This window comes from Megalops cyprinoides, chromosome 9 (genome assembly GCF_013368585.1).
Source record: "Megalops cyprinoides isolate fMegCyp1 chromosome 9, fMegCyp1.pri, whole genome shotgun sequence".
NCBI classification, from domain to species: domain Eukaryota; kingdom Metazoa; phylum Chordata; class Actinopteri; order Elopiformes; family Megalopidae; genus Megalops; species Megalops cyprinoides.
Genome location: NC_050591.1, coordinates 18,575,071 through 18,846,961, shown reverse-complemented (window position 1 = coordinate 18,846,961; position 271,891 = coordinate 18,575,071). Strand labels below are relative to the sequence as shown.

The 271,891-nt window shown below is 44.7% G+C and overlaps 4 protein-coding genes across 6 annotated transcripts; 2 read left to right on the top strand and 2 right to left on the bottom strand.

The window, feature by feature from the left end:
• Positions 1 to 33,967: 33,967 nt before the first annotated feature.
• LOC118783126 (cytoplasmic dynein 2 heavy chain 1) lies at positions 33,968 to 171,630 on the bottom strand. Its single transcript, XM_036536832.1, has 91 exons — positions 171,541 to 171,630; positions 170,783 to 171,004; positions 170,435 to 170,605; positions 170,147 to 170,285; positions 168,745 to 168,863; positions 168,485 to 168,629; positions 167,961 to 168,193; positions 167,705 to 167,839; positions 167,354 to 167,467; positions 167,042 to 167,153; positions 166,782 to 166,906; positions 165,756 to 165,931; positions 165,285 to 165,480; positions 165,069 to 165,164; positions 164,734 to 164,895; positions 164,345 to 164,443; positions 163,865 to 164,004; positions 162,234 to 162,462; positions 160,720 to 160,847; positions 160,147 to 160,262; positions 159,778 to 159,905; positions 158,711 to 158,860; positions 158,275 to 158,480; positions 157,975 to 158,130; positions 157,738 to 157,852; positions 156,626 to 156,796; positions 155,946 to 156,328; positions 155,536 to 155,668; positions 154,609 to 154,726; positions 154,347 to 154,459; positions 154,090 to 154,203; positions 152,378 to 152,528; positions 151,743 to 151,948; positions 150,353 to 150,535; positions 149,602 to 149,784; positions 149,004 to 149,227; positions 148,069 to 148,184; positions 147,319 to 147,518; positions 146,043 to 146,307; positions 145,643 to 145,850; positions 145,415 to 145,544; positions 144,415 to 144,570; positions 143,346 to 143,605; positions 140,550 to 140,796; positions 140,290 to 140,441; positions 139,886 to 140,030; positions 138,980 to 139,082; positions 138,444 to 138,611; positions 137,824 to 137,954; positions 137,352 to 137,600; positions 136,966 to 137,074; positions 136,520 to 136,633; positions 135,297 to 135,439; positions 134,236 to 134,317; positions 133,879 to 134,033; positions 133,363 to 133,500; positions 130,066 to 130,179; positions 129,493 to 129,653; positions 128,981 to 129,104; positions 128,513 to 128,634; positions 128,316 to 128,402; positions 127,645 to 127,771; positions 126,182 to 126,323; positions 125,780 to 125,889; positions 124,790 to 124,810; positions 122,825 to 122,923; positions 122,151 to 122,274; positions 115,032 to 115,195; positions 113,923 to 114,042; positions 113,609 to 113,743; positions 109,923 to 110,066; positions 107,834 to 107,923; positions 96,962 to 97,027; positions 96,270 to 96,320; positions 96,054 to 96,131; positions 93,573 to 93,704; positions 92,811 to 92,883; positions 82,471 to 82,631; positions 81,751 to 81,876; positions 75,766 to 75,876; positions 74,702 to 74,857; positions 72,486 to 72,561; positions 71,225 to 71,436; positions 69,850 to 69,954; positions 55,895 to 56,011; positions 51,339 to 51,548; positions 48,001 to 48,090; positions 40,106 to 40,215; positions 39,736 to 39,817; positions 37,312 to 37,428; positions 33,968 to 34,126 (listed from the first exon to the last, which is right to left on the bottom strand). Exons 2-91 carry the CDS (start codon positions 170,981 to 170,983, stop codon positions 33,968 to 33,970), a joined length of 12,957 nt encoding a protein of 4,318 aa, XP_036392725.1. The 5' UTR covers positions 170,984 to 171,004; positions 171,541 to 171,630.
• A 5,289-nt stretch (positions 171,631 to 176,919) lies between these two features.
• LOC118783038 (T-lymphocyte activation antigen CD86) lies at positions 176,920 to 183,766 on the top strand. The gene is made up of 8 exons (XM_036536698.1): positions 176,920 to 176,966; positions 178,403 to 178,437; positions 178,986 to 179,026; positions 180,219 to 180,521; positions 180,701 to 180,985; positions 181,577 to 181,717; positions 181,971 to 181,998; positions 182,785 to 183,766. Exons 2-8 carry the CDS (start codon positions 178,409 to 178,411, stop codon positions 182,801 to 182,803), a joined length of 846 nt encoding a protein of 281 aa, XP_036392591.1. The 5' UTR covers positions 176,920 to 176,966; positions 178,403 to 178,408; the 3' UTR covers positions 182,804 to 183,766.
• Positions 183,767 to 184,564: 798 nt separating this feature from the next.
• Positions 184,565 to 189,023, bottom strand: fzd4 (frizzled class receptor 4). Its single transcript, XM_036536697.1, has 2 exons — positions 188,434 to 189,023; positions 184,565 to 187,375 (listed from the first exon to the last, which is right to left on the bottom strand). The coding sequence occupies exons 1-2, from the start codon at positions 188,686 to 188,688 to the stop codon at positions 186,044 to 186,046; spliced, it is 1,587 nt and encodes a 528-aa protein (XP_036392590.1). The 5' UTR covers positions 188,689 to 189,023; the 3' UTR covers positions 184,565 to 186,043.
• A 4,017-nt stretch (positions 189,024 to 193,040) lies between these two features.
• LOC118783505 (transmembrane protein 135-like) lies at positions 193,041 to 269,125 on the top strand. 3 transcript variants are annotated; one of them, XM_036537409.1, is made up of 15 exons: positions 193,041 to 193,217; positions 195,843 to 195,970; positions 200,019 to 200,111; positions 206,777 to 206,810; positions 226,186 to 226,251; positions 241,440 to 241,486; positions 260,469 to 260,510; positions 261,220 to 261,384; positions 261,848 to 261,917; positions 262,740 to 262,907; positions 263,914 to 263,977; positions 264,537 to 264,613; positions 264,820 to 264,918; positions 266,278 to 266,345; positions 268,848 to 269,125. In XM_036537409.1, exons 1-15 carry the CDS (start codon positions 193,077 to 193,079, stop codon positions 268,978 to 268,980), a joined length of 1,395 nt encoding a protein of 464 aa, XP_036393302.1. In that variant the 5' UTR covers positions 193,041 to 193,076; the 3' UTR covers positions 268,981 to 269,125. The 3 variants fall into 3 exon arrangements, with proteins under 3 accessions (XP_036393302.1, XP_036393301.1, XP_036393303.1); XM_036537408.1 differs by lacking the exons at positions 266,278 to 266,345; positions 268,848 to 269,125 and having other exon boundaries at positions 264,820 to 265,362; XM_036537410.1 differs by lacking the exons at positions 193,041 to 193,217; positions 266,278 to 266,345; positions 268,848 to 269,125 and adding an exon at positions 195,466 to 195,500 and having other exon boundaries at positions 264,820 to 265,362.
• Positions 269,126 to 271,891: the final 2,766 nt, after the last annotated feature.

The following is a 271,891-nucleotide window of genomic DNA, read 5'->3' as shown; positions in this document are numbered from 1 at the left end:
ACATATGATGGCGTTGTCCGTTAGTGATTTACGGCTGTCTCCGGCATGTTCCGCCCTCACACGCGGGAGCTTTTCTGGGGATCGCAGAGAACGCCAGACACCAAGGCCACGTCCCATGAATCATTTATGCAATCTCAATTCGAATTTGGTTGTCTCCCATTACTCCAAAATGAATAAAAAGTCCGTCCGATAGCTTTTGTCTGATGTGGTCCTTGTTCTTAATGGAATGCCAATTTTCTGCCCTCTGTTCAAATTTACATGCATAAATTGCTGGACGACAATGATTGGGCCTGGCACAGCCGGCCACTACAGGCCGAATCGGAGGGCTGTGGAAAACCTGAATGCTACTGGAGGGGAAAAAACAGAAATCACACAACCATGGAAAGAGAAGCTGCTTCCTGGGGTTCTACATTGCGTTTTCCCCACACATGAGCATTATTGAGGGCCCTGTAAGGTAAGACTCTAGATCCACAGCTTGTGGGTAAGGCAAGCATGCTGATTTCAAGGGATTGTTAAGTGTTCTCACTACATCCACTGAAATGTATTACAAGTTAAAGAATGGTTTAGCTCAATGCACTAAACATGTACTGGATCAACTTGACTCACTGCAACTCATTGTGTAAGGACTCAGGCAGGGACTCAGTCGCAGACCAAGAGAGCTTCAGGTTGCAGGCGAGTTTATAAATGACGGCAGGAAAGTAGCAAAACCAAAAGCAGGCAGGGTCGAAAACCGGAAGGCAGTCCGTGGACAAAAACAGGGTCAATAACAGAAGCAGGCAGGATCAGGAACCGGGCAGGCAAACGATCAGGCAAAGGGACAAAACGGCAGGCAGAAAACGAAGACGAAGGGCAGGCAGAGTCAGGCACAGAGAATACAGAAATCCAAAAAACTGCGGGAACGAAACAGGTATGAAAACGCTGAGACGAACTGGCAAACAAGACAGGAACAAGCAGGGTAGAAATAGGGCTGGGCTGATGAGGAGATGGGATGCAGGTGGGCAGGCAGGCAGGTGAAGGTAATGGGGCAATCAGGAGGGCGGGGACCAGGCGGGGAGCGGGGCGGGGCTGGAACACAGGGAAAAACAAAAAGCACATGGACAGGGAAAAAACAAAAACACCACAGCTAGGGGGGCGGAGCCCTGACACATTGTTTGGAAGTGGGGACAGTACATTAGCAGAGAGTTGGTTTGGTGTGTTGACAGCTTCCATATTATAAAGTCCTGGTTATGCCTGACAGCAGGTATTAGAGACAAACTGCCCACTACCTATATTTGAGTATAAGGCAGCAAGTGTGTGAATTTAACAAAAAAGTATATAAGTTTGTCAGGGCTCATTGAACTTCATTGAGTATGACATGCATCAGTGTAGATTTATGTCTGTTATTTTTGTGTCTTCACCCTCGCTTTTTGTTTTTCTTTTCTGTACTGCATCAACACCTTTAGTAAATTCATATTCTCACCTGGAAAAGGACCCTGCCGTCTCCCACGTATGCAATCAGACATTCCACCGGTCTTTTCTTGCCTGTGCTGTGGGAGAGTGACGTGACTGTTAGACCAGAAAGCATCAGGAATTTGACAAGCATGACTGAGCTTAACGGCCGACGCGAATCAATACTCAGGGCCACGTGGGGGGTAGATTATGTCACCAGACCGAATTTTCCTCATGCACTTCGGCGATGGGAGGGATTTGGCCTTATGGTTGTCATGGAAGATGTATGAAGTATCTAAAAAAGAACAGGAAATTATATTCACTGGAACATATAATATGCATAAAGCAACAGCTGCAATATATACACTGTTACATGAAATTCAAAACACGTGCATGTACTGAATCATTCGCTGGAGGTTCAACAGCACTCGGAAGAGCTGTTGAACCAAAGAGCCCAGACAGCACAACGGAATATCAGTGAAAAAATTGGTATTGTACTGTAATCAGAATTGGTACAGGTTCAATACCCAGGTGGAGCACTGCCATTATACAAATACCTGAATTCCTTCAGTAAATATTCATTTCTATAAATTCATAATTAACATGTAAAAAATATATGCTGCAAGTTATGCTGGCAATCTACAAATAAAGGAAATGAAAATAACAGGACTGATTTCCTTGATATTATTTCCTTATTTGTCTCATTGTCTGCTGTCCAGATAACAACGCAATTGTGGCAGCTTTGTTTCTGTATAGTTTGGATAGCACTTATGGCTTACAGAAGCCACAGTGCTCCCGAGCTGCAAGCCTTCCATTTTATTTCTGGGAGTATTTATTTTCTGAGATTATAAGGTTTTTTTTTTCTGAGATGCTGGCATGGGGAATAGCTCCCCATGTGGCATGCGGCATGGCCTGGAGACTGTGGGGGTGTCGACGCTAATGGAGTCCATGCGTCAACATTTTTTTAATGTCTGCTGAAATGCGAAAAACAGAAGACAACAAGCCAGCAAGAAAAAACAAACGTGCAATTAAAAAAAAAAAAAAACTAAATGTGGGCTTCAATAACCAATCAGTTTCAGAGCTACCCACAACCACAGAGCAGGGCTGTGCTGAAACAAGCCTGTGGTTATCACAAACACAGTTTTCTTTCTTAAAAAGAAGCGATTTGAGTGATTGCATTATTTCCTATATCTGTTCTGCCTGGCAGGTATGTGACAGAAACATTCTCAGAAAGAGATGGGGCCTGTTGTAGTTTGAAAGCATAGGCCCTCCCCTGTATTCTGCTCTTTGGCTCCCATGGAGCTGCAGCCTACTGAGCTGTGCTGTGAAACTCAGCTAATTCTACGCACTAGGAGTCGGATATGTACATGGAAAGCATTTGTCAAGACTCTGAAAGTATGCTTGTATTATCTTATAATATCTTATGTTTGGCACAGCTGTTGAAATGCTTTCCCTGAGGCTCCTTTTCAAATATGTATTGACTTTTTGCTGTTTCTTTTTAATCCCTACAGGACCTTCAGAACATACTGTAACAGCACTCCCCCTCTTTTTTGAGAATATCAGTTAGAACTTAGTTAGAAGTTAGAAGTTACATGTCCAGTCAATGCAAAAGAATATCATGATAACATGCCTTTGCTCCGCCCCTTTTTTGTTAACCATTCCATTAAATCAGAGAGCCCCACATCTTGGTCTGTCAGCAGTTCTTTCATCGACCACTGAGGCTGCGGTGCTGGTCTGATCTCTGTAACTCCACCACCAGATGCAACCATTTACAGTGAAACACAGCCAGATGAAGAGGAAAGATGTGGTGCGCGCACAAAAGCCAATCATTTAGAGACATGCAGTAATGTGCGGCAAGTGGCTGGCCAATTACTGTGCCAGCGCCTTGGAGAGGCAATCTGTTCGGGTTGCAGTGGAACAACCTCCTGTCTCTTATCTGCCCGCTTCTCTCCCCCCCGATAACCACCAGTCACATTCACTAATGCAAGAGAACTAGGCAGTGCTGCTCATGCATAGCACCGCATTGAGACAGCTGCTCGCTGTGAATGCAGATGCACCGCTGAAATGTTTTAATCTGAAATTTTAATCTGACTTTGAAGAGAAATTCACAGACGCAACCATACGAGAGGTTATTTGGGTAAAAGCCATTTACGCTGGGGTCTAGGATATGCTTTCTTTTTTTTTCTTTTTTCTGACATATGTTAATTCACAGTGGATAGCATTCCCTACCTGATAGTGCATACACATACACTGCACCAGTTATCCACTATGCTACACTAACATCATTGTCACCACAGCTCGTAAGTAAATAAAATTGACAGAATTAGCTTTAGAGAAATGGTGGTATTTCCCTGTGCCTTTGGAAATTCAGATGCCATCTGTCTCATTGATCACAGAACCAATCCAGCAGTTTTAGCAGGTACACCACCAATGACAAAGTTATTCACTTCTACAATGTTCCTTCAACACTCTAACCCAACACTTCAAAGTGTGTTAAACCTGTACGTTCCTTCTGATAAATTACCATTACAACTCCTAAAATGCCTGTTCATCTTTCCTTTTTCCAGCATGATAATCATTCATGTTTTGTCTGATGCACTGTTGACAGATTCCTTCATCTGGTACTCGAGGTTGGGGTGTTCCATAGTTTGACTCTCCTTAGATTGATGAAAAGTAAAAAGCATCTCAAGTAACTAAGTAACCGAGAGTTGTTGTGTATCAAGTTGGCCTTCAAAAATGGCATGTCCTGTTTTCTTAAAAACTAGGCATACCTAATTGATAGGTGGCAATGTATTCACCCCCTGTATCAACAATATTGTAATAATATAAAAGGCCAATATAAATGTAATAATTTGTAATCTGTATTTTACACAGTTATCTGATATGTCCCTGCATTTGCCATGTGCAACTTCAGACTTTCTGCAGCACACGCTAGCTGGAAGATCACAAGAAAATAAATGTGGTTAAATGGCAGAAATGATATCATAGCCTCAGTTTTCTGTGTTGAAACATGCACATTGGAACAAATCATCGAGTCAGTTGGAGCCAAAAAATACATAGTGCAGTATAATTTGTGTGCCCACAATTTACATTTCTCTTGTGTCCAGGGAATACAATCCTGAAACTGAAAATAGTTTCAAACTGAAAACAGCCAGTGAGAATTAGTATCACAAAATGAATATCATTGCTAAGGATTTATAATATATACAATACACTTGATGTTCAGGTTTTAGGAACTAAATCTAATTATAATTACACGGGGGGAAGCATCATTAGCTGGTTGTTTTCCCTCATTGTAAAGACTTCGGCATTTAAAGATTTTTTTATCTCATCAAAGACTGGTTGATTTATTTTCATTTGGTATTCAACGACAATGACAGTCTACTACAAAGCCATTTTATGAACATGTTGAGACAACTTTATTCCGATATGGTGACACTACCCAATCAGATGTATTTTGATTAAAAAAAAAAAAAAAACTTAACTGCATTAGAATTGCATAACTGCATTATGGTACAGATTCAAAAAGACTACATACATTGGTATGTAGCCCCCTTTTTATTCACTACCTTGCTTAAGGGTACAAGAGTGGTAAACCCCCAGGGACATGTTATACTTTTTACATATATTTATGTGGTAGCTGTGTGTGTGCAGTGATTTGTAAGCCAACATTGTAAAGGGCAAGTAAAGCAAATAACATAATGAGTATTAGATTTAATTTATAAATTATACAACAATTTTACAGCAACTTGCAATATATGAAGTATGACCTAAATCAAGAACCATTGAATGGCTCAAGCAATAATTAACTAAATTGTGCACATAAAAGATTAGAAGAAATCTTTGTGCAGGTCAGAAGAGACTGGCCTAGACACTGGCATGAGTTTCACAAACAGATTTCAAGCTTCAGATCCAGGACGGATCTTTGTTTCATAATTCAAATTACTCTTTTTGTATTGCCGTTAGAGTGGCAGCTACAACATCTAAGCAGTATAAATGTGCTTATTGCCTGTCATATCTGTCTCTTTATTCACTTCGTATTTTTATAATGTATAAGTGTTTATTATATAAAAACATTAAATGCAGGTGCTGTGAACTTCAGTGTTACCATGGAGATGGACGTTTTAACACGTATGACTGAAGACTCATCTAAACCGTTCTAAACCGGGATGGGGGAGCTGACGTTTGCCGGTGCCGAGGTGCCAGGCAACATTGCAATTTACAGCCACTGTTTTAATCACCCTGCCGCTGTAAAAGCAGGCAGAGATCTGAAAGATGCTTATAAAAGAAACATGAGCCTTTTTTATTTATTCATTTGTTGGCCTGTTCATTTAGCGTTGTTCTGCTCACCGTCCGCAGCACGAGGTTCACCACACTCGTGCCGCGATTGTCAGCGGTTATTTACGGCTCTGTAAACACTGAAGCGCTTTGTCCCTGGTGCTTGTTTTCTTCATTCAGTTGATGGATTGTAGAACAAACTTCACTTGCCATAATGGTGTTCTTTTTCTGGTCTTCTTCTTAAGCAGATATATAGTGTTTTACCCCCGCGTGTCTGTTTGTACTCCATGGCACCTGAAATACTAACACATTTGCTCACGTAGATGGATACAATGGGGCTTTTTAGAAGATGAGTTTCGACTCAAGGAGGTGTCAACAAAAGACCACAAATTTAAAGGCCCAATAAACAAGACTATTGACTTGAGCAGCATGCATCACAAAACACTTAAAGACACATCAGCAGAGATGATTCAAGGGACAAAAAACTGAAACAGCTTCCAACTGCAACAATACTTGCTGGTGCATTTGTGTTATAAATGACCATTTGCAATTGTTATCATTTATCAATGGATTTGTCACACTCAGGCTCAAACAAGATAAATTAATTACCAATGAATTTCTGAAGGCCTATTATTGCATAATAAATGCCATTTAATTAATTAAGTAAATAATTGCGAGAAATGCAGTGTGCCTAGTATTTAAATATCTCAGCCTCATTTTTATATATGAAAACGATGAGTGTGGATCTTTTAAAGTCGCAGTTTAAAGGCGGCACAGTCAAGGATGCAAAAGGGCCTAATAATACTCCCAGTATGGAGGGCCCATGCCCTCCCTCACCTCGTCTGTTTCTCTTAAACCTCAAAGACAAAAAGAAACTGCGACTTTAAAAGATCCACACTCAACGTTTTCGTATATAAACATGAAGCTGAGATATTTAACTGCTAGGCACACTGCATTTCTCAGCGAATGGCATTGCACTGTTGCGAACCTTTATAAAGCTAAGTAAAACTTCACTGATGTAGTCAGTATGGCAGGGCATTTGACACTCACCTCACCTTTATATGCAAAAACCTTGAGTGCAGATATTTTATGAATGTACATACAGAAGAGAGTATAGGGGAGTGAATTATTGACATTGTGGTTAAGGCAACACGCTGACAGAGAAAGACAAGGTCTGATTTAAAGTATTGGGGTAAAGGAGGAGAAATTTTCTCTCACAGCATATGGTCCTGAAATCCAAGCCTCACTGCTACCTGGAGTTAATCAGAGCACAGTGACGGGGATTAGGTTCAAGCCTTGACAGAGCATGGGGTCAGAGTTTATCCTCTTTTCTGGACCAGCTCATCACAGGACCATAGCCCTTGGTCATTCTCAGCAAATGACGGATTTCAAGCCAAGAGGAGTCTTTTCTTTTCTTTCATAATCTTTCAGATGAGTTGTTTGGCTGTGAAACCACTAGCTTTCTAATTTCAAAATGGAATCTCTTAACCACAGAGATCAGTTAAACACAAATTATCTCTCAAAAGAATTTTGATAAAAGCCAGTCAATATTGTTGAAATGTGTCTGCTTGCAGAAAACCCACTTCAGATCATTCTAGGGGTGTTAAACCTTGTGGACCTTCAGGATATTGTGGAGTATTCAGAGACTGATGGTCAGGCTCATCTCACTGATGGGGCCAGGTCTACTCCCCCTTCCAAACTGACACTACTGACATCACACCACTAATCCTGAAAGGTACAGCCAGTATATACAGAAGGGGCTAGAGTTCTAACACATGCACATGCACACACACAGGCGTGCACACATGAATAATGACATATACACACAAAATATGCACACGCACGCATATGAATAAACACAATAGCAGACATGCATACACAAACATACAGCAGGTACTCACACATGCATGTAAACACAAACACACATGCACACCTCATTTGTCATTTATGTAATTTTCCTTCAGCTGTTGTCTGGGTGCTGTCAGCTCCATACTTCCTGCTCCTCACAGCTTCCTCCTCAATACCTGTCTGGCAACAGATCATCTTTCATAAGCACTCTGTATTCTGTTGGAGTATGCACTATTGCCACCCTGTAGTTACTCACTAAATGAAGGCTGAACGGTCTGAAATCTTTTCAGGCTTACTTCATTCTTTTTATTTGTTGATTGAGCCAGTCTAGAAAATCTAAATTGGAGCCGGTGCTTTTGAGATTTGCGGTGTTCACATGTAGTTTTGCTTCCGCCCATCACTCTGAATGTGGGCTAACACACAAAGGACACACCATCAGTTTGCATAAGTTCTGAATCTCTGTATGTTATCTGAGAATGTTTCCTGTCTGTCATCAGGGTTGCATCAGCACTGCACTGGAGTCTCACCAGCAACTCCACATATCAGGGGCATTTCTGGTGTGTGTGTATGTGTGTTTGTGTGTGTGTGTATGTGTGTGTGTGTGTGTTTGGTGGTGGAAATGGGGGATATTGGGGGTGATGGTCTCTTGTACACTACTCTATCTAAATATGCACACCCCAAAGCATCATGGTCGCATGTGCACCTTCCATGCCCCTGTTTCAGAAACAAACACTTCTTCAGTTAGTCAGCAACTCCCCTGAAGTGCTACAGCCTCAGAAATTCTCTGGAATTCACTAAGATCCTCTCCAGAGCTGACAGCTGATACATCCTGACATTCCAAAGGGACAGAGCCAAAACTCTGGCTTATTTCTGCTCCTTGTGTCTAGTCGTTTTGCTTGGTTAAAGCTGCCGTTTTTGACAGCACTGAGCATCGTTAGAAGTCATTAGGCTATTCGTGTGGATGGAGGAGGTGAATTCCAGGAGTCATTTGCTCCGCTGGGCCCCTGTGTTTTTTCACTCTGTCCCAGCCAGGATTGGAGACATTGAGCATTGCTCACTGTCCCCTGCATTCCATTTAAATGTCTCTATTGAAGCTCCTGAACTAACATTCACAAACAATGGAAACAGGATGAAGAGGCCCTGGTCAGCCAGCTCATTATAAAATCATCACAAAGACAAGAGCCAGAAGAGTTTTTCACGTTGCACAGAGAAATATACAGGGCAGCAACTATTCTAGACATTTCAGTAGTTATATACACGTCATTTAGCCTGTCAACCAGTGTATTGTAAGTTTATGTGTTTGTTTGCATGCGTGTGTGAGCGGCGTGTGTGTGAGGTTCAGACATTTCATCCACCGCACATAGATTTATTTCCATACACCATGTGCCTTGGCAGCTTTTACAACATGCAAGAGGAGAGGCCGCCTCCACTTAGTGGCCAGTTAAATCTGGGTGCACACAGCCCACATGGGAGAGGAATCTCTAACAACAGTAAAAGTTTAACAGGCCTGCAGCAGGAGCAGCATAAAATAAAACAGTGTTTGCACAGCCTTGCCGCCTTGTTAGAAACGTGTGCCAAATTTTGTTTGAAAAATGAATCCGTGTGTGGTGCTTGTGGTTTCCTGTAGAAGCAAAATGAATTGACTTAAACCTTGGATGTATTGCTTCATTTCTCTGTGTATTTACCCAATAAACACATCCTTGTAAAGACATACATCAATATGACATGGACGTGAACACCCGGACAAGGTTTGTATGTTTAGCTAGATCGTTTAGTCGGCCATAACTGCACTGCACCTGCAGAAACCTACAGAAAAACAGGCCACTTACAGTAATAGCTAAACTTTCACAGCCAACTGTAGTCAGAGCAAAGCATGCTATGGGCTAGTTATTGGCATTAACATACTATAAGGTTATTTATTTGATGAGTAGTTGCCATATCCTTGAACAAGGCACTTACGCAGCTTTATAAATGAATAATACGTGAAATACAAGTTGTCCTAGATACAGCAAGATAGTCTGCTAAGTACATGAATAAATAAATACACATAATAAAAGATAATCCTCCCAGACTGGTGCAGTCAAATGAATAGGTTTCAGCCTCACTATTTCATTAAATGCAATGTTGATTTTAAACCTATTATTTCACCATCAATCAAAATCGAGGCATTTGAGGTTCAGTCTAGTTGTGTTGCAATATACACATTTCAGTTTAAGGGAACTCTGATTCTTCTCTCATTTTCAAACTCTTCAGCACATCTAAACAGCAACCACTGGTGAGTGTGAAAAGCTCAGCATCTGTGTTGATTTTATGAGAATATGGAACATGCTAATGTGTTCCATTCACTAATATAGAAATCCAAAGTTGGAGACATGACATAGCACAGCAGACAAACAACCAGGGAGTTAGTACAATATTCCAAATTTGGTTCTTTCCACCACTAAAAGCTGTGAAATACCAAAAAATCAACAGCCTTTACTACATCACATTAGGTTGCATTGTCCCAAGTGTTAAAGAAACAATAAGCAAATGGTCACTTGCTGTAACAAATTACTTTTTTCTCTAGTCCTTCCTGAGCTAATTCCTGTTTCCCTTCTGAGTTCATGAAGGCCATGCTCCATGCACTATGACACAATGAACACATAGAGAAGATACATCATGTACTCTGGCCTCTGCTGACTTTAATGTCAGCTCTGTGTTTTGCACAGGATCATTCAGAAGAAAAAAAAAAATCATACCTAGGCATCACCACTGAGTTCAAATGCAAATGCAGTTCCACTTGTGAATGTGAAAATGCCCTTAGGGCTGTGTTCTGGAGTGATACTGTGTGCAGGGACTTGCCGCAGTGCCAAATACTTGACCTATCCACTCCATCTGGTGAAGCACACTCATTTGTGTCAGTCAGTATTGGTTGGTTCTTCATGCACTGGCTTAGATACTTTAAAATACAGAATATAAGAAAAAATGAAAGCAGTATTTGTCACTTGCTAGGTTGACTCAAAAAGAGACAGGAATGGCATATAATCACAGCCAGACTATCAAAACAAATATTCAAAAAAAAAAAAAAACATAAATATGAATGCAGCAAAGCTAGCCGCTAACCCTGCCATCCATTTGTCATCTGAAGGGTGGCGTGTGCTGCAGCGTGCTACCGCCTCGCCGGCTCTTGACAGCTGTGGAAGGAACAGTCAGAGCAGAGGCGCGAGGAAGCCGGAGCGGGTGGGTGGCAGCAGCAGATGGGAGAGAGCCGGGGTCCCTAAACGGGGTCATTTCTCAAGCGCTCCTCGCAGCCTACAGAAGCCAGGGATTACATCACTCCGGAGAGGTAAGAGGAGGGTGACTCATCGTCTTGTGACAATTCTGCTCCGTAATGGTCATTTTTCCCGCCTCACGCCCCAGTGAAAAGCAGCCTTCTACACGCACCGCAAGGCAGAGGTATTCGTTTTCGAGAGGCGCGGCCTACATTAATGTCCTCTTATTTACATTTCGCTTTTATAACTCTCAGTCCACTTCCATCTACCGTTGACCTCACTGCCTTTAACAGCAAAACAACTAAGGGCACTGCTAAATTGAAGCAAAGGGCCTGTTTGTTTTCTGGAAGTGTGCAAGGATGAGGAGGCATCGCCGCCACTGACGAATGCTGCAGGCCTTTGTGAAAGCAAGAGGGATCTCTCAACACAGACAGTGGGGGAGGGGTGTGAGGCACTTTAACCGAAACTGATTTCAGGCCTGCTCAAAAGAGCATTACTCTTACACTGTCACCAGCTTCCTCTGGTGACTACAGCCTGTTTAAACTGGGTTACTAAAAAAGGAGTTAAGTCCAGGCATCACGTTACAACCTATTTAAATTTCAAATGGGCAAAAATATATAATGCATTTACATGTATAATGCATATCTATAGCATTCCCATCATTATGTAAGCTTTTCTCAATGAAAACTGTTAACTGGGCAAAAAGAGAATCTTATTTCTATGCAATCATCGTTCTATTCATATGCAACACCTTCATTATCCGTGGTTATAAGTTATAAGCTACCAGGCCTCCAGTAATATCTGCACATGTGGAAAATTAAGCAAAATTCATGATCCATCCCTGTGTTGAACAGATGACTGTCTTTATTTATGCAGTACCTATTGGGAAAATGGCCATTTTCTCAATTTTATCCAATGTATCTGCATACTTGACTCCTGAAAGCAAACAGGGACAGAATGTGAGCAATAACCTGTAGAATTACCTCATACATATGTTGGTATCTTTGCAGTATTTCTGGACAGTGAACGCGCAGACCAATAACAATTAAAGCCGTATAGCCAGGCAACATGTATAGCCTGTCAAAGCAAAGCAGAAAAAGATTGCAAAACAGTACAAGACAGTACAATACACTTTTTTAATGGATTTCAGTATTATGCTTAAATGTCATTTACACATTTACAACAAGGGACAGCATACAATATATCGCAAAGCCATACGTGGACAAAATATTTCCTGATTAGACAATTTAGTTAGCATTAAGCTAAGCATTAGTCTCCTGGTTTTTCCCTAACTGCTCGAGACAGTAGAGAGATAAAGTTCCTCAGGGCGTGTGGATGCAAGTGCCAGAGCCCGCAGCGAGCGCCGCCCTCCATCAAGTTCACAGTGATTAATCTGTGACTTCACACCCGCAACCCGGCCACAGACTGACCCCTTCCTTAATTCCACTTACAGCATAGCTCCTGCGCTCTGCCGAGGAGACCATTTGTCCTTCTGATTGAAGGAAATAGCTCTGAGGGAACTGGGTTACGCAGGCTGGTGCAGGCAGCCTTCCCTTCGGGGCTGTAGCTGGCTGCAGCTCCTCTTTTGAGGCACGTTGTATTGTTTGAGCTCATTGCAGATCCACGCTGCCTCTTTCCAGGCATCGTTGTTGGCAGCTAATTCAAGAGCAGCGGAGAAACCAGTATTGATCTGAATTGACCAGTTTTGTCCTAGAGCATTAGGAGATGCTCTGAAGTTTATCCAAGTTATATTTGCTTTTATTCTCAACCATCTTATATGCAGATTTATCTGACTGTGTAAATACAATACAATAACAGTAGCTAATTTTGATATTTATTTTCTTTATGAAATTATTAACACATGTATATAAGGCTATCATCTCAGAGCAAATTTCCCTAGTCATGCGTTTCAAGTCAAAATACATGGTTTAGCCATTCTATTTTAAAATTGCCTCTAGACAGTACAGATCATTTCTTCCTGAATAGCTTGGTTGGTTCTTGGTTACTCTGTTCATAGTTATCTAGTGTTCACATTGAAGTGTTTGGTGTTGTGTCATGGAGGGGGAGGTGTCCAGTCGGGAATCATTTGCTTCGTCAAATGAAATCCTATAAAATAAAAAAACACACATGGTGAGCATCCAATGGTGAGCTTGAGAACATCTGCAGGGGTCAAAGGGCAGACTTACACAGATTACAATGATGGCAGCTACAAAATCTACACTGCAGAGCTGTGTGGAGTGGAGATCTCTTACATCTCAGCATTTTGTTAATGTATCAGCATTGCTCAGGGCTCACAGCCTGTAGTTTGTAGATAAAGTATCACACACGGTTACATGTCCAATAGCCCTGTCACACCTCAGACACTTGCCTGTTCTTGAATACCAGGCAAATGCATTGTGATTATGGAAATTGCCACTGTTCACTGGTCAATTGTTGCCATTGACAACCAGGAAGCCTTGGAGTTGCTGCCGAATGGAACGGGCGGTCGATGGGCCCATAAAGATCACTGGCGCGTCTAAACCCCGCATTTTGCGAGACAGCATCCATTTCCCGTCTGTTGCCATATTTCACATCTTTCATTTTGGAGCGAGATTTGTATGTGCTATAATCACAAACACATTTTCCATCTGTTCGTAATGCGGCCCGGCATCCTCACTCCCCCCCCCTACAAACCCCTTCTCCTCCATTGCCCTGTAGGCTAACAGATGCAGTGTACATCTCTACGCATGACCTGAATCACCTGCTGTGTTTTCCTCGAGGTGACCATGCTGGCCAGGTGACCACTATTAACAGTATCACATTACTGAAAGTGGAAAGAATGGGTGAGCAGGGAGGCTGCTGTCAAGGCTAACCCCCCAAACGCACACACACACCCATTTTCTCTCTACCTCTCTCTCTCACACACGCACAGTTCTTATGAGGCTAAGAATGCAATGTAACCCTCCCCCCACCAAATGTTCAGTCATCTGCTTAGAGGCAATTAAAATACTTTGTAGTAGCGTAATGAGACTACTTTTGTAGTAGGGTAATTAGAATAGTTTTTCTAGTGGAGAAGGTAGGGTGACAAGGAAACAGCTGTTTCCTAAAACGCACCAGGACTTTGTACATTGTGCAGTATATTGTGTGAAGCATTTCAAGCAACTTCATTCTGGGATCATACACCACTTTCATGAATCATGGCTGTCTTTGAGAGCACAGTCTAGAGTCTGTGTCTTCATAAGGATCACAGCCATTTGTGGCCCTGTGCTGGCCTCGCTTTTAGGCCAACAGAGTCCGGGAGATCAAAGCAGTCATCATCATTTGGGGCTGTGACGGCTGTGGGTGTGGTGGGTGTTGAGCATAGTCTGTGTCAGCAGCCTGTCAGCGCTCTCACGCTCTTACCCTGAAGCCTGCTAATGGCTGCATTTTTCATCCAGAGATATTACAAAGTTCTTGTTGCAGGCTGGCATGTTTAATGTCCTTAGGTGTTACCTTAACGACTAATGCCCACCTCCAAGCATTTTCAGGCAGTGATTTATCACTGGGATTCATGTGCAGACTACCTTATGTAAAACACAAAGCAAATCTGAAGTGGCAGCAGAAGGGTGGATAAAATGGACTGATACATTCTGCTCTCATCCCCTGCCGCGGCCACACATAAAAACACAGGTTGTGGATTCCCAAACAACCTTTTTCCTACTTCTCCTTCCTGTTTTGCCCACAGCTCTATAATTTACACTGGCCAAGTGGTGTGGGAGCAAATCTGACCACCAGCCTCTTCGTCTGTTCACTTCTTGGCAGTCAAATTTGTCAGGCTTCATTCAGTTGAATAAAATTGTTTGAGCAGTACATATTTTATTGCTTTTCAAAAAGAAGCACTTGCTTTGATTATGGTTAGGGTTTGTTAGAGTCTGAAGCCACTGCAGCAGCCCTCTGAACCTCGGTGCCTGTTGGGAAGGGGATGCAAAGGAAATCAACTGTGTACACATCCTGCAATAAAAACCACTGAATTCAGCATATAATGAGGACAAAAGAAAAAGAAATGCCTTTCATGTCACCGTCAGGACATACTGTATGTTAGTACTGTTAGAAATATTCACTGGTTTACTGACAGCTCTATGAATACCCCTGCATTGACCTTAACATATTACTGAAAAGCTATAATGGTGCAAGTCGTGACATCTGCGGCTCCAGTATTGACCCTCATCAAAGATTTTCATTTAAAAGAAATGTTAGCCTCAAAAAAAAAAAAAACGCTTGGTTCCTGTGCCAGGAGTACCACTGTCTGCCTGTACACAGCCATATGGAACATGCAGCATCTGCTGGAAGCTAGCAGAGTCTGTGTTTCATGTCTGTTAGAGATGAGAGTAGCTGTGCAGAGGGATGGAGGGACATGAAAAATTAATATAAAATGACATAACCAATTAACAATGACTGCATCAGAGTAACTACACAGGACCAACAAATACAGATACAGTACCTGTAATCCATACTGTTACAGAGATGTTTATACACGTAAAACTTACAGACTTTTAAGACAAGAGATAGATGCATAATTTAAATTATTTTTACACATCCCTTATTAATCAGTAACTAATTACTTAATAATAATGAACCACAAAAGTAGACATTGTGATAACGGGCGAACCTCTAAAATAACACCAAATACCCCAGCAGTGCTGCATAAGACCTGCTGAGAACATCAAGATTACTTCACATTCCATGTAACACTACATGTTATGGTAACGCTCTGCCACATTTTCTGCTGTTTATGCGGCTCCTGTAAACCATCTTCTTGAGGATATGACGTGACTCACGCCACCCGCTGTGCATTTTTGTGGCGTCTTAAAAAACAGGATGAGCGTACGATGGCATCAATGTTAATGATCGATCCCCCCTGCTGCGCCCATGCTTTCAAACGAGGCTTGCAGTGCGCCGTCCCTGCATTTACATAATCTCCAATCCCAGCCAAAAGAACCTCCAAAATTCAAAAAAAAAAATTGATATGAATAATTCCATTTACTAAAGCCACCCCCGCCCCGAGATCACGTGTGTTAGCAAATTTAAATATGAATTTTATAAATCACTGCATTTTTTTTTTTTTTACAAGCAAGCATCACAAATCATCTTGAACGTTTTTATATAAACAACAAAACTCACAGGAATTTGGTTTGATAAGAGTGTTGAAAAAATGCTGTAATCATGTACTACATCATGGCATGTAGAATACATGTTCAACAGTCAATGCTCCAGGATGGTCCTGAATGTTGTTGTTGCATCTATTGCATGCTGTATCTATAATATAAGGCCCAAAATATGGCTAAAAACAATCAAAGTCAACAGAGTCAGGGGAATGTTTTCGTTCCTCCGTCCCAGCACGGTAGACCAACAGCAGCTGATCCTTTTTGAGTCAAGCACATATCAATAATTGATTCCACCACTGACCCACAGACACCAGTTCACTGAATTCGCCAAACCCACCAGCAATGTATAGCTCATGGGACGAATCTGTGAAATGCTCATGTTTGATGCTTTCTGCTTCAACAACTTTTAACTGCCTTAGTTTTGTTGTGGCTCTGTTATTAACACATTCCTTGTCTAAAGAGGTGAAAGAGTGAGGTTAGTGAACTTGTACAGATTATAGATAATAAAAATAAGTCGAGATGTCACACTAAGTATCAAATGTATATGTAAAAATTGACCATTCTGAGGTCTCCTCATCTTGATGTATTTAAACACAGAAACCCTCTAATCCCTTGATGGACGCACAGTGCTGTATCTGCAGCAATGCTCATCTGGCTGCTCCTGAAGGCACAACACCTCCACTGGAATGGGAGCACAGGGACAGGGCCTGTCTTTTCCCTTTGGTGTGTTCTGAGGCCTGACACGGGGACACACAAAGCAATGCTTTACCCTGGAGCCATGTTTCAATCTCCATCCATTATTACATTTCAGTTTCGGGTCCCCCCCCCCTCGGTTCATCGCCACGGCAGCCTCCAAAGAGCCAGATTATGTGCCTTCAGGATGGCACGGAACACAGAGTGCGTCCCTCTCTGTCACTGCTCATGGAATACTGCAGCACTCAGCGCTTTTCCACGGCTGCAGCCATAACTCAGGCAGTAATCATCATCGCACAGTTACAGCGAGGTTTAGCTTCCAAGATAAAGGACATTGTTTTGTTACTTTTCCTTTAGTGCATTTATCAATACCTTATAAGCATTTTTAATATTAGCATTGGCAAAAATATATGTGTACACACACACACACACACACACACACACACACACACACACACACACACACACACACAAACACACACACACACATGCGCACACACATACATATAGAGATAGAAAGGGGAGACACATGTTACATGATCTGTTGCATTCTGGATGCAGGCTTGACGACTTTGCATCTGACAGAAAAAAAATCTGTTGTGCAGATAGTTGAGGGTTTCCTTAGCCTGTGATGAAGTAAACCAGTCAAGTGGAACCAACAGTAGGTGTTTTGACAGTGGTTCCAGTACTTTCATTTAATACAGGAGTCTCACTGACATGTAATTTCCGCAGACCTCAGCACAGGACATGCAGAGTCAAGGAGGCATATTGAGAGCATCTTGTGTCTTAATGTTTTTAATAAGATTATGCTGATTTTGATGGGCCCATCAAATTTTACATTAAAATCCTTAATATAGTCATATAATCCTTAAAATCCTTCACCAAAATATATACATAGTTAAAGCACTGCATCTGAAAAGAAAATAATAATATACTATATATATAATACACTATATATATATAGCAAGGAGCACTATTACACTTTGACTTACTCTTTTGTTCATACTCGTGAACAAAAAGGAGGACTATTAGGCCACGGACAAGATTTATCGTGCTCCACAGAGACAAATGCACGCAGCAATCATCTGTGCTGCGCTTGTTTTTCAGCAAAGAAAGATGGGAGATTGCCAATTTTTCCACATACACACAATGATACAGAAAAAGATAGAGGCACAGAGGGGAAACTACAGGGGAAAAAAAGCTCAGAGCACATCATTCGTTCACAACGGCACAGATATCAGTGAGTGTGATGCAAACCTCAGACGATGACACTGGTTCACCTTTGCCCAGGTCTCTGCTCTGCAATATTCATCAGCAGTAAAGACGCAGTAAAACTGCTGAAGGTCTCGGCTCAAGGTGACTCTCTGGTTTGCTCTGTTTCCACGCGAATTTGCCCGAGCCCCTTCAGAGACATTCACCGCATGCCCCATGCCCCTAAAAAGTTTTGCTCAGTGAAGAGACCAGCGACACCATAATTTCAGTGTTTGACTGTGAGGCTCACAAATAAGATCTGTATATAATATATAATATACATTAATTTAATTTTCAGACATAAATTGCACTGACATCATACTTGTGTTGTTGGCACACAGGATTGCACACTTGCTCACTTTGGCTAGCTGTACTGAAAAGTATGCATTAAAACATGGAACTGCAGTGGAATGGCTTCCATTGAGTCTCACTGTTGTGTTAATAATAAATGATAAAAAAAAATTGCATAGTATATCAGCATTTAGTGCTGGGACACAACAACAGCCATGGATTGTCCTTTTTCTGCAGACAATCCAAGGAGTTAATGGTGTGATCAATGGGGTTCTGACAAAACACATCACATAGGAAATCAAATAGGAATTCTTGCTTCATTCCATCGACACCATGTACACTTGTAAAGGGGTCATTCATAAATTCATGAGGATGAAGTCTCAGATTACTGTGTTTATGTGAATATTGAAGAAATAATTTATGCAGAACATAAGAATTTCATGACTCAATCAGAAGGAGGTACTGTAACAAAATTAATATTGGCTGATATGTTCTCAATATGTATTTTAGGAGCCAGTCATTTTTAATGGACTAAGTCGTGAATGCATGCATGAATGTTCTTCCTCCTGAATTCATGATTTAATACTTCATCCATTATTCTCACAATATCAAATATGATTTTGTTATGATTCTATTATATTCCTATGCATATTTCTCAGTTGTATTTAAGTCTCCATGTTTCTTGATAAAGTGTAAGATGAATTCTACACTATTTCAGCCTCTAGATTGTTCAACTCTCTTCCTGGGGTGAACAGTAGTCTCAGTGGAGTCTGGACCCGTCATGTTTTTATAAGCTTTGACAAAATGACTCCTGAACTGGACTCGCGCATTGGGAGCATGGGCAAGGCCATTTTACCATCTGTCATCCTACTGCAATATAAGGTGAAGTAATAACACAGAGAAAATACAAGAACTCATCATTCAATTCCAGATGTCTACTTTTGATTTGACAGGAAGACTTGGTACACACACGTTCTCTCAGGCTGTTAGTTGAAAGTTTCGGACAGAAATACCTCTTTGCAGGACAGTATGAAGACAGAAGTGCAGTGGCAACACTGGAGTGGAAGTTAATATGAGATGGAAAATAATAACATTACTGTAAATGTGCAGTGATGAGAACAAAACAATGGCCTTGAATAGCGCACCCTTTACAGTCTTGCCTTCAAGCGAGTCAGCAAGTGAAAACCCAGAGGGGAGCCTTGTGGTCAGACTGAAAGGGCAAAGGAAGGTCAAGGTTTTGGCTATGTGACATCAGCACTGGAGGAGTTAGTTATATGGTGATAAAGCCTGTGTGGAGTTCAGCAATGGCTATGCTTGTTTGAACAGAAGCATGCACAGGAAACCAGATTAATATTATTCCCCAAGACTACAGTCATTGGATTACCAATGGCATCTTACTCAAGATGGTATCTGTGAAAGTAAAATTTGTTCAACTTTAAACGCATTCATTAATGTTATAACAACAAAACATTACATAATATTACAATTTCTCTCATAAACTTTTCCTGTCATTTGATTGTATCTAACTTGGTTTAGGGATGAAAGAGAGTCACATACTTTCAACATTACATGCATATGTAAACACTGCAATTTCTCTCATGAAAATGTGGTGTTACTTAACCATTTGCAATTATATATACACACATATATATAGACAGAGAGAGAGAGAGCAGAAACAATCCACCGTACAATCCACCTTGAAGAGCAAAGCGAATGTTAATTGACATTTTCATTAGCGGTGTACCCGTTATTTAAAGAACAAAGTTGTGTTGATTTCCTTTTCATGGGTATTTAAAGTTCTGTTCCAGAGGATTGCTTTGCATCTGATGGGAGCTCTTTCCCCAGCACAGATGACAGAGCGTAATGAATCTGCTGTTTGGGTTGTTTAACAAGGCCGAGCATTGACATTAAGCATGGTCCAATGGGCGCACTGCTTACAGTTTTGAGTGCCGCTCCCTTTTCAATAATTAAAACAAGGGTCTTAGCTGCGGTTTTGCCTATTAATACTGCAGCAACTCCCTAGCTATAATCCTGTGCTTTTTGCAGGGTGTCTTCTTTTGGAAAATAGCGTGCATAGTTAAATCATACATTTGCAATGGAGTAAGTTAGTCATTTTTTATTTTGTGTTTTTAAAGAAGCATGCCAAAGGCCAGGGTGTGACCTCTGCTGTATTTTTAAGTTTTGAATAAACATGCAGTCTTACGATTAGACTGACCTTTCTTTGTGTGGAATGTGATTTATTTCCGAAGAAGGCAGTCTGACTCCTTGCCAGGGTAAACTTCAGCGTGCGGGGTACAATGGCATCACTGAGACTCATCTGTAATCATTGAATGGGAAACAATCATATGAAAAATAATTAAAGCACTTATGGAAACCTAATTGCACAGTTCCCATGTTCATTACTCAGACAGAAAACTGAACCAAGACATATCGTAAATAGAAGTTGTAGAATCTACTTAGAATGATGTGTGAGGGATTTTTTTAAGTTAAAGGAAAGTCCATGCACTGTTCAGTGGCAGTGGGTTGTTATGAACAGCAAGAGGAGGAACAATGGTATGTGGTTTCGCAAGTGGCTCAAGGTAATTCTGAAAGAACTGAGATACGGAGCTCTCCCTCTCCTCACAGCCAAGTGATAAAGTAGTGGGCTACAGGCAAATGCCACCATATGTTTCCTGTTTTTTTCTGTTTTTTTTTTTTTTTTTTTACATTCCTCGAACTTTTGTGGGGGTATTTCTTAGAAGAGGGATCACACAATGCCCTCATTAATGTAGATAATATTTCAGAAACAATGCTTTGGTTTGCTTCTCAAAGTTGGGTTGTGGAGGGGTGGGCATTGAGGGGAAATCAGACAGAAAGGGAGGCATGGGATCACGTGGTTATATTCCTGTAAACTTGCGCAAGGGTACAACAGCAGCATTAACCCTGTTAACCTCAAGCCACCCCAATTAAATGCCTCTGCTGAGACTGATATGCTCTAAACCAGGGAGGGTCGCAGCCCAGAACTATAACAATAGCATAGGGCTTTCTATATGGCTTCATTCGTTAGACCTAAGACTGAGCATGTGCTATCAAAAACTGAGTGCAGTGATGGCAAGATGACTTCCATCTCACAAGGAATGGGCCTGCACATCCACTGATGCAGGGCAAAACTATGGTAACACTTGTGAATGACAGTGCTAACTGTAACTATAAATTATTTGGTTGCAGACAATCCAAATCAAATCAAGACATCAGTCTTCCAAGCTTATTATTCCCCAGAGAAGCGGCCAAAGTGTTATATCACCAGCTACTTAGCTAGCTACGACTGATACGTAAGGAAATTCACTATTACCCTAATACTCTACTCCTATATCGCTGAAAAACAGGCTGATTTTGTCAGAGCAAGGGTTAATTATACCCTACAGCATTCCATCTTCCAGTTTTACATTGCAGGGCTTCTGTCTCTTTGGCAGATTGCATTGTTTTATTTTCCAAATGTTTACCATTGTAGTCACATCCAGAGAATTGTTCTGAAAGTGGTTCCAATGATAGCCATTGTTATTGTTTGTTATTGTTTTGTGACCACCTTCATTCATCTCATCACATCTCATCTCATTAAATGTTTTATCATTCTAGTTACCATTATAATTATCATTTCAAGTGTGATTGGATCTTAAAGCGTCCCACTGGGCACACAGTATATCGTACCATAAACTCAACTGGACTTGTCAGAAAAGTATCATTTGTGGCTCCAGGACAACTTTCCTTGGGCTCTAAGACTAATATATCCAAAAACAATAGAAAAAGAACCCCCTGACACATGCTCTCAACGGATGTGTGGTGAGCATCCTGGCACAAAATCACCAGCTGTTCATCATCCATGTGAGCACTACCTACTGGCTGTGTCTGAGGCAAGTTACACTTCCTTACTGGAGCTTACAGATCTCTGAATGAGATAGCAGGTGCCATAGAATTGCAATGAGATACCATTGATATAAGTATGAAAACAAATAGCATTAAGGCTAAATGACAGCCATTCCATGGCGGTTTCAACTTTAAACACATACTGTATTTCCATGCAACCCTAGCCAATATACTGTAGCAGGTTGCAGTAGGGATAGTAACAGCATGAGGGTGATGTCATTGGCAAATGAATTAAGCATGTGAAGACGAGGCTATGTCACATTGACCAAAAGGATTGCCATTGACAAGTTGCTCTGGGGAAAACGTCGACAAAGGCCTCAGTTGTAACACTGGAGGCTATTAACAGCACGCAGTTGATTTTTTCCCTCCTGCACACAGTGTCCTGAATGCATTTCTGCCCCAACTCATGGAAGGCACTAACACGGGAAAAAAAGCAAGCTTACTTAATGTTTATGCTGCCAAGAGGCTAAAAGCCTTTGGATGAACACCACACAGATCGAGAGAGCACATGCTGCAATGGTAGAATTGTGTATTGACACATTCCAGGGTAATTACCAAAGATGGCCCTCAGACAGACAAACTTGTTGAACTTGCTGACTCTCAGTGCATTAGTTTTAATGTATTAATGATCACGATCACATTGGTTCGTCTAACGAAAATGCAGGTGTAATTATAGTAAATATTGTGTTTGGCCATTTTTGATAAGAACAGATATTGAAAAAAACCACTGTAGTATTTTCAAGCTTGTTTATTTTACGCTGCAAGATAATGTTCAGTCAAGCATGTAGACATTGACAAACACAAATCAACCAATATGGACATTAAAAAATTCATTGTGTACTGTTTGACCGGAATAATATTTTACTGCTTATTTTGATAGCTTTGTTATTTGACAGCTGTTTTTTCCATTAGTACCAGGTTACATTTTGAGGCTTATTTCTCAGAAAATAAATTAAATGACGAGTGGATGTTTTGCAGCAACTCATTGTAGTTCTCAAGAAACTAAAGAAAAACACCAGGGGGTTTTCTGAGATGTGCTGAAACACAGTAGGTACAGTAAAATATGCAGTAACGCAGTATTGGGTAGTGTAAGGACACGTTCCCTGCTGTTGACTTCGCACAGGACCTCACTTGCCATGGTGAAAAAAGCCAGGGGAAACAAGTCCTGTGTGAATGGCACTTCACGAGATGCAGAGCCAATGTAACAGCTAAGTAATGTCACAGATAGATCAGCAACAACTGACACCAGTTTATAGAAGGCAGAAGTGAATGCTGCAGTTGTTTGCAAGTACAGGCCTGTTATTCAATGTGGTTTCACCTTCATTTTTTTTAAACCTCCACCTTAGCTCAGGGTGAACTTCAGAGCGTCCGTTTGCTGTGCTACACATCGGCTTTGAGACGGGAGTCCCAAGAAATGCCCGCCTCTAATTCATGCATCGGCTCTTACGTACAAACCTAAAAGTTGGTATGCTTAATACCTGCCAGGTGTGTCAGAGTCATTCGCGAGAGGCTGAGTGAACACTAGACAGTGATACACTCCCACTCTCCACAGTGGGCCACTTGCAGTAAAGTCCCTCCTGGTGATAAAATGTTAATCTCTTTAAATGCATCGCATTAGGTAATTGAATAATCCCCCTCGCCTGACGCCATTCAATTAGTTCCCTCCGCGAATTCAAAGGTGGCGTCTGCATTCGTCAGCCACACACGTCAAGGAGCGCGCCGGGTTTCAGGAACAATTCCGCTCATTTTGAAGTGGACCGCAACCAAGATAATTTCATGGTCGCGCACGTTTTAAATTAAATTGTCTATGTCAATCATGCTCCAGGCTCCTTCCTCTTCCTGTTTGGCCTTTTTCTTCCTGTCATCCATAAGATTTGCTTTGATATACATTATGGATGAACCAAGGGAATTCAGATTGTCTTTTTAATTTTTATTAAATGGCTTCCATTATTCAGCAGGTAAGTTAATATTCATTTCAGGATGAAAGGCGTTCTAAAAAACTAACCTCCGAAGTAGGCTTCTCTCACTGCATTGCTGTGAATGCTACAGGGATGAGTTTCTGATGTTTTTTTTTTCTCTTGCCCTGCTTTCTCTGCCATTGTGCAGCACTGTCCTCTTGACATTGGGGTCTGTTAGCTTTATCTTTCACTCATTTCTATTGAAGAGGAAATTGAATGCCCAATGCCGTCATTTCAGGACATGTACATTCCTTAAGGACAAGGCATTTTTTAAGTGTGTAGAACAGTTGGAATACAGCTGTTATTCTTCAATCTGGTAAGGAATATTTCTTACACCCCCAATAATGAGAGTGTGTTTTATGTAAAGGCATAATGAGTTAAATGCTTTTTAGGCCTCTGAAGCTGCCAGTGAAGTAATACTGCACAGAGACCTCTTGAGGACGATCTTGAGGGGGATTATGTTAATGTTGTCATCTGAATGCTGAGATCCAGCAAATAGCCAAAAGTGCAGTACGTTCCCTTTGAAGAGATTACTTGTCTTTGTCAATCGCCGACACCGGAAATTATTCCGTGAATAACCTTCGTCCAAATTTAATACAGAGATAAAGTTACCCCTTTCACACAAATTGTCTAAGCATCAAGAATAAAGAATTGGAGGCAAGAGAAAAAAAATGGAATTAATATGAAATGACTTTTTTGTGTGTTTTTGAGTGTTTTTTTTTTTTCTTCCCTGGTGATCAGTTCATGTCCTAGCTGAGCTTGAGGTGAGGTGAAAAACAAAGAGATTGTCTGCCCCACATGTGAGCTGGTGAATAACAGTATGTTTGCTTTCAAAATCATGCTGTACTCAAATGACACCGTGTCAGAGAAATTGAAAAGAGTATGTGTAAAAAAAATCCATTGGCGCAGAAGATACAGCCCTGAATGAACAGATAATGGGTAAAAAAAAAGACATACAATGTGAGGTGCTCTGGATATGAGCATCTGGTAAGCAAGTACCAATGAAAGAAGAGATGGTGTTCTTGCCTGTAAAGGTTTGGTGATCCAAACTCTGGTGGGAAATAATAATTATATAAATTGTGGAAGTAGAGAACTCTGGTGACAAAGACTGTCCTTGGAGGTTTCTGTTTCATGTGGAGTTTCCATGGCAACAGCATGGGACTAGACCTCTGGATAAGCAATGGCAAACATGGGATGGAAGTGTTACAGTTGTAATTACAAGAACTGCACCTTAGTCCTCACACGGTAGACACTATGTATGTGTGGTTGTGCATGTGCATATATGAGAGAGAAAGTGTCTGTGAGATACTGTATGTGTGAATGTGTATGGGGTATAAGAAGAAATTGTGTGTGTGTGCATGTGTCTGTTTTAGACAGAATGTGTGTGTGTGTGTGTGTGTGTGTGTGTATCAAGCTGCCAGTGTCCACTGTTCCTGTGGATAATAACAAGGGAACATGACAGAACACAACGACAGAAAACATTTGGACAAACACTAAAGAGAAGCTAATGAAGGCACACGGGTCCTTGCCAAGAACAACAGAGAGTGCTGTATCATTCAGACAACACTGCAGGCTGGTGGATTTCAGTCTAACACTGGGAATTAAACCCTGAAGCAGAAAAAACCACAACTGGAATGTAATTGTACAGAGAATCAGCCACAAGGAGACAGATTTCTGGGGGCAGACCTGTATGCTTAAGTATTATTTCCTTGACTCACATTTCTGAATGTGATAACACCACTGACAAAAGAATGATCCATTAACAAATTGGTGATCCTCAATGGGATTCTTCGAATGCCCTCCCACAGAGCTTGAGCTGGCAGGCGTAAAAGCTAGCAAGGGCACCATGGGAAATGGGCGAAATATAAGTAATGTTTTTTTCTTCTTCTTCATCTTCTTCTTCATTTCTTCCCCCGTCTTTCTCTTTATCCCTTTCTTTCTTCCTTTTGATCTCCGGCAGGGCCATAGATAAAAAGGAAACTCAAAAGCAAGAGAGAGAGACCACATCAGGGCTCAAAACAAAGTGTTTGTGAGTAAGAAAATAACTTATCAACACAGCAGCCCGGCTCCGGGGGAGAAAGTGCCATAGCCGGATAAGAGCAGGAAGGAGCTGCTATGGAAACCAGACCAGCCTCTACAGGAAACAGCGGTGAGTGACAGGCCTTTCTGAAGGAACACTTGAAAACTGTGCTGCTGTTGGGCCTTTCTGGAGGAGCGCTGTTTTTGAACATTAGATAGATTATCATTGGGAAGCCTGTGCACTCTGCTTTCCTCCTCAATCAAGCTATGGAGGTCCACTTAATAATAAATAGTATTAAACGTATAAAAAGTATGAAATTGTTGAATTGAAGGAGTTCCAGTGATCTAATTTTCAATTCAACAATGCAGGAACTGGACTTGAGATAGATATCTTGGCTCCCTACAGAATCTTTGGTAACACTTACCTGCTGTTGCTTTTGAAATGCAGCTGTACACTGGAACATTGTGCTGCCACTGGTCTTTTCCAAAAGAATGCTGACACAAACTGCCACTGACACTTTGGCCATCTCTGAAGAAACACAGGCACATACTGGGAATGCTTTTGGGTCTCTTCTGATGGAATTCTCCTCGCCGATTGAAACTCACTGGACTGGGACAATTTGCCTTAGGCACTTATCTTTATATAGGGACTCTTTGTGTAAAAAGCAAAAATTCCACAGTATGTCATGACCATTTTTTTCCAAGAATCAATCTAAAACCCACAAATTTCCTTTTGGATTTTACAATATTGAAGTGTACATACATACATCGTGGTCCCTCTGAGGCAATCCTTTCAGATTGGATTTTAACAACATTCATAAATATGTGACTACTGTCATGCAGGATATTTCTGATACAGTATTCACCTGTTCACCAGGATTCACCTGGCAGTTTTAGCATTTGCATGCCTGCAATATTTACATACCAAAGTAAACTCCATTTGCTGGAATAATTCCACTGCTGTGTCTTATAGAGGTAATGTTACACTAGAGATCTGAACCCATGACCACAAGCATATCCACACTACTATCCACTTTGAGGGAAAGTGACCATATGCTTTGCTGGTGTCCTTAGATGATTTGTCAAATTGACTTGATTTTTCATTCTGGAGGGTAATCTGGTTTTCAGACAAATGGAGTTCACCTCTGGTAGCACCTTGATGGAATCAGAGGGTTCTATGCATACAAATTACAGTAGCCATTGTAATGGTGACAGGAAAGTGATGAATCACACACTTTGATACTGTATAATGGGGGGACCATAAAGCTTGGTCTTCTCAAGTATTAAGACACATACTCCATAGCCTTTATTTGTATTTTCTTTGCATTGCTGTACCCAGTGTACTTGTAAACTTGTGCGTCATTTACTCATCGATTAATTATGTTCAGTTGAATCTTATTTGTTTCATATTGAGCCAGTCAAAATCCCTGTATTGTACAAAGCCTGAGGGATTGGGAACCTCCGTTTGAAAATGTTGCAGTAAGGACTATCCCATATACCCACAATGCCATTGGGTCTGCTCAGTTCCTGTCCTCAGCTCACTCTGTACACTGTTTCATACAGGACCAAAACAACCTGCCCGGTGTCTTTGCCATTCAGTTGACTTTTAAAAAAATGTAAAGAACCCTCCTGCAGTTCTCCGGTCTGATCTGCTCTACGTGCCTGGGAAACAGTGGCAGGTCACTGTTCAGAGGCCGGCCCAAATCATTTCCCACGGTCCCAGGGGGAACCCTTCCCTGAATCCACCCCAGCCTGCATCAAGGAATGAAGACAGTCTCAGAGAGAGAACCTGTCCCGTTCGATTATGCTTCATTCCGCCACACCAGAGGGAATAACAAAAGTCCTTGTCAAAGTCCTGGGTCTTGTTCTGAAAAAAAAAGAAGCGACGCACCCCCATCATCTCTGAAGTCTTGATATGCAAATGAAGCACTTGCTTTAGACTTTGAGGGCTGTGAAGGGCCGTCAAATCAGGATGGCTTTAATGAAGTGTGCTGGATTTCAGCTCATTCCTTGGCTGCAATAAGATCTTGCCATTACCCAGCTGTCTTTTGGCTGATGAGACGCTCATCGGGCAATATTGCAGCCATCAGCTTTTGCCCACAAACTCACCCCTCTTCATGTCTGATTAAAGCGCAGACATAAACAAAGGTTTTAAAAAACCTACACCAACAGTAACTCATTGTGACCCCGCCCTCAAATTTACACTAAATGAGGAGCCAAAGAGATGATTTGACAATTAATTCTGAACTTCAAATGAAGTGTCCTTGCAATTCCCTGTCACAAATAACAAAAACAGAATGGTTGTCAAACCTGATGTTTTCAAGAATATCCTGGAATAACTTCTCCTATTACCAACATCCACGGTTGCGCTTGTTTGTCTTCAAAGACAATGTGAATTGATGTTAAAGCTACATCTTTATGCAACCAAGAATATAACTGCATATTGTACTAGTAGCTTGCAGATCTTCACAACTAACCTAGCCATGTACGGTTGATATCAGTATCACCTCCTAATTCTTATTCTATTTCTGCATCCAGTAGGCCCAAAGCTCTGGATAAATACAGATGATGCATGGTTTATTAAAAGGGGGGGGGGGGGGGGGGAGAGACAGTGCTGTGGTCATAATTCAGTCGGGCACCGAATGATTTGCAGTTTCTTGGAAGCCATAAAGTGCAGTGTAGTATGACACATCACCTTCCTTCCACAGCAAATTAAGTGGCAAACGCTTGCATTCAAGTATTCAAGGGCAACGAGTATAATGGTGAAGCATGTAATATGAAAACAGAAGCAACAATATGAAAAGTATTTCAGGAATGAACTTAAGCAATTGTTTACCTTACTGCCTTTTCTCAACATGTTCATAGACATGTTCAAAAACACAATCAGGCATAATCCTGTGGTTACAAGTTACTTGAATATGTTATGGTAAGAAGAAAGGTTACACTTACTAAGTAGCCAGTTTTCTAATGTAATTACACTGGAGTAATTACTCTCCAGCAGTAAGCAATTACATGTAACTGCCAAGCACATACTGTCAGATCTTCTCTGAGTACAGAAATAGCTGTGGCTGGGGCTGATATCATCTTAACTGTTAGATTTAGGATTAGGAGTAGAGTTGCTAGGGTATAAGTAATGATACTCAACCTGTTTATTTACATACTCACAAACCTCTCCCCAGCAGTAATTACTGATTAGTAACATATCAATAACACGGTAGCTACACTATCATTCCAAAACTAAATGTCTAATAAATGTATAATGTTACAAAAAAAAAAAATAGACGAACAATTACCTTCCTTCCTGGTTATATTCTGATTGGTTGTGGGCAGGTTTAGAGTCATGCTGTATCTAATTGTGAAGAAGAATGAGGAAAGCTGTACTCTCTTACTCCCATGTTTGTATTTATTGAGAATGAAACGTTTCAGCACAAACAGCACAAACAACTAATTTGTTTGACTGCACTACATTCAATTTGAACAATTCATCGTTGGCTTCATCACAGGTTGTGAATCAATATTCACATAATATTTTTTTAAAAAAGACATGAACAACATGATTGATTACCAGGTAAATCTTATGAAAAGCCAAGGTTGCTAATATCAGAGATGGCCGCATTGAGTAATGCACTGTTCTTCATACAGTATAAAGCAGTACATAGTACACAATGTTATTATGTGTAAAACAACAGAAATTATCCTTTAAGAACTACCGAGCTTGTATGGACTGGATGACTTAGGTTGCCATCAGAATAAGACAGCCTGTTAAGAACATGAAGACAAACAAACCCAGCCCCTTGTCTCCTATAACAGTTAATGAAATGTGATCCAGGCAACATTATGCACAGAGTCTCTGGAAGAATTGGGAGTATTGACCTGATTGCAGCAACCTCTCTTTCCAGCCTTTGTTGTAATTACAACTGATTACCTCTGACACGGACCTGTTCAAATTCTGGAATCCCACTTCCTTTCAAGTTCATAACCTCGGTTTCCCATTTTAAGCCAGCAAGATGCATGTGGTATGACATCGAGTACATGGCCCGTCAAGATTTAGATCAATATACAGAATGGATTTCCTCCATGCAAGACACGCTTTGCATGTTAACTCCTGCACCCTGCTTTTGGGCTCTTTGCCTTGTTATTAAAAGCACTATCCATTACCCCTTGCAAACCCCACCTCTGCAGCCCAGAGTGATTACAATATTCTAAAGCAGCTTGTCAAACATGGAAACGATACAATTCTTTGAAAAAAGAAAAACCCATTAACTGTGATGTCTAAAAATACATCAGCTGTGTACCCTTGCAATGTGCGTTTGTGTATTGGTTTGTGTGTGTGTGTGTGTGTGTGTGTGCGTGTGTGTGCGTGCGTGTGTGTGCGTGCGTGCATGTTTGTGTGTGGAGTAATATATTAGCATCAGAAAATCATATTCACTGGTATTCCCACAAGCACTACTTTGGAATAAATGATACTGGGAGGAAATGCAGCGGGCAGGATTGTCCATTTCGTGCCGAGAATCAGATCTGGTGGTGAGGGGTGCTCATTTTCCTCACTAATGGTCACCCTGCATTCATTCCGGCTCAATATTCTTTATTTCTCCTTCCTCTACTTTCGAGAGGCGGCCGATCTGTACCACAGCTCCCCGGCCTCTCATCTCCCTTTACTTTTAATTACCGTGCTGCACCTTCCCATCAGTCTCAGGAGAAAGAGGAGATCACTGTTACAGGATGAAATAAAAAACTTTTTTTGTTCAAACTCCAAAACTGTTCAAATAAATGCATTAATAACTTTGAAAAGCAAACTTGTTTTTTTCTTTTAACAGAAAGCAAAGGGACAGAGGAGACATCGAGTCAGGTAATGCATTTGGCAAACGTAACTTTGTTTCTGAAAAGTGTTGATGTCACACCCTCATACTTAAGCCTAACTCAGTGTCGCAACAAGAGAGAAATGGAAATACTGCACCACAAGGCAACAGATACCACTGAGTCAATCAAAAGCAATAAGCTCCAATTTCATAGACTCTGTCTTTTCATGTTTCTAAATTGCTTCACTTTAGAGTTAAACATGGATTGTTTTGGCTATTCTCTGAGTCACACTATTGGATGTTAAAATCTAATATTTTTACATTAATGCATTCAGTTTTCAAAAGAATTTGGCTTTTTTCCATAAAATTGTGCAGATGTAAAGAAATAATTTCTACTTATACAGCCATACAAAGCAATACATATGATTTCCTGACACTGACTTCACAAAAGTGGAAACACAATGCAAAATCCATCTAAATAAAAGTAGTTGAAAGTACGCGATCGAATGTCTCGCCCGAGTTCACTCTGAAAAGTAAAGAAGGAAATTAAAAAACAATATCCCGAAGGACGATATCTGGACCAGCACCACCCACAGCTTACCATGACATCATGGCCTTCACTTATAAGGATAAACACAAAGGGGAATTGAGCTGGCTGTTTTTCCTGTCCTCACTCCTCTGCACAATGAAGATGATACAATCAGCATGTGCTGTAATATTATTTCTGGTGCCTGCTGAGAACTGCCCAGTCACCTCTCCCTGCGACGGGCGTCTACAGACTTACTGGACTTCCAGCTTCCAAACATGAGCGCTCATGAATAATGAGGTACATTCACACAGAGGTCTGTTTATTTTAACCTGAGAAAGGTCAAGGAACGGTGCTACCGTGACTACCGACTATACTAGTTACAGCTCCCCTAGTGTATGATGTACCCCTAGTAGATGATACGCTACATACATGGGTATATCTTTTGGAAATCTTACCTGTTACCCATGCTTGTTGGCCTTGGATTGGAAGCTTGAATGAAGGCATTAGCAAAGCTTCTTTATTGTACCAAAGTATCACCTGCACTTTACATTGCAAATTCTGTCTCTGCCATCAGTATAATTGCAATGTAAGCAAAACAGAGTGCATAATATCCATGATTAATGGTCTCCTGTATGCACTCCCCTCCGTGGGGATATATTTGGACAGGAATGCCAGTAAGTTGCATCACGCTAAAGAAATTGCAACACAGTTCAAAGCAAGCTTTTGTTATTACTCCATCGCTTTGCATGGACAACAACCCAAAACATCCGAGCCATGAGCATGACACAGGAATGTCTTCCCAGCACCTGCAGCTCGGTTTGCGTGCTCTGCTTCTGAAGCCAGCGAGAACAAACAGGCCTCTGTGGCTTTGACAGTCATTCCTCCCTCTCTCTCTCGCTTTCTCTTCCCAGTAAATTGTGTTCTGTGGAAATTTAATACCATCTACCCCACACACGCCGTCCAATCTCACTCCCTTTTTTCAGGGAACCAAATGCATTTCCCCTGCCCATCCATCAGCACTCTGTTGGGCTAATTACAGAGGTTTCTCATGTTCACACTCGGCTGGAGAGAGCTGGCCCAGTCTAAACAGCTCCTGAGCTTACAAACCTCCATTCCCCTGAGAGCCAGGGAAAGAAAGAGAGGAAAAGAGAGAAAAGGAGGAAGAGGGAGGGAGAAAGTGAGAGGGAGAGGAAGGGAGAGAGGGAGGGAGACTGAGGAGGGGAGAGGGCGAGTGAGTGATGGCTTGGTCCCAAGTGTTCTCCCCGAGTGTCCCCACCAACAAGACTCATCAGCTGTTTCTATTAGATGGCCTCTAGAGAATAACACTGTGAAAAAGTGCCAGCAATCACCTGGAATCACACAACAGTGATAGTCAGTGTCAACAGCTGCTGTCTCTTTCTGTCTGTCTGTCATTTTCCTTCTGCTCCCAGAACACATATTAATTAAAAAATACTAATTAAACTGTATTTGCACTTCTCCTTATTAAAATAATAGAGATGATAGCCACATTACACAAACCAACAGAAACAAAGGTAGTCCAAAGTTTTTTTCCATACTTATTTATTTTTGTTATTATCTATAATCTAACATACATGCTGATATCTTTGGGTAGGCAGAAAACATCTCAATTTCTAAGGCATAAAGCAGTTTGCTGTACAAGTTGTCCACCCGGATAGGACACCAGTCCATAGCAGGGTCAAATTTGAAACTATTCAGCACCTCATAATCTTTAACAACATTTTTATGTCTCAAATCATCTACAGCAGCTGGGCAAATCTGTTCGCAGCAGCAAAACCTTGCATACGCCAGAAGTCTACAGAGTTAGTGCTGGGGTAAAAGTACATGTTAAAATCTAAGAATGTTTCCGTATGCAGTGTTACACAGTGTTACGGAGCGAAGGTTACATCTGAACAAAGGCCCTGTTTCAGATCAAAGGCCCAGAAACAGGTGCCACCACCACCACCACCACAAACAAACGAAAAGCAGGAAGTCCAAGGGAGTACACATGGGGAGGGTATGCAAGGACTGCATGTGCAGGCAAAGGCAGATAAGCCCTTCTGCCGCCCCATGCTTCAGCACACAGACCCTCCCGCTGACGGCTGAGGGGAACGGGCAGTCGGCAGTGATGGCACTCGGCCCGCGTTTAGACAGCCCTCGTTCAGACTGCGCCTCGACCCCCGGCGCTGGACGCGCGCGCAAATCAATTATAACGCTCTGCTCCGCCAATCTGCGTTCCCTGCAGCTCCAACATCCAACACCCTCGGAATAAAAGAGGCTCTTCTGCTTGCTCCTCTCTTCATAGTGTTAAATTTATTACTGATCATTTCAAAATATACAGGCTTACATTCACATCCATACGTATAAATTGTTTATGACATTTCAGAGTTTGTAGTCTTCTTAATGGAGGAATTTGTTGCTCATAATGCATGAACTCATAAATACTGAAAAATGAAACAAAATGATAGTATTATGACCGAAACATCCAAAACACTAACATAATTAACAACAATGCATTACTGAATTAAAACTTTTAAATGAAAAAACAAAAAAAAAAAACCTAAACTGGCCATCCTCACCCCCTCACCCCCCTTGTTCCTCACTGCTGTTTGAGGAACAGAGCCGCCCCACACTGGATCCACTGGTCAGGACTCCCTCCGCACGGCACCTCGATGTTGGTCACCACACGCACCCGCTCTGCGCTGGTGTACACAGGCAGGGAGATGCATTCCTCCGGAGGGTAGCAGCCGCTGGCATCCTGTTTCAGTACACACACGCAGACGCACAAACACAAAAAAACCCAACAAACCGAGATGACAATGCATGACACGTCATTAACAAAACCACAATGGTAACACATGACAGGCAGGGACGACAAAAGGAACACAAAAATGTGACCAAAAACAGACCAAGAAAGAGCTTTAAATTTCAGAAATTTCACAGCTTGTGTATACAGAGGGGTGTCAATACACATAATGCTGGGTGCAAACCTAACTGATTGCATAACTTTGACGCATGCTTAAACATGGAAGAATAAGTGATTAGTAGTGATAGAAATAGTGATTAGACAGAAGTTGGGAAACTTGTAGTGGGAGGCTCCACTTCACAGCTGTGCTACTTGCATTTCCACACAGGTCACATGTATCACAGAACAAACTATATCCGTTTTCTGCAGATGTTCTAAAAAAATGTTCAAGCGGCCGATGGCATTTGAAAATCGCCCACGGTTCAGGAAAATAAGAGTGTCAGACCAGGAGAAGGGAAAAGATGCCAGTTAATTACTAGTGGGACTGTGAGGAGACGGCTGCTGGGGAAAGTCCTTGATGCGAATTACGGAAATAACCTCCTAAGGAAGCAGAGCTGAAGGAATTCAAACCGTAAATCACAGTTCAAACACAGTCCCTATAATCTCACTCTCTTAGGACAATGTATAATTGAGCAATGAAGACTGATGAATCGAGGGAAAGCAGGTTGGCCACAGAACAGGTAGTTTAATCGTTTCTACTTTGGGAGGAATCATGGAACTTATGAAAAAAAAAAAACACATTCACCTGGTGAATTTATAAATGCCACTGGCTGGTAAGTTACAGAAAGCCTTCAAAGCATATATGGCAGATCTCTGTGCTTTGGAGGTGGGGATTTTGTGACTGAACCCGCCTGACAGACGTGTGTCTTACAGTACATCTAGATAATGATCAAGAGAGCCGGATATACTAGCCAGTACTAGTGAGACGAAAATGAACTTGCTACTAACTAAGGAAGCAGGTAAAACTGCATTAAGTGCAACTACATAAAGCCTACATAAGTATGGCATAACAGCTACATTAAGCATTCATAACACAATACAGATATTATGCATGATACATGACACACTTCATCACGTCATAAATATGTATTATGTAGAAACTTCTGCCATATCCAACCGTGCCAACAGTGTCACATGACATTAGAAGACCTCTCACCCCAGCTATGTCATGTGTGTCATGTGACACTGTTGGCAATATGGATGTGACAGTAATTTGTAGATAACCCATCTATATTGACTGGGCTTATTAAGGGAGGCAGTGGCAGAGTTGCATGGTTAGAGTGGGGTCTGTATATACCATTGCCTGAAAAATTCAAGACACAGTATTATAGTCATTCCAGTAAAAAGCCAGTTGTATTACTAAGTAAGATGAATAATGAGGCATGACATTACAAACAAACGGTTAGTATGGATACAAGCAGCTGCCAAGTGTGTAAATAATTAACCAAAATCAATTTTACTTTTGACTGCTCAGCAAACTGACACCTTACGTGAGTCACTGATCATCGGAATATGGGCTCTGTAACACGCCCAGGCAGAGCTGTGTGTCTTTCTTTGTTGTGGAATTGGCCATGAGCGTATCTTTTGAGTAGCTGGGTAAAGTTTCTCTACATTTGGGCCTTTTAATTTGCCTGGCTTTGGCAAGGGAGGCTGGGGACTGGCTGTACCCATGGAGGGTGTGAGGCTGTGAAGGGAGAATAATTACCCACTGTTCCCGCTACATCAAACGCAGCCTCAAAAAGCTCCGCAAGGTTTCACATCAAAGAGCCGGAGCGAGGATGCCGTCACCTGGTTTCATCGCATTTTTATGTTAATGAGGAATACATTCAGGACTCATTAGAGAGAAATACCTGTGCGGAGAAGCGAGGAGGAACCAAAGAAGTGGGTTGCTAAATAATGTATGGCTTCAGTCTAGAAAACCGTTTGGAAAATGCAGAAGCGGAGCCTTTGGGGAGAAACAGATTCCAGTCCAACAGTGGAGAGGAGAGGAAACTTTCTTTTTGTTTTCATCCCACATACTTGCTCCCGGGCCACGGCTGTTTTCCCTCCCCCCCGAAAATATCTGTTTTTGTCTTTCAGAGACAAAAGGCAATAACACGTTCCTCTTCCCAAATCTTATTTATTGTTTCCTCCTGCGATCTGGGGGTCTTCCACCTCAGCGATTCCCACGCGGCCAGAGGACAGGAGCCACGGTGCACAGGTCTTGCTGTGTCCCTGGCATTCTCGCAGAAGTAAAAAAGCAAGGGGAAAAAAAAAAAGGACACAGAAAGACCGAAGAATGCGCTCCTTCTTTGAGCCAAGAACTTTACAGGAACCCCCCACTCGAAAACAGGAGACATGCAAACAATGGGGAACTCACTGTCCTGTCCCCTGCACGTGGTCAGGTGACTCACAGTGGCAAACAGTCCGCTCCGCTGCATAGCTGAGTTGACCCTCATGACCAAGACGACGCAAACAACAAACACCAGCCTGACATCAGCCTGACATCCTCAGGGCTGCCTGTGATGTCATAATGCAGAGACAGGAATTTCCCTGTGGTGGAGCTGGGAATGGGTGAAGGGGGTGGTCAGGGGACTGGGGGGGAATAGCAGGAGTTGGGAGCTGGAAGCTGGGAGACCCTGGCTTGTTGCCAGAGCAGATGTCTTTTACGATCAAAGGAAGGAAGACATATTCTACATGACTGACACTCAATTTTAGCGAAAGTTGTGAAAACACACGATTAAAAATACCACAGCACCACTCAGGAAAATTTGCAGCAATGATATTAAAAAAATGTATCCGTCTCGATGAACCTGATTCTGATTCAGATTCTATTATCCTTGTGTCAGGAAAAAAAGTGACCGAACTGAAAAAAGTCGCGACAATATGTAGAGTTCAAGGAAATTTTGAAAACTGTAGGATTTAGCACTTTTGTTCAACATAATGACGTCACCAGATACCGCCTGAGTCACCAAAGGCCTGATTCTAATAGAGCTATAATAACCTAAACCTGACCGTGACCTTTCTCTTTAAATACCACTCGCCATCAGAAATCTGGACTTATGTGCAGGATTGTGGGAATTTGATGGAAGAGTATTAGGGCCCTTCTGTCTGAATGGAGATGAGGAGGAACGGGGTGCGTGCGGTCGATAAGGTACCTGAGGAATCCAGGCGATGTAGCAGGCAGGCACGGCCGACACGCTGGGGGAGTCGTGCTGGTTCTCCGACAGACGGTTTCCGTCAAAACTGCACCCTTCCAGCTTCAAGCCACCGATCTGACACACAGGGAGGCATCAAATATTTACACCCTGCAGCCGGTAGTAAATGTCACAGCTTACACTAACGAGCTGCCATCCCACCCGAAGAGGCTCACCCCCCGTCTCCCCGCGCCCCGGGAAGTGTCGGAGTGGGGTCACCTTTACCAGCGATACGGCAGCACACAGGCACAAGGAGATTATTTTCACCTTCACGGAAAAAAAAACATCCATTGCATTGTTTGACTGTATGACATCTACCTCTCATCTGAACAGATTTTTGAGACAGGGAATAAAAAGAGATGTAAAAAGTTTACATCTTCAGTTACCCATGACGACCATTCCTTACAACGGTTATTTCTGAATTCTGTGCATACTGTGCAAAGATCAGAGGCTCTGTGGTGTTTTTCTGAACCACAACACCATTTAATGGATCAAGCGTTTTTCAACAGCTTTAAGGAATAAATGTAAAAGGATGTGCTGCGGTACAAATGTGCACACTGGTTAATTTTGAATAAACTGGATGAGGACAGAGGAACCTTTGGTGCCTTGCCCACGCCGATTTCACGAGAGCTGGGCTGCTGAAGGCATGCAAGTACTCTGCAAATTCAATTAGCAATCCGAGCGCAGGTGTCCGGGCCTGACTGCCGGTGGGAACAATGCATCTTCGCGACAGGCAGGGTTATGAAACAATGCGCAATCATGGAAAATGGAGAAACTAATCCTGTTTTCCTGTCTGGGAACAAGAGACGGGTGATAAGGCCGTCTCCGACGCTGCTGTTATCTTAAATATGAAGAAATATCCTTGATTGTCTTTTTGGCCGATGGATGGCCAAAAAAAACCCCTCCAGGTATTATTCTGTGGCTGTAAAAAGATGTGTCACAATTGAAAGACCACAGTGTCGGGAACACAGCTATTTATGTCTGCTTTTCAATTCAACATCGGAACGCTGGGGGGGACGTGTGGAGCAGGTTAACTGGACTGTGGGGTGTGCGGTTATTAAGGAAAGGAAAAGAGAAGGCCCCAATTATCCTTTTTTTTTAGCCTGTGCTGGAGTGTATGTATTGTTAAACCTCGAAGTGGAAGCATTAAAGCTCTAACAGAGAATGAAGCTGAATGTTCATCTCCCAACACGTTTGATATGCAGCTGCATATTAAAATATCAACTATTTGTTGAGCACAGTTGTTTAAATATGCTTGTTTGCAGAAACTACTCATAGCTAGTTTTGGAATGACAGGAGTAGGAACTACCTGTATCAATACATGAAAAAAGGAGCATTCCCCAATAGCACTGGAATGCACACTGCCCTGCTCAGAATGAAACAGCGCTGTGTGCCCGTAGAGACGTTCTCCACCTGTAGCAGACCTGCATAACAGATTAGTTAATCAGGACATGAATGTTCTATACCTTCCCCTAAATTTTAGAAAAATGCTTATCATAAAAACCCAGTAAAGCAAACCGCAAACGTGTCTTTTTCTGTGGTGTTAATTTATGGGATGTGTCTGTGTAAAAGAATCTCCCATAACTGATGTTTGGGTACAGCTGAAGCCAGGCTAATGTAAACACAGCTTGAAGAAGCTTCCTAATGAATCCATGATGGTAATCACAGAAATGATCAGTTACAGATAACCAAAGATAATTAAATATCGCTGGGAGGATTGTGACATTTTCAAGATTTTGTGAAATGTTGCAGGATCTACACAAATTACCACAAAACAAACCAAAAAAAAAGAATTCATTGAGAAGAATGATGTGAAGGTTATAGGCCAAGTAAATAACCAGCATCTGACAGACAGGACAATGGAACTGGAATCTGTGAGGCCAGGCTGACTGATATTTATAAATAGCTTTGTAAATTCCCCTTCTTGAGGGAGGAATGAGCAAGGATGAAGTCAGGGAGAGAGGAGTCACCCTTCCCCTCCAGTGGCCGTCACGGCTCTGTATGGGGCAGCAGCCACTTGCCCAGCTGAGAGGGGGTGCGGAAAAAACGGACAGAGCTTCCCTCTCGACTCATTTCCGCCCTCGGAGGTCCCCCACCCCTTGCCCACATCCCCGGCATCCAAGGGCCCAGGTCACGGAGAGATGGAGCGATAGCCCTGAACAATGGTCCAGACTTCAGTAAACCTTCAGTTTTGAATGGAGAATACTTTGAGGGAGAACAAAAGCATTGGGGTGGGGGGGGGGGCTGTTGGGTGCCATGGACCAGACTGGAAACCACCCGACCTCTTGAAGGAAATGCTATGAGTTGTAGGAATTAATGAGAGGCTGGAGCTCTCTCTGTCGCACAGTTTTGGAAGGCACAGAAATGGTCATTAGTAGCCATTACCTTGACTTGGAGCTTGGCTTCGGCAATTCGACTCTTCCAGGATGCTACAAACTTAAGACTGTCCATTGAGCAGCTCATAGACCTGGGAGCAAAAAAAAAAAAAAAAAAAAAAACAGGGGTCCTCTGGAAATCCATACCAACAATCCATACAAACAACATGTATGTACACAGGTGTTGATATTATTCATCTTTAAAACACACATGCAGATGTATTGTCATGTAAGGTCTATCCAGTCAATATCTATCAATACTTAACACACACAAAATAAATTAGCCATAATTATCTACAATACTGAGAACAGATGAACTGAATAAGTAAGATTAGAACATTAGAACTAAATTATGTCAGGTAGGTCTGTCTGGAGTTTACCTGGCTGTCTCCTGTCTGAGGGCATTCAGGAACGTGTCTGGATGAAAGAGTTCAGACAGGTCCAGAGTGTCTGACAGCAAGCTCTGCCTCTCGGCCTTCTCCACCCAGCTCTGCGCAACAGAACACACAACACTGAGCAGAGCACTGAAACATACACACACACACACTCACGCACACACACGCACACACACATACGCACGCACGCACGCACGCACACACACACACACAGAAGCACACATACAGAAAGAAAACGGTCACCTTAAAAAGAACACAACCCAAAAAAGCATAGTTGTTCCCAATAATGTTGGGGTGTTTTCTGAAAAAAAAAACAGACCAAAAAGTTGTGAACTGCTTGAAGTCATCTGTTGAAGTTCTCCTGAAACTACTGCAGAGTCAGCTTGCCCTGATTTAACCCATACACCCTTAGGAGCATAGGCTGAACATGAGGGTAGAGCATGTCTGTGTCTGAGTGTGCGAGTGTGTGTCTGCTGCCTTTTCACAGGCTGGGCCTCCCAACTTCACCTGCGCCCCAGACAAGCTCCACAGAGCACATATTGAGCCGCAGGCTGAGGACGGGCCTGGGCCAGTGCCGGCTCAGCTGTGCAGCTCCCTGCCCTGCCCCCCTCAGCTCACAACATCAGCACAGACACACTGAATCTGAACACTTCCTCAACACTCTCACCCCTCAGCTTGCAACATCAGCACAGACACACTGAATCCGAACACTTCCTCAACACTCCCCCTCCCTCAGCTCACGACATCAGCACAGACAAGAGGCAAAGCGAACCAATGCTACACATAACTTGCAGTCACAATATGACTGGGGTGAAGGATGGAGAAGGTGGAGGGAAATATGTCATGATGCGCAGTGTGACTGAATTGACTGTGTTTGGCAGCCGCCTTTGAGCTGACTATGTAATGGACTGGAGTCAGGCAAGGAGTCAAGCTCGATTAAAATCACAGAGAAATGCAGAATCTGAGTCTGAATCAGAATTTGTGTCATTCAGACACAGAGCCGGAGCTGGAATCAGAATAACAATCAACCAGAAGGAATCAGAAATCCAGACAAAGCCAGAATCAGACACAGACAGTCAGATTCAGAATCGAGACACAGAATCAAAGCAAAATCCAGTCAGATTCACATTCATTCCCAGTGAAACAGTCAGCATCAGGTTCAGAGTCCGTAATAATGAGAGGAAGAGATTCAGAGGCAAAGCATCACATAGAAATCCTGCCACTCACTTCCGACATTGCAGGACCAGACTTTTCAAACAACACTGCATTCCCGTCTTCCTCAACAACAGCCAGAATCATCAATCAATCATCCCAGAGAGACAGCATTTGTCACTTTCCATTCACGAACATCTCTTCTTTTCATCAGTCATTATCACTGAGACCGGACCTGTCCTTCCAGAAACCAACACTGCTCCAAGCAGTGAAATGGAAATCAGACTGGTTCATGTTGATTCAGCCACATTCTCAAGGTGGCCTCTGAAAGCTCCGTGATTCAGTCAGCATAATACCAGCAATATAAGAATACATACAGGTCACTACATACAGGACACATACAAACAGGAGAGAGGTCAGAGGGTGTGGATGTATTTAAATGGCAGAGAGGAAGGCAGGATCAAAAGGTGACCTATTTTACATTACATTACATAACATTATTGTCATTTAGCTGGCACTCTTAGCCAGAGCGACTTACATAGGTTACAATTTTTACATGTTATCCATTTATACAGCTGGACATTTACTGAGGTAATTACTGGGTTAGGTAGCTTGCCCAAGGGTACAGCGACAGTGCCCCAGCCGGGGATCAAACCAGCAACCTTTTGCTTACAAGCCCTGCGCCTTATCACTACGCCACACTGCCGCAGTTTTATGTGTGAAGAACCGCCAGCATCCCATTCCACCACGCTCTTCGTGCGGCCGCCAGATCCCGCAGGGTTGCGATGCGGAAGGTCACACGGCGGCGGACTGCGGAGATGTCTGGCGGGGGGCGCCCGCTGTGAAATCGCTCCGACAGCCGGCGTAATAAATCCACACCGGTGGCTCTATTAAAAAGAGGGACGAGTCCCCTAATGAGGAGAATTACCGGCGCTTTCCACGGCTGCACCGTGCCCTTGGAACGGGGCGGCGGGGGGATGATTAGTCGCAGCGGTTTGACAGACACGGCCCCCGATGATTGGTTTGCTTGGCAGACGTGCGCAGACACTTCCTGTGGGGGGTGGGGAGCGGGGAGGTCAGGACTGAGCGCCGCCTCGGGCGCGGTGGCCAATGCCGGAGCAACAATGCCAGTGCCGGGCAAGAGCAAGGTGTTCTTCTCTTTTACTGTTTCTGCAATCAATATTACTGCTCCCGAGGCAAACAAAACAGAGGCAGAACAAAGGGAGTGTTTGTGAGAGAAGTAAGGAGTGAGAGCACCAATTAAGTGCTCCTTCGCTGACTGACAGCTGGGCCGTAATCCCAGGCGTGTGTTATCAAACCAGAAAACAACTCAGAGCTCAGACAATATGGGCCATGATCAACTACTTACTGCCATTTCAAAGGTGCGCCATGCAGAAATTGGGTCAGTAATCTATTGTTTTTATTTAACAGGGAACATAACCACAGGGGCATTTCTTGCCTCTCATGTCATAATAAACCCCTCCTTCTGCAGTAATAGAGTGGATGAGCTAATCTCGGTCGGTGGAATTCTATGTTTATAAGTGTAATTCGCAGAGCAGAACCACATTAGGCCCCAGATAGATTTGTGAGTTTTCCCATTTCAGAAAATCCGATCCTTATCTTCATTTCAATCCCCTGGGGTGTGGAGAAGGCTGACGATTGGAACAGAACGGGGGTGGGGGGAGGACGGGGCAGTGAGACGACCTCAGCTACACCTTCCTCCCGGTGAGATTAGCCATAATGGGACTTTTTAGAGCGGGTCTCTGTCACTGCAGGCCCCACACGGTGCCTTGCCATGGGCTTATTCTGTTGATGAAAGGCCTCCTTGCAGAGGAAGCGCAGATTGAAAGGAAAAACTTTTACTTCCTCTGAAAGGGGGGAGCGGGGTGTTATGTCTGAAAGAAATGGTTTATCTTTTAAAGACCCCAACAGCTTAGCTGTATTCCTGTTCCCAATGACAGCTGGGGCGCCTCCCTAACAATGCACCACCGAGGTCACACACTGAAATCAACACTCTCCACCTTGCTGAACCTCTAGTCAAGAGAAAATAAAGTGGATGCTAAAAAACAGACAGCACACTATTCTGCGGTTGTGTTTTTTCCTTCAGCAACATTGCAATTGATGTGGACACTTAGCCATACCTCCTCAAGAGCATGCAAGGCACACAGCGCTTAAACTGTATATCCCAGTTTATTATCGCAGAGACCTGTGACAGGCTCTGTGCGATATAACAGGCCTCAGTGTGGAGGTATGTCGTGGAATGAAGCTCTTAAATGCATTGCAGTCCTTCCCCCCTGCATTAAACATCAGAACAAACATCTCCTTCACGGGGGACAGGTGTCTGAGACACTGAGGGGTGGCAGCGTTCCAGAACACACGCAGAGAGAATTCCACCTTGGCTTGGTGCCTGGTTGCTCCGGGAGACAGGTATGGGAGTTTGTCAGAGACTGATCCAAGGGCCACTCCTGATCCAGGCTGTTCGGACCAACAGGGTCGTAAGAGTCCAGCCCACAAAGACACCACAGTTCAGTTTCAGTCGACCAGGCCTACAGCATGAGCACCAAAGCTCAGTTTCAGACAACCAGACCTACAGCATGAGCACAACAGCTCAGTTTCAGACAACCAGACCTACAGCATGAGCACAACAGCTCAGTTTCAGATGACCAGACCTACAGCATGACCACCACACTGAAAAGGTTCAGGTCTGGTTTGAGCTGATAGGGGATAGGGTGGAACACAGAAATAAATAGTCTGATTCTGTTAAAGCCACGCTGTAGACAGACGGGATCACATACAAGGTCCTGAGCTGACCCAGACTTCAGTCTGTTTCATTTCAGACTGACTGGATTTCTCTATGTTCCTGTCACTCCTTCTCTGGACCTGGTGATTCAAGTTGGGCTGAGTTTACTGCATTGTGCAGTAATACTCACACAGTGGACTGCTGACTGGAGAAAAATGGGAACAGAAAAGATATGGAAAAAATGACCTCATATTACTTTGATAAGCAGGGTTTAGGGGAACCCAGGGTTTCACAATCTTGATGGACCACTGAGTGAGCTGATTTTAGTATCACCTGGGCTGAAGTGAACAGGTTTCATTAAGATTTAACTGAATACTGATCTGAATTTGACATGACTTCACAACTCAACAATGCATTGCCTGACATCACATAGTGGTTAAGGAGCAGGATGTGTAACCGGAAAGGTTGCCGGTTTGATTCCACACTGGAGGACTGCTGCTGAACACTTGGGCAAGGTACTTAACCCCCAAATGCCTCAGTAAATATCCAGCTGGATAAATGGACAACATTGTAAAATAACTAACTGATATATGAGGATAAGAGCATCTTGATCTGAGAAAGATCAAATTTAAGAATTTCCTAGTTTTTTAACATCTACTGGTCAAACACATTTAAAGTAACAGCCATATTTGATTGAGATCTATTAATTGTACCATGTTAAATGAAAATCAGCTGGCCAGACAGTTAATTAATTGCAGTTAACTACTGTACTGGCCCAAATATAAAGGGGTCCTGATTATAAATCAATCTCCCTTTCCAAACAAGATAACGACATACCCTCAGTGTTTGTTATAGGATTAAACAGATGGAAACTACCGGACTTTGCCTCAGCATTAAATGCTTCATTGTTCTGGTGGTGGTTTGGCCTTGCCTGCTTTGGGAAAAAATGATGACTGTAAGCTACATATTATCTGTTTTTTTTCTTAAGGGAACTGCATTTGATTCCCTTTAAAGCTTTATTTTTCTCAAGTTCCTCTCTCACCTCTTCATAATTACAAAAAGACACGAGACAGAATGTGCCAAGACTGAGAAAAGCAAAGTGTGGCCGACGGAAAAAAATAGCTGGTTTTGGACCACGCCAGGGCTCATCATCTTCATGGGAAATGTTAAATGCATCAACAGGCCCACTGCCCTGCGCGACCAGTGTAAACACACCTGTCCAGCCCGTCTGTGTCACAGATGTTCTTTCCAAACCCGCCTTATATGAACGCCCACCAACCACCAAATTCCACAGGAGTGGGAGAGGAAATTTCTCAGGCTGCTCCCACAGTGGAAACTTGTACGCGACTGTTGTGCGACTGTTCTGAGGTCAGAGACGGCTTTTTCCTTTCCTTCCCGCTGCACCCTGCATTGCCTGTGAACTCAGGAAACACAGCAGCGCACCTCAAAACAGATGCTAAACTGGACAAGAGGAGAGTCGCACATAAGTCGCTTGCTGAGGGGCAGAAGCCCTTAAATAACTGAGGAAAACAGCTCGCCGTGTCACTGACTGTGAACTGTTTAACGCACTCATGCCCTCGCGTTCTCTTATCGAAAAGCAGGTAGGACAGATAAGGATAAAGATCAACATTGACCTAAATTAACTGCAACTTGAGAATGTCCGCGCATCCCTGCATCTCCTGACCGAAACGCCCCAGGTTTCCAAGACGCTCCCGTTAAATGCACATCTTGACCTTGCTCAGAAAATGAACAGGGTAAATGTGCAAATTGATGTCAAGTGCTCCGTGTGTGTACTTGCAGCCCGAGCGCACCTAATCTGGAGCTGAAATCAAAGGACATCGGCTTATGCACTTGCTACTCTCCCAGCAATGAAAAACCTGATGTCCACAGGGCTGCAACTACCCCCTCCCCCCCATACGAGCATACCCTCACTTCCTAACATCCAATGCTCCGCTGATTAATTAGGGGGATGATTAAGAGAAAATAAGACACCCCGATGCGACCATCTACACATGGGAACTCTTGTGTTTGGAGTTTGTTATTCCTGTTAATTGCACTTTATGAAGATTACGCAACCTTCACATACATTTTTCATAATGACTGCAAATAATGTAAAGCATATTATAGATTCCAGAAGCAAAGTTACGAGCCCTACTAAAAAACAAGTCACTAATTATTACTGTTTAACTGCATTAAGAAACCCTTACGAAAACCCCGCATTTTTCATATTTAAAAGATCATTCATTTATGAATATTTGTATCCTAAAAAAGTATTCTAGTTTGTCAATTTGTTTGCTATATACCATCACAAACATGTCTGTCACAATCACTGCTTGGACGGTCAGCACATTATGCAGATTCAGGGTATAAAAATATTTTCTTTTCTCTGGTAAGTTTGTTTATCATTTTTCAGGGGAAGTAGAAGTGATTGCACGTCCCATAGGTGGTGTTACTATGAACGATCTCCAGAAATGAATAATTCAAAACAGGCCATCAGAGACACTTAATATTCAGCCAGCAGTGCTTCATTCAAGGTCGGCCTGTTCATTCAATTGGATTCTTGTTATCCATTCAATTTTTTTTTTTTTTTCTGATTTGATGCATCTTTTGGGTTTTTATGTGGACTATTACCTCCTTTTGGAAAATGCTTATGAAAGCTTTAATAGATGGCACTAATTACAAAAGCCTTTTTTTATCTGATACATACCGGCAATAAAGCACCTACGCTTTGATTCTGCATAAGGGCCATATAAGAACTCCTTACAAAAGGAGAGCAAAACCATCCGTTTTTCTGCTGAAGCTGTGCATAGCCCCTTTCTCAAATGTAAAGCTGGCCATCTACAGAGCACCAGAGCTCAGGACACCCATCATAGGGGGCGGGTGGTTATTAATGGTAGAGAGTGAACACGTCAGTCCGAAACATCAGGGGGGACATTTGCACACACCCACCTATGATCCACCCCTGCAGTGCTCACATTCTCACTCTCAGCCTGCTCAGCCTGGAGACCCCGAGAACGAAGTGTATAAGGTGGATAAGGGCTGATCAGGACGTACCCTCACACACACCGCCAGGAGTAAAAGGGTGGGAGGGAGCAAATGCTAAGTGTGGGTGGAGTGCTCTGTTGAACTGCCGGGAAACGAGAATCAATCGCGCCAAGTCTGGCTACATTAATCTGCTCTTCATCACCTGCAGGTAGACTTCAGCTAAAAGAAAGCTCCATTTGTGTGACTAATACTTTCACGGAGAGGGAAGGGAATGGAGAACCCCTCCAGCTGATACAGTACAACAGCCGCTCACCAAGATTGATTGTACATTCTTCAAATTCTCTCAAATGCTCTCAGATTCTCCTAACATAATTTTAAACTCTCCAGATATATTCTAATATTCCCTGTAAACCTACTATTCATCAAATGCAGGGTGTGTTTTAATAGTTGGTTTGCGATGTGCTCTACCTGATGTAATGTGTGTATGGCTTTATGGTGCATAAGGATATCACACTGTGTTTTACCTGAAGATGCACAATGTGTGTTTTACCTGTCAGTGTATGTTGTGCATTTTACCTTATGGAGCGCGTTTCACATGTAGCAGTGTGCCTGTGCTTTGCCTAGCAGTGTATGTTTGACCTGTTGGTGTGCGATATGCGTTCTACCTGATTGTATGTGTTTTACCTGGTGGTGTGTGCTGTGTGTTTTACCTGGTGCTGCGTGGTGTGCGGTGTGTGTTTTACCTGGTGATTTGTGGTGTGCGATATGTGTTTTACCTAGTGGTTTGTTGTATGTGTTTTACCAGGTGATGTCCAGTGTGTGTTTTACTTGATTGTGCATCTTTTACCTGGTAGTGAGAGGTGTGTGTTTTACCTGGTGGTGTGTGGTGTGTGTTTTACCTGGTGGTGTGTGGTGTGTGTTTTACCTGGTGGTGTGCAGTGTGTTTTTTACCTGGTGCTGTGTGGTGTGTGTTTTACCTGGTGCTGTGTGGTGTGTGTTTTACCTGGATGGCGAGGGCACGAGCCACCACAGCTCTCAGGTACTGCATGGGGTCCTCTGGGCCTTCCCACTTATTCTGCCAGCTCAGCGGACACTGTGGAGGAGAGAGGGAAGGCGGGAGAGAGACACTGTGAAGATATACATTGGCTAAGGATAATATACAGAGTTGAGATCAATTCTGAAAAGATGGCATTGGTTTCTGGGTCTAACAGTGAATTCCACCTTAAGTATAGGAATTGGCTTGTATTACAGGTATTGGATTTAACTCGAGAGGTTTGGTTGGGTTTATATTAAATGGAGAGAGAGGGAGGGAGACAGGAAGGGTGAGCAGGAAAGACATTCTAAAGGCAGGTAGCAGTATTTGGGAGACTTCAATTATTATTTTACCATATCAATCAATTAATTTCTTTTGACAAGTACAACATCATGTGGTCATTTAATTAGGTATATAGAAGCTAATAGTATGCAGTTATATGAAAAAACAGGATAAATAAGTGAACATGCCTATGCAACATCACAAAATAAGAGGACTGAAAAACAATGCATTTGTAAGGGACAAAAAGATGTATTTCAATCTATACAATTCCATGTATAGAGGACATGCACAGCACATTTAAAGTACTGATGTTTACAAGACCAAAGTAATGTTTTCTAAAAACCTAAAATTTTGTTTTGAAAAATGACAGGGATCAAACATTACAATCAATACCATACAAGAACCATTTTATTGTTATCATTGTTGTTGGAACACCTCAGTTTCCTTTATCATAAATAAATTAAATCTAAAAAAATCATATTGAATTATCATATTAAATGTGACCAGGAAGGGTCGATGTTTCAAAAACAGCTAATTTTAGGTCAGCATTTAACAGAGAAATTGTTCAAAAGAACCAGAATCCACATGGTGGGAGGTGTTTGGCAGAGAGAACATACAGAAGAACATCATGTGAGGTGCTGCTTTCAAATGACCTCTGCCCTGTTAGTCCGCATCACGGATAACAAACGCCCACCTCTCATTTCATGCCATCAAACGCAGGCCATATCATTTGAAATGGCAGGCCAGGAGAGAGAGACTGAGAGAGAGAGAGAGAGAGAGAGAGACTGAGAGAGAGAGAGAGAGACTGAGAGAGACTGAGAGAGAGAGAGACAGAGAGAGACTGAGAGAGAGAGAGAGAGAGAGAGAGAGAGACTGAGAGAGAGAGAAAGACAGAGAGAGAGAGAGAGGAGACACAACGCAATGTCTGACGTGGGAGGAAAGGATTGTGGGGATTTCTTCTGCGTTAATGGACAGCCTGTGCAACAGCAGAGGGGAGGGGGGATTAATCTGATATCACTCATATGAGGAGGCTTCAGAGTCTCTCACCCTGCTCATCCTTCATTCTCTCAACACCAGAGGATGAGGCGCCGCGCAAAGAAGATTAATATTCACCCTGACTTGTGCATTAATCAAACCCACTATGCAGGCATTCTTTTAATGATGAAGGATACGTCTGCATGTGCGCGGAGTATGTAGTGTGGTGTAACGCATAAACTAAATCACAGCCTTGAATGGACGTGGCCGAGGGGGGACGAGGATACGGTCTTTAGAGCATCTTTAGATTCTGTGTCATCTCCACCTGGCTCTCTTGGGGAAGATTTGGTCTCATTAGGTCTTTTAGCCCTTCTCCTCTGGCAGAGCGCCTGTCTTGGGAGAAGGGGTCCCCGTTCGCCTCCCAGTGTAGAACCGTCCCCTTCTGCTCCTCGCTCTCACATCCACTTTCAAATGAAGTCCTCAGACGGCACGGCGCGCCGCTCCCGGGTGGAGCAGCCATGACTCCCTCCCCAATTTGGCGGGGGGGCGCTGTGTCACGGGAGATCAAAGAGCTCTCCCGCCCTCCGAGAATCCGAGAGCGGTTCCTTTCAACTCGGCGCTTCTGGAGCTTCAAGCAAGCTAACCACTTTTTTTCGCTGCAAATTCGAGATTGTTAAACATTTTAGCAACATTTAAAAAAAAAAGTCATTTTCTAACTTCTACTGCCAACAGGCCTATGTGTGGATTAATTCAACATAATGATCCAAAGCTGATGAGGAACCCCGCGTTCAGGCCTTAGCGATATCGGCCAAAGGACATGGTGCCAGAGTGGACCCGGAGCTGTAGCGGCCTCGCTCGGCTCCTTCATTGACAGACACTGTTTTCCTTCTGCACAGCAGTATGAACAGGCCGTGTTTTTTAAAGTATCGCCTTTTTTGGCAGCTCTGTATTGAAGGTACAGCGCTGAAAGAGCCAGAGTCTTAATCCTTTCGGCTGCATAGCCCTCCACCAAATCCCTTCGATGGGGAGAAAGCGCATCTCTGAGTGGAGCTGATTATGGTAATTAACAGGGAGGTAAACAGGGTAGTAGAGAGATTACATTTTCCGAACGGTTGAGGAAGATCTGACTGGATTTTTGTTGGGTTTGGTAGAGACTGTGCACCCCGCCCCATGCTTTTTTTTTTATTCTTACCGAGGGCTTCCTGATTTGTCATTCTCATCATCTGGTGAATTTAAAGCTAAAGCAGGCGATGAGAATTTGTTTGCGATAATTAGGCGAAAATGATTTAACCTGCACTGGAAGAGACACTCCAGGCAGCTGTGCTGTGCCTGCTGGCTCAAACAGGAAAAGGAAATGCCATCTAAAGAGGCATTGGGGGGCCGGGGATGGCAATCATGTGCACTGGTAAATCTGAATGGCTCGAATGACTAAGCGGATTAAATTAATCAGCAGAGCAATCAAAGCATGAAGTTAAATGTAGGCGATCTCATTAGATTATTATCAGCCTCCTCAAAGTCTAATTAAGAAAAGGAATCTGCCCTAAAAGCTGAGGACACAGAGCACTAACAAAAATAACAGTGCCGATCACTGTTCTCACACCATCAGGATTAGAAAAGATTTGAAAGCAAGATTCCAAAACTGAATTTAGATCAATTATTACAATAATGTGGTATGACAAGCATTACTGGAAAGTGTTTACTATTCAATATGCCCATGCCTCTGACCCTGCCAGTTCTCCAGGACACAAATTTCCCTTCCTCAGAGGTTGAGTGACACTGTATGGCACCTGGTTAGCTGGTATATTCATGAGATGTGCATGTACACACACACACGCACATGCATGCACACACACACACACACACACACACACACACACACACGGACCCACGCACACACACACAGATGTGCACGACCAAACATGCATACACACACACAAACGTGCGCACGCACACATAAACCACGACATAGAGATATGCAGGCAGGCACCCAGCTATGGTTCTTCAGTACACACAGACCACCCCAGTGGCCACTGAGGCCTGATCTTTCTCACCTCCTGGTTAAGTAGGGCAGTGGCAAGCTTGTGCACCTCGGTGGTCAGCAGAGAGGTCCCACGGATGACTTTACTGAGAGCAGCCAGTGACTGGTGGATGCCCTGGACCAGGCGGATGGCATTGAATTGCTCCAGCACGATGAAGGACAGGACAGGTGAGCCCTGGCTCTCACTGGGTGGGGCCACCTTCTGATGGATTAGAGAGGAGCCCTGAGGGAGGGAAAGAGAAAGTGAGGGAAGGATGGGAGGAAAAGAGAGACATGAGGGAGATACGAGAGATTCAACAAGAGACAAAGAGAGAGTGAGGAGGGGAGAGGAAAGGAGGAGGAGAGCAGCGAAGAGAGGAAAAGCAGGAGCTAAACAGCATGTGAGGGGTGTTCTGCTGTTATCCCCCGCAACAGCAACACACGCCACCCTAAAATCAATAGAAATATACATGCTGAGGATTTTAAGCAAAGCAATCAAATTCACTTCAGCTGGCAATCAATGCACATTGTGTACTACCCTATACCTGCATCTTGCAATCCAGGGGTGGGGGGTGGGGGGGGGGGGGGGGTGCAGTACAGTAGGGCTGCAGTGATAGGACAGCGGAGGAGCCACCATAACGCAGGGACACTCCTGCTACCTCTCCTCTATAATCAAGGTCGTCTCTTCACCCACCAGTATGCCTTGGTTTCTGTGCATTTTTAGCCTCCGGTAAGCTACTGGCATACCAAGACCTCAGCAGCAGCCAGTGACCCCTCTCTGATCTCTGCGTGCGTGTTTCCAGGGAGAGAGACACAAGGGAATTCACCTCTGAGAAGCAACCGCATGCACTTTATTCCGGGAGGTCTGCTCTTGTACAAAATGGAGACGACAACCCCCCCTTAACAAACAGTTCAGCAGAGGCTGGATCAAACAAAATATGCAGAAATATTTCCAGTCAAATAAAAGACACACCAGACTGTGAGCCTGTTTCATTTAACCTCAGCGAAAGGAAAATTCAATTAGCAAAACACACATTTTGTACTTCACTTGCTAACAATGGAATTCAACTGCATCGCTCTCCCCCTCCCCCTGATCCACTTGCGGAGCTTGAATAAGATATGCTAATGCAGTTCGTTACTGAGAAACGAACGGACCAGCAATTGATTCAAACCAGCAGGATGCCATACATTCTACAGCATTATTAGCTCCATTCGCTTCCTGTATAAAAGAAGGTCTATTAACACACTGCATCATTTTTATGCTGCAATTAAGCACAACAGTGGCTTGTGTGGGCCTACGCCACACCCAGCCTTATAATTAATGAGACTGCTTTTGGCAAGGAAAAACACTGTATTGCACAAACTGCACAAGAGGCAAGTAAAGAATCTTAATCAGCACTCTGAGGACCTTGGATGATATCTGATATCAGATCCTACATCTTACTAAAAATACTACCAAGTCATACATATTACATACAATGCCTACATGGTGTGTCAGGTCTACGGACCATCCTGTTTTGTGTTTTCCAGCCACACACACACACACACACACAATGACTTATCTCTTGGAAAAGACAATGCGTGCGGGAGGTCTTTAATGATTGATACCTCATGGTAAGAGCAGGGTCATGCTGATATATTCACTCTCAATTGAAGGCTGTCAAATGGCAAGCAGTAATCGCTGCTGGCCCTGGGAAGAAGCTCGACCTCTGTGACCTTGGGTCGACACATTTTACTGGTTCAGGACACCCTCAACGCTCTCACCTCATTCTCCGCTCTTTAATACCCTGCAGCAAGGTGTCTCATTACTCTGTAGACACTCTAACATGTGCGCACACAGACTTGACTTGCAGGTGACAGGCTGCTTCCGTTCATAATGGGCTTACTGTTACTTACATGGGCACCAAGAACAAGGAAGAGAGGTAAAACCTACTACAGTGACACCACAATGGTTCTCAGGTTTCCCTTTGAAATTAGGCGACATCAGTGACTAAAAATTTCATTTATCTGAAATAAATGCTAATGTTAATTGGTGACTAGGAGTTTTCATATTGATTTTAAAAATCAATCTACTGCAGTAAGTGTGGACATCCACAGCACTGGGAAAGGTATGGGTAGTAATCAATGGAAAACCTAGGCACATCACTAAAATTAACCTTTACATTTCATTGGTTATGACTGACCAATAAGGTGTAAAGTTGAAAGGAAACATCTAGCATGCAAATTACATGTTTATTTTGTATTTTTTTTAAACCAGCGGTTTTTTCTCCCTCCCCTCCTGACAGTAGTAACTAAAGGCAAAGTAAAAATAAACCACATTTGTCCTGAGGACAGAAAATGCAGACGAGGAAAACACTCTTTGGTCTAAAGAGATGTCTTCACTATAGCCACTTGCCTCATATACACATAGTATACACATAAACAGTACCCTCCATATTCATCCATACCCCTGCTTAAATAGGGATAATCATGTCCTCTAGACTAAATGCAAAATTCATAAATGATAAAACTGTCCTCTCTTTAATGATATTACGATTAAAGTATACAATTAAAAAAATTAAGCAGGAAAATTCACATCTAATGCATACATCATGTTTCTTTTGTTCCTGTTTAATCAATGACATGAATAAATATCGAGGGTACTGAACCTATATTACCACTGATAAGATTCCATTTTAATTGAAAGTTTAAGTGCTTAAAAAGTCACAGAGCTAGAGTCCGTTTCAGTCAGTGCAGTAACTGTGCTAGGAATGGCTTGCCTTTTTGCCAAGTGTCGTTTTAAAATACATAAGTAAAATAAGCCATAACTCTCTTGCATCCAGTGGTCTGTGTCTGGGCCTTCCTTATACAATGTGTTGTTGTGCCTGCTAATGGCGGCTTGACCACTGTCATCTGGGGGGCGGGTTCTCTCTCAGATTTATTTCAAGAGCTTTGACTGATTGCAGAGGGAGAGGAGAGGGCCATTGGGCTGTCACGCCTGTTTCCTGCAGAGTAACCCTGCCACCAAGTAATCCAAAAAAAGGACCTGCTGATGACTGCATGGAGAAATAACTCAGAAATGATCCGCTGTATATTAACGAGGAAGATCTGTCAACGCGTTTAAAACCTCAAGTGTTGAATGACTGTAATGAGGAGTTTCTAATGGTTTGTGGTTTCAAATAACAAAGGCCGTTTCAGGCTCCTTTAAGGATCAGGTAAAGAATTATGAAGTGGGAAATGCGACCAAGGCTGTAACTCAGTTCAGATTGTCCCTGCTTTTACGACACAATAATTTCCCTGAAACCTCAGCATAAACCTGGATTGGTGTAAACTGCATGCTATCTTCCAACTGATGCAGTGTTATATGGCACAGGGTTGCACTGCTGAACACAGGCAAAAAATTGAATCAAGAAAGGGTAGATAATGCCATCTCTAGGATTCAATAACATACTCTTAAGATATTAATATAAATGTAAGTACATTTAAGTATTCTGCCATATATAGCATGGAGTAGTCAGTGCTCTGATGTGCTGTGTTACCGCCCCAGATTGATAGTACAGGAGAGAACAACAAGATGCATATCATGGTCTTCAGATCAATGTTTATTTAAAGGGAGAGGAGGGCTGTGCGCACACAAAGGAAAAAATTTAATCTGCTTCAGCTCCTACTAATATAAAACAGAACACAACAAACTAAAACAAAACCCCCAATGGAGAAGAAGTTACCTTTGCAGACTTTACTTTGTTGCTTCTGCTAGCTCCTTTCCTGCTTTTTTTCCTCACCCCCTAGTCACTCTTTGGGCTTAAATCATGCTTTGTGTCATATAACAAATAATGGTGAAATCTTTATAAACGTCATAAATACTGGCTGTCGAAACTGGATTGTCGCAGAGCGGGGACTGCCAGTATAGCTCTAAAACGAATGTAGAGTCAGTACTTGGACAGTCTGACAAATATTAATCCAAAGTAATAATAACAATATAATAATGAAACTATAAAAAAGCGGTCAACAGTATACTTCAAAGAGCAATTTCAATATAATCCCGAGCCTACTACAAGCATCCGGACAACACAGACATAATGTCATTACACTATTTACCAAATAAATATATTTCTAACATGGTAAACTGTCACTGAGTAAAGGGAGTATTTCAGAAAAAGGGTAACATTAAATGTCTGGACTAAAAGGACAGAAAGGACATGCATACTGAGTTTAGAATGTTTTTTAATGCCAGAACTCATGACAGAAGTGAGAAGACATTGTCCACTGCTCCGCAGCTAACAAGAAGTCCATAGAAAACCTCCTCTGAGCAGTGGAAAGGACTGTTTAATAAAATACTCAGACAAAAACAAATATGAGGTAAATGCAACCACTACTCTCTGGGGACATCCATAATATTGAAATGTGACTGAAATATTACAATATTATAATATTAACATATTATTATTATTATTACAGTAGTAGTAGTATAGTATACTAGATGGCAATGAGGGATAGCATGAGTGAGAGAAGCACAGCATGACACATTCTGAAAGGATAGAGTAGTGTAGAGAAAGAGAGTGTGAGAGAGGGAACAGGAAAGGGACTGCGTATGCAAGCGATTGCTCTCACCTGGTTCAGTTTCTTCCACAGGTTCAGGACTGGGGAAAGCCCGTTGGACCAGATCTCTCGATCAAACTTGGACCCGGCTGCTACCGACCTGCTCAGAATCCTCAACTGGGAGATCACCTTGGGAACAAGGAAAAAGGTCTCAGTAACCTGATACAAGGTTTACACTGAAACTGTCAACCTCCCTGGAGTAAAACATAAAGCCAATCCTCTGACCTCTTCACGTCCTATAAACACCATTTTGCTGGTTAATACCTTTTTAATCAGGCCAATTACTGGCATTTACTAGATGAATATTGATTGAACTACAATTAATTTCTGAAACAAGAATTAAGTTTCAAAACATTCCATTTTAATAATTGAAAAGACAGATAGAGAGTACTGATTTATACAGTATGTTAATTATTTTCTTATCAGTAGCGCAGCAAGTTCGGCACACCTGATGGGACAATAACGAACATTAATGCCGGAGATATCATTTTCAAACACAGCAGTGCATAAAAATGACAATGACAACTGAGTGTACCATACACAGTAGGTAAGCCGCACAGTGTTATTACGCCAAATATACTGATAATTTAGGCTATAATTAAAATTAACTGATTAATAGGTGGATTAATCAGCTAGTGGCAAAAAGATTTACTTGACTGACAGCCTTACTTCCATCTCCAGAGCAATATTAATGTTGTTGTTTCATTACAAATAACGACATGTTATATATATCCGTCCCCATAGTGTCTATTCACAATGAAATATGTGAACAGAACAAATCTCCACACCCAGTGAACAGTGTTTGAAAATCAACCAGAACAACAGCTGTGATTTGCCACCTGTCCCAACTGTCATATAACCAATGTCCTCCAGTATTATGAACTACAAAAATAAAAATGAAAAGTGTTCAGTAAAACACCACCACTGCACTGTAGACTAAGGTGATAAGGGCTGATTTCACCTTTGACACTGTAGGTGGGGTGGCAGTTATGTGGTTGCTTCTCTATCTGTCTGGCTGTCTGCCTGTGATCAGCATGACTGGAAAAGTTACAGATAGGTTTAGACGATAATTGGTCATACTCACTGACTATTGCACAAGACAGCAGTAATTTGATCACAGAGCTAATGACTACTGTCAAGGGAGGCACAACTATTCAAAAATGTGCAGTGACAGAGTGCTTCCTTTGCTTAAGAAATACAGGGATGCAGCGCCACATTCTCTGGAGACTTACAGTGACACGCAGCTTCACTCTCTGAAAACAGGCTTCATTTCTTAAATATGTGCAGTGCGACAGTGTTTCCTTCTCTGACAATCTGCAGTGATAAAGAGCTTCAGTGATACAATGCTTCATTCTCTGTCCCGGTCTGATAAATGGTTTTCATTTGCTTTGGGTGATCTTTGCACTACCATCTGATTTATCAGGCTTACCTCTGAAGAGAGAAGAGGGGAAAGAACAGATACCGGGCGGACTTGAAACTGATTCAAGTCGAACATCGGTACAATATCCTTCAGTGAAAGCCAATCAAAAAGCTCTAATAGTAGAGCATTTACACACAGATATGGACACTGCTATACTGACAATCGACAGCACTGGCAATGAAATACAAAGGGAAAACTTGCCCCTTCACCGCTGGCCTGGTAAACGACAGCCAGAATCTGAAGTGAGAGTCATGTTTGGGGAGGGCACCAAGAATGTTGTTAGGAGGGGATGGAAGGGTCGCTAGGAGTGACAGTGACAAATGACACTGAGAGCTGGAGCTGGCCTCACTGTGTCAGGCTCAATCTCCCGAGGCTCCTTTGGGACGGAGGTTTTGGTCGGTGCCTGTCTCTCTCAGCCTCGTTATCCTTTCATTCTCTAACGAGAGTGAAGCCTCATCTATGGAGGTCAACAGGTGAGGGCACACAGCTAATGCGAGCGTTAGCGCCAAAGACACACTCTGCGGAGGGATTTGTGGCCTGGGTGTCCATCAAGGATTTCCTCATGAAGATCTCCTGCAATCGGGTGGTCATTGTAGAGCCGGGGGGGGGGTGGGGAGGAGGGGTGGGCATTCAAGAGGCTTGACTGCAAGAGCGACAGGCACCATACGTGAACTGTGACTACATTCTATTAACCTTCAATCAGATTAGCTATCGACCACGGGGACTGTAAAAGTGAATGCGGACACCCCCATTCCCCTCAGCGCAGTCAAGGTTTTAGGTGTTAAATCTGATATGTTGTTGTCAGGGCAATAAAAAAAACACAGCTAATAGGCTAATAATCTGGAGCATGACACTGCATGCGTGAAGAGGGCTTGAGCAAAAAACGCTGATGGGAAATCCCTGGCCTCATGTTCCCATGCTGTAGCCTCGTGAGCAGTGCATGATGGGACTCAGCCACAGTGTGCCTGAGGGGCCCTCTGAACCAGCGGGAATGGCTAATAAAAACATTCATGCATTAAATCCCTTAAAAAAAAACACACTAACACCTGGATTACTGTGATCTGACGTCTCTCCCATTCCCCTGACCGGGATAAGCAGCTTTGGGATAATGAATGAAGTGAGTGAAGGCTGGGCCGTCGTTGGCTGCCATTCAAACGCACAGCGGCCTGTTTAAACCTGAGATCTCTGAACGATATCCACATTTCTGTTCCTGGAACACGTACTGATTCTTCTCTCTCTCTGCTTAGGACTTGAGGGGAGAGGGGAAAAAGCCAATGGCCCAGTCTTCATACAAAGACTCCTTGTTCTCATCATCAAAAAAATGGAAAATGAAAAAGTAATTTCAGCATTTTTTTTTTTACCTTTTACATAAAAAACATAACTGATTGCCAACGGACCATGTATCATGAGCTTTATTACTCAGTTAATCAAAAAGCCAGCGATTATATATACATACATCCACTGAGGTCATTACAGCCTGCAGCATCAAACCTCCCAAGAAAACTTCACTTTTTCAGATACATCCCAATGAAGAAAAAAGACCTGACTCCCCTGAGTCTCCCATTATTGCTGCACAAACACAGCACAGAGAATACATCAAGATCCCACCACTGATGTACCTCAGCGCTTACAGCACTATGGGGCCCCACTAGACAATGGGGTAGGCTGGAGAGAAACCACACTACTGCTGAAGAGACCACCCTGTTTCTGTAGAGAGGCCACCCTCTTTTCCTGGATTCCTCCAGTGACCAATGAGTCTGCCAGGTTCCCAAAATTCAACAGCACCATCAGCTCCTAGTCACCCAGGTGTACAGAGCCAAAGCATTCTTTCACTGAATTCACACTGTCTTGTGAATCAATTCAGCACTGGGTCATATCATATTATATGGTTTAGCAATTGTGAAATATAATGCTATTTCCTGTTCTTGCACTCTGCAATTTATATTTCAAATTGTTTTGCGCTCTGCACTTGTATCTAATAATGTGAAGTCAGCCCCCTGGAAAAAGCTGCTCCTCAGAAACATATACATTTTAAGAAATAATAATAATAATTACTTCATAAAGGCAATGAATGGAACGAAGACCAGGGGCATTTGCGGTAATCAATACACACATGAATAAGAGACAACAGCGGTGTGTTACAGTGGCAAGAGGGAGAGATGATATTCAAGATCCATAAATGAAATATGGACAAATAAATAAATAAACAAATTCACTTCTGGGGGGTTGCAGAATGATGTTAGCTGTGAGGGCTACCCTGCTGACCCCAACTGAATATAAAGGTCCTGGGAGGAGATGGGAGTGTTCTCAGGGCATGCAGTGTATCATCTTTGACAACCAAATTCTAATTACGTTCCGGCTCACAGATTTAAAGCACTGTCGCTCCCTGACCAATGCTTTTATTGGCCTCCCACCGAATCTGCTGCTCAGAGGCAGGCCAATGATTTAAGAAGTGGAGCTGGGAGATGAAGCACACTCCTTGATGCCTGCCTCTGCCCCCCCCCCCCCCAAAAAAAAGGGGTGTAGTTCATTAGCATGTAACGAAGGGCCAGCAACGTGAATGATGACACTGGTTTATACACTCTCTTTATTACCCTGTCCGATTTAATTGAAATTGGGCCACTTTTATTGTCAAAAGCATTTTTCATTCTCTCCCCATGACACAGTCCACCGCGGCGTCGACGCAGTAAATATCACTCACTTCTAAAAATAAATGACCTTTCGCAACAAGCCGCCTTTATTTATTTATTTGTCTCCTAACATAAGCGGCGCGATGAGGTCCGACGATGTGAATCGCCCGGCGTGCGCGCACGCGCCGCTCTGACTTTGGAGGATGCCTGTGTTCTTCCCACCTCACCTTCAGCGGAGGCTCAAACGCTAACACGCAGCCATCCCTCCGCGCGCGCGACCGCCGTTTAACGTAATGCCCCGGTCTGAACGAAGCCGGCCACCTCAGTGCAGTTCATCAACGCGCGCGCATCCTTGCGTCGCGCCGCACACAGCAAATGTTATTGCTCGGCGGTCAGAGAGGCAGCATCCCTCACGCGGTGCGGCTATAGCGGCACGGGAGCGCCCGTGATGAAATGCATTCGCCCCACATGCTAATACTTAACTCTGACTGTCTGTTAACATGCGGCCGGCGGAGGCTAGCCCATCTCTTATAATGGAGCCTATATTTCACTGAAATGACTCCTGCCACCTCCCGCGGGTGCGTGGGGCTACCTCTGCGTGGCCTGTGGGAGGTGCAGGGGGCTGCGGTTATTAAAGCAGGTGGTGATCTATCATCTCACCGCTCTTATCTGCCTCTTTTAGTTCAGCCTTTTATGTGGCATCCTCATCGGGGCGCCTTAAGAGGCGACATGGCGGCTGATCGTTGTTGGCGTTTTTATGTGACGCTGCCACTGTTCTGCATGCCGCCTCCTCCTCCTCAGGCTACCTTTACCTCACTCCACCCCAACGGGTGGACGAGCTTCAAACAGTAACTGCATTAGGCCACGCCCACACTTTCAGCGCAACTGCAGGAGACTCAAGCCTTAGCAGGAGTCGGACCACTGACTAAAGCCCTCGCCTCAGAATAAAATGACAGCTGCTGAGGAGTTGTATTATCTCAGCCATTGTGGTTTATTATCTATTTTTTCTATTCATATCTGACTTTCCTTTTCTGCTGGGCGCTCAGGTGAGCTGCCAAGCTGCTACAGAGTGGCCATCACTGTCTTTAACAGACCTCTCCTGTCCAGAACAGGGAACTGCCAATCACAGACAGAGAGGCTGGCTATGAAGCGCTGCACTCTGGATTTTAAATGGACACTTGCTAATTACACGGCTTTTGTTGTATTTAAGTTTTGTCGTCGTTAAGCTGGTCTCGGAGATAGCTGAGAACTTGACAGACTTGCATTCATAAAGCGCTTTGCACCCAACAACTTTATAGGGCCTCACACTGAGGGCGATACAAAATACTAGTGACCTCAGTGTTGCGGGTGGCTGCAGAGGAGGTAGTTTTAGACAGTTAAAGTGGGGAATCGATAGAATGCCAGCTTGAGAGCCAAATTGGGAATTAGGCCAGCTGAATGCTATGGCTCTTTGCCATAGGAGCAATGGGACATTTAATGAGTGCAGTGAGCACTGTGGTCTCATGGTCACCCAGGATATGAATATTTCAAATTCACACCGGATGCATTTGAGGGCACTACCACACTCCAGTCTAGACATACTGCATAACATAGGATGATTCTGTGCATCACACTCTAATTTTTTTAAGGACCCCCATTTATTTTAAGTGATTTAAAAGAGCTATTTGCTCTTTTTTATGATCATTTTTAATCTCTCGCAAACTACATTTCCTGTGGAAATGCATTAGGTTTATAGACTAATAAGTTCTGACATGTTTCGAATGTAATGCAACCACACTCTATTCGCTTTGAGCTTAATAAGCTGCCTACTTATCAAATATTGCCTTTTAATTTCGATTTAATTGCAGAATTGTCTCTGCTGAATATCGGAGCCGAGGGAGTCGCACAGTCCGCGGCGCCGGAGACCGAGATGAGATCAGAGGGAGAAAACCTGCTCCACGCTCCGGCGGCACTGGCGACGGTTCACTTAAGGATATGCAACATCAGTCCCAATACATTTATAGTCGTGGCGTACACCGAGCTCACAATAAACAAGGCCATGGTTTGCTGTGGAAGCACAAGAATTTCTCCCACACGTTTTCCCTCCGCGGTCCCCACGGTGGGAGGAGGTTCGCTCGCCGCATGTGTTTTCCCCTCATGCTGCCTCACGTTTGGGCGCTCCAGCTCGGCGCTCTTGGCGCACGCCGCCGGACTTTTCCAGGCCCGCAGCCAGCCTAATGGACGGCGTTCAGAGGGAGAGCGCCGCGAAACGCCGTGAGATCGTGCCGCCGCTCTTCCTCCAGAATACAATGGGGGCGGAGCGGGGCATTCCCCAGCACACTTCGGACTTGGAATGGGGCCTTTTTGCCTCTCTGGCAGATCCATCAGGGGAGAAGAGTCACTGCGCTGCGCAAACTGATCTGTGTTTACAAGCCTCCCTGTGGATCATGTGCGGCAAATTTGTAGCGCTCTCAGAACAAATGTATCGGGGAAACACTGAAAATCACCTGCACGTTCAATTGAAATGATCTTCCTTTTCTCCTCATCAGCCATGGCCGTGTATCTGTCAAAAGGTCTCTCTCATCCCTCCATCTCCACACCTGTCCATCATCCCCACACACAGCCAGGCTGCTGGGGATGTGGAGTACAGCAGAACAGTGTCTACTGTATGTGAGGCGTCCAGGTCCAGCTCAGAGTGCTACCCCTGAGCACACACTGTGCTGGGGGAGAGAGCACTGCAGGCAGTCTACAGAGGAAGCACTATCTGAGCAGAAGACAGAAAATAAATGCAACGTAGCCTGCAGTAGTCTAACGAGGCAAAGCCTGCCCAGAAGGACAGTGTGTTTCACAGTGCACACTCTGTCTCAAAAACATACATAGAAAGACATATACATACACTCTCTCTGAAGGACGCACACACATATGAACACACACATGCATGCACACACGCACGCACACATTCTCTCTCTCTCAGAAACACTTGTGAAACGATACATGCACCCTGGTTAATGAATCTATTGCATTAATAAAGTGTAACCTCTTTTTATCTGCGGAGATTAGCCGGCAGACTAATTCCCTCAATAACCTTCTGCTTTCAAATCCACTGCCAAGAAACTGCAGCTCTTCTCCCTAATTAACATAATCACTCTGCCTCTCTCAATATAAATGTGCTATCTTCATCACCACTACCCTCATCCTCTTTCCTACTGCCTCATCACCATCATCATCATCACATCATCCTACCTCTTCATCACTGCTACAACCCTGTCTCCACATCAGTATCACAACTGCCAGCCTCATCCTCCCTCTGATTCTTCACTTGTTGAAACAGCAAACACAGGCCAGGCTTTTCATGAGAAAGAGGGTGGTTTGTCTCTAAACGTATCGGCTTATTTCTCTCCCTGACAGCTTCAGCTGCTGCACTGCATACCTGCTCTGGTATTCTACACACGACATTCCCCTTTTCTGTTGGAGACGTTGATTTTAATAAACAAGGCTTCAAGCTGAGGATAAAAAACATCCAAGAATGCTCTCTGAGTGCAGATCTGTGGCCCTGGATGCTAACATCACTTTCCACCTCTCTACCTCCTGTGAGACCCATGGTACCTTGATGGTTCAGGTCAAATATCAAGGTGTCTGTCTCCTGTCACAGCCACTGAGAGCCTGGTGTCAAAGGTCCATCTACTGGTTAAAACTGCTGTAACAAAATCCAGAGACCTGGGGCCCTCTGCTAACTCCCTAGAGTGGTCTTTACGCTACCCACATACACGAGTGTGAAATAATGAAATAATGGCTTAATAGCTATGTGTTGGTGACGGAGGTCCAGAGGGACACTCTATTCATTAATGTACAAGTGCCCTGTGCCCACCCCGCCCACTGCATCAACACATTACAGCTCCATCAGTGAGCTATCAGTAATGAAGCACTGAGATGCGCTTGGCGAGAGAGACTTTTACAGATGTGCTAAAACTCTCTCTGGACTTGTGTTCATTGCTTCCCTGTGCAGCCACAGAGGTGTGATTTTTAGGATAGGTTCAACAATCCACCACTCCTCTTCTGGCCACATCCTCTCTGGCTGCCTCAGAAAGGATGGGCTACTAGTTCTTTGATAGGGACTGTACGAAGTTAGTAAAATATAAACTCAACTGCTAATTTTCAGCGCAGCAAATGCATTGTTAATGAAACCGCATAGCATGTATATCATAAAGATTAAAGGGCTGATTCCACTGTGGCCACATCATTCACACAGACACAAATGCATGCATGCACACGGAGGCTTGGGGCCATCTCTCCTGGGAGGTGTCAGCCTACAAATTGCACAATCATCTTCAAAGTGCTTTATGTTCGGGGAATTAACTGGCTTGACCTTCTGTGAGCTTCCTCCACATGGCCAACCTGCCCTTCTGTAACCAGTGTAGTTTTCCTTGGACAGGACTGGGTCCCATCTGCATGTGGGGAATTACAATCAATGTCAACTGAGGCTCAGTGGAGCTAGTCTTCATTTTTATGGTCTGGTAGGGGACATTGAGATATTGAGAGGATATTGAGATTATTAGTAATAGCTGTAATAGCTGTAATCTGACAAATTTACAATATCAGTGTACATATGAATGCAAATGTACAATGCAGTGAAGATTACAACTGCTTTTTTCATATATATACAAATGTCTTAAGTAACATTAACAAATGCCTGAAGACAGTTAAATAAGGAGCATAAATTCTTATATGTACAGCAATAGCATTTAATATGATGTTGTTAAACACAGCTGCCTGTATTCAGAGATGTTTAGCAGCAGTGCAAATACATGATTGGCCCAAATGGACTCTTCACTGTTAACTAGCACCTCAGCATCAGATGTTGGCCAAGCATTTGCCTGAAGGACTCTGTCCTTTTCTCTCCTACTACCAGTACCTTGGTGACTCTGTGTCAAGCCTACCTATGTTAGGTTAGTAAGTTCAGGGTACAGTGTCTGTGTCTGTGTGTTGGCGCTGTAGATGTCCCACTTGGTTACAATGACACTGAAGCAGGAGACAATTTGAGAGTATGTGTAGGCTTGGCCAGGATGTGAAAAAATTGTCTATGTTATGCTACATTACAGCAAAGCTCTGTAAGAACATTTAATGGAGAGCAGCAATAACAGCTCAAATATTATGAAACTTGGGGGAGAAGAATATCCCTTTATTACACACCCACTAATATACTAAACACGTACAACCATAAACACATATACACATACACATATGCACACATCAACGGACATACACACATATGCACACCAAAAGAGTCTAACAGAATCTCCTCTTGAATGCAGCAGAGAGAGCAGCCACGTGTCTGTTTTGTAGGGCCTATCTGATGATGAAAGTGAATTTTGATGTCCCCGAATCTTAACTTTCTGAGAACAATCACACACATTTTGGAATGTACGTGTGGTCCATAGTGATTCCAGAGGCTGGGGTTCTTCCTGTGTTATTCTGTAATCATGAGCGCCCTATACAGGAACTGAAATTCCCACAAAAAAACACAGAAACACAGAGAAACCTGTTTCACAAAACGGCACACACAATGTCTTGTTTTGATGTCTCCGTAATGAAGAATGCACATACAGCACACACACTACATGACATGCATTTCTTTGCATTGCATCAGTAGTTGAATAATGCATGTAGCCCACAACAGAAAGTGCACTGGTACATGTGCCCTCAGAATCCTGCTGGCCATGCCAGGCAGTGCCATCTCTTATCAGGGGGTGGGGGTGTTGTTCAGGCTGCTACAGAGCACCTGACAGAGAAGCACTACTAACTGCATGGTATTTATAGCTGTGAGAAAGGCTGTGCAAAACCGAAGGTAACTTTTTTTTAAGTGAGAGGACTGCAGCAATTCAAATTTGTGAAATTTAATTTCATGTTGTGCTGCTGTATGCTGTAATGTTGATCAAGAGATAGCACAAAGAAAGTCTGCATTCTTGGACTTGATCGGGGGGCTATTTGCTAGCCAATATTTGGTTGCCTAGCAAACAGATAAATACATCTGTCATTCACCGACCGCTACGGACAGTTCTGCCAATCCACCCTTCTAGATGGGTAGAACAGAATTTTTGGCATTCACATGAACATGGATTTTGAGCTTTTGCATTAGCTACGCAGAAATTGCTCAAGTCTTCCAGTATGATCTATAGGAACCCAGCCAGACAGGGGGTTTGTTTGGCTGTGTGAGACACCAGCCGGTTTTTAAAAATTCTGCATATGAAACAAAATGAAAAAAAAATGGGTTTATATTTAAGCTCTGATTTTTCTTGAATATTTGACGGGCCATTTGTCACACTGAATTTTCCCATTTAGCAAAGGGTTTTAAGCACAAATCCCCCGGGGTTCTTGGCCTCTAATTAGCATGCAGTAAGTAACGTGTTTAAGGCATTTCTTCAGAATGTGAGTTTAACCTCGGGTTTAATCTGGAAGGCTGGCGTCAAAGAGGAACACAGCCGTGAGACACACTTTGGGCAGGCTAATACCAACAAAAAAAGGTTAAGGGAAAAAAGATTTGGATTTAAGATCCTGGGAATTCTTTTAGTCCAATACAAAATTCATTTTAACAAGGCATTCTCCACCAAAACCTCCTCTGTTCTATTCCTCTCTCTTTATGTCTAAATGGATTCATCTACCGGCAGGGAATGCCCATACTGATGAATGGAGACCAAGATACAAGCTCAGGGTTAAAAAAAACATATTGTGACCATGATTGGTTTTAATGCAAATAGCTAAACAATCAAAGAAAGGCAGAGAATTACTTGTGGCTTTGGCAATAAAACTACACTGACAAGTCATTGTCTTGTGATAAAAGGGATGAGAATGCTGCAGTATGGACACATTGTAATATGTGTCCTATTCACTCATCTAATAGAATGCTCTATTTTCTAATTCAGAAACATCATTTTGCAAAAACCAAAAAGAGTGGGGAACTTTGAGCCTGTGCAAATTTCATCAGGGTGCTATTCAACACTTTGTTTGCAAGCACGGATTAGGTGGTCCCTGTTCAGAACTGTAAGTACAGTAAAGCCATGGGACAACATCTCAGTGTTATCTACAAGGATACTCCATGAAATGTACACAACAAACACCGCCCTCTGCTCCTTCCTGGCTACAGCCTCCGTACAGATTCCATCTACGGAACTCACCTGCATGGATATGTTTTACTCTTTGCTTCTTAATGCCGGATGCTCAGCATGAATTGATCTTAACGCGTAAGATACCTGTAGATAAATGCCAGTAACTACACTGCAGAGAAAATCCGAGGTGGGACTCTACTGATACTTCATCTTAGTCAATACAATATGCCCCGGCTTGCACCATTAATTACTCACGAGAATGCCATTTTTTGGTCTAACTCGCTGAGCAATCGATGCACTTCAGTCGTTATCACAGGCAAACCACCCTAACCTGTATTTTTTTTTATTATTATTTCCGTTCAATAGCACGCTTGGTTGTAGGTACTTGAAATGATAAAGAACAGCTGTTTGAGAAGGATAAATCATGCAGGGAATACTTTCAATAAAAGCCATGAAGTCGTCAAGGCCCAAGTCCCCCCCTGCCCCTGGAGGGAGATGAGAGAAAGTAATGGAGTTAATATTGTGTTTCTTGTAAAAACGGTGATGCGTGCAGGCTCCACAAGGCTCGTAATTTCAGTGGCGCTAAACCCCTAAGCAATCACACACGTCTGTGGGGACACACTTTCATGGCATGCAACGCACCCAAAGTGCCACATTCTCCAAGCCTTTCTGCGAAAATGACTCACCATAGCCAAATAAATTGGCAGTTGCGTTCTCCAAGGAGGAAATCATAACAATGAAAACTCAACAATTTTGGGAGAAGAAATCTACAGCGCTCTAAAGTCAGGTCTTGTCGATTAGTTTTAAGATAATGATAGCAAATATGTCAGTGAAACAGGATGGTATCAAGGGCCTCTTTTAACAGCAATTCTTGCTTAAGCCATATTGGTAAGTAATGTCTCCACTGTGCATCGTCTGCATGTATGAATACTGCATCTCTACAAATGAGATTTAATATAAATTAGCATGGATACAGTTAATTAAATAGCCTATATTAAACTCAGCACAATGGCTCGTACAACAAAATCTGAAAAATGGGCCGACAAACCCCAAAAAGTCTAAATCAGCATTTCCCAAACCTCTCCTGGAGAACCCCTTGTCCTGCATGTTTTAGATCTCTCCCTGCTCCAACACAGCTGATTTAAATGATCAGTTTGTTATTAAGCAGCTTCAGGAGCTCATAACCAGTTGATCATTTGAATCAGCTGTGTTGGAGCAGGGAGAGATCTAAAACATGCAGGACAAGGGGTCTTCCAGGTGAGGTTTGGGAAACACTGGTCTAGACCATGCAGATAAAAATGAGAAACAATCAAAGAAAAGCCACTGTATCCTCCCCATGTAATTGGAATGAATTAAAACAAGCAGCTGTAAAGGCGCTAATTAAAGTAACTAATCTCCATGAAAAAGAGGCATTTTAAATTAAAAGAGTATGTGGCTTTCAAACGCAGATCAACAACTGAATCGATATGGTATATAATAGCACAGAGGGACAGAGGAAATGCACTGTAGAGCTGGAACAACCTAGTAAGAGTCAAAATGCAAGAATGTGAGAGAGAGAGAGAGAGAGAGAGAGAGAGAGAGTGTGTGTGTGTGTGTGTGTGTGTGTGTGTGTGTGTGTGTGTGTGTGTGAAAGAGAGAGAAAGAGAAGAGAGTGAGAGAAGGGGAAAAAAGGAAAAAAGCACATCATAAAGAAGTAGACAACAGAATAATACTGAATTCATACTAAACAGAATGTCCTTTTCTGACATATCATACATTTTAGACATGCATTTCTTGCAGTATCTGCTTGCAGGTCAAAATACGTGTAAGGAGGTAACTTTTAAAGAAATGTTAATCTGGAAACTCCCCAAGATATCTGTACTGTGCCTTTCTGAGCTTTTTCTTGAGGTTATTCCTGGTCAGTAATAAATACCATGCCAACAAATTCCACGTTTTCATTAATTATCTTCCACCAACTTTGCAAGTGTTCATGAAAACTGGAATTCTCAATCCACAGCGTGAACCATGTTCATGCATGGTGAACCTGATGTAACAATAAGCTGCACTCAGCTCTACAGCACTCCATCGGGGCATATGTGGAGGCATAGTTACTGTTTGCTTCGTTGTCTTTCCATTCAGGAATTAATACCCTTAAGAGGTTTAGCTCTGCACAGTGGCTTGCTCCTGTAGCTCTCCTGTCCCTGTTCTAAGACAGGATTTGTTTGCTTAGGCTGCAGAGACGGGAAAGGTGTGATCACACTGGACGCACCTGCTTCCATAACTCATGCGTGTCTGGGAGTGGAGCATGCTTCCCTGTCAACACGGAGCCGCACCCCTCTCTGCAGCAGGTCGACCCCGGCTCCCGTTTTCCACAGGAAATGTGTTTTTCAGCCCTCTTTGCTGCCCCCCCGCCCCCCACATACACCCAGGGCGGCGGCGGCTCATGCACTGCTTTGTCAGTGTCATTGTCCCTCTCGGAGCTGCGGCCCTTTGATCCTGTGGAATGTCACAGCTCAGCACATACTTTCCCAGAACCCTTTGCCTCTTTGGGCTGCTGCATGCCCGCCTGCATGGAGAGATTTACCCTGCTCACGCAAACCTCAGCCTCTGAAGGAGGAAGAGGAAGAAGAGGAGGAGGAGGAGGAAGACAACAACCAGGGAGGGGTTGGTACAGCCGTGCCATGGCCACCACCCCAGGGCCTCCTACTCTATCCTCCTGGATTTGGTTATCTCGCACCTGTGCCTCAGGCTCCAGCGTTTCACCAGTCTCCAAATCTCTCTAAAAGTTTGTGTCTGAGTCTTCCCCCCCACACACCTTGCTCAGTAATGTGCACCGGGCCCCAGGGGAAGGCCTACCTGAGAGCTGACGATGCGCTGTGAGGAGCGCTCGATGTTGGCGGGGAGGCCGAAAAACGCCGGCCTGTCGTCCTCCGGCAGGTTCTCAATCACGCTGCGGTAATCCTGAAACACATCGCCAGAGTCAGAGCCTCATCCCGGCCGGCAGACACACAGAGGCATAATAAAGCCTTTGTCCATCCCTCCCTCTGCATGCAAGGACACATCCTACCAGAGAAGGGAACTGCAGGTACAAGATCACCTCTTGTGAGGAGAAGTGACTCACACTTTGCGACCCATGAAAATGCTCAGAGCGCTGCGTGAAATTAGCTTTCACCTGCCTATATTCCTGTCTCCTCATCAATGCAGCACACTAACTGCTTGATTTGCCTGAAGCGCCGGCTGAGCAAAGCTACACTGCTTTGTGCTTAAAGGCCAACCAGGGCTGCTACCTGACACATGATCAGCATTTTCGCACGCAGTCATTGAATAACATCTAATGGACTGGAGCTTGAAATTTATGGAAGGCCTATTCAAATAGCTTGGAATCTGTTTGCCTTGGTGGCCACTGTTGTCACTGAAAAGGACAGCATTTGGAAACAGAAAAGGTTTTCCCTGAGTAGAATTTGATGGAAATGGTGTATTGAGGTGCCATTCAACTGGACCAGCTCTCTTACCAAAGAACTGATGATCTCATGCTGATAAGTATGAACCATCAAAAGGGCAAAGCAACCATATGTGTGGTAAAGACATGCCTAAAGCCTCATAAATGTTGAGCATCATGACTGCAACATGAATATTCAGGGACACAAAAATTGTATCTTTACAGGGCACAGGGCACAGGTAATCATGCGACCCCCCCACGCCCCCCTTATCTTGTATCTCTAAAACTACAGTACTAGAGGCCCCACTCAGAAATATGCTTGACTGCACACAAAATCAAGTCTGTGGAATATACATGCCAAATTTAGAACAAAACTAAAATTCATTCATAGCCATATGTTTTGGGCCTCAGCCTCAAAAGCCAAAAAGAATAACAGGGCATGCCAAGACTTTTAATATGACCTCATGATTTTGGCATGATTTTTATCTTTTGTAGTTACAAAATGACAATATCTTGTTTGCCTGGGTAGGAAAAACATGACTACTTCAATTACCTACATTTCAAAATTGATTTCCAGCATGAAATGTTGGCTCAGTGTAAGTCTCCAGATAACAAATGTGTAAGCCACCTAGCAAGACAACCTGAAAAACGTCATGCTAAAGCAAGTAATGCTGAATGTCTCATTTATTAATGCCAGGAACATACAAACAAGCACGCCCCCTGGGTCTGATTCAACCAAGGGGGTGGTCACAAGTGCCTTTCCGAGAGCTCCAGCCCTCAGACCCCGCTCACCAGGATGCTGCAGGAGTTGGGCAGGCTCATTTGGGAGGGGACGGCCGCACTCTTCTTGCCGCGCCCCTGCGGTCCTGAGAGCAGCCGGGAGTTGAAGTACTGCTGCAGGTAGGAGCGGAGGATGCGCAGGTCGCTCAGGCTGTCGATGCGGCCGCCGTAGATGGCGTTTTCCAGAAGGCCGTGCACAAACTCCCACTGGAGTTCCTTCCCCCCTGCGGCAAACACACAACACACACACACACACCGCAGGCGCAATGTTACACTGCATCTGAGCAAGTCATCATCTGCAAGTTAATGTTGCTCCCACGGATCATTGTTTGACACCATGTAAATTGAAGGTAATGTTGCTCTTTAAAGCTATGCTTTAAGTTACTGCTGGTAGGGATAATGTTTTTTGAGCATTGGTTTTACATTTTAATTGCATGCTTACATGGTAATTGCATGTGATGTGTGTTTAGTATAAGTTACTGTGATGAGGAACATCTTCAAAATAAATTACGACTCATACCTTTACTACTATCACTAAAAATAACAACACTACTGCTACTACTACTAATCACCATCGTCATCATCATCATCATCAACATCATTAATGATATGCCTTAATATTACCATTTAAAGCTTAGATTTTACTGGAGTAAATCAAAATTCAAATTAACCCGAGTTCTCTGGTATCAAGTCAGTGAGTGCTTAAAATTTACTTTTGACATGTATTACAAAATATACATAACAGTTGGCTGATTCTTTCTTGTTGCATGCGAGCAAAAACCTTCCCTTTATAGCAAAGGGGAAAATGGAGTAATATTAATGGAGTATTTTAAGAAAGATACCTTACTCAACAGGAGAAATACCTAGAATTTAAGCATTTACATTCCCTTTGTTTCTACAACCAAGGTGTGCATCACAGCATGTGTGCATCATAGCCGTTCATCAGATTTTTGTACAACAGCTATGTATCTGTGGATTACAAAAACACAGCCAACACTATACCACTTCACATTTAAGGACTTCCTTTGTCTTCCAGGTAGATTATAACAAAAGGAAGAAAAGGCAGTTTGATTGATGGAGAGGATAATAATATTTGAAAGAGTGCTCTGTAAGATAGAAGTGTCTCTTCAAACCAAGAAGATCTGAGCTTCCGTGACTATAATGACATGAGATCAAAGCATGCAATGACAACAAAATGGAAACTGTTTTGACTTTAAAATGTTTACACGGAGATGAGTAGAAGACAGCGGCGGTTCCAGTCTCTTTCACTAACCATCAAAAAGTCTGTCGATGATCTCAAAGCCGGCACGTAGATCAGAAAGAGAAAATTCATAAAACTTGGTCCAGCCCTGGAATGGAAAAAGGCAAATAAATATGATAACATCTGTCCAAGCAAATTTACAAATCTTCACTACATGCATTGAGCAAATAAAACAGGGACGCATGAAAAGATGGCCTCTCACTCCCATAGCGTGTTTTTACCAGCAAATACCTAAAATGACAGGATTGAAGTACAAAGTGGCTCAATGGGAATGGTGAATTAGAATACTGTAATCTCAGATGGAGAGATGCAGCTGTAGCTCCCAGCCAGCCCTGCCCCTCGTTGCTCTCAAATTGGCAACTCATTTCCCATGCAAATCCTCTGTGAAAATTAATTTCTGAATTATTACAATGATGAATTCCAAATTAATCCTTCTCGGCCTTATTTACAGTTTGGCACTTTGTTATCAATCAGTCACAAATCCGACGGTGGATTGTAATTGGAATGACCTTAAGGTTAATTTACTTCTGGCCTGGCAAGATGAGACCTCACATACAATATCTTTAAAAAAAAAAAAAGAAAAGAAGATGTTTATTGAAAGTGTGATGCATGTGATGCTTCAATTAAACTCATTCCTCACAAGTCTGTCCTTTAGAAGGCGATGTGTTGATGGGGAGAGCAGGCTGAGCCAGACTGAACTCTCACCTGTGGGTCAGCTACGTGGCCTCCAAACAACCAATCGTCAGAATAATAGACAGACTGACACGCAGGAGTTGGGGAGGAGGGGGGGGAGTGAGACAAGCCTAATTTAATTTAAATGAAGCCCCAGGGCTGCCCGTGGCTTTTGGAGGTGAACGGGCTAGCAACGCTGAACATAATTGCCGCACTGACAGTGCAATTTTAGAGGGGACGGGTGGCAGGATGGGTGGCGGGATGGGCACCTCCCCCACCCCATCGCTAAGTAGGGCAACATCAGGAAACAGGGGCGTCTGTCACCTTCATGCCCATGTCACCTTCAACAAATTTTATTATTACCGGCGCCCCCAGAGGGCTAATCAAAATTAGAGGATCTTTAGAAGTGAGACTGGAAAACAGGATGTGGAGCAGAAAGAAGACCCTTTGAGAAATATTAGCATAGTCATGCTTGGACGAGCAGAGTATGTTTCAGGGGAGGGAAAAAAAGCATTCAGTGTAAGATCATCTATCATATGTTCAGTAATTAAGGTACGATCATGTTTCTGTAAAAGGTGTGTAATTAACCTTTGCTAAATAAACGTCTGCACTCTGGCTGCCAGCACAGATTTAACCAAGGAGAGAACCGCATTTAATTAGTAAAGCAGAATTATAAGAGGCTTTTCATCTCAAAACACTTAATTGGTGATTTTGTCGTTTGTTCCATCCTAGTAGAATACAAATATGTACAAAATACAGTTATTTCCCAAAAAATACTACTATTTCCCAGATATCTTTATCACCTTCCTCATGTGCTAGGTTTGCAGGTTTGCATGCGCATGCGTGTGTCTGTGGGGGCAGAGGACACTAATTTATAGGCCTGAAAACCATCCAGTTTATACATTTAATTGCTTAACATACTTTTCAGAAAAGCAGGAAGCAAGGGCATTATGTGTAACAGAGACCAGGCCCCCCACCGTTGTGCATCCATGACCTCCTCTCAACTCTTTAGCCCAATCACTGACCTTCACACGGTCGCTTCACATTTGACCAATCTCAGCTCAGCGTGCCCCATGATTCACCAGGCTTTGCCTGGTCTACAGTGTCACTGTCTGTGGGTTCCACTCCATTTCCAATAAATATATTGTATAAATATTGTATAATGTAAGTATAAAATGCTGTGGACACATCCAAACAAAGGGTGACAAAGTCAAGGATGAAATGTGTTCTTGGGGTCCAGGTGGAGCCGCTTTGTCCTGTCATTGATCTTACGTGTGCTGTTTGAGAGAGGAAACCCTGTGCTGTAGAATTTTAAACATGCACCCATTGCTTACATACTGTGAAGGCTGCTTTCCTTTCTCTTTCAGAATTGTAAAGGTGGTACATCATCGCATTGTCAGAGGACATGCCTAAATTACAAGGAGGTGCAAATGGGGAGGAGGTGGTTGCTGACCGCTGATTGAGATCTGAATGGGAGCTGCAAGGTCTTTACTGAAAAAAGAGAGCTGCTTGGAAGTTGTTGTCCAGAGGCAGAGGATTTGGGGAAAAAAGCCTACCTGGGGAATGTAGTTTCGGCGCTCCTGGCACACTGCATGGAACCACGCGAGACAGAAAAGTGACTGTGCCCGGGGCAACAGACCTCCCTTACTGATCTGTTCAGGGGTCCAGGATTCATATGTCCTCATTAAGTTCTTTTTCAGCCCTGGAGGTGCCTGCAGGAAATAAAAAAGGAAAACAATGTTATGTTTACGCGTAATCTAATTTATGAAGCTCTCAGGCTTTTATCTCTGATTGGCTGCAATAAAATTATTTCAGCTTTTCTTTCGGGTGATGAATAAATCCCAAGCGCTGTCATTAACCTGTCTCTGCGTCTCCTCATATCTGTCGTCTTCATGGTAAACCCCCGTCTCCCATCTGGTTTTCCTCCATGGAGATTTGCAAGGGCTATCAGTGGAGTGCCTCACAATCCACACAATCTTTCAAAATGGTGAGATGACTTAAAAACAACTGTCCTTTCTTTGCCTCCTGACAGCAATTGTGTCTGAGATATTTAACCAAGAACACTTACTTTACCCGTTATGATTAATCCCTTGCCGTGGTGATGCAGACCGCAGTGCAAGTTTTTTTTTTTTTTTTTTTTTTTGGTCCCAGCACCCAGCTTTAAATTGCTTTCAGGAATTCTGACTGACTGTCAGAAATAATAGAAAGCACACACTTCACAAGACTGAAATAACCCCGTGTAAGAAATTATGTATGGATCTCATACGCTCCAGTTCTTGGCAAGCAAACATCCTCTAAAGGGTCTGTCAAGCAATGCGCATGGTCAACAAGCAGATTTATACCGCAGGGGCAATAGCGTTTTAGGGCATATTCCTGATGTATAAGATTCAGTACGCACTATATCACGGGGCCTGGGGGTTATAACCATGGTAAACTATGTCAGTGTGTTGCTTTATTAATACAGAAAACACCTCTCATTTTTTCCATAACTACATACATTAGAGACGACATCAATTTGCATTACATTAAAGTATGCATGGGCGTTAAAATTTTGCAACATAAGTGACGAATGCATATGGATGGCAGCAGGACTGAATGCAAGACCAGAATGAATGCTTACCTCGTATGTTATTTTCAGACTGGACTGAAGCAAAATGGGGGTGAACTTGGGGTGGACCTCCGCTGTGAGCCACAGACGAAAGCCCTCTTTTGGCTGAAGGACATTCAGCTCCTTGGAGAACAAACGGAAAACAGAACTTGAGCCAGCAAAGACACTTCTGTTATTCATTTATTTATTTTAGCTGCAAATTTATGCCCTGTATTGCGAGTTTCTAAGAGTACACGGTACAGTGCTACCACTGTCTGCCAGGTAATAAATTATCAGGGCTTAAAAAAGATCATTCGTAATTCACAAAGTTTCAATACAGCCTGAATTAAGAGCAATATCCGTTTGTTTTGCATCATAGACATTTTTTGATGAATGTGTCTTGCTTTCCCAGGATAGTTCGGCGGACTTATCTTTAGCCTAAAACCACTTTCAAGTTATGCCAGGGAGCTTTCAGGAAGCTTCCATCTAAAGTAGAAATAGGCGTTCCAATAACAGGGAGAGAGGAAGAATATGACATCAATCATGAGCATTCAGATGCTGACCTTGCTCCTGTCCAGTCTGTTTGCTTTAGTTGATTATTTAAGCGTGACAGCTTTACACACAATTATTTTACTGCGTACGGGGGCTGGGCTCTGGTGAATTTACGCAACAGTAGTCAACTGAGGGCTTGGTGGTCAGCGAGGCCCTCTCTCTCCTTCTCAAGTAAAAATAGAAAGCCCTGGAGCTGTGTGCCATCTGACTGATCCACTGCTTCTTAACTCGCTAAATATTACTTATTGTATTAAATACGCTGTGACATTTCTCTCTTATCAGTTCACCAATATTTTCAAAGGGGGCTAATTTGATGACAACAGGACCATAAAATTAAATAAAACTATAGTTAGACATTTTGTTGTATGTGTAGGTGTGTGACTTCACCCTTATATATTTAGTATAGTATACAGTATATTTTCTGTACTTGATAATGTATGTAAAAATAACATGGCTCCTGTCTCACCCTGTGTTATCTACTTAACCCAGAAAACATATTTCGCCTCAGAAGCAGCGGAAAATGTAGCAATAATTCTTACAATAATTCTTGCTCTTAGCCTGAGGGAAAAATCTGCTTATTCTGTTAAGAAACTGTAAGTTTGATGAAATCATGGTCTATCATTTCCTTCCAAGCTGGGAGAACCAGGACTGTCTGTTCTCCAGTGACTTTCTGGTCACTGAGTTTATCATCTGGATCAACACAGAACACAGAACCAATGAGTGGCTGCAGAAAAAAGCAGCTATAATATTCTCAAGCTTTACCTAAATCAGCAAGCTGGAGAATCAGATGAGAGATTTGCAACAACAAAAAAGACTCATAAAACTGTTAAGCTTATATTAGATTAATACATTATAATACAATATTAGATAAGCAAATTCATGGTTTTTCAAGTACGTTTCTCAGTATGTTTTACAACAGTTTAAGCTCAAGCACATTAAATAGCATTGTTCATTGAGACCATTGAAACCATTGAGATATGGTTTATTTTCTTCCTTTGCAACAACACAGTCAATCTTGGTAAATGCGATTGTACAGAGCAATGGAAAGCAAGATGCAAGCCTCATTACAGTGATCCAGCAGTGCAAGTTTACCCCCACAGTGACCCGAGCACTCAGAAATTACAAATATACAGCTGGTGATGAAACACGTCCTTGTGATGTAACCTGTTAGGAGGTGACTTATACAGAAGTGAGAGAGTTCCAGAGGGGGTACTCTGTAGCAGAAAAGCCACACTGGTGCTTTACCATCAAAGATATCTTATAGATTTCTTTATTTGTCATTTTTGTGTATTTACAGAATCAGTGCATGGCTCAGCATTTCTTACATAAAAGACAGGATGTGGTTAAAATGACAATTTCCAGATTCCTGCTGGAAGTCATGAACAGGGCTGGGGAGTAATGGAATACATGTAACGGCGTACATATTTAAAATACAAAATATGAGTAACTGTATTCCGTTACAGCTACCATTTAAATTGATGGTAATAAAATTACAGTTACATTTAAAAAATATTTAGATTACTGAAGGGATTACATTGGATTTTTAGCAAAGGTTGCAACATAACAGTACAATGCAAGCTGTGTTTGCCAGCAACCAAACTGCTATCCACTTCAAAAGAGTCAAAACCTCTAACCCGAAGAAGTATCTTGAAGTAAGTTCTCTTTTTCATTATTTAAGCTAATGTTGATCACTAGCTAGCTATCTTACCTAGTTTGGCTGCACTGGATTAGCTATTCAGTTAGCTAGTAGGCTAGTAGGTGTAGTCTTAAAGCTAACTAGCTAACGACTAAATACAGTGACAAAACAAGTGAAATTTCACATGTTCAAAACTGCGATTACTCCAACAATTTTACAGTATGCATATTATATATTAAATTGTTAAGCTACTCCTTTCTCACTCACAATGTAGGCTATTTAGGGTGGCTCGTGCCTTTTCTAACTCGTGTTTTCGTGTAATGTACAGTTTTTGAATTAACATTTACAATTCTGAAGAAACTGCGGTGAAATGCCCATAGACTTAACATGGGGGTTCCAAAATGTTAACCACAACAATGCTAAGTGAACATTCTAGAAATAACCATTCAGAACCTTAGTCAGATGAATCATACTGGTGTACATCCTTATAAAACTTTCGTAAAATGCTTTAAATGTTTTTTTCAAGTGAAATGTTATCATAATTAAAAATACAGACTGTATTTTATGTATTGCAGTAAAAAAACTCAAGTTTAGCTATTTAGATTTTGACATCACTTGGACATAGTTTGTGAGAATCATCCAACCAGTATATGCCACATTCACACTTTTACTTACATACTTTTAAAAATTAAAAACAGTGTTCAGAAAGTAATCCAAAGTATTTAGATTACGTTACTCACCTTGAGTAATCTAACAGAATACGTTTCAAATGACATTTTAGGGCAAGTATTCTGTAATCTGTAGTGGAATACATATGAAAAGTAACCCTCCCAACTCTGGCCATGAATCAGCATTTTGAACTTTCACCATGTCACAAAGTAATACATTGCCAGTCACTGGTCTCATTTTATCACACTGCATGCAGTAAAAACAGGTTTTTAGGATGGACATAAAGGATCAGGACCCAGGGCTTCCCCTCCCCCCGTCCTGTTGTGTAGTGGGACATGATACGACTACTAGCACACATCTGTAAGGTCAACCATTCCTCACATTAATGTTCCTGTCTTTTCATTATTCCTCAATACCTAAGTTCTCTGCATTGCTCATGTCTGCCCGCAGAATCTTCATAATTTTGCCCTTCTCTGACTGTAAGATTCTGACAGGTTTTGAGTGGAAAAGTGCAGCAATTTCACAGTAATAGTCCAAAAGCCTCTAAATGGCATGCTTTATAAGGGATAAAATCTATTCTTTCACTTTCCTCTCTTGACTGTCATTTTTTTCCCCCTCTGAAGGATCCTCCCCTTAATGCTATGCCTCCACCAGGAGGAAAAAGTTAAATGAATACAAAATGCAAGAAACTGACTCAATTATTCAATTCAGTGTATAAAAACACATTTGGTGTGCAATTCACTGGACTGTCATGTTGTTTCAGTTTGTACAGATCTGTTTTTGGAGCTGCTCTGCGCTCCCAGGCAGATATAAATGAATGTGCCCTTTCTCACTCGCGGGAGAAACAGTGACTCAGTAATGCATTAGATCTCTGTTTAATATCTTCTGTCACATAAAGACGCAGAGTCTATTATGCAAATTGCTGGGATGTTTAGAATCGCAATAACTCTGAGGTAATGCAAAGACAAAAGAAGAGGAAGACAAAAACAGCATTGCTGCCTTTGATTCGTTTTTTTTTTACTTCATGGTCTGCTACATCTTGACAGCAGCATTTAATCTGCTAACTTTGCTGTACTTGAATTTAAAACCCATTTTCTGATTTTAACTACTGTTCATGAATTGAATTCGCAACACTGCGCTCGATGATAATTAGTAACGGAAGCACTTCAAATCAAGAGATGATTTATCATCTCTTCTTCACTCCTACACTTTTACACTTCTTGTTTTTGCCCTGACATATTCTCAATTTGATAAAACAGTCTTACCATGTGCTTTCCCAGTACTGGAACAAAGTATCGGGCCTGAACCCTTCAGCCCTACCTTTATAGCTCTTATCAATACTACTACTAGTGTGCAGTGTTAATAATACCGTATTATTATCACTCTGTTATTATCACTGATTATTTGCTTGGCTCATACAGAGAGGGTATTAAGGAGCTCAAACCACACACATAAATCCATTGTAAATTAGTTTCCCCAAAGGTACAGCTGCCTGTCTAGGGGTCTGTACAGTTTCAAGCCAAGTTGCTAACTTGCTGTGCCACACTGCTGCCCATAAGGTATCTTGGGACTGCGGTATCGTGCATCTCCCCCACATTCATACCACACAGTACATGTTATCATAGCCGTCTGATTAATGTTCTTTCTGAAAGGTCCCAGTTTGAAAATAATATATGACGTTCACTGCAATGAAGGGAAAAAAAAATTCCTTATACACGTCAAATGGGTAGTTATTGGGCTTGTTTTACAGTATTTTAATTAGAATCACAGAACTGTGAAAGGCCTTGCTCCCTCCTTTGGTGCCAAATAAGGATTTCAATGTGGGGAGCTCTTTCAGGGAGGCCCCTCTGCGTGGGCAGGGAGGGTATGGTATTTCGTCTCCTTTCTTTTTCAGTCTTTTTCTTTTCACCTGACTGCTCTGGGTGTTTTCTCTGAGCGGGCACGCTGCTTGCCGCGCACATTTTGTCAGCTTTTTGTCTGTCTGTTACTTTGGTTTCTTTCACGTTTCCTCACAGGGGTCACCCCTTGCTTGCACTCGGGCGACCCGTCTTCATCAGCGTGCCAATGGTTGCCGGGTAGAAACAGGGCGACGGGAGCTGGCTGTCCCCCCCTCCGGACCATGGTCTGATAATGACATCCCTCTTTCCTCTCCATGGAGAGAGAGACACACGGACAGAGAGAGAGAGAGAGAGAGAGAGAGAGAGAGAGAGGGAGAGAAAGGGAGGCACACCTGTACACCGCAGAACAAATGAGAGCCACTCAAGTCAGAAATAAGCCAGCGGAATAAATGAGGCAGGCTCAGAGGGCGCTGGGCGAAAGGATTAAATCATTGCGGCGGGTGAGAGACGCGGCCGACCCCGGGAGAGGGGCTGCGGTAACCGGGAGACGGGGGGGATGACACACAGCAGAGGTGCAGTATTAAAGTCAGCTGGCCCCTGTGGGACATGTGCGAACGCTCAGCTGCTCCTGCACAGTCGACACCGAGCGCCAAAGAGAGCAAGCCCGCGGAAGGTATCGCCAGGGACCGGGAGCCCGCAGAAAGCACACGCCTGGCCAGGTCTGCGAGCGGCGGTAATCACCGCATCCTGGATATATTTCTCTGGAATAAACGCGGTAACCAACATGAGGTCGCTTGTCAGAGGCAATAAACTTCAGTGGAACTGGGAGTACAGCTGGAGGTTATTCCGACAGAAACAGAAGAAAAAAAAAGAAGAAAGGAGGGAAAAAACCCCAGTCTCTGGGTAGAAGCTGCAGAGTTTAACAGGGCTGACGGGGCTACGCAACGTCAGGGTTCTCCCAGTTGCATGTGCCTGCGGCAACTGCGCAGCTGACCTCATGGCAGTCACTGTCACACAGCCCCTTAACAACACAGGCCTATCAGCGGTCTGCAAATGAGCGTGGTATTAGTATGCAGCACTTGTAATCTGCTACAAATAAACATTCAATGAATTCAATGATTCGATGAAAAAGGAGTAGTTTATGCTTTAAGATAGCAAACTTGCAAATATGCAGAAAAAAATTATGACGGAAAATACCTCATCAACCAGTGCCTATCACCCTGGTGCTCAACACCTTGTAACCACATCACCCGATACCTACGATCACCCCACAACCCCATCACACAGTGCCCCCATGGCCAAGTTTGCGGCCACCAGACCTACCTTCTCCAGCAGGGGGAGCCAGGCTGTGACCAGGTGCAAGTTCTTTAGACAGAGCCACTCTCCATTGCGAGCACACTCTTTCAAAGTATGAATAGCAATGTCAGCCTGGCCCTGACCCATTGCAACCTGAAGGTGAAGAGAGGAGACACAACTGTTAGCATCTTGGCGGGTAAGTATAACCTAATATCTATGTATCAGAGGATGTCGGCCATTACATAACATAAATGTTAGCATGCTTTTATTATCATTACTATTATGTCACAGTCAGAACTTGGGTGGTTACAAGACACGTAAAAATAAAAGTACAAGGAGAAAACAATGAGGATTTTTCAGCAGCAGTAGAAATAGTAGTAGAAGGTTATATAAAGTGTCGAAAGCAATATTTCAAAGCATTTTTTGTCACGCGGGACACCAGTCTATTCCTGGCCTCAACTCATTGTTTTTGCTGCCCAATCAACTGGCTTAGTAATAAGAAAAAGAGCCTCTAATGTTGCTCCTTAATTACAGTCTACTCCTCCCTATGAGTCTTTGAGGGAACAGGAAGAGCTGGTGTAGAAAACACTGCAATCAAAAGGCCCCCTTTTTGAATTTGTTAAAAATAAAGCACGGCTATGTGCCCTCCAGCGGGCACGCGGGAGAGGAACCAAACCCAGACAGAGGTGGCTGCGTGTGGTCTTGTGCGGGCAGATAAGAGCTGAAGCAGGAACGCGCATACTGTACCTCGTGGTAGTTCTCCCGGCCGACGGTCTCGCTGGCCAGCTCCAGAAGCTCCTGGGAGGGGTCGGCCCCAGGGGAGATGACGATCAGGACGGGCTCGATCTCCAGGGTCTCCCGGAACAGCCTACGCAGGTTCAGGGGCGGAGGGGAAAGCTCCTTCATGCCTGTCCCGGAGAGACAGGAGAGAGGAGGGCAACTTAGACCTCAGGGGCACCAAAGAGCCACCTCCGTTGCAAAAGCTCTTTTTAATCTAAAGGGAGTCGGAGGAGACGGTCCCTTGGCCAAACTCTCCTGCTCCTTTTGAAAAACCCCCCTGCAGCAGTGGCTTCCTCAGATTAAACAGAGAGTAGGCGCACAGACAGCGGGAGCTCAGTTTTGATGAAAACTGTGTGAGGTGGATGTGTTCACCCAACCTTTCAGGCCACAAAACTGTGAGGTTCTAGCTTGGAAGCTCCTGATTTCGGAAAGCACGACACATCTGGAATAGCAATGTCAGCATTCTTCATGTAGTGAAGATGCAATTTATCAGGTCATCATTATCATGACAAACACTTATATACAACATATACAACATATAAATATTGATAACACTGCAGTCCCTAATAACAGTACAGTTACCACTGTCTAATCTGTTTATTGCATATTGACAAAAACATAAGTGAATTAATTATATCATCTACACTACACTGGTAACAGGAGAATGTGCAATCTTTAATCCTATGTCTCTGAGCATACCTTTGTATTAGATATGGGTGACACATTTTTCTGTTCATTTTGACAGCCCCACATAAGACTGAATAACTATTTTAATGTATTTATTTTTCCCTTGACTATGAATACCTGTACATCACCTGCCGAATGCCAGCCTCTCAGTGAGCGGGCAACACTTTCCAAGGTCTGTGCTCGCTGTAAAACAATGCTGCCGTGGAACTACAAAGGTTGTGACAAGAAAAATTTGTCAAGCAAAAGGGAGTGAGAGAAAGGAGCTGACTGCTGACGTGGTTCAGGTAAAAATCTGTCCTCATTGATGCAGTGCTCATATATCTCTGCTTTCCTCCACAAAAGAAATCCTGCAGCTGGCAGACCCAAAGCCACACACGCACAGACACGCGCACACACACACACACACACACACACACACACACACACACACACACACACACACACACACAGACCACACACACAGACACACAAAGGTGTTTATTCCATTCATATTCTGGTCCTGAGCGGAGGCTTTGGCGTTATATGCGGCAACGACGCCTTCAGCGACCTTCTCCTTACATTTCCATAGCAACAGTAAGAGTAGCAGACTTCAGAGAGCTTCATTGCATTGAAATGTGCAATATAGCAAAAAACCCTCATCGAGTCCTCAAAGACAACAAAGCTTTGTTTATGAAGGCCCCTCTTCTGTCCATTAAAACATGCTAAGGAGCAGTGATGTGGACACAGCCTATTAGCGATCACATGCACACAGAAGTTATATTTCTGAAATACAGCACAAGCAGGGAGACAGCACATCCAATCGCACACTACACTGTTATGTGGGTGCATGTGAACCACATAGTACTTTCTGAAAACACCTCCACCATAGCCATAGAGCAATCTAGTATAACACATCAAGGATAGGACTGTACTATCCACAGCAGGTCCCTACCAACACCACTTTCAAAGAATTCCAGTAAAGTCTCTCATTTAATGTGCTAAATGTGGTGAGTCACTTAATTCACAATTTTCTCAAATGGCAGCCCTTAGCATTCAGTGGACATGCATACAGCTGAAGGTAGGGAGTATGTCTGTCCAGTGTGAACTGGTAGCTACTGTAACAGACAAACTCTGAGCAGTAGTATGAAATATATAATAAATAATAATAAATACGTGTGTAAAAATAAACAAAACATACTAGCAGGAGAGTGGGGTTATATTTAGGGAACCTAGATGGTTGCAGGTTCAAACAACAGGAAGGGTGCTGCTGTTATAACCCCTGACCAAGGTGCTTTGCTTCAGTAAATATCCAGCTCAGTAAACGTAGATGTAAAAAATGTAAGCTATGTAAGTCACCCTGGATACAGGTGTCTACAGGTGATTATTGCGTGGCGTCCTGGCCAGACTAGGCTGCCTTGTCTGGCCCAGACTGGGGAACTGCAGGAATGAGAGATTACTGCCTCTCCTAAGCCGATTAAACCAAAACTGTTCATTACCATAAAGTGAGTCACGACGAGGACGGCCAAGGCAGCTGGTTTTAATCACCCCAATATTGTGTGGCACCGCTGAGCTTATGAAACCAAAGCACGTGCGGATGACTTTTGTTCGCTTAAATTTAGAGGTTACTGGTGCGAAATATTGTGCTCTGTGACTTGGTGGGGAGAATGTGTCATGTCAGCGCAGTTCCACGCAAACTGCAAGCTGTCAGAGGCACAGAAGAGAGATTCCTGCTCTTTCAACCACAGCTAAGAAACCATTGCAACGGTGTTTCCCTGCTTGCCGCTAATGCACAGTTACAGTTTATTTTTACAGTTTATTTGTGCTAATGCACAAATACAATAAAGCTGCAACTGTAATAAGTATTAAAGGTATTAATTAAATGTATTGAAATATTATTTTGTCCCCTACCCTCATCCCCAAACTTTTTTGGGCCCAAGGGCTTTGGTACTGGCTCCTTTATAAATTTAAGCAAGTGCGAACCTTCTCTGAAGCAGATATCATCAGCAATTTGGTGGTCACTGAAAATGATGAAAAATAACAACTAAAATCAAAGAATGTAGCACATGCAGTAGCATTGTATAACACTGATGTGGAAAAAAAAATGTAGTGTTTACAATGATTTATTTATTACTTTCAGTTGATAGCCCTATGCTGTTCCTGCATTTATGAGGCTGGAAGCAGATTAATAGACATGCTCCATGGAATAGGTGAAAGGCAGCTTTTCTCCCTGGATGCCATTCCATATTCTGGCAGCAATGCCAGTTTAAAGGCACCACGGAATCCTGTGCCAAGATGGGCACTGCCTCCTCTCCACCTCCCCCTACCAGCCGCATCCCCCCGAGGCACCAGGATCTCGTATCCACATGCCCTAGCCTACTGACATGAGGGAGGGAGGCTGAGCAGGGTAGACCGGTGGGCAAGAGGGAGACCTCCAGGCCGGCCTTTGCCGAGGTTAATTGTACCTCCTGTCAGTCTGAGGTGAGGCGTGTTTCATCCGTGCTCACACTGTTAGCCCTGTTGTGCTGTTATGTCTGCGAATGTACTGATGCAGGGGGGGGGTGGTTGAAAACTGCGTGCGTGAGGGTTCTGGTACCTGTGCCTGTATGAGTGTGTGCAGGTACTGATATTGGTGCTTGTGTATGTGCGCATGTATGTGTATGCCTATGTGTATGTGCGCATGTACGTGTATGCTTATGTGTATGTGCGCATGTACGCATGTATGTGTATGCGCGCATGTATGTGTATGCGGGCATGTATGCATATACACATACACGTGTAGGTGCATGTGTGTGTACATGTATATGTGCGTGTGGTTGGGGAGGAGGTGCCGGTAGGAGAGGCTGTTGATGTCTCAGATTCTCCCTTTCTAACGCAGGGTAAGCCAGGAGGATACAGATCTGTCATCTCTACTGTTGTGCAGGAAGTGTTCACAAAGAAACAGCTTTCTCATTAACTCCACAGAAGTGAGGAGACAGGAGCTCTGAGAATGTGTCTGGGGCTCTGAACCTGCCCTTACCCCGTCAGCAAAATTCTGCTTTAGGTATCTGTCACAATACATTAGAGCACTTCAGAATCAACCCTTCTAAATGATGAAGTGTAGATAAGTTGATTGGTGTTTTTGGCCAAACTCATTACAAGCACATTACTGTCTTGACAATGGCTGGATTTCTTACTTGAGTTATGATGATTATAATGGATACCTTATAAATGACACCTACTGAAGCAGTTTTAATGTTTCAAAAGTTATGAGTAGGCATTAGTACAGAGTTGATGACATTTTAGATCCTTTATTAATGAATGTCAACAATAAAGCATAAAACTGAGCTACTACCTGGATTTTAACAATGTCAGGAGTGGGTATTTTAGCCCCACTGTATATGTGTGTGTGCGCATGTGTGTGCATGGAATGTGGAAAACATTCCGCCATGGGAATAAGAAGTTTCCAGAGGGTTCTGGACTTCACATGAAGGACAAGGCCTAAGAGATGGGCTGAGGCTGTTCCAGCCAAACTATGACCTACATGTCTGCCCCAACCCCACCGCACGTCAACACCACACGATAGCCGTGGTGATAACAAGCATTCTGAAGTTTGAAAAATGGAGAGTATTAGGATAATGACAGACTCTTGCCCAATATTCTCTTATTACATTTGCTTGGTATGTCCACTAACAACTGTGGTGTAACCCAAGACTCCTGGAAATCACACAGAAATGAGAAGCATGTGAAAATGCTGTGCAGTAATAGCCCTGAGTAGCTTTTCTCTTCCTCCCATTCCTTAAATTATTTTGCCCTCTCTCTTGGGCAGGAAAATTCCTTTCAGTAAGCCCAGTGTTTACCTCCAAAACCATTTATTGGACCATCACTCAGAAAATCGCACAACTAAGAAAAAGGGAAGAATAATCTATTACTGCCCCGCTCAGCCTGTTCCAGGGAACTCTAAAAGCCAATCCAATTTCAGAACTAAACCCAGTGAAAAAAAGCAAGCGATACATGTCACCACTGGCTTGTTTAAAAAAAAAAAATCATATATATCTATATATATATATATATATATATATATATATATATATATGTATATATATACAAACATGAAAGAGAACAGAAGAATATCCTGCCATTTCCCAAGAGAAATTTCGCCTCATGACTCAAGAGGCACGTTGGGCACTTCAGCAGCCTTCCAGAGTCCGTCTCTGGACCCAGTGAGATCAATAGTCAATTACAGAGAGAGCAATCGGACTGCAGCTGGCATCATTAAAGTGTTCTGAGAGAACATGCAAAGGGGAAAATTGTGGCGCCCAATGCTGATGGCTGTTTCATGAAAGACGGGGGCATACGCGTCAAATGGTTAGGTCCTTTTTTCCTCCAGCTGGAAGCGCATGGCTTGACTTTGCTTCAAAAAGCCATTTGGAACACTGTGCAGATTAGCCTGGACACAAAGAGCAAGACACTTACCGCCTTGCACGTACACACATTTTATCAGGTTTACAAACACAATGACAGCAAAGGCAGCAGGACCACAGCGGGCAGCGATGAAGTGGGGTTTGCTGTTGTTGTTAGGGGCAGTGACCTCCAAACCTGAGTCCTGTGGGTTTAGCGACCCATTGGAAAAACTGCAGCTCGTGTCACGGGATTCCACACGGTACCAGAGTCACAGGGTGTCCGAGCAGTAAACCCATACCCTGGACACAATGCTGGCTGCAGAGGGCAAACTGATGGGAGAGAATTTTGTGTGAACAACAACTGGAGACTGTGAAACAGCAGGGTAGCTGAGCGGACACTAACTCCGGCCTGCCAAGACACCTGGGTGAGCTCGCCTTACCAAATTCCCTGGCACTGAATTGGCACGGGCACGCTGTCAAGATCTGAGGTTACACACGGGGCCCAGAGGGGATCAAATGGATTTTGCACGGCAGTGACCATTAGTGGAGAACACAGAGAGTCATGGCAGGAGTTTCAGATAATCAATCAGGGCAGTGTGTGCTGCTCCCTGCTAACCTTTATTAAAATAGCATGCACGCTATTCACCCCTGTAGTGGTGGTCATATTTACATGCGCTTGAAAAGCAAAAAGTCCATTTAACTTTTGGCTGGACATATGCAGAGAAGCACTGCTCCTCCTGTTTTTTCCTGTGTGGAAAATGAGCACAGGTAGACAGAGAAACAGCGCTTTGAGCCAACCCCTGTACTGAAGAGCAGGAGTCAACAGACCTCCTTTACCATCCCATCTTTCTTTTAAAAATCTTGGCAAACAGCTGTGTGTGTATATGTGAATGTGTGTGTGTGTGTGTGTGTGTGTGTGTGTGTGTGCGTGCCAAGTCAAATCAGGTTAGCGGTCACTCGTTCTCCAGTCGAAAGTAAACGTTCCTCTCACCATGAGCGCCCCAGGCCAAACTAACATTCTGTCAGCACTTCAGCTCCAAAACATGCTTCTGCAGTTTAAGGATAGAGCGTCGTGTTTGCTTTTGCATGCAGATGTGATCGGACAAGTATCCAAACAAAACTCTCTGCGGATACGCACAGCATGTTCATCAGAAGAGGCCAACCCGGAGCAGACTGGGAGGAGCAGATGGGGAAGATCGGATCGATTAGACTCCTCACCTGAAGTGCTGACCAGCCTCTGCCCTACTTGTCATGCTAAGCTGGGTGGACATGTACACACACACACACACACACACACACACACACACACACACACACACACATAATTCAAACATCCATATGCAGCCCACATACATGCGTGTACACATACACGCAAACACAATTATCTGCAATATGTTCATAAGGTTGTGTCAACCTCGATAAGCATAGTGTCATGATCACTGTGACCATCATAAGGACGTAAAAATATTAAATTGTTAAGACACCTTGCCTTCAACCCCAAAGCTACATACATACAGTACATGGATGACACCAGCACTATCAATTTACAATAACTGATGTGAAACCAGTTGTCAGTTTATCCTTATTTAAAAGGATTGCATGAAAAAGACATGCAATGTTTGTATGTTTTGTTCCATGTTTAACTAAGAACAATTAAACATGAAAAAATGTATCATTTATCTATTAATTTGTAACTTTTTAAGTGTAACTATTGTGCTTTTAACAATCAACCACATATAAGAATCAAATGGTCGTGGGTGCATGCAATTCTTATAAATGGAGTGCACTCTAGTGCACAAAAAAGTGTAATCTTAAAGTGTACTTCCCAGGTTTGGGAGAGTGATGGTCACTTTCAGGCAAGGGCCTGAAGTATAACACCTGGTAGCTTATGTAAAGCTACATCAAGAAATCTGTAAACCAGAAAATCTAAAAATGAACAAATGGAAAAAAAAAGTTGAAACAGTTAAGGGCATCTTTTACAGTCTGAAGTGACAGTAATGGAACCAGTAAAGTACTTTGGCTTTGGCTGGGGTTTACTTTGAGGGCAGGTGTTTTTCAGGACAGCGTCCTCACAAACAAACCACACTCTTCTTCATACCAGACTGCTCCAGCTGCTTGTAAACAGAAGCTCCTGCACTGGCAGGCAGTTTACATTTCACAGCACAAAAATTCACTCCAAATCTGAGACACTGAGCACAGCTCTCTACATCCCAACAGAACACTACTATATGGTTTTTTCCCCTAAATACAGCCCTTTCTCCTTCTACTGAACACAGCATTTTATAGCTGAACTGAACACAGCTCCCTATCCTCATAAACAGTTTATGTTTATGCAACTACTGACAACCACTGTTTACATTCAACCAGACCCTTGCTATTTTATGCCTGTGCAAACCTCTCCACACTGTAATCAGTTACCCTCTCGCTGTGAAACAGCATGACACATGCCAAACGGGAGCCTTGGATATGATATGTGTGGAACATCTGCCTCTGTCTCCATAATGAAGAGCATTGAACAGGGCTGAGATAAGGCAGCGCTGAACGTCCATTCAATTGCCATCACGCTCTTCCTGTGCCGCGCTAAATGGAACGAGCAGGACAATGGCAGCCTCTGTTATGGGCCGGCATTGGCTGCATGACCATCAATCAAACCCTTTTGTTCGCCGACTTCCTGAGGACAGCTTGGACGTGACTGGTCCAGCTGGAGCTCCCCATTAGCGGAGGCCGAGCTGGAGAAACAGGCTCTGAGATAGAGCACGCTCAACAAGTGCTACTGAGACATGCTTCCTACTTAAGGATGGAAAAACAAGGCAGATACTGAAGATGGAAAAGCGTGTTTCATAGGTCAGGGATGAATTACATTCTTTGGTATTCGCAACCGTTAAAATACCCCTGTCGGAAAATATAACACAATAAAATTTGAGGTAGCGGTTAATCTCTGGGTTGGGTTTGGGCCAGTACTTTTTCTGGAAAAAAAGCAGGAAATATGCAGGGTTTGGTCTCTTTCCAGCACAGAAATAATGATACAAATAATAAAAAAATTACATCTGAAGCTATGCGCTATGTTGTGGAAAGGATTAGCTTTGGCACATCTTTCGTCATGATTATTTTTGCCAATAAATGTTTTTGAAGTTTGCACTTTCTAACTGGAACATGGCGTGCAGGACCGTATTCCTAACAGAAAAAACAACCCTCAACAGACCTCCATGGCTTCACTGTAAAAGACCTGTGTGGAGTCCTGGGAAAGGTGGGGGGTGGGGGTGTAGATTACCCAGAATGCACCCGATTCATAGGAAAATGGACCATTTCAGGATGCTGTGATTATCTGGTTCAGGGTAATCCATGCCTCTTTCAACAGGCTAATTGTCCAATCACATTTACTTATCCTCTCTTTCACAGGCTAGCCAAATTAAGAGTAATGACCAGCAATTAATCATCTTTACATACTTCCGATGCTCCTTTTGTATGTTTCATTAATCAAGTCAGCCCTTTCACTCAGGGCTTTGTTTAGACCCAGGACCAGGGGCATGTTCTGAAAGGAGGCACACTCTCAATAGCCACACAACACACAATGGTAAATCGGTGTCAGTGGCCCAGCTGGTTGGCTACACTATCTCACTGACAATCAGAAAACTTAGTGCCCATAGATTCAGACACTCAATGGGAGCATTTGGCATGCCAAAAAGAAAAAACTTTCAGCTACCCATAGTCTGCTGTTCCTTCCTTTTGAGACCTGACGTTAAAACAAATCACCTTACATCTATCATCATTTCCAATGTGAATGGCCAGCTTCGTTTGGAAGAGATCCATGGCTCATTAAGCTTGAAATCACAACCAAAGGCGACCTTGAAATAAACATGTGCCCTTGCACCTTTTCTTCACATCCAAGTCACCAAATGTGAACATGTAAACTGCTGTGTTTCTTTATTAAAAGAAGCTTGGAGACTGTAAGTGATGAAAAACTGATCTGGAGGTATTAGAAGCCAATGCAGACCCATGAAGAGTGTGTCATATTGAGGGTGTGTATTTGCTGGGTGTGGAGACTGTGTGTGTGAAGGTGGATATGTGTATGTGTGTGTGTGTGTGTGTGTTTGTGATGATTGCTGGGTGTAGAGAGTGTTTGTGTGCATGTTTGTGAGGACAGGTGAGTGTGGAGAGTGTTTGTGTGTATGTATGTGAAGATATGTGGGTGTAGAGAGACTGTGTGTGTATGTGAGGATGGCTGGATGTGGGGTGTGATTGGGCCTTGGAGCCACTGAAAGGCCTAGGGGCTGTGTGCAGGGTGAGGACGTCGGAGTGTGAGCTCTGACGGTGATCGATGGGCCAAGGTGTCGAGTTCCCAGGTAGGGCTGATTCACAGGGGCCAAAATCGATAGCAGGGAGCTCCACACCATTTGTTTATTTTGTTTTTAATTTAGTCCTCGTTGTAACAAGTAGCCGAATACATAAATCAGCACTAATTGTCAACGGGTGTTGCAGCTAGGGAGAATTTATGAGCAGCTGAGTGACTCCTCTAAATATGGGCCAGGGGGCTCTTTCCTGGACCCTCAGGGCCCATCAGGTCCTCCCGACTCATAATTAATGCAGCAAATTCCACCAAACATGGCCGTGTTCAAGAGCAGCATTTATTCCACACATTATTTATTGATGGGTGCTAGAGGGATTTCTGTTCCAAGTCTCCAAAGTGTAGTGAAAACAAAATTCATTTTGAAGTTTTTAAAGGCGTAACCCACTGCTTGGCTATCAGAAAACCACATTGTTATTTACAGACATGAGCAACACATCCGCAGAAAACATGCACTACTAAAAATGTGTGTGAGTGTGTGCCTGTACAATTTTATATTAACTACACACATTAGAGGATAGTGCCTAAAAAGGAGCGCACCCAGAAAAGATTAAAGATATGGTGTACCGACCATTAGCCGAGGCATTTATGTTGGCCTATGCATGTTTGCCTGCTTCCATATGTGGAGCCAGTGTGTGAGCTGTGGGGATCAGGGTGGACAGTGAGGACAGATGAAGATCAGTTGCTACCGTTTGTAACCCCCGTGGAATCAGCGCGCTCTCAAAGTTTCAGGAATGCCGGGGCGGATATTACACGCGCCACGAGATAACAGCGGAATTGGGTTCACACCGTGCGGCCACATCAAAAGGCAGACACAAGAGAGAGAGAGAGAGCGGCGAAATCCGCAAGACAGAGGCTGCGAGAGCGGCCCTTTGTGAGGCTGCCAACAGCGATCGCAGTCAAACAAAACAACTCACCCAGCGCCTGGGATGCGAAGAAAGCCATGGCACTTTGAAGTCTGTCCGGTCGGATCGCCTGCACCACCAGGACCTTTCGGGAGCGGGCAGAGGGGAGACAGGAGGAGACAAAAGGCGGCGGCTTGTAAGCATGTGCTAAACACGAGGCCCTCCCTGTTGGAGAGGACAGAGGACACGGGGCCCTCCACACCCCTCGTGCTGAGTGTGGCAGGGCAGGCTGTATGGAGACATCTCCTGCCGCATCTGCAGCATGACTGCTCACTACTGAATTCACAAAAGATTGAAAAGATTTCTTTTTTTAAACAAAAAAATAACAGGCCACTTTTACCAGCTTATTCATTTCTGCAGCCCGGTAGTCTTTGCTGGGCCATCAGTACCAGAGAGAAGGATGCAGAGATGGAGAGATCGATGAGAAACAAATGGAGGCATTGACCGTACTGAGCGGACATTTTGATTTGGTTGGCCCTGCAGTTTAAACAAATTTTCAGAACATTTGTTCCAGCAGCACCATAAGGATGAAAAGTAGCACTTAATTAACTAGGCTTGTAACCAGATGGTTACAGGTTCAACCCCCAAGTTAGGTGCTTCCCTTAAGACCCCTGGAGCAAGGCCGTTAACACCAACCGCTTCAGTACACATGCAGCAGTATAAATGGATATGATGGAAAAAGCAAGCTATAAAGGCTGAACTGGACTGGCGTGCCGGCCAAGCAAAAAATACCAATAATAATTCACAGCTCCTTGCTTTTGACGGGCAGCTCACCTGCTGGAACAGAGAGATCTTTTTGGCAATGGTGGGTGGGAAGTCTTGCTCGCAGCCCGAACTGCGCGAGAACGTGAGCCAGAGGTCAGCATCACCCAGGCACAGGGTCTGGTACAGGGCTGGAAACGTGTTCTGAGGGAGATAAAAAAAAAAAAAAAGCAATTAAACAGGAGTGAATTTTTTTTTTCCCTGGTATAAATAGCAGTTTATCTTCAAGCACGGAGCCACAAGGGATGGGGAACCTGGCCGTACTGGCCAGCTGAGAGGCACGGGGAGCTGTGGAGATAGCAGAGTGCGTGACAGGGAGAGAGCCCAGCGCCAGGCTGCACGGACACATTTGGAAAAGTCATTCGAGCAGACAGCAGGTTTCCCACGTGCACCGTGCCGCTGATGCACGAAACAGATGCAACGTAACACAGTACAAACAATGTCATGTGTTGATTATTTTTAACACCAGGACTGGAGATATGCAAAGTCGCTGCAGAGCAAGGGACAGGGCTAGTCATCGGAGGGTTGTGCATTCAAACTGAAAGTTGGGTCACAACAGCTGTGTCCTAGGAACTTTACCACAACTGCTTGAGTAAACATACAGCTGTATAAAGTCAGCAGTTAAAGATGTAAAAAGGGCATCTGCTATGCAAATAATTACTGTAAATATTGTAGTGGGGTAATAATGGCCGTTTGGCAGCGGTAGGAAGTTACACAAATGGAACAAGCAGCCTGGGAATTAAGATGCACAGACTGTCGCTACTGTAACCAGAATAACATGTTTGGGTACTGCTGAGCAGCAGTGTTGGTGCTCAAGGCCCTAGCGCAGGCTTTACACGGTGGACCGAGAGTACACTCATCTAGCAGTACCCCGGTGGCTGGGTTATGACTTGGACATGGTGGCATTTACTGGATTAGCCTGCGACGGGCCTGTCGGGCAGAGCTCTGTGAGGGGAAATGGTGGCTCTTTTAGAAGGCCTCAGCGCTCCCTCAGGACCTGCCCCTGCACCTGAGCTCTCCAGAGAGTCCACCCCCGAGGAACCACAGGAGGAACAGCAGCGGAGGCAAACGGGCACACTGTGTGCAAGGCTTTGTGTGAATGTCTGTGAATTGTCAACAGGTATGACGGCTCACTTGGGCTGGCTACCGAGCTCTGCATCTACACATCTACAATGGCTAACGTCTTGAGAAAATGTATATATTTAAATGTATATTTACATTAATGTCAAATTCTGTACGGCTACTATGATTGTTTCCTATCAGACTAAAATAAAACCAAAAGAATGCACAACCTAGTTGATTAAATAAATAAATCTCTATATCTAATATACTGTATATCTACTGTATGTTACCATCGGAAACATCAAGAGGGCTTCACGTGAGTAGGATAACATAAAATCCCAACCCAACCAGCAAGTGTCACATGTTTGGATTTCTTTGAGCCTGTAGTAGCATATTTACTTAATTCAAGGTCACCTGTCATTGCACAGGGGAAAAAAAACAGCCATATGGGGAAAAATGATGCTGATATGAAAATATTTCATAAATATTTCTTAAATATTCGACAATACCACGAATATGAAAGGACTGCAGTGCACTAGAGCAATGCACAGGAAAACAAACCAATAAGGTGAAGAAATGGATGTGTGTTCCTACTTGAACTACAGAATAGGTCCAGAAGAGGATTTTTGGTCTCATGCTCAAATAAAGACAGCGTTTCTTTCCTCTCCATGCCTTCAAACATATTTCTGATGCCTCTAATATCCTCTTCGTAGTGCATTTTCCACTTCCTTCAGTGAACAGCATCATTTTTGAATTTAGGTTTAAATATCATAGCTACACAGTTCTTTAGATGTTTCATTTGTGCCATTTATACCTTTTAGCCTGACCAACAATATGTGTTATAAAAGGCTTTGCCTGATCTTGAAAAACATGCCACACCTATTTGCACAAAGAAAATGCCAACAGGCACTACACTAAACTGAGTAAATAATAGAACTCCTCATGACTTTTTTCCTCATGAAACCTTCTGGTTTATATTGGGGTGGGGTGGGCTAACTGAGCAGACTTTTTTTTAGCCTGACTCCACGATGTTGACTAACAGGAGCAGTGAAAGCACTTTGCATTGACATCAGGAAAAAAAAAAAAAAAAAAAAAACAGAAGCGGAGACGTGCAGCCAGGTGGATGTTTGTCCCCTTCCCAAATCTCTCCCCAGCCTGACTGGCAGTTGAGAGACACAGGTCCCGGCGCTTCAGACTCTGAGCGCCGCCCCTAGACAACCGTGCCAATGGCTCTCTGAAATGCTCTCTGAAAAATCTGAAAAACAAACCCCCCCCCACCCCCCACCCGCCACCCCCACCGCTCTCCGCATCGCCGCTGTGTAAATACCAGGGAGAAAGGGCACGCTGCGTCTCAGGGAGGAGAGTGTCTCTGCTACGCCGCAGTCACCGCTGCGGGGCTGCAGCAAAGCGTGTGTTTGCCTGCCACAGTACCTTGAACATCGCCACTGCTCCCAGTCTCTCCTGATCGATCCAGGATGGAATCTCCTCTCTCGAGGGCTTCTGGGAATCCTGCGGGCCAGAGAAAAAAAAGCGGGGCTGTTTTCTTTGAAGACTGCATGCGCACACCGCTGTTGTCAGACTGTCTGCGAGAGACTACAGGCAGTGGCAAACTACACCGAGGGACTGAGCTGCGTCTGTGGTACGTACCGTCTTCCGGACCATGTCCCCGACGACAAGTCCAGTAAACGCGTCCCACTCCTGCAGAAAATTCACACATCACGAGTGCAAAAGAGCAATGTCGTTACAGCTCTGTACCTGAGGACTGCGGGTTCTTATTGCAGACAGGACAAGGTTATTGTTAAACAGAGCAACAGAACATTCCATCCGCTGTGCCACAGAACGTGGGCACAGTACACAGAACTGTAAGCTCTGAGTAAGGAGCATCAGCTGAACAAAACAACGACACAGTAATAACGAATAATCAGGGCTTGGCTTTGTAGACAGCCGAGTAGCATGACATTATGACCAATCAAATGTGACAGGAACAGCAAACGTGTGTGTGGTTGATGTCGATTTCTTTCACTTAGTGGAAGGGCTTTATTTTTTTAACCTGTGGCAGAGTGGGACCAAGCATCATCCCCCAGCTAAAGGCCGCTTTTCCCAGTATTACAGAAATGGATGTTCCATTTTGGCTGCTGAACTGGGGAGATGGCACACCAGCACAGCGAGACGCCTGCACTCTGCTACAGGAGTCAGACAGAGATGATGGTTTCTGCATGGCGCTTATCTCTCCAGCCACCCTCAGGGGGGAAATGATTAACATGTCACTATTTGTATTGTGTGTGTAAAACTGGGCACCCCCCCCCCCCCCACCCCCTGACACACCGCATTCTACTCACGTTCTCCTGGAAGAGCTCAGGGTGCATCCCTTTGACGAAGTGCAAGGCAAACATGAGTTGATCAGCCTGCGGAGAAACGAGGACGACGTGGCATTTCAAGGCTGCGAGATCAATGAGGGTGTTACAGCAAGGAGAAGAAGGCATTTTTTCCCTTGGGGTAACTGTGAGAGCGAAACCGCTTTGTGTTTCCCGGTTGGTGGGCGCTGGGGCTTGTCTGAAGTGATGGGGGTCAGAGGCCACCCCGCCCCGGGTTTATGGGATTCCCTGGCCGCTGTGGCCTGGTGTGCCACGTGATCACTGTGCATATGCCTGCTGGCTCCCAACTCCCCGAGGAGGGCAGTTTCCTATCCCTGAGATCTGGCCAGGATGCCTGCCTGCCCCCCACCCCACAGACACGAAAAAAGCGGAGGCAGAGCATTCCAGCACTGGGTGCAGCGCTTCAGGAGGGCAGAGTGAAACGCCAGAGACATCAGTACTGGCCACTAATTCGGCAGCGGGCTGCCAAAAGATACCTGATGCAAAATTTGTACAGCGTAAACATGGATAACCAGAATGTTTCGGTGCTGCCAGCGCCTCTGCAAAAGTAATGTTATGTTTCTGTTCGGGGTTCAGATACGCAGGCGAGGAATGTGACATGTATACAGCTTCTTCACTTATTTCTGTCCCTGTTTATGAGGTTAGCAGGTGATTCGGGGTCATCCTGGAAAAAAACGCGGAGCACAGCAGATTATTTGGACCCCTTCCTCCCCCCCTCAGGGGAAACAAGAAGTGACCCGAGAGCTCCAGAGGATGAGCGGGACGTTCCCAAAGGACTCCGCCAGGGGCGGGAAGCGAGGGCGACCCCCGCGCTCAGAGAGAGGAAACCAACAGGAGAGTTGGCAGAAAGAGATAAGGCACAATAGCGACTAATCAAGATCTTTATCCGCTTTTGAGGCAGCGTTATCTCGCCGTTTGACTGAAATCAGAGAGGGGGGGAGAGGCTGGGCTCCCAGCAACACCGGTTTCCCTCTGAAAACACAAGAGAAGCCCCTGAGCCCAGAGCTGCTAAATGCGCAGAGTGGTGGTGTTTTGGAGAGAAATGGACTCCATTTATTTTCCTGACTGAAACCCACCTGCCCACTCTAAACATTTCACTCTGGAAAATGGCCGCGGCATTCAGAGGAAGAAAATAAATTAAATCCCTCTCTCCCTTTCCCTCTCTTAGTCAATCTTAGGAAAATATTTGTCTGGCCTGGATATGTTCTCGTTGCGCACCACGAATTTGGTCATAGTTCAATCAATTTCAGATGCTTTTGAACCACGAAAGACCATTTAAAATTCTTTATCCAAATCCAAAACAGACCAAGTAAAATAGTCCTTACTTAAAATGACAGCACACTTGTGAAACTTCACCCTCCATTCACAAATATTACAGAGAGCAATTTGAGAATAATAATAATACATTCCTGAAATTGCTTGAAACTTTTCAAATTCTGCGCACAGATAATGTGAGCTGAATGAAATGAGGTAAACACACGGGAAGTCTAGCCAGAGACATCACAAAAAATCAGCCTAGTTTCCCTCCACAGAGACACCCATGTAGCCTATCACTGTATTCTACTCTATATTGTGATATTGCAATTGAAGCAGAGCATCTTCTCCTTATGATATTCTCCTTTTTTCGTGGTTCACTGGATGGGTTGTGGGCAGCAAAGAATGAATTTACATTTACATTTTGTCATTTAGTAGACTCTCTTATCCAGAGCGACTTCCAAAGTGCTAATAAAACAGCATGACACACACAAACAAGGACACAACTAGGCATATTCAAACAAGTCAGTGCCAAACACAGTGCTGAGATCTTGCAAGTGCATACAGGGTTCAGTGCGCACATGAAATGCAAAATCTTCATTATTATGCAGACATAAAACTCTACAATGGAATGGAATGGCACATGCCCTTTTCTCCAATTTCAGTGTCCCTTGACCCCTACGGGCAAATTTTTCTCTCAAAATTCACTTGGTTACTAAAATTTATATTCCAGTCGAACATTTCGATGCACATTATGATGTGACTGAACTATTTTAATGGCCATTTTATTGACAGTAGGGGTTAAGAGCAGCTGAAGCTGGAGAAAACTTACCTGCTTTCTGGAATCTGATGTCTGCACTCCTTGCTACCCATAATGCAATGGTTCTAAAGGCAAAATCACTTTCAATGGTAACAATAGGAAGATTTCTCTGTAGTCATTCTATACTCTTATTGGGAAGGGGAAGGGGAAGGGGAATATTCAAATTACAGCCACGCAAGGCCACAAAGGCCATAACAGGTGACAGGTGCCTGCAGGACTCAGAGGCTTTCAGGGGTGTTAATAATTAAAATGTACCCGCATTAACTCATGACCTCACCTTGGACAGAATCACAGCAAAAAAGCCATTCATTAGGCAGTCATGAATTTTTGAAAACCACTGAGAACTGCAAAACTGATGAGGATGCAGTCTGGCTTTTTAGGTTTCAGAGCTCAGTCATAGATAGACAGCATAACTCTGAACCTCTTAAACCAGAGAGCTGAAAAAGTAGGACATTTTTGCTGTGAACGAGCCTTTGCAGATTATTCCTGCCACCGGAGCCAGCTTTCCAGCGTGCACTTATCATCCTCTCTACCTGCCGATTCTCCTGCCCAGTTGCCAAGAACACAGAGCACTTTAGATGGACCCCCTTGTCGAGTGACCTTCAGATTCCTGCCTGCACATGACCTCATCGATTCCCCCCACCATTTATACTCCAAACGGAGCCGGGCTCGCTTTGATGGCAGCCGCCTTTTGTCTCTCACCCTCTGTGTCGAATTAGCGCTCTACAGAGGGCTGCGAGGTGCGCTACGCCCGTCACCGCCGGGGCCTAAACACACCGCGACGGCCGCCGACGGGGCGCTCAATAAGAAGAGCCCGCCGCTTGAAGCGGGGAGGGGGCACGAGGCCACGCTCACAGAAACCGGGCCATCGTCAGCGACAGAACATGCCCCACACCCCACCCGGGGTCCTCGCTTTGCGGCAAGCAGCCTGTGTGCTACAACTACAGAGCTGCGTCTGTGCTTTTAAAATCCAGTTGCAGCGTGCATCTTTCCCCGCTGCAAGGAATCTCAGCAAAGCACTCACTTCCTTTCATTAGGAAGACCCGCTGAAAGGATGAGTAGGACAAGTGCTGCTTATTTGAGCTGGATGCCCTGGAAACACCGGCACTTCTATCATGGCCCATGTACAAAATAAACACAGCTGCACAGAAATTAATTTCCAGCGGCTAGCTGAGCACTAAGGATTCCTTGAACTCTGTGAGGTGGGACAAAATCTGATCCTCTCAGCCCTCCTTCGCACACATCACATTTAAAGTCTTGCCAACAGTCGGTTTGCTCATGTTTTAAATAAAGACCTAAAACTCGGCTCAGAGCGATTCACTTTCAAACAAAAGGAAGAAACTGAGAAAAGGAAGAATGCAAGATGTGGATTTTCCTTCTTCTTGGTGGCTAATTTGTGGGGATGGCTCTGAAAGTGACTTTGGGGCTGTTGAACAGGCAGATAGCAGTTGGGGAGGGGTGGCGCAACGAGGGGAAAAGTGCTGAGAGGAGGGAAAACGGGCTGGCCTATCAGGCCGACACTTGAAAGAAGCCGAGCGAAGTGGAGAGGGATTAGAGAGAATGGCTAATCTGGAAGACGGGGCTCTGCATTCCAAGCAGACACTGCAGCACGGAGGCCTCCAGGTCCTGACAAGGACCACGGGACCAGACGGTTCAAGCTCCAGCGCTGGTGGGGGTGCAGCGAGCCATGAGATTCAGGGGAGACAAATCCACCTGATTCTAACTGAAAAGAGCTGTTTAAGAAACACATCACACTGCATTACATTACATTCATTCATCAGACACTCTTACTCAGAGCAACTTCCAGCACAAAAGAACAGAGATGTATCCATTCATGTTGAATGAGCACCAGTGTCAGACCAGGCTAACAACACTCCCAGACCAGTGAGTGTGAGCATAACACTGCTGAAGCCCTAACACCTACACTATTCAAGCCAACACCTTAGGCTGTAATAATGAAAAAAAAAACTCAGGAAAAGTGTCTGATTGGATGTACTAATCACTTCCACATCACCATTGTGAGGGCCCCTGACTGTGCCAGCTATGTGTATGACGTACTAGGTCCTATGTGCTCTTTTTATGTGTCATACATTTAAACATTCACCTTGTGGTGCTAGTATCCTTTAACCTGTGTTCTGTTAACCACTACCTGCCCTGAAAATGTTTATGACCACTGCTGCATGAAGCATTTGTTTTCATAAAAAAGAATGGCGCAAGTTATTCCTGTCTATGACTTCCGACACAAGTCTCTCTAAACAGAATGTTGACTCGGACATGTTCATAGAACATGTCCAGATAAGGGTGAGAGCCTCTCAGAATGGACACATGCCCAAAGGTCAGAAAAGGTGCACTTTAAAGCTGAAAAGCTGATAAACAAGGATGCATCGTTCACAACAAATGAAGCTTCTGGCTGCTTTCCCACAAAAGGAAAGTAAAACCTCTCTCTGTCTCTCCCTCTCTCTCTCCCTCTCTCTCTCACACACACACACACACACACACCATCCACTGATCTACTAGTCAACAAGCGTTCTTGGGAAACTGTACAGACCAAGAGTGGCACTGGAGGCAGCGTTGTACATGACATTGTTTGCAATGGGGTGTGTGTGTATAGCTGAATGGGAACAACAGAGCGATTATGGGAGGCTGGTCTCTTTATGATGGCGGCACACGCAAACATAACAGGGGCTCTGGGAGACTCGAGCCCACAAGACAGCTGAGGTGAATGACAGCTTTGTGTCTGAAGCGTGAAAGGTTAGAAGGCTTTCTCTCTCTCCTCCTCCATCTCCACGCTACTTTCCTTTCACTACAGTCTGAGGAGATATTCATCTGCATTCTCAGAGGGGAGCCGAAGCATCTGGTTGTTTTTTCATACAGACACAAACAGACTGATCGCACCGCCACACACAGGCTGCACCCACGCAGAAGAATGCTCCTTAGCACATACATACACACACATATACATATACATATTCGTACACACGCGCGCGCGCGTGTGCACACACACAGACACACACGTACGCACGCACTATCAGCGTGTGCCCCTCCTTTTCTCTTGTAAACTCCGGCAGACAAGGGGACAAAAGAAAACTTCTGAATGCAGCTCTTCAAAGAGTGACCTTTTATCCATTTTTTTCTGTCCCAAAGGGACTTCCTGTGAAAAGAAATGTTGATGTTCTTTCAAAGATGTTTTCGTTTTAGACTGACACGCTTATTTTTTCCCGTTAAAAGTCTGTTAGCACTATAAAGAGTACATTTTTCTATTAAAAGGTTTACCACAAAACAAAAAAGGAGCGACAAAAAAAGCTACAAAACATCTTATCAAAACACTGAAGTGAAGCAATACAAAGCAAAGAGCACTGCCTGGTGAAGAATTCCGGAGGACCCTGTAGCTTCGGTGAGTGTGTTCTGTAGCTTCAATGAGTGCGAATTGCAGTTTTAGTGAGTGTCACGTGGATGACGAACCCATGAAGGGATTATGTCTTTATTCCATTTTATGGTAGCAGCATGTGACATCACTGGCATTGCAAACCATGTCCAATGTCTTAAGATATGTGACCAAAATATTAAGCATTGAAACTTGTAATCTTGTAGCATATCACGTCATGTCTTATAATATACAGTATGCCTAAAATATTCATACATCAATGCATATTAATATAACACAATTTGACATATTGCTAATTTAGCTATAATTTATTGACACATATTAGCTTTTCAAGAGGAACGGCTTTACATGGAAAAGGTTCTTCAGACCTTGATGATTTACACACCTTCAGAGTCTGCACTGCTGTGCTCCTTCATTATCGTACAACACTTTATACTTCAGGATAGCAAAACCACATCGACTGCATGGCCCTTGTTTTTTAGTCATCACTTCATTATAGATGGTTCTGTTCTGCTTCCTATAGATCTGTTAAGCAGCCTCCTGATAATTAATCCAAACCAGAATAATACAGCAAGGGAGAAGCTAACACAGGCACTACCAGAGACAGTGCTGTGTCAGAGCCATTATGAGGCAAAGAGAGGGTACTGCATCAGAGCCAGGCTGAAGCACACAAGGAGACGCAACAGCACCAGGACAGAACAGAACGAGATGCACCACGATTGCTGGCACAAGCATGACAGTACTGTGGGGCCAGTACAGCTTTTAATGTATTTAGCGAAACTAGCAAGTTGCTGCACACAAACCCATTTCTGCAGACCGTAAGATATACCATAAGCATTGCTCATTTGGGAAAAAAGAAGCAGCTTTTCCAGCACCATGCTGTATGTGAGAGCAGATCCTTCTCTCGGGATTTCCTATTGTGTAAGAGGATATATAGCTGACATATAGAAACCCTGAAGAGTGTGGAGCTTGATAGGGAGCAGCACGGTATGGGGCGGCACATGGAGCTTGCCTGTGCGAGCTGTTAGTGTGCTGTCTTTCATACGAGACAGGAGATCCCTGGGCCTTCGGACCCTGCTGCATCCTCCTCCTCCGCCCTCCGCCCTCCTCCCTCCGCCTCACCGTCTTTCTTTCGGCCTTTATGCTACCTTCAAGTCCTGCTCCCTCTCTCTTTCCCTCTGCCTCCTTTCTTTCTCACATGCTTCCCTCCCCTCCATCCTCGGTGTCCTCCGCCCCCCTCTCCATCCCTTCCCTCTGTGTCCTCCACAGTCTCTTTCTGCACGCTCTGTTAGCTGATTGTTATCAGTTAACAGAGCTGTCAGCCCCACTGACACTCCGCAGCCTCCAACACCTGGCAAGGTCGCCTCCTCCGTCGGCGAACTGTTTGCTGCCACGGTAACAACACCCCCCCCACTCCCCCCCCACTCTCTTTACCCAACAATGATGACTTCTGAAAGGGCACACTGCTCACACCAATATCACCCGATCCTTTCCTGACACCGGGAAGCAACACTGCGGTCTAATTACATGCCTCCGCCTCCTGGCGGATTGACATCTGCCATGTTACTGTGTGACTGCCTGAAACGTACAGAGAGAAATGCTGGCCTGAAGGACAAAGGTGGTCTGGTAAAAGCGAACGCACAGGACTCTTGGAATTCAAATCTTATGAGTTTCCTGCCCGTGGCTGCATCGCTGAGAGAAGCGCCATTCGTTCCTCCTGGGGTAATGATGCGCGTCACAGAGATCTGCTTGCAGTTTCCGCCGTACCCCTCCCCTCCCCCTCCCCCGGATTTCTTCCTCTAGCTCTCTCTGTGAACAAAATCATTCATCACGGGAACGCTAACTCAAATCTTCCCTCTGTATCCTGCAGCTTATTGATACTCCAATACAATCCGGTTACCTTCCGCTGATTTACGCACCCGGCAGAACTCGGCCGGCCCCGCCGAGGCCTTATCCTCTAAAGCCGGCCAGACCACCTCGGGGAAAGCTCAAAGAGATGGCGACGTCTGCCACTGACTGGAAAAGGTCAGCGAGTTGCGGGGGAAGGCAGCAAGCTGCTTGAAATGAACACATTCCTCCACGGGATGTTTTTTGAAAAACATCCGGTTTTAAACTCACCGTATCACAATTACACAAGGCGATGCATTCCCCTGTGCGTTAAAGGCTGAGCTCACACCAACTGACAGCGTTTTCTGTGACTCAGAATTTGAGTCATTGTCGCGGACCCGAGGACATGAGTAGAGGTGACGGATACATGACCGAACCATGGAGGGGCATTGAGACAAATCTCGAGGAAACCTTATAAGCCACCCACTATCAAGTACTTAAGCTGCCTTTTTGTCCTTTACCCCACAACCCACAGCCCCCGATCAATGTTACAATAAAAATGCTTATTCCGGCAAACCTGAACCTGTTTGCAATCAATGTTCCAGAGACATCCATTGCTGCAGCCATTAACCAGAGGCCTTTTCACTTTTTCAGCAGTCGCCACAACAAAACGGGAATGGTCTGGTTATTTTTAAGCTGTTACTAATTTGAGATAACGCCCAGAAAAACCCCCTAAAAAGTTCTGAAACAGCGGTGATGAGTCACGGCCCCTGGTAGAAGCTCGGCTGGGAGCGCACAAAGCCCTCCCCGGTGTCTGCATGCTTTAATGGAGGACTAGGCCCCCTGACCCTGCACCGATCACCGCCGAGCACGGCACGCTGAACTGAGGAGGACGAGGGGAAAAAAAAATAAAAAAACAGCAAATGTTTTTCTTTCCTCTGCCCCGCCATCCACCCACCCATGCTGTTTATAGCTACTGAGATGTAATCTATATTTTCAGGGAAGCAGTGTGTCTGCTGGGAGTTATGTAACAGAGCTCAAAGTGAATATGATGAGACTGTCACCATGGCTTCTGCCCTCGGGTAGGAGCACTAGACCCCAGTCTCCACACTGCGGACGTCTGGGACTCATTCAATTGTGAATGTGTTCGTGTGTGTGTGTGTGTGTGTGTGTGTGTGTGTGTGAACGAGCACGAGACAGATGTTCAAACCCGTGTCTGAGACGGACAGAGCTCTGAATCCAATCTCTTGCAACAATAGTTCTTTACTGGATTTGCTATTATGGTTTCGCTGAAAGGCTTAGAACATAACTCGCAGACGTCTTACTGCTAAAGCTGACAGTAGATAAGAGAAAAACACATTGAAACAGATGAAGAATGTATAATTTATCACGTTCACCCAGGGTTTATGAGGAAATTCTTCAAACGGCACTTAGCTGTGGCACCGTTTCAAAAGGAGAAAACAAACAAGCAGTGAGTCCTCAGGTAAACCAGGCTGCTGTTCCAGGGAGAGCGCAGTTCCAGCTTGTGGCGTCATTCAGAGTGATCGGCCCGATATTGATTAAAATGAGTGAAGATGTCGGGCAAGATCGGCCTGTGCTGCACTGGCAGGCTGGCTGTGGCACAGGGAACCAGCGCTGACACTCTGACAAGGAGAGGAGCTGAAGGCAGAGCCACAGCAGGTAATCTGCAGTGCCACCTGAAGCAGAATTCACACACACACACACACACACACACACACACAATTATTCCATATGCAGACACATAGGCACGCAAATACGATTGATCCACACAGAGACACACAAATAAACACAAATGCACGCACAGGCACGCACACACACACACTTAATCAATCCACCCACACACACACACACACAAAATCGTTCCAGATGCAGACACATTGGCTAGCAAATACAATTGATCCACACAGAGACACACAAATGAACACATACATGCACGCACGCATGCACACAGGCACAATCACACAGGCACAATCAATCCACACACACACACACACACACACACACACACACACACACGCACACACACACTCGCCTCCAATCCCTCAGCACTCCGGAGCACATCACTATCACTGCAGTCACACTGTGCACAGACCCTTAACTGACTGCTCTCCTAACGCATATCTTTGTGTCTCTTTCACATTTCTCTGCTTGTAACTGTTTGGTATCAGAGAGGTAAAGCATACATACAGTGGGGGGAAGTGTTTATAACACTGGGCTTTCGAACCTGACAGCTGTGGGTTTAAACTGAGCGAAGCTGCCTAGCTCCAGTGTAATCAAACCCTGCGGTATAAAAGGGGCTAAAGAACATGTAAGATGTAGCTAGCTCTGCACAATTTGTAAGTTGCCCTGGATGAGTGTGTCTGGTTAAGGAATGCAGCTCAAACTCAGGGGGAGCTGGAGGAATACATCCATAACAAATAGACAGGAAAAATAGTGCGTTATTTTAAAAGGTCTGCCGCTGTGCCTAAACTGCAGTTCCGCAAGCTCTCTCTCCTCAGCGAGACAGAGCTCGGAGGACGAGGCAGAACAAGTTTGGATCCACCCATCCTTTCCGAGAGACGAGCGACTTTGCCCTGGCGCGAAAAGCCTCCTCGCCCAGCGACACTGAGCTGAGAGCCAGGAGCGCGGAACAAGAGCGCCCGCATCATGAATTTCATGTCCCGATCAAAAAGCGCCTTTTAGTCTGTCACTCACGAGAAGCACAAGCTCTTCGGGGCCTAGCGTTGAACCCGTGGAATGGCACCAACTTTTAACACGGTGGCGTTATTCATTTATGACGCGCGGACCTTTGCTGGAGCAGATCTCAGGACTTTGTTTCGAGGAACAACCCGCAGAAGAAGTGTCCCTAATCCGATTGAAAGGCACAAAAGAGAATATTTCAATCGCACCCTTTCTTTCTTCCTTTTTTTTAAGGCTTTATCCCATCAAACGGATAATGTGGTTATTCCACTCAAGCCCACGTTTGGCGCAGTCCCTTCTGTAACCTGGACCAGGTCCATGAGGAATTTCGTGCTCGGTTTTATAGATGTCACAGAGTCTGAATATGGTCGTCCATATACAAAATCCACAATAACAACACAGTAAAAAACAGGAAACAATAATAATGATTAGCTCGCCCAGACGGTAACTGGATATTGCTGATTAAAACATTGGCTAAGGCAACAATATTACAAAAATGATCCATCTGGACCAAAGCCATTAAATAGAAGCAAACAGTATGTTGAATACACTGCCAATACATCCCTTCCAATCTTTTTAACGAGATACCCATGTGCTGCCCATTGACCGGAAGAAAACAATAACTTGCACTACCGTTAACAGTTTTCTGTTAAGGCTATCACTGCACCTATGGCATTAAAATAATTCAACACAGATGATAACCAGTGGGAATCTCCGTATACAAAGTGGTGCACATGAGGTTATCTTGTTATTAAAGATTTGATTGCCCCTTCACTCTGCAAAATCAAACTCTACCAGTGCGATGTGGCTGGGCGCGGGCCGGCTCTTGGAGGTGCCGAGGGAGGCTTACCTTGAAGAGTGAGCGGCAGACGTACTCATAGACCATGCTCTTCAGGCAGGCCTCCAGAGACATGATTCGGGCCTCCGTGCTCTCCGACTCCTGGAGGAATAACAATGGGTCAGATGGGATCCATCCAGGGGACTGAGGGAAGGGTAAACCATCTGTAAATGCATGCCTCCTGTATCGCCCTGCCACTGGGTCTGGCTTGCTGCAATCCAGAGGTCCGGTGACGAATTAGGCTTATTCTATCGAAAACTGTACACTGGGAGGCTTACACCACAGCGTGTCTGGTATGTGCACTCTCTGCTCCTCTCTGCTTGGCTGGAAATTTAAATAAGAATATAATGAACCACCTGCTGAACGCTAATGACTCGGAACCATTTACAGCATTTTGTTGCCTGTGAATTAGCAGCCTGAGAAAAGGTAGTGTCCCTTAGTGGCTCCCCAAAGTAACACCAGTGCGTGAACATTTCACTTTACCACTAGATGGCAAAAAGGAACTAATAGGTGTGCTGATCCTGAACAGTGCCTGTACTCGGATCTTGTCTCTTCTTCTGTGAGGACAATGGGGTAGTGTAGATACACCGCCTGCGTCTGACTATGTATCCATATGTGAATACTTCCACCACACCACCACTGCTGTACATACTGCAGGCTTTGCCAATTTCCTTCATATCTACAACAGTGTTTCACATACTGAAGAATCCAATGCTGCAATGCATTCTTGCATAGCATAAATCAGGAGCCGGTAACTGGAGTGCATTTTAAAGAGACATTAGCATATGAAAGACTTTGAAAATCTACACATGGTTCCACCACTGTTCTTAAGCGCTGCAGTGAAATGGAGGAACTTCTGCTTGAAATTTTTACTATGCTGGAAGCTATGGCATTCTCCTGCATTTAGAATCCAGTCATCAAACAGGAGAGTTCTGTACTGCTGCATCTTACTACTCTTTACAGAAGAGTGAAGAAGAGTAGCAGAACAATGTGGATCCAGACAAAAATGTGGACGTGGCAGAAATTCAGAGTTAGATAAAACACGATTCTGTGAGCCTGAGTTTGTGTGTTGAACATAAATCAAACAGAGCTTGAGCTCAGGACAAGTAAGCTGTGCATTGGTGATGAGAGGGGCCAGGGACCAGGACACACACATGGATTTGGCGCTTTGTGGGGGACAGGCAGATTTTCTGGCATGGAGGGGTTGCAGGGGAGAGAGACAGAGGAAAGGGAGTCAGAACAGGGGAGGCTTTGGGACGCTCATAGGCACCCAAGCGCCCCCACTCACCATCTGTGACAGGACAGCCTAAATACAGGGGTAGAGGGGGCAAGGGAGAGCCATGCAGTCTCTGAAAGCTCCAGTCTGCTGGGCTGAACTTAGAGACATGGTAACAAAGAGAGGGCAGGCCAGGGGCAGCTCAGCTCCCCGCCAGGCTGCGGCTGGCACCATCTGCGGGCAGACCACCGGGGTGCACCGTGTCCGTATACAGGGCGCAAACCTGCTCCGCGATGTGGGTGGTGCAGGCCGGGACTTAGCGTTCCGGTGGCGGTGGGAACCAGGGAAAATGACAGAAAAGCTGGCCACCGCAGTCGCAGCACAAGCCCGTCAGTAAGCCAAACAAATCCAGAATAATCAGTGCTGGGCTATGCGCGCAGCCCTCGGCTGAGGAGGTGGGCTCGTCACCGGGATGTGCTGGACCACGTGATCAGCACTTCAAAGCCCTCCCCTCCACAAACCTGGAGCACAACACGGGGCTCTCATTACCCTCCAATTAAAGCATGGCCTCAGCTCATTGCAATGCTGCCAATTCTCATGACTGCCCTTTGCCCTTTACTGGAGCCCGCAGGCCATTAAAGGCATGAGAGGGAAAAAGGTTTGATGGAGAAGGTGGCGGAGACAACTCTCCCAGCCCTAAGAGTCCAGCCTACTCCCACTGCTGCAGATGCAGCGGGGCCGGTACGCTGGCAATGTGGCCATTTTATACTACGGCTGCATCATCCCACATCTTCGGAGGGGCAGCAGAAGTGGGCAGGAGGGTGAACCCCTGGCTGGCTGAACCTGTGTGCCCACCTCTGAGGAGGCAGCGGTGCAGGGCCTTACCTTACTGCTCTGCAGCGCTCTCTGGAAGATTCGGAGGAAGGCCGCCAGGCTAAAGCGGTACATGTTATTAATTTTGGAGAGGTCAGTTATAACAAAGTACATGGTGCTCGCGCTCTCTGCTAATGGGAGATAGGCATCTCGTTCCTGTAGAGAAGAGAGAAAGGGGGGGGGGGGGGGTTCAGTCAGGGCTGGTGTCACATTGCCCTCTAGAGGCAGAATCAACCTTCAGCCCAAGATTCTCACATGAATACAACACTGCAAATGACACCAAATCACATTTTAGCACTTTTTCATTTAGTACTTTTCGTCTTGAAAAAGAACTGACAATGCAGTTGTTTCAAGATATCACCATGAGATATTTTAGAGCATATTTTAATGCTTGATTAAATCAAACCCAGCAGAAGATGTTACACATCTGAAATGCAAAAAAAGAGTATAACAAACTTGCAAGACTCAAAACCTATTTATCTTCTCACTTGAAGAACATACTATCTTCCTCTGTAAATAATTTGACAGCTCAGCTCAAATGAAGATCACTATAGCATGACTCCCTTCAAAACAGAAGATATACTTTATGAAAGTGAAAAGCTTAACCAAAAACAAAAAAAGACAAATTACTTTAAAAGAAATGCTCCAACTTGATTAGCTTGCTGAAGATGAGCAAGGAAATGGAGGTTTTTCTCTTCATAACTAACTGAACTCTAATCCCTCAGTGAAAAACCTTCAGGATTCAAATTACTTTGGCTTTGAAAGCCCTTTTTTTTGGACATAATCACGTCATTTGTTACCGGGTTCAGCCTCCTGAAACATGCTCATCTCAACATTTCACAAGTCTGTTTTAATATTTGCAACAGCGGTTAAACAGTGTTGCTGTTCCATGGATTAAAACCAGTAACAAGAGATGCTGTTTGAGCTGCTGTCTGTGTTCCAGTCTCAGGACTGCACCCGCTTTAAATACTTGAAGTCATGAATGGCACGCAGAGCCACAGAGGAGACCAAAGTATAATTCCGCATAAGCCTCAGGGTAGAGAGGATGCCATTGGAATTGACAATCACCGCATCATATCCATCACATATCTTTTTATGGTGCACATTGCATTTCCAACAATACATCACAACCCTGAGAACTGAGAGGCCAGGGCTGTCTAACACTAGGGGTGGGACTGCTCAAGACATTGATCTCTCAAAAGATACAGCATTCCCTGTGATGTGCATCCATGAAGGTGGATTATATATCCATTAATATGTTTGTGTGTGCGTGTGTGTGCGTGTGTGTGTATGTGAGAGTGGAGGACCGGCTTACAGCAGGGGCATCTAAATGTTTCAGACATCAAATCACATCGCATTGGCTCCCCATCTGAATGAAGATGTGGGATGTAGGGCCATTTCCTGAATGCAAATCTTCTCAGAGCTGAATGGCCACAATAAATAGTTCCCTGACGTCTGTAACACTTCATTTCTGTGAGTGCTACTGCAAGTTCAGTATGAGTGAGTCAGGCCTCCCAACACAGCAAGAAAAGTGGAGCATAGCAAAGTTAGTGCTACTGCTGACTGTCAGAGAGACTGCAGCTCTTCTAATGATTGGTCTTGCCTCTGAATCACGGCTTTTGTCTTCACAGTGTTTGCAGAAAAAACCCCATGAAACAGAATATGTATTTTCCAGACATTTCTCATGTCACGGAGCCTGAGTTACAGCTGTTTCATCTTTTCCCCAAAATATTTATTTAACGCAATTCCTGCATCTCACTCATGTTTCTCCCCCTGTCTTTCATGGCCTGCTGCCAAAGTCTACAAACGAGTACCTTCTCCTGTGATTCTCTTCTAACAAATCACAGGATACCTATCCCAGGGACTTCTTTTCACAAGCAACTTCTGAGCAATGTCTATGCAATAAAACAAGAGTGACAGTCAGCTATCTGTCCAAGCAAGCAGAGAGATGAGTGTCATTGAACACTGCAGACAAACTGCACTGAAAGTCAGACCAACATACAGGGAAAAGCTATGGATGGCCATCCCAAACAGAGGGGCAAATAGCACAGATATTGTACTAGGGTGTGCTCAATATTACACCACAATGATTATTTCTTCCTCATCAAACACTCGGGTTGATGGTTTTAAGAAAAACAAATACCTACCAGACATTCACACAAACATGACAAAAAGCTATTTTCATAAAGCCTACATTCATAGACTCCACAGAAATAGTGGACTCATCCACACTTTTGAGAGATTAAAACATTAACCAGTAAAAAGCCAGAGAAAACACTTTAATATTTGCAATTAAGACAAATAACATGTACATTTAAAACATGGATGATTCCACATGATATGCCCAATCAGTGCATAGCCATTGTGACTAGTGCTGTTTTTCTACATAATGCTAAAATGGTAATAATGTAAATAATATGATTTCTCAGGTACTATTGATTTTTGATGGATTCCTACTCCCTGCTCTTAATCTCCATTGAGGACAGCCAGCAACAGTCCACAATGAAGCCAATGAAACAGAAGGAGAATAAAAAAAATCAAATTAAAAGAAAAAAAGATAACATGGGGGGTTTTGATGCAGTATTATTAGAATTAGACTTGAAAGGACTGAAAGCTAAAACTGACACGACACTGACATCAAACAGAGGTGCGCTGTGAGTTTTGAATGCCTTCAAAATGAAACTAATGCTCCAATTCACAAACACTCTGGGATCACAGCATGCATGGAGAGGTCTGATAAGATGTTTCCACATAATCTTTTCAAGAGGATGACAAAGATTATGACGTACATCTTATCACAAGAATCCATAATATTTTCATTCAAAACACAATGAAGTGACATTCTAAATTCCCATGACGCTGGCCATTACGTCTACCTCTGTGATCTTGCGTAACAGGCATAACTTGGTAGTCTTGCTTTTTCAAAGGAAAATACCATAAAAAGTGTTGAAATGCACATGAGCAATTATGGCATCTTTCAGTTTCCCTCCAGCTGGATACCTCAAGTATACTGCAAATCTGTGTGAGAAATTATTCTACTGGCCAAGTAGAACCTTTTTTCCCCATCAACAACAGAGGGGATGATGGAGTGGAAAAGTGAAATCATTTTGCCTGTGAGGACACTGCTCTCTCAGTAATTACGAGGTCGTAATGGAGGTGACAGTCGACCCAGGCTTTTTATGTGTCTCTTGGAGCAGGAGGAAAAGTGGACGCTGTCAAGAACCACCACCAAAAATTTGCAAAAGTGAAGCTGACTCACTCCACCACTGTAACCAGAGGAAGGAGGGTTCATGGCAAAAAAGTAAAAAAGAAAAAGACAAAGGAACTGTCTCTGTCTGTTGTTCTGCCAGGGGCCTTGCCCTATCCTATTTCCTCACAAACCTATATCTTTGAGATTCAAACACCTCCAGAGAGTTCACATGGGATAGCACTAGAAATTTTCCCTCTCCCACCACGTTCACCCCTGCCGACAGTGGGAGATGACTCCCATGTAGCTGCAGAGGAAAGGTTTGACAGATCACTCCCATATCCCCCAAATTAGAATGAGCCCTTTATTCAAAAACCTTCGGATCTGACACGTACCTCAATCCCCACCTGGAAACCCTCTAACCTGACCAGATGCCTTCTCATCTGCCCAGTACCTGCTCAGCCAGAATGCCTCTCAGGAGGGTTACTTGTCCGGAGACCATCTTTCTCACCTGGTCCAGTGAGGCCTGGAGCCGATGTGACTCAGTGAGGGACTCCTGGATCAATGCACTGCTGGACTTTGTCTTGTTCAGAGACTCGATCAGGTCCTTGTTCTCTAGGATGTTGCCTTGTGCCGTTGCCAGTGTCTGAGAGTGAGAGGGACAGGGGGAAAGGAAAACAGACAGTCAAAGGGACAAGAGAGCAGCTTGTAAGAAATATCTGCTAGGATGATGCCTCCAGTCAACATACTCTATCTGCGCTGTCAGTAAGTATGAGTTAGGACTGTACGTCATGTGCCCCTGTCATCTCTACGTGTGTATAGTACCTCCAGCAGGGACTCTTCCAGTTTGGCCAGCTGGATCTTCTTGTCCTCTTCCTGCTGCAGCAGCCGAGTCTTCTCAGTCTCCAACTCTGGCTTCTCCTGCTGGATCGTCAATGCCAGCAGCTACAGAAACACCGCAGAGAGAGAGACAACACTCAGGTGCACACAGACAGACACACAGAATCAAGCGGTACGCTGAAAAAAAAACGTTCTTCACAACTGGCATCATTCAGAATATGCACAAGACAATGGTGTACGCACACGCTCACAAGCTAGTAAAATGCACTCACATATACATTATAGTTGACAGCTGAGAATACACGAATGCTCACAGAGGTATACACACAGACACACTTACAAACACACACACAAACAGGACTTCAAAGAGGATTTGTTCTTCAGGGGTTTTGTATACTCCTTGCTTTTATCCGAAGACACAAGCATCTCTCTCCTATTATAGTACACATACTCAAATAAAAGGCTGAAATGACTTCAAAAAGGAGAAATTGCGTCCCAAATCTCCAATTATTTCAATCTGTCAAGTGAGAAGGCCCTTCAGAAAACAAAACCCTTGCATTATAAAAATAAAAAGGGGAGGAATAATAAAGGAGGGAAAATAAAACTGTGCCTGAAAAATATTCTTTCACAGCCAAAGCGAATACCAAGAGGGAAGCAAGGACAATACAGAGAGGCAGGCTCAATACAGCTTTACATGCAGCCTGCAATCAAATGTCTTCTTGGGAGATTGCTTTTTTCTGCTTATTCACACTGTGATTACAGCTGTGAAGACCCAACTCGTCTGATTGTCAGCTGTATTTACATAACTGTCAGTTGTTTTCTTTCACTTGTGTTTTTCTGCCTGTTGTGTATCCAGACGCTTGGTTTACGGAGCTGTTTTTGTTGTCTGTTGTGCATTTTTACGCTTAGTTACTGAGCTGTGCTTGTGTTGTCTGTTGTGCATTTGTATGTTTGGCTACAGAGCTGTGTTTGTGTTGTCTGCTGTCTATTCGGATGTTTGGCTATGGAGCTGTTAGTATTGGTCACCTGTGTCTGTACCCATCTGTGCAGACTGCCTCAACTGCTGTGTCCATACCAGTGGCTTGTGTCCTCACCTGTCCTCGGAGGCCTGCTCGAGTGGTAGTGAAGTTGACCTCAGTCACCACCGAGGCAGCGTCTGGTGGGATGAATGGGCTGGGGTTTCGGGTGGCCAGGAAGAGACGGAATTCTTCATTGTAATCGATAACTTTGTCCCCGATCTGGACGACGTAGCGGGGGCCTGGAGAGAACATTGGCAAAGCCCCAGTGTCAGCGTTATTTCAACTGACTCACCGACGTCATACATAAATCTCAGCTCATCTTCTCTCTGTGTCATAGCAATCAGAAAAAAATATGCTAAGGCCTCTATTCAATCTAACTGCCCTAGAACTGAGTGACAAACTGAAGTAAATATTAAATACGGCATTCCTTCCTATGTTTTGTGGTCAAATTAAGAGTTGGCTCCAAAGAATCACACTATGCAGATCTGTGCCGTTCCACAGACCTAACACCAACCTTAGTTACCAACAGGTTGCACATGCACACCCCAGCTGCCAGTGTACCTTTGAGAAAGATAGTTAACCTAGTTTGCTTCAATAAATGGTTATGTCACTGGATACTGTGTAAAATGTGAGTGTTTCGAGTTGAAAGGGATAAAGGCATCTGCTTAGGTGTTGAATAACACAACTAGCATATGGAGAGAAGATTCACCCCACAAGAATCAATAAGGATAAGACGTTCAGGCTCTCATCCTTATGTATAAACTGGTATCTCTTATTGAATAAAATAATTCTATATCATATCTGGCCTTGGGGAACAGTAGTATGAAAGACAGCAGTATTAGGCATTACCGCAATGACAGTACTGTGGGTTGGGAAGCACAGAGAATGAAATGGAAAAGTCTAGCAGGGGAGACTCCCCTTTCCTATGCCTGCAATGCAGTACTTCCAGTTCCAGGTTTACCTGCCTTTTTCGTCTTGCTCTTATTTCCCTCTCCTCCTCTCTCTCCGGCAGTCTGCCTCCCTCTCTCTCTACCCCCCCCCATTCTCTCTCTTTCACTCCCTCATTTCTTGTCCTGTCTCCTCTCCCTCATTCAGCACTGCCCACCCCCCGACCCCCACCTTGCTTCCTCCCACATCTCTGCTTTGCTGCGAAGCACAGCCTGTCTGCCTTCTCCCCGCTCAATGAATTGATGGCGTGTGTTTTAAATCACGCCAGACTTTAATATGTGCATGCTATGTTAATGTTTCAGGCCCCTTGACTCTAAAAATAAATATTACATAATTTACATAATTGCACGTTCTTTCCATGACACAAATCCTACACCCACAATGCGCTAAGTACATTAAGCAAGTCAATGCGAGACACTAAAAAGGCTACGGACCATCATTGAGGGAAATTTCAGGAGCAGTACATAAAGACATCGTGAAATTAAGATAAAGTAACTTATGCTTACGGCATCACCAAGCATGCCCAATAGAAGCCTACATGGAGTGGTTGCAACTTGCACATGGTAAACATTCTGGCCTGTGATGGAATGAGAGGGGATGTGACATTACAGCCACTGACGGTAGGTCACTATGTGGTGTAGGGGTGACCCCGAATAGTTGACTATTCGACAATTCGATCTAAGGAGCCTGATTCGACTGTCGAGCCTGATTCTCACAGCTGAATCGTCGCAAAATGTGGTTATGAAACAAGGATCATTCCATTTGGGGATGTTGAATGTCAGATTTTACATATAATTGCTTGGTTTCTTCCAATAAATCATGATATATAGCTTATTTTGGTATAAATATTAGCCAATTAATAGTACTGTTAATCAAAACTTGAAAATAACTTGTGCTTTATTCAATCTCCTTAGTGTGCGTGAATAAATCATCATGGTGGACTAAGTTGTACTATCTAATTTTGCTGGACCATTGGAGCAGCATCTTGACTGGGCTTTAAAGTTTTTTAGTTACCAAATAGCTCACAATGTCTGGGGAAAAAGCAATACAGGACCGCTGGAATGGTGGCAAAAGAACGAGGCGAGATACCCAAAGCTGTCCAGAGCCGCAAAAAGAATCCACAGCATCCCATCCACTTCCACACCATCAGAGAGGATATTCACCGAGGCAGGTGTTATTGTCAGCAAAGCAAGGAGCGCACTTCTCCCGGGCAAAGTGAACAAGTTGGTTTTCCTCGCACACAGCTTGAAAAGAATCAAGCGGACACAGGCGCAGTGAAAGACTATTTTTGCTTGATCAGGTAGGCTTAAGTGATTCCAAAACCTTTTATCCGGTTCTAATTTGATTTTTTGACATTGTGAACTTGTTTAGCCTAAAGTTGGATAGGCTACCCACTGCAGTGCTTAGAGCCTGGTCTCTGCAGTGTAAAAACTATTTGTTATGCACCTTCTGATGACCTACTTGATTCAGACTATTATTTCAGTATTGTATTCATTTAGCCGGGCTTATTCTATTGTAATTTAATTCTATATTTTGTGTTTTGTGTTTTTTTTGGATGTTGCTCTGCCCTTTACGGCATGCTCAAACACAATCTGAAAATTATCAAGTGAGTAGCGAACACAGGCAATTTTAGCCAATTTAATTTGATTTGCCGACATTTTGAAATTGTTTAGCCAAAAGATTAGGCCTATCTGCAGTGTTAAGAGCCCATTGGGTCTCTCTGCAGTTATTTATTTGTTATTTATTAGGTTTATCCCATTCTATTTATTCCAAAATGTTGTTGTACATTTTATTCTACTTTGTGTTGACATTGTTCTGCACTTCATGGCATTAAAATGTTCATTTTATGTTAATGTTAAGGAATCATTTTACAAATAATGTTTATTCCATATTCCCTTTAATTTATAGCTTGTAGGGATTCACCTTAACTTAAAAGGATAAAAATCCAAGGCATGTGTTAGTCCATTTGTTATTGAAACCTATATTTTTTTATGGTCATTTTTATATGCCACTTTGTTTGATGTTTGATATGCCGACATTTGACAGTGGCCTTGTTTCAGTTTTGGTCATTTCATTATCAAGTTGTTTCTTTGTGTGAAAAAAAAAAAAGTTCTGTACCTACCTACTCTGGTTTCTTTTTTACTGTAAGCTATGGGCCTTCTATATTCTAAATGTGCATATTTTATTATCGTTATAAGGTCACTATAATGCAGACTTTTCAAATAATGAGTGAGAAAAAGGATGGAACACGTGCTATTATAAAATAAATTCTTATGCCAAGTCAAGAAGACAAATTGTTTAATTGGGTGTTTCTGCTCTTTTGTCTGGTGTGGTGCCTCACAATCACATCCGCGCTGTCAGTTTTTTTCCTGTTCAGCCCCCACCTTCCACCTACCCCACATCTCCTCTAGTTGGTTATGATGGAGAGATTCTCACATCCCGCTGTGTGTACAAACACACACATACTGTAAGCACTTGACAAAGAAACAAGCAAACAGAGCAATGCCTGCCACACCATATCTGGAGCGTGAAATTTCCCGAGTTTGATATCCGAAACAAACAGGCAGGACGATTGAGCCAACATGGAGAGAGGGATTTGAGTGTGTGCCGCGGATAGGGGGGGGCTGAGACTGAAGACAATGCTTGGGGGGGGCTCCCAAATGCTCACCAGAGTTCAGAGTAAGGAGGTGAGTGACAGGCGGACGGGACAGAAGCTTTGGAAGACCTCCGAGCCACAGATTCCCACTGCACCAGAACATCCTGACGCTCGGTTGAACCTGTCTCCTCCAACAAGCACTGAAGACGTTTTATCCTGCTCCGCCTTTCACATAATATATCTTCACTAGGAAAAAAAAAAAAGTAAGTGTAATAAAAAATGAAGAAGTAGGAATGATGTATGAAGGCTGACTGATGAATATGAATTTAATGAGGTTTGTTGAGGATAGCTCTACAGTCAAATGAAGGATCCAGCTGACTTAATGATGTATCCCTCTGACTGTCCTCAGGGCTATAGAAGGCACATGAGTGGTAAATCACTTTCCCTTAAGATCAGTGCACACCCTACAGACACAGCAGAGGGACTCCACACCAGAACCCTCCCTTGCATTAACATGCATTATATATTCCCTCTAAAAAAGCAGCTTAGGTATAATGACAGGAAGAGCTTCCAGAGAGGAGCCCGAAGGATCCATGAACACATGCTCAGTGTGCTGGCGCAACCTGGTACCAGTCCAGCTGTTATGGCATTACCATGCACTGTTGAAAGCTTTTTTTTGGGGGGCGGAGAGGGAGGTTAACTGACCAGAGCACTCCCTCTGTCTCTATGACTAACCCCTCCTCATCTGTGTTCTGAAGCTCTGTGCAGGCTCTAACACAGAGAGCTGTTTTTTAACCTGCTACAGAGCAAAGGGGGAGAGCGGAAAACAGAGAGACAGAGTACAGGAATGAGAGAAGTGTGGAAAAGGGAAAGGTGAATGGAGGAAGAAGGAGAGAGAGAGAAAGCTAAGAGCAGGGAGGGGGGAAAAAAGAGACAGTGAGAGAGGAAAAAGTGAGCAAAAGGGTCAAAGAACTTTATAAATCGCTGTGTTGCCACAAGTCCCACAAAATATGAACGCGACTAAACTTATTAGGGGAAGCTGTTTGTGTCCAGCTCATATTCTGTGTTATTTAACATAAAACTTCCGATTTTGTTAAGGTTGACTTTCCTTGCAGATGTTACTGACAATAGGGTTAATGACAAAATAATTCTTGGGAATTTGTGTCATTCTAAAATGACAAATACTGTAATCACAGCTAATAAATGAAATCCTTTCCCCATATAAATAGTATTTATATGTGGACCATTTAAGCCCCACACCACAGCGTCTGATCTAGAACTGCTATTCAAATGTAACCATCAGGACAGAATCACAATTAAAAATAGAAAACAACTCTTACAGCTCTGTCAAGGACTGGGTTCGAACAATGGCAACGGTAGGTTATCCTCACAGAAGACACACCTACAGCTCACACCTTGGCAGCAGTAAAGTACACTACGTTATCACAGATACAGTACATCCGTTTTCTCTTTCAGAGCCCCCAGTCAGATCAATAATACCTCATTCTGATCAATAACACCTCTGGCCAATCACAAACAAATTACTATGCATCAAAAAAGGACAGAAGCAAACACTAACAGACACAGCAAAATGCACTGTACAACATTAAACATTCTTACAGGTGGGCAGAACATAGTGCAGAAGAATGCCAGAAAGAAATTAATAGGAAAGACACTCAAACACTGTGAGACACCTTTCTGGCACTCACATACACCCACAGTAAAGGAGAACTGCATCTGACACCGCAAAATATTAATAACGTATTTGAAAAGATTGCTAAAATATCTCAAGTAAAACTGTCAGGAACAAACCAAAAGAGCAAAAGTGGGTTGATACAGAAAGTTAAAATATGAAGAAAGAACTTGGAAACTGATCAAACTGTACAGATCCAGAAAACCCAGATTTATGCCTTCATTACTGGAAGACTCTAAAGCACTAAACACACACTCAAAGGAAAAAAAAAAGGTACAACACGCTTGCAAACAGCTGACACAAACTGAGGAGTACATAAATTCTGACCTCTTTTAAGACAATTGTCCTTGATTATAACTTGAACTGATTATAACTTAAGAACTGGCCTTTCAAAAGGGAGAAAAATGAATGAATTGTCTTGAAACACACATCTCAAAGAACACAAAAAATTGCTACTAAACTACTGAACTCCTCCATTACGAATGAGGAAATTGCAGGTCCTCTAACCCATGAACACCTGTCACCTCCGATGGCACCCTAAATGAGATACTTAAATACACAAGCGCCAAATTTAAAAAGGCCATACTAAAGTTGTTCAGCTTGGTTCTGAGTGTGGGTTAACGCAGTGACATTCAGAGACTATAATCTCAGTTTTTAAGGGCAGAGATAAATTTGACCCCGATAATTACGAAGTGCATTTGCATGAGCAGTAATGTGCAGAAGACTCTTCCTAGCAAAGCAGAACTTGTGGACTTCCTCAACAGGAAGCAAGAGTTAGAGTGGATTTTTTACCAAATCGCCACACAAATAATCATATACAGTATATCCCCCATACACCATAAGAACAAAACATTTTCAACAAAATAAAAGGATTTTTTTGCTTTTTAGATTAAAAAACATTTGATTAAATTTTGTGCAAGGGATTGTTTAGAAACTTATTGAAAGGGGTGTAGGGGGTAAAACATACAACACAATTAAATCAATGTAAACAGAATATAAGTACAGTGTAAAGACTGGCAAAGCAAACAAGGCTTCTTCAGCTGGGAGTGCAGAATGAGATAGGGCTACAGTTCAAGTCCAAAACTGTTCAACACTGAATTGATCATGGTGTTGATACAACTGCCAGTCCCTAGTCTTTCTCTACACAATAAAGAAATCAAATTCCTCCTCTATGTAGGTCACCTGGTTATGCTCTCATCCATAAAGAAGGGATTATATCTGAAACTGGCTCTGCAGTACTGATTTTGCTCAATGGGACAAATGAACAACTGAAACCTTGCGTACAGAGATTCACAGAGATATGCATCTTATCTTAGAAGGAAAACACCGATCAATGTTTGCAGGGTAAAATAAGGCCAATATCCATTTTAACTGACATCCAAAAAGGCACTCAAATTTTGGCTTAACTATTAAGACAGCAACACCCGCTCACACTATAAAGTCTTACATTTCCAGATGCTATACTCAGAGAGAAGTCCCCCTCAGCCAGTTACTCCTAATGGTATCAAAAAGATGCTCTTTGCACTTAAGGGAAATGAATCATGATAGAGATTTGGCAATGGCTTGCACCTTGAAATAGTAAAAATAGTGAAAAATCAAAGCCATTGTCCTTATCCTATTTTTTAGATAATGTGTTTGACTTTTCAATATTTTTTATTTCAAGATAAAAGCCAAAATTCTCAGCAAGTCTCTCCTGCTGTTTTAATGACAGGTGAATCAGTCAGCACTATCACAACCCTTTCGTTTGATTTTAAGTACACATTTATATATTGCTGTCTTACCTGTAAAATACTTTATATATTTTGTAAATACATTTATTATATACATATTAATCTATATATTAAAATACATTGTTGGTGTTTGTGTTAAAGTTTTGGCAAAAAGCTGAGTATGTCGTGCTGACACAGCATGTGGAACAGCACAAAGAAAGAGGTGAAGGGGGGGAGCCGGGGCTGACCCTGTGCAATGAGGTCCCGTCTCAGCAGGGGATACAGCACGGGCTCCACTCCATCCATCTCCTGGATGATCAGGGTCTTCCCAAAGCGCACGGCCAGCTCCAGCGCAGTGATGAAGTTGGAGTCCTGGGAGGAGAGACACGTCATGAGGGAGGGGGCTGCGAATCGGCCGAGCGCGGCCGCCCCTGCACGCACGCACACACGTACGCAGACGCACGCGCAGACTCGCCACGTGTTACTGATGTGACCGCGCACGTGATCCATCTGCACACGCCTGAAAACTGCGCTCTCGCCTCTCTCGTTTGTTCGATGGCTGCTCAGAGAAGTCAACATGACACCATTACTAAATCAGCAGTTTTAAGACCAACATTTATCACTGTATGCCCTCCCTTTGTAATATACTTAAGGATGGAGAATGCAGGCTATTGTAGTGTGGGGATTTATTTTTAGAAGGCAGAGTTTCAGTGAAGCAAATATGATAAAAAGCAGCTCAAAGCTGTAATCTAAAGAGCAGTTATTTCAACGTTTGGGGCCGATTTTGGGTTTGAGGGTAGAGCTGATTTATAGTACAGTGGTGGGACTGGCTCAACAATGACCAAGTAATGCGGTGATGGGTGAGGTGGGGGGGTGTACATCCCAGGCCTTGTGGTAAAGCAGTGAGGTCACGAGGCCGTACCTGCTGGTTTATCACCTCCAGCCGGGACTCCTTCAGGTGCGTTCTCAGCCACTCCGTGGCTCGAGAGGATGGGTCGATGAGGAAGGGGCAGGCGCAGCTCTGAAACGCAGGAAAAAGCCAGGGTTACAGAAGCAAGCTGAGCACTGCCCCTTAACACCTGTCAGACCTACAACTGCCATATCCTCCAGCGAGTGAGGGCACCTTAAAGTGAAAGGGAGGTGCCCACAGTCAGATTTATCCCCTTAAAAGCCATCTTTCACAGTAGCTTTTATGTTGGCCTTTGATGTGCTATAAAAGTGCAAGAATTCAAATGATGAGAGGGTTCAAGAGGGTTCACCTGCTCCGACAGGCAACTGTCAACTGCAAGAAATACGTGCCCCATACTTGACAACTGTTCCTCTAGTGGCAAGACAGCATGTTTAGTAAGAAACACTACCCATTATTACACAGACTTTTACTTTATTCCGCCGTATAACAATAAAACTTTTCTCTTACAGATTTTTTTTTCCTGAGAATCTATTTTTTTCTTTTTGCCACAATGTGACATATTCAATTGAACATTTAAAATGGCAAGTATGCGAGAAACTGGCATTAATGGTCATTTCTTTGAAGGAACGCAACTTCAACTGTTAAGACTGACAAGTGCTTTTACCGTCATCACAGGGCACACATAAAGGGCCACAGCGGAGACGGAAAGAAAGGGCTGAAAGAAAACCAAATGAATCAGCCACTCATTATGTGTATTTAAATGCTATGAGAGGTTTGTGATATAATAACAGACTGCTTCGTGAGTGTCGTGGACACCACTGAATGACTGCTAAATGGGGCTTCGCTTATTGTAAGTGTTCTCTTTTGTGGGACACATTTCTGTGCATTACAGAGTCAGACTTCCTTTCAATTATTCATTGTTTCAATTTCTGGCATGGCACTGCACAGCAGAGAAAACGGACACAATCAGAGAATTCAGAGGTGAAAACAGAGTAAGTTCTTTCTGATGACTAACAAAAACCACAATTTAAAATGGTTTTTTAAAATTACATTGACGTCAAAACTTGTATGAGGTCATAAAATACACCCTAGCATTGCATTTTATTTAACCAATTAACCATTACCAAGTATATTCTTGTTGCATAAACTAGCTGCAAACTTGCAAATCTGACAATTCATCGATTTATTTTTTCAAAAGGTATACGCTAAAATACTCTCCTACTCTTCCGTTGTTTTATTTTTTGTCTGTTTACTTGGTAGGCACTCATTAAACTCATTCAAAAATGTTTCTGTATATGTGTTTAATGTAACACAAGAAAACAAAACTACAAATATAAAAAATAATAATTAAAAAAAATTCAACAGCCTGTTTGCCAGCCTTTTGTTGGAGAATCTCAGTAGCATGAAAACTACAGTACAGTAACCCTAGTAACTCTATAGGTACCACCACAATTCAACTCATATCTGCAAACAGAAAACTTACATTTACTCAAAGTGCCACTCAAAACTGGTATGCATGTATGATTTGTATTTTGTTTACTATACCTGTTTAGTTTTGAATCAATCCCAAGACCTCCTAACCACAGTGAGTCATGCAAGTGACAAAACTAACCAGCTGCAGTGAGATCCCTTTAAGCAATATAAGTTACGGCAGGGTTTTTCCCCTCGATAAAAAACAACAGACCGACTACCAATAGCTTGGCAGAGACAGAGCTTCCACCCAGCAAGGTATGGTGCTTGGATCTGTCTGAATGTTTTAGTGTGAACTACTGCCCATTTTGGTTTGGAGGTATTAGGATGCATTCATAAAGCAAAAAGCAACTATTTTAGGCAAGAAAGAAAGCAAAAAAAGAGGAAATGTCACGGGCCTCTACTTGATGCTAAAAGAGAGATGAAAGGGGTGTGGAAGGGGTAATGGTTCAGTTCTAAGTGAAGGACGGAGAAGGCAGGAGATGGAGGTGGTGAGGAAACTCTTACCCGCGACTTCAAGGCATTGATCTATTGCAGCAATGGAAGGTTAAGGGGAAACAGAAACACAAAAATGAGTAGTGATTAAAAAATCTGTGGAAGAAACGATGACTTCAGGTGAGGTGGAGCCCGTATCCATTTACTCGCCAGAGGAATGGCAGAAACGTACCCTTCTGCACAGCCACAAGACGGAATCAAATCCTCCCAGTTTGTGATTTAAACACAACTTAGAACAGCAAAATCTATGGGGTGTTTTTTGTTTCGGGGGTTGTTATGACACACTGCCGATTTATTTAAAGCGTAAACTAAAGAACACCAAAAACGAACCTTTTCAAGGCTGTGACTGCCTAACTAGTTTTCACACTCGAACATGTCAGTGACTCTAGTGAGTAAATGAATGAGTAAAACTGAAGCATGCAGGCTTCCGTCTTCCAGTCACAACCAAAAATGTTGCATGTATATATATAACACAAAAAAACACTTTCTCAAATCTGTTACTCAGAAATTTGCTTTTCAAAGGCAAATCACTATGTGGGAAGCTCGAATCCGGTTCAGACACAGTAAAGCCGACCCCATGCGAAACTCCCACTTTGTGTTTGGTGGCAGCCTCCGCCGAGGCTCAGCGTGAGCATGAAGTCTGCTGAAATGAAAGGACAAACGGCAAATGCCAGGATGATGACAACAGCCTTCTGGGAGCCATCTCTGGAAGTTAACCAAAGGACAAGAACGACTCTGCCAAAAGCAGATCAATGCACGCGGCAAAATTTTCAGTTTCGCCCCGTTCTTCTGACCCTCCGCACACAGGCCGATATTGGGAGTAGTGAGCGGAAACTGTTCCTGTTTTTTGCTGAGGCGCAACTAGAGAATGAACTGCTAACGTTGGACAAGCTCATTATGCTTCAAAACATGTCAAAAAGGCCAAAGCCCTGTTTTTGGCATGGGTTTACCCAATTGAGTTCAACCTCCTGACTGTATACGGTGAAAGGTGTGCCTGTGTACCTGTAAGATGACCAGGGCGTTCTCCATGGAGAGGTCGTCTGAGGGAAGCCCCTCGCTCTTCCAGATCAGCTGCTCACTCTCAGAGCACAGGAAGCGACGCAGGTCAAAACCTATCAAATCAAAAGATAAACACAAAAACCACAGAGCAATGAAAAACCACATTATGCTCAAGTGCTGGTTTGCGACTGAGTTAGGTGGATATCTGAAGGTCACCTTGAGTGAGAGGGAGGGATTTCACAAGCTGCATTTTCAGTTTATTTTGATTATTTCTCCTAAATGAGCATTATCTCGGCATCCCCCTCAGGCAGGTAATGCTCACTGGAGCTTGTTAAAAAGCAGGCCTGGTTTCTTGGAAGCAATTAATCTGTGATGCTGACAGGATAGCGTGTGCGGGGGGGTTACTTTGAAGGCCAGAGGACTTCATCCACTCTTCCAGGCTGGCTTTCCTCTGATCCTCGGGAGCAGCCGACAGATAAGTGATGAAGGCTGCAGCCAGTTGGGCTCTCTTAGGCAGCGTCTCCAGCTCCTCTGTTATCTCGGCCACCTGGGGAACACACATGCAGATGCTCCGTGAGGAACACGCTCAGAGAGACGTGCACACATACACACAGTCTCTCTCTCTCACACACACACACTCACACACACTCACACAAACTCACACACACACCAAGATACTCAGCTTATAGCAGTCAATAATGTACAAACACAGCCTGACAGACACATGTACACATTCAAACACAGGGTCAAAGGGAAACACACACATTCTCTCTCACATATGCATATTCAGGCACATACAATCAGCCACTCAATAATACACTCACACTAAAATAACACAAACACCACACACTGACAGACAAAACCAAAATCTTGATGGCACACATGCTCCGTGAAACGCACATTCTTTCAATTATACAAATAGACACGCATCATAAATAAGAGAAAAAAGCAACCACACACACACACACACAAGTAACCAAATAACACTGAAATAAATGCTCTGTAGCGCACACACAAAAACATGCCCAGTAAGACCGAGAAGCACGCGCACCTGCTCCAGCGCTTCCACTTTACATGCGTATGAGGCACACGGGTCAGGAGGCTGCTGTATTAATTAGGCCGGCCCTAAACGCACGGTTAACATTTGGAGGAGCGCAGGGGGCGAGGCGGTGGCACAGCGCGAGCGCGCTGGCACACTGGCACGCTCTCCAGCACCTGGCACACTGCCGGCCCAATGACATCTGTGGTGTGTTCAACAAAACGCCAAACGCCCCCAAATTAATATGCCCCACGAAGCCCTGCAAGCCACCACATCGCGCAGAGACCGCTCATTGGCTAACTCGCCACTGCGATTGGACAGCACTGATGAACCTGCGTCATAAACCATCTCATGTTCCTGGGAAACCTGGCATAACATAAACATCTCTAGGGGGAGTGCCTGGTAAACCAGTAGTTTTGGAGGGTTTATTCCAGTTATTCAGTGCCATTTATTATTGACATGGCTCATTTATATGAGTCAGATGGACTGGTATGCCCCTATGGTGTGAACAGCCCTAACAAACATGGAGCCTCCTGAAGTGCTATGTGTTCATCAACAACCACCCACTGTGCAGTCACGCCTGTGTGTGTGTGTGTGTGTGTGTGTGTGTGTGTGTGTGTGTGTGTGTGTGTGTATGTGTGTGTATCCGTGTGTGCATGTGTGGGAAGTAAATTGGTCCAGGGGGGTTTTGAAAGCAAGAGTGCTGGAGTGCATGAGCTGAAATTAAAGAGCCAGATGTGGCTGAATCAGCTAGGAGGGGCAGAAACACCAGACCTCTTTAATGAAGCACCCCAGCCCCACCCCCCCCCACCCCCAACTGCAAGGCTACCTGGGCGTTCCAGCGAGTGTGCTCCCCATCCAGCTGGTGGATCAGTTTCTCCGCAGCCTGGATGGTCTCCTGGGCTTTGCTCACCTCCGCCTCCAGCTTGGCCGCCTCTGTGGTGCGAGACTGGAACCTGGAAAGAGAGGAGCTCGGGGGTCAGCCGCGCCCCGGGGCACCTCCACAGCTGTCGACTCGCAGGGCGGCCGAGCCTCAACACCTCCCGCATCGGCCCCGAGTCATCACAGCGCCGACTCTGCCTTCCGGGAGACGCTACAGGCTCAGCTGCTAACGTGAGTCAAGTCTAAAGCGAAGATGAAGCCGGGCACCTTTTCTGAGGGCGTGACAGGTAAACAGAGCAAGGCAAACGCCACGCGGCGACGTGCCTCCTGCCGCTCCGCTCGGATCCGACTCTCTCCCTCACTGTTTGACAGTGACACCCGCTTTGTCACATCCCACAGATTTCGCGCGCCGAGGGGAGCGCGTGTCTCCAGAGCTCAAATTTGTGTTACCAGAGGGGAGCTGTCACACTGAAGCGAGACATGCGAGGCCAAGGGACTGGAGATGTTCTATTTCGATGGATATGTACCGTGGGTGCAGTGTGAAAAATGCAGTAAGTTTAACTGAGGTTCAGATTTGTTTTTTGTTTCTGGGTATTCTTCTCACGGAGAGATACCTACTTTTCCTTCAGTTCGTTCACTTTCTGCCCGACGGAGTTCAGGAGGTCCTCCAGTTTGTTCTTCCTGCTCTCTGTCTTCCGGAGGTTTCTGGAAAGGGAGAACGGGGAAGAGACGTTGAGACGCGATTGGACCCCCAGCTGGTCCTTCGTGTAAGGCTGAGGTGGTGGGCGTCGGTGTGTGTGGGGGAGAGGACTCACTCCATCAGGCCCGCCTGCTCCTTCTCCAGGGGCTGGATGCGCTCCAGGACGTGAGAGTACTGCACGTTGGCCTTCACCCAGGCCGCCAGAGGCGCGGCCGCCGCACTCGCACGCTTCGCGTTCTGCAGACGTGAACCACACCCCACAGCGTTACTGCTCAACACTGCTCAGTGCACTGTTCAGCCTTATGACCACAGTGGCTGCAATGAGCGATGGCCGCACTACAGCAAGAAACCAACAGCAGCAACATAACCCAGCAGGAGAAAAAATGTAAAGAATAATCCTAAAGTTAATGTGATTATTTTGAAAGCAGAAATTCTTTCACAAAGAGTATGAGGAGAAGTGAGAAGCATTCCTCGCCCAGGGGCAATTTGTGGTGCTTTGTACTGTGAACAGTGGTCGCGCTTGTTGTACAACAGTGCGCAGTTAGCCGTCCATGTTAGCTAAACGAGTGATACGATCCCAAACCTTTGGGTCAAACGAGGCCTTGTTTCTGTGCAGAAGCTCCTCGACGCTCTCTCGGATTTCGGGGGTTATGTTCCGCACTTCGAAAGTCACAATGTCTTCTCTTACGCCTCTCTTTGCGAGGAAACTGCAGGAGGAAAACAGCCTTTAATTTGCTGATGAAAACAGATTGCTTTGTAGCGCATGTGCTCCCAGTTATTGAAATGAAAATCATTGGCTATAATCAGCAGTATGCAGTAACAAATGTTTCCATTTATTAAAACTGCTGGCCCAAGCAGGCTGTGCTCACTCAATTCAAACTATTTATAAGCAGCAGATTTCATTCTCGAATACTTCCACCAAAACTACTTACAGCTCTGTGAACACGCCTCACTGTTGATGAAATGATCCATCAATAATAATGTAAACTTCAAGGCCAAACCCACACTTGAAATTCTGCTCGCAGTGCGAAAGCCAATCGAGAAGTTTGAGACGCATGGCAAAACATGGTGGCTCTCCTCTTGCTCACGCCTCACCTCTTCATGCTCACCCATGAGGTATCAAAAATACCCATGAGCCTCAGCACCCCCTCTAGGATGTCCCGAATGACATCCGGGGGCATGCGCAATGAGCGGATCTCCGAGAGCGACTCCGGCTTTATGTTCCCCACCGCACGCTTGGCTTCATCAACAAGGGGCTGGAAAACAGTGGCAAAGTACAGCGAATGCTTCTCAGAAATCGTATGACTAATACTTCATTGCTAAAAGGATACTGACAAAAGGTGCCTCATGGATACTGCCGTGGATTCAATATAAAAATGCAATGAATTTGAGGGCATTCACCAAGGTGAACCCTAACGTACAGTGAGACAATGAGTGTACAGAGAGTACAGAGACATGGCCATGAAACCCCTGTTTATTCATAATCTCACCGACCATGATTCTTACAATGCATACATAAATGTGGATTTAACATTCATGCACACATAAATGTGGATTTAAATTAGGCACCTGTTCTGTCACTACTTAAAGCTCAACCTCCTGCTGGCGATGACTGCCTGACGTAGATTTGGACAGGAAATAATCGATAAGGTTTCATTCCGCGTTTACCTGCACCTCCTTCAGCTCGTCATCAATTTTTCTTTTCCGCTCCTCAATCTTCAACACCTCCTCCGCCATCTTCCCCTTGATCTTCTCCATCTCCGTCTTCTGATCACTGGCATTCTAACGTAAGATTTTACATCAGTTCCCTAAATTTAGCCGCAGCTACACACGCCTACACACGCCTACACACATTCGCTCAGAAGCACAGGTGCACACACATTTCACACATTTTACAAAATATCTATCTTTTTTGTGCGTCAGCAGATCAAGGGCATATCTCCCTTCTCATACTGTAATGATTTGGAAAATTCAGCACAAACTGACTCTCCCGTTGCTTAGAGTCTGCTCTGTCTGTCACTGGCAGTTCTGCCACTCGGCAAGCAAAGCGAAGCCGTACCCTGACCCTGGCCCTGGCCTTGACCCTGTGCCCCCGGGAGATGAAGAAAAATCAAACCACACCCCAATTGCAGGGATATGCTGACACAGCTGCTGTGAGGAAGGTCACTGACTCCTTATTACTCAGCTTCAAAGTGTCCTTCACATCTCATTGCAAGTGGGAGGGGAACCACACCAGAGCTTAAGAGACACTACTCAACAGCCTGGCCTATTTGCCCTCTAACATTAAATCATTATTTACAGGCAGAGCTGCTCAGTCAGTGGCTTAGTCAGTAAATTAGTGAGGGACAATATTGTTCCTTTGGGCTCTCCTATGGCAGTTCCAGCCAAAACTATCAGCGAGTGCTTTTGAGGAGAAGAGAGGGAAGTGCGACTGTGCTCACAGACCCCAGCAGCAGGCATCTGGTGCAGCGGTAAAGTCATTTCCACCTGTCTCATCCCTGCTTCTTTCAGCCCTCACTCACAGCACTGGGGAACACCAGGGAACAGCCCGCCCCTGATCTCCGCAGCTGAGATTTATTCTGTACGCACTGTTATTTCCCCCTGCTAATAAATTAAACTGTTTTTTAAACTAATGAATGGATCGCTGCCCAGAAAAGTTGATTTCCCAATAAAGCCTATAATAACTGCTTCATAGAAGTGAAAAAATAATAAAGTTTTAGTGGGCATAATTAGGAAGGAATTATATAAATAAATCCCATTTAAATTGACCTCTTTATAACAGTTGCCAAAAAGTTCTCCTTCTCTGAGACCTTCTCAATATGTGAAAAATCTTTTGTAGTTTGAAACAGCTGTAAGAGCCATGAATCAATGCTGGACACTTCTCTTACATACACAGTACATGTTCCTGTGACAGCGGGGAAAGAGAAATGTCTGGGAACTATGCAAACACACACACACACACACTTATGCATGCATGCATACACATACACACACATGCATGTATGCACACGCAGACACACACACACACACACACACACACACACACACACACACACACACACACACACACCCTCTCTCTCTGGCGGAGATATCCTGGAAGTCACATCACTCTAAAGGACAACTACCTTGGCAACATACTCCACTTCTGTCAGTGCTCAGAGCAGGTGGGATGAAAATACCCATCAGCCAGCTGAAGTGAGTGATTGCTGAAGGCGGTAAATGGTTGTCATTAGAATGTGTGGTGCACTCTCACAGTGGTGACAGGGAGTGGGAGTGACGGTGGTCCTGTCTGAATCGGCGGGTCAGGGCAGTCCCCCACAGAACCGCTGAGGTGTCAGAACTGACGGTCACACTTAACGTGTGTGGGTGGGGATGCGACGTTACCCAAGCGATAAAAGGGGTGGGGGGGTTTAATTAAAAATGTATTCATCTTGCAGCTGCGTTTACCTGTCACACGCCAGCACATTTCACAGCTCACAGGGTCAGGCCAAGGACAGAGAGCTGCTGTCTGTCATGCAGTCACATCAACACACAGACAAAAGGAAATGCACACGCACACACACATACACATACTCACACACACACACACAACACTAATTACCTCTGCATATATTAACAGCACAGCACCAAAGCTTACCCGAGAAGCTCAGCACTTAGACACAGCTCACGGTAACGCGAAATAAATATCACTTTGCAACAGCTACCTTCGGATTTGGATTGTGAGCAAAAGGAACATATTTGCTGATGTTATTCTTTGCCCTCGCACATTACTGGCAGACAGAAACGACCTGGAGGAGCAGACACCAGCAAGCCTCCTCTGTTCCAACACAGTAATGAGCCAGAATACATGAGACTGCAGATAATGAAGAGCTTTCAGATCTGTCAGCACCGCCGCATCCCTCTAACGTTATGCACTCAGATATAAGAAAGCTGGGAGTGCTTCAAAGGGATCAGGGAGTCCCTTTCAGGTTTCATAATCTATAAAGCCAGAGAGGATAAAAAAAAAATCAAAGGTGCCGGGAACATTTGACAATGACTGTCTGTTCACACTGACCCATCACACTGTGCCAGGAAAGCTAACTTCGCCGCCATGTGAAGACATACGGTCTGACTGTGGAATTATACATCAAGGCAAGCACAAATTATATATGGAGAGATGAAATATTAATTGGACATTATGGTTTATATTCTCAGAGAGGCTTTTTGGAGCAGAAATTAGGGATATCTCTCAAATTTTAGAACAAGCATAAAGTGTACTGCATGTTCTTTCATGACCCATTAGAAAAGTAGAAAAAGAACTAAAGAAACAAAATACTGATGGCTTGTTTTCTGGTATGCGTAAACAGGTAACACTTGATACATTGGTTGTTTTTTGGTTGCTGTTGAAAAAAAATTTGAGGTCAGTATAGAGTGTAGAAGGCTAGTACACACTGGCGATAGCAATAGCCCCTCCATTAGCTTATGGAAGTCATCTTCAGATTACGTTAAAGTTACACTAAGGTTGTAAAGTTACCTTTTTTATCAAGTGTTTTGTTTGCCATTCTGGTGCCATGATGGTCACCTGTCCGTGTTATGTATAATGCACAAAACAGGATGTGGTGTTCATATATGAACACATATACTTTTTATTGCTTTTATTTTTATTTAAGTATTATTCAACTAGTTGTGAATGAGACAATACAAAAAAACCTTCAGAGACACTGAGGGTTACAACCCAGTTCAAGAGACACCAGAATAAATAATTTAGCCCCTGTAACAGGTTTCTGAACTGAGAATGAATGGTTCAGCTGTTATAAAAGAACGCGGAACATGTCTACACCCACAAAAGACTTTGGGGTGCCTCCATTTTTGCTTGCTTCATGAACAGAATACAGGGATTGGAACACTCTGATGACTGGGTACAGAACATGTATGGAGGGAGCGCTCGCGACCTCCACAGCGCCCCCCCATGGTCCGGATCAGTACCTGCATGGAGACGGTGATCTCCTGTAGCGCAGCATCGGCCTCAGCCTGCTTGGTCTTCAGCAGCGCGCTCTGCTCCGCCGCCCGCCCCTTCAGATCGTCCACCAATGCCTTGGCCTCATTCAGTTTGGACACGCCCGCCTGCAGTCACACACAAGAGAGTCACGCCCTGACATGAAGCACTGTGCGAGAGTGATGCATAAACCTTATATATCACACAAAATGCCCTTGTGGGGGATGCTACCTGCTAATCATCGCTTTTGAGGTCCAAAACAACACTGATGAGCATGAAGCATGAACGCTACAGTGAAAGTTGGTGACACTGAATTTGAATCTAATGCACTAAACACAAAACAGAACTATGTCTAATAGTCTTTTTCATCAGAGACAATTGGTTAACAGTGCTGGGGGAACTGGGAAATGGTCTATGCCCAAACACTCTACACGCTAAGCGTATATGGTCTAACAGTCTATTGCGGAACACTGGAGAGTGGAGCGGAGCAGTGTGAAGCAGTGCACCTGCAGGTGGCTCTGCCTCTTGATCAGCTCGGCCTGCTTGCTGCTGTAAATGGAGCTGTAGACCTGCAGGAAGGCCATGTACTGGCTGGGCGTGGCACCGTACTCTCTGCATGACTCGTGGATCATCAGGAAAGACTTGGAGATGTCAGCGTGACCTGCTCCACAAGAGGAAAAAGAAAATCAGAGCACAAACCCGCGAGCTAGCACCTCAGTTTCTGCACCACACACTGCCTCTCAAAGCGGAGAGTCTCAAATGTCCGGCTGGCCGCGGAATTACTGCTTTTGTCAGAAGTGTGCACATGGCATTCATGTGAGATCCTGGCATTAAGAGCGCGGGACGCAGGAGACAGAAGGTACCTGACATTTTCCTCTTGTGTCCCTTCTTCCCACGGCCTTTCCCTTCCTCCCCGGAGGCCTTCGACAGCAGCATCTCGGGGATCTGCAAAGGCAGAGCCAGGAGCTATCACGAGGCATCTGTCACGCTAACCACAGCTCGAGCGTCGCTCAATGCCCATGTGTGCACCGTTCTTAAGGTTACATTCCATATGTTTATTCAATCACGCATTCCGAAGTCGTCCCATCATGACAGCGCATGAATCTCATCAAAGACAAAGGCACGCCCTCCTTCCTCAGGAACAGCGGGACCCCATGGCGAAGGAGCCAAACCTGCCAGGTCAGGAAGGGAGGGCAGTAGGAAACGCAACAGCTCCTAGGGGAGTGTCCTGGGACCTCTCATCAAAAGGGGCCGGTGGTAGGAACAAGACGGGCGGAAGGATAGGAACAAATCCGAGGATGACATTCTGGGCAGAGGGAGGCTGCCGCGAAATATGGGTGAAATATTCATCAGGTCGCTCCTCGTTACAGCCAGTGAGCTGCCAGATTGCGTCACTGGCAAACCCGCAGCGCATCCCCCTGTGCTTCAGACCGTACGTTAAGGTTAAGAGGGCAGGGGCCAGGTGTGCGGGTACAGCCTTTACGGATTCATTAAAACAGGGAGTGAAACCAGATTGCACTACGTGTGCGCAACGTGTGCGAACCATTCTGCATTCTTCAATGACTGTGTGGATTTTACATGCGGGGGCCACAGATCTAAGCCCAACACTCACAGATACAGTACGCCTTAGGTTGTACGTGGTGAACTGCACACTGTTGTATATTGTATACTGCACTGTACATTGTATACGCTAGCACTACACTGTGTATTGCTGAAGGTTTGGCAATACATGATTCCCCCATCAGGAAAAAACAAGAATTCTATCTGGTTCATTTACGTCTTATTCTGTTCTATTCCATTGTACTGTACTCTGCTCTGCTCATTTGTATTCCACCTCATTATGTTCTGTTGTACTCTGTTCTTTTTTACAAATTGTCATCTAACTATATCGTATTCTGTTCTATTTTTACACCTCTCTCTGTACCTTTTTCATGCTGCTCTCAGACCAGCCCTCCATCCACTGCACGGAGCACTTGCGGTAGAGCGCCGGGTTGCTCTCGCAGTTGATGGTGAAGTTGGGGTTGGTGCAGTCCATGATGAGAACGACATGGAGGTTCTGCTGGATTCCTGGGAACAGACACAAGAAGACAACCCCGACGGCGTGAGAACTGCCACCGTCTGGCGCGCTGGAAGGGTGTGTGGGGGGGGGGGGGGGTTGTAGGGGGGGCGCCTCGCTCCGATGGCACAGGAGAGGGAGCGGCGGCTCTGAAGGGCCCTGTGGGAGAGACGCAGCGAGCCGAGCTCTGTCTGCCTGAGACACCGCCGCCGCCGCCACTGCATTGCAGATGCTGCCATTTCACCTGCACTCAAGGCAATCGCTCCTGACCAGGCGATGACATCACACACCTTCCCCTGCTCTGCAGCACCAGCGCAACAGCAGGCACACAGAGCCGCCGCGCTCCAGCAGCGTCTACAGTTATGGCTGTTACTTTGCACACTTAAAACACATGCAGTGCACGCACTTGTTTGCATACGTGCCGTATGTTTCTCATCACCCGTTTATATGTCTAATGTAATGTATTTTATAAGGATGCGAGAGCCACTCAGTTAGGCAGACTATAAGATTTGAGATAAACAGATAAGCAGGGATTCACTCCTGTAGTCTCTCTCTCTCTCTCTCTCTCTCTCTCTCTCTCTCTCTCACTCTCTCTCTCTCTCTCTCTCTCACTCTCACTCTCACTCTCACTCTCACTCTCACTCTCACTCTCACTCTCACTCTCTCACTCTCTCACTCTCTCCACCTCTCACTCTCTCTGTCTCCCTCTGTCTCTCTCCTCCTGGGCCTGCCACTGAAATGTCTGCCTCAAGTGTTTCACAGGAGCCTTGGCACAGAAGAGAGCATATTTTTCACGCACCGATGAAGATCGATATTGGATTATCTCACATTACTGAGCACGGCGCGCATTAGCACAGAATACACGTCGCCTCAAACGGAACTAAATCAAATTCTATCCCATGGAGGCTGTGACCCACCCCGCTTCAGTGCGCTAGAGCTCCAAAACATTCAAATGTCCGAGAGCAGGAAAAAAAAAAAAAAAAAAAAAATCACCAACCCTTTCCTGCTGAAATCATTTAACAGTCAGGGAGAAGAACTGAAAGCACCAGAGATGTGAAGAGATGGAGACCATGGCTCTGTGCTGCACTCACTGTATGCGAAGTAATTAAAGATAGGGCCCGGGAATCCGTCCTGGGACGCCTGGTCTTTCAGGGTGGACAGCAGTGGCTCCAGCTCCTCGGTGCTGTACAAACCTGGCACCTCCCCTGAAGAGTAGGATCAGGATGGGGTTATTCTCAGGCCCACACGGGTGACAAACCACACCCCAGTAAAATTTAACAACCCTGTTATTATACTAAAGATGACGAGCTGTGCCTCGGAACAACCTGACAACCCCCAATTCATCATACACCTCATTTCATACATGACAATTATGTGGAGTAAGCAAAAGGGAACTGTTTGTACGAAGTGAGTAGTCTTTAACAAACAAAACCTTAATTTGTCATCAGTTGCCTCTGGTGCATTATCAGGTTTTTCCTTCTGTCAAGGAAGGATGAGAGCAACATGTTTTTTTGTATATATGCATTTTTACACTGACCTGAGGACAGCAAGCTGTTGACCATCTCCAGGAAGGACGGGTGAACAAACTGGTAGTCCTCCAGGAGAAGCACCACCTGTTGCCCCTCGATGCCAGCCAGCTGCATCACCTACAGGGGGCGCAATCAGATGGATCTCAACTCACAAAAAAGCAGTCTGTTAATATGTTTAAGAAAGGAATCCTTTATTTAAAAATCTACCCCCCGTTCCTCTAAGTGGAATGAGTTTTTTTTTTTTTTAAATTGGTGGAAGTTTTAGAATTCCAGAACTAGTACTGAGCGTGGAATTCCATCATGGAATTTCATCTAGGCTTTGACCTCTGCCCCTGATGCAAAGTTTCTCACAGGAATCGAAGGGTGTGGGGGGGTGGGGGGGTGGGACTCTTACGGTTTTCAAGTCGGTCTTAAACTGCTTGAGGCCGTATCCGCGGGAGATTTTCGGCGTGAAGAGCGCGGCTCCGTGCATGTGGCTGACCACAGAGGTGGCTGTGCGCCGGCCCACCCCGCTGCGCCCCGCCAGGAGCAGCGACCCTCCCGGGCAGCTCAGCACACGGTCCACACGGGACATGTAGTCCAGGACCTCGTGAAACAGCAGGATGTCCAGCTCACGGTTGTCCCGACCGTACAGGACAACTCCCTGGATGGGGGGGGGGGGGGGGGGGGGGGGGGTGTCAGATAGAATGTTCTCCTGAATTACAGACACATTTAGATAACACATGTCTGCATCAGACTGTTCCATGTAATAATGTCTCACAAGGAAACCCTTCCCATTCCACAGTCCTCATGTAATAAACAATGATACTTAAAGGATGTCCCATGTTTGGGTCTAGAACTAGCTTTATGGACAGTCACCCCCTCACCTTGTGAATGACTTCCCTGAGGTCGGTGGAGTTGAGGCGGCCCAGCGGCTTGCCGTGAGAGGGCAGGGACTGTCCAGGTGCCATAACAGCCCCTGCCTCATGGGCTGCACCCCATGTCACATAGAAAGTGTCTGAAGATCACATGACTGTGTTGGTTAGTAATGTATTCCTCATTTGTAAAAAGATAATAGCCTCTCCATTATATCACATTACATTATTGTCATTTAGCAGACGCTCTTATCCAGCTTTTACATGTTATCCATTTATACAGCTAAATATGTACTGAGGCAATTCTGGGTTAAGTACCTTGCCCAAGGGCACAGCAGCAGTGCCCCAGTGGGGAATCAAACCAGCAACCTTTCTGTTACGAGCCCTGTTCCTTACAATTACACTACACTGCCAGCCCCAACGATTTTACATTAAAACATTTCCCTTTGTCTAACATGTATAGAACGTTCAGAATCTGAACTCCATACTTACATAAGTGTACCAAAAATTTGTAAAACTATCCCTAAATCTCCAAATGGAATTCATCCTCATGGGTATGTTGCTAAATGATTATACTGTAGTTATAATGTGATGGATCCTTATACATTTTCACTGGTCGCTCAACACATTACCGGACATGTTCTCCAGCACATCTGAACCCCAGTCCCCTCGGATCACAGACTGCAGGATGTTATCAAACGCGTTGAGATCCTTGGTAGTGACGATGCGATCCCGAAACAGGCGGCGGGCCTCATAGGCTACAACCTCCAGCACCCCATCTGTGGGATTTTGGGATTTTCCTAACCAGCACAAAAAAGACATGTCAATATTAAATACAACTACAGACAGCAAGTAAGAAAAAACTTTCTTGATTTGGATGACTATTACATACAATTCAAAAAGTGTTCAGATTGAAGGGTGAACCACAGAAGAGAACGGATATTAAAATTGATGAGAGTCAGGAAAAAAAAGGCTCGTCCGTTAACACTTTTAATTAAAATGAATGATTGCAGTCACTATCGCTACATAAACATATTGCTGGGAAAGAGAGCAAAAGAGGGAACGAGTGAGGAGAATGCATGGAGGAAACTCAGTGTGCATATATATTGTTAAGCATGAACAGTGATAATAGCTGGGGCTACAGGCTAAGGGCTGTCTGGACACTCACCAGAGGTCAGGTCATATCTCAACAGACTCAGTACCCACTGGGTCAGCACACAGGGGGTGAACAGGTAGTGGCTATAGTCATCCACCGTGAATTTGGCTTTCACCTGCAACCATTAAGGAGATACTGAGATGATCAACCAGGAGAGCTGGTCATCTCAAAGAGAGGCAAACAACCACCGCATATTGCAAGTCACGCTCAGGCCTGTCAGTTGACACACACATACACCCACACGCACATACTCACACACATGCAAAAAACACATCATATCGCAATTCCATCCTCTATTAAATCCTGGTTCTGTGAATAGTATGGAATAGTGACAGTGCTATCTAGTAACTAGGCCATGTGCTGTATTTATGGGGTGCAGCTTTGCAGATTTAACTTTCAGCTATATGTGGACCTTCTTAAGTTAAAGGAATTAGATGCAAAAGCCTGTATCAGGAACTGATAAGGCTTGAATTCCAGCCTAATTTAAAGTTAGCCATTTATTTGTAAAGCAGCCACAGCTCTGGGGCAAAGCTTTCCCCGATAAAATGCCTCATCTAAACAAACTAGAACCCTTCAATTACTCTGCCAGCACCCGCAGAGATCAAAGGGGACCTCGCCAGGCACAGCACAGAATGAACACCTCTGCGGTAAGCCACGCATGTTGTTTCAGCATGATTATGTACTAATTCTCAGGATGATAATAATATGGCGTGCTCTGCAGCCTTCCATTAAGACACAGGGCAGTTTCTGTCCAATCCTATTTCTAGTGGTAAAATACATTGTATATTTTCCCACTGTCACCTTATTTGTTTGATGAACAGATCCTTAACAAAGGAGGATTGTACTAACATCAATTCACATGTAGGCAAGGCTAGCATTGTATGACAGTGATCATGGCTAAGTGACAGCGTGACTCACCTGCTCATACACCTGCACCAGGGACCCGGCGAGCTGGTGAACCTTTCCAGTGGAGCTCCAGGTTGACTGGTCTCCCAGGCTCCTCTGCAGCACAGGTTGCAGGTAGGCGCTGTAGATGGTCTGCAGCTGTTCTCTGTCAGGATAACTAAGGAGCAGAGGGATGCCTGTCAGTCATCTGTACAGACTATTCAGAATATTCATTGATGGACTAGTGCCGCTGATACAGTATCTCTGCTTTCTGAAATGCAAAAAGCTATAAAATTTAGCTTACTGCTCTGTGTGGAGGAATATATTTCTATAGAAGTGATTTGTGTTTGTCTATGTTTTCCATTGATATAAATTATTTCCATGTCTTGTTAAAGATGTTAATATAGAACTGCTGAGACCGGGCCATTAGCACTCACTCAATGGTGCAGATACGAACGATGGAGGTGAATCTGGAGGTGAGGACATGTCTGCCCACAGCACCCCCTGCAGACATGGAGGCCACAATCTGGATGTTTTCTAAACCCACCCACTCCAGGTTTTCATCATAAAAGCCGTGGTAGGTCAGCACCTGAGGAGCAGATGGAGAAGCGATGGATTTAAAACAATTGAGCAGGGCACCGCTGCCTGGCGCAGGGTTTGAGCCTCTGAGGCCTCTCTCTGGCTGTAGCTCTCCTACCTGCTGCAGGAAGGCTATGAGGTTGCTGGTGCCCCACTTGTCAGGTTTGGGGAGGTTGATGTCTTTGAGGTAGAGGACGAGTCGCTCGCAGTCTTTCGGCCTGTAGACGCGGCCCGTGTTGGAGCTGATGACCAGGCAGGTCTGGGTGAGTTTCTGCAGGACGTGGCGGGACGAGGTCTGAGCGCTGCAGTGGACGGTGGCCACCTGGGTGGAGCGCAGCTGCGAGAAGGCGTAGCGCAGCAGCATCCTGGGGGGAAACGGGCCGGGAAGAGTGTCACCGAACAGGGATGACACATGTCACCGAGTCATTCAACACAGGGGACACAGGTCAAAGTCATTTAAGAGAGAACACCAGTCCTAATGTCAACGTCAACTGGGAGGATGCCAGTCATAACACCATTGGACAGGGAAAGGCCTAGTCACAGTAAAGAAACTAGTAACAGCAATGGAAAAAACGAGAGGTTTAAAGAAACAAATTCAGCACAATACCCAGCAAAATCACTCAGCACGGCTACTGTCCACACACATAGACAAGGCCATTCCGAGAGCACAGTCCACACATTTATTTTATATACATACATCAGTATGATAATTAGGTGGCCAGAGGCACTGGGGTATTAGACTATACTGTACTGACCCCATGAGACAGTCCTAATTATAACGTGACCACTCTTTTCAAAGAAGATCAATTTTAAAAATGACTTTAAAAACTTTTATCATATAAGAGGACACACACTCAAAGGAGGTGGTAGTAAAGTGCAGGACTGCTACAGACTTCAGGTGAAGGCATGTACAGGTGCAGGGTCCCAATGAATTTGAAAAATCCCGTATGCCATCACACAGTAATTAGATAAGTCACAACACGTAGAAATAGCGAGCAAACCGCACTGACAATGAGACACAAGTGCATGTACACTCACAGACTTGTTTGCACAAATGGGGATTACCACAACAAAAACAAAAGACTATCTTTAATTGTAGGACTTTAATGCTGGATTACAACTAAGTGTTGCAGGTGTTGTTTGAGGGTGGACTGAAAATTGGTTCTATGAGAAAAAATGGCCCAAAAAAGTTCAGTCCAGCCCATGAGTATATCACAGATAAGCTGCATCATGACAAACACAACTTCAGCAATCGATGGGGAAAGACAAGCCAGTAACTGGCAACCTCTTGTTCTGTTCCTAGATCAGATATTGGAAACCCTCTTATCACTCCCTTCAAATGACAACATTCAGGTCACCAAATCATTTCCTCTGAGGGTTAGCATCCAAACAACACTCTTTGCACAACCATCCCGCATAGTCTTCAGTGGCACCATACTTGTAGCTGCAACACAGTTGTACAATGATTCCACTTGATTAACTACCATAATCGTAAGATTTGCATTACATCTCCTTATGAACCCCTGGTATCTTTTCCAGGCTTTCCGTATCTCTTCCATATAACCACTTTTTCAGCATGGCAAGTGTAGTTAGGCTGATGCGGTTTCCTACCACTACACACCACGCGAAATGCTCACTGACATCACTCCAGCCAATGGGTCCACCTTCTCTCTGCCTTTTATGCACACCCCACCAATATGGTACTTGGTCTAGAGGGATGAGTGCCCCCTACAGGCATATAAAACCATCTGGTTTCACCTACTTATTAAACCCTCAGCATTAGAAGGCCACAGGCTGGTATAGCTGCTGACCAACCACACGCAAAGTCAGTCACTAACAGGAGACCACTTGCACTGGGAATTTTTTATTTATACATGTCTGGATAAAACGGAGGAGAAAGCTGCCTACAGAATTTTGCTGCCTATAGAAAGTGTTTAACATTATTTATGAAAAGCTCAGCTGAGGGTTCAGGTGACTTGAATGGATACTTGAATGGAAACACTTATGTTCTATTGTGCTGGAGGGCGCTCTGAATAAGAGTGTCTGCTAAATGCATATAATGTAATGTAAAGGTGAGGGCAAATTTAAAAGGTGACTGCACAAAGGCTGCACTGAATATTAATCATAATTTCTTTCTTCAATGGCCTTGACTACAGAATGTTCATAATGTTTCACCTCTCAGTGGATGTGCTAAGAGCAGGCTGACACAGGCTGAAATGTAGACAGCCAATGGAGGACAGGCTTCCAAGTGTGACCACTTACTCAATATCCAACAAGTTGCCACAATCATGGCACCTTCTTGCTTTCCCTCACTATTTTTAGAAAAGGTCATCAGTCAAAATAACTCAACACAGCACACAGAGGATGGCAAGAGAACAGCAGGAAAGGAGAGGACAGAACGGAGAGGCATGATCTCATTGAGCAGGACCTGAATTACCATCTACCAGCAATTAAATATGCGATCTGACTGCCATCCAAGAAACAGCATACTACATCAGTATTACATGGAGTCAGATAACCAATCAAGAAAGATCAAGAAACTGGACAAAAAAAGTGTAAAAATCTGAAAAGGCAACAAAAATTTGTTCCCATCTGGGTTTGTTTTATGTTGCCTTTCTTGTTTATAAAAGCAACCATCTGTAAATGTCTTTTTTACACTGGCATAACAGCTCTAGCTGTTTACATGAATTCTTTTGTTTTAACAGAACAGCCATATCAGATCTGCCTTCATTGACAGACATCAAGAAAAAAAATATGATTCATCTATTCATTTTTGCTTGGCGGATATCTAAGGCAACCGAAAAACATTAAATTTGCATTAAATCTAGTAAGCAAAAGCAAGGCAACACAACATCCACTTGTGGATATATTTCACAAGTGGACATTGATTAAAGTGGTCGAATGAGGACAGTACCCTTTGCCACAGCCTTCTGGTCCCACTAGCAGGAAGGGCTGTCTGTGCTCAGTGCAGAGCCACAGCTTGAAGTAGTCCAGCCCTCTCTGCATGTCTGGCGTCTGGATGACCGGCAGCCTCTGGGGGTTGCTGAGATCCTCCACCGTCAGGCTGTCGGGCCGCTCCAGCTGGTAGGCCACCAGCCGATCCACCTCTCGGTCGTAGAAGGTGTCCAGGGGCTTCCGTGGGTCAGGCGGGCTCTCCCTGGCCCAGCCTAAGACCTGAACAAAAAAACACAAACAGTGAGGTCTTTAAAAGCACTGTGGGTCCACAAGATGGACCCTATGGTGTAACACTGTAGATTCAAGCAAAAATCTACTCTCCATGTCTATTCTAAACTCCTTCCTGTTAAATGTCATTACTTATCAAATAAGCACAGGGACAGGCTCCCTGGATACAGCAGCAGGAGCGTCACTGAAAACACGCATATAGCTTCTATGACTTGCTAAATGTATGATTAACGCATCAAGGTTTATGAATGCTTGAGCAATAGTCGAATTCCCATGGAACTGAGCTACTTGATGTGCGAATGCTCTTGACAGCAAATACGAGTCATTAATGACTTTTGGTAGGGACTTTTGGTACAAGGCGGTGAGCTAGTCAATGTTAGCAATATAATTTGCAAGACGTGATAGTAAATGACATCCAGCTAGTGAGCTATCAGAAGAGATGGATGTATTTTTCCTCACCACAGAAGACTCTAATATAATCTACAACAATCTAATCTACTCAAACATTTTCAAAGACCATGGGCACCCTGCAGTTGTTTTGTTTTTCAAACTCATATATCTAAACGTCAGCTTCCTTACTTATCAATAAACACAGCCCTGGTATGCACTGATTAACTTGCTACCCAAATGACTGTGGTTTCTACTGCGTGATATTGACACCAGGCATTTCAATTTTTCCCATAAAGGCGGGAAATCTCGATTTGATGTGGCACCTGTGTCATGTATCAGTTGATACTTCTTGTTTGACAGAGCACTAAACAGCCTTTCGGGACCGAATCACAGGCACAGGCGGTTCTCACCTCTTTGGCAAACTCCACACGGGACTTGAAATGTAGGTTCCCCCCCAGGCCCCTGATGAGGCTGACCACGAACTGACCACGCTCTCTGACACCGCTAAGGTGAGACAGACCGTTCAGCACGGTTCCCACCAGACTGGTCTCCACCACAAAGTCATTCTGCAGAAGGCAGAATCCAAGACAGGAGAGGGAGGGGAGTAACTCACAGTCACAACAGAGATATAAAATATAAAACAACCAATACATATAATCCAGCATGACCACTAAAAGCAAAGATCAAACAACCACTAATGAGCAATGAGCTCAGCTACAGGACTGAACTGGAGCAGTTGTCTAAATCAATATATGTATGTAAATCTATATATGTATGTTCCACAGCACACCAGAGTGGATTAGACACTGTTGAGAGTGGTGAGAAAAGGAAACTCTAGCCATCCCTGGCCAAGCCTTGCCTCTATTCTGGTCATTGCACATGACACGAATGATTTCGAACTCGAGCCATAGGGCTCAGCCTGCAAGTCAAGCAAATGCTTTGCCAATTGAGCTGCTCAGGACCTGCATATCGAAATATATATTATTTTGTATTAACACTTACAATCATGAAGCACTTGCCAAGACCCTGTCCACACACAATCTCCTTGAGGTACATGAACACAAAATGACTGACTGATTAATCGATCAGTCATACATGACCAACCTGCAGAATGCTGTAGTGGACATATAAATACAGGGGTGGTAGAGCAATGCAAAGGTTAAAGAGCACAACTTTGTTTCAAATTTCTCACATGGAACACTGCTTTACTGAACCTTAATTCGTTCAAAAAATTATTCAACTGTATATATGAATATTATAAAAATATAAGCTATCTATGTTGCCTGGGATATGGGTTTCTGCTAGGCAAACAATATAGCAAACGCACGGAAACATCTGTGATGGGATTTAAGGTTACGCTGTAAACTGTGTTTAGCATAAGATGTGTGCAATAAGAACCGAATACAAAACCTGTTTCAAAACCCAGTCCAGGCTCCTCTCGAAGTAATCTCCGATCCAGTTCTCAAGATTACTTCTGCATTCATCGGGCTGACCCTTCAACCATGACTTCACCAGAGACTTCACGTCGGTGTCTTCATCGCTGAGGTCCGAGAAACACAAGCAAGAGCATGTCACACTGCACGGCTGTTGTGCCCGCTGTAAATGATTTTCTTGCGAGGGACGAGGCAGGGTCCCCACCTGAGGAAGATCATGCCCATCCGCGAGATGGTGGCTGGGGAGGCGCAGCTGAGGTCGTGAGTCTCGAAGACGAAGTTGACATTGGGGCCGAACTGGATCCTCTCGCCGCTGGGCATGGTGAGGAGACGGTTGTCGTCCAGGACAGAGTTCAGAGATTCAATCCACTCAGGGTCAATGTCACCGTCACAGATAATCCAGGAGTTGACTTCTGCCGGGGAACACGATTTAATCCCCCGCGCCATTAACCCAAGAGGTTATACCAATCACGCTTTCACATATGCCAGGCTTCATAACTGCAGCTCTGGAACTCCAGAGCTAATACACATAAAGAAGATTTCAATGCACTGTGTTGAAGACATCACAAAAGAAATCAGCCATTGTGAGAGAGTGGTGCTCTTACCCTGAGGCTCACGGACAACCTGCCGGGCGCTGTTGGTCAGGACCCCGTCTGACCATTCGCGGGTGTCCATGTCGATGTGTCCCAGCAGCTGTTGCCGGGGCATGGCTTTGGGGTTCATGGTGTACTGCTTGACCACCTTGCCGGTGCGCCCCAGTGCTGCCCGCAGCATGCGCCACAGGGTGGACTTCCCCGCCCCGCTGGGCCCCACGATCACCACGCCCATCCTCTGCCGCAGCTGCTCATACAGCTCCAGGGCCTTCTTTATCTGAGGAGGTGCAATCCATCCATTCATTCATCATTCATTCATTTAATGGAAACACGTATTTCAACAAAAAACCCTTAAAACCATATACTCATTCACAGTACTGTGGCCATATAAAGCAAAAGCACACAGCAGGCTGGGCCAGGGCTGCGGCCCATGACTCTGCAACATCGTCTGATGCCCTCACCACTAGCACACACAGCTGCTTGTGTGTGTGTGTATGGAATAAAGAGGGAGAGGAACGGGAGGGGAACATGGAGGGGGCGAAAGGAGGTGGAGAGAGCTTGAGGGAGGCAGACAGGGTGGAGGGAGGTGGAGGAACTCCAGAGAGGTAAAGGGAGCTGGAAGCAGTGGACAGAGCTAGAGAGAGCAGCGGAGAGCTGGTGAGGACAGGGAGGGGGCGGGAGGTAGCAGCAGGGAGCGTGAAGTAGCAAGGGGGGACTGTGACTTGGCCACCGAGGGCGGACAGAAAGTGTGATTGAACATGACACTTCTCCTCAGGCAGAGATATCAAAGCAGTGCTGTCCCGTAGGAGCACCGGTCCAGCGCCACCTGCTCCCATAGAATATTCATCCTCTCGCCTACCTGCAGCTCCTCGCCCATCATTAATTCAGCAACACACTTCTACCTCGCCATCAGTAAACACTGCCCGAAAAACAGCATTCAGCAAACACCTGATAGGGAATGAACTCATGGACCAAGTGCTGGTCTTAATTCCCATAGAATTTCCTGCCTGACCTCTGAGTTACCCAGTGCATCAGTATACACAAACAATCCTGTACAATCGGGTCTTCTGGCCTGAATTCAGAGTTCGTGACATGAGAGTCAAGGCAATCCAGTAACATCAGCTTTCCACCTCCTCCTGTATTAGACAAAGGGAGACGTACTGATGTACCCCTGATGTAAATATGAAGCACAGGTGTAGGGCCCTTATGCAAAGGGCCCAGTGCGGAAGGACCAGAACAGAGCAGGTAGAGAAACGAAAGCCCATCGTGGGCTGCACCGGACAAGCACCTGGCTAGGAATGATCTCCAGCTTGGCCTCCTCGAAGACGGCTTCCAGAGCAGCTGACAGCATCTCGTACTCCACGTCCTTGAAGTCCACCCCAGGGAAGACGTCTCGCACCAGGGCGTCGAAGCGGGAGCTGTCAGCAAAGGTCAGCTTGGACATGGTGTTGAGTCGCAAGGCCTGCACCACGATGTGGCTCTCCTGAACTGTGGGGAGAGAGACGCTCAAAATGGATGCCCCACAGGGCTGGGTTTACTAACAAAGCTGCCACACCTCTGCTGTGACTTGTGGGATATCATTACTTTTTTCCCCATACTGCACTGCACTCTCTGGTGTACTCAGAACATGTTGAGTCAAACCATGTAATGATCTTAAGTTTATCTAATATTTTTGCATTTCATTTAGAGGGCTGTTAGTCACAAAAACAAATGAAGCTTTTGCTGTTAACACTTAGTCATTAAGAAAGTAAGAAACAAAGCCCAGAAGTAATGGGCCCTGGGAGAAACCCTTCACTTTGAAAGCACGAAGATGAGTCACTAACTAAACATGGTAGTACTGACAGCGAACTATCTACGAGGAGAAGTAGAAAGTGAGAAATCTACAGAGGGACAAGCAGACCGTGCGGAGAAGGGGGAGAAGATAGGAGATCTACAAAGGCAAGGACAGAGAGAGTGGAGAAGGCGAGAGAAGGGGGAGAAGGTGGGAGATCTACAGAGGCACGGAAGGGGAGAGCGGAGAAGGGGAACGTTCCCTTACTCTTCCTCTGGCTGTCACTCCTCCTCTGCTGCTGCAGCAGGCCCCCGCAGCCCCGCAGGACGGTCTTCAGCGCCCGCAGGCCCCAGTCATAGTGCTGCTGAGGGGTCAGCAGCTCCCTGGACGCAACCACAAGCAGCACGTCATAAACCACTGTGACAAACCTAGGCGGGCGGGCAGAACTCACCGGCCACTCGCAGCACGCCGCACGAGGCTGATTCAGAAATGATTTATTACATTTACAATAATGTGATTTAGGAACTGGGATCCTCTGCTCACGGCGCATGTCAGCCCCCACGCCTTTCCCCAGCTCTGCCGGCTCCAAACTGTGATGGAAAGGCTGGGATTTCGCTTCACGTCATTTTAAAACATAGCCCACTCAGGTTATGTTTATGTGTAATTATAAATCAGGGAAACTACACATGCACATATACATTGCCTCAATGTGATTCCCACACTCCACCCCCGCCCCCGTGGCCTCTCTCCTGTCTGGTTGATCAAACATTTCACCTTACTGGCACAAACTTCAGGCTCACATGGGGCTTACCTCTTTATAATCACCATCATATAGATAAGAAATCTTAGGCGGGAGATAATCGAAAGAGAGAGAGAGGGTGACAGAGGCAGACTGAGAGAGGGAGAGAGACAGGGGGAGAGAGAGAGAGAGATTTGAGCTGCCACCCTCTAATGGGATTTCTGCGGCAGGCAGTATGACATTACAGCAGATTCATTTTCCGCCGGTGAAAGAATGCGCCGTGAATTACAGATTCTGATAATGACCGTGGAACGAAGAAGCAGACGAGCACGTCTTGTGCGGTTTGCTCTCTGGCACTCCGGGGTAATCATCATTATGGCGGATAACTCAACGCGCCTTTCAGTGCGTTAGCCACCCCAGGGGAGCCGGGGAGGGGGCAGGGGCGGGGGATGGGCGGTGTTACCTGGAGAGGTTGAAGATGGCCACCAGCTTGCGGCCGAGGATCTTGCCGTCTTTGAAGCCCTCCGAGTAAAGGATGACCTCGGCGATGAGGTCGTTGTCCGGCCTGGACATGGCCACCGGTCTGAAGAGCTGCTTCAGGTTGTCCGGAAGCTTCTGCCGTCCACCGTAGCCCTTTCCTGCCGGGTTCAGAGTGATGAAGATTCCAGAGTTGGGATCCAGGTCCACCTGTAAGAGATGGAGAGCTAGCGACTAAGGAGCCTTCACGTTTTCACCAAATAATAAAAATAACCAGGGGTCAATACACATGGACATCCAACAAAAGCAAGACATTTGAACCCATTAATCTTATTTATAACCTACCAATTATATTTAAAGTAGATGCCTTTTTATAATACAGGCCTATAAGGCAAGCATATATTATAACACGAGTGTCTGTGCAAACACTTTACAATTCCGATATACAATATGACAGGTGCATGACATGACACAGGTGTGTGTTAAGGTACAAGTGCATTATAATGCAGGTGAATGGTATGGCAGAGGTATGCATGCTACAATACAAACATATACGTTCACTGGTGCGGAGTGTAGTCTCTCACCTCTTTTCCCAGCAGCTCGCACGTGTTCCTCTGGTTCTTCAGAGAGTTCTGGATGGCCTGGATCTGCATGGACACGGCCGACAGCACCGCCTCCTCCAGGCGGTTGAACTCGTCAAAGCAGCCCCACGCTCCACACTTCACCAGCCCCACGAAGATGCGCCCCATTGACTTCACATCGATACCCTTCACACAGACACATTGACCACATGTTTCCACGCCACACTGTGCAAGCGCTGCCTGTGGGATGGCAGCGACCCACAGACAGGCATTTTATCTCAGCTTCTTAAAAACAAAATACAGACATCTCATTGGTGTGGTCCGAAGCCAAGCAAACGAACAAGACATTCAACATATATACTTCAATGAACCACTGACATATCTTCAGTTTATGATTCTGCTCGTGGTATCTCAATAAAACAAGAGATTCCTTGCTAGTGATGGTTTGGGAGATACATTAGTCTTTCCACAGCTGTGATAGTCAGTTTTGCCCTGGAGGTGTGCAGGAGCTGTGAATAAGGGAGTGAGCATGAATGTGTATGTGTGTTTTTCTGACTCTGTGTGTGTGTGTGTCAGTGTTTGTACATATGCGTGTGTGTTCATATGTGTGAGTGTGTCTGTATGTGTGCATGTGTGTGTGTGTGTCTGTGTCGGTATGTGTCCGTTTGTGTGTGCATGTCTGTGTGTTGCATATATGGACATATATGTATTTGTGTGTGTGTGTGCATGTGTGTGTGTGTGTGCGCCTGTTCACCTCATCACAGTTGAACACCAGAACTTGTCTTCCGAACAGCCCACCCAGGGCCTTGACGGACTCCGTCTTGCCGGTTCCGGCAGGCCCGTAGGGATTGCCTCCTAAGCCCATCTTCATGGCTTGTGTGAGGGTAAGATAACACTTATCCGTGAGGGGAGTGTGGACCAGCTTGGCAGCATTGCCCTGTGCACAGAGGGAGAGAGCAAAGGAGAGCAGAGAAAGGACAGGTGGAGAAAGACAGGGAGAGGAGGAGAGATAGGGAGAGTTCCACAGCAAGGTGATGCTATGCTTTGAGCATACAGCTGAAAACACTCACATCTGAGTCTGAAATACACAGCCACGGAGGGTGAACCCGCTAGAGCTGGGAACAGGCAGCAGGGAACTGTGGCAGCATTCACGCACTGCCACTAAAAATGGTTTGTAACTTGCATGTGTGGTGTGCCATCTGGTGGCCATTGATTGAATTTTATCTCAAAGGATTTACCTATTTACTTCAAAAAAACAACCCAAAAACTGCTCAAAAACAGTTAGGGTAACAATTACTTTAAAATTCCTGCCATTTCCAGAAAACCATGAGACTTGCTATAAAATGACAGGTAACTGATCACAGCATGAGAAACCAGAAAAGTACTTTCATATTATGCCTGCATGTAAGTCAAATAGTACCCATGTAATTTGTGCTCAAGGAGAGGCTAATACAAAAGGGTGTGTTATATATCTGATTTCAAAGGATATCTTTCAAAGGTCTTTTGTTGAATACAGCACTAATAAGATCCTCATTAGCAGTCACAGTGTTACTGTAGCAACCTTGCCATACCCACTGCTTGTTGCTGTCATGGAACTCAGCACTGTGTTGTACCCATTGCTGTGCAATACCTGGTATTCACAGATATAGTGGATTTTTTTTTTTCCTTTTTCCATTTTTCTCCCCAATCCAATTTGTTATCATTCGGTTGCACAACCCCCACTGTCAATCCGGGAGAGTGTGGACAAGCACGTGCCCTCCTCCGAGACACATGATGTCAGCTGCTGCTTCTTTTTGCACAAGCTAGGCTAGCACAGAGATGAGTCGGAGGGCGACATTTCATATGCAGCTTTGGCACGTGGACCACAGGCGCCCGATCGACCAGCAGGGGTCGCTGTTGCTAATGGGACCGAAGCCCCTGCTGACGTACCCACCCCTATCCCCGGCAGAACGAAGCCAACGTGTTCCGCCTGTGGGCTCCCGGTCGCTGTCAGCTAGTGACACGGTCGGGTTCGAACCCGGGCCGTAGCGTTCAGTCTGCGCTCAGAACGAGCGCTTTTAAAGACCGAGCCACTCAGGAGCCCTAGGTGTAGTGGAATTAGCCACCCTGCAGTAAGTGCAGAGAAATGCAGCACGCTGCCACACCTGGTACTCGTAGGTGTAGCGGAACTCGGCGTCCACCATCTGTATGAGGCAGTGGCCATCCTGGCGCAGGTAGAAGCGCAGCTGCTTCCTCCAGGCCCAGGCATCGGTGGAGTGTGCCTGCGCCTCCATCAGCTGCTTCACCACCTCAATGTTGTGGATGATGTCCAGGATCAGCGCTTTCAGCTTCAGCTGCAGAACACTGGAGTCTGCAGAGCCACACATCCACAGAAGCATTACTGAAAAAGCTGAATTATGACCTCATGGCTAATATAATAGTAAATCTGCACATCATACCATTATAGTGGGGTTTCAGCATATCATAGAGCTTTTCATGCAAAACATTGGTTTATTTATGGATTAATTTACACTCCAATTTGGCTGGCAATTAATTATGTAACTTCTAGCATATCAAATTTACTGTTTCTTAAGACTGGAAATTTTGCAGTATGTACAGAGAGTTATAAATCAAGTTAAATGCACAATACATCAATACCAGCCAGGGACCCACTGCCTTTAGGATAGGTTTGGTCCCCCCCCCACATCACTGAATCACACAAACACATGCAAGCATGCGCCAAAACACACCCACACACATACACGCACACACACGGGTGACAAGTCTTCCACATACACACCTGCACCCCCTACATCCTCTGCGCTGGTATCTACGCTGGTGTAGTGCTCGAGTTTGGCCATTAGCTCCACCTCAAGCTGCTGCAGGCTCTGATGGCGGATAGCGCTCTCCACTTCCTCTGTGAACTGGATCTGCTCTGCCAGACACAGGATCTGAAAAAGGAGTCACGCCAGAGTCACTCCTGTGTCTGAACACGTCAAACAAGAGTTACTCCTGTTCATACAGGACATGGCATAGTCATGCTCTCACCATGTCACACAAGTCTTTTTTTGGACATCATTAAAGCATAATGTTATCACAGTTATCACATTCACAGGCAGACCCATTCCTCTCCCTTCTTTATCAGATCACACTCAGACAGCCCAAATTAACGACTGCAAATCAATATCAAACCACACAAACATGGTCTGAGGCTACTGTATCTGCCTCATCAGGAATCTTCTTTAATGATTACCACTATGTATTTAGTTATCATGTCAGATTTTATGTCATCCCAGTAATATGGCAGCGTCATGATGATTTCTTAATATTAACTGTGCATTGTATCATTTTTATAGCTTTGTACGTTTATCTTTGATGTCCACCTTTTAATTATTGTGCATAATTGTGATGAAAATGCAAATAAAAACAGTCTGAAAATGTACCAAACCACACACCACAGTTGCAGTTCTGATCTTATAACTCTGACCACATCACACGTCTCAGCCCATATTAAGGTCTCCAGAGGACACAGCATGTTAGAGGTGACAGGACAAAGTAAAAGCAGCCCATCCAAATCAAAATAAAAATATTTAATGGGAGGCACCAGCACAAGACTGTTTGTCAGTGGCTATTATGTTTCCAGTAGAAAGTTAAAGCGAATGTAGCCAAAGGGCAGAGGGCAAGTTCCTGGATTTTTGCTGTCCTTGAGTATTCAACATGTAGCTAATTAATATCATTACTCAACTATTCTCAAAATAGTACAGATGTTGATTTTAGTGGCCTAATTCAGTTGCAGCCAGAGGGAGATTTAAGTTTTAAGACGTTCCTGCGGGGAAGGGCTACCAGGTAAGACGGCGTGGCTGCCTGCCCAAAGCACACGGCTCCCCAGACTTTTAAAACAATTTGTTACTGCACCAGAGCTTTCTTTTTTGTTACACGTCTTCATGTAGAATTTTATGTTCATTATTTTCTAAAGTAAAAATTGCATTCATTTTCCATGTACCTTCACTAAATTATATAACGAAAGTCTCTAAAAGCAGTCATCACATGACGTCTTATTGACAGTTGTAATAGTAGCTAAACTAAAGAAATACATACTTTCCCCTGACAGTTTTCCAAGCAAATTGTTAACCTTAAATTTTATTGTTCATCTTGATGTTCATTTTGACATTCATCTTAGAGTTTCAATTTGTAGTTAAAGATTTGATTTTTGCAACAATGTAAATGAGATTCAGGAAGACTCTGGCTTGGTAGTCTGGCTACAACCACTGATTTCTTATAGCTACATGGATTATTCATTTGTCTGTGTGACTGACTGACTTGGTAGAGGGAAGAGGGATGTGCATGGTCCTGATACAACATTCTAGTACCTTACTGTGCCGAAATGAATACACAGCTGAGCAGCTCTTTATGGTTGGTTCATGGCCCAAATGAATAATGCATTAGCCCTTAGCTATTGGACTGCCATCAAAGTAGAGCTGTGGAGCAGACTACGAAGGCAGGGCTCTGTACCTGTGAGGGGAAGCGTGAGGGATCCACGTCGCCTCTCTTCCCCGCTGTCACACACTCACGCAGGAGATGCTTCAGAGTCTCCTTCATCTCTGTGGACAGGTCACCCAGCCAGACCTGGCAGAAGCACGTGTGCGTACGTGTGCACGCACACACACACACACACACACACACACACACAAACACACACAAACACAGTTCACGTAATCACATGGTAGAGCGGGAAACAGTTATCAGAGAGGTAATCGCAGTTCCTCTACCTCTACGTCATTGGAGATGCAAATCTTGTTCCTCAGTGGGACCACCTCGCCCTCCAGGGACTTCATGGCCGTTATGTTCTGGAAGCCCTCATCAAAATCCACACTGTTGATACCTTCAAAAACACACACAGTCACGAGAATGAGATATTTCTTCGGGATTTCAATAAACTTTGGTTTAAAAAAAATGGTGCATTAAATATTCCACATTCAAGCTCTTTCTGTTTGTTCTGGCAGAAGAAGCAGCGGTTCCAGGGAAGTGTACCGGCAAACAGCTTCTTGAGGTGAGACTGGATGACAGCGGGGTTGGTGGCCTGGCCCAGGATCTCCAGCAGGTCATCGTCCCCGATGAAATAGAAACGAGGGAAGGCTGACCGCTTCTCCTGCGGGGACAAACACGTTGCGGGTGGGAAATCAGCGCGAGAGTCACTGTTCCCTGAAAAGCATTTTGTGAATTCAGACCAACTTCACATGGATGCTAGTCTTTAGGGGAGCGCTGGGGTAAAAAACACCTCCAGAGACTCAACTCACTTCTGTTTTCAAACAACATTTACTAAGAAAACACTGTTACAATTCATCTCCACATACAGACACTTCTCCTTTTAAGTCATACAAGGCAGTTTAATGTGTATGTACAGTTTACCTCCAGGAACCTTAGAAATTGGTATTTGAAAGCATGATACGTAGGCGCAGTGCCCATTCCAAGAACTGATACATAGAGGGACATCCCCACTAACAAGAATGTATGATCCTCCCCTCTTTTCACTTTTTACCAAAAAGTAGGAGGTCTCTAGTATTAATTTCACCTAGGATTACCCTTTTAAATATACCCCAGATAGCCAATTAAACACATTAATAAAAAAAATAAAAGCCAGCTTTCCTTAATGGAGATATGCACAGAGTAGAGGGTACAATGCATAAAAACAGTTACTTCTCTTTTTTAGAGCTCCATGCCTGTGCACTTGTCCCATATCACCAAAAGATAATATAAGATAAGACAAGATAACACTTTATTGATCCCCAGGCAGGGAAATTTAGTTAAAACTATGGTTAAGAATGCACTGCTAGTGAATATCATCTTTTAAACTGAATAGTCAATATTTTTCTATGATTGCCTATGGCTATCCTTCTTGAGCACTGTTCACATTCCTCCCAAGGACACAGCAAATACATATTTGTAGCTCCTCATTACCTCCAAGAACTCATTGAGAGACTTCTGGCACCTCTGCAGCTGGTCTAAGATAGTGATGAGAGAGTTTCTGATCCCAACACGGCTGGCCAGAGACGTCACCCTGCTGTCCCTTTGTACATCTGTCATTATAGACCTGCAGCAAACACACAGAGACTTGACTGAGCCAGGAAGCTCACACATGGTCAAAACTCTGAGAACAAACACTCACAGAAACTATGAAAACTACACATACACACAAACACCAACACACACATATATATACACAATAAAGGTTGTATATTGCATAGCGCTCTGAAGCAAGCTGCCATAAAGAGAACTGTATCAAACAGAAGTTGATCGACCAAACAATCCTCCATTTTCTTCCTTAAAAATATCCGTAAACAGAAGCACAATACGTGATGGACGCTGACCTGAAGTCTTCGTCCACCCTCTTGAAGCGGGCCTGCTCCCTGGGTAGTGCCCCGCGCCCGAAGATGGGCTCCAGGTAGACCCACTTCCTCTGGATGCTGTTGAGATTGTGCAGGTACTCATCCAGGTCGGCCAGCCTAGTCTCCCACAGCAGCACCTTGTCCTCGAAGCCCTTGTAGTAGGGAGAGTCCTTCAGAGACTGCAGCAGGCAGCGGTTGTCCCCCACCTGGTTGACCATGTCTTTCCAGTCCTTGATGAGCTTCAGCGTCCTATTCTGGCTGTCCACATAGTCGGTCAGGGTGAACACAGCACCCGCCCCCCACAGGTCAAGCTCCCGCAGGGCCTCACGGATGGTCACTTCTGCCTGGGCACGACTGTTCAGGTCCTGGGTAAATTTAAAAAAAAAAAACTCTTTGGGGCTTTCTGGAAGCATTCAATTTGGTGATGGTTTCCAAATCTTTTTAATACTTTGTATAAGAAACCTACAGGATTCCGTCGGGAAAGAATTTCCCTCATATTCATTTCACAGCTAATAAACACAGCAGGCAGATCAGTATTTGTAAATGCATGGTAGACAGACCGATGTGTCATACAAATGACCTGCGAAGAGCACAGCTCTCACTAAGCACCAGAGACAGCATGCAAATCTGGGGAACAGAACCAAAGCAAATCTCTCCCTGACCTTCAGCTCTGTGGCCTTGTCAACGATGGTGTCGGCAACCTGAAGCAAGTCCCCAAAAAGCAGCTTCTCTAGCGTGGTGCCCCGTGGGAGGCCCAGGAGACGGAACAGGTCCAACCAGTGGTCCTGAGAGAGATGCTCACCCCGAACGTACTTCAGCACCGGAATCAACCCCTACACAACAACATCAATCAAGGGGTATAGCAATCCACAAATTTCCATTTACAACAGCTTGAGCTAAATGCACAAAATGTTTACCATGGGCAATTTTTACAATGCAAACAGGACAAGACATTGACTCTGATTACATATGCAAACGTGGATCTGAGTACAGATGTAACTAATACACAGTACATTTAAAAGCAAGTGATGATGAATCTTTACGAAGTTAACATTTTTGTAATGTTCAAATTTCTGTAAAAATCGTGGGATTCTCCATCAAGAATAATGTATACATTCATCATTCAAGAATAATACATACAAGTATAAAAGTCTTACTTATTCTGTTTGATTTCAAATGGTTTTCACTGTCGACTGGCGACTAACTTGAAAACCTGCACAACTTCACACTTCATTCCTCCTGATTTTCCCCTTGATAGGATCTGTGCTTTAACACGTATAGCGTTTGACTGTTTCATCTTTTATCCAGGAGGTTAATTCAAACAGTTCTATTTGATAGCCACTTGGATGCTACACTGCAACACATTCATGAGAAATAATGAAGGGAAAAGCTAATTTACAACGTTAAAAAAACTCACAAACCCACTGTGGTACAAAACCATTCATTATCTATTTAAAAGCTATTTTAAATTTCTTCCGTGTAGATTTTTTTTTTGTCAACAAATGTAACATACTGTGCGAATCACTCATTATTGCATTACATTAAATATTTTTTTATAAATTCCCCTTTGTGCATAATCCTGTCACTGGTAGAGAAAAGTATTTTAGAATTTCCCTGTTCTTGGGAATCTCAGGAATGTATCCTCCGTGATCGCTGAGTATCTCCTGTACAAACTAGGAATCAGATATAAACTTTCTAAGTGAAGTCCCCCCGGCAAAATTAATATCAAAAAACCAAAAATCCTGGCTTGGAAATGTCAAATTCAAAGTTTCACCTTGTACTTGTCTATTTCTTTCTGCAGTTTGACAGTCATGGTGGTGTGTTCTTCAAGCTTTCGGAGCTTGTCATGCCAGGCGAAAAGGAACTCTTCGAAAATATAGGTCTTACTCCTGGAAACAGAATGCAAAATGCAAAACGTATCCCAGGTCAAATCAAAGACAAAACAACACCTTTGTATCCAGAGGGAGATCCATAATGTATCTGAAGTTCTTATGTAGATGTCATACTGTACCTGAAAGTGATCCAGTCTTCCTTTGCTTTGTCCTGAAAGCCCTCCTGGAATTCTTCGTAAAGTGACCACATCTCAGAGAATTCCTCAATGTCTTTGATGGTTTCGAGTGCCAGGGAGAAGTCAGGCGGGCTCAAGTCAAAGTGGCGACAATCTTCACTATAAATACAGAGGACCATGTCTGGTTAACCTTAGCTTCTATCTTTGTCCACAGAGAAATAGTACTGCTGAAGTTTCAAGTACATTCAAAAGATCAAAGATATGACCTGCAGATGAAAAAGTGAACTTGCACGTGGCACATACATTAGCTTCTTGCGGGTGCCCTCCAGCTCTTCAAACTCTGCCTTCTTGTCTTTAATGGTCTGGACACACTTCTGAAGAGCCTCCTGGTCGCCAGACTCTATGATGTCATCGCTGGGCTTCAGCTGGTCCCAGCGAGCGCGGAACTTCTCCAGCTCCTGCTGGTACGCTTGAATCTGAGACTCTGCATTAGACTTCATCACCTCCACCTTAGACACGGGGGGGCAAACAAAGTTACAAGCTTGTGTTCATACTCTAAAAATCTGGACCAACAAACATAAAATAGTAGCCTCAGGTTGACATCAAAATCAATTTATTTCACTGTGCATGGAATGCATCAAGTCACTGTTAAGTGTGCATCACAATGGCTTTACCATGACACTGCTTCAGCTGACCGTGTCAGGCTTGTCACACACTGCTACGGGTCGGAGGCGTGTACCTGCTCTTTGATCATGAGCTGGTGGCTCTCCATCATTAGCTCAAACTTGTCCCACTTGGCCCTCAAGGAGCTGATGGAGTCCAGGCCCCCACCCGCTACAGTACGTAGCAACCTGTTCTTGTCCTCTGCTTCCTGGAACAGGGGGAGGATCTGAAAATACAGGCCTGTATTAGGGAAACGTTATCAAAGAATACTCTCTAACAGCAGTATATACGTCAGGACAATTACTACACCAAAACTTCTGCAGAACTTCCCCAAAAACCACACTGGCATGGCAAAACGCCACGCCTAAATTTCAGTGTCATGTTTCATAAGTGTCATGAGCACCTTAGCCATACTATGTGTGAATGTGCAGCACACACAAGACAACTTTCACTTCCCTGCATGTGTGAAATAAACTTTGCAATTTATATTTATATTTAAAATAGTGTCCTACAATTGGCACCAGTTCTTCTGCACAGGTGGAGTCTGACAGGTTTGATAATAAATTAATACTGATCTGGGTCTGCTCTTTGGTGTAACCAAATATTCTACCTCTTAACATCACAGCTCAACTAAGAAAACTAACCAGCAACATAAACAGGTTCAGAAGTTCACCAGCCAAACCAGGAAAAGAAGCAGATTGAACAGTCTCTATGGTGATGAGATGTCTCAAATAATACTGCCATCTCTGAATTTATAGCCCTTCATTTTCAAGTTTAAAAACTCATTCGCAAGAAAGAGGTTCCATCTTCCTTCATAAAGGAATTGGAATTCTATTTCCTAAAGTGCCTCAGTGCAATGAAATTGCCAGAATTCAGAGAAAGAGAGCAGTTCAGAGAAGTAATACATATTTCACAGTCCATCCTCTTAAAATAACCAATCTTAATGTGTTCATTTTCTCCAGCTGCAAGGTACAGGTGTATTCAGGTCATTGAGATTTCTGAAAACGTCCAAAGTCACAAGGCAAATTCTAAATGCAAGTTCAGACAATGGCACTCCCTATCATTACATTGATAATAATTTCAAACAGCGACACAGTTAACTTTTTCACTAGCAAAAAAAGGCCTAAAATAGTAAGTGTTTACATCAGGCTTCTTAGTTTGCAGCTCTCCGTGCTTGATGTTGGCCTCGCCAATTTCATCAATGCTCTCCGGTCGAGTTGATAAGGTTTCCATGGCTTGGTTGAGAAAGGTGTCAATGTCCTGGGTGTGAGCTAAATGACAGGATAGACCGTGGGAATACATATTAGAGAGAGTATGAAAAGGAGAATGTTATGCATCCTTTACTAAAATCTTCAAGAAAACAGCAGCCTTTATCTCCTGAGGACCAAGCAAATCCCATACATAATCCATTTATAGCTTTGTATTTTTTCCATACCATTCATGAATTATACATTCAGGGGAATTCTCAGCACGCATTGTGCTACACCCCAGCACTGTCCCAAAGTGACCTACCTTGGATAGATTTCCTCAAAGACGTGAGGAGAGCATCGAACAGCTTCTGGATCAAATCATCAATCACCGCCTTCACGGGGTCACAGTTTACGGTTATGCAGTCCACCTTCTCTGTGCTGCAGAGCGGGAAAGGCATTAACGGACATTCAGAAAACTTGAAACTGCATTTCTAAGAGCCTGGTATCGCTGAACTGCAACTAAATGAGAGGGCAGGTAGGTACACCTGCACACAGGTGCCGGTTTCAAACAAAAAGCAATCTTCCTGCTCAATGCCAAAGTGGGATGAACAGGACATTTTCTCACACACACACACACACACACACACACATATATTTGTGTTCTACCCATTTTCATGTGAAGAAAAGTGGTATGAAGCCTGTGTGTTGGGGGTTTCTGTTTTCCACTGGCAAAAGGGGGCGATCCAACCACTGTATTGCTTGTAGTCAACATTTGATGATACAATTGGCCACACGTTTTGTAAACATTTGCCGTGAAGGTGAACATGCACGAGCAATATGGCATCGTGCCGAGACAAAGCTATGGTGTAAGGTACCGACAGCTCTGTTGCAGTACCTGGGTAAGCGTTCCGACTCCTTCCCCCTGGCTTTCAGGGCCTTGAAGTTCCTCTCCCAATCCTGCACAGTGTGAACGTGTCTCTCCACCAGAGCATCGATATCCACTTGACCCAGCACCACCCACTCCTGCAGAAAAAAAGCACTGCTACTAGGCCTCTCCATCTCATGGAAAAAGGAGAACGTTCAATCTAAACCCCATGTTGCTCATATTTAATTTGAGCACCCTATTTAAACAAATACAATGCTTTCGTTCTGCTTTGAAGTGTCAGACCTGGAAAAAAATGTTGCATTTTTTTTCTTAAAATGTGTTCCTATAAAATATATACTTGTGGTATTCAATCACAGAGACATTGACACAGGCTACAGAAGGGTCCCCAGGACCTAAAATATCTAAAATGAAATACAGCAATAACAAAGGCCTGATAAACGCATAAACATTCACGCATTGCAGGCGTAATGTGATGTGCTTCACACATTACCTTTTTCCTTAAACTTACACATTCAGTAGTTCTCCAATTTTTTTTGTGTTATCTGTTTTCATTCTCATTTCCTGTATGCATGAGCTGTCAAGTACACAAAATGTCCCCCCTCACAGTGGAACCATTCACGCCCATAAAGAACTTCATGAACCCCAAAATGGGTGAAGCTATCAAACCAATCATAACATTTTTCTGTGTAGAGCAAGTTCTTCTGATTGGGTCATGTAAATCAGTGACTCACAGCACATAGTAGCACAACTTTATGATCACAAGCAAAAGCATCACAGATGGATTTGTTAGGAGGAGTGGGTAAAAGTAAAAGGCTCTTTAACTGCACTCATCTGGGAAGAAAATGTAAAGCTTATCTTTAAGATGAATATGTAAATATCAACACCATTTATGATTTGGTGAGTAAATGATTACACTGGCTAACAAATAATCATTTCAGTGATTAATTATGTCAATATTTGCCAATTTATTTGTATAAGTCTGTAAACACAGGCAGCCTCAGTAGGCATTCTGCACATGTTCAGCCCAGTACTAAACCTCTGAACATGACTTGTTAAACAGGGTGAATATATTCAGTGTTATTTACATGGAAGTGGACTATAAAATAAAATTTCTCTCGAGTACAACTGTGGTAAAACAGATGGGTACTACTGAACAGTTCTTTTGCTATAAACGGGTTGTACCGCAATGCAATTTCTTGAGAGAAGCTGCCAGCACACTTAGTAGTTTCATTGTGTGGGTTAACAGAAACTGTGGTCGCTAAAATTGCCACATTAAACATGCAGCAAAGAGTCTACCGGACCTTGACGCTAGATGGGGATTCCCTCTGCCAAAACGGTGCCACAAAAAAAACAGAAAGAGAATATCTGCTTTCCATTCGTGCTACACTAAGCCGTGACAGAGAAACTGTTGGGTTTTCTTTATGCTGACATGGTGTTGGGCAATTCTTGAGGGGACAACACAAACCAAATTAGCGCTCGGTTAATTCTGCCGCTCAGTGAAACGGTGTGAAAGACCAGTGCACCTTGAACTTGTCCTGCACCAGCAGGAGCCGGCTGAAGAGGTCCTCGGCCTTGCTGAAAATGGTGACGAAGCCGCTGGCGTTCCTGTCGATCATGACGGGGAAGATGGGCTCCTCCCCCGCCTCGCTGACGCCCTTGAACTGGTTGGGGATGGAGATGAAGCGCTTCATCTCCCTGAAGTACTTGGCTCTCACTTCTTCAAACGGCGGCCTGAACTGCAACCTCCCCTGCCTGCGACACGAGGGCGAACACAGCGGAATTCCTGACGTTGCGCAATGCTCGCCAGAGCAGCACGTGCTGCGGCGCGTGCTTTCGCTAACCCTGGCAATCGAACAATCTTTACGTTTTTAGGGATGCCCTTTTCCATGGTGATTGAAATGGGTCTGTTTTAATCTCTTTACACAGCTGGGTACTTACTGAAGCAACTTGGGCTAGGCACCTTGCTCAAGGGTACAACAGCAGTGCCCAATGAAAAAAAGGGGTTGTTAAACCTGAAATCTTCTGCAGTTTGCTAAATATTATGATGCAGTAAAATTCAACAGGTGTGATTAATGACAAACAAATGTTCTACTGTCCCCTTAAAGCAGTGTTTCTCAATCCTACTCCTGGAGGCCCACTGTCCTGCATATCTTCTGTCTATCTTTGATTAAATCAGGTGTGCTCAGCTAATCAAAAGTGCCACTGATGAGTTCAGTCAGGTAGGTAGAGCAAGGATAGACAGAAGATATGCAGGACAGTGGGCCTCCAGAAGTAGGATTGAGAAACACTGCCTTAAAGGGCTTCTTGTGGACCTCCAGATTACTGCTAAAGGGCTCCATTGGAGACCTCCACATGACCACCAAAGGGCTCCATGTGGACTTCTATATTGCTCATGTGAGGGCCCATGCATACCATCAGGCCTGTATAGGGTTGGGTATCGATTTGGTTTTTTCCGATACCAGTGCTAAAGTGATACTTTTAAAACAGTACCGGTGCCTGAACCGAAAACTGCAGTCAACGACATTAAAGAACGACATTTTTATTGCTAAGGCAAATTTGAACTTGAAATTGAGCAATATATTAACTGTTAACAATCTAAAGTATACTTAAATATATAAATATAAATAAAAACAAAACACTTAACAAATGTTCGCATTGTTACCATATGTTTTCACTCTTTATCTTTTGTAGCCATGTGTTTCTATCTACCACATGGAAGCAGCAAAGTGCTGTTGCTGTGATATCAACATGAAATACCAGAAGCATTTCACATGGCTTCAGAAAACTGGAGGTGTGCTCCCACATCAGGTATGACAAAAGGGAAAAACATACGGGAAGAAACCTAGCGCCTTAACAACCCTTTCGTGCGTAACTTATTTTTTTATGCTATGAAGAACGGGTGATGTTACATAGTTTGTTGTGTTTTCGTTAGCGTTATTAAGCGTCTCACAGTTTTCAGTTTGCTATATTTTTTTAGAGTTAAATCGCTGTTTCCTCAAAGCTAAAATTAGCTAGAATTTCTCCAATCTAGTGTTCTAATCGCACCGGTTTTAGCATACGCACTAAACGGCTAACCACAGCGGTGTGACCGTACGCGCAAGAAGGTTAAGTGGCACCGAAATGAGCTCAAAGTACAAGTGAAAGAGCCGCTCACTTGAAGGTGAGGTCCACGTTGATCTCGGGCAGATTCTTGTTGAGGGCCTCCAGGCCAACCTGGTACTGGTGCTCCAGAGCTTTGTACAGCTGATGGTTCCAGTGCTGCCGCCAGGCACGCATGTCTCCTGACCGGAACCCCTGAGCAGACAAATCATCGCTGCCATTCAAATGTATCCCCAGCACACCTCATCTGACACAAGCACCGTAGTCACAACGCTTACAGTCGACAACTTCCATCACAAAGTCATGAGCAGTTGCCATGTCATCCTAGCCACTTGTACACACTGCTAATTAATGACTAAATTCAGTTAAAGAGGCACAGGCAAAGGCACAACTTCCTTAACTGTCACACGGCCTTAAGATTTCTACATTAAAGACCCCCCAGCCTCTGAGTTCTTTTCTAATTTGTGACTGGGGCTGCTGGACGTCATCTCACTCTCACGCAACACTGTCCTCAGCCATCCTTCCAGGGTCATACTTGTGATTCCAGTGTAGCGAATCCTGTCCGCAGCTCCTGCAGCCCATCCTTCCAGCGCTGTTGGTGACGCAACAGGTCCACATTCATCAGCGTTACCACCTACAAAAGAGCAGGAGCGGTTTCTAAACTGGGCAGGGCCAGCAGTGTTAGACATTAGCCTTCAGCTGTCTTGTTCTCACCTCACGAAACAGCTAAATAATTGGCTAAAATACAGGTATACATACACAAAAAAAGAAAAGCAGCCACCCTTCGGGCATCCAGGTGTACTCACCACACATCTGGTGTTTAACCAGTTCAATGGGTTGTGACAAAACACCTAGAGGACTGCTGCCCTCTAGGAAAGGAAGCAATGCTCCTTATTCTGAAGTGTCAAGTGAAAGGAAGTGCACCTTCTCAGTGAAGTCCATATGCCACTTCCTCAGCTTCCTGTTTTCGGTGGAGAGGCGTTCGGCGGAGGACTGCAGCTTGCCAATGTACTGCTCCAGCTCTTTGGGATTGTCCCAGGTGATCTGCAGCTTCCCACCCGACTCCCGGGAATGGGACCTTGGGTTCTGCTTTTGTGGGAAAATATTAAATGAAAAAAGATTGCTTGCGATCAGACACAAGACAATACTGAAGAGAAAAACGGAAACAGTCAAGTCCAATAACATTTCTGTGCAATGCAGTGAATATTGTCAAGATTAGATTAAAGGTAGAAAAATTTCTCTTTATTGATAATAAATACCTTGATCACTTGTTCAAAAGCCAAGGCATGATTTAACATCATGGGCCTCTGGGAAGGAATCATCTGTTGATCTATGGTGTTGTAAAAATGAGCCACCTGCCAAAAAAAATCCCATTGACGCAATCACGCTATGTTACATATCACCGCACAGTGACCCAGATCGTTTCCTAAACTGCATCTTGATAAAAAAATATAATAGGAACTCCTAGTGCTCGCCTGTTTCAGGATGATGGCTTGTCTGTAAAACTTGTCAGCTGTGTTGGCAGCCTGCTGGATTTTGGCCGGGATGGCAAACCCCAAAGCAGAGAGCTGTCGGACCTCTCTCAGCAGGGTCACAAGGCGGTCCGAGTACTGGATCTTTAGTTTCCCGTCAACGTGGTCAAGTTCCATCACACGGTTACTAGCCTGCAGGCTGGAGGAGGACATCGGAGTACATAAATCTCATTAACTCAGATCTCCAAAGGCACCTGAAAGGTTAGCAGCATTAATACAACACCAGTCTGCTCACATGTCACCTTGTCCAGGGTGATTTATTCCACGTCTATAGTTTACACATATCTCCATTCACATTGTAATCTCATATCTGCAACTGCCTTAGGCTTAGTAGCTTAGTTATTTTATTTACTGATTCCAAGAGTCAGTAAAAAGTGATACACCGATGTAAGCAACACATCCTTATCTGATCACCTGATGCCAGACTTTGGATCGGAGAGCCCAGCCTGGATGTCTCGGGCCCAGTCATTGAACTGTTCCTGCTCGTAAGCCTGGAGCTGTTCCTGCAGATCATCTGAGAATCTGACGAATGAGCGGTACCCGGAGAGGTCCGGCAGCAGGGCCGCCGCCATTCTGATGGAATCCTCCACCTGTATTCAGTTAGGGAGTCATAGGAAACAGAAGTGCTTACTGCTTGTGTGTGTGTGTGTTTGTTTGCGTTAATTTCTTAGCATGATTTCAGCCAAACTCATCATTTGGCTCATTACAGTAAACTGATGGGCAAAGCCTATTGGTTTTGTGATAGGTAATTTTATGCAGTAATGCACACATCATACTAACATGGCTCACCAACTCCATTCACACTCCACAATCAACAGCTAAAAACCACCTCTTGTCAGGCACTATCAAGTTGTGAGCGGCCACCTTTTCAATCTACAACAAAGCGAGCGATGATAGCGGGCCAAGGGCAGCGAAAACAAACTTTCGCTGCAGCACAGCTGTGTCCAGCTCTGGCAGTAAACCTGTCTACTTCAATGTATTATGATGAGACACGCAATACGCTGAAGATGATCTGCTTGGAAAAGATAAACAGCAGTGATGCCTACCCAACAAAAGTGTTCTGTGGTACAAACAGGGTTTTCCTACACACTAGAGAGCCCACCTATACATGTCGCTTTAAAAGAATTAGTTTTGAGTTTCAGCATTTTTAAGTAAAATATCACAGAACTAAATTTCAATTAATAATCTGTAGTTCAGTAAAATGTAAGAATTGGTCAAGGGTCTGAATACTTTCGCAAGACACTGTATGTATACATGACGTTTCTCATGAAAAATCATATATACACTTAGAAATACACCACCAGGTTCATCTCAAGAACCAGGGGAAAACCCTGCATATGTATTAATAAAAACAAACACTGAAAGTTGTTCCCCCATTACGCAGGTTGACCGAAAGGCATTTCTGATGATTATCTGGGAGGGAAGAAGGAGGAGCCCTACCTTCAGAACCAATTGTCGAACCCACACAATGTTGTTGACGACCTCTGGGAGATTCCTGCCAGCAAGGGGACCAGACTTTTCCCCTGGGACACCATGACAACGACTCTCAAAGTCTGTGCGGAGTCCTGAGGAGACATGTGTGAGGTCACAGTGTACATATACAGACACACACACACACACACACAACTCAGTGTGTTCTGTATGATGACAACTGCAATTTAAATCAAACAAATTTGTTTGATAAATGAAAATGTACCCACCCTTCATGTAGTCTAAAAGTTTAGCTAGTAATGTTTCTCTTTCTGAAAGCAGATCCTTGCTGATGTTGGGCCGTTTTATTAGCTCCTTGTATTTTTGAAATGTCTGAAGAAGCTGAAACAAAAAAAATATGTTACATATTTAGCTGAATCAAGTATAAGGCATAAAATGAGTATATTTAGAAATGGTACAAAAAGTTAAGTCAAAGACATCGCAAGCATTTTGATACTGAGCGTATGCTAACATGATTGTGTCAAAATATAAACAGAACATACGGTCTCCAAGCAATGTGAGAATACTGCAAGATACTGTACCTGCTGAGGATTGTCCTGAACATCTCCTATGCAGGCTTTGAGTCTGCCAGCGATGTCCCGCTCTGCAGGTGCAATGGCTCGCTCAAACTGTGAAACAGCCGCCTTCCACAGAGGCTGAAACACAAGAATGAAAATATGAAAATTTACACAGCCATTCCTCCTCACTCCACACAACAAACACATTCCAGTGTGCATCTTTAGTCTGATGCGATTCTGACCTTTGCGCCAAAAACAGGAAGTTTTTAGGGAAAGTCTGGGTTATTTTATTTATTTTTTTTTTTTACCGGTCCAGACTTATCCAGAATGCCACAGAGGCTGAGAACAATTGTAACCGCGAGCAGCTCGTCTGACCTCAGTGTATGGGTTGTAGTGCAAGGGGTTGAGTCCAGAGAAGGATTCAAACACGCGGGCTGAGGAGAGGGCTTGCTGTTTCCCTGCTGGCAGTAGCCGCGTTAGCTTCTCATGAACCGTGCGAATCGTCACCACCTGCATGAGAAACATTCCTACGTCACATGTTACTTCCACAACTGTCCACTGTTAGGATTAGTACACCGTGTTGGCATCTCAGCAAGCAATTCTGAGAGGGACCAGTGAGTGTCACACAAACCTCCTCGAGTCTTTGGGCCAGGCTCTGAAGCGACTGTGGGAGATACTTGTCGCCCGTCCACTGATGCGGACTGTATCGTTTCCACAGCTGTCCCGTCAAGTGTTCACAGGCCCCGACCCACTGTTCACAGACCGCTATGCCCGCTCGCAGGTTCTCTTTTACCGTAAAGAAGGGGTCTTCCCAAAGCTTCAGGGAACTCAGCTTCTTCTGCACATACCTCCCCAGAGCTCCGCCTAAAAAACACAGCCACACCCACACTCATGAGCCACCTCATTAAATTCCAGCCCCGCATCTGACACAACACTGACATGCAACACCAGAGAGGACCAGCCCCCTGCCCTTCCCCAAAACCCTGAACTAAATCCCCTCCCCAAAAACACTCAGCATTGTAGCATCTGGTCTGTGTTCAGAGGGTTAGCTACACAGAATTAGGGTGTCTGCTGTATCACAAGCTTTACTAGTCGTGTGACAGCTGGAACTACCACTGCCCTGCCCCTTGGTTGTGACCAACATTGGCCCCATACCTATGACCTCCATCAGATGCTGCATGCGGACCTCAGGGTATGGATCGTGCTCACTCTGCCTCCACACATCATCCACCGTGTCTCTCGTGCTATCCACCAGCTCTACTGTATCAGTCAGAGCAATGCTGTCCAGGTTGCTGTAATCCTGTCAAAACCGCAGATAAACAGGTAAGTAAGCTGAAACAGAAGGCAAACGATTTTCACAGAGCTAATGTTAAAATGAGGAGGTGGCTGTGCGACTAGTGAACGGCCAACAGTACCTTCTCAATGGACTGGAACAGCTCGACGAAATAGGCTGCTCTTTCTTTGATGCTGGTCTTCTCACCAACCTTCGAGAGGTCTGCCCAATACTGAAACTCATCATTAGGAGTCAGAATACCTGCAAAAAATGTAGAAACATTATCACAGAACTCGATATTCCATATATTGTCTTCTTGCTTCATGGTCAGAAGTATTTATAAAAGTCAGATTGACATAAAAGATATGTCATGTTAGGCATTTTGCTGTATCCAGGTCTTAGCAAATATAAAGAATACAATCAAGAGTCTAACACACACTCCTGGTTCCAGCATACCTGTAGTGTAACACTGTACCCGGAGGGATGCAGTTAGCTTTTAAGATTTAAGATAACACAGAAATTAAAACCACTGGGAAAAAATGATATTAATTCTCTGTGGCATTTCTGCATTGAGCCTACTTTGCACCGGCTTCTGAAGAAATGATTTTACAAAACAGGGTATGTGGGACCAATGGTAAATTCAAAGAGAAAGAAAAAAAACTCAGTCTCTTCAGACAAGCTTCAATCATAAAATTACATTGCATTCATTTAGCAGACGCTCTCATCTACAGTGACTTCCACCACCATGAAACATAAGTGTATCATTTCAAGTTGAATGAGGAACATTGTCAGACCTGGCTAACAACACTTCCAGACCAGTGAGTGTGAGCATAACACTTTCCAAGCCCTACCCTAAGTTACCTGTGAAACCTGAGTATACAAGGGAAGCCAAGTATACTACCAGACATCAGTTACTAGATGACAGAATCCAAAACACACTGAAATACTACATATAAAATAAACAGCAACCACTACAAGTAGCAGGTCTTAGGGGGCAGGGACTGAGGTGGAACCAAGGAAATAAGGAAATAAGGAAATACTGCAGCTGATTCTCAGAATGCTACACTGCTGTGCATGCATATGTGAATCAAAGTCATACTGATAAAGGCAGGTGCTTATGGTCTGAACAGTAATACTTCGTAATCAAATACATTTGTCACATCCTAAAACATCCTCTTCCACCTACTATGGCAATTCTGACAGTTATGATTTAGTATCGTTTGTCTCTGCTCTTATCCTAATCTTTTTGGATGCTCTTTTGAATGTCACTGAATAAGAGTATCTGCTAAATGACTAAATGCAAACATTATGGATTCCTGAACGGTTGTAACGCTGCTACCTTTTCTCTATTTCCAGCAACCTCCTGTGTGCAGACTTGTTATGACACCCAACATCACTCATGATCCAAACACATTCCAGACCTGCCTCTTTAACAGGCTACATATCAATGAGTAAAACAGTATAATAGTCTTCATCTGAATTTTTTAGGGTAATGCAGTGCCGGGTGCTGGCCCAGAGAAATAATTCTCTCAAAGGGTACATACCCAAAACATCGTCTTCTTTGAAGCTTCTCTTTCCAGTGTCCTCTGGGTCTGAACGCCGAACTACTGAACCGAGACCCACTTCCAGGTCACTCAATAAGCTCTGGAGCTTGGGGTCAAAGGTCTTACTCCATTTCTCATCCTTCCAAGAAGGAAACAAGAACAAAAAAAAGCAGGTGACCCCATTGCTCAAAGGAATACCCTAATTACACATATCATCTGAATGGTATCTCTAGTCTTGGTGTTTCTCAGTTTCTCAACCCTTACTGAGCATAGCTGATCAAGAATTACCTTCAGCAGCACTGGCGCAAACACCTGTCGCACTGCCTGATAAAGAGTGCTAATGGGTGACTCCAACATAGAGGACACAAGGACATTGCTGTGGAGGTTGTCCTCGGTGATAACAGTGGGCCGCAGCTTGAAAAACACCAACACTTTGTCTTTGCTGTCCCCTGAATCGATCTAAGACAAAATAAAGATTATATCAATACAACAATTAAAGGAGCAAGTAAATTTATCTTTGCATCCAATGTTTAGTGCAAAATTCATCAGACAATACAGAACACAGGCGAGACAAGATAGGGTCAATTCAAAGTAATATTAGACACTTTGGGAGCCAGCTAGTGAAACCAGTCTTGCCTTGTTAGATATGCGTAGGTCATTTCCATGCTTTTGTACTGACAGCACGAATTCATTGCCATCATCCAAAAAGTTATTCAGCTCTGTGCGGTCTGCCACTGAAGAGAGGAGTGGGTCTGATGAAGGCTTCAGGCCAAAATAGTTTCCTGTAGTGGTAAGGATGAAGTGCTTGCGTGCGTCCTCCAAGCCATGGTGAGGCATCTTTCCCTTTTCCGGTGAGTACTTAAAAAAATAAAGAATCGTGTCAGAATAAACACATACATCGCACTGACTTTAGTAGCTAGATTGCTGTATTATCATTTTTTAAAGAAATAACTAGCTATCCAGTTTACCAGGCTCATCCTAAACTTAGCTAGCTAGCCATCTATCTGTGCAATTTGTTGAGAGACGAAGCGCAATGAATGTATACAGCTGGCTAAATAAGTATCCTAGATAATTAACTGGACAGCGTGCTGTGTTTATAAGAAATCTTATCCGCTTCGGGGAGTATTAACTGGCGATGTAGCTAGCTTTCTTGCTTGCTTGATCAGTTTACAAAAGAAATTGTCATTTCACAACTAACCATCTTGCAAGGAAGCTAATGCAGTCACAACAGACTCTTGCGGGTAGCTAGCTAAGCTTCTTAAGGTTATGAGTTTAGCTAGGAACTAACTAACGTTAGCTAAGTTGACATTAGATAGTTAGCGTTAGCTCGTAGTAGCTACCTGTAGCTTACAAGACGTGTAGCTACATAGCTAGCGAGCTAGCAAGCTACTTACCCAACATGAAGTGTCCAATTACACTATTTAAAAATATAAATTAAGCTATTCTCAGAGGATGAAAGTTATCTAGACAACATTTACGCGAACGCGAATTTATGTGAACTTCAATAATTAGCAAGCCAGATACCTAACCTGCATAAAGCCAGTAGCTACAACACCACCGGTGTGGCGAAGCTTACGTTGTTACCAGTGCAACAACGTTTTTCACCGAAAGCTATTCACAGCGCGAAACAGTATGCTTTTCCTGCGTATTTCACGTAAAGAGATTACGGTCTACGTAGGAAAAAAGGTCGAAGTTGAAAAGCTGTGTTTACATTCGCAGCTGTAGTTACGGGAAACAGGCGTGATTATAATCATCCGCTCTGAGAAAATTTCGTTTACTTTGTAAGTCTTATTTGATTCCTTATGTAGCTACGAAATTCCGATTGTAAAAGCCTAGGTAATAATTATGTGTAATTGCATCTCTGTTTCTTTTTAGGCGCATTCTAGGCATACTCTGAAACACTGCAAGTTTCTCACTGGTTCAGGTCTTAATGTCACTTTACGATATGTATTTGCATATAAAAAAGAACAATAAATAACTGTCGCTCAAGGTGTTGATATCAATATGACGCCAGCAGACAACTAATAATTGGCCCACATCAGGTTGACATCTGCGTACACCACAATGAATGCCATAGGGGAAACGGGTGGAATTATTTTCCAGTGTCTCTTTGGAAAGTGTGAGTTAATTCGCGAATCTAGTAGCTAAGTTAGTGTCTTTATTTATTTAAATAGTTAAGTGGCAGAGACATTCTTACAAAAGCGTTTATGCTGACAAATAGAGAATGTATGATTTGTGTACACTGAGCATCACTGTATTTTTGAGTAGATATCTACCGCGTTTGTAGTGAACCTTAATATGTGTGTGAGATAAATTTGCAAAAGACAACCGAAGCAAATGTACACAGAGATGCATGCACACAAACACAGAATGAAATGAATGATGGACAAAAATAGAACACATATTGTGATCTGTTACAGCACGGGAATAAAAGGCGTATGTAAAGGATGTTGACGTCAACAAACACTAAGGATGCAGCCAGCTAGATGGCGAGCAAAGGGAGCCCGTTTGGTGTCAGTAGGCAATAGACTGGTTTTGTGTAAAAGAAGAAATCCGTGTTTAGGCTAAATGGGCGCACGTTGTGAAATGTGTATAAAGGACATAATAATTGTCCAGGGATTCAGTTCTTAACAGTGCCTTTAACTTACATCTAGAACAGTTTTAGCTTACAAGGCACAACAACGGTGCAGTAGATATATAATGTACAAGACAAAGTCAATTATGTGACAAGTGCTCCAAGAGTATTACCATTGCTGCAACTCATAATGCTTTAAGTGTGGAAAGAGACATTTACAGGCTCATTTACAGTTGGCTAAAATGAACAGATGTTGCCATAAGCTGATTGTGATCATGTTTACCCAGACAGGAGAGTCCAATGAATAATTTGGAAGGTTTAGCGATGGTGTAACGGGCAGGAAAATAAAAATAGGTGAGAAGAAGCTGTCAATTGCAATATATGTATTATTCTTAAGGCTGCTGTTCATACACATTGTAAAATATCACTCTGTTAGCGTTTTCTCACCTGCAATCATATGGACTGTCAGTGACGTTGCTTTCCATTAAAAAGAGGAAGTAAAACATAGCATGTTTGCGTGAACTTGGTTTCTGATTTGACATTTCATTGACATTTGTGGTGGTGTGCTTGTAATGGAATACTGTCTCGCTGTCCAAACTACTGTATGTCACCCATTTGAAGATTTATAGCTGAAGATAGATTTGTGGGTATTTCCCTTAAGTGACAGAGCTTAAGTGAATGTTCTTTTGTGAACTAAGCCAATCATTTTATATGTCAAAGGGCTGTTACCTTTGATTGGAATCCCCATTTCATTCAGTCTGTTCAGCATTTCAGCTGTAGTATGAGTGATTATTTGAAGACATATAAGTTTACACTTAGACACATAGTCTTGCACAGAAACATCAGAATACAGCATTTGATATGTGTTAATGGAAAATACATCAGACATAAAGAGACTGTGCCTATTGTTCTTAAAAATTACTTTATGTTGCAAACAACGGAACATATACACACACACACACACACAAATCTTAACTGGGTACAGACTCACAAGCAAAAGCATCAGCTCTCTTTACACACACAGGATTGTAGGGAGGAAGCCCCCTGAATGCAGGCAATGCGTTTTTTCTTTTCTTTTCCTTTTTTCTTGAGTAAAAACCAAGAGCACGGAAAGCCCTTGAAATCCAAGGTGGGCTGTCCTATACTGAAGGTCCCCTTTTACTGTAAATGATCATTTACTCTAAAATGACCTCAGCCCATTCGTGTATGTATTTCAGCTCCAGAATGTAGCTTCCTCACTTTCTACATGTGGCTCTGACAAGATAGTGTCAACTACAGCTGCTGTTGGCTATGTCATTACAAATTTCATCATATCCTAAAAAGCAATTAATGTCTATGCTTTGGTGGCTTAATGAAAAGTAGTCATTGATTTTTAGTATGCCCCCATTGGCTGTTGTGTAGAGGCTGATGTGAAAGCTTACATATAAGGCTAGCAGACATATTATGCATCTTGAAAATCCCACAGTAGCAGCTCATGAGATGCTCGAAAGAGCAGTTATTGTCAGTCATAGGACTTGACGTACTACACAGTCTACGGTTTTAAGGTATTAAGTCAAAGTGTACTTTCTCTATGCGTGCATTGAGCTTCACCAAGAATTTTTGTAACCTCACAGCAAGCTTAGAAGGGTACTGAAAAGAAGAGCTAAATCAGGTCTAAGATTATAAAGTTTACAAGGCATTAACCAGTGTGAGCCTGCATGGGATGCCCAGAGCAGAGAGAATGTGCCATCTGAAAACAGCCTCCATCCAGGATGTGATTGGTGTAAACTCAATGGTTGGTAAGTGAGACAGAGAACATCATTTAGAGATTACAGGTGTGAGAGAGAAGCCAGGGCTGATGAGCTGTCATGTTCTCACACATCAGCAAAGCATGACCATAATGTCATACATTCTGTAACTCGCTGTTTGTGACTGACTACTCAGTTTTTGAGGATAGTATTAGTCGCCATGTGATATAATGAAGAAGGCTTTTTGAGGTTCCTCCTTAGAAATTCAAGTACAAATCATTAATCAGATTAAAATTAAAGGCTTTGCAATTCTAGTTAAAGATGAACAATCTGCCGATACATTTGTTATTATGAGAAATGAAAGATACATTAACTCTTGACAATCCCACTGGAACACAAAGGTAGTACAGTAATAATTCAGTAGACTATAAATGTCACTCGGGGGGACTTTCAAATAGCCCTGCCAGCACCTGAGTAACTCCACCTTCTGACTTCCTCTCTGCCTGATTGTCCTGGTGATAAAGATGAAGATATTTGCCTTAGGAACACGATGCGGTGCATGTCACTGTGAGTCAGCTCACTGCTCACTATTCGCAGAAACCAGGAAAGCCCAGTACTCTTCCAAATAAATTTCCATTCAGCAGCTCCCATTGGCCATGATAAACTGCAGATCCAGAGAGGATGGATGTCTTTTTCTGACTGGAAAGGCTCACTTGTACACATAAAACATACATGAACAGGAATCAGCATTACTTTCCTTTAGGGCAGGATCTCATCCCAATATCATTCAGTCTTTTTGGACAATTATCACAATTATCAAACACCCTTCTTCAGGCTTCTCCCTGTGAATATGTCTCAATAAATAAACAAAAATGAATACCCAAGTATACAATAAAGAGTGCAATCACAAACTTAGAACAAAACCTAAAGATAACACAGATCTTTGCTTAATGGGTTCATTGTGACTTGGTGTTTAATGGTCAGTGTTTCAAAGTAACACACTGTGTTTGACATGCTGCCATACGTTAAATATTACTACTGTTATTTTAGTTGAGGTACTCAGGTACCTCTTCACTAAATGTCTTCCATAATATCATTTTTTTTTATTTATAAATAATGCAAATTGTTATAAACACCATGTAGAAATTTGTGAATACTGTGAAAGCTAGAGATATAGCAGCTCAGAATTTGTTTTTTTTTTTTTTTTTGTGGTGGTGTGCTGCAGTATTTAAAGGGAAACAATTCTGTTTCTACTAATCTATTGTGCAATGAGTAATGTTTAATGACATCAACTGGACGCAAGCACTTCGCATTGGTCATGTGAACTGGGGTTCTATAAGCAGTCTCCTAATGTTGCAGTCACATGATTTTAACTTATGCCTCCAGCCACAGCATGAAACAAGAGAGTGCATGCTCATGACAGCTTTTACAAACACAGCGAAGTGACTTGGGCCCATTATGCAACTTCCACTGGCACCGAAGGACCACAGACCAGTGGGGAAACTGAGTTCCTCAGAACTGTTATCCCGTGAGCACAATTCAAAAGCCTTCCTCTTTGTGTTTGCTCCTTACTGTTCAGTTTTGTATGAAATGTTCAAATCATCAATGCACCAGAAGATCACACACACACCTTCAATCTCATTTTAGGTAACAAAATTGCACTTAAGTTATTGATGTTGCTTTATTTCACTCAAGGCTGTAGATAACGAAACCAAACTACAGGTTGAGAAAGCAGGGTGAACGGGCTAACTATTATCTGCTAAATAAGCTAATACTGCCAAAATAGTACAAACAATATTCCCCCCAACACACTTACAATGGACACATGTTGACACCATGAACGGCAGTGGGTAAGGGCAGGAGCTTATCATCCATTGTATTTTTGTCATTCTTATTTCTTGGGCCGTTTTGACATGGAATTATGTTAAGTTGTTTTACAACTTTACAAACAGAGTGAATCATGAATTCTTCTGTTTAAGCGCACACAGTCACGTTCATTTGTGCGAAATCATTGGCATAAATTCCCCTTTAGTCAATGTTTTTTTCTACAATGGGTTCATAGCGTGGCAGTAATGTTCATATTGACCACAGATATAAATAACTAGCAATCGATTCATTTTGGGAGCTATTCAAAAATCATATTTAGACTGAGGGCATTCATGCTCTGTTATGGAATAATTAATTAAAGATCAATCTGAGGTTCTTGAGTCGAGTCACTTTTTTTCCACTTCCAAATGGCATACTGCAGGTGGCATGAAAAATTTCTGGAGTTACTTAGTTGTAATCAGCTATAATGCTAATAGAAGCATTTAACTAAAGCAGAGGGGCACCTTGCTTCATTATGAATGTTTATTTAAAACAATATGATTTTAGTAGTGTGCATAATAGCACAGATTCAAAATGAAAGTCATTACTTCCTGATGTGAAAACCCCACCTCCTGGACAAAAAAAATATATTTGTGACTTGATCCTGCTGCCGCATAACTTGAGTTTGAAGACAGACGTAGCACAGGGGCCGGTAAGTATGAGATTTACTTAAAAGAGTGCTTGTTAGCTGTTGGCTCTGGTAGCTCTGGTTAATAGCTCTGTTAGGATATTTGGTCCCTGAGTTTCTAAGTCTCCCTAGTGAAGTGCCATTTATCTCATTTCTCAGTTTTGTTCCGGCTTGAGCTCATGTAAAAAGAGAACATTTTGAAACATTGGTTCTTTCCTGTCAACAAACATACTTGATCACACCACTAAGGCTGAAACAATGGCATTACCTGGAGGGGCAAGCACATTGCTACAGTTGTATGTTTTGGGGGAATGTATATAAATTTTGCTGAGGTACATATACTTTTACTGTGTTACACCAGTTTATGGATTCCGTACTGATTGCAAGAGAACAATGGACTTTTTCAATTGCAAAAATAACAGGAGCACTGTTTTCTTTACCACACTGACACCAGTCAATTTCAGTACTATTGTCACTTTGCTCTTTGTGTCCGTGTAATGATCCACATGCTCTGGGAGAAGTTCCAATGTGAATTTTAAGATAACAGTGCAGTTTCCCTGCATTTTACCTTATTATTATCTGTGTACCCTGAGGTTTAAGTAACGTTGAACCTAAGTCATTGCTGAAAACCTGTCTGAATATGTTTGTCATGTCATCAATATGCATTTTGCCCTGTTTCATCTATTTTTGGACACATCCGTTCTAGTTAGGCGAGTTTCTCAAGTGTCAAATTGTGCACTGAGACTGCAGTCAGATTTTTGAGCAGCTCTTTTTTGGGGGGGGCAGTGGGATAGTTACAATTAGGAGGAATGAGACCGCAGCATTTTTACTGTCCCATGGCACACACGACAAAGAGGGATTTTCACAGCAGTGGCTCACACAATTACAGTTCCTGTCAGAAACGAGAAAACTATGAGTCAATGAAAAAGGTTTCTTGAACTTTTGCTTGTTGTCCCCCATGACTGGTATGACTGGTGATGCAAAACATATCTTTGCACGCATGATCAGCCAAGGACGTGATCCCCGGGGCTTCCTCCCGGTATGTTTTGCAGTGTACTAATCTCAGCATTTTCAGAGCTTCTATCTGCAGTGAAGTGCAGTAATCTTAGCACTTTCGGACATTTTTTTCTGCAGCACAGCGCACTGATTTCAGCGTTTTCAAACATCCTGTCTGCAGCGCAGAGCACCGATCTCTGCATTTTCTAAGGTTCCGTCTGCAGCGCAGTGCACCAAAACATTTTCTTTGTCTGCATTGTGGGATAACACACACACACACACAACTTTCAGTGAAACTTCATGAAACTACAGCGAGGGAGCATTTTCGTTTCGCTGCAGCAGGGTCTTTCCCCAGTCACGGTCCTCCCCTAAATTTAGACAGGAAACCACTCTCACTGTAAGGAGCATGCGTACATTTGTCAGCTTTTGAGTAATTTATGCATACGCCTTTATGTCTTATACAGGCTCCGATGTTCCTCATGAATTGCTGCTGTTTGTTGTAAGTATGTTGTTAGTGACATACTTGGAAAGTGTTTTGTTGTTGTTGTTTTCCAACAGGACTCCTTAATGTGTAGTATTGTTGATTGACAGTGTAGAGCAATGCTTTGCAGACTGTCTTGAGTATTCAGAATGGGAGATCAAACACATTCCTCTGCTTACATCACTGTAATTACCTATGTCAGACTGATTTAGCACTGGAAAATGTCATTATAGATTACACTTAGAGTGTGAAGTCTGTCCTGGATGCTTGAAAACGAATAGAAGAAAAGGCTCTTTTTAAAAGAACATTGAATTCAATATCATGAAGCAAGGGACTCATCATTTATGAACAACAATGATTGCCCTATACTGGATGTGATCCTAATGCTTAGCCAAATGTTAGTTGCAATGTTTGAAACTGATAGACCCTATACCACTGGTCCCCTGATCATGGACAGGATTATTATTGAAATGAGCAGAAAAAGGACAGCAGTGGTTCTGCGAGAATCCTGAAATGACATTAAATGCAGTGATGAAACCAAGTATTCACTAATGTCACTGTTTCAGGTGTGTCCTGGTGTGCCTGGCCACTCTGCTGCAGCTGGGGAGTACGTTCCACTACTTCATTCCTACAATACTGCATGTTCCTTTACTGTGTCATTATCTGTGTGCGTGTCTGTGTTTTGTCTGCGTGTGTATATGCGTGTGTGTGGGTGTGTAGGTGAATGTATCAAACACATTATGCCTTTCAAAAGAAAAGACAAACAAGCCAGGGTCAATCTCACAAAACGGGGAAGTAAAAGAGAGAAGTTGTCAATGATCATCAAACGTCATTCACGCTCTGATCTGTCCCGATCCACAACCCCCCACCTCCCGCCCACACACACACACACACACACACACACACACACACAATACCACCGCCTCCTTCTTCCCCCCGAGCTCTGTGTCCGCAATCTCAGGAAGTGACAGGAGCGCGCTGGAAAGTATGACAGTCAGAAAGTGAACAGAAAGAGGTTTTGTGTTTATTTGTCACCACACAGCTGTCAGCATTATACAGAACTGAACTGAGCATTCCACCCACTCCACCCGGAGCCATCCCACAGGCCACGCCCTGCTCGTGCACCCAGGCTGCCCACCCAAGGGCTGTAGAGTTGTGAATGTTTTCCTCTCCGGCCCACACACACCTTGCCGAAGGACAACCAGGCCCCTGCCTGTTGTTGTCCTGAAGAAGGCTTGCCCTTCCGAGGGCCTTGAATTCTGAGCCCCATCTTGAGGGCATCTGGAAAGAGTCTGTGGGGATCTTAGAGCATTCGCCACACAAACATGTTCTTTCTCACAGGAATCCCCCCACCCGTCACCCAACGTTACACCCAGAGGCCTGGTATATTTACAGAAACTCTGGACATGAATCAGAACATGTGCCGAAATGAACAAGAGACTGGTTTGCAAAGCCGCACCCCAACTGATTTACTGTTGACTCGGGTTAATCAGTGAAGCCCTATACCTGTACTTTCACAAACCAAGATATAGAAAATCAAAATCTGTTATATGGTGGTATGAATTTACATGATGTCTTTATTTGTGTTATATATACTTACTTGTAATATTACCCTACATTGTGTGTGTGTGTGTGTGTGTGTGTGTGTGTCTGTGTCTGTGTCTGTGTCTGTGTGTGTGTTTGTCTGCATGTAGCTGCTAACATATTTACATTTACATTTATTTATTTATATCATTGTACTGTATGTTTTCCATTACTCTGCTGTTTGTGACCACTCCCCGTACTTTTCCATGCCGCAGCTCTAGAAGAGGTCAAAGCACAGGTCGGTGGGTATGTGCGGCTTCCCTGCTACCACAACGCCAGCATGCCCATCATCTTCATGTACATACAGAAGACAACGCCTGAGGTTTTCATCAATGGCTACCACTTTGAAAAGGCCATTGTACCTCACTTGAAGTACGTAAACCGCACCGCGGTGGACCACCGCACAGGATGGATGGACCTGTGGGATGTGAGTGTGACGGACGAGGGAGAGTATCAGTGCATCTTCATGGAGAAGACCAAGGAGTCTAAAACGTTGACTTTTCAACTGACAGTAACAGGTAACTAGCGACAGCTACCCGCTTACCATAGAATAGCTGTAGATCTGTGGGGTGCACAACATGAAGTAATGGCCAGATAATATGTGTAGGGCAGAAAAAAAGGAGAGTTCAGTGCAGCACTGAGGTGAGGGCAGCCGTGTCTCAGTCTCATCAGCTGTGGTGATCCTTTCCTCCGGCAGCCAATTACAGTGAACCTGTGATGACGGTCACTCCCGAAGACAGAGACGACTATGGGGGTTGCCTCATCACCTGCTCCTCCTCGGGCGGGTACCCAAACCGGAGCTTGGAGTGGACCCTCCAGCCAGAGGTGGCCGCCGCCCAATGGATGGTGTTGAACAGGAGCAGCGTTCAGGACCCAGTCACCATGCTGTATAACGTCTCCTGGACCATGCACATAAACAGCTCCCAGTCACTCAGCGTCAGCTGCTCTGTGGGGGGTGCTGTGACTCAGCTACAGGAAATCTGTGAGTACTGATGGGGTACGGTGGTTTGGACCTCAGCCTCAGTGCCAGGAGTATGAGGGCAGATTAAGCACCTAATTCCTTTTAATTAGGCCTTAAACTTTTCCTTAAGAAAATCAACTACTGGCCAACTACTGAAACTTGGTCATGCAGCACTTGTAATATTGTTATTATTACTCCTTATGTGGCTTTTTGCTTGCGTTGTAATCTGCCTCACTTGTAAGTCACTTTGGATAAAAGCGTCTGCCGAATGAATGAATGTAAATGTAAATGTTTTTAAATCCCAAGTATGGTCATTATATATGACTAAAGCTTCATTATTCACATTATGGATTGAGGAGAGAAATAGCACATGCTGAGGTGTGGTTTGTTCCCCAAGATGCATGCATTAGCACCTCTGCACTTTCGGGTCACTTCACCCCTTGGTGCGCCGAACATTTTAGGTGTTGAGTTAAATACACACAGTTTTCCTTGCTTGTGATAAGTGAGAGAACAAAAACTGAGAAAAGGGTAATACACTTCTGTTGGACCCAAGAGTGAATATCTCTAAACCCAGCTGTCTCAATGTTTTCTGCTTCATATTATTTCTTTCAGGTAACAATAATCGCCCGCCAGAGTCAGACCACCCTGATATGACAGTTGTTGTGGCCTCACTGGTGATGGCCATTTTGTTGATCATTGGGTTCATTTTCATAATAAGGATGCACAAGTCTAGTCCAGCAGCTGACTCTCCAGGTAAGTGTGTCAATGTGAAAACAGGAACGATTAACATCACAGGCACCATGTGACGTATCAGCAGAAAAGAAATGTTTCTCTCAGTAAAATAACAAAGTGCCAGTGTTCAGTCCTCATAGCATCCTCTCAGATTCTACAGAGGCCAAATTTGTCTTGAGCTTTAAAATGGGTCTCAGCACTTCCAAATGTCAGTTTGAATTATTATTTCAGTGCTGGAAATGTGCTGATGGCTACTTTACTTTTTCTTTTACAGTTAGGCGTGATGAACCAGGCTCACAAGAGTGAGTACTATGTCTTTATTACACTCTAAAATTGAACTTTAAAAAGTCACTACAGTTTTGGCTCTAAAAAAACTTTTTGGTGTTTGCGTATATGTGTGGGAAGAGAGAGACAGATACCCATATGGAAATGAAATATAACATACTGAGAAGTATGTTGTTCAGCCCAAAAATATATTAATACTATACCAAAATAACAATAATTTACATACTTGAAATATAGTCATTGAGCTAAAAAAATACATTCTCTAAAATATACACTTAACATATAAGTTTTTGTGTGGGATACACTAATATTCTAGTTCATGCCGTAAGATAGTATGAATTCATTGCAACTGTCAATTTTAATACAAATGTGTTGAATAATTTATAATAACTACCTGTAGTCTCACTGAAATAGTCACAATCAACGCGGCTTCACTTTCGATAAACATGCTAAATATTTAACAAAATGCAACAGTAGAGCAGTACCCCAGATTTAAGCCTGCAGCTTGGTCCATTACTCTAAATACCAACCCCTATGTCTCCTACAGTCAGCAGAGTTTGTACAAAGTAGCGAGTTGACCTTGGTGATGAAAAAGGAAGATCCTGACAATGTGTTAGGTTATACCAGAGACTAGTACAGGTAAACAGAATCTCTATGGCTGTACTGTAGAATGCATCCAGTGATCAAATCACTGAAAGCAATTGCTGATTGTACACTAGCCTGGTCCAAGACTACCCCTTAGGCAGGGATGGTCTGAATGAATATGTGCCTTATTACTCCTTTCATGTCTCTCTTTCTCATAGACTAGAATCACTGACATGATGGAACTCTGCATCCAAACGGCGCTGCAGTCTGGAGGAATCTGTACCACAATATGTTACCAAGGTGACATTCTCCCATCCAAACAAGCTGCTTCTTGGTGGGGGTTAGGATGAAGGGTGAATTTAGTCTACAGTACCTCTCAGTGGCCTTTTTGCTCCAAGGTATCCTCTGGCACTTCATCTCATCATGGGGTGAGATTGGTCTTTTCATTTTTGAATCTCTTAAAATTTCTCTTTGGTATGTGATCATCCACTTAAAATACATTAGAAAAATGTGTTAGAAAAGTATCCTCCTTGGTTCAGAAATACATGAGGCACTGCAAAAAAATCACATTTACATTTGTCTGTGGCAGATGTTCTCAATGCACAATCCTCTGATCTCATCGTTTTTATCCAAAACTGGGCAGGCCAGCAGCACTGGTCTTACCTCAAATGGGAATAAAATTGCTTTGTTGCGTGTAAGTCAACGTGACATGGTGACTGGAACATTAATCTGTTATTACTGGGAGAAATAGAGGGATGGCTATGAGAGGCAATGGGTGGCACTACACTTAGTTTATTCTTCTTTATACTTTATTCTACTTGACTTTATTTTTACTTACTTGTGTCTCTCTGACATTTTCCAAATGAGTGCCACCCCATTGTTCAGCCACCTCTGTATGTCAGTAAAAGAAAAGAAAATGGTTCTCTGAACAATGAATATGTGCAAACTAGGGTTTTTCTGGACCTCACCCCTCTACTACCCTCATCTGCTGAGTTTAAACAGGCTAATTTTACCCCAAACTGATTTAATCACGTCATTCCCAACTCAGCTGGATGGGGGGCCCAGCACACAAGTTGTGCAGGCTGGGAGCAGGAAATAGAAACCCAGTGGGAGACAAAAAAATTCTGTGGAATGTATTAATGTTGAGTGTTCTCAAAGGTGAATGTGGATCAGCCTTTATTCCCATATGTTTGTTTCCTATGGTAAACAGTATGTTATTCTTATAAAGGATGTTACAACAATAATTTACCTGGGGATGTGTGTATCTTTTCTTGCTTTCTTCACTTATATGCTTTACATATGCTACTCGAGTACTTGAACTTGTGTCTGCAATTGTTTTAGAGTTCTCTCACTACTTGTATTTGTGTTATTAAAAAACTTGTTTCTTATTTATGACTGTGACTGGCTATGGCTTCAAGCTGTTTTAAGTTATCCATTTGTAATCTAAAATTGAAGACTGTCAGTTGACCTCTTTTTAGTGTCTAATAAATCATTAATTTTAATGAAACTAAACCTTTGTTAACTCTAATTATTTGTGTGTGTGTGTGTGTGTGTGTGTAACACACCAAAGTACAGTTACTATTAAGAATACATGCCTGAAATATCCCACATAGTGCTGTAATGATAATGTACCACTAGAGGGCGGTATTGGCAAATATAATAAAATTGAGCATAGTGGGCAAAAAGACTAAGATTAAGAAAAATGATTTGATCTTACTTGAATGCAGATCACATTAACAAAAAACAAACTCAAAAGCACAGGATGGGATTAATATAAAATAGTCACTGAACTTGCATCAGAAGATTTTGTTCTGAAAATAAGAAAAAAAGAATGTGTGCGGGCATAATTACAGCAAAACTCAAGACACGATAATTTAGACACCAAAGTTTAATTTCTGTTCTTCTGATACAAAAGCGTTTTTAAATAACAAACTTCTTTTTTGCTTGAGTTGAGTTTTTACAAAGATAAATTAGCATTTTATAATACACTTATAACAAAACACCATTTCTTTCACAAAATATTTTAAAGTACTTCATGGAGTCCTGGGATAGGTGTTTTTAGTACCTACAGTTTACTCTTCTGTGGCACCACAAAAAACAATGAAAAAATAAATTTCTTCTGAGAGTCATACATTCAAAGGAAAGAGAGAGAGGGCTTCTACAGATTGTCTCAACATCCAGCCCTGAAAAGATTACCAAATCCTAGCAATCTCAGACAAGGCTGATTTATTCATTCTTACTTTGGTCAAACATTTTTTACAGAGAATGTTTGTTCTTTATGACTTTCATGTCACACAATACATAGCTTGTACTGTGGCCTATCATCCTAAGTGATTAAAATTCCACTCAAGGAAAATCAGCAGACAGCTCTGATGGATCATGACGAACTATTTGTTTACAACCATGCACAATTCTCTGCTCATGTGACGGTGCATATGTATGGAGGATGGTCATGTCATATTTGAAACAAGATTGAATCTTATAACGTAAGGAGCACTTTTCTATATAAAAATGCAATGGCTATATTAAAATTGGGGCTAAAAGAATTATATTGGTAAAAAAAATTCATATGGGATCATAACATGTGACTTAAAACTCAGAGATTAAGCTCAAAGATTACAAGAGCGTTTTAGTGACTACTGCCCCACACAACTACAGGAGGGAACAGGCCTCAAACCCTCCACTTATGACCACAGATGTCCTTGTTTTAATGAACAGTGACCTATTCTGTTTACTAGGGGGGTAAAAACAGCGGAGCCTAGATTTCCCAAGCTCCTCTGGTAGGACTTGTACAAAAGCTGCAGTACAGCTCAGAAATACCACAGTTTAATAAGCAGCACCAATCTATCAGTGACCCGGACCTTCCCCTGCCCGAAGGCACAACACAAGCACTCGTAAATAATCTCTTCATAGTGCATTTTTTTCAGTGTGGTTACATGCCATACAAATATCTGTATAACATCCGCACTATGACTGTCCAGTGTAAAGTTACTCTTTTAAAAAAATACTTTTAAAATGCGTAAGAATTGTATAAGGAGGCTGCTACATAAATGAAGTTCCTCAGGAGCTCACAGTGGCTGCAGTCAGTGAGGGGCTTCACTGCCCGTACAGCGCCATTCTTACCCGCATGCCAGCGACTCCAGCCATTCCAGCTCAGCTAAGGGCTGCCAGAGGTTTAAACAGAGACAGAGGCACCCCCTGTCAGTCAGACCACAATGTCCATCGCTGCAGCCCGTAATCCCACAGTTAGGCTGCGATTCCCACCTGGGCAATGTCTCTCCAACCAGCTTCCCCTTAAGATTTGTCTCTTTCCCGCCTCGCGCCCTGTTCCACAACTCGGCTGTCCAATGTGTCCACATCCCCCTCAGCTCGGGGCGAAATGTCCCTAAAAGCCGCCCCTTCCCCCTGCCCAAGGTGTCAGGCGTGAGTCCCACCTCAGCTTCCCGGTCTGTCACCCATCTCCCCCCCCAACAAACTTCAAACTACTGTCTCATTTCCCTTTACTGGCTTAATCCAGCTGTCCGTCCTTTTCTCCCTCTTTGTCCTGCTGGAGCTGACCAGCCTGTTGGAGCACTTCTGCCACGTGTGAAGCGTCTTGGCAGACCAGATCCACATCCCCGAGGTGATGCCCACCAGCAGCGACATGAAGATCCTGAGCATCTCCACCGCCAGGTACGAGTCCCTGGCCGACTGCTTGAAGTCGGTCCAGTTGGAGATCTGGTAGAAGTAGCAGGCGATGACGCAGGTGGCCGGGACGGTGTATAGCACGGAAAAGACGCCTATCTTCACCATCAGCCGCTCCAGCTTGTCTGTCTTGGTGCCGTCCTTCTGCAGGTTGGAGCGGATCTTAAAGAGTGCCACTAGGCCGGCGGCAATGAACAGGGTCCCAATCACCAGGTAGGTGAAGAGTGGGGCCACCACGAAGCCCGTGAGGGCGTCGATGTGCTGGTTGCCCACGTAGCAGAGACCCGTCAGGTCATCGGCGTCCACCAGGCGCATGATGAGGATGACGATGGTCTTGACAGCTGGGATGGCCCAGGCGGCGATGTGGAAGTAGGAGCTGTGCATCTCGATGGCCTCGTGGCCCCACTTGAGGCCCGCGGCCAGGAACCAGGTCAGTGTGAGGATGACCCACCAGATGGAGCTGGCCATGCCGAAGAAGTACATGAGGAGGAAGACGATGGCGCAGCCCGTGTTCTTCAGCCCCTCCTGGATCAGCACCGGCACGGCCGCCTCCTCCAGGTCACAGGAGATGCGCTCGCGCCCCACCGTCAGGCGCACGATGAAGGCGATGCTGTAGATGTTGTAGCACATGCTGAGGAAGATGATGGGTCGCTCGGGGTAGGAGAAGCGGGACGAGTCGATGAGGAAGGTGAGCACGGTGAAGGTGGTGGACACGAAGCAGAGGATGGCCCAGGCCGCCATCCAGATGTCGGTGAAGACCTTGGCCTGCCGGCGGTAGAGCCCGGCGTCATAGCCGCACTGGAGCACGCAGTTCAGGCTGCGCTTCACCCAGGCGTACTGCTCGGGGCTGGCGCCGAGTGTGTGGCACTCCTCCTCCATGGGCTGCAGTGTGCGGATGGTGTGGTAGGGGGCGTCGTCGTCCCCCGGCCCCTCCATGCACATGTGGTTCTGGTCGTTCTGAGGTGGGAACAGGCTGCAGTTAAGCAGCTCCGGCCACACGAAGCCGAACTCGGTCAGGACCGGGAGGCACTTCCGCTTGACGGACAGACACATGCTTCCACAGGGGCCAATAGGAATGGGCACCTTGTCCGTGCACATGGGGACATACACCGAGCACAGGAAGAACTGTGGGGGACAAGCAGAGGAGGCAAAGAAAAATTAGACCTGGACAGTGCAAAGACATTGTTCTTTTACCCATGAGAAATTTCTGTGCTGCTTTGCATTACCTTGCATTGAGTTTACTTTGTATTTACATCAGAAAATAGTGTAAAATAAGCATGAAAGGATGCTATCTTTTGTGGGGGTAAGCCTTACTTTGAAAAGGCTTAAGATTTATCTCTCTATACATATCTATATAATATATATATACACACATTATTTTATACGTAATTAAAACATCAGGCTGTATTTTTTCATTGTAGAATGTACATTTAATGCAAAAGAACAAAACGACCAAAAAAGAGGAGGAAAGTAGTAGGGAAGTAGATTTATACAAGAACCGTTGGGAGAAGTCGCTTTCTTTTTCAGATGAATGTTAATGAAAGGTAAACTGTGGCATGTTTTTTCGCTGGAGAAAGGAAATGTCGGATTTTCACCGCGGTCACTTGGGCGCATATTCTCAACCACTAAGGGAAATTATAACAGCAGTTTCACTTTGCAGTAAGGCGACCATTAAGTCAAATAAATTAACAGTGGGGGAGGGTTTAGGATTATATGAGCACTGTACACATATTGAATACAGTAAAGCTCCATTATTGACTGATCAACTATTGCAAAAGAACAAGAAATGAGGGCCTCCATCACATACAGTAACTACGGTGTGGTAAACTTATAAACAACTTCTAATTTATCTTGTATCTGCATTTAAAAAGACGAAATCACATGAAATAAAAGACTGAAAGATGAGATAACATTTTAATCTACTAAATATAAACAGCATGCATCTGTGCAATATAATAGGAATGGGTGGTGTCATATCAATGATGCATTGGTCGAATTCGACACACTTTACGGCTAGTGCATATATAAATATGTTTTGAAATTTAGAATTTAAAAATTTGCTGTCATATGCTGAGCGACGTACTGTCATATCCTGCGTATCTGTGAACAAGTACAACGAATATAACCGGTCAAGTGACAGGACGGAATTAAATTTACTGTAAACAAGCTGCAATGGTACTAACCTTTAGCTGACTGGAACACCCGTACTGGATAAGCGGAGTGAAAGTTGTCAATTGCAGCTCAGCGTCGGACTGTAGCACGTTCCCGACCAGGTTGGGCATCTTTGTGACATTGTATCCCAAATCCTGACACATGGATATCCTGATTGGGTCGCAGGTCATCTCTTCTTCGTCCCCAAAAGCATGCGCCAGCCCCAGCTGACTGTGGAACACAGTCAGGAAAAACAGCACAATATCCAAGATGGGAATCCAATGCATGTTGCCACTTTGGTATAAATCCAAATGTACCGAAGTTGGGCAGTCTTGATGCGCCAACGAGGTTTTGTTTCCCTGCAGTTAACGTTGTCTAACAGCGCGAGACAACTCAGCCCAGAGCAGGCAGACGAAATAAATCTGTAAGGCACTCAAAAAAATAAATGTATCCGGCTAGATATATATAAAAAGAAGAGCTACTTATTTTCTTGAGATGAAGGTCGTTCGCTTTTAGGCGGAAAGCTATGCAAAGTCGTTTGGGTTTGCTTCTCAGGCGGTCCCTTGCTCCGCGGATACTTCAGCTACGCACACCATCGGCAGCATTTACTGCGGCTCAGACACTGCGGGACGGGTTCTGAGTTACCCCTTCAGCCTACTTTGGTAAAGAAAGCGCTCTAATTGACTCACCCAGCAAAGTCCGACCAATCAGAGAGCAACTGATCAAATACAAGGGCGGTACTTGAGTGGACTCGAAGTAGTTCGTTCTAACTGGAAGGCCAGTGAGGAATAAAGTTTAAAACTGGAATCTGCTCGAATACATGGTTACATTTTGATCGTCTTTATTTCATGTATGCAAACAACTGCACCGGCGCTTCTCAATGCTTCGAAAATTAGATCTTAATCGAACAGATTTACTTCTGATGTGTTTCTCATATAATTCTTTTACATGTTCTGCGTTTTGCATTGAAAGAGCTTTAATTTTATTTGTGTGCTGTTCGTTGTTTAAGCTTACTATTATTGTTTTTGTAAAATATGTCATGTAGAAGAAAAAGACATGTTACAACTATAGCATGTTATAACTATAACATGGAATACAATTGAAGTCTGTGCCGTTACGGTTCGAAGACATGCAGTTCTACGCGCCATGCGATGAAATTCTGTTCATACAAATCGGGGACTTTCTAAGGTGAAAACTCTGGTTTGTGTTTGTTTACCATTCTTCCCTGACCTCCCGGACACCCCCGATTAGCGTTTAGATACATGACAGGTATCTGCATTCTTGAGATGCCCCACCACCTCAGACTGGGGGGGGGGGTTCCCCTGGTGAGAAAAAAAAAAAGAGGGGACCCACTCCTTCCTAATTTACTTCATCACCTTCAGAAAGGAAAAAGTTCAGGCATTGCTCTTGCCCTGACTGCAAATGCATGGCTACATGTTTGCTTTACACAAGCAAGAGGTCAAAAATAAGAGGGACAATTATTTCCCCCGCCTTCTCTTTCCTGTCACGCTTGATTGATTGGCCCTCCTATCAGTCCAACCAAAAGGTCAAGAAATGATTAATTAGTGGGTCTGAAAACAAAGACCTGATGGCAATCTGATGTGATGGGTGATTTGGTTTTGCACAGCAGTCAATGCTAAGAAGCAAAGCTGCACAAAAAGTACTCAGTAAGTGTGGAAACATTTGTCCATGGATATATTTCAACCACTGTACCAGAACAGCCGACATTACCATGAACTGCAATGCAAATCTATAGAAGTAGGATTCGCTCAACCCCTTACTAAGATGAGGGGAATTATAAGTGGTGGATTTGTTTTTGATACGGTTTCAGTTAAATCTCTGTTCAGCTAACCTTCCTCCCCAACACCAGAAGAACTCTTTGTGAGGGATTGTTTCATTCCAGAATGATAAGTCCTCATTACTGTGTTTGCGCGTCCAGTCTCACATTCAGCTGTGTTCAAGTTGTGTCCAAAGGCAACCTCAGACAGAGTGTAACATCTCACAGCAGAATAGCTACACTCTGAAGGCTGTCTCAGTCACATGTTTAACTATCTGCTGTGGCTGCATAAGGTCATGATGAAGTAATAATTTCACAGATGGGTGATGCAGAAATTGTCCGTTGGGTTGATGGTGGCAGTCTTGTTAGATATTGAAATATTTAAATACACAGGCCAGCAGAGCAATGGAAGAGGAAACAGTATAGTATAAAGTATGTAAACAGTATAGTATAGTGAAGTATGTAAAGTATAGTATTGTAAAGTATTGAGTAAGAGGTGTAGTACAAATAGGGATGATTGGAAGAAAATAACAATGTAAAAGCCGACAATGCTTTTTTGCTGCTGTGTACATCAGCTGTAACTTATGAAAACATGAAGACCTTCTGAGAGGTCAGTGTGTTACTAAGGCGGTCCTGCCAATATGTAGGAAGCACTGCATTTAATCATTGTGCTGACTTCATTGTAACTAGGGCTGGGATGGGTTGTTGGGGGGGGGGGGGGGGTGTTTGAGGAAGCATGGCAAATCTCCAAAAGGTCTGCACTGTGTAAACTTTGTAGATCCTGGAGGGAGGAACCACCAGAGAGACTGGGGTCTTAACAAGGTGAGGGTGTCTCACAGGAACAGATGATGGGCTGGAAGTCCCCTGAAAAGAGGAGAAAATAGACTGGATTATTGACCACATTCTGAAACTCCTCCCATGTCCTAAGGGTTTTCTGAGACCGAGCCACAGGTAGTCAGTACACATTTAGTGGGGAGGCACCAGTCATTAGCACATTAGTTAGCTGTTTTATTTTTCAGGCTTATATCATGTTCTGGCAGATGGATGCTTTTTTGGTTTGGTCTACAGACACTAAACATTTCAGCTGACTTTAGCGTTCTTTCCATGTGTGCTTTGGCATTTGTTTAAATTAATGCAGAAGTAGTGGCCATCCAAATGAGTTGTAATAAGGTGCCACAGACCACTGTGGAAATCACATAATGATTCTTGGAAAGATGGAGCATGACAGAGAGCAGGAATGGTCCATGTCATATTATTTAGGAAGCACATATAAACCATGCTAGTGCAGCCTTTATATTAGTTGCCAACCAGATACCTATACAAGCCAACCGTAACTGTATACTTCATAAAGCAAAAGATGTAAAGGAATAAATTACTGTGGAGCATTTCCAATGGAGAACCACAACAGCTATGCCAAGCAAGTAGGCTACTTCAGAAGTTTAACCATGATAGCCTTTGAAAAGTTTTTGCCCTAATTTGAAGCTCAGTGGTAAACTCACACATCTTTGTGCATGTAACAGCTGAAGTTGGAGAGGGAATGTGCTTGACAATCCATTCAGAGAAGCTTTCCCCACATCAGTGAACAATTGATACCTTCTGGTGTCCATGATTTTGTGAGAAACTGGCAAACACTTGGACGATTTAAAGTGGTTGAAGCGTTTTCTTCTTCAACGGCTGTGTTCTTGTGCTGCCTGTATGGGTAAAACAATCACAACATCATAGCAAGATGTGACAAAGACAGTATTAACGGCTTGACCAGGTTTTTGTTTATTTTATGAAATGACTGTTGTGTCACTTTTTCACAGGGTGCATTGCATTGTTGAACAATTAGCAGCTGAATGTGGACCAGTATGAGAATGTGGGCGCATATATTCAGGAGAGAGAGAGAGAAAGAGAGAGAGAGACGCATGTGACGTACAAAATGAATGAGTATATATGTAATTCATAACATACCACAGCGGTCAACTACTTAACAGACGTATTTATTTTCTTAAGCGTGCAGGGAGAGCGTCTCTGATTACACCTTCTGAGCGAGGGAGTGAAAGTTGTTGTGCCCAGCCGAGTTGGAATGGGCAGCGACAGCACTTCTAGGTGGATTTAGTGGTCTCGTTTAATCTCGGAATGACAAGCATACCCTATTATGTAACTTTTTTAATGGTAATGGTAATAAATACTGTTCTGTCTTGCTGACGCATTAGCCACATTTTACCTTCATATACTCTGTGTTCATTCATTCTTACGTCGGTGATCTTTCATTATGTTTTGGAAATTTCTGCTACTCAGAAATGTTGTGTTAATGTATTCGACAAACATTTTCTAATGTCGGTGGTCATATTCCCTTTTAAGCACAAAAATGCTTTTGGATGTGTACTCGCACTGTCCCAAATCGCGCACCATTGTATGCACACTCACTCATGTGATGTATAATTTAGCCATACTGTGTAAAGCGATGAACACACAATTAGGCTAAATAAACATTAACCATACGTATAAAAAGAAAGTAAAATCAAGACATTTCGAATGAAAACATTTATATATATATATATTCTTTTATAATATTTTTGCAATATTCCAAATATGACTTCCATGACAATTCGATAGCATACTATAAATTACAACGGTGATTTAAATTGTTTGCAGCACTTTTTGCTTGACTCACTTGGACATTGTAATGTAAAATTACTTCAGTGCTGAATCCCGGGATTAATGTTGACGGCTGTGATCGAAGCATCGTACGATGCTCCAGACAAGCGCTCTGTGTGGCTGCGGAAAATCTTCCTACCCCGTGGTGTCCTATTGTAACCCCAGCTACGACCTTTTCCCTGCTTTCAACTCTCGGCATTGCACAGTGCTGGTCCCGTGATCGCGGTTCTTACAGTCTGATGAGAGCGTGCAAACATGGCCGCCTTTAGCAAGTCTATCCCGCACAACTGCTACGAAATAGGGCATACATGGAGCCCATCGTGTACGCTTTCAACACTCCAGGTGACAGCCGGAGCTCTGGAGGTGTCCTTTAAAATATATGCACCCTTATATCTCGTAAGTTTAATGACTTCTTTTTTTACCCTAAACTGCTGAAATTTACAAGAGAAAGACACCCAATAACAATGCAATAATTCCCTTTCCAAATGCATTGGAGTGCTAATGAAAGGGGTTAGCTAGCTAGCCAACGTTAGCTACATAACAAGCTGCACTGACTGATGTGTCTCTGGTCTAGCTAATTAGCAAACGATCTAGTTAGCTACCTAGTAAGGCAGTGTTTAAACTGTATTGATTCATGCATTGAACGTCTGAATCGCACCTTCTGTTTTGAAGATACAGACACGAGGTTGTGCTTCTTCGTGTTGTAATTTTGCTAAGTAGCTAGCTAACTAACTTTTTGTGACTTCCTGAAACATTAGCCAACTAGCCACGCAAGGGATATACAGGTTCTGATAAGTAGCTAGCGAGCTTTGACTGCGGATTTGTTATCTTAGCCAGCTAGTGTTAGCTAGCTAGCTAACTGTTCATTCAGTATTGTACTGTTATAGCAAGCTAGGTAGCTAATTACGTTCGCGATAAGGAGGCTAATTAAAATGACAGTTTTTTCTTGCGTTGTTAGCTTGATAGTTGAAGTCATTGAAGTCGTTGTTTGAAAAAATAATGTAATAACTAGGGCATTAAAGACTCACCAAAGAGCCATCTCACTAATATAGGTCACTAGCTAGCTGGCTAATCACTGTCAGTGTCCGCCAGCTAGCTAGTTTATAACGTACTGACAGTTGGGTCTTTGGTAACTTGCTTGCTAGCAAACGCGTTTAGGCGGCAGGTAATGTGTAGCTACTAAGGTAGCACTCCGTAGCACAGTATGCCAGCTAGCTAACTTTACAGTATCTATATAGCTATACAAAGCGTCAAAACACAAACATTTTTGTCATACCTGAAAATAAAGGTAGACCGCGTAGTAAAATGTTTGGCTGCTTTAGCACTGACCCTGGTAAATGCTAGCCAGATGTTCTCTAAAGTTATGTTGATGTTGTCCGTATTTGCCCTTACTAATCCCAGTTTAATGTGGCAGACTCTTGACACCCATCTGCCAGCATTTTAAATGGGGCTGAATCTGCCTGACAGTGCAGCTATGTCTGTGTGAGACTGAGGGACATCTCAGTGGGGCTCAGGGTTGATAACAAGACATTGAACAAATCCATAATGACCCCCAGATAAGGGCATAGTTTTGGTCTCAACATTGGTAGGGACACAACAACCGAGGAGACATTGGAATTATGTAATATGACTTCACTCCAAAGATAATGCGAACAAGTCCGCTCAAATATTGGTAGGGACATGTCCCTACTGTCCATATGCAAAATTACGCCCTTGCCCCCAGATGCATATTAGTTTGATACAACCTTAGATCTGCCTGTTAAAATGTCAACGTGGCTTTTCTTAGATTTTGCAAAAGACAGCAGGACATATGTATGTCAGATTTTAAATGGTTACCTTTGGTTAATTTATATGTATAACAGGCAGGTAAATACCTAAAGAAATGGTTCAAAAAATGGTTTATAAGGAGGCAGTTGAAAGTGGACTCTTGAATTACAAATATCTGTACAGGCAAGCCATTTCTGGCCTGGATAATATTAGTCTCGTCCCATAATTGTCAGTTGATATTTGTCCTGCAGTGTGTGATTTGTGGAAAAAAAGGGCAAAACCTGGGGACTTTATTCATACTGTTAGCAGCATTATATGGGTGGCCTATGGCTGGGCAGGGTCTTGCTGAAACTTTATGATGTACAGCTCAGTCCACTCATAAAAAGATCTTTAAAGCATGTAATTGATTAATAAGTTGATTGCTTAAAGTTACTGAGCTGGATTTCCTTTAATAGTGGTATTTTTATGACCCGTGCCTCAGTGACACACAGACATATTTTCAGTCTGCTTGCATCTGTGTTTGTGATTGGTATGCGCCCTCAGGCCACTGGGTTGACCGACCGCTGTGCGCACACGCACACACAGACACACACACATCCAGCACATTTGCACGATGATGTCCCTTTGGCAGAGTGCGCGCAGGCAGACCACAGGCAGGTCAGGATGTGCGCATTCTGCCTGGCAGGGACAATGCTGGGAATGCATTCTATTATCAGACGGCAGTGCATCACCGTGACAGCGGTAGGTGAGAATGTTAGACTCGTAAGACTCCTGCAGGATGCTGTGATACATGGAGTGCCAAACAAGGGGAAAATGGCCTGTCAACTGACGGGCTGAAGAGTTGAAAAGGAGTGTGGGCTGGTGCTAATTGTCACAATTGGAAAATACAGTTTACAGATGGCGTCATTCATTGTAAGTAAAAAGAAACAAAGATGTTGGACAGCATTTTTTTTTAGCATTTTCTCAGTGATTTCGCTGAAATGTTAAGTGAGGGAATAAGATCCTTTGGTGGAATAGTGACACTTGCAGTGTTGTCTTTTAAAGTGCAAAGTACAAAACCTTCTCTTGAAGGAGAAGGAATATTCTGTTCCTTTACAGGCCACTGCTCTCTGGTCTGGGAACTGGCAAAACTGTGGTCTCTAATGAATGTCAGAATGACTATCTTCCAACCATTCTGAGATGTTGGTCTGTACAGCATATACTCTGTTCTAGATCATAGCCAGTCTGGTCTCTAATGCAAGCTCTGTATTCTAGATTGCAGCCATTTTGAGAAGGCGGAAGAAGGATTACTACTTGAAGCAGCTGTTACCTGAGATTCTGCAGTCAACTTCATTTCTGACTGCAAACGGAGGACTTTACATTGCTTTCTTCTGCATTTTGAGGTAGGAAAATGGCAACATGTATTCAGTATTATTCAGCAGAGCCCTTTACGCATGAACAACTGACCTACTGCATGTGAATTTAGCTTACATATCATCCATTCATATAGCTGGATTTTTATTGGCTCTATTCAGGTTAGGCACCTTGTGCCCACCTCCCTGCCCACTATGCAACACCATGTTCACGCCACGGGTGCTGAGACCCATGGCGTCATGGACTGTGAAGTCTAGTAGGATGCTGTGATGCTAGCTCTACCATTCTGTATGTCTTTGGCTAAGATTAGAGAAAAAAGTGGTTTCAGTCATGCATAATAAATCATCAAAACATAATGACTTTCACCCCATGGGCCCTCATACACTAAAAAGAAGTGATCCAAGTTGCCAGACATTCATCTTTGGTGTCTACTCCTGTGCTGATGACATCATCCTAAATTTTTCCTGTTTTACTTGGCTGTCTTAACTAGAAGTTAATTTCAAGGGAACGTAGGGCACATTCTCTGGAAAATAATCTGTTCCAGTAAAATGATCCTTACAATAAGAATTAATTATGTGTAAAATCAGATCTTATAATTAACGTTTTCTGGTCAATAAGAATTTGAGAAGGAACATCAGCACAGACTAATGCAATGGCCTATGCAGTGGTAATTATAAATGCATGGTATGTCTAGTCAAACACTTCCCATGGATTTTTGGTTTCTGACAGAACCACATTAACATGTCCCATAAAACATGCATATACTTAGCTTTACCAAAAAAGCAGCAATGAACCATTTAACAATCTTTACCTTTACTGTTTAATTAATTCTAAAAGTGAAATTAGGATATTGGATTGCGTACATCACAGTAATTGCAACTTAGTTAAATTTAAACTGACCTTTGAACTTGCCGATCCTTGTTTGAGTCAAGCTTGAGCTTCAGTCAGTACTTACATATTTATGAGAATCTGTACTGCTGGAACCCAGAATGATTTCAACTGCGGTACACTTGAGTTTACCTTGTTTTCCTCTCTTTCACAACATCTACTTATAGCACTTGATTACATTTTTATTAAAGTTTTTTATTTGAATTTTCTCAAGCTGCAGGATGGTAAACTTGTTAGAAAAAGTGTGAGTAAGCTGCTTTATAGTGAACCTGGGTGGCTAAGTCTGAACATTACCTTGCACTGCCCTAAAGAGAAGCAGGTAATGATTGAAGCAACTTGGAGCAATTAGAGCAGAATTTTACACACAGTGTTATGACGGAGGTCCGTAAAACTCTCATGGTGTTTTTGCACAGCGGAGGTCTTGGACATACCCCGGCACATAATGACAATGTGAAATCAAAAACTGCTGCAGTAGTAACTGTTACCAATGTTTTGTTCTCTAAAGTCTCTTCAGGAGGCTTTTTGGCCGCATGTGGAAATCACAGTTATCAGGCAGGGGGCAGAGGGATTTGGGGTGGTGTCACCGAACACCTCTCAGGCTAAACCTACAAAATGTACCTTGAAAATCCTACTGTTAAAGATGAAATGGGCTTGAATCAGATACAAATTTAGAACAAACTTTGCCTTTTAACATTGTAAGGTGTGCTGCTGTAGGTTAGCCTGGGAAACACCACTAATTTCCTTTGAACTACTGTCGCTTAAAGAATAGGACATAGAAAGAGTGACTTAACGCAAGTGGTATGATGATCTATTGAATAAGACATTTGTGGTTTTTCACTAGAGCAAACACCTGCGGACAACAGTAAAGATGCCTAAAGAAGTTTGTTCGATATGATTGTTACACTTGAAGAACCTTCACAGTTGTTTCCAGGGGCAAGCCTTAGCCCAAAGGGTAAATGCATTCTTAAGCATTTGACCTAATGTATAAAAATGAGCTTGGTTGATTGCCAATTTGAATGACTGACCTTGTGACCTCTTTCTGTGCTGAATGGCCTGTCCTCAGGGTGGTACAGCACTGGGTGTGTTGAGTTTAAAGGGCACTTAGAGTTGGTCTCTGAAATATGATCTGCAGTTTACCTTACAATTACCATTTAACAAGTGTAACTAATTTGAGCTTAAAGTGGATTTACAGTTTATTGGGAAAAGTTAGTACTTGAAAATAAACCCCACTGAAAGCTTTGTTAGGCATACTGAGCACACAGCGTTCTGCCGAGACAGAGAATCTTTGCTGCAAGCAGACTTTAACCGCCGACCCAATCAGAGGGAAGGAGGAGTATCGCTTGAAGGCTATTTAAGCTTGTGTAAAATGGACCTATATTTGAACTAACGTTAAATTCGAAAAGACATCCAGAACCACTTTTCCATCTCTGCTCTGACCTTTACATCTGTTGCAAAGTGTGAAGTATGCAGGAAGTTTGACATTAATTTGTTTATTTACCCTGGATTATGAGGACGAGAATTGAAAAGCTTGTTTACTGCCTTCCGGAGCGTATCTCATTCTCCCTCCATGAACTCAGCCAAGGTTTGTCAGTCCCATGTGCATGGGCACATCTTGAATTGTAATGAGTGGTCATTAAACCCCAACAGTCTGCAGCCCTGGGCAGTTGGGGGCATTTGAGTTGGAGTGAAAAGGAATTAATACCCTATTTTCACAGTAGAGGTTTCTTCCAGGCTAAGCTGGAGAAAAATGTGACACAGACCTGGTACACTATAATTGCATTTTCTTTGCATTACCCACAACAAGACCTGATGCTGGTGTATATCCAGATGTCTCCCCAAAATAATTGCTTTTTCCCTCAATTAACCTCATTGATACAGTGCCTTAATGTAGTTTCTCAGCCCATTTTCCGCTGTTGATGTGGTAACATTCATACACAGGAGAGGGAGCCGGTTGTTATATGTGTGTGTGAGAGAGAGAGAGGCCATGAATTGCAGTTGACTACAACTTTTAGGTGTGTTGGATCCAACTGTGCAAGTGATCTGATCAAGCTTAGCGTTTAGCAAACAGCCAGAGATGTGATTTTGTTTGGGAGCCTCTTTTGCAAATACAGTGTAAATAAAATATTCTGTCTCTGAAGTTCATCTGCAAGGCAAAGACTGACCTGAAAGTTAGGACAGAGCTATAGAAAGGAACATGAGCGGCAGTAAAGATGGCCATTCCAACTGCCTGTGCAGCCTCATAGGCGGGTACGTCTTTAACAAATGCATGAGGACAGTGAAAAGTAAGATGGTTGGCATGTTTTGTACGCCTTTGCGCTTTTACTGTTTGGTGTGCTCCTTTTCCCCATTTTCAGCCTGTTGGGATCTGCCGTTGTTCCCAGTCATTGGAATCACCAATTGTGCATTATGCTTGTCTCATCACGACATCCTGTGGGCTCACACTGGAGTGCAGGGAATGCAATCCTCCAATAAACTTGCGTGCCAGCAGGGACTGCCTTTCACACTGCAAGTACCGGGGTGCATTAGGAGGGTTTATTAACGCCAGATTATTGCACATTCTGCCACTTCTGACTTGTGGTCATTTTTAGCAGATGACACAGGTCTGAGCTATAGGACTTGCCTTGCACCCTGTATGAGCACCCTGACTGAGCCACTCTGACTGAACAGGGCCCATAGTACTGAACTGTGTGAACAGGGCCCATAGTACATCTGCCTACCTTTAGTTATTCTCTGTGATCTGCAGCGGCAGCCTGCTCCTTCCTCCCTTCCATGTTTACTGAATCCCCTCTGAGTTTTGGCAGTGATGCCAGGACGGAAGCGCCATAGTTATGGAACTTGCCCACTGTGCCCACAGCTGGCTTGTGGTTGGCTAACGCTAGTAATGCTGCTGGGCAGAACTGGCACAGGTCAGCACGGTGACAAAAAAAATATTATGGAAAAACACATGTGACCTGGACTGAGCCAGCCATCCTGGTTCCAGCTCCACAGTGGAAATGGGTTATAATTAGCCCCTTCAGATTTCCTCCTGTAATTCCTACTGTAAAAGCACAACTGTGTTAATGGATTTCGGCGTGTGTGTAAAATTCTAAATAGCACAGGCTTTTCCTACATGGCTATGTACATTAAATATTAATGGAGGCTAATTTTGTTCTGTGTTTCATGCTTCTTGTGTTTGCTCCTCAACTTCAGGAGACTTCTGGGCAGGTTTTACTCCTGGTCTTCGGGTTTCGGAGCCGCGCTCCCTGCCTCGTACCTGGCCATCCTGATCGAGCGAAAAAGCAGGTGAGCCTTCCCTCTCCATCTTCCCATCCTCCCAATAACCATTCCTGCTCAGGAGGAGCAAACACAGGTCGGTCCCGGTTCCTCATCTGCCCAGCAGGACAAAAGGTAAACGGGTAGCAAGTGGCCTCCTTCCATTTTAAGAGGCGTGCTGAAATTTCTCTCAGGCAGTGGGGAACATTCCAGTTTTACACTCCTGTCTGTAAGCTTAATAGTTTGTGACTGATGAGTGTGTTTAGTCTGAGGAGGAGTGTGGGGGTTGTTCCATTTAAGTAAATTGGGTAGGGCAGCAGTTTGGCTCCAGGAGTACAGGAGCCCTGGCCCTTGATCCCTAATGACTCAGAAATGCTCCCTTCAATTCTTAGATCTTAAAATTTTAGATGTGATACTTAAAATCTAATCTAAATACCAGAATATAATACTAACCAGCCAGAGAATGCGTTTCAGATATTTCTGACATCATGGGACTAATAAATCTACTTTTTATAAAAAACTGTTTTTAAGTGAGTCACAAAAAAAATACTATTACTGATTAGTTTCATACGTGCTGAAGGCTCAGCAGGAAGCATAGGGAAAGCTCAAAAACAGATTTCACACCCTTGAACAAGGTTGCTGGCAATAGCAAAGCACCTAGTCGAGGCTTCAAATCCACAACCCTTTGTGGACAGAAGCAACAATGGAAACCCTAACTAGCACCACCAGCAGCCATTTTTGGCACTTCACCTGTCATTCTGCCTGCTCATGGTTTCTGCCGCTGATGGGAGAATGAGACTGTGGAACCCTAGAACGGGTGGAGCTGCCAAACATAGTGGTTTTCTGTGGAGAGCAAAGTCTTCCAGCTGGTTCAGGCAAGTGAGTGATCGACAGCACATGACGGCTCCACCCAGCCCTGGGCCGGTGAAGCCTCGTTCTGCCGTCCCTTCCAGGACCTCACTCAAAACAATAAACACAGAGGGGGCCAGGTTTCAGACCGGGACGTGGAGTTCCTCTCTTTGTCCCATTTCTGTCATTTTTATCACACTTTTGGTTATGGCGCGGGAGCGTTGTGAGTAAAAATAAACGGCGAAAGGGGAAAACCAAGTGAGAGAGGGAAGGTGCATCGTTTTCTGGCACGGGACCTACGCCCCTGCGAGCCAGCGGGCCATGTCCTCTCCCCCGGGACGGCGAGGCAGGAAAGCCCCTGTGCTGGTTAGCCTTGTTTATATAGGAAGGGAGTGAGGGAAACGAGCGGAGACTGCGATGCTATCAGCACGGAGGCCGCAGCCAGAAAGGGCTACTTTGTTGGACTGCACAAAGCGCAATCATTTCTCAGTTTAGCAATCTTTAGTCATGGGGTTAATTAGTATTATCAGTGAATGTGTTCGTTCCAGTTCCTCTGAAGAGAGCGGTCGGGCGGCTTGTCAATGGCCCTGGATTCAAATGGCGTCCGATAAGCAGAAAGCCTGCTGCTGGGAGCGCGGTGCAGCCAGGGTTGAAAGGCTCAGACATCCACACCCTCACATTTCATGCGTGTGGAAGAATGAATTCAGTTGGAAGCAGTGAGACCAACCCTGAGGAAGAAATAAAAAAAAACACAAGGGTCACACAGTGCAGCGCTCAGCGCGGTTTCCCGTGGGGTCGAACCCGAGTTTCACCGCTCAGTGACAGACAGCTGGCTCGGACTCCCTTCCTCCCTCCCATCGCTAAGGGAGGAGGCTGTGTGTGCCTCTGCCGAGAACCGGGCCCCTGAAACCTCATGTCATCCCTGGACTATTAACAACCTTCTATCGGGTCTGTCTGTTGCTTCCTCAGGAGAGAGACCCCCCATCCCCAAACCCCTCCCGAAAGCAGAACTCTCCCCCACATGGCATGTCCGCTGTCTCTGCTGCATTGGAGACTATGTATGACCCACCAGAGACCTAAGATTCTAGGAATATATGTGTGTGTGTGTGTGTGTGTGTGTGTGTGTGTGTGAGATATAAAGAATCCTTTTTGAAGGATTCTTTAAGTAGCAAAGAATAGTGTTTCTGGTATGTGCATGTTTGTCTGTGCATGTGTGTGTTATCAGGAGCCAGCTCCAAGGTGAGAGTTCACCCTGGCATGCTGACGTGTTTACCTGCCATTCTGCGAAACGAATCGATAGACGCGGAGAGAAAAAAAATGGACACCGTAAGTGGCCTCTGGCTCGCTGGCGCTTCAGACGCTCAGCGACACCCGATCCGTTCCCAGGCGTCTCCCTCCCGTTTCTGATCCGCTCGCGGATCCGAGAGCCGCGCAGCGCTTTCCCCTCCGCGCTTTTCAACAGCCCCGCGCAGGCCAAGACTCGCTGCATTAGCCTGGCTGTCAGTGAGTGAGTCCCATCCCCGGGATACTGTTACAGGCCGTTGCTGGAACCGTCGCCACGGCAGCATTAACTCTTGGCTTTCTTTCCTCCGGCCGAGTGCGGTCGTGTCACTGCGCTCCCTCAATCCAGCCCCCCTCACCAATGGTAACCATGTGAGAAGCATCTCAATCAGAATGTACTCTCGTAATCAAATTCATGTCAACATGCCGCTGTCCTTATGGATGTGATTGCTCAGCGATTCCACTGAAACCCCTGCCTTCCCCCACCTTGCAGCTAATAGGCAAACGTTAAAACACTTTGTATTTGGAGTTTCTCAGAACCTGGAAGTTTGTTTAACACCTGCTTCCACTGCTTGCTGTGTAATAAAGGCAACTTTGATTTTATGGTTCTGTTGTGTTTTTTGCCCCCCCCCCCCCCCCCCCCCCCATTTTTGAATGGTCACCCCATTCCTTCCATTCATTCACCCTTCCTCGACTTTGTAACCCGGGCCCGGGACCTGGAGTCTGGTGGTCCACGGGAAGTGTCTGGGTGAGAGAGATTAACTCCAGCGTAAACATAACCAGCAGCGGTTTATTTTTCCAGGGTCTTTATCGGAGCGGTGGGCTGCGGAGCCCGGGCTCCCCACCGTCACCCTCCTCATCGCCCAGCAGGCCGGGCAGGCTTTTAATGAGGATCGAGCTGTCATTCAGTGTCTGTCCACACGTGCCTACACGCACACACATTCGCTCCGTCTCGACGACACACGCACTCGCTCTCTCACACTCAGAGACCGGGGAGGAGGGCCCGCCGCTGTCTCCTTGATCTCCTCGACCTGGCCCGCTGAGCCGAGCGCATCAGAAAAACTCCCGATTTTTATGTTTTTGCTCCGTCTGTGGAAACCATCGCCTTCCTGCTTTTGTCATTCCCCAGATCCCCGCAGGATCCTGCAGCCCAGAGTTTCACTCCCGTTTTCCGTGTGCTCATTAAGGGCCGGGGGATGGACGTGACATACGGCCCGGGAGAGCAGCGGAGCGAGGCAGCTCTGCGGGGCGCGCGACCCTGGCCGCTGCGCCTCCGTTTCTGGGTGCCCATTCATCATGCGGCCGTAATAGGCAGGGTAATGTATTTCAGTGTCGACATCGCGGAGCATTAACAGATTCAAGTAAACAACCAGCTTGTGGTCTGGGGCCGCAGAAAAAAGCCTTGAAGAAGGGCCCGCCAACTCATTTTTCCAGATACTGAAGGAAGAATAAATAACATTTATTTTTACTGGCAGGTTTTGAAGGCATGTGAGGCTGTCTGTGTGTGCATTTGTGCTGAGTTTATTTGTGGGGTGAATGTGGGTTTGTGGATCGTGAATTTGTGTGCCTGTGAGAAATACACTGTGTGTGTGTGTGTGTGTGCGTCTGCGTGTGCGTGTGCGTGCGTGTGCGCGTACGTGCACATGTGTGCATGTGTAGGTGCATGCTTTATTTTGTGGTTGCAGTACATGTCAGTAGTAATGTTCCCAATTTGATGTGACCTCATTTGAATGTGTGTGGTGGTTTGGGAATGCCTGCTGATACAAATGAGTTATTCATGTCGTTAATGCTGTGGGCAACTCTCTCGCATTCTCACCATGCCAGTCCTCAAATTGCTCTCGTAGATTTTCAGTTTCCTGCTTTTGTGTGAAATCCATACCAGTCTGCCAGTAGCGCTGTTTGACAGGAACATGACAAGACAATTGGCTTTTATTCCACGCTGGCCTTTGCAATTGAGCATGTATGTGTACTACTCCCATACTGCTGAGGGGTAGGATTTTCGAAAAAGTGAGTCCTGTGTGTGCATGTATGTGAACATATTTGCATGTGTGTGTGAGACAGGATGAAAAAGGTGAGGGTGAATGTATATTTCATGGTTCTGTGTGTGTGTGTGTGTGTGTGTGTGTCTTTCACTCATACATAGGCATGTTTAAGTATCTGTGCGAGGTTGTGGATGATGATTGTGTGTGTTTCAAGTGCCCATTCTGTCAGACACATTAGCACTTGCCATTGGTCACTGTCTCGGTCTGAGTGGCTGGCCGGGGATCCTGAGAAGAACCCGTTTGACTTGCAGCCTCAAAATGGGGGAACAGAATAAAGACCCTGTCTGTTCCCCCTCTGCTCAGACTCCAGCTGGAAATCCAATTCCACTCTCCAGAACGCTCGCTCGCTCTCCTCCACTTCCTGTTGTATCTCAGCGACGGCGGCGCGTGGGAATATGCAGGAAGGACACGCTGCAGAGGAGGACATTAGGTTAGGGCGCTGCAGGATTGGGCGGCCTGGCGTTCTCACAGACATGCCGTCACCCCGGAGCACCTCTCGCTGTCTGTTAGCAGTGCGCCGCAGACCCGGGTCCGAGGGCTCGTGTTGGGGAGATGCCAGAAGTGCAGCGGCTCTGGCGGGGCGCGCTGTGAACGCGTCCGTGCTGTCCACGCAGGCTCGCTGAAAGCAGTGTGCTGTCGAGGTGCCGCAGCAGCCCACAGTGCAGTGCAGTCTCATCACTCACTGGGTTCGTGAGAAAATGAACGTTATTTTTCATCGTTATTTTTTTCGCTGTCACTGCAGTCCGAGCTCTCGAGATGTCAACGAATTGTTTTCGCAGCGTACCAAGCGGATGCCATCTCGCCGCCTTGGCAGTCCTCCGTCTCCCCGCAGTTTGGAAACTTTTTCGACGAATTTATCTTTTTCCATTTCCTCTTTTTCCCCTATAGAGCAGAATGTTTTGCAGTCAGCACAGGACATAAAAATTTGAAGTTTAAAGGAGGTTTCAGCAGACAGCGAAAAAAAGGGCTCGCAAGCCAGAGGTTTTTTGGCCGCAGATGTAAAAGCCATTCTTTCGGTTGCTAGGCTCCCAGTCCGCCCCAAGTGCTCGTTCTTGCTATGTCCTGCAGCGTTCTCATGTTTTTATACCTGGAACACAATTTTATTGCTTTGTTGGGGGTGTACTAATTTCACTTGTAAACCGATTTGAAAAAAAAAAAACACAACATATTTGGACAGATTTATTGAGACGGTTAGACTTTAAACTTCGAACAAGTATTTTTTGTTGTTGTTCTGGCAGTTGAACGCCAGGCCTTTTGGTAACTAATGGAAGTGATGCTGAGGAGAGGTTTGGTGCATTGCCTTTGTTTGCCTTGTTGAATTCTACCGTGCTCCCTGGAATTCTGTACCACAACGTGTAAGCCGCATATAAAAGGACATTTTGTTTTAATGGGATCTGGCAAGTAGCCCTGAAGTCTCTGTGAACACTTGTTGTTTTTTCAGGGAATTCATAGAAGAGCAAATTAGTTCTGTGGCATGCTAGTCATACTGGAATGTAAGATGTGTAATCCATCCTTGAACGATACAGTGTTAAACCTCCTTCAGCTTTGATGCTGTGTAAACCACTACCTTTAAGCAATTTTACATGAGGGATCTGGTACCATGGAGGAAATGTTCTGAATAATAGTGTCCTTGTGACCAAGCGGCCTGGGGGACCGCCAGTTCCATACACTGACCGTGTAACAGCCGAGTCCCCCGGAGATTCTCTAGAGGGAGCATTTCCTCGCCTGTGTTCCCAAACCAGATTTCCGTGACGGGGACAGTCAGATAGCGTGCCACTGACGTGTGGTCCCGCTGTCAGTCACCATTTCCACATCACAGCGAGGGACGGCTCCGGGCCCCATTTTCCAGAGATTGAACAGTAAAGCTTGGTTAGCGACCATAGCCGTGTGAATGCGCTGTCATACGAACCCAATGTGGAAGTGCGCAGTTTACCTACTTCTGTTGTGCTGCTCACTGTGGAGGAGCTTGCTTAACCTTTCTGATACCACATACATATGTCACTACTGCATTTATTTATAAATGCATGCATTTGTGTGGCTTTTTGCAGACTCACAGTGAGAAAAGAAATCATTGAATGCGTATGTCTGAAGCTGACAGCAGCTCGCAGTGAATGATAAAAATTCTATGCAGGTACATAAAATAACATGGGAGATAAAATGTGGATAATTATTTTACCTTGTCCGACATGAACTTGTGATAATATTTGAACAAGACCATGCTGAAGCTAGGAGTAGCAGAGGACTTCTGGTTATGGTATTACACACAGGATTAACACATCAGCTTCTGCTTGACTAACCTGGCCTACCATGTCTGGGGTTGGGTTTGTTTTCCAGGGAACCCCCCTCGGGTGTGTCAGGTTCAGCTAATCTACAGTGACGTTGTGGTGGAAGAGTGAGTGAGCCTGTCCGTTGCCACCTCTTATGTCAGCTTTGGCCTTTTTCCAGCCTGATTAGCTGCAGGGTGATTGACTGTGCTGTTGGATTTGGTCTCATTCCTGTGTCTATTTCTCTTTCTTTTTGCAGGAGAGGACTGCTAACGATATACATGGCCAACTTGGTAAGAGGACCCCTGATACCCTTGCAACTAGCCAGATGGGAGTTTACCCTTTTTCATAGTTGTTTTCTTGTTAGCATAAAATAAGTTATTACTTACAACCCTGTCAGACCCGGTATTGCAGGGAAAAAAACACTTCATAGTCCTAAGAGATTCAGGACTCTTTTCTTTTTAATATGTTTTTGAACATGAAATGCACTTTGACAAGGGGGGTTGCTTCATATATCATAACGCTGTGTTTTTCAGATAGCTTGAAAAGTTAAACCGCAGCACCCAAAACTGAATCTGCCTGCCTCACACCTGCTTGGCGTGGGTTGCTACACAGCAAGACTACATTAATTCTGACATCAGTACATGGAGTTACAACAGCAACCATCAGAGGACATTAACTTTAGCGTCGGGGGCCCCCAGACAGGGTTCCAACAGTAGAGGAGGTTGATCGGTGAGGCGCGAGATATGGCCTTTTCAAGGTGATCAACTTGTGCCTGGATCACAGAAAGAACATCAAAAGCCGCCCCGTGTCGAAACTTTTATGCAGTAACTGCAAAGTTTGTTTTGGAGTCCTATGGAACTCAGCTCAGGCTGCTATGGCTCATGAGAGGATGAAGGGGGGAAAAAAAATCAGGCAAAAGTAACGTTACGATGACGTGGTGCGCAATGTATGTGCTATTAACAACACCGTCCAGGATGAAAAAAAATGTTGCCCTCTGTAGAATTCTGGAAAGTGTAACTTCAAACGGCCCGTCTGGCATGCACTGGGTCACTGTGGAGGGAGCGCTAGGGAACCCTAGATGCACAGGAAATGCCTGACACATGAACGCAGTGGAGGAGGGTCTGCTGGCTTGCCATTTTGTTTTGTGTCGGGGGGCTGCTCCCCCCCCCCCGGATGACCCAACGGATGGCGTGTGTTTTTCAGCGGGCTGGAAAGGGGAGCTGTCCAGCCGCGAGCAGGGAGGTCATTAATCGTAATTAGTTAAGTCTGGCGATTAAAGGATCGGCCCGAGGGAATGTGCGGGATACCAGAGGCTGAAGACAGCTTCGGAACGTCTGGGGTGGGGGACTGGTGGGATTGGGTTGGGGTTTTTGGGGAGGGGGAATGGGGGGTGGGGGTGGCAGGGCAGGGGTGTGGGCACACTTGCATTCTGCTGCTTAAGTTACACTATGAAGGCCACACCCACTTGTCTGGCTCCTAGCAGCCAGACAGTGTGCGCCTTGGGAAAATGTTTACTTAGTTAGTAAGCATATTTCATTTCAAAGGGATGCTTGAGGTCTATTTTAATCATTAGGTGCAATTAGGATTTGCAAAAGAATGAAAGCTGCTCATCCATTAGCCGTTGGAATTCGAGACTCATTTACTGTGTGCCAGATTTAGAATTTCTCACCTTCTTCGTTGGGGATGGGGGGGCTGGAGTTGTTTCAGCTCCTGACAAATTCTGTCAACCTGCAGCAATGAAAGTGGTTCTGCTCTTTTTTATTTTTACTTCTCCGTGCCATGGGGAAAGAGGTATTTTGAATTGGATCTGGAGTACAGTTATGTACATTGCAGAGTTTCCTCTGTTTATGGGACAGTCATAAACACCATAGTTGGAGAGAGGTGAAAGAAAAATGGTGTCATTCACAAAACCAGGGGAATGCTTGGTGGACTCAGATTTGCTATCAGGGGGGCAAGGCAGTGGAGCTCAGCTCATCCCAAGGCAGAACCTCCGGAGCCTTGCTCATCTGCTACCCAGCACCAGAGTTTCAACTGAGCCAAAGCTCAGAGATCAGGCAGCGCCGAGCCAGAACTTCCAAAAGCCCAGTGACGGGTGCGGAGGTGAAAACATTACAGAATTTAAGGCTTGTTTATTGGAGTCTGTTATGTTTAATTGCGGACACTAATGCAAAACAAGCTCCGTCAAGTTTTATTAACCGCGCCGGAATCTTTGCGAGAAGTGGCGAGGCCTTGGAGCTGCCCGACGGTCGTTTTTTTCGACTTAGCTCACACCGCTATAAATTTTGTTCCTGGAAATGACTCCCCAACCCTCCGCTTTTTTTTTCCCCCTGCAGTGGAGTTTATTACGTTATGATTTGAAAATCATCCCTCTTGAATCGCAGTTGCACCTTGAGCGCCACACCTTGCACATCCCGCCCCGCCTGTGGATGTGCAGGCATGGAGATGGGTGGGGCAGGGGATGCAGATGACAGGGTGAGCAGTTGATGTCAAGTAGCCTTCCTTTCCCAGCATTGTTGGGTTTTTTTGCCCCAAGTGTTGTACATTTGAATAGCTCTCCTGGTGAGGGACCCATATAGGTTTCCTGTTCTCGCAGTCAGAGCCAATCAGAGAGAGTGGCCCCCAAAGCCCCCCCTCCAGAACCCCCCAGGCCCTAGCCTCCAGCCGCTTGGCTCCAAGCCTTTCTCTGTGCAGCTGTGATTACAGTAGACCAGTGTTTTCATTGCTGGCTGTTTCATTTCTTTGCTGCACCTACACAAATGCCTAAAGCAATCCTGATGCCTTAAGGATTTCTGTGGATGTATGTGTGTGTGTGTGTGTGTGTGTGTGTGTGTGTGTGTGTGTGTGTGTGTGTGTGCGCGAGCGTGTTTCCCATCTCTTGAAATCAACTGCGCGTTGCATTGACTTTGTCTGTGGTCACTCGATGGGAAAATGGGCTCTTTCAATGGATAGAGAGAGGAGGATAGGGAGAGATGATTTAAAGTAGGGCTTCATCTTCTGCATTTCCCCCTGTATTTTAAAGTATGCATGGGCCAGGGAGATGGGGGTCAGAGGTCGCCATTCTTATGCAAGCATTCCTTTCTGGTCTTGGACATCTGAGTGAATGTTAGAGAGGCTTAACAGTCCTTACAGTGCTTAGCATATCAGGATGAGAGTGTACAGTCTCTCATGTAGGAAGACGAACAGACTATCTCTTGTGTGACTTAACAGCTTTGTAATGCTTTCATAGTGTTTTCAAAGTAAGTACATGGTAAAGAGGGCGTGCCTGCCCGCTCTTTTTGATAACCTGATACAGCTTTTGCTAATAAAATGGTAAATATGGGGGTGGGGGGGCTGGGTAAGTTGAAAGAGAGAAATGAAGTGAGGTAATTATTGAGCAAGTGCCAGATCTTCCTATCAGTTTACATTGTCCACAGTTCAGCGGCGAAACTGTGTAAATAAAACAAGGCAGCAGCACGGGATGCCAAGGGCGAGAAGAGTATGAAACTTCCAGTCCACCGAATTGTTTTTCTTAAAGACGTAATTTGGTTTTCCACTCTGTTAGCTTAATATAAAGTAATTAGGGGTAAACTGATTTGCACCAAGGAATTTAATCTCGCAACAGAATGAAGCCCTACCTCTCTCAGAGGTTGCGCCATCTCTCCTCCCAGCGTCTTATTTAGATAATGCTGTCATGTCACGTTTAATGGGAGATTGGTTGTGCATTCTGAGCTACGGCAATCTCATTCGAATGAGTAATCATCTTGTTTGTGAATAGGCCCATGCTTGCCCCCAAAATCAATCACCCCAATTTATATATGAGAGGTATCGTGCAGTTAAGATTACTTGCGGGCATGAGCAAGAAATTAAAGTCATAGAGATGAGTGATCGGTCTTGCATTACGTGCTTCAGTTTGCATGAGTGCAAATGTTAAGAGGGTCACGGCTCCAAGACCCACGTTGGATGGGGGCTGTGGACTTCAGGACTGGGAACATGTTCGGTGTGTGCAAAAGTGTGTGGCTGCCTGTGTTGTGTAACCCTCAAACTTGTTATCTGCCGCGAAAAAGGTGCGTTTAACTACCCATTAATGAGACGCTTGGTGCTGCTCCTAGGAACAAGCCATGAATACTGCTCGCTGTGCCATGGCTATAATTGTCCAGTAAATTAAGTCCCAAGACAAGTCCTTTTTCTACTACTAAATGAGGGAATATACATTACATGGCATCTAGGAAATTGTACCATTGCCTGGCAACAATTACTAGAGGGTGGATTGCAGTTAGCCGTGGAGCTGCTGCCAAAAAACGAATTTAGTTTTTATCTTACCTAATTAATTTATAGTAATGTAATTTAAAGGAACCTCCAGCTTCACATTTTCCAGGGCGAGCAGATAACTCTTGTACATCCCCCGTAATTAAGCATAATCAGTTCTTCATGTGTAAATATTTCAACAACCCGTGTTGTGGATTTTTACACAGTACACATTACAGTCAAAAAGAAAAAGAACAACATCAGTATTCCTGTAAGTGCCTCGAAATACATTAATTTTCACTTTTGAATTTAGAAGAGGTCTCATGAAGACCTATCTACGTGGCAGCCATTAATGTGTTTGACTATACGCTATACACAGGCAAGTCAGTTTGAACTAATACCGGGACAGCGCCAGGTCGGTGCATTGGACTGGTGTTATGCAGTATTGCATATCTTGCTGTAGCATAGGGAGAGTGGGAGGGCCGTATGCTAACGGACACGTGAAAAATGATTCTTGAACTCGCTTTCCTGCTGAGAGAAAAACATAAATGAGAGGAAGGAGAGGGCACTCGTTAAGTTTCAGACTTGACCCCTGACCCTAAGTGCTCACTGGGTTTAAATCACGGAGTAATGACGGGGGGGGGGGGCAGGGGGGCAGTAGACAGTAGATGGCAGCTGGGCCAAACGGAGCCTGCTGGGGCCTGACCAGGCTAATTGGCTTTGATGTGCTCACTCCAGGACACCTTGTCCCAAGAAAGGTTTTTCCTTCATCTCAGGACAGGAAGCTTGGCACAGGTTTGGAAGAATTGTGAAGGAGTAAGGGAGAGAGACAGAGAGAGAGACAGAGAGAGAGACAGAGAGAGAGAGAGAGAGAGAGAGAGAGAGAGAGAGAGAGAGAGAGAGCGAGAGCAAGAGGGAGGGAGATGGTAAGAGAGATTGCTGTACCCTATGGAGAACAGCAGTGAGAAGAATGACAATGAAAGAACAATTGTCTATCACTGCTAGCTGTATAATTGTCAATATTTGGCATATTATAATGAAGACTAAACTTGTCTTTGTTTGAAACCTGTCAGACTGTCTGTGAATGCCTGTTTGTGTTTTTATCATCTTCTTCTTTGGCATCTCTTTCTTATATCATGTCAATACAACACATTGAAGTGTTGGATTTAGGGATAGAAAAGTATAGGCAAACTGTAATTGTGGGAGATGGGTTGAGAGCGACTGGGGATGTATTGAGGACAGGCAGGAAATGATTTAGGGAGAAACAGGGAGAGACAGACAGAGTAACCCATCACTGGATACCTAAGGTTTCTTAAATGGATTTATGTGTTTTCTGTGTCTGAACTGATTACAGCCCTGCAGTTAGTGTCACCATTCAGGCCAAATTCACTTGGGCCTAAAAGCCTTTTATCATATCTCCACAAATCGCATCTTCTTTGTGAAAGTGAGCATCCATATTGTTTCCCGTACAAAATTTTGGCCAAGGAACTTTTAATACATTAAGTTCCAGAGTTGTTTATACGTCTAGTTCACGGTATCCGGGTGCTGTGCACTAATCATTTGTCTAATGATCACTAATCATCATACTCACAGGCGCTCATCACACTCATCAGTGCTTATTATGGACATCCAGTTTGATCTCACTCCAGGATGCTCATCAAATTAATCACTGCTTAGCACAGTCATCGGTGCTTAACACTCTTGTCTATTACACTCAGCAGTAATTATCTCATTCATGCAGTGTGGTCATTTCTGTTCAACCATACAGGCCTTGTGGACATGTATGGAGTAGTTACAAATACATAGCCTCGCACAAATGAAACTTAAGCCTTGAATTTATTTAGTCCGCGAGCTAGCTAATCAGCGTTGCTGCTGCAGCACTAACATTGCTCGATATAACTGACATGGAGTTTGGGTGCATGTCGTGTCTAATTACATTGCTGGACTTTTCGATCACAGCTATTGTGTGAAATAATGTAACACTTGTTTCTGAGAGAGGCATCCCTGTATAATACATTGTCTGGCTCCTTATTACTTCTTAGGTTAGGTTAGGTCCAAGAATTGACCAAAAGTGCAGTTAACTTCAAAAAGCTGTGGGTGGCCCCCACATCCATCTTCAGGTCAGGAGTATTGGTACGCCTTAACGAGGTGCATCTTATTCTCTGACCCTCCTGCTTGAAATTTGGAACACTGTCCAAGGCGCTCACCCTCAAGAGCACGTCCTCCTATGCAAAACCGTTCATTTACCGAATAAAGGCGCTGAGCAGCGCTGTCTGTATTACGCTCTAAGGATCTAGGAAAAATAAAGAAAGGTCCATCATTTAACAGGCGTGCGTGTAACGCAAGGGCCGTGTTCAGTAACATCCAGCTAAGCCAGCAGAATGCTGGAGCAGGTGCCATGTCAAATAAACCAAGTGCGGCTGCAGCTGAAGTGTGCGGCGCTGAGATGTCTGAGGAAAAGGCTTGTTTGTTTGCTCTACTCCACCCAAATCAGCCCCGGCCTCCTGCGATCAATAATCGTCCACTTAAAAAAAAAAAGGAGAGGGGGAGCTGGGGTGGGTTTAGGCTTTGTGTGTTTTGGCCGCTTTGTTCAGCATATGTTCATTCAGGGTGAAGTGAAGCAGCTCTTTACATGTTCTCATCTGTTCTTCATTTCTGCAGGAGGTTGTTTGGCTGCTTCTGTATCTCAATAATAGCTGTGGCTGTGATGCTTGCTGTCGGCTCTCGGTTGCGTGCAGGCTGCGTTCCGCGCTCTGCTCCCGGTGCCCTCTCCCCAAGAGCGCAGAATCCTGTGAACACACCAAATACCGTGCCCCCTTTGCCCTCGCTCCCAGAGCTGACAATTAATGTTAATGCTTGCTGATTCATTTCCCGTGCTTTTTTCCTCTTTTCCAAAAACAAGACATCCAGACAGTGAGGTTATGTATTTATTGGCTGTTTGACAAGATTAGAGCAGGTGAAAAAAGAGAGAACTTGAAGGGGTGTGGGAGAAGTAATGGCAGTGAATTAAATTGACCGTATTTGGGAATTCTTCTCTGACTCTCATTCTCCCATGGAAGTGATGGTTTCATTAAGCTTCGCTGCGCTCTCCTATTTTCTCAAATTGAGAAAATTTCTTAGAAATTTTTGTTTTGAAGCCATCTGCCCCATGTAGTGGGGTTGAGTGCCCACTGACGCTTGTACCTGCATCGCCTGTCCACTACACACACACACACCTCCACCCTCCCCCAAAACAAAGAATGACATGGAGCTGCCCAGGTGGACTGCATTAAGCCTTTCTTGGATGGAAAGGTCTAGAATGGCACAGTTTGAGATCTCTTGGGAAACGGGGGTCCTGTTTTGCCGTCGGCATCTGATGGTTTTCCGTACAGTTAATTGGCGGGAAGTGACCGTAGTGCGCGTATGCGTGTGTGTGTGTGTGTGTGTGTGCGCGCGTTTTTTAATGGTGCGTTTTGGGGTTTTAGGGGAGGGGGCCTTAATTAATAACATATTTCAAACTTAAAGCGCTCCGCCGAAACCCCGACCCGCTGGAAGATGGAAGCCGTCTCTCCTCCCTCCCTCCCTCCCCTCCTCCGCAGGGAGAGGTGGTGGAAGGTGTGGCTTTGGGAGGAAGGCAGCGCGGCTGGCGGTTTGTTTTTGCAGGCTCTGCAGCCGTACCTCTCTGTTTAACTCCGCGCCGTGCAGGCCTCTGGGAACAGCAATTAGAGGTGCGCTGAGCAGGGGGAGGGGGGGGACACCGAGGGAGGGGGGAACAACCAAGCGTCCATGATAATTTGCCATCTTCGCGGAGCGCCTCATTAATTGTTTTTTCATGGGCTTGTTTCGGCTCACAAGCCCTCATGCGCTGTGACTTTGAAGCAGTGCCGTGACCTAGCGGAGCAGACTGCAATATGCATTGGAGTAATTTGGGTAATTTGGGAAATGTCGCTCGTCCAAACGTGCCACATCACTAACCCACCTGGAGCTCTATGCAAACGCCCCCCTCGCCAAATGCTGACCACTGTGTCACACAGCTGCTGCGCTTCCCGTGTGGATGCGTGTCTGCCTCTAAAATGAAGCCTGCGGCCAGACACGTAATTAGTAAAATGATTAACACATTGTGCTGTGTATCAAATAGTTGTTGTATTTAACTTGTTTTTTAGATGCATATTTTTAAGCTGTGTTTTAGCAGTTCTCTTGTATCTGTTTGAAGGAAGCAAAAGGACAGTTCCGACCTTTTTTAGGCCAGTTTGTTATTTGAGAGTGGATGTAATCCTCCACTCTGGGCTGCCGATTCTCAGGGCCCTGTTCTAATTACAGGGTCAGAGGCTCACCGGCTCGTCAATCATTGGGTCATTAGTGCTCTTTAATGACCCCCCTGTTCCCCACAGAAGGACCACGCCAGGGGAAGTGAAACAGCCCCAGGCAACCAGAGCCTCTCTCCCTCTCTCTCCTTTTTTTTTTTTTTTTTTAACTCATTCAGTTTCTCTTCTCTTTCCCCCCTCTCAATGGGTCCACAGTTTTAAAGCCCCATAAATCACCAGTCCAGAATGAAGGGTCTAATTGCAATTCGGCTGTTTTCACACTGTGGCACATGACCCCTGGGGCAATGTGCCATTGGTGGCATCCTGTTGCTGGACTCCACCCAAAGTGCAGTTGCATCCCCAGACTGCCATCTCTGAGAGATGTCGGTATTTCTTTAATTCATTGCCGGGTGAGTGTCTGGTCCTATGGGTGAATGGCTCTACAGACAGATGCATAGAGCCCTTCACAAAATCTTTTGTGCTGAGGGCTGTCCTCCTCATTGTTAATTGTAATTGGGAGTTTTTTTTAGTAGGCGTACTGTGGCATCCATAATTTTGATAAATCTGCTCTGGACAGCTGTAATATGTGTTCCTATTTTGGTAGGCATTTGTGAGCTTTTGTCTGGGTCACAGAGACTGCCTGTATTGCCATTGGTAGATTTTAGTGTATCACTCAAGACACACAGCAGGCTATCGTTCTCAATCCTCAGTCACCCGTCCCAGAATCCTTTGCACTTACAGCCTTGGCATCTATATGTAGGGGGAGGGTGGGGTACCTGGGCGGTGTGGGGAGGAAGAGGGCAAAGTAAAGGGTAGAGTGCCCCTCACTCCCCTCTCTGCGTCTGGCTAGGGTGACACAGGTCATAGCAAGCCCCCCCCCCTTACCCTAAGGCCTCAGCTCAGCCTGTGGGAGAACTTTCAGCGTGTGATGTGATGTCACTGACAACCCAGAATGTTTGGAGGTTGGGTGGATAAACGGCCCTGTGTGGAGGAGATTGTTGTTACTTGCCCGGTGGGGATGGTGACTGGTCTTTCTCAGAGATAACCTAAGATGCCGCATGCAACCAGACAGACAGATAAATGGCTACATCCTGTTTTGAATCCAGGACCTCACAATTGTTTATCTGCTGGTGTGGTCTTTTCACACAAGGTCAGCTAAACCAAGCCTGATGCCATACCCCCTATAATAAAAAGAACAAAAACACTACTCTAAAAAATTCAATTGTTAACTGTTTGAATAGAGTATAAAAAATGAGGTCAGCCACAGCAGGACAAAGTTTACATATCCCTGTCGTTTTATAGGACAAGGAAGGTAGCTGCTGTGAACAAGACGCAAAAAGGAAACCCATATAATCATCTTGCTGGGTGTGGCTTTGCTTTTGGTGCATTACTGGCTTGTGTGTTTTCTCTGTTTGTCTGTGCTGCTGTCTTTGTGTGGCTTTTTTTATGCTGATTGGTGTTTCTGAGTATTTCTGAAATTTTACAGAAAAGTACCAGAACAATAAATGAAGAAATATGTGCTGTCCTGCGGCAATCTCGGCCTCTTCCTCCCCCAAATCCACTTCATCTCACTCTGTCTTTCTCTCACTCTCCCTCTCTCCCTCCTCCCCTCCTGCCATAGGTTTGAATCGGGCCAACCTTTATGCAGCCCAGAGACATTCCAGTTGGCAGTGGTGTGACGACTTAGCCATAATGAGCTGTGTAGGTTTAGCCAAGATCATAGCTGATAGGGTTCACTACACAAAAACAAACAGTAAACCCTTAATGGTCGTGTGTAAAGGGAGGGAGAGAGGGTTGGGGGGGCTATATCGGCACATGGCTGAGCGGGGTATGCCACCATCGTCCAGCATTGCAATGCTGCTGGAACGCTGTCAAGTCGCTTCTGGTGCTGGTACAACTTCATCACCGCATCATTCACTGCCTCCCAGTGAAATCCCAGCCCACCAGCATTACTAATGCTTAGGATTGTTTGCCTTAAAAATTACATAGCAGCTATGATTTTAACTGTGTAGTGCAGACTTCCCTCTGTTTAGGTATCCTATTTTGCAACTCCAAATCATTCCAGTAGTTGTTGTGGGAAGTGTGAAATTTCATTTTTATGGTGCAAGATACCATTTCATTTGTATATAAATGTGTGAAATACAGTCTTTTTGTGGGGGGTGGGAATATGGAGAGCGAGTTGATTGAGTTACTGACCAAAGAGTCGTTATGTTAGTGAAGTGAGAAGTGCTTCATGCCTTTTATGGAAGGTGCCGTAGCGGAGATGGCCATGATTATTCCCACCTTTTGCATGGAGTCGGCAACTTTTTCAGCCACCAAAAGCCATGGCACAGTGCAGATTGAGCCTGATCGAATGTCACAATACAGATCGTGTCCAGCCTGATAGCGTGGCAGGGTAACGCTGGTATAGAGTGCTGCTGTAACTGCTGTGGTCCTTCAGACCGGTGCCTTAGGAGGACCGATCCCATACGAGGTATGTCAGGGCTACAGGAGCGCCTCTGTCCCTCTTAAACTAGCACTCAGTTCCCGAATGCATATTTCACTCGAAGACAATGAGGCTTTAGTTTTTTTGTGGGCCGGTGCAGCTCAATGTTTCTTCTGTTTTTTCATTAAAAACAAAACAGATAAGCTTAAGTGATTACGGGAATTAGGAATGTTGTGATTTGTTAGGGGTGGATAAATGAATTTCTGTGGGAAAGCCCTCTGTCTCTGGTTGATTATCCATATGAAGCTCGCTTGTGTAACATCGGGAGTTTCCAGAGACCCGTCATATACCGTAGCATTATTTCTTGAAAGGGAATGGAATTAGGGTGGATATTGTTATTTCTCCGTTCCTTTTTGGCTTGAAAGCTCACCTGGGCGCTGCTCGCGGTGGTCCTGCGTCTTCAAACGTACGTCCCGGTCTCCCCGGAGCGGCAGCAGAGGCCCCGGTCTCTCCCTCTCCCCTCTGAAATCGCAGTGACATGTGGGTTTAATATACATTAGCTTTAAAACGTGGAGTTTATTAGGAGGCCATCTGCAGACCAGCAGCTCCAGTAAAAAATTAACATGATTAGGATGGTCCTTACAAATTAGTTCATTTCCCTGGATGACTGAAGTGCATTAAAGACGCTGCGCTGCGGACGCACAGTCAGGTATGCGTGGAAGTCAAATGGCCTCCGTGACTTTTAACCCTTTATGCGCATAACTTCAGGACTGTTCCTGGAATGGAATAAGTTGCTGCAGGAAAAGGCCTGTTCTCCCAATTCTAGTTGGGCTGTGGAGGATTATAGCAGCATCGATTTAAGCATGATTAATCTCCTCACAAGATTAGCATTAAGCAATCAATGTTGTCTTGAAATTGCTGTTTTTAAAGTAATTTAAAGCGTATGGTAAAGTGAGGCAGTGGGTGGCACCTCCAGGCACAGATGAATTAGCCCTCAGCAGAGCTTAGAGTAAATCACGTTGCTCCCTCAAAGTACACTTTCAGTTATGCTCCGTGCCCCCAAATGAGTCTGTGTGTGCGTGAGTATGCATGAATGTTTCTGCAGTTAATAGGCATTTATGGGCCATGCTTGCGTGTGTGTGCATACACATGTAAGTGTGTGTGTGTGTGTGTGTGTGTGTGTGTGTGTCTGTCTGTGTGTGTGTCTGTCTGTGTGTGTGTGTCTGTGTGTGTGTGTCTGTGTGTGTCTCTGTGTGTGTGTGTGTGTGTGTGTGTTTGCTTGTGTTTGTGTTTAAACAGATGCCCTATGCACTATACCAGACAAATGACCAACTTGGCTGGGGAGTGTGTGTGTGTGTGTGTGTGTGTGTGTGTGTGTGTGGATTGTAGAATGACTGCATTTGACAAAGTAAGCTTGACACACAGTTCATTGGAATCAGAATAAATGCATTCATTTGTGTACGATTTATCATGCGCAAGTGATTTATTTATTACACTAAATCTGAAGAAATGTTAGTGATAGGCTTCCTTGGACAAGAAAGTCTCCGGATGACGGTCGAAATTAAAAAGCTGGATTTATTAGCCGACCTAAACTACATGCTGGCAAGTCTAGTCACATCTCCTGCCGTGAGCTAAGAGGGGTTTTTTTCCAAAACAGTTTTTTTTGTGTGTTCTTTCTCGGGAAATTGAGGGAGAGAAAGGAGTCGAGGGGCATATTCCGTTACTAAACAAAAGCTCCTAACTGTGGCAAGCTCTAAGCGTGCCCGGCCTCATATGCCGTTATTTTTGTTTGTATTTATGTTCTCGGTGTACTCGTTGAGTGTGTGTGCTACCAGCAGCTGCCCCTGCCTCTCTGAGCAGCCCTGCATCAGCTGATCGGAGCGGATGATCCGGAGTTTACCGCTCGCTATTATGCTTTCGACTGACAAATTTGAGCCATTTTTTTTTTACTTCTCCAGGTCTGCGTGGGCCTCAGGTCTGGTCTCTCCCCAGACCCCCCCCCCCACAAGCGTGTGTGCGTGAGTCTCGCTCCGCCCGTCACACTCGGCGGGTTTTTAAGACCCTTGCGGACGGAGCTCAGTGTTTAGCTTTATGGGATAATTTGCCGTTTTTGTTTGTTACTGGTAAACACATCATTTCCAGTGAAAACAGAGAGGGACTCAGTGCAGCGAGAAGGCCTTGGACGCCGGCCCAGAACCGAGAGCTCGCTCTTTCCACCACCACGTGCTCGCATTATAGAGGGCTGCTCTGTACGGGAACAACAGCAAGCCAGCGCTGGGGCCAGCGCACCACCCCTAACACTGCATCTAGCCTTGCCACTGTAGCAGTCAGCAGATCTGTCTGAAGGACTTACAATCAAGTCCCTGACAGTCGTACGCTTTAACAGCACTTGTAAGTGGTTACTTTCCAGTCTTAAAACGTTCACACTTGCGTGTAATTTATGAATACGTGCGGTTTGCACGCCGCACCGAAACTAACAGTGTGTGTTTTTAGTTTCTGCGGCTGTTTCATGTTGAAGTTTAAACCTGCCCAGTCCTTTTAGGTTCAATTTTAGCTGTGATGCATTTCAACTTGAAGTAGTTGCAGCGAGGTGTAGGCTGGTCTTACAGCAATCAAAACCATAGTTTCTGGTGTCCTTTTATGGGCATGTGTAAAACTTTCCACTTTTCACAAAGGAGGAAAAAAGTTTAAAAGAAAATCAGTTTTGAGTTTCTCTTGTGAAGTAGATGGAAAAAAAAGCTTTTGACAGTCTCCCCTGTAGAATATGGAATGGAGCAGAGAGGTCTAACAAGTTGGGAAGTGTTTACCCCCAGTACGGCACAGGAAAGCAGATGAAATTTCATACGACTCTCTCTCCGTGTAGTTCTTATCCCCTCTCTCCTCTCTCTCCCTCCAACTCAGTCTCTGTCTCTCCCACAGCCCAGACTGTGCTGAAGCACCTTCTCTCTGCATCTTCATGCATCTCATCCTCTGGTGCACATATACCCACACACACACACACACACACACACACACACACACACCAAACATACACACACCATACACACATGTACACACACGCACGCACACACACACACACCAAACATACACACATGTACACACACGCACGCACACACACACACACACCATACACACATGTACACACACGCACGCACGCACGCACACACACACACACACCAAACATACACACACGTACACGCACGCACGCACACACACACACACACACACACACACACACACACGAAACATACACACACACACACCAAACATACACACACCATACACACACGTACACACACGCACGCACGCACGCACATACACACACCCCAAGCAGACGCAGACGCGCACGCACACACACACACACACACACACCAAACATACACACACGTACACGCACGCACACACACACACACACATACAAACACCCACACCACATTACATCCACTCAAGGTCCCTCATGTGTCCCTCACACACGTGCTCAGTTTCTGACTCCGTCTGGAGAAGACACGGCTCCCATGGTAGGGAGGGCTGGGTGTGGATCTGTCCTATTGCCCAGCCCTGGGCGTGAAGGTGGAGTGTGGGGGGACAGGAATGCGCTTTGGCCTGATGCGCTCTCACAGTGAGGCTGAAAGCTGAGAGCAGTCCACATGCAGTCGGCTTTCACTAAATCAAATTGATTGGTAAATTTGGTAAAGTCCTCATCCGAGCATAAAATCTTGAATGATTTCATGTTGAAATTTCTTGGAGCATCCTCTCTGAACAGAGGGGCAACCCCACTGGAGTGTGACTTATGGGGTTCAGCCTGGGCATCGTGCTTCTCTCTAGGAGCCTGCAGAAAGAATACCTACGTTTTCACAGCGACAGTGGTATGACACATCCTATGACAGAAACCTGAAATGGATCCACGTATTTTCTCAGGAAGACAGAATAGCGATCAAAGGGCACAGATGCAGTGCATTTTGGGTCAGAATTTCCAACTACTCTGGAATTATTCCCATTCCTACAAATGTTGACCCTCTTCCAATGACCAAAAACACCACCAAAGCCAAAAGAAGCATTTAAATATTATTGTTATTATTATTGTTGTTGTAAATTAGCAGCCTGTGTCTATGTGAGAGAGGGAGAGAATAGTATTATGGTATGTGGTTGGGAATGATTTGGACAGTAATGGTTGGGTTTGAACAGTTATGGAAGCCGTGATCATATCGAGTTCAGCTTGATGGCTAATCCTTTCTTCGACCCAGCCCAACCAAGTGACAGAATCCTGGCCAAAGCTCTCCTGCTGTATCAACTCCTCACCATAACTATTTATAAAGAGGACCCTACTCAGACCACCCCTAAAACCATATTTAGCGGTAACCAGAGCCTCTGCTGGGATTAGGGTTAGGGGTGCGATCAGGGTGGACTAGGTTATTTTTACATCAGAATTCATATTTGAACCTTTTTAGAAGCAGAACTTCAGTAACTTCAGTTTTGTTTCTTTCTAGAAGCCTTTGGTAACAGCTTTTCATTTCCTGCATGTAGGTCGTTGAAACACACACACACACACACACACACATTCAATCAGTATTCAGTAGCCTGCCTTATAAGAATGCGTTTACATCAACAGTATGTCCGTTCAAACACTCTGACGTCGCTCTCAGGCTCCCTGCACAGTTATTAGTAAATGGAGCAAATCTCCCAAACCTATTCTTCCTCATTTCTCTCCCCTGTTGAGTGACCCAGATGACTTTTGCCTGTTTGCCATTCAAGCATATCCATGAAAAACATTTGTTTTATTTACCAGGTTAGTAACCCTACGCTGTGGTGAGCTGTTTGGTTTTGTCTGTTGACTGTCGGTCTGGTTGTTTAGAGGGATGGCGGTGCCGTGTGATGAGTCACACTTGGTCTGGGCCCTGACTGGTGAAATGGGTCTTTGGAAAGCACAGATCCTTGCTCTCATTCTTCCAGCTTTCTTCCCTGTTGGTTGCCTTTTTCATTTTTTTTTTTTTTTTTGGAAAAAAAACAGGCCCTTGATACTGTTGAATTGAGGAAAGCGTTATTAGGAATGACATTTACAAGTAAATAGCTGGTTAATGGGGCTGTTTGTAACCACGGTAGATAAATAAACGTCTGCCTCTTCGGGGACCACGTGTGACAGAGGGGAAGCTGGAGTGCTGTCTAGACAGGGGGGCCGGCCCTGGGAAAGGAGGCAGAGTTTGGGGGAGCGGTGTCAGATGGGCCGTCCGACCCAGGCGTCCCGGTTCTTATTGCTTAATTCGAAAAGTCTGACAGAGCTCCATCGGTGCTTGGTTGACAAATTCAATAACAATATCTGGCTCGCGGACTTGAGGTGGAATTATCTAAATTGTATGCCCTCGTTAATGCATTAAATTGCAAATTTAATACGGTAAACCTGAATCAAATTATCTTGCCATATCCAGCAGGTCTTTTAGACAAACATCTACTCATGTATTTTTTTTCTTTGCTAGATTTGAGATTTTTTGCTGGGCCAGTCTGGCGAAGTGAGTTATGCAATTAATTGTGTCACTGCATTCACTTTGATTGATTTACACACCGAAGGCTCCACAGTTAACTGAGCTTCTAAAAGGTTATCCTGGATGCCAGAAATACATTTTGGAAATAAAGCAATAGGTTCGCCCGTGTGTTTAAATAATTCTCCTTTCCCTATATATTTTTTTTCCGTTCCTTGCTCAGCTCCATCATGCTGTGTGCAACTAGGGACCAGTTTGATTTAAGCTGTGGAATCTGGAGGAGCTGACTTAAAGGAACATTCTCGCTGCCGCGCTCCCTCACAGCGCTATAGGCAGGCAGGAGCCCTGTGCCGCGGTGGGCAGGACGGGGTTAAAGAAACTTCCTGCCAGGAACGAAAGGCCTGACATTTTACCCAGAAGTGCATTTAGGGTCTGCAGTCTGACTGATTTCCTCTGGTTAATCACTTCAGGGTGAAAAAAAAAAAAAAATTCCCCGATTCCAGGATTTTTGTGAGCAGGCTGTGTCATTGGGGATGTCCCCAGAGGTGCCAAACGAGCGCTTTCCAGAGCTGCCTCAGAAATTTTACGCCTCACCTTTCCGTCAGTAACACACCGGTTTCTGCACCGGTCAGCCAATAAAACGCCCCGCAGGGTGTAAATCTTAGCTGGGCTCGCCCTGGCTCTGGCCAGGTTCCGTTGCGCCATGAGGACCATGGTATCACAGCCAGCCAATACAGGAGCTTAGAACCACAATAAAGCGTCACTTTTATTACACCTAATGAACCACGCTTACATCGAGCTACATTGTACGGAGGTGACGGAACGAGTAAGTAAAAGCTTAGCCTGCTCCATTACGTGAGACTTCTGTAATGAAACTGTTCAGCCGTGGCTATTTACTAACTACTATGTTAAGATTGACATTTTGTAGTCAAAATCATCAAAACTACAGTTTTTTTTCATGCGTGAGCTATCTCCCCATAGCCAATCAGCCATTGAGTTATGCGTCCTTATTAAAGCTCCCAGTGCCAGCGTTCAAGTCCAGAGGTATTGTCCCCGGCCCCAGGGGGTCGTCCTTCCAGCCTCCCTGCCTGTGTGCGGGGGGGGGAGTGACACTTGTTGCTGCAGATAATCATCTTAGTGATGCACAGACTGTCAGACCGCAGGAGAGAGCAGGCCCTCTCCCGGCCTGTCCGAGGTCCGAGCCCGTTCTGACGCCAAGCGTCCCGTGACGTGCAGTGGTGTGGCGTAGGTGCCGGCTCCTTAAAGCCAGCCTCCCAGCTGCCGGGAGAAAGGGGGCAGTTCCACGCCACTGCCCCTGAATGGGACCAGAAGGAAGCTCGCTCAGACAGAGGTCTCAGTTTGGCCTGAAACATCCTCAAAATGCCAGTGGAAAGAGCCGTGAAAGGGCCTCATTATTTGGGACACAAAGGGGGTGTGCAGCATCCTCCTTGCCCGCTATTTGCGGGACTGCACGGGTGCAAGCGGACTCCCCCTGTTGCCATGGACACTTGGTGGTTTCACAGTCATCGCTGACGAGGTGAATGCTCACGGTGAACGCTAGCGCTGAAGGAATTTTCATATGAAAAGCTCCATTACCGTATACATGAAGGTGGAGGTGAAAGATCATTTTTTTCTGACTCACTTCCATCAGTAAAATAAGTATGGAGAGACTGAGACGTGGTTTAGGGCCGCTTAACACATTTGACAAATCCTGTTTGTATACATGCCAAAAAAAGGACACACCAGTAAAAACGATTTATGAGGCTGGTTTATTCAGTGTAGGCACTTTCAGGGTTTTTTTTAAATGCTGGACATTTGGAGGGGAAGTAAAATAGGGAACATGACGGTATTTAGTGAAAATAATTTCTGGATGTGATAACAGTGTTTAGCACCTTGGCAGCATAGCAGGAACAAATGAAGGCTCTTTAGTGCAAAAATGCCTGGTCCCCAGGCTGTGGGGAGCCCCAAGGACTGCTGGGACAGTCACATCCCAGCACTCCTCCTCTCTCACGCCGCATGGATCGCATCCATGTCCATTCACTAACTTGCTTCTCCTTGTAAATTTGAATATACACACAAACGTACGTGTGTGTGTGTGTGTTGGGGGGGGGGGGGTGTTTATATACTATTAAAACCTCCACGGGAAACTCAGGTAAATTTGCTTTTATGGATGGTTTTTAATTATGCTGTGTCACAGTTTTTGGAATTTGCTGTCCATCTTTTCCAATACTTTGAATTCCAAGGATGGGACATTCCAACATAGGTATTACTACTTCTTTTATGACTGGCAGCTTCAGCAAATAAACATACAGTACACTACACTACATCCACACACACACACACACACACACACACACACACACACACACACAAACAAACAAACACACACACAGCCCTTTATGTAAGGCAGTTTTCAGGAGAGTCCCTTCAATCCCTTATCTGACAGATTTTCTCTTGCCCAGTATGCCCAAATCAGTTCCCGGACCTACATTATCTTAACTTAACTTAATTAGTTATGTTTAACCTATATTTTTTAACATATATTCTTTTTTATGCTAAATTAATACTGAGATCATGTTCACTGTGGGAAGAGCTGCTCCATTTTTTATTCTGCACTGCATATGTCTGAAGAACAACTCTAGACAAAGCAAATATCCAAGAAAAAAGTTAATTTTGTGTTTGGTACTGTGTGGACATTCTCACATATGTTTGTCTGTGTCTCTGGTTAATGCATGTCAATCTCCACAAAACGCCAGCTTTAAGTTTAGTGTGAATGCTGTGCCTCCCATTAGTCCTAAATAATAATGTTTAACAGATGAGCTCCATATCTTTATAGCTGTACTAGACTTATCAACTTGGTTGCGACTTTGGCTTGTTTTTGTATTTTCTGTGTCACGGAGTTGATGTTTACCACAGAATGCTCCATCATTGAGTTCCCGGATAGCCTGCTCATTCCTTTAAACAAACAGCTGCCTGTTTAACCACTGTTGCATTGTCTGAACATTTTTATATGGTCCAAGTAGGGTTGGGGGGGGGGGGGGGGGGGGATTAGGTGGAACGACAGTCCGAGCGTTAACTCTCAGCGGCCGTTCCACTCCTATGGCAGGCCCCCCGGGGTGTTCTCTGCGGACAAAGAGACCTTCAGTTGTCCTGGACATTGTCACTTGTCACTGCCGAGTGGACGAGTGGAAGACCTGTGTGGTGTTTTAATTTCTCTCTAACCCCCTCTCCCTTTCTCTCTTCTCTCCCTCGTCTCTAGGCGACAGAGACGATATTCCGAATGGGAGTCACGAGAGGAGTCATTAACCCCATCAAACACGGCGAGGTAAGGCCTGGGACGGGATCAGCACGCAGAGCAGATCCCCATTAACCGAGCGCGGCGCGGACGCTAAAGCCGGAGCGGGATCGGGTCTCAAAAGCTTTTCCCATTAACAAAAACGCGCCCAACAAAGGAGGCCTCGGGCTTTGTTCAGCACTGATTGGCAATTTGTCAGAAGGTGATTGAGATGGTTTCTAAAAGAATGAATGAAAGAAGGAAAGAAAGAGCAAGAGAAAGAGAAAGCGGGGAATTAAACCATTGATATCATTACCCTCCTTGTAGTCAGAGAAGTGGAAAGGAGTTTATTGAAATGAAGAAATGGGGTATTCATCCTTCAGAAGTGAAAATTGGGCTCTCAAGCACAAGCTACGTGTTACCGGTTTCTTAATAATTAGCCTGCTATTACTGTGTTTGAAAAAGCCGTCATTATTATTTCGTTTTTGTAAACTTCTTTTGTCCTCTCTCCAACTTTTTCAATCTACAGTTTTATCATTGTTAGTTTACTCTCAGAAAGAGGACATTCAAAGCTGTCTGATGTTAGAATTCACCATGTTGTTTAAAGAGACAGAAATGATGCACGACCTGGAAGAATGTGCGAGAGTCCAACAAAGCACAATAGTACAACAGATTATTTTAGGTCAGTCTTTTCGTCCTTTTTAGGCCTGTTGGAGGCCTCTTTTAGGGCTGAATTCGGACATTGGTTCCTTTGCAGGTCACGCATGCAGAGTGCTTTTGTGGAGATGTTCCTCTCTTCCGTCCAACGGGTGTACAGACGCGAGCCTCCCTTCCTTTGCCTTTGTCACCGCCAACACCTGACACCCTGTGTGCAGGTCCGGGGGTAGCCTCCCACAGCCCCAGCGCCCGGCCTGCTTTCTCTCTCCCTTTCCTGTCATAAATGACCCATTCACAAAAAACGGAAGGGCGTGTTTTTGTCATGAGGATGCATTTGAGAGGGTTATCGATTACATCCTCGGTATCTGCCTGTGGTTCTGCCGTGTGCAGACAAAAGAGCCCTCGGCCTCTTTTCTCGAGAGCATGTCTGCCTAATGGCAGCTTTTAAATACAAGTGGGGCTGACGGCGAATAATATCTTAAGCTCTTCCTGATGGCATCTCTTCCACCTGTCAGTTTGAGAGGCAGTCTTTGTTTTTCATTTCATGTGTAAGACTGCCTTGTCAAACATTTGCCTTGTTCAGTTTTCATCAGACAGTTTAGCGGTGGTCATCTGGCATCTTAGCGGTGAAACCTAATCGCGGAGATTATTTGGGAAGATCTCTCCTGGTTAGGATGATTCATTCGAGACGTCAGGCGGAGGAACAGCCAGCAGAGCCAGTCGGTTCGCCTGCGCGTGCGAGCGTGTTCGAGAGCGCCCGCGGTCAGAGCTCCAGTGCGGGCCAACCCGCGGGGCCTTGGCCCCATGTCTCTGACGGGTGTGCTCAGAACCCCCGAGGGGGAAAGGTCCTGCTCTCCGGGCCGCCGTCTCCTCAGACCCGGTCAGATGACGGAGGAAGGGCGGCAGCGGCTGTCTGGCACGTTGGGCCCGGCGCGGGCGCGCTCCAGATTACACTGGAACGGCGAGGGTGGGCCCTGCAAAGCGCGGGCTGCCGCCGCGGCCTGCACCAGCCCATTGTTCCAGCAGCTTGGCACCGCGCTTCACTCTGTCACTCTGCTGTTTGTTTTTTTTTCTGTGACAGGCACTTGTTTAAATTTTTTCTTCTTCCTTCCCTCTGTTCTGCGGTTAGTCTCTGACTCCCGCTGCCAGTGTGTAGGGAAGACTATTAAAGAGCTGTATGGGAGTGAAGGCACTGCACTACCAATGTCTGTAAGATCACTTGTCTGTCAGGAAAACAGGTTCTGCAGACACCCCCCCTTAATAGATTTTTATGTCAATTCTTAAGTGCATTTTTATCGTTGATATCTAACCTAAGCTTTGTAGATTAATCAGAAGGAATTCTATACCATGGGCAGGTTTTGGCACTGATTACCAACAGTGATGTGAGAGGTTGGTTCTTGCTCCTTTCACTTAGCATTGTACTGTGTGACAGCCTCACTTATTCAGATTTGAAGCTTTAGGTCCCTGTGTTAAAATATTGAGCAGTTACTGAGTGTTTTTAATGCACCCTGTTCATTTTCCATAATTCATTACCTGCAGCGTTTCAACTGTCGAAATGCCATTTTGTCACTTCAACAAAGCCCTCTGTGCAGGTACTAATTCGATCCGGTACTTGACAAAAGTTGCCGCAGTGCTGGTGGAAACATTAAACACCCTACACTTTTTTTTTCCCTTTTCTCCCCAGAAAAGGGGAGTGGGAAGTTTCCTTAAAATACAACAGCAGTCATTACATTACAAAGAACATTTTTTAGATGACTTATCAGAGGGCCCCGTTATTGTAGCTTTCAGCAGGTGGCTCCGTAATGCGTTTGTGAATATCAGTAATGTGCTTTAAAAGCAGGCAACGCCGCGCGGTGTAATTGAATAGGACCATCTTTCACCATCCAGCCCAGCCTGAGTGCCTCTCTCTCTGGTGTTCCTCATTACCTGAGGCTTAGCCTGATGACGGAACCACTATGCACACGAGAGCGGGAGGACGACGAGGAGGAGGAGGAGGAGGCCGGAGCAACATTCATACGCTGTATGGAAACCTACACAACTGCTCAGTCACACAGTCGAGACGGCATCCTCCAATTTTAGTAAAATCCACACGGAACCTCCTGGGAGATATTGGATTTTTTTTTTTCGTCCAGGACTCTGCAACGGATGATGTTTTATGAGTGTATCAGCAACATTGAGACTTAACTGCAGTCCAAGTCCTTGGCTCTACAGAAGTTGGCACATCAGGGCTCTCCTATAAATATAGCCTCTCCGTCATACAGCAGTGAATCTTAGCCTCGCTCCCAGAGCACTCCCAAACCATAAAGAATGCAAACGATAATATTTTCTCCTTGAGAAGCTTCATTTTTTTTCACAATCACATTGTAGCAGACAGAAATAAATTATTCCCCAGGTTGCCCTCTTAAGCGTTCCAGACCGACAATAATAGCCGGTTCTGCCCTCATGGGCTGCATATCCATGGAGACGGGCAGCTTCGCCGTACTTGGCCCGAGGCGTGCTCTTTGAGTGACTGACCGCGGTCCCTCTCCCCGGTGGAATGGAGGCATCTGGTGCCGGGCCCGGGTCAGCACCAGTCACTGGCGAGGGAACGCTCTCGTAAATCATCCACGGTGGCGCGGAGCGGTCTGGACACAGGCTTCCTGACCAGAGGGTCGTGGGTTCACATCTCGGGAGGGCCCTGCGTTTGTGTCCCGGCGCGGGGGGCCCCCCTTATCCAAAACTGTTCCATGGGAACGGGGAGTCCAGATGTGCAGTACCTGCGTTTCAGATCCAGACGCGTCCGCCTTGCTCTGAAAAACGGCGCCCTCTGTGCGTGTGCAGTGTAATGTATCAGTAATATAGCTTCAGTCTTTGCTCCCGGAACATCTGTGCAAGCCATCACTTTTAACAAGCTATGTCTTGGTGTTTTTGAGCCCCGGGGGTCATGTGCAGCAGGCAAGAGGAAACCAGGTCTTGCGTCCACGGGCTTTAAAGAGGAGCTCTCGCCTCCCAGACCTCGCAGGAAGTGGAGGAATGTCAGTCACTGTGGGTGTTACTTCTGTGGTCTCTGGTTTAGAGCAAGGGTGCATCTTTTCTTCTTGGGATGGTGCCTTTTTTCTGCTGCGCGTATGCTAGTGCACACAGACACATACAGAGACACACTGTTATGTAGACATGAAAACCTGGAATGGTGCTGATGTAGCCTCTTCCTCACCCTTGTCCTTGTCCTGTTTTTTAAGCTTATTCCTTCCTTCCTCTCCCTGGTCCTGTGCTAGGTCTCACCATATTCCTTGTCATCCCCCCGTTACACTCATTCTCACCCTGTATTGTACCCTGTTCCTCACTCCGGCCCATCTGTGTGCAAGGATCCTCGCCTCTCCCTCGCTCCCATTTGCCCTCATCCTCTCCCTACGCCTCCTCCTCTCCCTCGTCGTCCCCCTGCCTCGCCGTCCGTGTGCGAGGCTCTATCATCTGGCCTTGCTGTGAACTGAGCCCTGGTGTGGCCCTCACGATCTGCAGCCAGTTCTTCCCCCTCAAAACATAGAATAAAGGCCCTATTCTTTCCCCATAATCGCAGAGTTTTCATTTGCAGAACGGAGCAGCTTCTCTCTCCCCTCCCCGTGGTACATCTGACTGTTACCGCTGCACTGTGAGCTGCATGCAGCTGTGCATTGTAGCCTGGAGCTGACCTTTGGCTCCACTGCACAGAGCGCTCCTTGTACGTTGACTGATGATCGCGGCATTCACGGTTCGGTTGGAGCATGAGAAAATGTCAGAGTCCCTGCCCCAAAGTACAGTCGGACACATCTCGCCTCATTCCTGCCCAAATCCCCCCTCTGCTCTGACCCCCCGGTTTTTCCCCCCTTCGCCTCAGAAACGCGACTTGGTGGCTCTGGACAGCCACCGTTTCAGTTACAGTCTTTGGGGTTAATGCCCCCTTCCCTGTGACTTCAGCTCCCTCTCAACTGGCAGGGATATTTACTCCAGGGAGAGATGGTGGGGGGGGGGGGGGGGTGGGGGGGTTCGCTTTCTAAAGGAAACGGTGATGTGATCCGAGGCCTGTCTGCTCAGCTTGTCCAGGAGTGACAAAGAATGCCATTCTAGGGGGAGAGACAGATCAGATAATCTTATTCAGAGTGTTGTGGTGGGGTGGTTCTCCTGTTTCAGACATTATCAACGATCCCCACTCTCCTTTTAGGGCCTTTTTTTCCCGCTTTGTACAGTCTCCTTTCTTAAGAGCGCCCCTCCCTCCCCTCCAAGTTTCTAACACAGTCCAGTTGTTCATATTTCCGTGTACGACACAAAACTCAGGAACGGGTGACTATAATGGGGCGGCGGGAGGTAAAGTTACCCTTTTTTCGACTCTCAACGCAGCCTAGAATGGCTCCGTCAGTCAGACAAAGCTCTTTTTGAGTGAAAAGGTATAAATGGATAGAAAGAGAGAGAGAGCGAGCACAGGAGCCTTTTTCACTGTGATTTCTCCTAGGAAATGTTTGAAAACCTTGCCCGTGTTTGCCGCATGCATACTCCCCTGCCAAATTGCTGTGTGTATTGTGTTTCCCATGCGTTTAATTCCTCACATGTGACAATGATACAGCCCTGACATCTGGTTTATGCAGAACACGGGCGAATTCCTGAAGCAGGCAGCAGAAGATATTAAAACCGATATTGTGAGCGAGTGAAATTTCAGAGGACGCATAAACATTGAATTAGTGCGCGGGGAGTGTGTTTATGGACGTTTTTTTATTATTTTTTTTGTTAAAGTTGTGTTATGGAACATGGCAAAGAAGTGCCGCGCACTTGTGAGTCATGCTTGAGGTTGCGCAGCGCAGCACTGAGTCAAGCAGTGCGATTCTTAGCTCCAGGATTAAAATGAAAGGATCGTTTATGCTGTTCGTATGCATAAATATATGTCATTATAGACGTCTTGCGCGCGTATGCAGTTTCCACCACGGTGTGTCATAAAGCGGTGGTCTGTGTGGAGCGCTTCCAGTGGATGTGCTTCGGACGGCGGGTCACGCTGGAAAGGACGTGGCGGAGGAGAATGGGTGACCTGGGAGGCTGAGCGAGCGCATTGTTTGCTTCATTAATGGAAGCGCTCCCTTCCTCGTCACACCCTTCCCTGGAGTGCAGAGGACCTTGCTCCTGACCCCGCATGTGCTCATGGAAAAACGAGCGCTCCGAAGGAGAGTCCGGCTCGCGCAACAGCAGGCGCCAACGAGCCAAGCGCTTGCACATCCTGAGAGCAGCGCAGACACAACCAGATTTGCACGCGTAACGTGTGGGTCCTAATCCTGTGTACGTGCGCGCGAGTGTGTTTGTATGCGTGTGTGTACCTGTGTGTTTGTGTGTCTGTGTGTGCATGCGACTGTGTGTGTGTGTGTGTGTGTGTGTGTGTGTGTGTGTGTGTGTATGTGTGTGTGTGTGTGTGTGTGAGAGAGTGTTTGAGTAAATTCAAGTGTGTGTGTGTGTGTGTGTGTCTGTCTGTGTGACTGTATCTGTGTGTCTGTGACTGTCTGTGTGTGTGTGTGTGCGTGCGCGCGCATTTGTGTGATTGTTTGAGTAAATTCAAGTGTGTGTGTGTGTGTGTGTGTGTGTGTATATAAATTCATGCCTGTATGCATGTGTGTTTTGTCTGTGTGTGTATGTGCGTGTGTATGTATAAGTTTGTCTTTGTCTGTGTTTGCCTGTGTGTGTGTGTGTGTGTCTGTGTGTGTGTGTCTGTGTGCGTACGTGTTCCTCAGAGTGTATTTTGCTGGGCTTGATTAATACAGCCCCGTGTCAGGAGTGAGCTGAAGTGCCGAGCTGGTTTCGCCACCGGAGCCTTAAATGGTTTCCAGCGTCCAGAAGATGAAATTATACTTTCCACTTCCAGCTGCTCTGGCTCAGGCTGCGGCCGCCAGCGCGAGCGTCCAGGTCCCACTCCGCCATGTAATGACTGTTACATGATTTGCAAGCGCCATTGCTTAATCAGGGTCGGCCTCACGGGCCAGAACATCATTACAGGGCTATATTTTTAGTTTTACCCCCCGGCTTTAAATGCAAAACAAACATTGATTTTTCACCAAGTGGAGAGAGCGGAGAGATCGCCCAAAGACAGCCAGGAGAGAGAGGGAGAGAGGGAGAGAGGGAGAGAGAGGGAGAGAGAGGGAGAGAGAGGGAGAGAGAGAGAGAGAGAGAGAGAGAGAGAGAGAGAGAGAGAGAGAGAGAGAGAGAGAGAGAGAGAGAGAGAGAGAGAGAGAGAGAGAGAGAGAGAGAGAGCGCTGGACTGGAGGCTGACTTTACCCTTGAAGCAGCATGAGCCAAAAGACTTGCCGAAGTCCAGGAAGCATTTCCCATGAATGAAGATAGATTGGACTATGAGACACCTAGATTGTCTTTGTATGCAGTATAACTATCCACTTGGACTGTGAAAGTCCTAAATTGTGAGAACCATCCAGTGGTGTCTGTTATCTGTCCTGTGGTCCTCTATCCTGACCATCTAATTGAATCCGAATTTTCCTTTTTCTCTTTGTCCGTGTCACTTAAGTATTTGTGTGTGCATAGATGTAAAAGAGTACATGTTGTGGAAATGTTTCTGATACACCACACCACCCTGTCGACTCGGGGGTTTGTGGAATTGGCCTCCATTAGGGAGAAGCAATATAAATACTGTGTGGTCCACGCTAAACATACACTGCTACAGGTCTCTCCTTAATTGAAATGAAATGAGGAAAAAAGAAGGGTCCATTTAATTTTGCGAGACAAATATTTGGTGTAACTAAACAGCCCTAGTAGTGAAATGCCTCACCCTTACCCCTCTACTGGCTGAACAGGTGAGTAGCTCCCCCAAAGTAATGACAGTACCTTAGTTTGACCATTGGAAAGGCTAATAAAGGGGATCCACCTATGTAGTCATGGGCCCTAAACAGTGCCTGTTCGAGGGCCTTATTTTGTTCTGCCTCTGTGCATTTAGTATAATAGGAATGTTGGGAAAGGAATCTGGTCAGATTATAATGGTTAGCACACAGCATTTCACGTTCTTGAGGTGGTGTTACGCACTTGAGCAGGTTTGAAAAAAGTGATCATAAAACATTATTTTGACTCCTAAATCTCTGTTTGTACAAATTAGTGTTTAGTGTTTCTCTCTGTGTATGATTGACAGAGTAAACAGTGCATTTTTGAGCTTTTAATCCTGAACAAATTGGGCCCAGCTGAATCTAATGCCAGACTTGAATTACGAGATAAAAATCAGACCATTTCTGCTTCCATCTGATTTTAATTAAGCTGGCAGCGATTTGTATTTTTCATCGCCATTTTCTCTTTAACCCTTTGGAAGGCTTCTCATTATTTTTCTGTTATGATTAGATGCCTGCAGGTGATTTCTGATCGTATTTTATTAGATTTCTCCAAAAGACTGTCTCACAGTGTTACGGGTTCTCTTAAATGGTGTGGTTGATTTGTCAAAGGCATATTCAACTTAAATATGCTTTGTCCTCACTCTGTAGGGCCAAATTGTTTACAGAATAAAACCTTAAGCCAACCATCTCAGTTTCTGTTTTGGGTTTCTTTGTTCTAGGCTGTGCTATTTTTGAAGCTGAGCAATTACAAAAAGTCAGAATTGTTCATTGTCGGTAGTAGAATCCGGAACATCAGCCTAAACTGTGCCATGCAAGGACCTGTCTTACTGTATTTGGCACGGCCTTTGCACAGACAGCACTAAGGGCTCAGTTCAAAATTTGAAAGCACCACCCAATGGGGATTGTACATTTGTATATTGTATACAGTTGTATATTGAAGTCAGGAATAAAAGAAACAGGTCCACTGTCACGTGGAGAGAACGATCAGCTCATTGTATGCATTTCATGGCGTGGGTGTACCCAAAATCAAAGCCCCATTACAAACAAAAGGTGACTTGATTGTGGGTGGCTGTTTTGTCACCGGTGGCCTGGGGGGCGGTGCGCTTAGGGAGGAAGTTTCAGGCTATAATGAGCATGTGCAAAGGAGGAGGAAGGACCACCCTGATTCGATAAGCATCAGGTCAGGGCGCAGTGAGGTGGCCCGCTTCCAGGACAATGTAAGTGTTGTTTACTGTCCCGGCCTGATGCTATCTGCCCGCTCGTAGATAAGGTCGCAGCCGTAATGACCTCGTGTGTTGGGGTCCGACTGCTCCTGTGGAATCCAGAGCCTGGTCTCAACCCATGACTGCAGCTCATTGTGAAATGCGGTCGCTAATGTGTCTGGGTAGAGCCCAGACTAAATTGCCAGAGACCTGATACCACACACACACACACACACATATAATACATATAACTTTGTTTGAGGGTAGGGCAAAGTTCACACAGTGTTTTCTCTGTAGCTTTTGTGTTTCAGGAAATATTAAATTTTAACTGGGACTCCTGAGTCGAAGCATTTGCGAAAGGATGGCACTGGCAAACATGGTAAAAACCGTTGAAGGTGAGGTTCAAAGCGTCAGGTAATGTGCCTTCCCTGCCCCTGGCTGTAATCAGTGATCCCCTCTCTCCTGGGAGCCGCCTGGCTCAGAGGAGTGTCTCTCCCAAGCAAACAGCACGAGGAGTAAAAAAAAAAAAAAAAAAAAATGACAGAGGACCGGAGACCAGGGCTTTCTTCTCTCCCAGAACCCCTGAAAGACGGGCCCTCTCCATTGTCTCCTCTGTCACTTGTGAAGCAGAGCTGGACAAAGCCGCCGGGTCCTCCGTACTGTATCGCGTCTCACCGCACCCTCACAGTCCACCCCCTGCTCCTCTGTCCTGGGGTGTTAGCGGTAAAGCCAGGCGGCCCTGGCGTGGGTGGCGCCCGGCCTACCTGAAGGGGTCAGAGTCTGCTGTGAGGCCAATGGGGAGCCAGATCAGAGGAAAGTGACCTTTACATTTGCCTGCTGTGCCTTTGATGGACCTCTCAGTGAGACGGTGGCAGGGAGGGGTCAGGGAAACGTGGCACTGCGGTTTGGCGGGGTATAAATTTAGCTCCACGCCGAATTGCAAACCAGCGTGGTAACAGTGGCAACTGTTAGCTCTGGCCCTCAGTGGCGTTCAGGTTTTTCAGTAGCTCTGGCCCTCAGTGGCGTTCAGGTTTTGCAGTAGCTCGGCTCCAACGCGCCTTGTCTTCCCACAGTGATTTGCTTTTGTTACCATTTAGACCCACATTTCTCTCTCTCATTTCTCTCTTTAACAAAAAAACCCTGTTTTATTCTCTGGAAAAGAAGTGGGGCTGGAGCTCTGGAAAGCAAAAGGTGCCTCCATTGAAGAACTTGCCATTAGACAGGGAGGGAGTTGGAAGGGGGAGAGGCGCACATGTTTTTTTGTAGACACGTAAAAATACTTGCGGGGAAGATATTTCTTGTTAAATCCGAAGTACATTTGTGGCTTCCAGAGGCTTTCCACTGAAACCTTTTCCAGCCTGCCTGTCACGGCCCCTGTGTGGTGCTGCAGCAGGTACGGCCGTCACCGTGTCATCACTCATGCAATCAGGCTCTGTTTACGCCACCAGAGGAGCTCAAGCCCTGAGCTTTTAGCTGGGCACTCGCTCGTTCTTCGCGCGCCATGGTCCTGTTTTCCCAGAATGCACGGAAAGCAGGAATGTGGGCCGAAGTTTACAGGAAGGTCTGCAGAGCGCAGGGAGAGGAAGTGGGTCTTAAATGCAATTGTGAGGAAAATGGCTGGGTTTTTCTGCACTTCCTGCCTCTGATGAGAGACAGCATGTTTTGGGGGCTGCCCTGCTTGGCTCTACTCTCCCCAGCCAAACTCAGAGAGGGGGAGATAGAGGGAGAGAGAGGAGATGGGGGGAAAAAGGGTCCTGCGGGGCATTCCGCACTGCTGGCCTGATTTACTGCCTGATTTTAAACACTCCTAATTACCCCTTAACACTGTCTGCAGAATGCATTTAGCCCTCATGACATAATCGTCTATGGGAGTCAGTCTTGTCAAAACCATGTGCGGGGTGGGGTGGGGCTGGGTGATGCAGCCCCGGTGGCTGATAACAGATCCACGACTCTGTGAAGCTTTGTAGCCTGTGGTTTGGGTTCTCCGCCTGTGCTATGTGACTGAGTAGCACGCAAATGGACACCCTCAAGAAATAAAGGGGCTTGATCTGTTTGATGTCGTATTTATGGAATTGTGGCGGCTTTTGATAAAAATGAAACAAAAATGGGGGTGGGGTTTGTGGGGGGGGGTGCAGGGGTGGAAGGGGCAAGCGAGTGCTCTCCTGTCTCCTGCTGTTGTTGAAGTGTGTCCCTACGCTTTTGTGCCTAATGCGCTCCCCATTATGTTCTGACCACTCGTCTGGCTTCGGCTACAGCAGTATCTTGTCTTTCATTACAGGCGGGTCGGTGAATGCTTTTCATATGCTAATGTTAAGGATTCACAGCTCTGTCTCTGTTAGTAAGCCATGATCAAAGCCCGGCAAAGAATGAGGCCCTGAAGCTGGAGACTTCCCCCTCCCACCACCACCACCGGAATACAGGTGTCTGATAATTAGTTCATGCTGCACTATACAAGACAGTGGTTTTAAAAGTTAGATGAAACCATTTTTGCCTGTCTGACCAGCTGAGCAAGACTGAGCTTCACCGGGTGTCTGAGTATCGCTGAAGCAGCTGGCTTAGCCTGTAGTAGGCTTTGGATGCTCTCTCTCTTGCATGAGGGCATGGAGGAGCTCTGGGCTGGAGCATGCTTCTTGCAAAAACTGTTTCCATTTTTTTAACTCAAAAAAATCTTAGTGGAAGGGTATTTGAAGAAACTTACAGGAAGGGCCTCCACTGTACTTTTGCCCTAAGATTAAAGTTTATAACAAGAAAACTGATTTACAGTGACACCATGTGGCAAATGGGAAATATTTATAAATATCTAGATTTATTAATACAGGAATATTTCAAAATATTTATCATTTCTGAAACATTTTTGGCTTCTCTGTCAGTATAGTAACCAGACTTATAGTCCTTCCTTATTACACATCTGCCATTCTGTACTTAGTTCTGGCCGTGTGCTCATCCACACGAGGAAAACCCCCTCCCAGTGGTTTTGGTATGGCTTGTGTGGTGGAGGGCGAGTAGCTCAATTCTACAGGATGTAACCCGATCTGTCATAAAAGGAGACAAAAACGGGGGGATGCTAAATAGGGTAATTAAAATGACTTGGGGGGTGCAGGGGTGGGGGGAGGGGGCTAGAATATAATAAATGAGGTAACCCTGTAAGACTGGTTCTAATAAAGTCTGATCTCTCAGCACACAGAGGTAAGCCCTTAAAGCCTCACCCGGGCTGCTGTGAGAGCCCCCTCCTCCGGACCCGCTTCCCCGCTTCCCCGCTCCCCCGCTCCCGTCTCCCGGCTCATTCTATTGGACGATGACAGCTCGTGTCAGCTGTACATTACCCTGGCTCCCGTCTTGGGAAACGGCAGATTTCTCTCATTTTGTTTCTCGACTGGCCCTTTTGTTTCTCCCGTGTTCTCAGTAAGCTGATATTTCAGCCGGCTTTTTTTGCTTTACATCATCCGTCGCAAAAAAAAAAAAAAAAAACACCCCTTGGCCCCTCCTCCTCGGCAACCCAATCCATAACAACCGGGATTTTTTTCTTTTTTTCTGATTGACTGCTTCGTTTGGAAGCGTCAGAGTTTTCTGGTCAGCCCCTGGCCCTGTGTATCCTTCACGTTTTATGATGTCACCATCTGCATGTCTGGAAGTGTATTGTGCAACAGTTTTAATGTCTGTCGCCACTATTTCCACTCCAGATACAATGTACTGCAAAAACAGCAACCAGAAATGGGTCCAACAGTATTGACATCCAACAGCGGATGGGGGCCTGGCAGGCAGATACAAGGCCACCCTTATTTGCGCTGAGTAAGAGTTTGATACAGGAAACGCACCTACCTTTCCCCTCCCGTGACAGCAGAGGGGTTGAGGCGTTTCAGTGCAATGGACAGGCTGTAAGGAATTGAAGTGTTGTCCAAACAGCTCAGAAGAAGAGAGAGGGGGGCCGGCACGGCGTGTTTGGTTTGCTCTGCGCTGGCATGACAACAATGCGGGATGATGGGTAGCAGAGATGATCGATCTCACGCTTCACCCCACCCGCCTTGTCTCTCACAAGAGCCGTGGCCTGATGCATTTGGACAGGCAGAGCTTTTTCAACACAACTCGTGGACTCCGTATCGAGTACAAAAACAAGTGTGTGTACGCGTTCATAAAGCATGTTTGACTTTGTACGCGAGGTAGTGTTCTCTGAGTATGAGTTAGCGCGCGAGAGGGTTTGTGAGTGTGTCTGTGCGTGAGAAAGGGGGAGTGGTTGTGTGAGTGTGCGTACGTGAGTGTGTGTGTGAGTGTACCGGTGTGTGTGAGAGAGTGTGGGAGTGGGTCAAAGCACGAGGGCACTCGTCAGAGGCGGTCCCGAAAACAGGCGGGCGGCTTCAAAGGGCCCTCTCCCCCTGTGCCCCGGGTGGGATCTGGGTGCGTAGGCTGCAGGTAGGGGGGATCAGTTCTCCCCCAGCCTCGAGCGCCTTTGTCCGAGAGCAGCGACCCCTCTCCCCTCGCCGTCTGGCAGGGCCGAGCTGCTGATGGAGATGCCATTTTTGCGTTACACCGAGCCTCCCCGAACTGGCCCTGCTTTAAAGGCTCCGGCAGGCAAACGAGGGCCCTGTTCATTTGTAACAGAATATCATGCTCCCGACACAATGAGCGCTTTCAAGCGCCTGGCTTATTTCATGTGTTGCTTTGGCTACTGTTTTTTCTCCCCCCCCTTCTTTGTCTTGCGAAACACAAGCGGAGCCCTCTCTGAAGTGTAATACTACTCTCTCTGCCTCTTTTCTGTCACTCTCTCTCTTTTCCTTTCCGATGGGGTCCTCTGGAGAGCTTCATCTGTTTGTGCGGCTGTACTCTTTTTTCATGTGTGCTGTTTGCTTTACCGTGTGTTTACCTCTACGGTTTGCTTCCAGGAGATTTTTTTTTCCATTATTTCTGCCCTGTGCTGAGAGTCTCCAGTTCATTTGGTGTCAGGTATTCTGTAAGAAGCTTTTTGTCTCTGACATTAAGGCGCTGAAACCATGAAAGGTTTCCCCCACGACTGTTCCCCCCGGCGCTCTGATTGTCTGGGCTGATCTCAAGCGTGAAATGCTGCTCAAATCTCTTGTGCTTCTTTATTTGAGCCCTTTGTTTTGCCCACAGCCCCGCTCGCACCAAGGAAAATCACCCGTAATTGGGTGAGAAAAATGAGACGGGGGGGAGCGGGCTTTACTGGAGTGGCAATTAGTCCTGGTTAATTCCTGAAGGAGGGGTGCGGGGCGTGAGCGACGTCGAGGGAAGGGGCGAGGGGGCAGCTCTCGGCGTGAGCCTGGTCCGTCCTGCTGCGTGACTAATCCGCCAGGAAAGGCCAAGTCATCACGCAAGAGGCTGAAAGGGGTGTGGGTGGATTGGTGGGGGGGTGGATGAGGGGGGAGTGCAAAAGTGACCAGCACTCTGGGAGCTGTGAGAGATCGCAGCTGGGTCGCTGACTCCACTTAGTTTCCCATCACGCTCTTGGTGGGATTGGGGGGGTGCAGTGTGGGGGGGGGGGGGCGGTGAGGGGTGGGGCAGGGCTGGTATGTCAACATGGCCAGCGTGACCTTTGACTCCTTGACGGACAATGCCCTCCCTGCCCCCCACCCCCACTTGCTTTTGCAACATGAGGTTTTCCATATCAGCTGGCCTGGCAAGGGTATTACAGCAAACCCATCAGAGTCTGAGGATGGATTGACAGAGCTGGAAAGAATGAATGAGTAATAGAAAGAAAACTGGACATGACTTAGTTGCCTCTGATTGATATAGCAATTGAACATAGTTGGGGTCTTGGAATGTATCCATGGCAACAGTGTCAGAGATTTATATCACAGTTTGTAAATATTATGGGATGTAACTAAGGGACGTGGAAAATAACATGGCTATCGGTGTTTCTAACATCAGAATATCTGTCGGATTTACTCATTACGTTCAGATGGTTTTGTGGGGGTGTTTTGAGTTGCAATAATGGAGGATTATCTGGTTTGTTTGAGAGGCGCTGCTTTGATCCTATGTGTCGACTAAGCCTAGGGGAGAGGTGGTCAGAGTTTTGGGCGGTGCGCAAGGGGCGGGTGGGGGGGCGGTGGGGGTCGGTGTTTGGGGCGGTAATGGTGCTGAGCAGCTGCTGTGATGGTTTGGGCAGGCGCTGTAGTTGGTTGTGTAAAAATAAAAGTTTCTCGTTACAGGTAATAAAATCACCTGTGTACTCCCCTGTGTTAAACTGCAGAAATAACTCGGAGATACTCGCTGTGTATCCTAAGGATGTAAGGACACACAGAGATGTTGCATTCTGGGACTTTGTTTGAGGTGGGGGGTCAAGCACAAAGTTGGGAGGAGGGGACCAAAGGGAAAGGCTGTGTGTGTGTGTGTGTGTGTGTGTGTGTGGTGAGGGGTTAGGATGTCGTGGTTAGAGCAGCGGAAGGTTGAGAGGTCAGGTCAGACTAAGGGTCAGGTTGCACGTAAAAGCTGTCGCAGCAAATAAAAAGCACACTAAACTTAATAAACACAAACACAGCTTCCTCATGAGTTATGCTCCCGTAAGGCCTGTGTGTTTTCCTGCAGTTTACCTCTGTGTCTCTCTCCCCAGGTGCTGTTGTTCTGCGTGACAGCTTCCCTATACATGTTCTTCTTCAGGTGAGTCTGAATGTTAGTATTATCACTAGGGCCAAGCACCATTAATCTTGTAATTTTTCTGATTTTTTTTTTTTTATTTTGCAGTAGATTAGCTTCCAAGGGCCAGAACTGTAGTGTAGGAAATTATGAGCTGTGTGCTCACAGCCAATTTTGTCCCCATAGATCACATGAAAACATAGCTACAACAGTGTATTTCATTTGTTAGAAATGTTTGGACATCAGTTCCTTTTGCCACCTGGAACATTTTTATCAAGTGTCAGAGCAATAGTATAATTGCGCAATAGGTCACATATAGGTCACATATATTTGATGTATGTTTACTTTATATTTACAAATATATTCACATATATTTTAGTTGCATGAAACACAAAACAAAAATCGCTTGTCGTGAAAAGTTGAACCCATCTGTATGAAATTTGATGTGTGTGACTGGGTTACTACTTATCATGTTTGTTCAGTAGTAAGTTTGGAGTGCAGTATTTAAAAAAAACAACATGGCCACTACAGCTCAATCAAATGGCAGATTTAGTTGAGGAGATATAAATCCTGCGGTGTTTATGTGAATATGTGAAGATGAAACTAACGTGAAATAAACAATGCTGTAGTTTTTTTTCGTCTGTGTGCGGGGTGGGGGTAGGTGTGGGGGTGGGAGCGGAGGAGTTTGGACAAATTGAATGACACCCTGGGTCAGCTTGTTTCTGTTTTCTTCTCCCGCCGAACAAAGAGGTGTGCAATCCAGCGGGGCGTCGGGCGGGCCAAACGGGTCACGGTTCACTGGGAGACTCGGGAGTGCAAGCGGTGCAGGCGGGAGGCGCGTTTTGGGGGGGGCTTGAGCTCTAAATCAAGAACACAAGGTGGGAAGGCTCACCTTTGACAGCGCAAGAATTAGTGTCCCAATTATTTCTGCTGAAAGCAATTAGACTGGTATCGCCGCTTTAGGAATTCACTGGGGCAAGACTCTGGCGTGTAGGGGAAGGGTGAGGCAGTGTTCCTGCAAACAACCCCCCCCCCCCAGCACAGAGAGAGGCAAACTGGGGTATACGAATCTTAGAGTCTTAGAATCTTAGAATGAGGAGGTATTCTTCTAAACATCACAGCATCTTTATCTTAAGAAAAATACTTTTAAATGCATTTGGCGTGGTTCTTTAGTTCAACTTTTGACCGTCATCTGCAATAATCTCACCTAACTTCATGCTGAATACTGAGTAAATCTGGAACAAAACTCACAACAAAGGAAAGTTTTTAGAAGCTGCTAAAAGCCACGAGGTGGATTTCGAAGTGCGTTTGCACTCTCGCTTACCTTTGGCTTTCAAACAGGATTATCAAAGAGGGAGGAAAACAGACCCTGATATCTTGATAGCACGACTGTTCAAACAAATTGTGCCCTGGCAAACACCTTGTTGTAAGAGCGAAGAGGTTCTTTCAGCGAGCGCTTTCGGATCAGTAGTGGGCCTGGCGCTAATAGAAGCAGCCCGCGTGCATGTGCCACACGCAGACACGGCTCCCGAGAGGTGTGGACGAGAAAGCACTGCTGGTTGCCACGGCAGCTAATCCTCGTCCGTCACCACGGCGACTCACAATAGGCCTGTCCCAGTCGGACCCTGTCTCTATTTTGGGGATTGACACGGAAGCCGGAATTAAAGGGGGGAAAACTCGTGCAAATTGAAAGAGCCTGGAGTGGAATGGGGTCTTTTTTCCCCTTTACAAGTAATTAAGGAATGTCATTGTTGTTCCGGCTCGCTGGAGCTCATGACATTACATCGCTAAGGACACTGAATGCCGCGATTACACCCACGGTTGTCCCAGACGGCAGTTTGGCAGTTAATCCTTTTCACTTCATAGCCAATGGGTTTGAGGTTATCCAGGAGGGAGCTATGTTTTTTAACATGATACTTAGGGGGGGTTGGGTGGGGGGGAATCAGTAGGACACAGCCAGTTTTCAACCGCAATTATTCCCTCCATCAGTTTTTTCCCTCCGTGCTTATCGAGATTTGGAACAACGCTGGTGGCTCGTGAGTCACGGAGGAATCTGTCCCCAGTGGAGAAAAGAGGGCCGATGAAGGTCTGTATCCGTACACAGAGCCTTTATTTCATCTTTGAGGTGCCCGCTCTGATTTCGCTCTGTGTGCTAATGACTATTGTAGCCCGTCTCTGAATCAACTCTGAACCGTCTCCCGTCCCCTTTTCCAGGGCTGGTTTTGATTGGCTGTTTTTGGGATCCGGTTGGTTTGGAAGAATAGAATCCACCCTGATAGCGTGGTTACTGGGAATGCTGAAAGTCTTGTCTGGGGGTCTCTGTGGACCAATATGAGCTCTTTGTAACTCTCTCTCTTTCCAGTCAAGCGGCAGACAGAGAGTGGAAAAGAATATAACAGGAGGTGACTGGCGTGGAAGATAGAGACATTTGAGACCGGCGCAGTGCTATCCAGTGTCCATTATGTAACAGTATGAGCGGAACTGGACTGGTATGTCCAGGCCGCAGCATTGTCTGAACTACGCTCTCAGACTCAGAATAGGCCCAGCGGCCCTTATTAGCTATCCTGTGGGAGCTGATGAAAGAATTGACCGTTTAGTTCTGTCTCAATGGTAACATATTCAGACTATCAGATCCTTTTTTTTTTTGGTGGGGGGGTGGGGGTGGGGGGCTCCCGGAGTCCTCAACGTAATATCCTGCCTCAGCTCAGAATGGATTAGCTGTTAACTGCTCAGTGCCAAGTATATCTCCCTTTAGTAGACCTGAAGAGATCATCTATTGTCAGTGTTTTTTTTTTTTGTTTTGTTTTTTTTTTTTGTGTGATTTTTATTTTCAGTTTTTCGTGGTTAATTGAAACAATTAGGCAGCATAATTTAGCCAGGAATTCTAACTTGCTAAATAAAAAAAACTGAAAGAAAAAGTAGCCAATTTTTCGTTAAAATGGAGTGAACATTCTGATTGCGCCTTTAGTAGGTGATCACCCTGTGTGTGCATGCGGGTGTGCGTGAGTATGCATGGATGTGTGTGTCTGCGCGCGTGTGTGTGTGTGTGTGCGCGCGTGTGTGTCTGCATGCACGTGTGTATCTGCGTGTGTGTGTGTGTGTGCACGTGTGTATCTGCTTGTGTGTGTGTGTGTGTGTAGCGATTGTCCCTGTAGTGGGGGTAGAACACGATTGTGGTGATTAGATGGGTCCTCCCCCCTCCTCTCAGCCAGCACTCAGCAGGTGCCTCTGGTGGCTGTGCCCCTCCATTGTGTGATGCGCGCCTTATTTGGGTAGAGCTATTTGGTTTCCTTTAATTACGCAGCTCTTTGTGACGGTTGTGCGCAGGCGGAGGCTATCAAAAATCCAGACAGCATATGATTTTCCTTCCCGGCGCTTCTCACCTTTCTCCCAGAGATCAAAGCCTGCTCCTGTTTTTTCTATCCCCATTATCTCTGAGTCTTTCCCTGTCTCTCCCTCTGTCCTCTCCATCTGTCTTTCCAGTCATCTCTTTCCATGTCTCCCCTTTCTCCATACTTATGTCTGTCCGTCTCCATCTCTCTCTTTTTCCTTTCTGTGTCAGACTCTCTCCGTTTCAATTGCCTTGCTCTGGTTGCAGATACATGGAGAATGATGGTTCCACGTGCAGATGGAAGCGGGCAATGTATTTACTCATCGGAAACATTGGGCTGTTCAGCACTGAAAAACAACGAGTCTTCAGTGAAGGCATGGGGACTTATTCATACACTCCCTTGTCATCAGAAATACTTAATTTGTTTTGGACATTCTCTGTGTATTATTTCAGACACCATCAGTGATCGTTAAACGCCTGCAAAAAAGATTTGCGTTCTCATGTTGCCTAATGTCGGTAATAATAACAACTCCTCGAACCATGTTGTCTTTCGAAAAGCCTGCTTTCATTCTGTCTGTTGCCAAATCTTACCTCATTAAGGCCCGTGGGGTAAATCGCAGTTATAAAGGGTAACCATAGAACCGTGGAAAATGTTTTAACTGCTGTGTAGCAGCAGTCGATGCTGTCGGTAATTGCAGAGCGGTGATTTTCAGTTTTGTGTAGTTACTCAATAGGAAGACTTTGAACAAGTGAACCGGTGAAAACCTGGAGCAGATGAAGAGGTGACATCATCGGCCTGCGGTGATTATCGTGCAGCGTGGTTCATTTCAGTCAGTAAATTGAATGTGGAAAAAAAAAGGATGAGGAAAATAATTAATTCTTTTAGGTGCGATAACATAGTATGGCGTAATCGCCAATTAAACAGTACTTGGAGTGTGCAGTGGAAAAGCTGTCTTGGTCTACACTGGGTACCTGGGTGGTAGAAGGAGTTGTTTCTGTTGTGCTTAAGCTGGTATGTTTTTTTTTTTTTTTTAAAAGATTTACATCCCAACCTGAACCAACCCCTGTTTCCCTTGTGGGTAGAAGCAAGAGATACCAACCCCAATGTCACCAATGGCGTCAAACTTTTTGAGATCAAATTTCAGGGGATGGTTAATAATGATATGCTCTATTAAAAAAGATCACAAGGTCTGGATTTAAGGTTTCCAGCACCATAAATAAGATTGGGCTACTCTCTCCTCCTCACTTGCGACGTGTCTGTGAAATTCGATTTTCACGGTGCAGTGGGCCAAATCTGAGACCAGCATCTTGTGACAGAGGACTGAACAAGGGGGTGGGGGGCGGGGGGGGCGGGGGGGGGGAGGGGGGTTGGGTTGACGCCAAGCCAAAAGTGTGATTCTAGTTATATTAATCAGAAGGGCTGGCGTTGCCCCCTAATCTCATTGGGGAAAGCAGGAACGTCTCCTCAAAATGATTTATGTTTTTTTTTCTGTCAGTTTTTTTTTTTTTTTTTTATCAGTGAAATCTGTCAGTGAGCTTTTCCATTCACATAAAATCCTTCAGTGGTCTTTGAACCCCATCACCTGTCTCGGAGCATCACCACAGTGTTCCCCCACAATTCCCCTCTGCCCTCTATCGGATTTGACTTTTACACCACTTCAGTACACAAGGTGGGTGGAAATCCAACATGGCTTCCTGTCGCTGCCAGGATCAGATTCAAGACCCTGACCCTCGCCTTCTCTGCAGTCAACAGGACAGCCCCTGCCTACCTCCAAGAACTCATCCAGCCCTACACACCAGCCCGACCCCTACGCTCAGCAGCAACTGGACGCCTTGCTCCCTGCATGGTCAAGGCAGGAGGTGCTCGTTCTGCCAGACATCGGCGTTTCGCCTACATCGCTCCCCAGTGGTGGAACGTACTCCCGGTCTCGCTACGGACAGCTCCTTCACCCCAGTCCTTCAGACGGGGCCTGAAGACGCACCTCTTCAGACTCTACCTGGACTGACCCAGCACACAATTGCTGCCCCCCCCCCCCCCCGCCCATCAGTGCTGTAAATTGCTGTGCTTTTTTAAAATTGCTGTGCTTTTAAATTGTGCTTTTAAATTTTGTCTCTTGTTGCCGCCTTAACCCTGACGCTCATTGTGCCGTTTTGAAGTTGTTGAAGTTTGCCGTTCGAAAGTATATCGTACTAGTTGCCCTTTAGGCTGTAATTGTAAAAATCTGATAGTACTGCGTCCTCAAACAGACCTTGCTCTCAGCTGAGAACTGTCTCATTGTGGAACTGTACACATCCTGTCCCCGTACTGTCGCTGTACCTACTGTATGCACTTTTGTAAGTCGCTTTGGATAAAAGCGTCTGCTAAATAAATAAATGTAAATGTAAATGAGCTAAGTGAGCTCAGCATAAGATACAGGTGTTTTTTCGAATAGACTCAACTGAATATAGTTGCAGAATACAGCTGAAGGATGAAAGAGAGGAGAGAAGCAGAGAGAAAGAGAAACAAAAAAGGGGGAAACAGAACTCATCTCTGCTGATGCCATAGCGGTGACATCAGCGCGGCCTCAGTCTGTGAAGCGTTTCCACGGCAGGTGTCAGTTACAGGCCCGTGATTGGTGCTCACCTGACAGAGGTGTTCAGGGCCCGAAATATGAGAGCCTTTTAAGAGCTCCGGTTTCCGCAGGCGTCCCGCGGAGGAAGGGAAAAGAGGGGTCCCCTCCCCCCCGGATCGGCTCCACCTGTCACTCACAGGCCTCTATTGTCACCGGCCCATTGAAGTGCCGGAGGTTTGGCTGTTTATCATGTTCCTGTCATCTGGAAACACGAAGCAGAAGAGAGAGGGAGAGAAGTGGGGTCAGAAAGAAAGTGCCCTTTGGTTCTCAGGGCTGAGAGAATGGGGGGCTTGTCCTTCCAGGGGCTCTGCATGTGAGTGGGTGGGGGGGTGTGCGTGTGTATGAGTGCGCGAGAGCGCATGTGATTCCGCGTGTACGTGAGGGTGTGTGTGTGTGTGTGTGTGTGTGTGTGTGTGTGTGTGTGTGTGTGTGTACGTGAAGATGCAGCTCTGCCAGCCTACCTGGCCGGCTTTAATCCGAAATCCGCTCCGAGAGGCTCCGACCACGTGCTACCACCCTACTTAAATCACCCACAGCGCCACCCTCTGGTGAAGAGGAAGGATGCCAGCTCAGAATCCGGCGGCGAGAGGGGAGAAGAACGTCACCTGAGGCCGTTCCAGTCGGGGCCAGAGCAAGCCCGCGGCACTCCCACCCAGCGTCCTGTGCTGCCTTCATCTTTCGAAGGTGTCCCGTTTCTCAGTTCTGTCTGTCTGTCTGATGGACACATGGTAAGAAGCCACACTACAGTAGAATGCAAGTGCACCAGTGCACCGATTCGAGAACATAGCAAAACCCCCCAGCCGTCAGTTAGGGTTTATTTGCACAGGCCTTGAGAAATGGTATGAAACGTGAGATATCAGTCAGGTCTTGTGCTTTCGCTTGCTCTGCCTTGCTGGACTGGTTCGTCAGGAATTTATTTATTTATGGAAAAATGGTTATTATGACCCTCAGCTCCCGGTGTTCAGGTGATCCCTTTTTAGATTCTTTTCAGCGTGTGGGTCGTTGCCAAGACCCTGCCAGCGTGAAATGAGCATCCAGCTGTCAGAGGTAACAGGCCTCAGATCCTGCCAATAAAAACGTGTCCTGCACAGATGTCCAAGGGCTGGGGCAAGTGCACGCCTCGCTCTGACCGCGGGCGCCGCTGACAGGTGCCTGCCTTAAAATAGCCACTTTGCCTTGTTTCCGGGTCCACCCCTGACACCGGGTAATCGCTCCATCCATCACTGGGGTGAATACCTTGTCAGCTGGCTGCCGGGTGCAGCGGCAGGAGAGAACCGAAAGCCGCAGAGCCATGAACTTGAGACGCTGCCTGCCTTTGAAGCGTCGCGCGTTGGACAGTGCAGCGGGCTGTGCGTTTGTGGTGTCTTATGACTTCAAAGTAGGGAAATGATATTGGGGAAGTCCCCAGTAGACGTGTGGACATTTCACAATGTTGCATGCGAAAAGGAACCGAAAATGACCTGAGAAATGACTTCAGAATGGACATATTTAGCCACTTGACCGAGTGCAGGGTGGAGCATCGCAGCATCGGTAATACGAAGTGAAAAGGTGTCCGGGAGTTTGGGGAGTGGCAGAAGGCCGAACGGCGTGGTCCGAGGCACGCGGGACAGCAGCCTGGGCCCGGTGCCATTTGCGGAGGGGCCCCCGGTTTGGGATACTGGTGTGGGACAGGCATACATGTGGCAGGGGCATGCCCGATCCCCCAACCACCGTGCCACGTGTTTACTGAGCTAAAACTCCCTGGGAGCAGGCTGCAGATAGACAGGAACCCTGGCCTGACCGCATGAGAAATAAATAACACATATTTTTATGCACAGGGAGTTCTAACTGGCTGTTGTAATTAATCATTTTCTTTTTTTTCCCCCCTTTCGCCGTTATGTTTCCTATTATTCAGGGGGAGTTTTTCCTGAATAGGTCACACTCAAGGTTAATGAGTTTTTCAGCCAAGTTTTTTTTTTTTTTTTTTTTTTTCCTTTTCTTCTTAAGCGCGCTTGTGAAAGTGCTTGTGCCTTGAGGAAAACAAGCCTCAGTCCCAGTGTGGAGTGCATGATCTAAAGGGCACGGGGTAAAATGCATCTCTCCCGATCCCGATTTGCTGTTCCTCTGAGATGGCGGTTAGCGGGGGTGCAGCCTCTACGCCCCCCGTGTCCGTTAGCGTTTGAATGTAGTATTTATGCGGGCGATGAGAGCAAATACTGGGACTGCAGCCCCTGAGAAGTGCACTCCCAAACCCCGGGCCTGACGGGAAAGGTGGAGATCAACTGTGAACGGCCCCTTCGTTTCAGATCATGTACTGTTATGCCACGGTGTGCGTTTTATTTTTCTCTCCGGGCTCTGTCAAATACGAGGCGCAGCGTGCTGAGGCGGACCTGTGTTCACCACTCCAATGGCAGCCGGGGGACGGCAGAGAGGATGCCTGTGAGAGATCTTTATGCATCCCGTCCCATCATCCCCTTGACAGCGAAGTCTGAAATGTGGCGTATAGCTGCGCGATGCTGGCTGTTTGCCTTGGCCACGCTTCAGAACCGATGACAAATTAAAGCTGGGGGGGGGGCTGGGGCGAGCTCAGGTTTCGGCGAGTTTGCCGGGAGTCCAGACGAGGCCTCGTCTCAGCGCCTGTATAGGAGTCGGAACCCTCTGCCTGCCAGAGAGATGTTATTCTACGGGATGACTGAGAGTTAAGCGCAAAAACACAGGAGACCCAAAAAGAGGCAGCTGGGGGAGGTCAGCTTATCTCCCTTCCTTCACCTTGCAGCAGAATGCCTTCGGCATGAAGCAAGCCTCTGGAATGAATCTGCGCATTCTAGAACGTCTTGCAAAAGAGCAATCAGATATGTAAGCCTGTTTTTTCTTCTCGTGTTTTCTTTTTCCCCCTCCACTCCATCCATCCATTCCAAGTGCGTGCCGAGGGCTGACACTTTGGCCCGTCACGCAACGTCACCATGTCACCTTGGTGTCACTGTTCCATTGTTGGGACGTTAAGATGCGTCTGTGCACACAGTGTGTCATATCTCGCAGTCAGCCTCCACCAGCAGGGCTTAAGCGGCAGAGAAGGGCAGCAGGGAAGTAACTGTTGCAGCGCGCTTTGCAGGGCAATATCGCGCTTGGTTTCCCGCAGCCTGTCTCCCCCGCCCTCAGGCGGTTTTGGGTGACTCTTTACGGGAGGCGTCTCTCCGTGGCTCCGTCTGCTGTCGCGTCCCGTCGGGTCGAGGTCCCCCGTCTGGCTCTCCGCTCACGTGCACGTCTGTACGTCCCACGGCTGAGCATTGGGTTTCAGCTGGAACTGCGGGACGGGGGTCCGGGAGAGGGGGGAGGGGAGCCTCTTACTGGAACCGGAGCTCGGCGCGCCACGTAAACGCCACAGGGATGGCTGAGCCCCAGCTGGCCACATGCAACCCTATTCCTGCGAGTCTGCACCACGACTTCTGCACGGTTGCGCTCAGGTTTATGTGAGAACCCCAACCCCCACTGCCGTGCAGAGATTATTGATGCGAAAGCGACAAGGCTCTTTGATAAATCCTGATTATGATGCTGATGAGGATGATGATGCTGATGAGGATGATGATGCTGACCATGCTGACGATGATGATGATGGTCGAGGCCCCCCCGGCCATTGTCACCGGCTCCCTCGATAGCCAGCTCCGGGCGACGGGGCCCCCCGTTGGCCCCCTGTTGGCCCCCCGTTGGCCCTCATGGCGTGTCCCGCCAGCTCTGCGAGGCTCTGGCTGACGTCACCCTATCACCCGCAGGAAGCACATCCACCGCCCCCCCGCCTCCCGGCCCTCAGCAGTGCTGACGGCTTCTTTCGTTTTCAGCTCTGTTTTTCTTGGCCGCCTCCTTCAGTACGTGTACCAGCAGCCCTGTGCTGCTGCCATAACTTTCACCCACACTGCAGAACTGTTCACACACCACACACTGTGTTTTCTTTCCCGGGTGTTCAGTGCTGACACACTCTGGCCCTTAAGTGAATGAAATAAGGCAAACGGTAAACATTACAGTAAATTACATTACACCGCATTACATCATTGTCATTTAGCAGACCCTCTTATCTGGAGGGACTTATTACTGCCTTTCAACATCAAGTCCTGCATTTTAGGAATCACGTTTTTCAAGTGTACTGAATGCACTGTAGCATCGTAAGTACAAAATAGTGTGTTCCTTGTTATCCTCGTATTTACTGACTGCAAGTGACACACATAATCCTAACCCGACCTCTAAACCTCACACTGACACTTTATGTGTATTTTTATGACTGTTTCTGAATGCTCTGCTGCTCTGCGCTCACCATGACTCAGATGTGGCACTTACAAAGGTATGAGGTTATCCTGCAAACACAGCTTTGCCAAATTAGTTACGCTCCACAAATAAAGTTCAGTTTTATCACGACTTTTTCAGACTGGGATCGTTCTTTTCATTGTTGTGTTCTTTAAACGGAAACAAATGGAAGTCGTGCAAACAATGGTATATTCTGTTCTGCCCTCCTGAGGAAGCATGCATTTAGATAAACATCTGCACACTTAAAACAAATGCCTTTTTGACTGCTAGGGCTTGAAACCAGCCCAGCGCCGTTCTCTGTAACTCAGGCACATTCTCTGCTTGGCTCTAGCACCGTCTATGAAGTGGCTGTCGAAAAGGCCAGAGAGCAGTAAGATAGCCTATCAGAATATTTTGTGTGTGTGTGTGTGTGTGTGTGTGTGTGTGTGTGTGTGTGTGCGTGCGTGCATGCGTGAGTGTGAGAGTATGTGAATCTTGGAGCATGAGGCTCATGGGAAGATAAAATGACAGATGATAAAACGATAAAGGGGAAAGCACAGTGCTCATTGAAGTTTTTGGCTGCTGTTAACGAAAAGAATGTAACGATCACCCAACATTGCACTTAGGAGAGTAAGACATCCTGATTAATCATAGAAGTTGCTGTTTTGTTTTGGCGAGCCTAGCTACTCTTTTTATGAGCAGCGATAGCATTATCCTCATTCCCCTGTTTCGGGAGAGATGGAGTCAGGATGGATTGACCTTGGGAAGTTGGCGGGCAGAGTCACGCCCAGCCCATCTAATTCCTTTCGGTTGTCTTTGCGGAGCGGTGGTGGGATTATTTTTTTGGCATGACACTCGGAGCCGGGTGTGAGTTCAGCTCAGGCTGCGGACGCGCTCCTTTCAGAGCTCCGCCCACGTGGTCCCGAGCACCCGGCTACCTTGCAGAATCATTCCCCCGAGTGACCTCACTTTCTGAAAACCCACGCCATCCAGCGTCTCCCTCAAGAGACCGCGTGAAGTGTCCAAAGGCTCGAAGTATCGCTTTGCCTCAAATCAAACACGAAATAATAAGTATCAGGTTATGATGTATTTACGACTATTTATTTTTTTAAAAAAATACAATGACAGGCATGTACCGTAGTGTACGGCACGCTGAGTTTACGAGCATGTGTCTTATAGCAGAGCTAGGAGCAGTGGCGAGAACCGCAGGGATTCAAATATTTACCCTGTAACATTTTTTAGGTGGGTAGACATGAGGAATATGTCTGTGTGTATTTGTATTAGGCATCAAGCCTGATTCGGCTGAAAGGAAGCCAGTCCCCAGATCGCCCCCTCCCCTCCACCCCCCACCGCCCCAATCCTTCAATCTCCTTCTCCCCCCTGAGTCTGAATTGGCCTGCTGTAAATCTGTCTGCTCCCAGGAGTCCCATACAGACACATACACACGCACATGCAGCTCACGAGGCTCCACAAACGGTGGACGTGGCCATTTTCGGAGTCAAGTGTCTGGGTGATGTCATTCGCATCCTTTATTTTGCAGCGGGCGAAACAGAGACGTGGGGGTTATCACTGGGCACTAAATCTCACTGCAGAGTTGATGAACTGCCTCCACTTCCCGCAAAGTGTCACAGAAGCCCTCAGGCCCCAGATGAGGGGTCTTCTGGCGGGAGAGTAAATCACTGCTGTCAGGCTGGGACGACTGCAAGCATTCAGTTTCCTTTGTTTCTTATGTATTCTGTACTTTCGATGAGATGCCTTAGAGTCTGGGTTTGTGTATCAGGAGGTTGTTGTCTACATTTACATTTATTCATTTGGCAGACATTTTTATCCAAAGCGACTTACAAGTGAGGCAGAGCACAACACAAGCAAAAAACCATAAGGAGTCAGTTGTATGAGAAGTGGTGCATGACCAGGTTTTAATGGTTGACAAGGTGCAGCTAGCTGGTAGAGATAACATAGAGATAACATGCATTAAACCATTGGATTATATATTATTATTTTTTGTTGTCTGTTTGTTGAATTTGTTAAATTTAGGGTCAGAGTGAAGCAAGAGATCCAGTAACTCCAGTGTACTGGAGTGGAACTGGGACAATAGAACTGATTACTATTTAAGACAAATTAAAACAATCCCTCAGCTACGGCCACCCAAAACATAGCCTTACTTGGTTGAAATGCCAAACAGTACAGACTTTCATGGGATAGGAGATTGACACAGAAAATATTGAAGGAGTCATGTACAGATTCTTGATTGACATTGTTTAATGGCAGGCTTCCTCCGCGACCGCCTTCCACAAACATGCTGCAGCTGCATTGCCAGATTGTTTGTTCCTGGAGTCAGCGCAGACAGCGTTTTGCTTTGGAACGTGCAGTTCACATTCAACAAAGCTGAACAAAGTTTGCATTTTTTTTTTTTTGTCTGAATCAGACAGCAGCTCAAAATATTTGCTCAGCGCTCAGCTACTGAACACTGTCTCTCTTCAGCAGTCTCCCAACATGTGACCTGCCCTGAGTGGGCTAAGCCAATCGCCTTATGAAATCCAACAAGCGGCCTTTCACAGTGGCTCATTCTCTCATTCTTTGCTCTCAGTGGCCACACGCTATGGTTTCAGTTCACATCAACTGAGAGTGAGGCGGACTAATATTTTTTGACAGCACAACGAGGAGAAGTTTCACAGGCAACACATGCAAAATGACAGAGCGACTGTTTCCACGTGTACAGAACAAAACATCTGTCGCCTTTCGAAGTTCCGTATATGCAGAAAGTGAACTGGGGTGGTGTTCCACATAAGCAGCGTTTCTCAGGGCAAATTATTTTAAAATTATTAACAAAATATTTTAAAATTTAAATAATTTTGATTGGCGTCAGATATACATACCCAGTAAACGTGCCCACACCTTCTGACCTGCTCATCTTTAAATTTATTTGAAAGAAGACGTTGTTGTTGTTATCTTTGTAAAAATATCTACCAGAAGATTCCTTGGATGCTGCAATACAGCCCCATCTCAAAAACCTCCTCTGCTAGGTCCAGAGTTCACTTGAATCCAGCTACTAAGCTCTATCATCACTGTTGTTTATCGTACACTGTGTGTCCTAATACAGCCGTTCTCATTTGCATCGGCATGCAGTCATTTTTTTCCCCCATGAGGAACTGAGGTATCCGCAGCTGACGAGCAGCAGGGCCGCCCGCGCGGCCAGCGAGCAGGTGATCAGCAGCTGTGCCCCATCGCGGAGCCCGGAGGTTCATTCATCCCGACAGCTTCTGACTGACACCGGGCCTTCTCCAGAAAAACCCACGCGCCGGTCCCGACACACTCCGCTGGCCGCACACGCAGCTCATTCCGGCACGTTCGCTGAATCGCGCAAACGCATTCGTTCAGTCCCACGTGCACTGCTGCTCTCAGCGAATCGGACGCGCGCACACGGGTAGAGACGATGACGTGTTCATCAAGTCACCCGTTCGGACTCTTCCTGCCTGCCTGCCTTGTGGATCTGTTTAAACATTTATTTTCTCCTCCAGATAAGTATTTGAAAGCAAAGCCTCCAGAGACATGGTGTTTAGGAAGTGTCTGTTTAATTAGAAGTCCTTTTTGGCTCCCGTTAGTGCAGGATGCTGTTAAACAGATGTTACCCCCCCCCCCCCCCCCCCGCATAGAAGAACTCCATCCTCTGTCTGTAGAGTTTGGACTCATTCATAAATCGTACATGTTTGTTTTTACTAGAATTGGGTTTAGGGTTTTTTTGCTCAGATCAGATTTAGTTTAAAATAGAAATTCTTTCAACAGCTATTCATCACAGAGGTATAAGCTGATTCAATGACTAGACTGCTTAGTAGCTAGAGAGTGTGTGTGATTCTGTGGGACTGCTGCTTCATTCATGGAGTGGCAAATTAAACTTTTGTTTTCATGCGTGGTGCCATAAGGTAATGTTGTCCTCTTAGCACGTGACAATTGTGGTGTTTTTCAAGGGCTTAGTGGTCCAATGATTGGGCATCTCTAAGTAAATGGTTGGAGCTCAGCGAAACATTTGGAGAATGATGAGCTTTTGTGTACGTGTGTTCTCCTGCTGCAGGATGCTTGTGTGTGTGAGCGGGGGGGGGTCACGTTGTCGGGACTGGGCTGGTTGTAAACAAAGCACATTCCTTCCGCAGGGCGTTCGTGACAGATGGAGTGGGGATCAATTTTCGGGGTCAGGGGTCCCGAGTGGATTCTCGCACACCAGCCTCAGGACGTTACCTCTCCAGCTCATCTCCCCAGCTTTATTTCGGGCGGTGCACCTGTTTTAGGACGTACGCACATGGGGGGGGGGCGTGATGCGGGGCACGCTTCAGGTTCCCAGCTCCTTCCTGTAGGCTGCTTTCCTTACCTCCCTACCCCTTCCCCCTTTAGGCTGCTCTCCCTACCCCCTACCCTCTCCCCCAGTAGGTTGCTCTCCCTGTCCCCCTACCCACCCCCCGCTGTAGGCTGCTCTCCCTACCCCTCAGGTCAGCAGTGGTTAACACGGTTTACTGCTCATTTTAGAGGCTTTGACGTGAGGACCTAGGCATGCATTTGAATTTGTTAACATGAATAATGTAATAACAGCTGTAATAAAATTGTCACATAGGGCCTTATCCAAATATAAAGACACAGCCTCTCATAAAAGTTGCTAAATGTCCTGTGGTTCTTCTGCTTGGAGTCATCTTGAGGCAATTTATCCTTTTCAGTCATTGATAGACTGAAATCTGTCAGGCTATTGAATGTGAGCCAGTTATATGTCCTGTTGAGGAAGAAAGAATATGAAGAATATAACTTTTGCCATTCAACAGGTCAATAACATGATACTAGACAGAGCAAGTATATATTTGTTGTAATTACATGACAATCTAAGGGAAAGTAATGTTTAAGTGAAGGCAAGTGGAAGTAACATAGCCTTCAGGCAGAACCATATAATCATACACTGGAACTGGCATAACAGAATTGTTATGGAAACGATTGCCGATGTTGCTGTATCCTGTGCTCCCCGGAGACGTAGGACGGGTAGAGTGTGTTCAGCATTACTGTCCTGCGTTTTCTATTTTTGAAGGCGTGTGTAAAATGATCAAAGATCCCCCCTGATTGGTGTCAGCGATTTCCAGATTGACCTTCTGTGAGTTCAGGTGTCCGTTATCTCGTTGGCAGGGGTGGCCTTCTGCCCCCCACCCCCTCCCCGCCATGCCTTTCTGCTGGGGGGCGGGGGGGTTAGGGGGGGACTCCCCGACACCTGCTCCCCTGAAGTGGTCCAAAGGCGATTCGCGACTCGGCCCGTATTTCTGCTCACGCTGGGCCGCGTAAATATAGTCGCGGATCGATTTCACAGCACTTAGGTTTTGGGTTACAGATTCGAAGAGGCGCGGAAGATTAAAGACCGGAGTCGTCGCTGGGTGCAAATAAGACTCCCGCAAGCCTCCGGTTGAAGCCTTGCGATTTTTCCCCCGTCTTGAATTTCAAGGTCAGGCTATTTCCTATGCCCCCCCCAGCACCCCCCCGCTACAGTGTAAGAGGCCTGTGGACAGGCTGGATAAGCAGCCCCTAAATTACACAGGAATTGTGCTGCGTTTCTCCTCCCACAGCTGTTCCGGCTGTAAAAAAATATTCTGACTGTGACTTTTGTGGAGGTCGCCAGGGGCGATCGTGTTTAGAACCCCCTGGTTGCTAGGTTTACCGTTTAGCGGTTGTGATATGGGCGCAATTTACAAAAAAAAAAAAAAAAAAATGTCAGAAGACTGTCAGACTGTCAGAAACCAGACATGGTTTGTCCGATAAGATTACTGCAGGCAACTGTTTTTTTTGTTGAATTTTGCCAGTTATTGCACTTATCTTTGATTGCAGTTGGGTAATTTTATGGCTTTTTTTATTACAGCTTGTCTTTTTTTTTCAATTCACTGTTCAGAAGTAAGGTTTGAAAAGGTTTGAAGGTGCATCTTCTGGTGATGTTGAAATAGCTCATAAGATGACTCCCATTTAAAGGCCCTACTTTGAGCTGTCATTTGGAGGCCAGGGTGTTTATTTTGAAGTTGAATTGTAAGGAAGGGTGGTGTAGCACAGGATACCCTCTCCAGCAAGGCTATAAATAAAGGCAAGGAGGATGACTCTTATCTAAAGCTCCTCAAGTTTCCAAGATGACAGGAGCTTCACAGCTCGGACCGTTTGATGCCGGGATTGGTCGTAATCCTAGCCTGACCCAGGGCCTAACCACCCTCTACCGTAGAATCATCTGAGTGTCCGTCAAACCTCTGACCTGAAGAAAGTGGCCTGATGTTTCAGTGACAGCTGATGCACACGCACTGGGGCCCTGTCCCCCCTCTCTTTCTGCTTCACAGTCTGAGAGTTTGCCCCTCTCCTCTGGAAGAACATATTCCGAAATGAAGGCCAACCCCACCTGGGTGTTTCACCAGGCACCCCGTGAGCACTTCTGTGGTGTAGGAGATCGACCGTTTCATCTTAAGAGCCACCCATTACATTACTGGCCTTTAGCAGACGCTCTCATCCAGAGGGACTTGCATAGGTTACAGTTATTTTGTTACCCATTTATACAGCTGGGTATTTAATGAGGCAATTGTGGGTTAAGTACCTTGCCCAAGGGTACAACAGCAGTGCCCCAACAGGGAATCGAACCAGCAACATTTCGGTTACGAGTCCTGCTCCTTACCACTATGCTACAATTCTACCCACACGTACTGGGTCCTGCATGAAATCAGCATGCATCCAGAAATGCAATTGAATAAATTAAGACACACCAGAGCCAATTCAAAGGGTGAATTGCTGGACCTGTTCTACACGTTTGACCTTTAACTTTAATTCAAATATCGCTTGAATCCATGCATTCTTCTTTAATGAACCGCACTCCTTTCACTGTTTAGTCTGGGAACTTGGGCTTTCTTCTCGGACGCAACACTGTGAGCATACTTGTTTTCTTTTGTTAGTATTATTACTCGGTCCAAGTTTTTGTTTGCAGAAATGGCTGAGGAATGCAGTGACCTGATCACGGCAGTATTTCCCTTGAATTGGTCCTTTGTCTGTGAAAGGAGTCCGTATCGCATCCCTGAGCTAATTCCGTTGACATTCATAACTCTGATAATGAAATTATAACATAGCTATTCAATCATGGCAAATGGTTTAATAGAGGAAGCCCCCCCCCTTTTTGCATTGCATGGAAGTGCATGGGAGAACTGTTTCTATCCGAGCGTAGCTCTCCCTCTGTCAATCCAATCAGGATTTCAGACAAGTTCTCGGAATGATATTGGATTCATGCACAAACAATCAGATCAGAGAATGAGTATGCCGTAGTCTTAATCTTTTTTTTGGCCAATTTGAAAAGTGAGTGAAGGGTTTCTCTTTGGGAGGGACGGCGCAAGTATGCGGAACACGAGTGTGGCGGCTGGCGGTGGATTTTGCAGCAAAGTTATGCGCACGCTCAATCTGGGATTCTCGGGCGTACGGCGGAACGGTCAGGCGGCTCCCGCAGCTTCCGCCGTCCGCCAGCAGCCGCGTTCGGAATGCCGTCTCTGACCCTGCTCCCGCCAAGCCCCCCCCCCCCCCCCCCCCCGACTCCTCCTTTTGAAGTCTCTCATCGCCGATTCACAAGAAACTGGTTCATTTGCCGTGTTTATGTTTAAATAAAGGGCTGACATGTGGTGCGTGTCTACCTAGGTTAGGAGATATCCATCTTCCCTCTGTTTATTTGGGTAAGGCCGGTGGGGGAGTTGAATTCCTGTAGACTAACTAGGCTTGCGTGATAGTGCTGTTTAATGTAAACACTCCGGAGAGTGAAGCGGAGCGATGGACAGGCGGGAAGATTCATTGGAGAGAGGGCGGCTCGCGCTGCCCTGTGATGCTTGGCGCTTGCAGAGTTTGGCCCGCTACGTGAGTTTACTCAAAGTTAAGTGGTGTTAAACAGAGGAAACCCTGGACTCAGTCTTTCACCATAAACATGGTAACTCTACCCCACAGATTCAAACAAATGCCCAGATTTCCCAATGGCAGTCTGACACCGGTGTAGACAGACAGTCAAACAGACAGACAGACAGACAGGGTAGGGGAGGAAGTCTGGGGTTTTACCATCGATCGGTTCTGGTTTACTTCATCAAGCCCATTTTACTGATGCAGAGGAGATTTAAAGAAGGGATTTACAGGTGCTTTACTGTACAAAAATGTGATGATGTTTGAACCTTTAAATCCAGAGGAAGCATTATTGAGACGTCTTTTTGAAGATCTGTAGAAAATGCCATTTTTATTGTTTGTGTATATTTTGTCTCCCCCCTTATGCTCAGTATATATACTGACTTCCTGTCCCGAAACAGTGTTTCTGCACCCTATCACTCACAGTGGAACACACAGGGAGATCTGATAACACACTTGCATGTGAATAATGGATAATGGCTGCCGCCCAACAATTTGAGCTTTTCCTTTTGTGTGTGTGTGTGTGTGTGTGTGTGTGTTTATGTGTGTGTTCCATCTCTGTGAATAAATGCATATACTGCATTGACATACTTTTGAGAGCGGCCCAGAGTTTTTATTCCAGCAGTGGTTGGCTTGACAGTGCCATCTAATGTTCAAACATGGGAGTGTGAGAGTGTTGGCGGAGGTTGTACTGTGACTATAGAGATTCTTTTATTTCTGGGAATGAACAACAAAAGATCCTGAAAATGTTGGACTGTTTTGTATACTGCTTGTTTATGCTAACCCTCTAGAAATTTTGGAGAAAGTACAAAAAGAAGTTGAGTTCAGTTGTGAATTCCTGTTCAGAGAGGATTAGTATGACATTTCTACTAAATGTGTTATTTTTTTTAAGGTGTAAAGATGGACTTCAGGGATTTGCATTCTCAGCACTGAAGTAAGTGAAAACTTTTAATGTTTTAGTGACTTAAGGCTTTTCCAGAAAGACCAAAAAGGCTGGCTGGATCTCTCTGGACTGACAGAGATCAGTGTCATTACTACTTAGAAAATAAAAAATAATTTTAAAATTATGAATTAAAATTAAAATTAAAATGACAAAAAACAAGAAATAAAAAACTTTAAAAACAACTTTAATTCATCCTTTGATCAGAGTGTCTGAATATAATCAAAATAATAAGTTGTTTTTAAATGTGCCATTGACACTCCATAGTTCACTGTGGGGAATGAAACAGCTCCGTCTGCGTCTTTTATCAGCTGCTTTACAGAGTGGAGTTCATTAGCCGCAGATGCAGCAGATGCAGCAGAGCTGCTCTTGGTCGTAAAGAACATTAACTGTGGGCCTTCGCACAAGATATCCACAGCTTTACTGCCCTTTTAAAAGCAGAGATGAGGTGAGCCAGGCTCTGTGGGCCAGATAAGAGCAGGCTAGGTGTGAGGAGTTTTCCTTATCTTATCTCCTGGTGCCCTGTCACACCTCACACCCCCTGCTCCATCTTTCCAAACATCCATCCGTCACAGCTGTCCAGGGTAAAGGGTGATTCCCTCATTCTTCATCTCTCCTCCTGAGATCCCCCCCTCTCCCAGGGTCTGTGGAGATCCCACCTTCCATTTATTTTGCCCTCCAGCTTTATTCCTGCTTCTTCCAGGTTCATCGTGGGGAAGGAAGAAATTCCAACGCATTCCTTCCTGGCAGAGCAGGTGTACTGCAGGGGTCCAGAGAGGAGCGCTGTCGAGCCCGAGCAGCCACAGACCGGACCGGGCTCTAACAGAACTTCAATCACTGCGCTAACACGGAAGTTGCTGGAATCTGTGTGAGAGAAGTGTACTTCAAGCATTTACACACAGTTGTAGACTTAAGCACACTCATACACACACATATTGTATACACAAGCAGACGCACACACACACACACACACACACAAAGCTCGTCATGCTGTCCTCACAGCAAAGTTTGGGTTGGGTTTGAAAATAAGAGGTACCAAGGCCTTACTCAGTGCTTTTTAGTCTGTCTTGAATAGCCCTGTAATTTCACTAGCTTTCTACAGGAAGTAAATTAAACTGGTAACATTTATACGTAATGTTCTGTCAGCTATTTTCCATTTTTTTTAAAAGCTTGATTAACTCCAATAGTCTAAGGAAAGGCAGAATTTTCTGCTCTTTAAAGAAAATTGCTTTCCTGTAATTTAATGTCTGTTGAGTTGAATGTTTGTTTAAATGTAAGCCGAACGGCCAAAAGGCACAAGGCAAGTGACAGAGTTTCTTTCCTGCTTCCAGATGCCAGCGCGGGCCCAGGCATCGGTGCTGCAAACACTACCAGGACAACTGCATCTCTTACTGCGTGAAAGTAAGGCTAACAGTTAGCCGTCATTGAGAAAACCTGTCGGCAGACATTGATATTTTACTGCATTGCTTAATAGTTTACTTAATGAGTCATGTAAAAACATCTGCCTGGAATCTGAAATAGTTTGATAGATATCTATCAAGTATCTGTAAAATGTAAGTTTCTCCAAACTTGAGTTGTTTCTCTCCATAGACCTAAATATCTGTGAAATGATTAATTAGCCATCCGAGATCTTCTGTAGACGTTGTCTTGGGTGCTGCACACACACACACACACACACACACACACACAGAATTGTGCAAGAGGCTGTGGAAGGATGCTGTTGGCTTGAGATCTTTTTCCATGTGTGTGTAGGATATCCCCCAGTACAGTCCCTTTCCGCTCAGCTGAGAATGCAGCTCGCCCTGCCCAGACAAAAACACTGCCCCTTCCCTTTAGCGGAAAACACAGCAAAAGCCATGTAATGTTTTCTGTGATCCTCGGCATAATGTTTGCCAAAGCAGAAGATGGCTTATACAGTGTGTCCATTTTCTTGCAAGAAGAAGTCTTCATTCTCACACTCATTGCTGCAAACTAAAGCAGCTAAATTAGGAATGCCCTCACCCTAAATGAATGCATAAGACCATGAGCTAGTGGCACATCATGAGTGGCTGAGTATACTAACAGTGAGAAAACAAACACACTGGATGTAGGATTGACTTTCCCTCAATACATGTGCATTGCTTTGTGTGAAAATATGTCTCTTTCTTTGTGTGTGTGTGTGTGTGTGTGTGTAGTTCTGTGTATCTGTGTCTTAATGAGCATTTTATGTGTTTCAATGAGCAGGGCTTCATTCGGATGTTCAGCGTAGGCTACCTCATCCAGTGTTGTCTGAAGATTCCCTCAACATTCCGGCACATCTTCACCAAACCCTCCCGCCTGCTTTCTCTTCTATACAATAAGGAGAACTTCCAGCTGGGGGCTTTCCTCGGCTCCTTTGTCAGTATATACAAGGTAACCCCTCTCACAGCTCAGTTCTATCCCTAAACCCCTCCCCTCTGTGGTTATTCGCTCCTCCATCATATATGCAAGGCCCTCAGGTTTGTAGAATACTTGTACTCAGCCCTCCAGTTCCTGAGTAGCAGATCTCTGTGAAGGCAAAGTGCTGTTGAAGTTTGGATGTAAAAAGATCTGTTGAAAGTTTTAATTAAACATACGAGCATAACCACACACCTTGTCTGTTTCTGAGCTATGTGCAAGCCCTGCAGATTTTTCGCCGCCTTAGTAGAACAGTTCACGTCTGCCTCCCTTCTTTTTGAATAATGTCAGCTGAAAGAACAGGCTGAACCCTTTCTGCAACAGTGTTTACTTCATGCAGAAGCTCAAATACTCCTCATGTCAAACACAGCCAGCCAGGACTCTAAATGTACAGTTAGGCAACACTCCTCCAGACAGCATCTCTCCATGACAACTGGAATAGCAGACCAGTTACGTGCACTGAGCTCAGTGTGCAGTGGACTTCACACCCCCTTGTGTCAGTGTGACTCAACTTCATTTTTCAGGAAATGACTCACTGGAATTTAGTGTAATTTATGAAATGGTTTGAGATGATTTTTCTCTAGATGTTAAGCAGTTGTACCTTTATAGGTCAATGAGAAATTTACAGGGTACAACTTAATTATTTCCATTCATCAGTCTGTAGATGGTCCTAGGAATTTGAATGGTGTGATATGCAGGTGTGATTCTTTTGCACTTACGATGATCAAAGACACTCTGGAACCAGGTGGACTGAGTGTGCTGAAGCATTTGTTTGGTGCAGTAGATTATGGCATTCAGGTGAAGAGGCAGTATGACACCGTGTAAAACATCAATGTGTCACGAAATGGCATAAGTGTCATGCATTCCTAATGTTATAAAGGTTCACCTTTATCTGTCCATGTTGGTGTGTGTATGCGTGCATAGTCCGGGGATGGGGGGGCACATTGAGCTGTGATGGAGTTGACGGGTTCCTCTCCCCCAGGGCACCAGCTGTGTGCTGCGGTGGCTGCGTAACCTTGACGATGAGCTGCATGCCCTAATTGCCGGTAAGGTTGAGCTGCCCAGCCACAGGGCAGTCCTCCTCTTGAGATGCTGATATCATTACCTCCTCCAGCGGTTTAGGTCAAGTTCTGAAAGGCCTCATGCACTGTACCTCAGTGGCGGTGGCAGCAACGGCCAGAGAGCTACAGATAAGAGAGACAGACAACCTACCTTTATACTAATAGTTAATCTGTTAATAATCAAAAACATTGAACAGTAATTTGGGGAAAAAACAAACTCACCATTAACCTAAATGGACCAGTGAAGCATGGGAAATGGGCTGGACCCCTCTGGTGTGGAATATTGAGAGGCACAGTACAACTTTAAATAGACTCACTTGGTGTACTTTGACTGAACTGTGTTGATAAGGAAACTACAAAACCTAGTCCTGCGGAGTACTTTCATCGGTGCTTTCATTAATTAATACAATGAAGTGCAACAGACCATGTGAATGATTGTGTACATACTTTCCGTTTTTTGCTCATATCCCGTATGTTTTGAATTGCATTGCGGAATTGCATTTTGAGTATTTATTTCTTTTATTGTCTGGTGATTCATCCCTAGGCTTCCTGGCTGGCATTTCCATGTTCTTCTACAAGAGCACCACTATATCCATGTACCTGGCATCCAAGCTGGTGGAGGTAAAGGCCTTCCCCCCACACTGCCTTTGTAGTGACAGCGTAACTGCTGACTGTACCCCCAATGCGATTGGCAGCGTGACACATGGTGCTTGTTTCTGATAGAGCCAGCAGCTGGTGATCTGTGTGCCTTATTAGCACGGGCAGAGCGACTTGGGCTGAGTGATGGATGTTGGCTCTTTCTCTCTCTCTCTCTCTCTGTTCTGCAGACCATGTACTTCAAAGGCATCGAGGCGGGACGCTTTCCCTACTTTTCACAGGCTGACACCATCATCTATGCCGTGTCCACCGCCATCTGCTTCCAGGCCGTAAGATTGTCTCTGACCACCACACGCCCGTCAGGGCTGTGTCTGTTAACTGATCTAGCACAATTTGGCCCTGATATTGATTCCAATGAGCACAAAGAGAAGAGCTGTCATATTGTCTGTTGTAGGAGGGATAACCCCCCCCCCCCCCCCCCCACCACAGTAAATGAAACAAATGTAGAAGGAAATTGTGTACACATTGTTCCTTACAACAGCTAGCAGTATGTGGCTTCCTTTTTTGTCGTCACTGATTTCTGTTCCTCTTGAACTTACGCACCTGTGGTGGCTGTGTTTTTCCACTTATTTAACAGGATAGTGTCACTTCTCTGTATCCGTGTTAATCGATCCCGCGGTTTCTTGAGTCTTTCAAAATAAGACGTATGAAGACAGATACACATTTACATCACACCCTTTATACCTGATATTTATATGTATTTGAGAAAAGCTCCCAGGCATGAGGAAACTTGCACCTCCTGGAAACCACTAGACGTGCAGTTCTCTATATGTTGTTTGACTCTTCAGCACATTCTTAAGTGGTACGTGAGAGTGAAGCTGGTCTGGATCTGAAGAGCTGCATGTGAAGATGGGTGGCTCAGAACAGCTGCTCAATGGGAACCAGTGCAATTAAAAATACCACCTTAAGTGCTTTCAGACATCTGACAGGCTTGTCTCTATCTATCCCTTGCCTCCCACACACACACACACACACACACGCACACGGACACACACAAATGCACACATTCTCTGTGATAAGCAGTCTATACATGGAAAGTTTTAAAAATAAATATCGCTCTGGTCTCCAGCCCAAGTCGGCCTTGAAGCACCATACCATAATCATTACAGAGGTTTGTTTTCTGCTGCCGGTTTATTTTCTCAAATCAAAGTCATCTCCTGAGCTCAGGCTGTCCAGTATCGCTTACCCCTGCCTGGAAACCTTAATCTTTGCGGCTCTGTGAGGAGCAGTGTGCCCCGTATCATGTGGAGAAGTGAAGAGCGAGTGTGTCTGTGTGTATCTGTTTGTGTCTGCCTGTGTCTGTTAGTGTTTGGGTCGGTGTGTGTGTGTGTGTGTGTGTGTGTTTGTGTGTTTGTGTTTGGGTGGGTCAGTGGGTATGTGTGGGTTTGTGTGTTTACGTGATTTGTATATATGTGTTCATCCGTGCGTGTGCATGTTTGTATGTGCAAGTGTGTTAGGGGGTTTATTGATTTTTTTTTCCATTTAACCATGTATTTCAACAGAGAACACGGCATCTTGCTGTCAAGACCTGCTGTGTGCATGCAGCCACTGTGGAGAATGTGTGATGTGTGTAACAAGTTTGCATGTTTGATTGATGTCAGTCACCTCTCTATTTCATTTCTCACCAGGCAGTGATGGAGGTTCAGAACCTGAGACCTTCCTATTGGAAGTTCCTCCTGCGACTTACCAAGGGCAGGTGAGTACTTGTGTGTGTGTGTGCGCGCGTGTGTGTGTGCATGCACGTGAGGACGTGTGTATGTATATGTGCATGTGTGCACTTGATTGTGTGAGTGTGTGAGTGTGTGAGTGTGAGTGTGTGAGTGTGTGAGTGTGTGTGTGTGTGTGAGTGTGTGAGTGTGTGAGTGTGTGAGTGTGTGAGTGTGTGAGTGTGTGAGTGTGTGTGTGAGTGTGTGAGTGTGTGAGTGTGTGAGTGTGTGAGTGTGTGAGTGTGTGAGTGTGTGAGTGTGTGTGTGTGTGTGTGTGTGTGTGTGTGTGTGAGTGTGTGAGTGTGTGAGTGTGTGAGTGTGTGTGTGAGTGTGTGTGTGTGTGTGTGTGTGTGTGTGTGTTTCCTTTGCTTACAGACGTATGGGAGGGGGTCTGGGCAGTGGCTGCTTCTGGAGAAGGAATTTATACAGCGTTAGAGCAGGGATCTGTTTAATAAAGTTGCCGCGACAGTGAAATGAATAACCGCTTGATTTAAGTTCACCACGGCGAAGCGCTGGAGAATATCACAGATGTTTGGGTTTTTACCTTTTCCAAATGGAAAGTAAATGACTGCTCTGGGCCTTCCAGGAAGAAATATTGCTGCTCTTGGCTGCTCACGCTGCACAGACCCTACTGGGCTGTGACACCTCATTAATATCTTCCCTTTCACAGGACTGTGTAAAGCTGTTACGAAACAACCAGAAATGTGGATGCCACTTTTTTCACCCTGATTAAAATATTCCATTTGTGTTTTATTGCCTAATATTTTTCATGCTTATGTTTTTTTTTTTTCCCCTGAGAGGCCCATCCAGCACTCCACTCCCTCAGTTTCAGTAATGTCGGTATGTTGCAACAGTCTTCGGTGGGATGACCGTATTCCCCCTTGGTCCACCGCTGCACATCAGCCAGGCTGTTTATTGCGGTTTAAAGGCTCCGCTGGGCCGTGGGCCCCCTGGTGCCCCTCCGTTGTGCATGCTCCGACTTTCAGATGCACATAAAGTTGAAATGTTTTATTGCGCATGGGTGTGTTTAGCAACAGGCTCTCAGGGGCTGACATTTCCTTCTGAACGTTGCAAATCCCTCCTCAACCCCCCCCCCCCCCCCCCCCCGTTCCGCAGCTGTTTTTTGTGCTTGGAGAATATCACAGGCATTTTCCCACATCGTAAATGCTCTATGCTTTTTTTTTTTTTTTTTGCAGATGGATCATGTTTTGTGGAGTCGTTTCTTTTTTTGTTTTTGTTTTTTAAACTAACAGCCACTGGGACCCCAGGGTTCTACATATCGAGTTTTCTTTTGCATGTTGTAGGCTTACTGTCGTGCGTTTGTGTGGGTGCAGTGGGCGTTTAACCACGTATGGTGTGCGGTTTAACCTTGTGTGGAGTGCACCCTTGGAGTGGGCTATGGAAAGACATACAGAGGTTTATTTTCGTTTTGCCTTATATGGTAAAACATTGCTTATATGCTTGTTTAACCTTGGAGAGAAAAAGGGCTTTTAACAAGACCACTGTGAAATAAAAAAAAGTTATTGTGAATAAATGTCAGCAGTCATTTACATTTTTTTTTCAAATTTTTGGGAGGGGGCATTCAACATACGATTGAAATGGTTGAAACAGCTTTCTTGCAGTGATTAAAAACACCTAAGCCTCAGAGAAATTTGTCATAAAGAAAGGAGAGCAGAAAAAGGCCTTTGTTCGGGTCTAGAAAAGGGGATTTTACATGAATCTGTTTTAAGACACTGGACTGTGGTAGGAAATAGTATGAAGTAAAACTGGGTGTGAATTTAGAAATGCGCGTGAACACACCCAGCATTTATACATCGGTATTCTAAGTCTAAGGAACATTGATTTTCAGTGTGCTTGGTATATGCAGCTGAACCCTGTCCCTGGGGTTCATTTTCTGACTTTTCCAGGAAGTCACCACTATAGCCTTAGGTGCCTTTCTTTTCTTAAGACTAATGATTCTGATTCAGAGCTTCCAGGAAGTAGTAGTTTAACAAATGAAATAGTTAATGAATTATCAGAGTGTCTCAGCCCTCTGAGTTCTGTTTACTGCTTTAACAGTATGGATGTCCAAAAATATCTGCATTTTAAACAGAGGTTCAAACTGTTAAAATGTTAGAAATTGTGATTGTTAGGGTTTCGACCCTTTATCTCTAATGTTGACAATGTTGTCTTCTTCTTGTTATTGTTGATGTTCTAATCCTTCTTTTACACTTTGAGAGCTGAATAATCCCTAGGGCAGTTGCATCCTTTTGTTTGAATTTTTCCCATTATCTTGAGTCGATACTTCCAAAAGGCTCAGTTCACACACATTAACAGAAATATGCTTTGACCAGCCTGGTTGCCTAACCTGCTAAGTAGCTAATGATAGTTTCCAATTACCTGTTTGCAGCATGGGTCAGAATAAGCATTTAGTCTGGTCACAGGTTGAAAGATGCTATTTCTCAGAATGCCTAAGGTACTGACATTTGGAAACCCCCCCTTGTGCTCCCCAGATTTGCTCTGATGAACCGGAAGGTGCTGGACGTGTTTGGCACCAATGCCTCACGGGACTTCCATGGTTTTGTGCCTAAGCTGGACCCCCGATACACTCTGGTCAAGCCTGAGCTGGAGGTCAAGCTGGACTGAAGGAGGTGTGGTAGGGGGGTATGGTGGGCCTTAAGCCCCTGTTTGTAGCTGTCTGAACTGAGCTGTCGTGCACCACCCTTCGGCTCCTTAAGCTGCTAGCATGTGGAGCGCAGTTGTATTGAAATGGCCATTCAGTTTGTTTAGCCCAGATGATAAAATCTCTTTATGCATTTAAAGACATTTTTAAATTTCGGTGTGATGTATGACAAATTATAGAAAACTGTCTGAACTGAAAAATATTAAGTTACATATAAATCTGTTTATAGTTGATGCAAAAGAGGAAGCTGTGACGTTCTTTGTTGTTTCTAGGAAATTTGAATTGCTCTTTTTCAAAGTATTTTATTGAATTCAGGGGCAAACTTTTTTTTGTAAATGTTTGACTTTTCTTTGGGAAGTTACTGAAATGAAGCACTTTGACCTGAAAGGTCTGATGAATAGATCTTACCCTAAGGAGACCTTTATAGGAGAATATACAATACAATGTATATTATAAAAATATGTAGTGTAAATGTATATATATATATGTACCATTTGAATATTCCACACAAAACATTTATATTGGCGTTTATAATACAATATTGAAGAGTTCTATTGTGTCTGGAGTTAATGTAATTAATACAGATTTGTGTGGTATGTAGTATATATATAAAAGAGGTGAGTTTTATGAATGTGTTCCAAAACAATAATAAAACCTCAAATAACCTTCAGGTGTTGTTTGTAGACTTGCCAGCATCTTAGAGATTTTTCAGTAAGAAAAAAGCATATCAAACTCAACAAACATGAATTTCATTACATTAAAATGTCATGAGAGCATAAGCTCTTACCCAGAGTGACTTACAACATGAAGTTTGTAAGTGACATGTAAGTCATGTCAGCGCCTTACATGAATGACATCTTTCTGTAATTTTAAGACATCACCCTTTAGGTGAAGTGAGACTTTTCTGATCTTTGAGTTTCCCCATCTTTTGAAAGGTAGTCAGGGTTTTTTGGTAAATTCCTTTAAATCTTTACCGCATTGCAGATTTGTGTCATCCACATTTCCTGTAAACAAGTCACAAAAAATGCTTTTATTTGCATTACTCACAGAAATATTTTATTTGAATGGAGCAAATGACATTGTAAAAATAATTTTCAAATATTCCAGGGTATTATGTTCTATTACTTCATATGCTGTTTACATGCAAAAGTAAAATGTGAATTATGCAGTTATAAATGTGTGTATTATATAAAAACATGGCGTGTTTCATTTGTCCATTCATTTCAATCTCAGTTTGCACTGAAAACTCAAACACAAAATGTGGAGAAGCTAAAGTTCAGTGAAAGGTGTCTTTTCTATGTATGGACTAATCATCCGCAAGCAATGTTTTCCTTCACATTGGAAAATATAGAACAATCAAAACATTGAAGTGTATATTGTATTTTTTCACATCCAAATATGTTTGACCGCAAAATGTTTAAAGAAAATCCAGTCTCAGCTTTCCACATTTCTCAAGCACAGTGCAATAGAGGAAGTGAAAGATACCTTTTGAAATTTTTAGATGTTGGGGTGTAGAATATCCTGTAAATTAAAACCTAAACAACTCTTTTTAAATCAAGGGAGACTAAGCAGAGATGACCTATGGTCCCCTATAGTGCTGTATGTGATGTCAATGACTCCATCTCAGTTGGATTGTACGATATTCTTGTACAGTATTGTTTACACAAGTTAACTTTTATATTATTCGCTGACAGAAAATCCTTCAATTATTACGTATTATTAGATAACAGGGTATTAGTCTGTTTCTTCAAATACCAGATGCACCATATCAGGCACAGTATTGAACACATTTGCCTGTCATTATTATTGTATGTGGTTCATCACAGTATTTTTGAACTGGTGTGGAAAAAGCACATCAAACCTTTCTAAACATTACTCGCAACAATTCCCTATTCACAGTATAATCCAATACAGGAAAAAATGTGATACACTTTGTTCAAAAAGTGAAAGTTGCAGGTATTTTGACTTTTTAATCTGGATTGACAGGGTAGAGTAAAGTGCTGTCTTTTTTTTTACAGATGAAATCTTCTGTTGCATTTCAGGTCAATAAAGAAACCTTTTGTAACACTAGTCCTGCTGGCTCATGGTTTGCTTGTGCATGGTTATCACTGGTGGTCCTTACTGACTATATCTGTACATAAGGCCTGGTTCCACCAATTGAATCTCATTATATGCAGTTGTTTTTCTATGTCTGTAAGAGGAGACCAAATACATTGTTTTTGGCTTGTTAAATGAGCTGTTCAGCTACCTGTGCTCCTTGCACACTTGCACAAACGCACATGCTCAAATCTCACTGAGAGCCTGTGAGGGATTTTTTTGTTTTTGTTTTTGATTTTTTTAAGTAGTTAACTGCTTCAGAGGGATGGCATTTCTCCTGACATGGTCAAGGAAACCAGGAAGGTGCAGCAGGGCAGAGACCTGAGACTTGCGTTCGAAAAATCTGTCATGTTTCCTTGAGGTTTTGAGGCCTCATTAGTCATGTGGTGCTGTGTCTCAGGACGGCTTGGGTTACTCGAGAAGTTTCCACTGCAGGACCCCCACAAACATTGGAGATTAACACCTGGAGCAGAACACCTGTTCCTCCATAATCCTTCTGCCTGTGTTTGACATGTCTGTCCCAGAGCTAATGATTAATAATTATCAATAGTGACGTTGCAGTCTTGGGCAGCAGTTTGAGATGTTTCTCAGCATTGGGCTGGGGGACCCACCATATATACTGGCTTTCATTTCATGAGTTAATTAGGTTTTATTGAGCTATTAATTGCGTAGTGAACTGCATTTGTTATCAATCAACAAGCACCTGCTGCTAGTTCTTTGTGACAGATAGTATTAGTGACAAAGAGCATGGATACAAGCATTTTAATGATGTTTCTT

What these genes read in the sequence shown, in the direction of transcription:
- LOC118783505 (XM_036537408.1), top strand. Translation starts at nt 193,077, where the DNA reads ATGGCCGCCTTTAGCAAGTCTATCCCGCACAACTGCTACGAAATAGGG. An exon ending in GCTTTCTTCTGCATTTTGAG is followed by an intron (nt 195,971 to 200,018) that starts GTAGGAAAATGG and finishes CCTCAACTTCAG; the next exon opens with GAGACTTCTGGGCAGGTTTT. An exon ending in CGGAAGTTGCTGGAATCTGT is followed by an intron (nt 261,385 to 261,847) that starts GTGAGAGAAGTG and finishes TCCTGCTTCCAG; the next exon opens with ATGCCAGCGCGGGCCCAGGC.
- LOC118783126 (XM_036536832.1), bottom strand. Translation starts at nt 170,983, where the DNA reads ATGCCTCACCATGGCTTGGAGGACGCACGCAAGCACTTCATCCTTACC. An exon ending in TGGTGCAGGTGTATGAGCAG is followed by an intron (nt 139,083 to 139,885) that starts GTGAGTCACGCT and finishes TAATGGTTGCAG; the next exon opens with GTGAAAGCCAAATTCACGGT. An exon ending in TCAATGCCTTGAAGTCGCGG is followed by an intron (nt 122,924 to 124,789) that starts GTAAGAGTTTCC and finishes CCTGCGTTTCAG; the next exon opens with AGCTGCGCCTGCCCCTTCCT.
- fzd4 (XM_036536697.1), bottom strand. Translation starts at nt 188,688, where the DNA reads ATGCATTGGATTCCCATCTTGGATATTGTGCTGTTTTTCCTGACTGTG. An exon ending in GGTGTTCCAGTCAGCTAAAG is followed by an intron (nt 187,376 to 188,433) that starts GTTAGTACCATT and finishes TGTCCCCCACAG; the next exon opens with TTCTTCCTGTGCTCGGTGTA.
- LOC118783038 (XM_036536698.1), top strand. Translation starts at nt 178,409, where the DNA reads ATGTTCCTCATGAATTGCTGCTGTTTGTT. An exon ending in ATGAATTGCTGCTGTTTGTT is followed by an intron (nt 178,438 to 178,985) that starts GTAAGTATGTTG and finishes TCACTGTTTCAG; the next exon opens with GTGTGTCCTGGTGTGCCTGG. An exon ending in TTTTCAACTGACAGTAACAG is followed by an intron (nt 180,522 to 180,700) that starts GTAACTAGCGAC and finishes TTCCTCCGGCAG; the next exon opens with CCAATTACAGTGAACCTGTG.